Source organism: Stegostoma tigrinum, chromosome 26, assembly GCF_030684315.1.
Source record: "Stegostoma tigrinum isolate sSteTig4 chromosome 26, sSteTig4.hap1, whole genome shotgun sequence".
NCBI classification, from domain to species: Eukaryota; Metazoa; Chordata; class Chondrichthyes; order Orectolobiformes; family Stegostomatidae; genus Stegostoma; species Stegostoma tigrinum.
The window spans coordinates 10,116,940-10,405,297 of NC_081379.1; the positions used below are offsets into that span (position 1 = coordinate 10,116,940).

At 43.2% G+C, this 288,358-nt stretch overlaps 4 protein-coding genes across 11 annotated transcripts; 1 reads left to right on the plus strand and 3 right to left on the minus strand.

The window, feature by feature from the left end:
• Nucleotides 1–24,284: 24,284 nt before the first annotated feature.
• On the minus strand, nucleotides 24,285–80,314 carry slc7a4 (solute carrier family 7 member 4). Of its 3 annotated transcripts, none has more exons than XM_048556651.2 (5): nucleotides 80,219–80,314; nucleotides 57,304–58,420; nucleotides 52,966–53,633; nucleotides 48,093–48,201; nucleotides 24,285–31,095 (listed from the first exon to the last, which is right to left on the minus strand). In XM_048556651.2, the coding sequence occupies exons 2-5, from the start codon at nucleotides 58,283–58,285 to the stop codon at nucleotides 30,905–30,907; spliced, it is 1,950 nt and encodes a 649-aa protein (XP_048412608.1). In that variant the 5' UTR covers nucleotides 58,286–58,420; nucleotides 80,219–80,314; the 3' UTR covers nucleotides 24,285–30,904. The 3 variants fall into 3 exon arrangements, with proteins under 3 accessions (XP_048412608.1, XP_048412606.1, XP_048412607.1); XM_048556649.2 differs by lacking the exon at nucleotides 80,219–80,314 and adding an exon at nucleotides 67,898–68,211; XM_048556650.2 differs by lacking the exon at nucleotides 80,219–80,314 and adding an exon at nucleotides 67,781–68,211.
• A 704-nt stretch (nucleotides 80,315–81,018) lies between these two features.
• On the minus strand, nucleotides 81,019–91,470 carry dgcr6 (DiGeorge syndrome critical region gene 6). Of its 3 annotated transcripts, none has more exons than XM_048556695.2 (6): nucleotides 91,373–91,470; nucleotides 88,652–88,835; nucleotides 85,988–86,148; nucleotides 83,970–84,070; nucleotides 83,196–83,336; nucleotides 81,019–82,125 (listed from the first exon to the last, which is right to left on the minus strand). In XM_048556695.2, exons 2-6 carry the CDS (start codon nucleotides 88,759–88,761, stop codon nucleotides 82,048–82,050), a joined length of 591 nt encoding a protein of 196 aa, XP_048412652.1. In that variant the 5' UTR covers nucleotides 88,762–88,835; nucleotides 91,373–91,470; the 3' UTR covers nucleotides 81,019–82,047. The 3 variants fall into 3 exon arrangements, with proteins under 3 accessions (XP_048412652.1, XP_048412650.1, XP_048412651.1); XM_048556693.2 differs by having other exon boundaries at nucleotides 91,175–91,407; XM_048556694.2 differs by having other exon boundaries at nucleotides 91,122–91,407.
• Nucleotides 91,471–95,102: 3,632 nt separating this feature from the next.
• On the plus strand, nucleotides 95,103–150,650 carry hps4 (HPS4 biogenesis of lysosomal organelles complex 3 subunit 2). Of its 3 annotated transcripts, none has more exons than XR_007249978.1 (14): nucleotides 95,103–95,432; nucleotides 107,487–107,577; nucleotides 108,069–108,180; nucleotides 116,243–116,386; nucleotides 116,506–116,613; nucleotides 119,281–119,397; nucleotides 124,084–124,178; nucleotides 124,976–125,048; nucleotides 126,014–126,032; nucleotides 133,755–133,854; nucleotides 135,311–136,205; nucleotides 137,533–137,662; nucleotides 141,741–141,838; nucleotides 145,058–145,085. XR_007249978.1 is itself a non-coding variant. In XM_048556344.2 (14 exons), exons 2-14 carry the CDS (start codon nucleotides 107,507–107,509, stop codon nucleotides 145,224–145,226), a joined length of 2,136 nt encoding a protein of 711 aa, XP_048412301.1. In that variant the 5' UTR covers nucleotides 95,109–95,432; nucleotides 107,487–107,506; the 3' UTR covers nucleotides 145,227–150,650. The 3 variants fall into 3 exon arrangements, 2 of the variants coding, with proteins under 2 accessions (XP_048412301.1, XP_048412302.1); XM_048556344.2 differs by having other exon boundaries at nucleotides 95,109–95,432; nucleotides 141,736–141,838; nucleotides 145,058–150,650; XM_048556345.2 differs by lacking the exon at nucleotides 108,069–108,180 and having other exon boundaries at nucleotides 95,111–95,432; nucleotides 141,736–141,838; nucleotides 145,058–150,649.
• A 75,338-nt stretch (nucleotides 150,651–225,988) lies between these two features.
• Nucleotides 225,989–277,603, minus strand: asphd2 (aspartate beta-hydroxylase domain containing 2). Of its 2 annotated transcripts, XM_048556653.2 has the most exons (4): nucleotides 277,146–277,601; nucleotides 265,462–266,574; nucleotides 230,619–230,732; nucleotides 225,989–229,825 (listed from the first exon to the last, which is right to left on the minus strand). In XM_048556653.2, exons 2-4 carry the CDS (start codon nucleotides 266,345–266,347, stop codon nucleotides 229,716–229,718), a joined length of 1,110 nt encoding a protein of 369 aa, XP_048412610.1. In that variant the 5' UTR covers nucleotides 266,348–266,574; nucleotides 277,146–277,601; the 3' UTR covers nucleotides 225,989–229,715. The 2 variants fall into 2 exon arrangements, with proteins under 2 accessions (XP_048412610.1, XP_048412611.1); XM_048556654.1 differs by lacking the exons at nucleotides 225,989–229,825; nucleotides 230,619–230,732 and adding an exon at nucleotides 260,159–260,270 and having other exon boundaries at nucleotides 277,146–277,603.
• Between the last annotated feature and the right edge of the window lie 10,755 nt (nucleotides 277,604–288,358).

Sequence of the window (288,358 nt, forward strand, 5' to 3'; positions counted from 1 at the left end):
CCATAGTCAATGCCCTGACTGATGAAGACCAGTGCTCCAAATGCCTTCTTCACTGCCCTGTCTACCTGTGACTCCACTTTTAGAGAGCTGTGCGCCTGAAATCCAAGGTCCCACTGTTCCACTACACTCCTTAAGGCCCTACCACTCACCATGAAACTCCTACCTTGATTTGGCTTTCCAAGAAACAACATTTCACACTTATCTATGTTAAACTCCATTTGCCATTTCTCGGCCCACTTGCCCAGCTGTTCAAGATCTGCTGTAATTTCTGATAACCTTCCTCGCTGTCCATGATACTTCCTATTTTAGTGTCATCCACCAACTTACAAATCATGCCTTGTACGTTCTCACCAAAATCATTGATATAGGTAATAAAAAGCAATGGGCCCAGCTCTCCCTGGATTCCATGTGATCTAACCTTCCAGACCAGGCTATCACATGAAACCTTATCAAAGGCCTTACTGAAATCCATACAGACTACACCTACCACCCTGCCCTCATCAACCTTCATGGTCACTTCATTAAAGAACTTTAACAGATTTGTGAGGCATGATCTCTCACTCATGAACCCTTACCAACTACTTTTAATTAAAATCTATCTTTCCAAATGCATGTATGTCTTGTCCCTCAGAATCTTCTGAAGTAATTTACTTACCGCAGATGTTAACGTTACTCTGTACAGGTAATCTCTGGTCTACAGGTTTTCACAGGTTTTGTGAATAAGAGCACAACATTTGCTCCCCTCCAATCTTCCAGGACCTCACCCATGGCTAACGATGATGCAAATATATTAGCCAGGGCCCTGCAATTTCTTCTCTAGTCTTTTGCAGGGCTCTTGAATATATCTTGCCAGGACCAGAAGATTTATCCACCATCATATATTCTAATACTTCCACACTTCCTCTAATATGATATGGACTGTCCCCAAAATATTGTCACTAACACCCCTAAGTTCCCAAGTCCTCATGTCTTCCACCATGGTAAACACAGATAAGAAATATTCATTGAGGACATTGCCCATCTCCTGTGGTCCCACACATACATCCTGGCTGTAATTTTGAGCAATTAAATTTAATTTTTTTAACTATTATTTTGTTTTATGTAAGTGGAACTTGTATTTATTGGGACAGCATACCATTAGAATTTTGTTTTATTCAGGATTAGACAATAGTTAAGGGGGAATTGTTTGGTTTGTTTGTAGTTCTGTAAATTTGTTCACTGTTAGAGTTAGATAAATAGTTATTTGTTGATTTCAGAGTGAGTGAAGGGATTTTATTTTATTTAATCACTCCTTTATAACAAATATACCACTTCTCACATTTCCTTTCACAGATTACAAAGTTAGGCAAGGCCAGCTTCTCTGGGTATTTTGGGTTCAGCTATGGAGGTGGGGATGTGTCAATCTCTGCGTTATAACACCTGACAATTGAAATTAGATTTATGGTCACCATTTGACTCCTAATTACAGATATTTATTGAATTCAAATTCCACCATCTGCCATTGCATCTTTTCCCTAGTGTTGGGGATTTCAAGGCTGGGGTGGGGTGGGGGGGGCACATTTTTAAGGAGAGGGGAGGAAGATTTTAAAAAAGACATGAGAGGCAACTTATCTTTTACAGCAAGTGATTAGTATGTGGAATAAACTTCCAGAGGAAGTGGTAGGTGCAGGTACAGTTAGAACTTTTAAAAGTATTTTGGATAAGTACAGGAATAAGAAATGTATCGAGGGATATGGGCCAAGTCTAGTTTGGGATTATGGTCAGCATGGACTGGTCAGACCGAAGGGTCTGTTTCTGTGCTGTATGACTGTATATTGGCTGAGGGATTGTGAGAGATTAGAAATGTTGTTTCTGTAGATAAGGATGAATGGTGGGGTCTTGCAAAAGAAGAACATTATAGTCACAAGATTTTATAGCAGAAGTTTATCATTAATCAGAGGCTAGGTTCTGCAAAGATGGCAGTTAGCACGACCAGAAACATTCTTTCTGCAGACAAGGACATGATAGAGACAAGGGCGTTGTAGCAGAGGCTTATTTCTGCAAACCTGACGATTCGTACGTACAGCATGTCTAGCGCTCTTTAGGATAGCAAGTAAGGATTGCAGTAAAAAAAAGGGAATGGGCCCTTCGGCCGGCACAAAAGGGAACAATAAACAAGGGCTGTCCGACAGGACGGGGAATGATAGGATAAGAGAAGACCAATGGGAGCAGGGAGGCGTGATTCTGCAACTCGTAAATTGTATAAGAATGTTTAACATTCTTTGTGTGTGTGTGTGCCTGTCTAGCAGACACCCTTTCTTGCAAGGTCGTACAGAATAAAATTGTCTTATTTCCAAGGCTTTGTCTCAGGCTGAAGTTGTGAGCAGGGACTGTTTCTCACAGGATAAATATTGGCACCTTCACATATTTGAAACAGTCTTTTCCATCTGTCTACGAAAGCAGGCTGGGCTTTGCTTTCACCTTTCATCCAAAAACTTTGATTATGCCTCACTCTCTCAGGACTACATTGGAGTGTGAACATTCAGCTCAAGTCTCTGGACTGAGACTTGAATCCACAAGATTCAGACTCAGGGCCAACCCACTTGACCAGGCTGATGCTTAAAGGAATGGATGTGAGTTTGCTCGCTGAGCTGGGAGGGTTAGTTTTCAGATGTTTCGTCACCATTCTAGGTAACATCATCAGTGAGCCTCCGACGAACCTCTCAAAACTCGCTAGCTTAAAGGAATTAATAAGCAAAACATTAATTGCCAGGAAGGCAGATTAAGATCACACAGTGAAAGATGTCTAATTTAACAAGATGGGTTTCTTTGGCCTGCTATCAAAGAAACATACAAAATAGGACCTGAAATTGGCACTTGGCCTCTCAAGCCTGCACCACTATTCCATCAGATCATGGCTGATTTGTTTATGTTTTGAAACTGAAATTCCCACCTGTCTCCCTGTAACCCTTGATTCCCCTATCTAACAAGAACCTATCTACCCCAGTTTTAGAAATATCTAATAACCCCTGAGGCAGAGAGTAGCAAAGTTGCCCTCTGAGAACCAATATTTCTCATCATTCTCTGCAGTGAAACAAATGCCTGGCCTGCTGTTCACTCACACCCAGAGATGACTAGGTAGCAATCATAGTAAGAGTTTGGACAGGCTTTGGTTCATTTGGATCATCGAGGATTTCATGCTGTTAATTTGGAAGACAAACCAAGTGCACAGAGGCTGCGGTGTCAGCATATTCCTTTTCTGTCGGAAAACGGTGACATATCAACCAAGCTGCAGCAGGGAAGTTGTAATAAGTGTCAGGTTAAGAAGGTTCTTCTGCCTGCTGGGTTGATGGAGGAATGTACCAAAGATAAATAGGGCAAGGGAAGAGTTAAATATGCAATCTCCCAACATTGGCTGCCTCCCAACTCAATGTTTGAGAGCAGTATCATCTGTTCACTCCAACTGTCACATTTGCAAATCCTAGGTAGGATAGCTTAATTGTGAAACAAACCTACAGCAATTAACTCCTGCTGAAGTAATGCTTTCTTGTTTGGAATTACACCATTGCCCGCTCCCACAAAATTCAGGTGGTGTGAGAAGTGAAGGGGACATGTTTTATTCACTAAAATAAAGTGAAGAGCTGCAGATGCTAGATATCTGAATCAATAAACCAAACAGAGCTAATGTTTCAGTTCTGAAGAAGCATCACTGGCCTCAAAACAGTAACCCAGTTTCTCTCTCCACAGATGCTTCCAGGCCTGCTCAGTATCTCCAGCAATTTCTGTTTGTGTTTTATTCACCTCAGTTTGAGTTGTGGTCTCTTTGTCACATCTACACTACTCCCTTGTGATGCCCGGTGTGTGACATTTGGATGATGTTTTCCAGATGGGAATCCCTAATTGTTTATACGTCAAGAAAATTGAAATGTTTTTTGTTTTATTCATTCACAGGATGAGGGTGTTTCTGGCTAAGTCAGTGTTTATTGCTCATCTTGCCCAATTAACAGTCAACCACATTGCTGTCGGTCTGGAATCAACACGTAGGCCAGACCAGGTAAGGATGGCAGTTTCCATCCCGAAAGGACATTAGTTAACCTCATGGGTTTTTCCAATCAATTCATGGTCATCACTAGACTCTTAATTCCAGTTTTTTATTTAAATTTAATTCAAATTCCCCCATCGGCTGTGGCAGGATTCAAAGACAGATCCCCAGAACATCAGAGATAATGGGAACTGCAGATGCTGGAGAATCCAAGATAATAAAGTGTGAAGTTAGATGAATGCAGCAGGCCAAGCAGCATCTCAGGGGCACAAAAGCTGACGTTTCGGGCCTAGACCCTTCATCAAAGAGGGGGATGGGGAGAGGGTTCTGAAATAAATAGGGAGAGAGGGGGGAGGCGGACCAAAGATGGATAGAGGAGAAGATAGGTGGAGAGGAGAGTGTAGGTGGGGAGGTAGGGAGGGGATAGGTCAGTTCAGGGAGTACGGACAGGTCAAGGAAGCAGGATGAGGTTAGTAGGTGGGAAATGGAGGAGCGGCTTGAGGTGTGAGGAGGGGATAGGTGAGAGGAAGAACAGGTTAGGGAGGCCTAAGAGAGAACGAAATCGCATTTGAACTTGGGAGGTCAAACGGTAATCTTAAATCGCATATGCTTCGCTAGGTTTTTAATGTCAACAAAAGGCTTTCATTAAATTACAACCATTTTGCTCCATTTTTGACGATTTCCTAATCCTAAACGGGAAATGGATCAGGACATAGCAACAGCTCGCTTCATTTCAGTTTCAACCCAATGAAACTGCTTCCAAATCAATGACTGATCTGTCCAACTTATTCACTATAACAAATTGTGACAATTCCTACAGCATATGTTCCACAATTAATGAGCAGAGAGTGTCTCTGTGCCTGGTGTTACCATGAGCAACAGGCACTTTGCATCCAGCTTTTCCACTGCTAAATGCATATTAAATTAACCCTCTGGCCACAGAATCTGTTTACTTTTCTCCTGAATTTTGCTCTCTGTCTGCTGTCCCTTTCCCCACATCAGTGGGTGCTAGTGATGTCATGGGAATCCGAATCAAGAGGGTCCCCATCTGGGCTTAAATGCTCCCAAAATACCTGCTGGTATTCAAAAGTCCACTAATAAAATCAGAATTTGTAAAACTGACAGCTAGCCTTTGTAAAAAGCTGATGCAGCTGAGTAAAGGAAACCAAAGACCATGGATGATGTAAATCTTATGCAAAAATGGAAATTGCTGAAGAAACTCAGCAGCCTAGTGCTTCATAGAGAAGGAATGCTGTCCCTACATGGTCTGACCTAGATGTGTTTCCAATCTATGTTGAGATGCCTCTTTACAGCCCTAGCAAGCTACTCAGTTTGAGGACAATTAAGGATAGATAAAACATGCTTTCCTTGCCAAAAATGCTCACATCCCATAAAAAAACATTTTTTGTTGAATGGCCCCACCAAACTAACCCGTCCCTTTAAGTTTATATCTCCCGTTCTTGATGACTGTGGAATTCATTTCCATAACCATTAGCTGCCCTTTGACACCTCTTCTGATAGGGTTATTCTTTACGTCTGATACTCACAGTGATTGTTTGTAACTGCGGTGTAGTAGAATCCAGGGAGCACGGGCTTAAACTTACATAGCACCTTTGGATGTGAGTTTGCTCGCTGAGCTGGAAGGTTAGTTTTCAGACGTTTCGTCACCATTCTAGGTAACATCATCAGTGAGCCTCCGACGAAGCGCTGGTGTTATGTCCCGCTTTCTATTTATCTGGTTAGGTTTCCTTGGGTTGGTGATGTCATTTCCTGTTCTTTTTCTCAGGGGATGGTAGATTGGCTCCAAATCAATGTGTTTGTTGATGGAGTTCCGGTTGGAATGCCATGCTTCTAGGAATTCTCGTGCATGTCTCTGTTTGGCTGGTCCTAGGATGGATGTGTTGTCGCAATCAAAGTGATGTCCTTCCTTATCTGTATGTAAGGATACGAGTGATAGTGGGTCATGTCGTTTTGTGGCTAGTTGATGTTCATGTATCTTGGTAACTAGCTTTCTGCCTGTTTGTCCAATGTAGTGTTTGTCACAGTTCTTGTAAGGTATTTTGTAGATGACGTTCGTTTTGTTTGTTGTCTGTATAGGGTCTTTTAAGTTCATTAGTTGCTGTTTTAGTGTGTTGGTGGGTTTGTGGGCTACCCTGATGCCAAAGGGTCCGAGTAGTCTGGCAGTCATTTCGGAAATGTCTTTGATGTAGGGGAGCGTGGTTATGGTTTCTGAGCCTGTTTTGTCTGTTTGTTTGGGTTTGATTGGGACAACACATCCATCCTAGGACAAGCCAAACAGAGACATGCATGAGAATTCCTAGAAGCATGGCATTCCAACCGGAACTCCATCAACAAACACATTGATTTGGAGCCAATCTACCATCCCCTGAGAAAAAGAACAGGAAATGACATCACCAACCCAAAGAAATCTAACCAGATAAATAGAAAGCGGGACATAACACCAGCGCTTCGTCGGAGGCTCACTGATGATGTTACCTAGAATGGTGACGAAACGTCTGAAAACTAACCTTCCAGCTCAGCGAGCAAACTCACATCCAGAACCTCAACCTGAGCTACAAATCTTTTCAAAACTTGATAGCACCTTTCGCAACATCAGGATGTCCCAAACTGCTTTGCAGCCAAATATGTACATGATGAAATGTAGGGCTTTATCGTAATGGAGGAAGTATCAAAGCCAAAGGGTGCACAGGAAGATCCTACAAACTGCAAGGGTTTGGTCTATTTTTAGCGGTGTTAGATGAGGCACAATGATCTCACCTAGAGCATGCCCTGTGCAATGTAACCTGCTTGTCTCTGCCTAAGTCTTTTTGATCTGTACATTCTTGCTTACTATGATCTCCCTGTGCTGCTTGTAGCAAAGCTTTTCACTGTATTTCGGTGCACATGACAATCAGTCAATTAATCAATCAATTAATTAGAGGGGGCATGAAGGAGATCAAACCTCCCACCCCACCCAACCCTGCTATTTTTTTGCTGCTTTGTGTAATATAGGAAATGTTACTTATGAGTGAGAAGGCAAACGGGACCTCAGCTGTTCACTTCGTCCAAAAACCTCACCTTCAACGGTGCAGTATACTGAGAGTGGAGAGTCAGCCTAGGTTATACGTACCCCCCCCATCTCCACATTTCAGAGAGGGATTAGACTTATCTAATGTGCAAACCTACTCCTACAGCATGGTGCCCTGGCAGGTTTAAACATCTAAATGGCAACCACAGAGACTGGGAGGTTAATTTCACAGGAAATGTATCTGCAGTAAATTATGCATAAAACACAAATTAAAACAAGTGCTTTTGAATTCAACCCCTTTTTAAATATTTCAAAAGCACAGTGAAAGAGCTTTCTTTACAGCTGATCTGTAGCTCAAAATTCATGAGCAGTATTATTAACACTGATGTATAGATAGTGGAGGAACAGCTGGTGAGTGTGTCTTTAGTGCAAGACTGGGAGAGTTGTAGAGGAGGTGGAAGTAAACAGGGAAGTGGGAAAGGGAAGATTTGTAACATTATATTTCACCAAATTATTTCCCTCTTTACCCCATTCCTCCCCAAAGGGATTCAATTGTTCAGCTATGATACTCATGTTGGCTTCACCATGCATTATTGAGCTGTTTGTTGCTTTTCCTGATCTGTACATTGCCGTGTGAGTACTTTCCGGCAGGGATCATCTTTTGGCCATCAGATCTGGATCGCACGTCAATTTTCCTCTCTCCTTTTATGCAATTGCCTCTCTGTGAGACAGCAACTAGCTGGCGCAGTTTGGAGTAGTCTGATAACTTGGGACTTTCCTCATGGAGTATGAACATATGGACATACAAAACAAGAGCAGAAATAGGCCATTCAGTCCCTCAAAACTCCTCCTCCATTTCTGCTCCACTCTATCTTGAAAAGATGACTCATCATTTTAAGATTAATGTATTAAGTCTGGACTGACCCTCAAGTGGAAACATCCTTTCGGCCTTCATTGGGCAGGATCATTCAGGATGTTAGATAATAAAATGTGAGGCTGGATGAACACAGCAGGCCAAGCAGCATCCCAGGAGCACAAAAGCTGACGTTTCGGGCCTAGACCCTTCATCAGAGAGGGGGATGGGGAGAGGGAGCTGGAATAAATAGGGAGAGAGGGGGAGGCGGACCGAAGATGGAGAGAAAAGAAGATAGGTGGAGAGGAGAGTATAGGTGGGGAGGTAGGGAGGGGATAGGTCAGTCCAGGGAAGACAGACAGGTCAAGGAGGTGAGATGAGGTTAGTAGGTAGGAGATGGAGGTGCGGCTTGAGGTGGGAGGAAGGGATGGGTGAGAGGAAGAACAGGTTAGGGAGGCAGAGACAGGCTGGGCTGGTTTTGGGATGCAGTGGGTGGGGGGTAAGAGCTGGGCTGGTTGTGTGGTGCAGTGGGGGAGGGGTCGAACTGGGCTGGTTTTGGGATGCGGGGGGGGAAGGGGAGATTTTGAAGCTGGTGAAGTCCACATTGATACCCCGCCCCCGCCACAACCGCCTCTCAGTCTCCATCTCAGGCAACCAGCTTGTAACTGATGTCCATTTCAAGCCCACCGACTCCCACAGCTACCTAGAATACACCTCCTCCCACCCACCCTCCTGCAAAAATTCCATCCCCTATTCCCAATTCGTCCGCCTCCGCCGCATCTGCTCCCACGATAAGACATTCCACTCCCGCACATCCCAGATTTCCAAGTTCTTCAAGGACCGCAACTTTCCCCCCACAGTGGTCGAGAACGCCCTTGACCGCGTCTCCCGTATTTCTCGCAACACACCCGTCACACCCCGCCCCCACCACAACCGCCCCAAGAGGATCCCCCTCGTTCTCTCACACCACCCTACCAACCTCCGGATACAACGCATCATCCTCCGACACTTCCGCCATCTACAATCTGACCCCACCACCCAAGACATTTTTCCATCCCCACCCCTGTCTGCTTTCCGGAGAGACCACTCTCTCAGTGACTCCCTTGTACGCTCCACACTGCCCTCCAACCCCACCACACCCGGCACCTTCCCCTGCAACCGCAGGAAATGCTACATTTGCCCCCACACCTCCTCCCTCACCCCTATCACAGGCCCCAAGATGACATCCCACATTAAGCAGAGGTTCACCTGCACATCTGCCAATGTGGTATACTGCACTGTACCCGGTGCGGCTTCCTCTACATTGGGGAAACCAAGCAGAGGCTTGGAGACCGCTTTGCAGAACACCTCCGCTCAGTTCGCAACAAACAACTGCACCTCCCAATCGCAAACCATTTCCACTCCCCCTCCGATTCTCTAGATGACATGTCCATCATGGGCCTCCTGCACTGCCACAATGATGCCACCCGAAGGTTGCAGGAACAGCAACTCATATTCCGCCTGGGAACCCTGCAGCCTAATGGTATCAATGTGGACTTCACCAGTTTCAAAATCTCCCCTTCCCCTACTGCATTCCTAAACCAGCCCAGATCGTCCCCTCCCCCCGCTGCACCACACAACCAGCCCAGCTCTTCCCCCCCACCCACTGCATCCCAAAACCAGTCCAACCTGTCTCTGCCTCCCTAACCTGTTCTTCCTCTCACCCATCCCTTCCTCCCACCCCAAGCCACACCCCCATCTACCTACTAACCTCATCCCACCTCCTTGACCTGTCCGTCTTCCCTGGACTGACCTATCCCCTCCCTACCTCCCCACCTATACTCTCTCCACCTATCTTCTTTTCTCTCCATCTTCGGTCCGCCTCCCCCTCTCTCCCTATTTATTCCAGAACCCTCTCCCCATCCCCCTCTCTGATGAAGGGTCTAGGCCCGAAACGTCAGCTTTTGTGCTCCTGAGACGCTGCTTGGCCTGCTGTGTTCATCCAGCCCCACACTTTATTATCTTGGATTCTCCAGCATCTGCAGTTCCCATTATCACTCATTCAGGATGTTATTCATTTCAGACAAATCACCCCTTCTATACACAACTGAAACAAGACCAGCCCGTCCATTTATTCCTCATGTGACAAACTACTCATTCCTGGTGTCAATGAGTAAACCTTACCTGAACCGCCTCCACTATATTTATATTCTCCCTCAATTACGGAGATCAAAACTACACAAAGTATTCAAAATGTGGTCTCGCCAAGGCCCTATATATCTGAACCATAACTGCATTACTTTTGTGTTCAATTTCTTTCATAATAAATGATAGCAGCCTTTTTGATTACGTGCTGTAGTCGCAAATGAACTTTTTTTTGCCTCAAGCATTAGAATAGCTAAATTCTGCTGCAACTTGGATTTCCATAGCCATGTTTCATTTAAGCAGGGGTGGCACAGTGGTTCAGTGGGTACCCCTGTTGCCTCACAGTGCCAGGAAGCCAAGTTTGCTTCTAGCCTCAGGTGACTGCCTGTGTGGAGGTTATATGTTCTCCCTGTGTCTGTGTGGGTTTTCTCCGGGTGCTCTGGTTTCCTCCCATAGTCCAAAGGTATACAAGTTAGGAGGATTGGCCATGCTAAAGTGCCCCATGGTGTCCAGGAATATACAAGCTAGGTGGATTAGCCATGGGAAATGCAGGTTACAAGGGTATGGTAAAAGGGTGGGATGCTCTTTGGAGGGTCAGTTTGGACTTGATGGGCCAAAGGGCCTGTTTCCACACTGTTCGGATTCTATGATGATAAAGTAATATTTTGTTTTTGTCATTATTCCTGCCAATGTGAACTGCTTCACATTTTCTCACATTATATTCCATCTGCCAGATTTTTTCCCACTCACTCAACGGTGCAATATCCAACTGCAACTTCCTTATATATTCTTCACAATACACTTTCCTACCTATGTTAATATTATCTGCGAATTGTACTGTGTACAGTTTTGGTCTCTTTACTTGAGAAAGGGTGTACTGGCACTGAAGGGGCTGCAGGGGAGGTTCACTAGGTTGATTCCAGAGTTGAGGGAGTAGGCTAATGAGGAGGGATTTAGTAGATTGGAACCATACTCATTGAAATTTAGAGAAATGAGGGGGGATCTTTTAGAAACATATAAAATGATGAAGAGAATAGATAAGATAGAAGCAGGGAGGTTGTTTCCACTAGGCAGGTGAAACTAGGAATAGGGGACATAGCCTCTAAACAAAGGGGGAGCAGATTTAGGACTGAGCTGAGGAGGGACTTCTTCACCCAAAGGGTTATGAATCTGTGGAATAACCTGCCCGGTGAAGCAGTTGGGGATATTTTGTTGAATGTTTTTAAGGCTCAGGAATTAAGGTTATGGTGAGTAGACGTGCAAGTGGAAATGAGTCCATGAAAAGATCAGCCATGATCTTATTGAATAGCAGAGCAGAGTTGAGGGGCCAGATGGCCTACTCCTGCTCTTATTTCTCATATTCTTACAAATTTAGCTATCATGCCTTAGCTCCCCTGGCCTAAGTAATTGATATAGATTGTAAAATGTTCAAGCATCCAGCACAAACCTTACAGGACACTACTTGACACGTCCTACCAACAAGACAATGACCTATCTATGCATTCTCTCTGTTTTCTCCCAGCCAGCCAATCTTCTACCATGCTAGTACGTTACCCTGTACACCATGAGCTTTTATTTTTCACAGGAGCCTTTGATGTGGCACCCTATCTTTTGCCATTTCAAAAGCATAACTACAGGCTTCCTGTTAACCATAGCATGTATGACACCATCAAATAGCTCCCAGTAAATTGGTTAGGCATGATTTTTCTTTGATAAAACCATGCTGATTCTTTCTGATTACCTTGAGGTTTAGTTTTAAAAGAGGGCAGCTACATATCTATAATGATAGATTTTAACACCTCCACCATGACAGACATCAAACTAACTAGTTAATAATTTCCTGTTTCTAGCATCCCTCCTTTCCTGAATAGAGGAATTATCTTTGCCATTTTCCAGTCTGATGTAATCTTTCCAGAGTCGAGGGATCTCTGGAACATTAACACCAAAGCATCTACTACCTCATTTGCAACCTCCTTTACAACCTTAGATAAAGTCCATTTGGACTCAAGCTTGTCAGCCTGGACCTCAGTTGCTCAGCATCACTTCCCTTGTGATTGTAACTTTGCTAAATTCCTCTCTCCTTTAATGGGCAGGGCTTTTGCCCCATGCGGGGGTGACTATGAAGGCGGGTAGCCTGCAGAAAAATTCAAGTAAACAGACGCTGAGTTTCGCCAGCATTTTCCCACCCCTGAGCCATTTTCCTTATGGATACTTAATAAGCACGTAGATGGGTACATGAATAGGTGGTGGGGGGGGGGCGGGAATAGGGGGATAGAGATCAAGAAATGGCAGGTTTGCTTTTGGATTAATTAGGGCATGATGGTCAGCTAGGCTTGGAGGGCCAAAGGGCCTATTTCTGTGCTGCACTTATTCATTTGGTCATTTCATTTGTTCAAAAAGGCAGAGGTTTAAAACGACCTGCAAAAGAAGCATTGGGGAAAACTCCTTTTTGTTAGGTTTAGAGTCTGGAATGCACTGCCTGGGAATGTGTTGGAGGCAGGTTCATTTGGAGCATCTAAGAGGGCATTGGACAATTATTCAAACAGAAATTGTGTGTGAGGGTATGAGGAAAAAGCAGGAGACTGGCATTAGGTAATGACACCCATTTAACGGACTGGTGCAGAAAAGATGGGCCAACAGCCTCCTTCTACACCATCTTCTGTGACTGGTTGGATGTGCTGCAACTCAATCAAACTTTGCTGTCGCCTTCCTCAGAACTGATGGCTAGCTTACCAGTGGCACCATCTGACTACCTCACCACGTGCAAGAAACTGTTGTCAACCCCCTGTCATCACCCAGATGTTGATATCCTCCAGGCTCCCAATGCCAATGACAAGGGTTGTCTGTGGCTATGGGAGCTTGCTAGCACAGGTCTCGACTGAGTAGCTTTCCAATTCCCAAGCTGTGGGATGGTTCCTTTACATATACAAGTACGAGTACAGGGGGTGGGGTGGGGGGGGGGGGGGGGGGGATCTCAGGGGAACTGAAAACCGAGACATTCAAAGAATTTGAAAGAAACCCATCAAGGCCACTGGAATGATCAGTGAAAAACTGACCAGCCTGGCACAACAGGGCCAACAGCAACTCATATTCCGCTTGGGAACCCTGCAGCCCAATGGTATCAATGTGGACTTCACAAGCTTCAAAATCTCCCCTTCCCCCACCGCATCCCAAAACCAGCCCAGTTCGTCCCCTCCCCCCACTGCACCACACAACCAGCCCAGCTCGTCCCCTCCCCCCACTGCATCCCAAAACCAGCCCGGCCTGTCTCGGCCTCCCTAATCTGTTCTTCCTCTCACCCATCCCTTCCTCCCACCTCGAGCCGCACCTCCATTTCCTACCTACTAACATCATCCCGCCTCCTTGACCTGTCTGTCTTCCCTGGACTGACCTATCCCCTCCCTACCTCCCCACCTATACTCTTCTCTCCACCTATCTTCTTTTCTCTCCAGCTTCGGTCTGCCTCCCCCTCTCTCCCTATTTATTCCAGAACCCTCTCCCCATCCCCCTCTCTGATGAAGGGTCTAGGTCCAAAACGTCAGCTTTTGTGCTCCTGAGATGCTGCTTGGCCTGCTGTGTTCATCCAGCTCCACACTTTGTCATCTGTTATCCCCTTCATGGTTGAGGCAGCCTCCCGCTCTCTCTTTGCAGCTTTCAGCTCTTTCAATCCCAGGAGACCTATCAATGGTCATCCAGCTTTGAGAGTCCTTAGTTTGACCATGAGCCATTGTCCAGTCCACAAGCATCCACTCCTTCCTCACTGACATTCTGTAGCAGCAGTGTGCCCTGCAGGAATTTACCAAAGATCCTTTGACAGCACCTTCCAAACCCATGACCACTTCCATTTAGGAGGATAAAAGCAGCAGATACATGGGAATACTGCCCCCTGCAAGTTCTCCTCCAAGCCATTTATCATCCTGACCAGGAAATATTCACTGCTCCTTCACTGTCGCTGGGTCAAAATCCTGGAATTCCCTCCCTAATGGCATTTTGGCTCAACCCACAGCACATGGACTGCAGAGGTTCAAAATGGCAGCTCTCCACCACTTTCTCAAGGGCAACTAGAGACATGCCCCATGAGTGAAAAAAGTAAGAAGTTGTCAGATAGTTGACTGTGACACCCAACTGACCCCGACATCAAACGGCAAAATGCTGCTCAATCTTTCAGGCTCGGGTTGATCCAAGTCAAATGTTAATGTGCCCCATTACAGGCAGTGCACACATCAACTGAGACAGCGGAAGTGAGTTCCTCCCACACTGTGAGAATTGAAAGCATTGAGGTCCAACTGTTGAAGGGGTTAATTGGGTCCCCTCACATACTGGATGAAAGCTGCAAGCAAAGACTTCCCTGTAATTGGATAATCCCAGCCTTACTGCTGCTGATCAAGTCAAGGGCAAAGGTTAACAATGAAGATCAGCTCAATCAATCTGCTATGGTCATGTGCTATCTCAAAGATGCTTATAGCATCATGTGCTTTAAGATCGGAGAGTTAAACTGTGCATTATCTTTGGGCCTGCTAACTGCAATAATGGCTACAAATCCTTTCCCTACTCTTTCATCTTTACTTTATTATAAATGACCATTTAATCCGATAATCTTCAAATAACCTGCAGCCAAATGAGCAGAAAGGCATTTTTAACTCCTTCCATTCCAGGTTGCAAGCACAAAGAGTATATTAAAAGCAATCCTACACTGGTTACCTTTCCTTTAAAGTTCTAAAGAAGACACACTGGACCTGAAACATTAACTCTGCTTTCTTGCCACAGTGCCATGCTGAATCCTGGCAGCAACTTCTGTTTCTGTGTCTGATTTCCAGCATCCACTGTTCTTTGGTTTATTTTAAAGTGTACCACATTTAAGAGAAACTGTGATGTCTTCATGATTCAATCACATCCTTAGCACACACTGTCACATTGTGCACTGACACCAGAAAAAGCAAATCCTGCCAAAGCTGTAACTGTGAGTGAACTATATTTCCCGACAAGTAGCTGAATCGCAGAGAACCAAAGGATTCTAATATTGCTTGATTATCTTGCTACACAGATCTATTAAAGAATGTGGAGTCAAAGCAGACGAATAGAGTTTAGATGCAGATCAGTCATCATTCCCAGAATGTGGGGATAGCTTCAAAGGGCTGAATGGCATCCTCTTGATTCAGTGTCTGGTCCCCAGTCTTTGTGGAGTCATGTCCCTCAGCAAAGTTACTGATAACAGATTATTGTTTGGCTTCTGTATCTTATGTTTGAAGGAAAGCTAGATCGCTGCTCCTGATTGCTGCCCAATGTGGGGAGGTGAAGTCTGATGGTATTATCACTGGACTGTTAATCCAGAGACCCAGGAAACGGAGGTTTGAATCATGTCTTCGCTAATGGTGGAATTCAAATTTAATTTTAAAAATCTGGAATTAAAAGTTTAATGATGACCACGAATTCATTGTCGAACCCATCTGGTTCACTAGAGGTCTTTAGGGAAGGAAATCTGCCATCCTCACCTGGTCTGGCCTACATGTGACTCCAGAATCACAGCAGTGTGGTTGATTCTGGACAGTTAGGGGTCGGCATTAAGTTATGGTCTAGCCAGCGACACCCTCATCCCATGAATGAATTGAAAAAGAAAAGGCCTGCTAATGCTTGTGTATGGATGTTCGGGGGCACCACAGGACTGGACTCCAGGATGATGCAGCGTACAGTTGAATTGGTGTGATGCAGTTGGATAATTTGTCAGTGCTGGTGCTTATTCCTGGAGAAGTGTTAAATTGCTAAGGTACCAGAGAGGAGCCAGCCATCGAATCTCATTCTGGGAGAAAGAACATGGATGAATCCAGGCTGAATGAGATGAACTACAGTTGTGGAAGGAAGGAAAGATTTATTTATTTATTTATCAGATGAGAGTAGAATTCAGGAAGTGCTGCCCATGATTAAACAAATGTCTTCCTTTACCATTTTGGACAGCAACTAAGAATCAAATCCACTAAGTGTATAGCAGACCTCCTTTCCTAATGGTGTCTTTTTACAACATGCTGATAGCTTGCTGAGACAAGCTGTTTAATTCCAGATTTATTTGGTGTTATGAATTTAAATTCTCCCCCCTCCACCTCACCATCACCAGCTGTAAGGGTGGGATTTGAACTAAGGTCTTCAGAACCCCTCAACATTACTGAAGTGAAAATCACCAGAGTGCCAAAGAACCCTACGGCTGCTCTCTCATTACTGAGAGACAACTGGCTAATCCAATTTATCCTGAGGGTCACCAAACAGGCAGCAAGGATGAGTAGGCACAGCCTTCATAGTGACCTCATGAATTAAACCAGTGCTTTTAGACCCATTCTGCATTGCAAAACACCCACGATTCTACCGTAACACTGTGCTACAAGAACCTCACAGGCAAAGACTTGGATGTGGTAGTGGAAGGGTGGGTTAGTAAGTTTGCCGATGACACGAAGGTTGATGGAGTTGTAGTCAGCATAGAGGGCTGTTGTAGCTTGCAACGGGACATTGACAGGACAGAGATTGGCAAAGAAGTGGCAGATGGAATTCAACCTGGAAAAGTGTGAAGTGATTCATTTTGGAAGGTCCAATTTGAATGCAGAATACAGGGCTAATGCCAGGATTCTTGGCAGTGTGGAGAAACAGAAAGATCTTGGGGTGTGTGTCCATAAATCCCTTAAAGTTGCTACCCAAGTTGACAGGGTTGTAAAGAAGGCATATAGTGTGTTGGTGTTCATTGGCAGGGAAATTGATTTTAAGAGCTGAGAGGTTATGCCGCAGCTCTATAAAACTCTGTTTAGACCATACTTGGAATATTGTGTTCAATTCTGGTCACCTCATTATAGGAAAGATGTTGAAGATTTAGAGAGGGTGCAGAGGAGATTTACCAGGATACTGCCTGGACTGGAGGGTAGGTCTTTTGAAGAAAGCCAGGGCTTTTTTCATTGGAGTGAAGAAGGATGAGTGATGACTTGATAAAGGTGTACAAGATGATAAGAGGCACAGATAAAGTGGATAGTCAGAGACATTTTCCCAGGGCGGAAATGACTATTACAAGGAGGCATAATTTTAGGGTGATTGGAGGAAAGTATTGGGGAGATGTCAGAGGTTGGAGAGTGCTGGGCATGTGGAATGCACTGCTGACAGTGGTAGTGGAGTCAGATACTTTAGACACTTTTAAGTGACTCTTGGACAGGCACATGGAGGATAGTAAAAGGTAAGGTATGCAGAGTAGATTGATCTTAGCAGAATAATAGGCCGGCACAACATTGTGGGCCGAAGGGCCTGTACTGTGCTGTACTGTTCTATGTTCTGTACTGGGTTGAGGAAAATCTTTACTTTGAAACAGTTTCATTAATTGTAATGTTTATTCTACTTCATTTCTATTGTTGCTAAACTTTTGTTTTATTGTTAAAGCAAACCCTGCAGGATGGCGTGCTTATGTTTTCGTGAGACACCACTCTGGGCAGCTCAGTGGTTAGCACTGCTGCACTGCCTCACAGCATCAGGGACCTGGATTAGATTCCACGCTCAGCTGACTGTCTGTGTGGTGTTTACACCTTTATCCTGTGTCTGCATGGATTTCCTCCAGGTGCTCCGGTTTCCTCCTGTGGTCCGAAGATGTGCAGGTTAGGGGGATTGGCCATGCTAAATTGCTCCATAGTAACCAGGGATTTGCAGGTCAGGTGGATTACAGAGTCATAGAGTCATACAGCACTGAAACAAGCCCTTTGGTCCAATTTTCCCAAACTAAACTAGTCCCATTTGCCTCCGTTTGGCCCATATCCCTCTAAACCTTTCCTATTCACGGACCTGTCCAAATGGCTTTTAAATGTTGCAACTGTACCTATATCTACCACTTCCTCTGGCAGTTCATTTCATATACGATGAATGGTTTCTCACCAATGTGGATCCGCAGATGCTTTGGGAGATGTTAAGAGTTTTCACAAACAATGCACCTGAAAAATGTCCTCCCTGCATGAATTGTCTGATGGTTCAGGGTGTTACATTACTCATAGGCTCCCTGCAGTGTGGAAACAGGCCATTCAGTCTTCCAAGTCCATATCATCTCTCTGAAGAGCATCCCGCCCAGACCCATTGCATTTCCCCATTAATCTACACGTTCCCGAACGCCATGGGCAATTTAGCAGGGCCAATCCACCAAACCTAACCTACACGTCTTTGGTCTGTGGGGGGAATCTGGAGCGCCCGGGGGAAACCCACGCAGATATGGGTAAAACGTGCAAAGTCCACACAGACAGTCACCCGAGGGCAGAATCGAACACAGGTCCCTGGCACTGTGAGGCAGCAGTGCTAACCACTGAACCACCGTCCTGCCCTTTGAGGGAGTCACGAAAGCTTCACCATCGCTTCAAGCTTGAGCGTCTGATGGAGATGATATTTGATGGTCTCAATATTGATGAGAACAATACACTGGACATTAACAGATAGCCATGGTAAATGCATGATTAAGGAATCTGCATGAGTTGGTGCAGAATCAATGGGCTGAAAGGCCTCTTTCTGCACTGATGGGATTCTATGATAAAACCGAAACAAATCAAAACATGATCTATTGAGCCATGTTCCTGTCCAGGATGTGACTTGTCCTGTAGTGATATAACTGAGCTCATTATAATATCTTTTACATTCACCTGAAAGCTGGATTTGTTTTAAAATCTCAACGACAGAAAAAAATGCTCCCTCCAAACTGGACTAGGGCATCAACTGAGAATCTGTACTCAAGTTCCAGCTATGGGACTTAAGCTACAACCATCTAACTCAAAGTTAATAGTAACTGACCCACAGTGAGTACTGATGAGGCAGGATCTGCAGTAATGCTCAGTGGTGTTGTTCAATACTCACTGCCTCACATATGGACAAATGGGGCTGGAACAAAATGCCCATAAAACAGGGCGAATGGGTGGCTTTGAAAAATGTCGGGAAAGCAACTGGATTTTTAACAACAGCAAATAAATACCCAACACACAAATCTGCTGCTTCAGAACATTTATTCACCAAATTAGAAATGTGTCCCAAAGTAAATGCAACATTGACAAGAGTTATGACAGAAACAACGGGTACAATCCAAAGGGTAGCATCATTTTTACAAGACGGTGGGACAAATAATTTATTTTAGAAAAGTCCTATTCTACAAAAATATAAATACCAAGTTTGCCAGCACTTATCATTTCAGGAGGTACAGAAGCAAAGAGATAATTAGAAATGTTTCACCCATCTTGTGGAGAGTTAAGGTAGTGAGAAAAGGTGGGAGTTCAGAAAATTGCTGTTCTAAAATTCAATTGAAATGGAAGTAGGAATCAAAATTCTTTATGCTCAATCTTATGCAACTGATTTCGAAGTTGGATGGGCATACATCATACAGCACCTTCCTGGACTTCCTGTCTTTGTCACTCTGCACATCACAGGTCCTCAGTAGCTCTTCATCTCATGTCTGATTTTGCCTCAAATTTCTATTTGTCCATGAAACCTTTCATTCCCAGTTAGTTTATTTCTTTTTCAGAATGGCTGCCCCCTCCAAAGATCTGTTTGCCCGTTTTCTATACTATTCCACGGCCACCCCAACGAACACAACGACCTGACAACCTCCTCTAACTCCTTTTTTAAAATTTCCCTAGACTTCAGCAGCAGCCTGTTGAAAAATCGATGGTTCAGCACCTGTGCCTGGTGTTTGAAAAGACATACGGCGAGACACTCTCCTAAACGTGAAGCTTAGCTTCTCTCAGTGTACAGGAGAAATCTCTGCTCTGTGCTTGATTGAAGTCAACATCTTTTAGTCTAGGAACAAGCTGAAATTTACCATCTACGGGTGCAGTGTCAGGTTCTCAGAATGTGAGAAAGCATTCATCCATGCTCCTCCACCCCTTCATCCCAGACACTTTAGACACTCACAGTTAAAAGGAAATCACCTTCACAATTATAAACTGCTTATAGCTTTTAGAACAGAGGATAGTGACCCAGCTACAGCCATTGGGCATTTCGGGATGGGCATTGTGCCTGTCAACTAAGCACCTTTATCCACTCCTGCTGCAATTTTACCAGCACCAGGGGGGAGACAGCAGGCAGTTTACTTGCCTGGAGGTCATTTGATGCTCTTCAATAGCCAATTCACAGGGCATCCTCCCATTACCACTGGGATTTTACCAGTGGTTGGCGTTTGGGTGCCGATACTACGTGTCTAGTCCAGTAGAAAAATATCTAGTGGGTTGAGGGTCCAGTCAGTTTGGGGCAGGGGGTGGGAGAGTGTGGGGTTGCAGTGGGGTGGAATCCTGCTCTTTTGTCCCCTGTGCAGGACATGATGGATGATGGGCTGGCAATTTATGGAGATGGGATATCCTCTCTAATGAGATGGCAAATGGCTGTTGGGATGAAGCAGCCAAATGGAGGCAATTCTTTCGCCTCCACCCCCCTCCCAACCCCATATCAGGAGCTGGAACCCTGCCTGCAGTGTCAAAATCAGTCCAGGCAGTGGGCTGTCATCAGGTGACACAAAGGAAATCTTGATGCAAGCAATCACAAAAGAAATGTAATGAACAAGAATCCGGGTGTAGATATTCTGAATCAATCTGTTCAGACATGTTAGGTCATGCATCTGGGGTAGGTGAGATTTGAACACAGGCCTTCAGGTAGTGACAATATCACTGCACTATAATGGCCTCAGAATCCAGGTGTATATTGAGAAGAGTTAAAGGCCACCATCCTCATAAGCACAAGGTTCAAAAGAGTAACCAACCAAAGATAATTCAAAGACAGTAGGAACTGCTGCTGCTGGAGTCTGAGATAACAAGGTGTAGAGCTGGATGAATAGAGCAGGCCGAGCAGCATCAGAGGAGCAGGAAAGCTGATGTTTCAGTTCTGGACCCATCTTTAGAAAAATCATGTTTTCTAAATCACACCAAGCTACAACTTGTAGAGTGTATACAGAAGGGAACCACAGGAGATGATATGATCTGCCATTTTGAGGGCTGAATAAGAATGGGTATGTGTATTTAAGAGGAGAAATAGGCCATTCAGTCCAGTGAGTCTACTTCACCATTCACTAAGTTAGTGACTGATCTGATAATCCTCAACTCCACTTCCCTGCCTTAACAACTTGATTCCCTTAATAATTAGAAATCTGTCTTGTAAATTTGTAAGATGAGGCAATAAGATTGGCTTAAAGCGAGCAATGAAAAACATATTGGAGCAAACTGGGTTAGCCAATTGTTTTGAAGGCAAGGAATCTGAGTGTACAGAAGGAAGCAATTTGATGCACTGTGTCTAAGGCAACTCTGTAAAAGCTGCTCCCATTATATCAAGGAGCATGTGGTCACCCTTAGAACTAATTGAGGCAATAGAAAGTAACAGGGTATATGTGGTGTGCTCAATTCTTCTTAATCATTCTCAAGCATTAGACTAGTATTTACTGCCCATTTCTAATTGCCCTTGAGAAGCAGTCATGAATATAACTGAGTGACTTGCTTGGCTATTCTGAGTTAAGAGTCGAACGGATTGCTGTGCATCTGGTGTAATGTGTTGGCCATGCTAGGTCATATCAGCACAGTCTCTTCCCAAAAAGACACTGCCACAGAATTGTTAGGAGGCCATTCGGTCCATTAAATTCCCAAGTGGCTATGCTGAGATTTGAACTGGGATTGAGTCCACCCTTGAATGACTATCTGTGCGGAGTTTGCACATTCTCCCCGTGTCTGCGTGGGTTTGCTCCGGGTACTCCGGTTTCCTCCCACAGCCCAAAGATGTGCAGGCTAGGCACATTGTCCGTGCTAAGTTGCCCACAAGTTTCCAGAGTTGAGCAGGCTAGATGGGTTAGCCATGGAAAATGCAGAGTTACAGAGATGGAGTGGGTCTGGGCAAGATGCTGTCCAGAGTGTCAGTGTAGACTCCAGGGGCCAAATGACCTGGCTCCACACTGTAGCGATTCAATGATAAAACAGTAAGGTGGATTATTATCTGATTGGTGATAGATTGGGAAAACAGGAGGTGCAACAAGATCTGGGTGTCCTTGTACAGCAGTTACTGAAAGTAAGCATGCAGGGGCAGTGGGCGATGAAGAAAGGGAGAGGTTTTGAGTACAGGAGCAGGGAAGTCTTGCTGCAACTGTACAGAACCCTGATGAGACCACACCTGGAGTACTGGCTAGTCTTGGAAGGATGTTGTGATTGTGGTAGGAGTTCAAAAAGGATTTACCAGACTGATTCCTGATATGGCAGGACTGAAGTATGAAGAGAGATGTGGATTGTTTAGGACTATATTACTGCCAGAGAGAGTGGTGGATGCAGGTGCAGGTATGACGTTTTAAAGTCATTTCAACAAGTTCCTGAATAGGAAAGGTTTAGAGGGATATGAGCCAAGCGCAGGCCGATGGGATTACATTAGTTCAGGAACATGGTCAGCATGGACTAGTTGGACTGAAGGGTCTGCTTCCATGCTTCATGGCTCAATGACTCTATATTTATTGAGTTTAGAAGAAGACAAAGATCTCACAGAGACCTATAAAATTCTGTCAGGATTAGACAAGATAAATACAGGAAGGCTGCTGTCAATGACTAGGGAGTCCACAGCCAGGAATCACAGTCTAAGGGTAGGGGATAAGCCATTTTTGGAGTGAGATGAGGAGAAATTTCTTCATCCAGTCAGAAGTGAGCCCATAGAATTGTTTGCCACAGAAAGTGGTTGAAGCCAAGAACTGTTTTCAAGAATGAGTTAGATATAGTTCTCTTTAGCTAAAAGGATCAAAGGATATGGGGAGAAAGTGGGAACAGGAGACTGAGGTGGATGTCATATTGAATGGCAGGAGAGGCTTGAAGGATCAAATGGCCTTCTCATGGTCGTATCTTTCCAGGTTTCCTTCAGAACATATAAACCAGGAGCAGCAGAAGGCCATTTAGGCCCTCAAACCTGTTCCATCATTCAATGAGATCATAGCCACTCAGGTTGTGGCCTTAACTCTGCTTTCCTGCTTATCCCCATAACATTTGACTTTTGTCGTCAATCAATATATTCATTGTCCCAGCCTTTGCTGTTTGGTGGGAAGAGAATTCTAAACAGTAATGATCTTTTAAGAGAGGAAATTTATCCTCACCATATCATTAAACAGGAGACCTTTTAGTTTGAACTGTTTCCCCAGATGTAAATGTCCCATGTGGGGAAGCAAGTCCTGAAGTCTTCCCAGTTAAGGCTCCGCACAGCTTTATGTGTTGCAGTCCGATCATTTCTCATATTCTAAACTCCAATTAGAATATGCCCAACCTCCTCAATCTTACCTCATAAGACAACCCCTTCATCCCAGAAGTCAGCCCAGTGAACTCATGTGTAACCCTCCTTAATTAGGCTATCCAAAACTATAGTTAGCACTCGTGAAGCAGTCTGCATATCCCCTGGACTTTACTGGACAATTTATCTTGGCCAATCCAATTAACCTGCACATCATTGGAATGTCATCATCTCATCATCTGAATATAAAGAAGAGGAGGGGTGCATTGGGGAAGATGAAGAGGGAGTTTCCACAAGCTGTGAGATTGTAGCAGGACATGCCAGGGTTAACTAACCTCATCACATTTGTGCTCTAAAGGGAAAACCTTCCATTTATGCAATGCCTTGTTGCAGTGCTCCAAAAATGCCCACAACCAGCAAATTTCATTTGGTTCAGTCATTTTAAGCATGTCGCCAATCACCATAAAAGTGTAGCAGACAGCAGCGGTTATACATAAAGCCAACAAACAATGTTGGAAGAGGGAGAAACCTGAGATTTCTACAAGGGAACTTGGGAATTCCTGCCCTTACTCCAGGAGGAATCGAAGGAAACCCCATGGAAAAGCACAGATAATTGAGAAAAGGGGATTCACTTTCAGCTTGGCCGCTGCATGATAGGTGGACTGGCTGCCCACTTTCATGTGGAACCCTTCCAGATTTCTCTCATTGGAAGCAGTGTGTTGCACAATGTGTGCGTGATTCTCTCTACAACCAGGCAGCCAATGTGTGAGTGATTACTGCACCCTCCGTCTCATTATTTCATCCGAGGTATTTGGGCAGAGATTGTGGGAAGCTTGCAGAAACTCCCTCTCTATCTTCCCCCAATGCATCCCTTGTCTTCTTTATATTCAGATGATGAGATGATGACATTCCAATGATGTGCAAGTTAAGTGGATTGGCCATGCTAAGTTGTCCAGTAGAGTCCAGGGGATGCGCAAGCTGGGCGGATTATCCATGGGAAATGCAGGGATGAGGCAGTTTGGGGGGGGGTGGGGGGCGCTGTTCAGAAGGTTGGTGTAAACTCTTTCTTCACTGTCAGGATTCTACACAGACCACAAAAATACTGAGCGTCCCAGGTAGCAGCAATGAACTGACATGGCCACCTCAGGAGCATAGATAACATGACATCACCTGGCTATCTTTGAGGGTGAACTGTAAGCACATCTGGTTTACCTTTTAAAGCGCGGTGGTTTCATTGGCACGATTAATAAGTGGGAAAACAGCTTACTCAGGGTTTAGCTGTGGATGAGTGAGTGTTTGCAAAGCAACAAATGAAAACATTTGAGGGAAAATGCATTACTTCCAAGAAGTATTTGAAGGCTATGTGAAGGAAGCAATATTTTTGACAGAGATAGCAAGAACAGTGGATGCTGGACTCAGAGTCAATACAGTGGGGAGCTGGAGGAACGCAGCAGGTCAGGCAGCATCAGAGGAACAGGAAAGCTGACATTTCAGGTCAGGACCCTTCTTCAGAATATTTTTGACGTATTTTTATCCTGCTATCATCAGCACAATTTTGAGGAATACCAAAGCAAAGGGAAAGCAATCTTTATTCCCCTCTCATCCTCACATAGTATAAAAATTTGTTTCATTACATTCCCTTTACATTGGTCTTTCTTGCAAATTTTCCTATTAGAGTCATGGCTTAGTTGCAAGATCAAAAAAATAACTTCTGACTTTCCTTGGCAATAGTCAAGTTCTGCATCATTAAATGACAGATGTGCAAAGAACACAAGGATGATAAGGGGTTAATGTGAGGGGGCTCTGTGGAAAGCTCATCCCTTTCCTGGTTTGAACAGTGGTTTAGAGGGACACTGGGATCTGTCATGGGATGCAGCTAATACTTTGGGTATTGCTGCAATTTAATCTGCATGCGTTTAAGAGTTCATTCAGTTAAAAAGGAGATTTATTGCACCGAATTGCATGTCAGGCGGTATATCCATCTGTTACAGTACATAGTTTTGGTCACAGAAGGTTGCACAAGAACATAAAAAAAGGAGCAGGAGTCGGCCATCTGCCTGTTGAGCCTGCTGTGCCATTCAGTGAGATCATGGCTGAACTTTTGTGGACTCAGCTCCACTAACCCACCTTAATTCCTTTAATGCTCCAAAAACCTGTCTATATTTGTCTTAGAACCATTTATGAGATAGCCTCCACTGCTTCACTGGGCAGGGAATCCCACTGATTTGCAACCCTTTGGGTGAAGGAATTCAACCTCAACTCAGACCTAAATCTGCTTCCCCTTGTTTTGAGGCTATGCGTCCTAGTTCCAATTTCACCAGCCAGTAGAAACAACCTGCCTGCTTCTACATTATCTATTCCCTTCATAATTTTATGTGTTTCTGTAAGATCCCCCCTGCCCCTTTCTTCTAAATTCCAATGAGTACAGTGCCAGTCTACTCAATGTCTCCTCATAAGCCAATCCTTTCAACTCCAGAGTGCACCTCCTCTACACCCCATCCACTGCCAGTACATTCTTTCTCAAGTAAGGAGACCAAAGCTGTACACAGTACTCCAGGTGTGGCCTCACCAGCACCCAGTACAGCTGCGGCATAACCCTTCTGTTTTTAAACTCCATTCCTCCAATAATGAAGAAAAATATTCCATTTGGATTCTTATTTACCTGCTGCACACCTGCAAACTAACTTTTTGTGATTCATTGCATCCAGACTTTCCAACTCTACTGAGTACCTCCTGACTTTCCCAGCAGCAAGCCAGAAAAAGTGTGTGGCTAACAGGAGATGGTCACACAGGGAAGGTCAAGTGCTGTTAGCAATGGAAACTGATTCAGTTGCCTTTTATCAGCAATAAATGTGGAAGTTGTACGTGCAAGCCTTGATATTTTCACACAAGTGTTGAGGCCATAGGCCAGCTGAGGTTCATTGGTTCTAACATACTTACATGCAGGGCTGCGGCAACATTGAGAGATTTACTGTTTCTCGTGTGGCCAACATGGTTTCAGCTGGGTATGGGCAGTTGATTTGTTGCTTCCACTTAAAGGGGAGCCTGTCTTTTAAAGCTGCATCCTTTGGGAGTAACGATCATTTCAATGTCCAAGTTGTCCAACAGGACAGAATATGAGGGTTCTAATTAGATCAGACAAAGAGAGCTGATTTCCATTGGCTGGAGGCTCAGTAGCCAGGGGATAAAAGTGAAAACACAGAAAATAGGAGCAGAGTAGGCCATTCAGCCCTTCAAACCTGCTCCACCATTCAATACAAATACGGGTGATCATAGAGTCACAGAACTGTACAGCATGGAAATAGATCAATCGGGTCAACTTGTCCAAGTCGACCAGCATTTGGCCCATATCCCTCTAAACCCTACCTATTCAGATACCCATCTAGATGCCTTTTAAATGTTGTAACTGTACCAGCCTCCATCACTTCATCTGGCAGTTTGTTCCAGGCACACGCCGCCCTCTGTGTGAAAAAGTTACCCCCAGGTCCCTTTTACATCTTTCCTCTCTCACTTCAGACCTATGGTCTCGAGTTGTAGACTCCCGTACCGTGGGGAAAAGAACTTGGCTATTCATCCTATCCATGCCCCTCAAGATTTTACTAACCTCAATAAGATCACCTCTCAGCCTCAGATGGTCCACAGAAATTAGCCCCAGCCTATTCAGCCTCTCCCTGTAGCTCAAACCCTCCAACCCCAGCAACACCCTTGGATATCTTTTCTGCACCGTCTCAGGTTTCACCACATCCATACTATAGCAGGGAGACCAGAACTGAATGCAGTATTCCAGAAGTGGCCTAACCAATGTCCTGTACAGCTGCAACATGACCTCCCAACTGCTATACTCAATGCACTGACCAATAACAGCAAGGGTACCAAATGCTTTCTTCACATCCTTGTCTACCTGTGACTCTACCTTCATGTAACTGTGAACCTGTACTGCAAGGTCTCTTCATTTGACAACACTTGCCAGGACCTTACTATTATCACCCAATTCAATACACTGCTGCTACTTTCTCCCCATACCTTTTGATCCCTTTAGCCTTAAGAACTGTATCTAACTTCTTATTGACAATAAGGGACCTTTACTCTGTGTTTTTAAACTCTGACCCCTGGCTCCGGATTCCCTGATCAACCAGAATATTCTTCTTGCATTTATCCTGTCGAGTCCAGTCAGAATTGAATAGAGTTCTCTAAGATTCTACCCTCGCTTTTCCAAACTTTAGCTTCAAGGTAACTGTTTATTTAAAAAAAGATCAGGAAGGTGGAAAGAAGATGAGAACCTGTTTACTTACACAGTTAGTTCTTATGAGGTCAAACTCACCACATGATGCTCGAAACAGAATGGATTGTGACTTTTGAAGTAAAATTGATAAACAGTTGAAAAGGAACGAAAATTGAAAGGAAAGATCAGGGCAGTGAGGATGATTGTAAAGCTCTTTCCAGAAGATAGACCAAATACCCTCCTTCTGTGCTGTATCATTCTTTGTCAAAGGACTGCATGACATTGAAGATACACCTGTGTGCATAACTGGATCAGATGTGGCAAAGAAAGGAGTTCCTCTTTTGAGCCAGAAGGGTTTGGAATGTACAAGTCCAACTTCAGAAAATTTTAGCTGGAGAAATAAAATCACAAATGAACTTTTGCATCATATTATTTGGCTCCAGGTACTATTGGGATCATGCCCCTCTCAAAAAAGTGACCTATTTACACCTTGTCGCTTTCACCAACCTGATTACCTCATCCTAGAGATCAGAATGAACAACCCAATTGCCTAAAGGGAAGAGTTGTGCAGTGTAATGCCCATCCCCTGATTCCTCCATTTCTGGAAGTGAAATACTATTGAGCAGTGTTCGGATGCTGGGATGGGTCAATCAGTAAGCTGCGGCCGGAACTATGACTGAACTTTGTTAGATGGCAGGCTTAGAGACCACACTGTGAACTCACTAACCAGTTACAGATGATGTAAGCTTTCAAAATTAACAAAGAGACCACCGAGTCCAGGATACCAGTGGTATTTGTTTTTCTTTAATACTGGGCAATCAATCTATCGTCCCAGTTTTATGCCAAGGTCCAGGTGGATGCTCTCTCCCAAACCACCCCTGCCAGGTTCTTGATGAATGAGTTCAAAACATCCTTTGCTATCTGAAGCTGCCTTGAGATTTTTTTTATTGCCACTTTATAATTCATGTCATTGGCGCAATTTTCCAATTTTTAGGCAGAGTGTTAGGGGTGGGGTGTACGGACGGTATTACATGGTGGCTAACGCACCATCCCCTTCAGCCAACCACACCCCAATCAGTTCAGGAAGAGCTGATAGGATAGCATTGGCCTATCACAGGCCTCAACACTGACATCATAGGATTTCAGAAACTACCGGCCAACCAGGGGCCAATAGATTTGTGGTCCGAAAGGCTGCACATGGAAGCTTATCCCTCAGGGGCTCCAGTAGCTGAAAGGTAAGTGAATGTTTTTATTTTAACGTCTCCTCACAGGGCGGAGTGATGATCAGAGCAGTTTCAATGGGGTCACAGGATATTCGCTTGCAGCTCAGACATGCCTCTGACTGCCCCCAGATTGAGGCAAAGGGTGGCCATCCACCTACGATGTGCCAGGCAAGTTGGCCAGGTTTGCCGGTCACAGAAACTAACCCCCTCTCTGATGAAGGGTCAAGGCCCGAAACGTCAGCTTTTGTGCTCCTGAGATGCTGCTTGGCCTTCTGTGTTCATCCAGCTCCACACTTTGTTATCTTGGATTCTCCAGCATCTGCAGTTCCCATTATCTCTGATCACAATTTTAACCTCCTTTCTCATCTGCCAGGAAGGCTGGCAACCAGGTAGGTGGCAAACTGAAGCCATAAATTACCATTAATTAGTCGCTTAAAAGTGTTAATTGAAGGTTAATTGCTGAGGTGGCGAAAGTATCTCTTTGTGGTCAACTTGTCCAGTTTTTTCCCCTTTTTTACCATCTCTTTTGCCACCTCCAGAGAAGCAAATATGAATCTATTACTCGTGGAGAGCCCATGTTATTGCACATAATGTGGTTGTTAGGACGTGTGATAGAACCATCGAAGTAATTGGTTACTGGTGAAGCGTTGTTTCGGTTGGCTCCAAATTGACATCAGTATAAGAATTTCTTTCTCATTGCTACCTGAGAAACTGGAGCCAGTCACAAAAGCCGATGAGGATTTTCTTCTGAGTTACGGACACATTTAAAAATCCAACACACATTGCAAACAAGCTTTGGAAAGGCAAACAGATGTAGAACTCTACTCTTGGTAAGTCAGAGGACATGCTGCTTTATAAGGAGAGGAACACCACACAATGCAAAATATAATATAGCTGTACTGTTACTATGTAGTTTTGTGTTCCTTTAAAATTTCAAAGGCCAATACTGTTAAGTAAACATTGGGTGAACTCAAATAGAGAAGAATTAAGAGGCTATTGGTAATGTGTGGTTCGATCTATTTTTGAACTATTGCACATTATTAAATGTTAGAATACCATGGCTTAAGTGTGTTAGAGAGGAGTGAAATTGTGAAAGGTAGCTGACTGAATCCTGCGACAATGAATGGGAACTAATGTAAAGCAGGGGTAGATGTTCTGATGGCTGCAAGGACCTGAAAGGTGTGAAGGAAGAGGGGAGGGTGGGAGGGGGGAAAAAGAAGAGGGTCAATGAAGAGTCATAGAGAGGCAGTGGTGGCGGAGATTTGGGGAAGTGCAAAGGGAGAGAGGAATCACAAGAAGGCAAATGAAAGAGAGAGGACTGAGGAGTGGACAAGGAAGAGGAGGACCAGGAAGACCAGGAGTGCCAAAAAAAAGAGGAGAGGAGAAAGTGAAAAAGGTAGAGAAGGAGTGGGCATGGGGAGAGGTGAGGAAGCAGATCAGCCTAGAAGCGCAATGGCCAGTAAATTACCTCAACGTGGGATGAGCAGGGTGGAAAACTATAATGGGGAAACAGGGCAACAAATATAATTCTACATAATATCAACATTCTAACTGTGAATGGGGCATTAATGGAGTTGAGTTTGCCAACTGGACCATAGTGAAGATCAATCAAGACAGCAATGTTTCCTGGGCCACATCATTAGTAAAGGATTTGAAATCTCTGAACCTGCACAGGCTCATGTGACAGGTATTCGATATTTTTTGTACAATATACAATCCCCAGAACACGGAACCTTTTCTGAATATTTCTTACAGGGAGTATGTCACCCTTTAATATACAGCTATGGGGCCAGGGACATTGTTAGAAATTTTTAAAAATTTTTTTCACTCTTTCCCCTTCTCAACCAGATAACAAGATGCAGAAAAAAGAGTGATGTTTGCTCAATTGAATGAAATGAGGCAAAAAAAATCAGTGATTTATAGAGGATTTAGGCTCTACAATGACCCCCTTCTGTAGGCATGTCTAATGATATTCCTCACTCTGGTATGTAAATGGACATATTTTATCCCACCTACTTCAGAATGGGTAAAGAAAGCTCAGCTCAGTAGAGGTTGTGAAAGCTCATGGGTGAAACAAGAAAGGTGCCACACTTGATCTCCATCAACCTGGTGAAAATACTGTGGCGCAGCTCTGTCCAGCTTTGCCTGGAATAACATTGAAGCTTAGGAGAGTGGGAGAGGTCCTCCAGCAAAGCGCAATTGGCCAAGTCCGTGACTATCTACTTACTCCCGCTTCGGTCACGTCTGCCATGCCCATGTCCAGTGTGTCTGGCTGCACGGTTTGGACTGTTTCCACCAAGCTGCCACTAGGAAGGACAACATACCGAGCAACGACATTCCGAGGCTTCGGCTCCTTCAGATTCTCCTTGCTGTGCCAGATCCCATAACCAAAATAGATGAGAAAACCTTTCAAAAGATGAGAGCACGTTAGCAGCCTCCATATTTACCCTCACCAGTGGTACTCAATGACATTTTGCATTTACAGAACACTTTTAATTTAGTAAAATATCCACCACCCCACCCCATCCCTCCAGAGAGAGATCTTATGGCCATTATGGAGATGTGGTTACAAGTTGTAGGAGAAATCCTGATGTTGTTTGAACAAAATGTCTGCAGTTGAATGTATATTGTACAAGTTGCCCTGAGTGGAAAATAGTAAGGAGAAACTGTGGAGCTGCAGAAAGCACAGGCGGAATGTTCTAGAAAAAGGCGGGTCTGATTACCAAAATGGCTAGCACCCCGGTGCTTGAAGAAGACGATTGGAGGAAAGTAAAGAGGGTGGGAGCGGATATAAAAGTATGAGAATGTGAGACCTGGGGGTCAGGGGACAAGGAGGGACAGTAGGAATCAAAAGGAAAGGTGGAAGACATTGCCTGCTCATGTAACGTTTGAAGTTTGTCCAATAAAATTAATAACTAACCATCCCTCGTGGTCTTGTGTGTGCTTCGTAATGAAAATTTCGGACCCAACAATTCTGGCGCAACCTGCAGGATTGCAGTAGTACTGAAGAGGGAAAGTCCCGCCCGACCACTCATCCCTAAATTGGCACCCAGAGGTAAAGACTCCTCTCTTACAAAAGTCCTCGGGTGAAAGTGGCAGTCCAAAATCCCCTTGTCTGAACATAATCCTAATGCAAAAGTAATAATTAGAATTCTGACATCAGTGGCGATAGGTTTAAGCCCATCTACAGCTCTCTAGGAAAAGTCCATATCAGTTCAAACCATTCCCGAAGCGAACACCATGTCTGACCCTCAAAAACTTGTGACCATTAAGAAAGAATGGGCCCCACCCAGCATAAATGAAGATGAACTACTCCAAAGCCTAAAAGTGTATATTGAGCTGCAGTTCGATCGACTGACCACTTTTGTTAAGATTCAACAAAAGTATGGAATTTCCATGGGACAATGCTCCCTGGATGATAGAGAATGCAATTGGGGTAAAATTACGTGGGGCAGCACGGTGGCTCAGTGGTTAGCACTGCAGCCTCACAGTGCCAGGGACCCGGATTCGATTCCAGCCTCGGGCAACTGTCTGTGTGGAGTTTGCACATTCTCCCCGTGTCTGCGTGGGTTTCCTCCCACAGTTCAAAGATGTGCAGGCTAGGTGGATTGGCCGTGCTAAATTGTCCGTAGTGTTCAGGGGTGTGTGGGTTATAGGGGGATGGGTCTGGGTGGGATGCTTCAAGGTGCGGTGTGGATTTGTTGGGCCGAAGGGCCTGTTTCAACACTGTAGGGAATCTAATCTAATCTAATCTTAAAGATAAAGAATGTACTTGCTGGTCATGATGTGTCATGCAACAAATCTCACAGCAGCACAAAATTGTTAAAAGCCTAACCATGACTGCGAAATTAGTAATTTGAAAGACCAAGCGAAAGCTGCCTGCGCCGAAATTCCCATGCGAAGTCACCCTGTCCGTATCCAAGTGCCCCTCCTCCCACACAATCTTCAAATCAATCAGTCCCTAAGATTGCAGTTGAATAAAGGGAACTATGGAGCTATGAGGGAGGAGCTGGCCAAAGTTCAATGGTACAATACCCTATCAGGGATGGCAGTGGAACAACAATGGCAGGTATTTCTGGATATAATGCAGAAGGTGCAGGATCAGTTCATACCAAAGAGGAAGAAAGATCCTAAGGGGAGGCGGAGGCAGCCGTGGCTGACAAGGGAAGTTAAGGACTGTATAAAAATAAAAGAGAAGTATAACATAGCAAAGATGAGTGGGAAGCCGGAGGACTGGGGAGCTTTTTAAGAGCAACAGTGGATAACTAAAAAGGCAATACACAGAGAAAAAAATGAACTATGAAGGAAAACTGGCCAAAAATATAAAGGAGGATAGTAAAAGCTTTTTTAGGTATGTGAAAAGAAAAAAAATGGTTACAACTAAAACTGGGCCCTTGAAGCCAGAAACGGGTGAATTTATTATGGGGAACAAGGAAATGGCAGAAGAGTTGAATAGGTACTTTGGATCTGTCTTCACTAGGGAAGACACGAGCAATCTCCCAGATGCAATAGTGGCTGAAGGACCGAGGGTAATGGACGAACTGAAGGGTATTTATATTAGGCAGGAAATGGTGTTGGATAGACTGTTAGGTCTGAAGGCCGATAAGTCCCTGGGACCTGATGGTCTGCATCCCAGGGTACTTAAGGAGGTGGCTCTAGAAATTGTGGACACGTTGGTAATTATTTTCCAAGGTTCTATGGATTCAGGATCAGTTCCTGCGGATTAGAGGGTGGCAAATGTTGTCCCACTTTTCAAGAAAGGAGGGAGAGAGAAAACATGAAATTATAGACTGGTTAGCCTGACGTCAGTGGTGGGAAAGATGCTGGAGTCAATTATAAAAGATGAAATTAAGACTCATTTGGATAGCTGTAACAGAATAGGTCAGAGTCAGCATGGATTTATGAAGGGGAAATCATGCTTGACTAATCTTCTGGAATTTTTTGAGGATGTATCTATGAAGATGGATAAGGGAGAGCCAGTGGATGTAGTGTACCTGGGCTTTCAGAAAGCCTTTGATAAAGTCCCGCATAGAAGAATGTTGAACAAAATTAGGGCACATGGTATTGGGGGCAAAATACTGAGTTGGATTGAAAATTGGCTGGCTGACAGGAAGCAAAGAGTAGTGATAAACGGGTCCCTTTCAGAATGGCAGGCGGTGACCAGTGGGGTACCACAAGGTTCGGTGCTGGGACCGCAGCTGTCTACGATATATATTAATGATATCGCCGAAGGCATTAGAAGTAATATTAGCAAATTTGCTGATGACACATAGTTGGGTGGCAGTGTGAAATGTGAGGAGGATGTTATGAGAATACAGGGTGACTTGGACAGGCTAGGTGCGTGGACGGATGCACGGCAGATGCAGTTTAATGTGGATAAATGTGTGGTTATACACTTTGGTGGCAAGAACAGGAAGGCAGATTACTATCTCAATGGAGTCAAGTCAGGTAAAGGGGAAGCACAACAAGATCTAGGTGTTCTTGTACATCAGTCAATGAAAGCAAGCATGCAGGTACAGCAGGCAGTGAAGAAAGCTAATAGCATGCTGGCCTTCATCACAAGAGGAATTGAGTATAGGAGCAAAGAGGTCCTTCTGCAGCTGTACAGGGCCCTGGTGAGACCACACCTGGAGTACTGTGTGCAGTTTTGGTCTCCAAATTTGAGGAAGGACATTCTTGCTATTGAGGGAGTGCAGCGTAGGTTCACAAGGTCAATTCCCAGAACGGCGGGACTATCATACTTTGAAAGATTGGAGTGACTGGGCTTGTATACTCTTGAGTTTAGGAGGATGAGAGGGGATCTGATTGAGGCATATAAGATTATTAAGGGATTGGTCACTGTGGAGGCAGGAAGCATGTTTCCGCTGATGGGTGAGTCCAGGACCAGAGGACACAGTTTAAAAATAAGGGGTAGGCCATTTAGAACAGAGTTGAGGAAAAGCTTCTTCACCCAGAGAGTGGTGGATATATGGAATGCTCTGCCCCAGAAGGCAGTGGAGGCCAAGTCTCTGGATGCTTTTAAGAAAGAGATAGATAGAGCTCTTAAAGATAGAGGAATCAAGGGTTATGGGGATAAGGCAGGAACAGGATACTGATTGTGGATGATTAGTCATGATCATAATGAATGGTGGTGCTGGCTCGAAGGGCCGAATGGCCTACTCCAGCACCTATTGTCTATTCGGCCTTGATTTGAGACTGAAAGATATTGTTTCGATGATAGTGATTTGGATCACTAAGATAAACAACCACAAGCTTCTAGTCTAAGAACCATGCAAACTAGAAGTTAAAAGAAGGAAAAAACAGCTGATGAAGAGGGGAAAGTCACATACAAATGCGCCCAATAGGTAGAATACAAACCAGCCAATCCAACAGAGGTAGAAAGGTAGTCTAAGGAGCTCGCTCATCCCAAAAAGGAGGGTGTAAAGATGTGCAGCAAATTGGAAAAACGCAAAAATATATATAGTCTTCACCGCATGGATGGAGTACAAGTGTTGACCATTATGGCGGGAGGTAATACAGCTCGGAAATTATCTCGGAAGTTGACCAAAGAATTAGGAGATAATGGACGAGATCTGCACAGTGGATGGAAAGCGATCCAAAATTTTTTGAAAGACTACAGACCACTAAAACTGACTGGAGTAAAACAACATAATAAAATGTGAGGCTGGATGAACACAGCAGGCCAAGCAGCATCTCAGGAGCACAAAAGCTGACGTTTCGGGCCTAGACCCTTCATCAGAGAGGGGGATGGGGGGAGGGAACTGGAATAAATAGGGAGAGAGGGGGAGGCGGACCGAAGATGGAGAGCAAAGAAGATAGGTGGAGAGGGTGTAGGTGGGGAGGTAGGGAGGGGATAGGTCAGTCCAGGGAAGACGGACAGGTCAAGGAGGTGGGATGAGGTTAGTAGGTAGCTGGGGGTGCGGCTGGGGGTGGGAGGAAGGGATGGGTGAGAGGAAGAACCGGTTAGGGAGGCAGAGACAGGTTGGACTGGTTTTGGGATGCAGTGGGTGGGGGGGAGGAGCTGGGCTGGTTGTGTGGTGCAGTGGGGGGAGGGGATGAACTGGGCTGGTTTAGGGATGCAGTGGGGGAAGGGGAGATTTTGAAACTGGTGAAGTCCACATTGATACCATATGGCTGCAGGGTTCCCAGGCGGAATATGAGTTGCTGTTCCTGCAACCTTCGGGTGGCATCATTGTGGCAGTGCAGGAGGCCCATGATGGACATGTCATCAAGAGAATGGGAGGGGGAACCAGCCCAGCTCCTCCCCCCCACCCACTGCATCCCAAAACCAGTCCAACCTGTCTCTGCCTCCCTAACCGGTTCTTCCTCTCACCCATCCCTTCCTCCCACCCCCAGCCGCACCCCCAGCTACCTACTAACCTCATCCCACCTCCTTGACCTGTCCGTCTTCCCTGGACTGACCTATCCCCTCCCTACCTCCCCACCTACACCCTCTCCACCTATCTTCTTTGCTCTCCATCTTCGGTCCGCCTCCCCCTCTCTCCCTATTTATTCCAGTTCCCTCCCCCCATCCCCCTCTCTGATGAAGGGTCTAGGCCCGAAACGTCAGCTTTTGTGCTCCTGAGATGCTGCTTGGCCTGCTGTGTTCATCCAGCCTCACATTTTATTATCTTGGAATCTCCAGCATCTGCAGTTCCCATTATCTCTGGAGTAAAACAACAGCCTGTCAGCAGAGAGGCAATGAGGAATTGATTAACTACATGGAACGCTTTGTAGCAAGATGTATTGAACATTATAGACCGGCCGGTAACATTGGCAACACAGACCAATTCGACCAAGCTACTTTAGCAACCCTCAACTCCTCCTTTGTTGCAGGATTGAAACCTGAATTAGGCAAAATGCTCAAGATTATACATCCAGATTGGGAAATGAGTTGTGAATTGTTCAAAGAGATAGTACAGGACACTAATCAACTTGACTGTAATATGGAGTCTAAGAACTATGCAAACGATGGCAGCTGCATCGGGCAGTCTGCCCAGTACACAGCCCAGAAGATGTAAGGCTGAGAAGGGCACTGGGAAAAAATGTGTCACTTTAAGGAGAAGGCAACTTCCAGCAAATTGGCCCCCCAGGCAAAACTCAAACCCTTCAAACAGCCCACTGACAGAACCGATGTTACTGGTGTTTCCGAAACAACAGGAGGCTCTTCCAAATCTGGCAAAAAACTAGAACTGCCCACACCCCTCTTCTTAGCCCCTTCCTTAGCTGCCTTGGGAAAATGACTCATGTTTTAATGGGGGTGGGTGACAAGGAAATTGACTGTTTATTGGATACTGGAGCTGAGTTGATATGTTGACCTTTAACTGAGGGATGGGTCTACCAATGGATGAGGAACGTAGGACTGCAGTGGGAATAGGGGGAATAGGATGGTGTCTTAGGAAGACACAGCCATCAGCCTTATGTCTAGGGCCACACGAGATTCGAGCATCCTCATGGATGGGACCAGTACAACAGGCTCTATTGGGGATGGATGTTTTGACTCAAATAAGTTCATCTCTACACTTTGGGGATGGCCGCTTCACTTGGTCAATACTACACCTCAAGGAAGAGGAACAGCAAAGGATTGAAGCTATTGCGTTCTCTTAAAAATGGCTCTGGTCACCTTCACTGGAATCGCTCCACCATGTTCAAAATAATACCCCATTAGCCCTGCCTCCATTGCTGGTTTCCTACTAGATATATACCAATTGGAAGGACAGGGTGTACTGGTCGAGGTACATAGCATGCCCCTGTCTGGTTGGTTAGGAAACTAGATGGTGCCTGGTGTTGACCATCGACTATCAGAAAACCAACCAGTGCATTAAAAAACAGGTGCTTCTGGTAGCCAACCCATCCACTATTTTTAATTTCCTCTCCCCAGAATATAGATATTTTTTGCATCATAGATATGGCTAATGGATTCTGGTCTGTCCCTCTGGCCCCAGAAGTGCAACCTTGGCTTACCCTTGCAGTCCACCAACTGCGCTACACGAGGACACATTTGCCCCAGGGTTTTCACAGCAGCCCCACAATGTGCCATATAGCCCTCAGAATCATTTGTGGGAATTGCCTCCAATGGAATCCATGGTCATCTGACATGTGGACAATGTTTTGATAACATCGCGGACCGAGGAACAGCATTGGGAAGATTTGCGAGCCGTCCCCGATCATTTACACTGTTGTGGTCATAAAGCAATCTTATGGTGGCACAGACTGCCCAAGAGGAAGTGGTGGGACAGAAGGTCTTGGCAGGCAAACGAGAGTTGACACAAGACAGGACAGCAGCCGTTTGGACTGCTAAAGAACTCACTAGTGTCCGAGAACTAGGATCCTTTTTGGGGTTTTGCAATTTTAGCAGTAGCCGGATTGATAGTTGTACACAATTAGCCCAGCCATTGAATGATTGTCTTAAAGGAAAACATGAACCTAAAGACCCAATAGTGTTCTCTCCCAAACAATGATCTGCCTTTCAGAAATTAAAAACTGCCTTATGTTCTGCTCCAACTCAGGGAATCCCTGACAATGGAAAGCCATTTACTCTTTATGTACAGGAGAAAGTTGGTTACATGAAAGCCATCCTTACACAGGAGCATGTTGACAGACAGGAGACCCTTTGGTTATTATTCCACCCGGCTAGCTTCCGTGGAACTGGGGTAGGACAGTTGTCTGAGAGCAATGCAAGCCACATTTCGAGATGTTATAGCCACTGCCCCTATTGTGCTGGATTAAATTGTCAAGCGCCCCTCACAAGGTCCATGCTATGTGATCTATGAATCGCATTTCGCAGACAAATGCGGCCTGATGGACATGCTGGGCAGCCCTTTTTGCAACCCCTGGTCCATGCAAGCCCAGTTAATCACCTGCTGCGCGGGATCAAAAGGGGAGAGGTGCGGATGAGGCCAGCGAGAGTGACGAAGAACACAACCGCGTGGAAATTGATGAAGCAGTTCAGGCGGGCGAAGAGCCTCTACAAAATCCCAAGATAATAGGAACTGCAGATGCTGGAGAATCTGAGATAACAAAGTGTGGAGCTGGACGAACACAGCAGGCCAAGCAGCATCTTAAGGAAAATGTGCATTTCATAAGCTTCAAAATCTTCCCTCCCCCCGCCACTGCATCCCAAAACCAGCCCAGCTCGTCCCCACCTCCCTAACCAGTTCTTCCTGTCACCTATCCCCTCCTCCCACCTCAAGCCGCACCCTCATCTCCTACCTACTAACCTCATCCCCCCCCCTTCACCTGTCCGTCCTCCCTGAACTGACCGATCTCCTCCCTACCTCCCCACCTATACTCATCTTTACTGGCTCCATCGCTGCCTCTTTAACTTGCCTGTGCCCTCTCCACCTATCTTCTCCTCTATCCATCTTCGGTCCGCCTCCACCTCTCTCCCTATTTATTTCAGAACCCTCTCCCATCCCCCTTTTCTGATGAAGGGTCTAGGCCCGAAACATCAGTTTTTGTGCTCCTAAGATGTTGCTTGGCCTGCTGTGTTCATCCAGCTCCACACTTTGTTATCTACAAAATCCGGACCCTCTTCTCTATACTGGCGGGTGCTCTTTTGTGGAAGACAGAATTCGAAAAGCAGGATGGGCTGTCACCAGCTTGCATGAAGTAGTAGCTGGAGGAAACTTGCCAGCAGCTACTTCAGCCCAACAGACAGAACAAAGAGCACTCACGGAAGCATGTCAGATAGCCGGGGGGATATATACAGATACCAAAGTGTGGAGTTGGATGAACACAGCAGGCCAAGCAGCATCTTAGGAGCACAAAAGCTGACGTTTCAGGCCTAGACCCTTGTGCTCCTAAGATGCTGCTTGGCCTGTTGTTTTCATCCAGCTCCACACTTGGGTATCTTGGATTCTCCAGGATCTGCAGTTCACATTACCTCTGGGATATATACAGATCCTTGAATATACAGATTCTCAATATGCTTTCGGAGCGGTGCATAATTTTGGGCCCCTGTGGAAAAGAAGGGGACTGCTTACTGCGGAAGGCACACCCATTCGGAACGGGGATGAGGTCCCGGACCTCCTAGAAGCCTTCAATTGCCGCTAGAACTTGCAATCCTGAAATGCATGACGCATATGCAACAGAACACTGCTGAGGCACAAGGTAACGCTTTGGCTGATCAGATGGTGAAAAGAGCTGCCTCACTTAGAAATTGGCCAAGGAGGTCGGACTGGAATAAAAATGCACATGTTCACGAGCAAATCAGAACAATGCAAGACCAGTGTTCGCGGGAAGGAAAGTGGACATGAAGTGAGGCCGGAATAAAATTGTGTGAAGGTGGTGTTTGGAGACAATGGCACACACACACACAAGCCAGTCGCACCACGAGTGTTAATGCCCTTCCTGGCAGTGCAAATACACTGCTATGGGCACTTGGCCCCTCCACAGATGATGGCTAGATTCCAAAGGAGCTGGTGGGTGAAGAGGATTTAAGAGACACGCGGAACTCATAGAGGATCGCTGTGTCACGTGCCAGAGGAATAATCCTGGACCCGCTCCACGGTAATGCCACAACTGAGACCTCCTGCACCTGCCAGACCCTTCCAACACTTGTAGGTGGATTATATTTGTCTCTCCAAGTGCCAGGGACACTCAACTGTCCTAGTTACAGTGGATAAATTCTCACGATGGGTGGAAACATCACGTGCCAGAAGAGCTACAGCAAACCAGACCACTAAGATTCTCTGTAAGGAGTACATTCCCCAGTGTCGGGGAGGTGAGGGGTCCCATCTAGCATTGACTTGGATCAAGGGACCCATTTTATGGAGTGCATTGTCAAGACGTGTGTAGGCTTGCTGAACATTAAATGGGACTTGCGGTGTGCACATCACCCACAGTCATCAGGACAGAACATAGAAACATAGAACATAGAACATTACAGCACAGTACAGGCCCTTCGGCCCTCGATGTTGTGCCGACCTGTCATACCGATCTCAAGCCCACCTAACCTACACTATTCCATGTACGTCCATATGCTTATCCAATGACGATTTAAATGTACCTAAAGTTGGCGAATCTACTACCGTTGCAGGCAAAGCGTTCCATTCCCTTACTACTCTCTGAGTAAAGAAACTACCTCTGACATCTGTCCTATATCTTTCACCCCTCAATTTAAAGCTATGCCCCCTCGTGCTCGCCGTCACCATCCTAGGAAAAAGGCTCTCCCTATCCACCCTATCTAACCCTCTGATTATTTTATATGTTTCAATTACGTCACTTCTCAACCTTCTTCTCACTAATGTAAACAGCCTCAAGTCCCTCAGCCTTTCCTCGTAAGACCTTCCCTCCATACTAGGCAACATCCTAGTAAATCTCCTCTGCACCCTTTCCAAAGCTTCCACATCCTTCTTATAATGCGGTGACCAGAACTGTACACAATACTCCAAGTGCGGCCGCACCAGAGTTTTGTGCAGCTTCACCACAACCTCTTGGTTCCGGAACTCGATCCCTCTATTAATAAAAGCTAAAACACTGTATGCCTTCTTAACTGCCCTGTCAACCTGGATGGCAACTTTCAAGGATCTGTGTACATGGACACTGAGATCTCTCTGCTCATCTACACTACTAAGAATCTTACCACTAGCCCAGTACTTGGCCTTCCGGTTACTCCTACCAAAGTGCATCACCTCACACTTGTCTGCATTAAACTCCATTTGCCACCTCTCAGCCCAGCTCTGCAGCTTATCTATGTCTCTCTGCAACCTACAGCATCCTTCGTCACTATCCACAACTCCACCGACCTTAGCGTCGTCTGCAAATTTACTAACCCATCCTTCTACGCCCTCATCCAGATCATTTATAAAAATGACAAACAGCAGTGGAACCAACACCGACCCTTGCAGTACACCACTAGTAACTGGTCTCCAGGATGAACATTTCCCATCAACCACCACCCTCTGTCTTCTTTCAGCAAGCCAATTTCCGATCCAAACTGCTATATCTCCCACAATTCCATTCCTCCGCATTTTGTACAATAGCCTATTGTGGGGAACCTTATCGAATGCCTTGCTGAAATCCATATACACCACATCAACCGGTTTACTCTCATCTACCTGTTTGGTCACCTTCTCAAAGAACTCAATAAGGTTTGTGAGGCACGGCCTTCCCTTCACAAAACCGTGCTGACTATCCCTAATTAATTTATTCTTTTCTAGATGATTATAAATCCTATCCCTTATAACCTTTTCAAACACTTTACCAACAACTGATGTAAGGCTCACTGGTCTATAATTACCAGGGTTGTCTCTACTCCCCTTCTTGAACAGGGGAACCACATTTGCTATCCTCCAGTCATCTGGCACAATTCCTGTAGACAATGACGAGTTAAAGATCAATGCCAAAGTCTCTGCAATCTCCTCCCTGGCTTCCCAGAGGATCGAGGATAAATCCCATCCGGCCCAGGGGACTTATCTATCTTCACCCTCTGTAGGATTTCTAATACCTCTTCCTTGTGAACCTCAATCCCACCTAGTCTAGTAGCCTGTATCTCAGTATTCTCCTCGACAACAATGTCGTTTTCCAGAGTGAATACTGTTGAAAAATATTCATTTAGCACTTCCCCTATCTCATCTGACTCCACACACACCTTACCACTACTATCCTTGATTGGGCCTAATCTTACTTTTGTCATTCTTTTATTCCTTAAATACCTATAGAAAGCCTTAGGGTTTACCCTGATCCTATCCGCCAACAAATTCTCATGTCTCCTCCTGGTTCTTCTGAGCTCTCTCTTTAGGTCTTTCCTGGCTACCTCGTAGCCCTCAAGTGCCCTAACTGAGCCTTCCCATCACATCCTAACATAAGCCGCCTTCTTCCTCTTGACCAGAGATTCCACCTCCTTCGTAAACCACGGCTCCCGCACTCTACAGCTTCCTCCCTGCCTGACAGGTACATACTTATCTAGGGGACACAGGAGCTTTTCCTTGAATAAGCTCCACATTTCTAATGTGCCCATCCCCTGCAGTTTCCTTCCCCATCCTATGCTCCCTAAATCTTGCCTAATCTCATCGCAATTGCCTTTCCCCCAGCTATAACTCTTGCCCAGTGGTATAAACCTATCCCTTTCCATCACTAAAGTAAACATAACAGAATTGTGATCGTTATCACCAAAGTGCTCACCTACTTCCAAATCTAACACCTGGCCAGGCTCATTACCCAGTACCAAATCTAATGTGGCTTCGCCCCTTGTTGGCCTATCTACATACTGTGTCAGGAAGCCCTCCTGCACACACTGGACAAAAGCTGACCCATCTATAGTACTCGAACTATAGTGTTCCCAGTCAATATTTGGAAAGTTGAAGTCCCCCATGACAACTACCCTGTCTCTCTCACTCCTATCGAGAATCATCTTTGCTATCCTTTCCTCTACATCTCTGGAACTATTCAGAGGCCTCTAGAAAACTCCCAACAGGGTGACCTCTCCTTTCCTGTTTCTAACCTCAGCCCATACTACCTCAGTTGACGAGTCCCCAAACATCCTTTCTGCAACTGTAATACTGTCCTTGACCAACAATGCCACACCTCCACCCCTTTTACCATCTTCTCTGTTCTTACTGAAACATCTAAATCCCGGAACCTGCAACAACCATTCCTGTCCCTGCTCTATCCATGTCTCCGAAATGGCCACAACATCGAAGTCTCAGGTACTAACCCATGCTGCAAGTTCACCCACCTTATTCCGGATGCTTCTGGCATTGAAGTAGACACACTTCAAACCAACTTCTTGCTTGCCAGTGCCATCTTGCTTCCCTGAAACTTTATTTCGGACCACCCTACTCTCAACCTTTTCTATACTCGAACTACAATTTTGGTGCCCATCCCCCTGCTGAATTAGTCTAAACCCACCCGAATAGCCTTAGCAAACTTCCCCCCCAGGATATCGGTACCCCTCTGGTTCAGGTGAAGACCATCTTGCTTGTAGAGGTCCCACCTACCCCAGAAAGAGCCCCAATTATTCAAGAATCCAAAACCCTCCCTCCTGCACCATCCCTGTAGCCACGTATTCAACTTCTCTCTCTCCCTATTCCTCACCTCACTAGCACGTGGCACGGGCAACAAACCAGAGACAACAACTCTCTTCGTCCTAGCTCTCAGCTTCCATCCTAGCTCCCTGAATTTCTGCCTTAAATCCCCATCTCTCTTCCTACCTATGTCGTTGGTGCCAATGTGGGCCACGACTTGGGGCTGCTCCCCCTCCCCCTTAAGGATCCCAAAAACACAATCAGAAACATCACGCACCCTGGCACCTGGGAGGTAACACACCAACCGTGAGTCTCTCTCATCCCCACAGAACCTCCTATCTGTCCCCCTAACTATGGAGTCCCCAATGACTAATGCTCTGCTCCTCTTCCCCCTTCCCTTCTGAGCAGCAGGGACAGGCTCTGTGCCAGAGACCTGTGCCCCACTGCTTTCCCCTGGTAAGGCGTCCCGCCCAACAGTATCCAAAACGGTATACTTACTGTTGAGGGGAATTGCCACGGGGGATCCCTGCCCTGCCTGCCAGTTCCCTTTCCGTCCCCTGACTGTAACCCATCTGCCTTTTTCCTGTACTTGAGGAGTGACTACCTCCCTGTAACTCCTCTCAATAACGCCCTCTGCCTCCCGAATGATCCGAAGTTCATCCAGCTCCAGCTCCAGCTCCCTAACACGGTTTTCAAGGAGCTGGAGTTGGCTGCACTTCCTGCAGATGTAGTCAGCAGGGACACTAGGGGTGACCCTTACCTCCCACATTCTGCAGGAGGAACATTCAACTGCCCTGACCTCTGTTCCCATTATTCTAAATTCCCAAGACTTAAAAAATAAAGAATAAAAAATAAACTTGTTACCTTACCAATCAGGCACACAGAGCCTTTTTTTTGGTTAAAGGAGGAGGATGGGTGGGAGACCACACAAATATATTACCTCACTCACTCACCTGTCCTGTGTGGGCTCCTGCTCAGCGTACCTCTGTCTATTCACGAGGTAAGCTTTTTATAGATTCAAAAACAGTGACTCACCGGCTTCCCGACAGGCTCCTGCTCCAAGCTCCTGCTTGCGCTGCTGCTCAACCAGAAATGGCAAACAGGTTGAGGATATAAACCGAACGCTTGGCCAAATACCACCAGGAAGGAATGCCTTGACCCCAAGTTCTCCCTCTAGTCCTGGGTAGCATTTCAGTGACACCCAAATGAATCACAGGCATAAGCCCTTTTGAAGTCATACCTGGGCAACCTATGTCTCTGCCTGGTATGATAGATCTCCGTATAGCTGATGGCCATTTATTGAGTGACTCACTGTTGAAATATTGTCAGGATCTGACAAATGCTGACAGGTATGCCTCCCAACAGATTGTAGCAGGGTGGAGTGATCCCCCCAAAGGTGGAAACAATATTTTCCCCGAACGTGGGTATGCATCAAGAAAACCCACAAAGAATCTGTTGGTGCAAAGTGGGAAGGCTCATTCCAAATTCTGTTAACTACTCCATTAGCTGTAACAGTACAAGGGGAGAAGGCCTGGATCCACACTTCACATGTTAAGAGATCCACCAAACCACCACCAAATACAAAACTTATGTTTTTTGGACCTTTTGTTGACCTGTTAGACATCGGAACATATACCTCTGTTGTTAAATGAGAATTGAATCCAAATACATTTTTGTATATGTCATATGTGTATGCTAGTCATTCCAGTATCTCCAGTTGCTGGGTTTGCTCACATATTCCCAAACATTCCAACAGCAGTATCCCCCTCAGCTGTCCTTCTCCAATGTCTTAAATATGGTTTAGCCCATTTTCGTGTCCCAGCCCAACTTCAACACACGGAAATTTCTGAACAAACTCATACCATGTTAAGGTCATTGTATCTGTAGTGATGCTTATCAATGATTAAAAGAATCAAAAGGTGAGGAGTTGTAGGAGAAATCTTGATTATGTTTAAACAAAATGTCTACAGCTGAATGTATATTGTACAAGTTACTGGAGTGGAAAATAGTAAGGAGGAAGAGTATAGCTGCAGAAAGCACAGACGGAATGTTCTAGCAAAAGGCAGCGCTGACGACTAAAATGGCCACCACACGGTACTTCAAGAAGATGATTGGAGGAAAGTAAAGGGGGTGGGAGCGGATATAGAAGTATGAGAGTGTGAGGCCTGGGGGTGGGGGGGAGGAGGGACAGTAGGAATCAAAAGGAAAGGGGGAGACATTGACTGCCCACGTAACGTTTGAAGTTTGACCAATAAAATTAATAACTAACCATTCCTGGTGGTCTCGTGTATGCTTTGTTATGAAAATTTTGGACCCAACATAAGATCAAAGTTGGCATGTGAAAAAAGACAGAACACATGGGTGACTTTGATTTTCTCAATCTACATGAGCATTAAATTGTCACATGTAGTCATTATACAGAATTCATTGATAATAAAGTGTGAAGCTGGATGAACACAGCAGGCCAAGCAGCATCTCAGGAGCACAAAAGCTGACGTTTCGGGCCTAGACCCATCAGACCTCTCTGATGAAGGGTCTGGGCCTGAAACGTCAGCTTTTGTGCTCCTGAGATACTGCTTGGCCTGCTGTGTTCATCCAGCTTCACACTTTGTTATCTTGGATTCTCCAGCATCTGCAGTTCCCCTTATCACAAAGAATTCATTGAATGTCTCAGGACTATAAATGCGAGGTGATGCATTTTGGAAGGTCGAATTTGAAAGCTGAGTACAGGATTAAGGATAGGATTCTTGGCAGCGTGGAGGAACAGAGGGATCTTGGTGTGCAGATACATAGATCCCTTAAAATGGCCACCCAAGTGGACAGGGTTGTTAAGAAAGCATATGGTGTTTTGGCTTTCATTAACAGGGGGATTGAGTTTAAGAGTCGTGAGATCTTGTTGCAGCTCTATAAAACTTTGGTTAGACCGCACTTGGAATACTGCGTCCAGTTCTGGGCGCCCTATTATAGGAAAGATGTGGATGCTTTGGAGAGGGTTCAGAGGAGGTTTACCAGGATGCTGCCTGGACTGGAGGGCTTAGCTTATGAAGAGAGGTTGTCTGAGCTCGGTCTCTTTTCATTGGAGAAAAGGAGGAGGAGAGGGGACCTAATTGAGGTATACAAGATAATGAGAGGCATAGATAGAGTTGATAGCCAGAGACTATTTCCCAGGGCAGAAATGGCTAGCACGAGGGGTCATAGTTTTAAGCTGGTTGGTGGAAAGTATAGAGGGGATGTCAGAGGCAGGTTCTTTACGCAGAGAGTTGTGAGAGCATGGAATGCGTTGCCAGCAGCAGTTGTGGAAGCAAGGTCATTGGGGTCATTTAAGAGACTGCTGGACATGCATATGGTCACAGAAATTTGAGGGTGCATACATGAGGATCAATGGTCGGCACAACATTGTGGGCTGAAGGGCCTGTTCTGTGCTGTACTGTTCTATGTTCTATGTTCTATTTCCTGGATCCAACTAGGGATCATGCTATTTTGGATCAGGTGCTATGTAACATGATAGATTTAATAAATTATCTCAGTAAGAGATTTCCAAGGGAACAATGACCATGACATCGTAGAATTTAGCATTCAGTTTGACATTGAGAAAGTATCAGTGATAATGGGAACTGCAGATGCTGGAGAATACAAGATAACAAAGTGTGGAGCTGGATGAACACAGCAGGCCAAGCAGCATCTCAGGAGCACAAAAGCTGACGTTTCGGGCCTAGACCCATCAGACCTCCCTGATGAAGGGTCTGGGCCCGAAACGTCAGCTTTTGTGCTCCTGAGATGCTGCTTGGCCTGCTGTGTTCATCCAGCTCCACACTTTGTTATCTGACATTGAGAAACATGGGTTGGAAACAAAAGGGTGAAATTTGGTAATTAAACACGGATAAGGGCTGACTTGGCTAATTAGAATGGGGAAGGAGTTCTGCAGAAAAACAAACAGTTGCAGTTGAACAATGGCAGAAATTTAAAATAGCAAATGGAACGAGCTGCCAGAGGAATTGGTGGAGGCTGGTACAATTACAACATTTAAAAGGCATCTGGACGGGTACAGGAATAGGAAGGGTTCAGAGGGATATGGGCCAAATGCTGGCAAATGGGATTAGCTCAAATTGGGATGTCTGGTTAGCACAGACTAGTTGAACCAAAGGCTCTGTTCCCGTGTTGTATGGCTCTATAACTGGCAGAATCAAGAAATGTTAGGCAATTCTGCATGGCGAAGGGTGACAACTCATGTTTTGCCACTAATTGTTTCATCATTATTCCTGATGGATTATCAGCAACTTTACAGTTCATTACTGGCACAGACAGTTGACTTGGGGATTTAGGAACCACAGATCAGATTCCCCAATTCCCCAACTTGCCATACCACAACATCATGCCATCTTGCAAAGTAACTAAGTTTTAAATAAATTAATTTTTAAAATAAAATTGTCATACCTATAACTATCCAAATGGAGAATCTCACCCAGGTCAATAAACTGAGCTTTAACATCAGGTATACATTGAGTAAGATACTGAATCCGGGTATCAAGGGCACCAAAGGAACCTACAAAATGAAAAACATCATAAAAATCTTATCAGTGAGATAACTCATCTTAATTTTATTACAGCATGCAGGATTATCTCCTAGTGTAATGGGCTGCATGGCTGGCTTGTGATACAGAGTAACAGCAACATCATGAGTTCAATTCACGCTCTAGCTGAGGTTCCTTTGAAGGTCCCACTCTCTCAACCTCTCCCCTCAACTGAGGCATGGTGACCTCAGGTTAAACCACCACCACCAGTCATCGCTCTCTAATAAGCAAGCAGCCCTCTGGGAAGGTGGTGATAACGGGAGACGTCTGGAACCAAATGCTTGCTGCCCTCATTGCATGTTTGCTCTGGAATTGATCTCAATATTGGAGGTGGTAATGCAATAACAAGTGGCCTGAGGAGTCACTGCAGAGCGCTCTCAACTCAGAGTACAAAGCGCTGAAGTCAAGTCCCATGCTGATAACTGACGAGCAAAATCTACAATCAGCATTTCACCGTCGTGTGTGCCAATTCTCCATTGAGATTTTGATACTGTGGTTCGGTTTGGCCTTTTAGATGGACATTAAAGATTTCATGGCACCATCTCACCATGGGCCAGGGAGTTGTCCCTGGTGACCTAATTATCCATGAACCAACACGTTGTCGCATTGCTTTTTGAGGGAGCTGGCTGCATTTTCAAAAATCTTATCATGGGGATGTGGGTGTCACTAGCTCAGCAAGCATTGACTGTCCATCTCTATCTGAGAAGGTGGAGGTGAGTCACCCCCTTGAACCACTGCAGTCCTGGTGGTGCTAGTACACTCACATTAGAGAGAAAAGTTGCAGTTTATTGACTCTGAAAGATGATGATAGTGAGCAATTTGTCTGCTGCCTCTCATACATTGCATCTGTAACTACACCTCAGTGTAACGCATTGACAGGAAAAATCCTACAGGATATCTAGAGGCTGAGACAGGTCTGAAATAAAAGCAAATCTTTCTCAGTTGCGAAGAGTCCTAAGAGACAGTCCAGCTTGAAGCTGTTTGTGTGTGAACATCAGGCACGATTAGAATTGCTCTTAACTCAGCATTTAATTCTCCTACAGACAAGTAAGCCTGTCACACATGCAATTTCGCCAGCATTCAGAAAGGAGATAAGTGGGAATAGGGAAAGTAGGTTAACTTTAATCCCAAATAACTATTTGATTTTAACAAAATGTGTCACAACCCCCACCCACAGCCCCTGTTAAGGATGTAAATGGCTTTAACATGAGAGAAACAGCTGCATTCATGTGGGCGTAGCAGCTAAAGAGAATGCAGACTAGTGCAGGGTGCATGAAATCAAAGTGTGTGTGGCGTCACAGGGACTGTCTCACACTTTAGCAACTGCAATTTCTTTCAGGAAAAGCATATGATCATATCAAATTGAATCAGGAGAAAAAGGGGAGTATTCAACAACAAACTGCTAAGGTACTGATCTGAAAAACAGAATAAAAAGCATTATATATGTCACAATAGAAGTAAAGTTGCCATTGTCCCACCCTTTCATCAGACAGCGAGAGAGAACCAGTGGTGGTTTAACTTGAGGGTTATCATGCCTTAGAGAGGGTTGTGAAAGAGAGTCCTTTATGCTAACTTCAGCCTCAGGAGGAATCAAACCCACTCTGTTGGCATTACTTTACATTGTAAAAAGGTCTCCCAGCCAGCTGAGCTAACAATACCACAGGTAAACATTCCTTGTGTAAGACTCAATTATGTAAGCAATCGTGAACCATAGTTTAACATACTTCAGGATTGAGAAGGCATGGCATATTTGGAACATGATGTTTTCTGTTCAGAGATGCTATGATACACCTCAGGAGCAGTTGGCACCTCAACCTGGGCCTCCTGGTCCAAAGGTAGGGATATGCCCCCTCCAGCTCCTACTTTCTATGTTTCTAATTACAAAGGGCAAACTCACCAAATTATTTCTCTTTCTCGTCCCGTCTAGGAGAGGGAAAAATCATGCTCCTAGTTCCAGTAATGGTGACCATGAAACCATCATTGGTTCTCACTAAAGCCAGCCTGCTCTCTGAAATGGCCCAGCACAGAGTCACTGAGGTCTACAGCACGGAAATGGGCCCTTCGGCCCGACTTGCCTATGCTGCTCAGTTTTCACAATTAAACTAACTCCATCTGCCTGCATTTGGTCCATATTCCACCATTCTATCCTATCCATGTGCCTATCTAAGTGTTTCTTAAATGGTGAAATTGTATTCACTTCTGCCAGTACCTCTGGCAGCCTGTTCCTGACACACATCACCTTTGGTGTGAAAAAATTGCCCATCCCAACTCGATGTTTTTTTTGTATCTCTCACCTTAAATCTAAGCCCTCTAGTTTTAGACTCCCTCACCATGGGAAAAAGTTGTTGGATACCAAGGATAATTAGTGATGGGCAATAAATATTGGCCTTTCACAGTCAATGAAAGAATAAGTAAAAGAGAAAGGTTTCTCAACAAGATTTTTAGTGTAGCAGTATTATTGCGCATTGTTTCTGCTTATCTTTATAAATATTTTGCAGTCGTGTGCACATCAAAATGTTCACATTTTTGTTACACTTTTGTCAAGTTTCTGGTATAAATTCATCTCTCGACACATCTGCTGAAAATTGCGTGTGTAAGTTTATTTTCCTGTGGTTGTTTTTGTAACAATGGTAAGGTCAGCATTTGTTGTCTGTCCCCAGTTCTCCTTGAACTGAGGGGCTTGCTATGTCACTTCAAAGGCTAGTTAGGAGTCAAACCAATTACTGTGGGCCTGAAGTCACACCTAGGCCAGACCAAGTAAGAATGACAGATTTCCTTCCTTACAAGAAATTAGTGACCCAGATGAATTGTCACAATAATGATTACATGGCCACCATTAATCTCTCTTTTAAGTTTACGTTTTATTGAATTCAAGCTTCATCATCTGCTATGCTGGGATTTGAACCTGTGTCCCCAGGACATTAGCCTGGGGTTCTGGATTACTAGTGACATTAAGACTACATTACCGGCTTTTCTCTCCAAATCATAACTACTAACTGTGTTGAAGAAAATTGTCCTAATTTCATGACTGTTTATTTTGCTAATTATCTTCAATCTGTCTGGGCCCTCAGGTGAATGACCATCCAACTATTGGTGGCAGTGTCTCCCTATTTACTCTTTCAAAGCTGCTCAAATTGTTAATTCTCACCGAAACCTTCTGTACTACAGGCTGGGGGCAAAGTAGACTGACCATGTTATACAGTCATCGAGCCATGAAGCAGGGAAACAGACCCTGCAGTCCAACTAGTCCATACTGATCACATTCCTGAACTAATGTAATCCCATCGGCCTGCACTTGGCCCATATCCCTCTAAATCTTTCCTATTCAGGAACTTGTCTAAATGACTTTAAAACGTCATATCTGCACCTGCACCTGCATCCACCATTCTCTCTGGCAGTTCATTCCACATGCGAGCCACTCTCAGTTTAAAAAAATTGCCCCTTGTGTCCTTCTTAAATCTTTCTCCTCTCACTGTAATAATATGCCCCGTAGTGCATGGTGCCCTCTGACAATGATTGAACATAAGGTAGCCATTCACATAAACCACTTGCTTCCAAAATAATAGATCACCAAAGATAGTCCTACAGTGGAACAATCTGCAAAAGGAAATCAACACATTTCCATCACTTGGAAGCTTTGAGGCCCTTTATCACTCCTAAGATTGTTTCCAGTTAAACCTTTTCATTCTCAGGACAACCACCTCAGAAAACCCATGCCCAGTTTAGCCAGCACTACCCTTAGAAACTTGGCTTGAAGATGGAAGTCCAATGTAAACATAACTGAACATGAATATCCCCAATCATCTCATCGTCTTAGCCTGGCATCGAGCTTCCCAAATAACTTTGCACCTTGGTTTATTTCCTTGGTACAGTGATTGATATTATCTAAGTACACAGGAACAATTCTCAAGTAACTTTAGCAGCTGACATTCTTGATCATTTCCATTCAAATGATGTAGTGCTTTTATTTAGCATCTAATAGATTCATCAGTACATGCACAGCTATGAAAAATCATAACTCGGGTCTTTATGCTCGAGAGTGTTCAATGCTGACCCAAGGGGAGGTAGTGGCAGAGTGGTAATGTCATTGGGCTGGTAATCCAGAAACTCAGAGTTAATGTTCGGGGATATGCATTCAAATCCCATTGTAGTAGATGGTGAAATCTGAGTATAATAATTTTTTTTAAAAAAGGTAGCTGATAACATCTGGTTCATCAATGCACTTTAAAGTCATAGAGTTGTACAACATGGAAACAGGCTCTTTGGTCCAATTCATCTGTGCCTACCAGATATCCAAAATTAATCTACTCTCATTTGGCCCATATCCCTCGAAAACCTTCCTGTTCATATACCAATCCAGATGTCTCTTAAATGTTGTAACTGTACCCACCTCCATGACTTCCTCAGGCAGCTCATTCTATACAAGCACCACCCTCTGTGCGAAAATGTTGCCTTTTAGGTCCCTTTTAAATCTTTCCCCTCTCACCTTAAACCTACACCCTCTAGTTTTTGACTCCCCTATTCTGGGGAAAACAGCTTGGCTTTTCACATTATTCCTGCTTTAGGGAAGGAAATCTGCTGTCCTTACCAGTTCTGGCCTATATATGACTTCAGGCCCACAGCAATATGGTTGACCCCTCACTGCCCATTGCGCAACTAGGGATGCTAGAACTGCCTGCATCCCATGGATGAATTTAAAACAAAGCTGCCTGAGTGCTAAACATGCAAAGACCCACCTGAAAGGTATTCAGTTTTTGATGCTGTTCATGAATCCAGATGAGGAATAAGCTGAGGAGAAACCCAATTGCAAAGAACACGATGAATATAATGTAAGCCCATTGAGGAAGATGAAGATGACTGTTACCAAAAACCAATATGCAACACAGGCATATTGAACAGAGCACCAAGGAGACAACTGCAACAGTTACTACCTCCCCAGGAACAAAGTCACTAAGGAAATGTAAATAAGGCTCAAAGGCGGACTTCAATTGGCCAGGCTCCCTTCGTTCCTTGGCTGCTTTTTGCCTCTCCACCAACTGGAGCTTATCCGAAAATGACTCGTATTCCTTCAGCCCATCCCCATCCTGGATTTGCGGGCTTGGATTGGGTGGCATTGTCTCTGAGCGCTTTGTTTTGTCTGTCTGGTAGCGTAGCACAATGGTACTGGCAGCAACGAATGTATAGGCCAGGAGCGTTCCAATAGACAGGAACTGCACCAGGGATTCCAGATCAAATACCATGGCCAGGATGGCCATCAGGATTCCAAACAGGACAATGCCAATCACTGGGACCTTCGTGACTGGGTTCACTCGTGCAAATACCTTGAAAAGTAGACCATCTTCAGACATGGCATATGCAATCCGGGGGACAGAAAACAGGTTGCAGAGGAGAACAGTGTTCATTGCTTGAATATAGAGAGGAAAGAAATAATGGTCAAAAGACATTTCAAAGATAGATAACTTCTGATAACTTCCTTCCTCATCTTAACTCATCTTGTTCTTCTGTTGATTTGAAATTGGTGACTTAGGTTTTAACAGACGCGCCTCTGATATCTCATTCAGAATCTTGTAGAGATTAAATACTGTACAGGGCCTTAGAGCAAGCTGGTTTCACCTTAATCCCAATTAAAAGCAGGGACATGAACATTTACAAGGTTAGGCATTGGCCTAGTGGTGCTATTGCAAGACTATTAATCCAGAAACCAAGGTAATGTTCTAGGGACCTGGGTTCAAATTCTATCATGGTCGACCTTGAATTCAATAATAATCTGGAATTAAAAGTCTAGTGAAAGCTATGGATTGATTGTCATGAGGAAACCCATCCGATTCACTAATGCTCTTAAGGGAAGGAAACTACCATCCTTACTTGGTCTGGCCTACATGTGACTCCAAACACACAGCAATGTGGTTGACTCTTAACTGCGCTCTGGGCAATTAGGGATGGGCAATAAATGCTGGCCTATCCAGTAATGCCCTCATCCCATGCATGATAACTAAAGTGGAATTTGGACAGCCAATAGATGGTGATTTCCAGGTAGTAAGAATGGGCAGTGGAGTGAAACTATTTCTGCTGGTTCTAAGTCTTGGAGATATCATTTAAAAATTGGAGGTAGTTCTTTCAGGAGTGAAATTAGAAAACACATCAATATCCAGAGGGTGATATAGAAGTGTAGAATTCTCTTCTACAAAGAACCGTTGATATGAGATCAATTGCTAATTATGAAGTTGATATTGATAGATTTTATTTTGTTTATCAAAAGTATTAAGAGATGTGGGGCCAAATTACGTCTATGGGTTTAGGGTGTAAATCAGCTATAATATCTTGTCTGGTGGAAAGGGCTTGGCTGGGGAGCAACATCACTGGCTAAACCAGCTTTTATTGCCCTCCCCTAATTGCTCCAGAGAAGGCAGTAGTGAACCAATAACTTGAATCGCTATAGTTCTTGGGGTGGAAGTATACACATAATGCAGTCATGGCGAGAGCTGTGGGAATTTGACCCAATGGCTATGAAGGGTTATGGACAGTGAGTGTCTTTTTCTAAGGATGATGACTTCAGCTTGTACAAAGGGGCATAGCTACAAATTGAGGGGTGATATATTTAAGACAGATGTCAAAGGCAGGTTCTTTACTCAGAGAGTGGTAAGGGCGTGGAACGCCCTGTCTGCCAATGTAGTTAACTCAGCCACATTAGGGGCATTTAAACAGTCCTTGGATAAGCATATGGATAATGATGGGATAATGTAGGGGGAGGGGTTTAGATTAGTTCACAGGTCAGCGCAACATTGAGGGCCGAAGGGCCTATTCTGCGCTGTATTGTTCTATGTTCAATGTTACGAGCAAGTAAGTGAAACTAATTAGATAATTTTTTGAAAGAACCAAATGTTGGGCCAAATGGCCTTCATCTACTCTTGAATAAAAGTCCTGAATAAAGCTTTTGTCTCTTTAATAATGATTGTGAAACTACAAAATGTTGTAATAATCCATTTGGTTCACTGGTGTCCTACAATGGAAGAAATCTGCTGTCCTTACCTGGTCTGGTCTACATGAGGCTTTGAAACGGTTTCACAAATCATTGATGAAATGTCCCTAAATCACCCAGGCTGCAGCAGTTCAAGGAGGCAGTTCACCGCCACCTTCTCAGGGATATCAGGCGCGGCTAGAAAGGTTACATTTGTTACTTTCACATCTGATGAGACCTCTCCTGAATCCGGACAATTTTAGAACATTAACATCAATCCCCTATTACCCCTAAGATGAACACGTTAGGAGCTGGAGACCTGTCAACCTGCAACTCCATCAGTCTGCTCAGTACAACTTCCCTCACAAGTAAAATTCCTGATTTACAGCTATTACTAGAATTTTTTTTGCGTTCTTTATTGTGAAAACAGCAATGTCTGACTCCTACCTATAATGCACTAGGAGTGAGATGAAGTAGTTTCCATTTGCCTGGCTGAGTGCAGCGCCAACTATACTCAAGAAGACCAGCCAGGGAAAAACACAGTTAACTTGATTGGCATCACATCCATAAACATTCATTCCCTTCGCTGTCACACAGTGACAACAATCTCCAAGATGCACTGCAGCAACTTACCAAGGCTCCCTTGACAACACCTACCAAGCCTGCAACTCTTCCACCTGGAAAGAAGAGGACAACAAATGCTTGGGAACATTACTACCTGCCAAGCATCCCTCTGAGTCACTCACCATTCTTGCTCAGAACTATATCACCATTCCCTCACTCTCACTGTATAACTCCCCTCCTAACAGCACCGTGTGTATATCTACACCCAAGGGCTGATGTAGCCTAAGAAGGCAGTTCACAGCTACCTTCCAGGGCATTTACAGGTGGGCAAAAGTGCTGGTCTGCCTACATCCCATCAGTGATTTTTCATAAGTTGTATTTTTTCCAACTGATATCATAGCTACTTACATCTCTTGTTCAACTGATTTTTAATCTTGATGGCTTATAAACCATTAAAATGGTGGGGATGATGCGCCAATCCTTCTGTGCTGTATCTTTGCAATGTTAACTCTTGAGCTTCTATCATTGTTTCGTAACCACAAAGAAGCACAGATTTCTCACTTTCCTGAGGGTAATGCACATTAAAACATTCCTTCTCCAAGTCAAGGTCCAGGCCAGCAGAAGAATAAATGGAAAGGGACAACGTGAAGTATCGCGTTTAATGCTTGTACCTTGCGCAACAAACATAGAGTCGTGCAACACAGACATAGGCCCTTCAGTCCAACCAATCCACGCCTAACATAATCCCAAACTAAACAAGTCCAACCTGCCTGCTCTTGGCCCATATCTGTCCTTTGCTGTCCGTGTACTTATCCAAATGGTCTTTTAAACGCTGTAACTGTGCCCAGATCCACCATTTCCGCAGGATGTTAATTCCACACACAAACCACTCTGTGTAAAAAAATTGCTCCTCATGTCATTTTTAAACCTTGCCCCTCCCTTTAAAAATATGCCTCCTAGTCTTAAACAGAAAATAAACAAGAGGGGCAGGAGGTCATTAACTATACTTTGAGCATATGTTTTGACTCAAAAACCTGGACATTGCTCCTCTAAGCAAACAGCGTGGAAAAATAGCAAAAAAATTACTTCACTCAAACACACAATCAAGAAACACGCATGGGCCACTCAGCCCTTTGAGTCTGTACCACCATTCAATAAGATCATGGCCAATCTGATTTTGATCTCAACTCTACGTTACTGCATATCCCCAATAATCTTTCATAACATTGGTCAACGAGAATGTACCTACCTCTGCCTTAATAAGATTTGAAGATTCTGCATCCACAGCCTTTGGAGGAAGGGAGTTCCAAAATCTCACAATCCTCTGAGAGAAAAAATGTTTCATCATCTCCGCCTTAAATGGGTGACCCCTTATTTTTCTAGATTCTCCCTGAGGAAACATCCTTTTGTCATCCACCGGGTCAAGTCCCCTCAGGACCTTATAGAATTTCAGCAAACTCACCTCTGACACTTCTAAACTTCAGAGTATTCAGGCCTAGCCCTGTCTAGTCCTTCCTCATGAGGCAATCCACATAGATTTGCAAATGCTTACCACAAATAGACCCAATGGCCACGATGAATCCAGCCCAGGCGTAGCCTCTCCTGTAGAAGGCATCTGAGAGGGCTGAGTCCGGGTTCAAGCTGTGCCAGGGTACCATCAGAGTGAGGGCTGCGGAAACCAAAGTATACGCCAAGGTGGCCAGGCCCAAGGAAAGAGCCGTCGCGATAGGGACAGCCTTCTGAGGGTTCCGAGCTTCTTCGCTGGACGCAGCGATGACATCGAACCCAACGAATGCGAAGAAGCAAGTTGCTGAGCCAGCCATGATCCCTGAGAATCCAAAGGGGGAGAAGCCACCCTCCGTGGCACTGAAGTTCCTTGGATCAGCCAAGACGAACCCGAATATCAGAATAAAGAGGATCACTCCCATACTAACCACTGCAAACAGGTGGTTCATCCAGGAGGCCACTTTGGCCCCACAGGTGATGAATGCTGTGGCGACAAGTAATATGACAGCCGCTAGCATATCGGGGCTGGGGGCAAGGAGCGGCACATTCCACCTGCCAATGTACGTTTCGGTGAAATTCTGAATCTTGTGGTTGAAGATAGAGTCCAGGTAGCCACTCCAAGCTCTGGCCACAGCAGCCCCGCCGATCATGTACTCCAGGATGACGTTCCAGCCGATCAGGAAGGCCCAGATCTCGCCCACCGAGACATAGGTGAACATATAAGCGGAGCCTGTCTTTGGCACGCGGGAGCCAAACTCAGCGTAGCACAAAGCAGCCAGCAGAGATGCAAAGCCCGCAAAAATGTAGGAGAGGATGATGGCAGGGCCCGCCACATCTTTGGCAACGGTGCCCGTCAGGACATAAAGGCCGGAGCCAACCATACTGCCGAAGCCAAGCAATGTCAGGTCCAGTGTAGACAGGCACCTGTTCAGGGCGGTCTCCATCATATCTGCCTCCAGGGTCTTGACCCTGTTCAGTTTCTGGCAGAATCGAGCCAGTGAGCTACAGCCAGGTAACCTGCTCACCATTATTCCCCTTCCTGTGTCCGAGATATTCTGTCTTAAAAGTATGGGCTGGAGCTGTGGGCTTGGTTTATCTGTTTCTCATTCTACCCTCTGAAGCTGCAGAGACGTTCTCATTTCTGAAAGACGCAAATTGCAGATCTGTGCAGAACAAAATGAACAAAACAATGTCAATGTTTGAGAATGACTATCTCTAATACTAAATCTAACCTTAACCTTGACCCTAATCCTAACCCTAATCATAACCATAACCATAACCCTGACCCCGACCCTAACTTTGACCCTAATGCTAACCCTAACCTTAACCCTGATCCTGACCCTACCCTAACCCTGCCCTAACCCTAACTCTGACCCTAACACTGGCCCTAACCCTAACCCTGACCCTAATTGTAACCCTAATCCTAACCCTGACCCTAATTGTAACCTCACCCCTAACCTTGACCCTAATTGTAACCCTAACCCTAGTGTTAATTACCTTAGCAGCCCAGAAGAACCTCTGAAATAATTTTATTCACTGCATCTGTCTGATGGACAGCCTCTAGCTTAAGGGTCATGCTCAAGAGTGCTACAGCATCTTTTGGAGAGACCATGTGTCACTCTCAGTTGGCACAGTGGCCTGAAGCGTGCCATTCTCAAAGGCTGGCAAGAGAAGGAGGGGCCTCAGGCAGCAGACACCACTCGTTCACCTCAGCATCTTCCCTTTATAAACGAAGTTGAAAGCATGCAATTAATTATTGTATTGTTTCCATAAACCTTTGACAGTGTATGTACAAAAATAATTAAAGCAAAAATTAATTACTTTTAACACAAAATATTTGCTCAGTCTGTATAACACAGTTCACACTCTCCTCCTCCACAATTTTCAACCTACAGTTAAATAGTTATTGAGACCATCATCTTTGTCAGCACCACAAGCACAGTGTTCTTACTATTAATATTAATGCCCTTCCCCTTCCCTTCCCCCTACCCCTCTGTCTCCAGGCAATATCTCAAACTGCTCACAACTTCAATGTCCTGTTTATAGCATTTCTCAATGGTTTTAATACAGAAGGAGGCCATTTGGCCCATTGAGTCCATGCAGGTTTTCTTCAGAATAGGTCCACTCTCCGGTCCTCTTTTCCTAGCCTTACCTTTCTTTTCTCTTCAGGTGATATTCCTGTTTCCTTTTGAAAGCAGTGATTGACCCTTGCTTCCAGCATACTCTCAGACACTACATTACAAATTCTAACCACGGGCTGAATAAAAATGCTCTATCACATATCTTTTTTGGTTCTTCTGCCCAGCGGCTTAAATTTGTCTCCATTGGTCTTCACCCTTCAATCAATGGGAACAGTCTCTCTATTTACAAGATACACATAATCTGGAATGCCTCTCAACTGTCTGCTCTCTGTGTAGAACAACTTCAGCTCGTCTATTCTCTGTGAATGGAATTCCGTATTCCTGGAACCATTCACATAAACCATTTCCACACTTATTTCTAAACTCTCCACATCTTTCCTTATGGTATGCTGCCAGAATTGGATGTAATATTCCCTTTGAAGTCAAACCAGTGATTTATCAAAGTTCGTTCTTGTTGTCTCCTCTGTGTTTCACCCAAAGCTGAGCTTTCAGCTTCATATCAAGGCCAGCGCAAATAACATCTGCTTCCCCACTGCTAACTTCTCTCCAGCATCAGCCCATCAGTCACTGGAAGCCTCGACCAGACCCTTCACTCTTAGCATTTTGATAATGCGCAGGCCTGCTAGACCAATAGCCCTATAGTGCCCAGCAGACTCTTCTCAGTTGAATACTCTTCAACATGGAAGAGACAAAATTTCACATGAGCATGGAATGTTGAACAGCCTATATTGCACCTACTGCCCATAACGAACAGAAAAGTTGCCATAGTCTAATGTGCATTAAAAAGAGATGACAGATAGTGAATTTAACCTGACAGTCATACAATCACAGTGTCATACAGCATGGAAACAGAACCTTTGGTCCAACCAATCTGTGCTGAACATAATTCCAAACTAGACTAGTCCTGGAGACCTGCCTGCTTCTGGCCCATATCCTTCCAAACCTTTCCTATTCATGTACCCATCTAAATATCTTTTAAACATTGTAATTGTACCACGTCCACCACTTCCTTGAGCAGTTCATTCCACATGGGAACCACACTCTGTATAAACAATTTGTGTCTCATGTCTTTCTTAAATCTCTCTCCTCTCACTTTAAAAATGTGTGCCCTAGTCTTGAACTCTCCCATCCTGGGGAGAAGACAACTACCATTAACTACATCTATACCCCACAGTATTTTATAAACTTCTATCAGGTCGTTTCTCAACCTCCTACACTTCGGTGAAACATGACCCAGCCTATCCAACCTTTCTTTATAACTCAAACCTTCCATACCTGGCAACATCCCAGTTAATCTCTTCCAAACCCTCTCCAGCTTAATAATATCCTTCCTACAACTGGGTGACCAAAATTGGACACTATTCCAGAAAAGGCCTCACCAATGTTCTGCACAACCTCAACATGACTTCTCAACTCCTCTACTCAAAGGACTTAGCAATGTCCTTTTTAGCCTTTTTAGCCATCCTGTCTGTATGTGACGCAAACTGCAAAGAATTATGTGCCTGCAGCCCTTGGTCTCTCTGTTCTACAACACTGTCTAAGGCCCTACCAGTATGAAGCTGTGCTGATGACATTAATCTCTGTTGTCCATCCAACTAAGCTAACTGAACCCTCTGAAGATCCATCCTGACAACCAGCTCTTTAGGCTTTTGCATTGGAAATGAGGTGCGACTATATAAAAGTGTTCACGGCAAAAAAACAATTAAATGTATTTAATGGCATAAATGTACAAGCAAAGGTGAACACTTTCACAAAGACAATGCCCTTTAGAAGTCATATTTTGTGCATTAGCAGACCTTTTAGAATGTAAACTGCTAAAAACAATTAACTTCAAAGTGCTTTTCAGTACTTACTTTGTCCCGGTTTGCATGTTATCCATCAGATCAATCATAGGAATGATTTGGATAATGTTTAAAGTGATTTGCATTCATGAAGTCATCCTTCAGTTTCGGTCAAGATACCTCAATCCTTTCACCTCGTTGGGTAGCTAAATCTTTCCCACAATAAAATACAACATTGCATAGAAACTCAGAGATTTTCCTGAAGAAGGATCCCAACCTGAACTTTTCTGCTCCTCTGATGCTGCCTGGCCCACCATGTTCCTCCAGCTCCACACTGTGTTATTGCATGGAAACTGCTCACTTTTAGCTTCTGGCAAGCAATGTGAAAGGCAAATTGTAAATTGGCTCCACTTAGAGGAGGATTTCTGTAGAGTCAGAGAGATCTGCAGCTGAGCAAAAGACCCCGTTGGCCCACTGTGTCTGCACCAATCAAAAATGACTACCTAAATGTTCATATATCATTTGTCAACATTTAGCCCATTATCTTGAATGTCTTGGCATTGCAAGTAGATATCGACATGCTTCTTAAATATTTCAAGGATTTCTGTCACTCCAACCCTTACAGGGAGTGAATCCCAGACTCCCCCCACCCTCCAGGTATAAACTTTTCTCCGCGCATTTCTTTAATCGCCTGCCCCTTTACCTTAAATTGAGATAGTTCTGAAGACTATGGAGATCGAACGGAATGGGGAAAAAGTGGGAAGAGGGTACTGATTTGGACAATCAGCCATGATTATACTGAATGGCAATGGAGGCTTGATGGGCCAAATGGCCAACTCCTTCTCCCTGTTTCTGTGTTTCGACGTTGGCTAACCCTGGTTAAAATATTCACCCCACCTCTCCATTGACCTGCGTTGCAACAGCATAGAATGTTGCCTGCTATCAAGTTTGGGTTCGTCTTGGTCTGTGGAGAGCAGCTACTCCCTGAATACATCACTGATAAACTCACGACAATGGTCCTGATGCTGAGAAGCATTTAGATGTTGACGGGGCTGCTTCTCCCAGCCGGAGAATCCAGATCTTTCAGGATGAGAATTTGGCTCTTTAAGGCTGAGAAGAGGAGTAATATCTTCACGCAAAAACTCATGAATCTTCAGATTTCTCTGCCCTCATTGCCCTGCGAATGCTCAGTCTTTAAGCATATTCAAGACAGAGGTTATTACATTTTTGAGCAATAAAGGAATAAAGCTAAAGCACAGATCAAGCAGGAGGGTAGAATGACGTAGAATGTCAGTCATCAGATCTTACTAACACAGCAAGATCCAGGGAATTTTCTGCCCTGATCCTGTTCATATTTCTTATGCTCTTATGCTAACAATTGAGCAGTAGCTGGTGCACTTTCTGCTCACGTGATCCTCTGAGGATTTGTTATCCTCCATCTGTCAGCTAGCACATCTCCTTCTCCTCGAATGATATAGTCAGACATTAAGTGATTGCAGTAATGTATTGCAGTGCCGACTCCAACTTGATTTGCTGGCCATCAGTAAGCTGCATTCACAGCCCTGCACCCCCCTTTCCTGTATCCCACCCACCATCCTGATCCCTTGCATGCCCAAGCGCAGTGATGGTGGCTTAGCGGTTTGATCTGGCCTGGTGCAGAGACCATCTCCTTCAACACCCCCTACCCCATCCCACATCCCAGCCAACCCATAGAGCACCAGAGCAAAACAACAAGGTGCCGTATCAGACCATCCTCTGCAAAAACAGAACACAGTCAACATTACTGAGCTGGCTGCTGTTGGGTATATCAGATTTTATGCATGCTGTGGAGGTGCCAGTAGTGGACTGGCGTGGACAAAGTCTGAAATCACCTGACATCAGGTTATACCCTAGAAACAATAGGAACTGCAGATGCTGGAGAATCCGAGATAACAAGGTGTAGAGCTGGATGACCACAGCAGGCCAAGCAGCATCAGAGGAGCAGGAAGGCTGAAGTTTTGGGCACTTTTCTGAAGAAGGATCTAGATCCAAAACGTCAGCCTTCCTGCTCCTATGATGCGGCTTGGCCTGCTGAGGTCATCCAGCTCTTCACCTTGTTATCTCAGGTTATACTCTAACAGGTTTATTTGAAATCACAAGCTTTCGGAATGTAGCCCCTTCACCTATCTCTAACAAAATTGAAAAGCCAGATTAAGGAGACAAGAATATTCAAACTCATTTCAATGGTGAACAAGTGCAGCTACCCTGGTCTCCTCCGCAACTTTAACTGGGCAAGTGAACTGCTTTTGGAGTGAGTGAACATGGGGCCCAATTGTACCTGCTTGCTATCTGAAAGAAATGAGATGAGTGAGGGTCGAGGAAAACCCACCCCAGGCATACCTTCCAGTGCTGGGCAATCACAGCGTAGCTAACAAATGAAAGCAGACAAATGGGCAACATTAAGGTTCGTGAAGTCTTTCCTCAAGTCTCTCTCAGTCTCAAGATGTAAAGACTCATTGTAGAATCGGGACAAGAAGGACTCCTCAGTGTAGAATCTGGACAAGACATATGGGAACACCAACACCTGCAAGTTCCCCTCCAAGTCACTCACCATCCTGACTTGGAAATATATCGCCATTCCTTCATTGTCACCGGGTCAAAATCTTGCAATTCCCTCCCTGATGGCATTGTGGGTCAACCCACAGCAGGAGGAATGCAAGAAGGTAGCTCACCACCATCTTCTCAAGGGGCAACTAGGGATGAGCAAGAAATACTGGCCCAGACAGCGACACCAACATCCCACAAAATGAATAGAAAGGAAAAGAGGGGATTATACCCTTCGGAACCAAAGCAATCTACTGTCCCTTGTTTCAGACAGGATTAGAGGACAGGGAAAGCTCAGACAGTCCATCGCGTCCATCTTATATTACCCCATCATGAGCATATGCTACTGAAGACATATTCTTGCATGGCCACATACAATGTGCCGTAATAGGTGTCGTGCAATGTATGTGTCTGTTGGAGTGAATTGAGATAAGGGTTGTTCTCCTGGGAGACAGCTCCCAGGTTCACTCACAGCAACAAATGGCCTTTTTGGGGTGGGGGGAGGGGCATGAAAAAATGGCAAGAGGTATAAATTACATCAGCTGCATTATTGGCTTGGAGGAATTTCTCTGTTATGTATATAACAGTCACAGGCTGCAAATCAAGATGATTATCATGATAAACTTCCTGAGGCTGATGGTCCACTTGGCACTTTAAGAAGTGAATTGGCCCTTTAAGATATTTTTTCTGTTATTATCCCTCTACCCTATAGAGGCCCCAGGGGCAATATCAATGCACCTTGCTGAAGAGACATGTTACTAAAGCTTTGAGAAACAAGTTCACCTATGTCAACAAATTCAGGACCCTTTTCTCCTGGAGTCCATGTTGTTGCGGTTGTTTAAAATTTGGCCTTTGTGCATTTGTCCTGTCTCTCTGTTTGGCATATTTTAAGTTCAGTATTACCAATATCACTTTGGAACAGACCACTCCATCTCCTCTTCCATACCTGCATTTGTACAGAGAACAAAACCTTCCTACCTACCCAGGTAAGTGGTGAAGGGGATGAATGGCCCAGCCCTGAGGCAAACCACATCCTCTCCATTCAGCAATCAACCTTAGAATCCCTACTGTGTGAAGCAGGACAGTCAGCCCGCACTGATCCACTGGAGAGTTTCCTGACCAGATCCATCCCCGCATTTCCCATGCCTAACCTGCACATATTTGAAATGTGGGAGGACACCCACACAGACACAAGGAGAACATGCAAGCTCCACATAGTCAATCATCCAAGGGTGTAACTGAACCTGGATCCCTGGCGCTGAGAGACCGCAGTGCAACCATTGACTCTCTATTACTGTACCTATAACTATGTTCTAGAGTATTGCCACTGAAGTGCAAACTTTATCTCCGCTTTCTCTCTACACAGATGCTGCCAGACCTGTTGAATTTCACCAGCAATTTACGTTTTTGTTTGCTTCAGACCCCCAGCGCCCACAGTTCCTTGTTTTATCTCAACATGTAATCACAGCAAAGGGCTCTTGAAATGCAATGGCAATATCCCGAGCTCAAAACCAGGAAGTTCGCGTTTAACTCCCCACTGCTCCAGGGGTGTACAATAGCATCTCTGAAGAGGCTAATTAGAAAATACCTATAATCTAGCGAGTTTTGAGAAGATTTGTAGCTCAGGTTGGGGTTCTGGATGTGAGTTTGCTCGCTGAGCTGGAAGGTTCATTTTCAGATGTTTCGTCACCATTCTAGGTAACATCATCAGTGAGCATCCAACAAAGTGCTGGTGTTATGTCCCGTTTTCTATTTATCTGGTTAGGTCTCCTTGGGTTGGTGATGTCATTTCCTGTGTTGGTGAAGTCATTTCCTGTTCTTTTTCTCAGGGGATGGTAGATTGGCTCCAAATCAATGTGTTTGTTGATGGAGTTCCGGTTGGAATGCCATGCTTCTAGGAATTCTCATGCATGTTTCTGTTTGGCTTGTCCTAGGATGGGTGTGATGTCCCAATCAAAGTGGTGTCCTTCCTCATCTGTATGTAAGGATACGAGTGATAGTGGGTCATGTCGTTTTGTGGCTAGTTGATGTTCATGTATCCTGGTGGCTAGCTTTCTGCCTGTTTGTCCAATGTAGTGTTTGTCACAGTTCTTGCAAGGTATTTTGTAGATGACGTTTGTTTTGTTTGTTGTCTGTAGAGGGTCTTCTAAGTTCATTAGCTGCTGTTTTAGTGTGTTGGTGGGTTTGTGGGCTACCCTGATGCCAAGGGGTCCGAGTAGTCTGGCAGTCATTTTGGAAATGTCTTTGATGTAGGGGAGAGTGGTTATGGTTTCTGAGCCCGTTTTGTCTGTTTGTTTGGGTTTATTGCTGAGAAATCGGCGGACTGTGTTCATAGGGTACCCATTCTTTTTGAATACGCTGTATAGGTGATTTTCCTCTGCTCTGCGTAGTTCCTCTGTGCTGCAGTGTGTGGTGGCTCGTTGGAATAATGTTCAAATTCAGCTTCGTTTGTGGGTGTTGGGATGGTTGCTCCTGTAGTTCAGTATTTGGTCCGTATGTGTTGTTTTCCTGTAGACGCTGGTTTGAAGTTCCCCATTGGCTGTTCGCTCTACTGTGACATCTAGGAATGGCAGTGTGTTGAATACCTATAATCCTGGGATAGGATGGTATTCGCCCCGAAAAAATAAGTAAATACCATTTTTGTTTTAAAAACTTAAACTTTCCAAATATTTTGATAGATCTGGGCTGAGCTGAGAAATGGCAGATGGAGTTCAACCTGGATAAATGCGAAGTGATGCATTTTGGAAGGTCGAACTTAAATGCTGAATATAGGATTAAAGGTAGGATTCTCGGCCGTGTGGAGGAACAGCAGGATCTTTGTGTTCAAGTGCATAGCTCCCTCAAAGTTGCCACCCAGGTGGATAAGGTTGTTAAGAAAGCATATGGTGTTTTGGCTTTCATTAATAGGGGGATCGAATTTAAGAGCCGCGAGGTTATGCTGCAGCTCTACAAAACCCTGGCGAGACCACACTTGGAATATTGAGTCCAGTTCTGGTCGACCTATTATAGGAAAGATGTGGAGGCTTTGGAGAAGGTGCAAAGGAGGTTTACCAGGATGCTGCCTGGACTGGAGGGCTTGTCTTACGAGGAGAGGTTGACAGAGCTTGGACTTTTCTCTCTGGAGAGAAGGAGGAAGAGAGGCGACCTGATCGAGGTGTATAAGGTAATGAGAGGCATGGATAGAGTCGATAGCCAGAGACTTTTCCCAAGGGCAGGATTGACTGCCACGAGGGGTCATAGTTTTAAGGTGTCAGAGGGAGGTTCTTCACCCAGCGAGTTGTGAGCACATGGAATAGTTTACCAGTGGTAGTCGTGGAAGCAGTCATTAGTGACATTTAAGTGACTGCTGGACATGCACATGGACAGCAGTGAATTGAGGGGAATGTAGGTTAGGTTATTTTATTTTTGGATTAGGATTATTCCACGACACAACACCGTGGGCCGAAGGGCCTGTACTGTGCTGTACTTTTCTATGTTCTATCGCCAACCTCAACGGAGACAATTTTAAAAAAAATAAGTTATTAAACGCTTTCCAAGGCAAACTCTGGTATCCAGTTCACAGTTGGAGGACTCATAACAAACAGGCAATATTTGTGAGAATGAGGAACTAAGGTAACTGAAAGACTTCCCATAATGTACACGTAGCTTAACGCAAAGTGTCTGCCACACACGGAATATATCTGTGTATAATTGATACATTTGCGCACAACAGATACACTTGTAACAATCGGGCCGGATGATGAATGCCTGATGCATCGTATCGCCGGTGATAACGCACTGGTGTCAATTTCATGTCGTATCAACGAACCCATTTGCAATTTCATCTCCGGCTACTTTCTGGTTTAAAGAAACAAGGGTGTCTAAATAAATAACAAAAAAAACCTCGTACGACCTTAAAATTCCTATCTCGGCTCAATAAAATGCAGCAAAAGGGTGGGGAGTGGGGTTGGGGATAGAGGACAAAACTGAAGCCTCACAAACCAACCCCCTTCCCAACAAAAAAGATTTCAAATTGTACCTTCGCATCCAAAGCAGAGAGTCAAATCTGTCAACACGAAAGAAAATTCCGGCGGAACCCAGCTCCGCTTCGTCGAAAAGATGATGAAAGGCTCAAGGGAGGGGAAGGGATACTCACATAGATCATTCTGTACCAGGGAGACGGCAAGAGATGAGGTGGGGTCAGTGAAGGGTGATCTGAAACACAGCCAGGCAGGTGGGTGAAGGGTACTGCTGATGCTGCCGGGGATAACGCACGGGTTAGCACCTGCTGTCCTGGTTACTGTGATATTTCTCCGTTTCTCTGCTGACCTCTCTCTGTCTCTCTCTCTCTCTCTCTCTCTCCCCCTCCTTCTCTCTGATCACACTGACGTCAGGCAGCACCGAGCCGCAGGTCGAGAGAAGGAAACGCAGAGAAGGGGAGAGAGAAAATGGACAGATGGTGATAGTGGGAAGAAAGAGGCGAAGAGGTGTGAGGATATGGCATGTGGTAGGAGCCAAGGACAGAGCTTTTGGGAGGTCAACATGTACTCGGCAGCGTGGGGCGCCAGATCGGGAATTTAACAGACTTTGAGAATTCAGGGAAGCCGATTAAAAAGGCTCTCGGTTTGTTCTGGTTCTCTGTGCTGCAGTAAAACCACCGAACTAACTAAATCAAAAGTACTATATTGCCCAATGCACACAGTAAAGACAACATCCCATGAGAAAGAGTTAAAGACACGACAGAGCGGCTAAATGCAAAATGAATGCAAGCAAATTAATCAAACGTGAACTCCTATAGAGGTTATATTTCCAGGAGTAAGTAATTTTGGCTCCAGGAATTGTTCACGTTGACACTTGATGTTGCCCTCCCCCAGACTCCACCAACCACCGCTCCCCCAAACCCCGACACACACACACACGTGACATCCAGCCCTCTATTGTTAGCTTGTTGCAAATTTGACTTCTGGCTGTATTACTTTAGCCTTTAAGACAATATTTTTCAATTGATAGTTGCTGTAATAGAAAAAAAGCTTAACTGTTTATTTGCATCTTTACAACGTGTTATCTTAAAGCAGGATTGACACTGGGGATTGGACAGAAATTGCTGAAGCAATTAAAAATAAAACACTGTGGAAGATGAAGATCTGAAATAAGATCAGAAAGTGCTGAAGAAACTCAACAGGTCTAGCAACATCTGTGAAGAGAGAAACAAAGTTAACGTTTTGAGACCAGGAGATAATCTTTGGAACCAAGATAGAACTTTTTGGAAAAGCTCAGCAGGTCTGACAGCATCTGTGAAGAAAAAAATCAGATTTAACGTTTCAGGTCTAGAGACCCTTCCACAAAACAGGAGTAATTTTGAGATAACAAAGTGTAGAGCTGGATGGACACAGCAGGCCGAGCAGCATCTTAGGAGCACAAAAGGTGACGTTTCAGGCCTACACCCTTCATCAGACCGAAATGTCAGCTTTTGTGCTCCTAAGATGCTGCTTGGCCTGCTGTGTTCATCCAGCTCTACATTTTGTTATCTCAGAATCTCCAGCATCTGCAGTTCCCATTATCTCAGAGTAATTTTGATCTTCTTTGGAACTTGCTAAAGCAAGGTGAGAATCAATGGCATGAATTGGATCTTAACTCAACATTATAATTTGGAAAGCTGTGTTGCGGTATAAATTACCAGAAGGGTAAATCGATTACAATGTGGTGAGAGCAACAGGACATCTAGAAGGACCTTAACCTTTTTCCCACTGTGACCCCTTCTGAGGCTTGAAAGTTATCATGACCCCTCTGAGAACCACCAGAGGGCGTGGGTTAGAGTGGGGAGTACAATTGTTACAACTCTGTCAAAGTTCCATGAAGGTCATTACTGCTGCAGAGCTCATGACCCCAAAATGTAACTTAAGATATGGCAGGGGAACTCAGCGTGCAGTATATGAGAAGTGCTAGACATTCCTGGTAGTCTGGATGATCACGTGCAGGAAATGTTGCTGATTTGGTGCTTGAGGGCTGGGCTTTGGAGCTTGAGTGTCACCTGGACTCACAGCAGTTATGTGGACAGCATGCAGTCACTTTACAGCATAGGAAACCGCAGTCAGGGAAGGAATGTACTGCCATTCAGTACAGCAACAGAATGCATTTCACTCAAGAATATTTTATTTTCGGTGGATTCTCTGGGGAGTGCAGCCAGAGACCAGCTACCTGAGGTGGGGTGAGAAAGAGAGGACCAGGTTGAATGGTAGAAGACTCAATAATCAGGGGTACAGACAGGTGTTTCTGCAGACATGACTCCACAGCTGTGTGTTGTCTCCCCAGGCTCCAGGATTTCACTGAACAGCAACAGGGCCTTCTGAAGGCATCATCAGAAGAGTGATGGTTCACATTGGAACCTATGAGTGGGAAAAGGGATGAGGTCCTGCAGCAAGAAGTCAGGAAGCTAGGCAACTGATTAGTAAGGAGGACTTTGAAGGATTTATTCTCTAGATTGCTCCTGGTGCCATGTGCTGTATGAATAGCAGAACATAACAGATAAACGTGTGGCAGAAAGAGGGAGGAATATTGCTACTATGTAGGACCCTGAGAGTACCAAGGATCAGGGGACTTTGGTGAGCATGCCCACTGGTCCCTTAAAGTAGCAGGACAGGCAGCTAAAGTGATTATTAAGGCAGGTGGGATACTTATTTTTTATTAACCAAGGCACATAGTTAGGAGCATCGAGGTTATGCTGGAACTGTGTAATCATTGTTTTGGCCACAGCTAGAATATTATGGGCTGTCATAGTTTAGATGTGATAGCCCCCAAGAGGGTGCAGAGCTCAGGATGTTGCTTGAGCTAGAAAGCTTTAGTTATGAAGAGATTGGACAGTCTTAGGTTGCTTTCCTTCAAGCAGAGAGATCAAGAAGGACATGATTCAGATGTACAAAATTATGCAGGGCATAGACAGGAAGAAATGTTTCTCTTAGTGGAGGGATCAATGACCTGAGTCATAGATTTAAGGTAAGAGAAAGGAGGTTTAGAGGGGACGTGAGGAAAAATGTTTCCACACAGAGAATGTTCGGAATCTGGAGCCCAATCCCTGTAAGAGTGGTAGAAGCAGAAATGCAAATAACATTAAGAAGCATTTAGATGTGCCCTTATGGTGTTAAGTCATATAAGGCTCTGCACAAATACTGGAAAGCAGCATAAAAATAGTTAGGTTGTTGTTTTTGACTAGTGCAGCCTTTTTCTGTGATGTGGACCTCTATGACTGTTATGAATCTATGGATGTCTGGGTCAGCTCCTGAGGAAGGTAGAACCTATATAAGTCTGATAGATTGAACCTGAGCTGAAATGGCACCAACGTCCTTGTGGTGATGGGTTTGCTTGTGCTGTTGTTGAGGGTTTAAACTAATTTGACAGGGGAAAGGAGTAAGGTGTGATGATGCACAGATAAATGAAGAAAAGCAAGTCAGTCTGGATGGCAGAATATATAAGTTCAAGTTAAGGCAAGAAGGGAGCATGGTAAGGCTGGATGGCATTCATTTTAATGCAAGGAGACCCGTGAACAAGGTAGGGAAGTTGACAGTGCCAATTAAACTTGGAGCATGATATTGTTATCACAGAGACACAGTTGTGGGAGGAATGGTGCTGGCAGCTCAATATTCTGGAGTATAGAACTTCTGGCAAGGCAAGGAGGAGTGTAACAGAGGAGATGGTGTTGCAATATTGATTAAGGAGTCAATTGCTGTAACAAGGAGGACTGATGGCTTAGAAGGTTCCTCAGTTGATGTCACATGGCTGTAACTTAAAAACAAAAAGAGCCAATCAGATTGTTGGGAATATATTGTAGACCTCCAAACACCTGGGGAGAAACAGAAGGGCAGGTGCATGGGCAAATTCCAGAAAAGTATAAAAATATTTGGGCGTTTTAACTTCCTGAAACTTAACTGGGCTAGACAAAGTGTGAAAGGCATAAAAGATGTGAAATTCTTAAAAGATTTCTTTACCAGCATGTATAAAGTCCTACAAGATGCAGTTAGTGCTGAACCTAATTTTAAGGGACAAAACCTGGTGAGTGGCAGGTGTTTCAATGGAGATGTATTTCAGTGAGTGACCATAACTCAGTAAGATTTAAAGTAGTGATGGAAAATGACAAAGATGGATCAGAAATAAGGGTTCAGAACTGGAGGAAGGTTGATTTTTTTTAATGATAAACAGGATCTGGTCGGGGTGGACTGAAATTAACTCCTTATAGGGAAAATCTATATCAGAAATGGGGTTTTAATCAAAAAGAAAAATAATGAGGGTGGTAGGTCAACCTGTATGTGTAAAACTGAAGGGTGGGAACAACAAATCCAGAGAGCCATTGCTGCTCAAGGATGTGCAGGATTGAATATTGAATATAGGGAGGCTCATGGTAGCTACCAAAGGTTTGAAACACCTGGAATATAGAAAATGCAGAAGTTACTTAAACGTAAATTGGGAGAGTAAAGAGAATGCATGAGAAAACACTAGTGGATAAAACAAAGGTAAATTCAAATGAATTTTATAAATATTCTAGGGCAAGAGGATAACAAGGGAAACAGTAGGGTCCATTTAGGATCAAAATGGCAAACTGTGTGTGAAACCAAAAGGCATAGGTAAGGTTTTAAATGAGTGCTGTGCATCTGCATTGACTATAGAATGTAGGCATGGAAATCCAGAGAGGATATGCATAAACAAAATAGAATTGGGGAGGTGGTAAGTATTTGTGGTTTTAGAGGGTTAAAATTTGGAATAAATACTCTGACCTAGATAAAATGTACACCAGTTGGGATGTAGAAGAAAAGTGAGGAAATTACAGGGGCTCTGACATTAAATTTCAAATCTTGTTTGACTACAGGAGTGGTCCCAAAGACTGGAGGATAGTTAATGGGTTACCATGACTAATGAAAGGTAAAAAAAACTGAAAGAGCTGTAGATGCTGTCAGAAACAAAAACAAAAACAGAAATTGCTGGAAAAACTCAGCAGGTCTGGCAACATGAGAGAAAGCAGAGTTAATTTTTCAGGTTCAGTGACCCATCTTCAGAACTGATAGTAGCGTGGAAAATGTTGGTTTTTATGCAGAAGGTAGAGTCGGGCGGGGGGGGGGAGCGGGATAAGGAGGAAGTGATAGTTGGAGGTGAGGGTAAAGAGAGAGAAAAACAATTAGATAGACAAATGAGTGGATAATGGTAGGGCTAGAAGTATGAATAGATGCAAATAGTAACTATGGTGGCTACCAATGCATTGTGCATAATTGCAAACCATGTGATAGTAAGACCTGGTGTGGGGTGTAGGGATATTGTAGGGAAGGTGCTCAAGTCCTAAAATTGTTAGACTCAATATTCAGTTCAGAAGGCTGCAAAGTTGCCAAGCAGAAAATGAGGTGCTGTTCTTCCAGCTTGCGCTGAGCTTTGGTAGAGCACTGCAGCAAGCCTGAGACAGAGATATTGGCCATTGAACATGGTAGTGTGTTGAAATGACAGGCAACTGGAAGCTCAGCAGAAACCCAATTTTGCAGAACATTTACACTCTTGTCTGAAAAAAAATGACACTGAGCTTGCTCCTCAAAGGGTCAGTGCTGATTTGATGGGCTGAATGGTCTCCTTCCACAATGCTGGGATTCTATGAAAGTAAGAGCCCATGGGGACCAAGGCAACTTGACAAACTGGATCCAAAATTGACTTACTGATAATAGGCAGAAGGTGATGTTGAAGGTTGCAGTGACAAAGCTTGTGCCCAATTAAATACTGTGCAATTTGGTGCTGGGTCCCTTGTGGTTTGTAGTGTACATTAACGATCTAGATAAAAACGTAGGAGGTTTGACCAGTGAATTTGCACACGAAAATTGGCAGTATGGTAAATAGTGAGGAGAAAAGCCTTGGCCTCCAAGATATAATGGTCGGATGGGAAGAGCAGTGGTAAATGGAATTTGATCCAGAAAGTGTGAGATGATGTATTTTGAGAGGTCTAATATAGATGCCTGTGGGTGATAACATCAAGTTCTGCAAAGAACTGATTACCATCAGCATATATCTCAGCCCAACTTCTCTTGATCCCTCCACTGCAACACTCCCTGCCAACATTGTGCTAGATGAGCAAGATTCTCCAGCTAAATGTAAATATGTCTTAATTGAAACCATAGTCTTTTATTGCTTTAATTGAGGACCAAAAGAAAAAATACTTCACACAAAGCTATTCCAGCCTGCCTCAGAACATTTCCTCATCTATGTTTTGTTACTGTGACTCTTTTAAACAAAATTCCCTCTGCATCATCCCCATCAAACACTCCCAGGGCAGATACAGCCCAGGGTTAAATACTGTACAGAGTAAAGACCCCTCTACTCTTTTGAACAGGAAAACCACCTGCTGCAATCTTTCAAACTAAAACAGGAAAGTAAAGCTCCTTTTACTGTTTAAAAATGAAAGTAAAGTGGTCTCTACACTTCTAAGCAAAGAGTAGATTTCCCCTGGTATTGTCCCCATCAGAATTCCCAGGGCAGGAACACTTAGCTCTTGACTGGACGATCCAATGTACTCTAAGATGGTGTTTCATCTTCCAGTTTCCAAAGGCTTCTGCTGACCCAGTCTCTGCTGTCCATATCTTAACTTGCATCAACACTTATCACCAATTACTGAGGTAATGGGAACTGCTGATGCTGTAATAACAAGGTGTAGAGTTGGATGAATACAGCAGGCCCAGCAACATCAGAGGAGCAGCAAAACTGACATTTCAGGGTAGCTGAGCTGTGTTGGCTCAGTTCAACAATGCCTCAAATATAATATCCTCATACTTGTTTGGAACAACCTCCATAGCCTTACTCCTAAAACTGAACGGTCTGCATTCCTCCAATTCTGGCCTCCTCCACTTGGTTCATTTTGATCACTGCACTATTGGCAAATTGTGCTTTCATGTGCCTCAGTTGTAAGCTTACTGACATTTATGGCACAGAAGGAAGCCATTCAGCCCAACAGTGTCTTTATCTGTCAACAAAAATCTAATTAAACAACTACCATTTTCTATTTTTTGGCCCATGACCCTGAGGGCAACACAAGAGAATATTCAAACACTGCTTAAATGTTGAGAGTTTCTGACTCAACCACTCCTTCAGGCTGTGAACTCTGGACTATCACCATCCTCAGACAGGAAAAGATATTGTCTTAAGCTTCGAGATAATGGGAACTGCAGATGCTGGAGAATCCGAGACAACAAAGTGTGGAGCTGGATGAGCACAGCAGGCCAAGCAGCATCTTAGGAGCACAAAAGCTGATGTTTCGGGTCTAGACCCTTCATCAGAAAAAGGGGGATGGGGAGAGGATTCTGAAATAAATAGGGAGAGAGGGGGAGGTGGATCGAAGATGGATAAAGGAAAAGATAGGTAGAGAGGAGACGGACAAGTTAAAAGGCCGGGGATGGAACCTGTAGGGGTGAGGATAGGTGGGGAGGTAGGGAGGGGATTGGTCAGTCCGGGGAGGACGGACGGGTCAAGGGGGCGGGATGCGGTTAGTAGGTAGGAGATGGGGGTGTGGCTTAAGGTGGGACGAGGGGATAGGTGAGAGGAAGAACAGGTTCGGGAGGCGGGAACGAGTTAGGCTGGTTTTGGGATGCAGTGGGGGGAGGGGAGATTTTGAAGCTGGTGAAATCCACATTGATACCACTGGGCTGCAGGGTTCCCAAGCGCAATACGACTTGCTGTTCCTGCAACCTTCGGGTGGCATCGTTATGGCACTGCAGGAGGCCCAGGGTAGACATGTCGTCTAAGGAATGCGAGGGGGAGTTGAAACGGTTTGTGACTGAGAAGTGCGGTTGTTTATTGCGAACCAAGCGTAGGTGTTCTGCAAAGCGGTCCCCATGCATCCGCTTGGTTTCCCCAGTGTAGAGGTAGCCACAACAGGTACAGCAGATGTAGTACACCACATTGGCAGATGTGTGGGTGAACATCTGCTTGATGTGGAAAGCCAACCTGGGGCCTGGGATGTGGTTGAGGGAGGAGGTGCAGGGGCAGGTGTAGCACTTCCTGCAGTTACAGCGGAAAGTGCCGGGTGTGGTGGAGTTGGAGGGGAGTGTGGAGTGGACAAGGCACTCCTAGAGAGAGTGGTCTCTCCGGAAGGCAGACAAGGGTGGGGATGGAAAAATGTCTTTGGTGGTGGGGTCGGATTGTAGATGGCGGAAGTGTCGGAGGATGATGCGTTGTATCCGGAGGTTGGTAGGGTGGTATGTGAGGGCGAGAGGGATTCTCTTTTGGCGATTATTGCAGGGACAGGGTGTGAGCGATGAGTTGCAGGAAATGCGGGAGACACGGTCGAGGGCATTCTCGGTCCTTGAAGAACGAGGACATCTGGGATGTGCGGGAGTGGAATGCCTCATCCTGGGAGCAGATGTGACAGAGGCAAAGGGATTGGGAACAGGTTAGAATTTTTTCAGGAAAGTGGGTGGGAGGAGGTGTACTCTAGGTAGCTGTGGGAGTCGATGGGCTTGAAATGGACGTCGGTTTCTATTTGATTGCCTGAGATGGAGACAGAGAGGTCCAGGAAGATGAGCGATGTGTCGGAGATGGTCCAGGTGAACTTGAGGTTGGGATGGAAGGTGTTGGTGAAGTGGATGTACCGTTCGAGCTCCTCTCGGGAGCACGAGGCAGCGCCGATACAGTCATCAATGTAACGGAGGAAGAGGTGGGGTTTGGGGCCAGTGTAGGTGCGGAAGAGGGACTGTTCCACGTAACCTACAAAGAGGCAGGTATAGTTTGGGGTCGTGCGGGTACCCATGGCCACCCCCTTTGTCTGTAGAAAGTGGGAGGAATTGAAAGAGAAGTTGAGGGTGAGGATGAGTTAGGCTAGGGGGATGAGGGTGTCGGTGGAGGGGGCCTGGTCGGGCCTGTGGGACTGGAAGAAGTGCAGGTGTCTGGACTGGACATCCATGGTGAAAACCTGTCCTTCCTCTCACCTATCACCTCCTCCCACCTCAAGCCACACCTCCATTTCCTACCTACTAACCTTATCCCGCCACCTTGACCCGTCTGTCCTCCCCGGACTGACCTATCCCCTCCCTACCTCCCCACCTATCCTCACCTCTACAGGCTCCAACCCCGGCCCTTTAACTTGTCTGTCTCCTCTCCACCTATCTTCTCCTCTATCCATCTTCAATCTGCCTCCCCCTCTCATTTCAGAACCCTCTCCCCATCCCCCTTTCTGATGAAGGGTCTAGACCCGAAACGTCAGCTTTTGTGCTCCTAAGATGCTGTGTACATCCAGCTCCATACTTTGTTGTCTCGGATTCTCCTAAGCTTAGCTTTCCATCTCTTAACCCCCTGCAGTTATTGACCGCTCTACCAGCGGATAAAGCAACTTCCTATCCACTAACTTTGCAGCACAAATTGCTCATCCGAAACGGCTGTGACGAGGCTATCTGAAAGTTATCGCTCAAACTGACCAATTTCTTGACACTGGATAATTGCTGGTGAATCCCCATTTGTGAACAGTGGTGCAATTAAGAATGACTTGCAACTGTTTTCCTTGTTACAAATTGCCAGGCTTTCCACATGCTCTCAAAATAGTCAGTGTTGCGCTCTTGCTATTGTTTTTCTGGCAAATGTAAACTCTGAACAGGACAGCCATAGTAAAGGTATTTTAATAACCAATTTCTTGAAGAGTCAAATAAATAATTGTATACCATAAACACGTTCAGCAGAAAGAGCCAGTCAAACACCAAAACTGTCAGCCACCTTCAATAAGGAAGCAGATGGTGGATTCATGACTAGAGTCAGAGTGGATGGAAGCAGGGAACTCACTACAAATCGATAGCAAACTGTTTACAGCAAATTAACAACATACTGCGGGGGCTGAGGAAGAAATACTAAGAGAATTAATAGGGTCAGGTGAAGTACGATAGCAGAGGAAGTTTCTGGTTAGCAAAAACACCAACAGTGTTTCATTGGAATAAAATAACATACTTTATAATGTAAGTGCTATGCAAACTCACAGCATGCAACCACCCATTTAAATTAATAAGTAGAGGCAGGTCCATCCTGAAACCATAGTAAATTTTGATTCCTTGCTGTTGTTATGGGAACAGTTAATTAAGGATTGAAGTTTCCTGACAAATTCTGGGAATGTCTACTGACTGGTGCAGAGCAAAAATTTTACTGCGATGCTTTCTTTCTAACCTCAAGATTTCCAAGAAATTGACAGTTTCTTGTCGAAGAGAAAACAAGGTGTAGAGCTGGACGAACACAGCAGAGGAGCAGGAAGAGTGAAGGAGGGTCTAGGATTAAAATGTCAGCTTTCCTGCTCGGCCTGCTGTATTCATCCAGCTCTACACCTTGTTATCTCAGATTTTCCAGCATCTGCAGTTCCTACTATCTCTGACAGTTTCTTGTAATTGCAAGCATCACTTGGAAGGCAAAACAGATTGTTAAGGAATGGTGTCATTGGCCTGACCTCAATGACTTGTGGCAGCAGTTAAATATTCTCAAATTGTTTTTCTAAAACAATTTATTTTTGATTCTGAGATTTATATGGCTGTGAGAAGTGGAGGGGCTGGGACAATATGCAGTGGGCACTATTGAGGAGAGGCTGCTTTGAAGTTATTCAAGGGTTAAATGCTGCTTATTTGACTAGATGGTTCATACTTCTTGAAGATCAAAAATAGCTTTTCTTTTGGTTATGTGATAACGCAGAGTAAAATTGTAGGATACATCCCTTTCTATAATCTGAGCTTTGGCTCACTGGTCATAGTTACTTCAGTGACTCAAACACAACTTAGGTCAATACTTCAGCTGCAATATCAGAAGAGGTGCTTTTCAGATGACTTATTGAATAAAGACACCATGATGATCCTATAAATAATATCCCAAGAGTAAGGGATCTCTCAGCATTTAATTCTCAAACAACCTTTAACCCTCAAAATCAACATTACAGAATCAGCTAGTCATTTACCATATCCACATTTGAAGTCAGACTTGAAACATTTTGCTTCTCTATTATCTCAGTCCCAGGACATCACTACACGAGCTCCTCAGGCTAGTATCCTATTCCCAAACATCTTCAGCTGTGTCAATGAACTTTCCTCCATAAATGATGATGATTACACACAATGTTCAGCACCATTATTAACTTCAGATAGTGAAGTCGTCTGTACCTGCATACAGTAAGGCCTGGACAACAGAGGCTTCAGCTAAGCGGCAAGCAACATTCATGCCATGCAAACGACAGGCAGTGGCCATCTCCAACAACGGGACGAAACCATTATACCTCAACATTCACTGAATCCCTCCCCCCTCTACAACTCAACATCCTGTGAATTGACTATAAGCTGAACTGGGAGCCATAGTACTTATATGGCTGATCAAGAGCAGTTCAGCTATTAGGTATGCTACAGCAAGTAACTCACCTGACTTTATTTACCACAACCACTATCTACAAAAGCACAAGCCAGGGATGTAACAGAATACTTCCTGCTAAAAGAATTAAGCTCCAACAACATGCAAATTCAGCACCATCTAGAACAAAGTCACTTGACTGGCAACCATCTAACACTTTCAATATTTATACCCACCACAACCACCAGTGGCAGCAAGTATGTACCATCACATCATACACTGCAGTAGGTCAGCTTCTGTAAATCAAAGTTCCTTCGACAGCACTTCCCAAAACTTCCATCTGGACAGTAAAGATTGCAAAAGACAACAAATCTATGGGAGCACTTCAGCTTCAAGTTCCTCTCCAAGCCAGGCATACAATCCTGACTTGGAATTAGAATTGCCATTCCTTCACTGTTGTTCATCAAAATCCTGGAACATTGTTGACGTACCCACGTCATCACAGACCATAGCAATACAATGTGACTTCACCCTTGAGGTCAATCAAAATACTAGCCTAGCCAGCATTCCAGGTCTGTGAAATAGTAAAGAAAAAGACTGCCAACTCTATGTTTACAGTATTTTGTTTTAGCAAAAGTAACATTGGGTCTCATCATCCTGAGGTTGTGAAAAATACATGCATATAGAAAGAGATAGTAGGAACTGCTGACACTGGAGTCTGAGACAACACAGTGTGGAGCTGGAGGAACACAGCAGGCCAGGCAGCAGAGGAACAGGAAAGCTGACGTTTGAGGTTAGGACCCTCAAAAAAATCAGGGATGCGGAAGGAGATCCAAAATAAATAGAGGAGGAGCGTGGCTGGGTAAAGGAGTTGTGATAGTGGTAGGTGAGTGCAGGTAGGCAGTGGTGGGGATTGGTCAGTGAGGTGGGAGAGAAAATGGACAGGTCAAGAAGGTGGGGATGAGGGGGAGGGTTGGTCATGAGGTTGGGGGTGGGGAGATTTTGAAACTATATACATATAGTAAGTTCTAAGTCAGCGACTTGCTAGAAATGCAAACAAAAATGCTGAGCTTGTGTGATAGCCCTTTAGAGTAAATAGGTGCCTCAAAATATGTGAACTGCCGATGCAAAGTTCAATAAAGAAAAAAGTCATGGTACAAACCCCTCTCTCGTTTATTCACATCTCTCTCCATTTGGCTGGCTCAAGGTGGCATTGCAAAGACACGATATCCACTCTCATTGACTCAGCAAGTTATACCAATGGGAAAACAAACAAAAAACATACTTGATATTGAGACACCTAAATATGTGACCAAAGGACTAGCAGCATACTGAGGTAGCAATAGACTACAGACTACTAACTTTCACCAATACAAATCTCTGCCAAATCATCATTGCTTGAAACTCATACTTTGAATGATCAAGTTCAAATACAAAAAGTATCAATGGGAACTTTATTTATTGGAAGCTATGGCCTTTACCCCTGACATGTAGGCATAAGTTTTTTGGGGAACTAGCATGATAGGTTTGATGACACCTCAGTGATTAAATGATTCGGGTTTTCCAGAGATTGCACATGTTCAAAAGAAATCAGCAATTTATATGGTTCTTACAACATTGCCGAGATACCAATCTCTCACTACAGACGGGATTCAAAGAGGTGAATGGAGACATTATATTTCACATGTACAGGAAGAATACTGAATAATCCTGGGTCTCAAAAATAAGGCTGTGAATTATAATATTTAAAATGACTTGAGGCATCAAATTTTATCAAATATAACTGGCTAATTTTAGTCACAGCATTTCTGTAGACACCATCTAAAAATTAACAGATATCACAAATCGACATAACAATTCCAATCATTTCTATTCTAAAATGCTTTGTTGCACATACTAATTACACATTCATTTGTAGTCATGTGTATATTTACTGAACAAGTGATTAATGACAACAGAGTATAAATGATTTAAAAATAAAGTTTTATTCAGTGTGAAAAACTAATGTTCAAATTATTGAAAACTTTGAGAATCATACAGACCAAAAACAAGTAAAATAAAAATACATAACACTGATGAGCCAAGATGCTTTCCCAGTTTAAAAAAAAAGTGTGGTAGCTGAATGAACAACCTTGGTACAGTAGCCACAAGTCAGACTTGCCTGCTAGAAATTTTATGCAATCTCCTCACTATAATATAAGTCATTATCTACATTTACAAACAGATTATTTCACATAGCTTTGAGATACTTCCTCCATTTTAGTGATATCAAATTACTGCCAATGGAAAGCAAAAGATTTCCACCCACTAAACAGCGTAACATAGATTCAATATTTGAGCTTTTTAAACAAGATTACACAACTTCCCAGTGAACCCACTATATCACAACTAAGCTACTGGAAGTGGAAACTGCTACCTCTGTCAGCATTTCTGGCTCTTGCATTTGCTTTCCTTGACTTTGGCAAGGTTCCCTTCTTCTACCACGTACACAGTCCTGTCACACTAACTTACATGATTCCTTTAAGTGAACTTGCATAACACAAAAAAAAGTTGGACACGTTCTTTGATACCAGTGGTTTTACCAGTCAGGCACATTCAAGGAAAAGGTTGGTAATATTACAGCAAGTCCAATAAGTACTGTACCACTCAAACAACTCCCATTTCAAAAATCTGTGTGTCAAAACGTAAGTAAATGTAATTTGGAGCATTTGAACCAAACTACAAAACAAGTATAACTGCAATCTGTTTTATATTTCTCTTCTCATGCACATGTAACGTTCAATGAATGGGCAGGAGTACAAATGGAAATTTACCAAAATCTCATCATAGAAACCAGAGGTAGAGCCAGGACTTTCAATACAAATAGTACTTAGCAAACTTATGTATCTATAATTCTGGCTTGTCATTTCAAATCCAGGAGTTGCTGGACATTTCTTTGATGAACTTGAGCATTCTTCCAAATTTTCTTAGATTTAATCCAATGACAATACATCAGCAAATCCCTGATTCAGTTACCTTCTGCTGCATTTTTAAGATCAGTTCCAACAAATTCATCTGTAAGGTCAGTTCCTGTAAGGTAGAGAGAAACAAAACCATTTAGAACTTCGATCACTAAAAGCTTTGTGGCCTTACTGGATATTTGGCAATGTCCTGTCTATGATACTGTGCCACAACTGGCTAATTTGTTTTGGTCTCAGGGCGAGACATGTTTTTGGATGAGAACAGCCAACACAAAGCATTCAATAAAACTGAAGAAATGTCAATTTGCACTGGATTTTACTTGCACTTGAAATTCCTCAGGCTTGTGCTGGTCTGGCTAATTTCTGGTGAATTGTTCCAAAATTAATGATACATACTCTAGCGATTGTCTAATTTGGGCATTGAGGGGGAAAATGTTTGTGCTAGGAAGCAAAATTATCCAGACATTGGTAAGCTACATCAAATCCTACATACTCAAAGCATACAGGTTCCCTTGTATCTACGACACTTGTTCTATTCGGTCGTAAAGGTCGTGGGTTTGGAACTGACCAAAGGGAAGCAGCCCAGCTAAGCCCTTCGGAGTCGCCCTGTCCTTCCAAATGTTTTTCAACAGTAATAAAAAAGTGTAATCTACAGCATATTTTTCTCCCTTTCTAACAGAGGCAATGGGACCAACTGTAACATTAAAAATATCAGTCAGTTTAGCAGGGTGGTTATTAAACCTAGGACCTTTCAGCCTAACCATTTGCTGCATAGGATAAACTCACAGCCAATGGAAAAGAAGAGTTACAGTGATGGTGCTGCTTTAAACATTCACAAAGAACATGAGTTTATTAAATACGTACACTTGCACATTTTATTGTGCTATTGCTGATTGTCAGTCTATGGCTAAGCAGTTTTAGAACTTAGGTCCATTAAGCTCTGTAAACAAGCCTCTCAACAAGAATGCTCTTTGAGTTGTTTGAGAGATGATCTGTTACCCAAACACACAAGCAAACTATTTACAGCCGACAGACATTTGGACAGAACAAAATCAGGCTTGAAAATCTAATAGTGACTATGTACTGTTTTAAATCCATTAGCATAAAGTATAATTGGTAAACAAAGGAAAGTGACCCAAAAAAATAAAGATTATACCAGACATCTTTGAGGAGGGTCACCTGAGGGTTTGTAGTAATGTAGAATCCTGGAACACCAGCCTTCTCCAGGGTGTTCTGCTGGTCAATCACTTTTTGATCCAGTTCCAAGACTATCTTCTCATCCATCATCCTTTGCTCATCCTTGACTCTCTGCTCCAATGCCTGGGGGTGGAAAAAAAAAAGTGTGATGGCGCTCAAACGTGTTTAAGTTGAAGATAGGAGAAAAGAACAAAAATACCACTGGCCCTGTCCTAAATTGTACAGCAACAGCAAAGGAATGTAATTGTTTAAAAAAAATACAATTAAGTCTTGCAAACACAAGTTTCTGTTCATTTAAGCTTAGTAAGTTCTGAGAGGGGAAGTAAGAGTTATGTTTATCTATTTCCCTGACGACTTACAACAAATCAGACGACCCATCAGTACTGGTACAAGTGTGAAGTAATTTTCAGACTGAAGACAGCTCTGATCATGACAACTTGAAATCAATAAAAGTGACCAAATTGTAACAAGTGAAACATATCGAATATAGTCCAAGACTTAGGAATTAGCATTTAAATTGTATTGAAAAAAAATCAAAAAGAAAGAGAGAGAGTCATTATCAATGTCATGTTACATTTTGGGGAGCACCTTTGTTATGTCACATGTACACAAGTGAACAAAATGCACTAACCCTCAAATTAAATAAGAAAAATCTCTGGATATTAGCTCATCTTGTACAAAAAGTTTAGGCAAACTCAAAAAGCTTGGAGAAAGGATTAAAGCCATTGTGAAAGCAGGTTAACTCAAATCTTTTACCTCAAGTTCCCTTTGCTGTGCTGCACGGAGCACTGCCATGTTGTGGGTCTTGCAGCTCTGTAATGCCTCCTTGTGTTTTTTTAGCAACTCCTGTTTAAGGGCTTTAAGGAAAAAAACAAAGTAACTTTCTTGCAAGAAATACAATATTATACCAGAACCACAATTTTTCCTAAGGGAACTGTACTGGTTTCCAGGCCAACTTGCAAGCTGTGGACCTTTCCTTACAAAGGCAATGTACCAGCTGTTTTGATGTCAGGTTCTTTGCTAATGGTTCTGTGAAGCCTATTGCAATCAGAATATTTTATTATGTTAGATGCACTATAAAATTATAGCAATAAATAAGTTTGTAGCAATATATAAATTTGTGATAATATCAGAGATTTATCTGTTAGACATTGACATTATCTTCCTATTATAGGTTTTCTAAGTGAGTTGGCCTGATCTTTGCTGCTAATCTGTTCATGTTAGCCATCAATAAGGACTGATGTCCTCTTGCATGTGATGGCATGGTGCAATGTCACTGGATCGGTAACAAAGTGGTCCAGGCTAATGCTTTGTGAACATATATCCAAATCCCATCATTGAATTTAAATTCAGTTAAGGATCCTACAACAATTCTGGTAACGTCATTGAACTAGTAAGCCAAAATACCCAGCCAGTGCCCTGGGTTCAAATCCCACCAGGGCAGATGGAGAAATCTGAATCCAATAAAAGGATCTGGAATTAAAAGCTAGCTTCACGGTGACCGTGTAACGACCATCAATTGTTGTAAAAACACTAGTGTCTTTTAGGAAAGAAACCTGCCATCTACGTGAGGCGTGGCCTGCAGGTGATTCCAGGCCCACAGTAACGTGGTTAGCTCCTCACTACCACTTAGTTTAAGGGCAATTAGGGATGCTTAAATACTGGCCTAGTCAATGATGTTCATACCCAGAATGTGATTCAGACAAACCCTTGATAACTATGAATTATTTCATTTGAAAGTGTTAATACAAAACAAAGAACTGCAGATGCTTAAAATTAAGTTGTTCAAGAAACTCAGTAGATCGGGCAGCATATGTGGAGGGAGAAACAGCGTCAATCTTTTGAATGCAGGGACCCTTCTTCAGAACCAGGTCTGACAAACCTGCCGAGTTTCTCTAGCAATTTCAGGTTAATGAAATAAACAAAAATAATCATTCTCGGTCATAAAAATTTATCTGGTTCACTAACGTCCTCAAGGGAAAGGATTCTGTTTTTACATCATCTGGCCTACCAGTGAGATGGCCCAGCAAACTACTTATTTCAGGAGCAACAAAAAAAAACACAAAACATTTTTAGTCCCACTATAAAAAGTATTTAAAAACAGAAGTAGTAATGCTAACCATTCTATGGAGTTTGAGAGATGCAGTGAGTATTGTCTCCGCCTTTGAAAGGGAGCACTGGGGCTCAAATTTCTCTTCAGGATTTGATGGTAAGGGAAAGTAGATTATAATACTACCAAACAAGATAATATTACCATCACAGCCTGTGTCTCAAGGCTACAATAAGTGGTAAAATGCTTCATAGTAACTGAAGCACCTCAGGGAGCTGGTTGATCAAATTGGGTATACTGCCAGCACAGGTCAGGTCAGTACCAACTACATAGTGTGCAATTCTACTTCCAGCTGTGAAGTATTTGGACCTGCCTCTTTGCCCTACACATTGTCACAGTCCTATAGGTCAGGCCAACTTTCAGGCAGCTTAAAATAAATTTAGTTTCTGTACCACAGCCTAGAAAAGTTAAACAGTAAAATTTCCTCATCAAATGACATGTACCGGTGAACTCATTTTATATTCTTCAAAACGCAGGACCAGTATATTCAGTTCCAAGTACATTTTTTTGGAAAGCAGTTTTCTTTCCCTCTGGATAGTGATTTCTGCCGATAACATTTGCTATGTTTAAGGAGAACCACATTTTAGAACAAGTTTAAACCCCTCCTCCCCTTTTCATCGATTGAATTTCAATTTTCGATCTAGAACATCCCCAGGCTTGCTACCTCTGTGTTCACTGTGCAGTTTCAGACGCTGGTTGTAGAGATTTTTCTCAGTCAGATGCTGAATCTCAAGCAAACCCTGTACAATCTCAAAGACAGTGCCATCAATCAAAGCCAAGGCCAGGTTACTTAGTATATCGTAGGATAATCGCTGTTGGCATGAGCTAAAAACAGAAAAAGAAAATATCCTGCATTAAAAAAGGTAAACATTTAACCACAGTCAAGATGCATGGAAAAAACAATGATGCTTCAGATGAACCTTTCATCCTAGCTTTCAAAAAGTACAGATAAGAGACTTAAACACTTCAAAAGCATGAAACAAACAGGCAGTTAACAGAACGATCTTTAAAACGCTTCATGGAAACAGATTAAATGGACAAATTGGTAGTAACATGACATAGACAATGGATACATTTAAGAAAAATCAGTGTAAACTTTCTTCTCATTACCATTGTTCTATCCTTTTTAAGTACCACTCACTTGTAATTCTTATCTAGTACTCAGAATCATAGAATCCCTACAGTGTGGAAGCAGGCCATTTAGCCCATTGAGTCCAATCTGATCCTCCAAAAAGCATCTCACGTGTACCATTCCCCCTCTCCCCCCTTATTCCTGTAACCCTGCATCTCCCATGACTAACCACTAGTCTGCACATCCCTGGACACTATGGCTGCGCTAAATTGTCCAATCCATCTAACCTGTACATCTTTGGACTGCAGGAGAAAATCCATGCAGAAACACCAAGAATGTATGAAGCTTGCACAGTCAGTTGCCCAAGTGTCCCTCGCACTATGTGGCAGCAGCACTAACCACTAGCCTGTACTGACAGTAGTTGCTGCCCTGGATCATTAACTTTTCCTCCAATTAACTATAAAGGAGGAGATGCTAGCTGCCACTATCATCAAAATGGAAAGTCTAAAACAACAGCCATTTGTTTTTCATGGAGGGCCACAATGAAAATAAAAAATAACAAAATTCATATCGGTTTTCCCAAATAACATTTTTAGACTGTTGTGCCACTATTCAAGGAAGACCGCAAGCATGATAACTGCCAACATTTGTTCCGAAAGGATTATCTGGGCATAAACAATGCCATAGAATATGACAGGCAACCAGAGCAACTACAACAGGTTACACCAAAGCTATAGGCAGCCACTTTGGTCAGGCCCAGGTACAGATTCAACAGGAGTTTCTAGCCTTGCCTAAGATCCTATACTAAAAAGTATGAGGTTGGAGTGCAGCCATTTGAAACAGACATCCCTCATTGATGAAACATGATTGCAGATCTTCAAGTTCTATGTTGATATGGACCATGGACTGATGCAAACTACAGCAGTTATAGGCTGCCTGGAATCAGTGAAGTGAACCAAATTGCTCCATGGAATACCTTGACTAAACATGCAGTGGGCAACCCTAGCAATTGTTTATTAGCTGCACCCCATTACTGGAATCAACATCTGAGAGTGGCGAATACAATTTTATTCAAGGATACCAAATGAGGTATGATTGTTAGATATTTCCAACCAGGAAAGCTACTGATTCTCAAGTGAGGCTATGGAAGCAAAAATGTGAAGTAGAAATTTCCCTGTTGTAGAAATGTAGTAAAAAGCAGAAAGATTGGATTAGTGAACAGTTTATTTTTACAAATTGCAAAAGGGATTTTTTTGTTGCTAAATTGATTCAGGATTAAGTTTCGGTGGTTGAGACAGCATTTACTGCCTATTCCTGTTGATCAGATGTGCTTTCAAATTAATAACCAATTAAATGTTACCTTTAAACCAAACTGTATGATGGGACAATAGATTATATTTATCAACAACTGAGTGTATGAGACAAGATTTCAAAAATACACTGAGCTGGAGACTGTCAAATAGAAGTCTGGACTTTTGAAAATAAGAACCTTTAAGCTCTTTCACATCCACATGATATCTCAATGTTTTTTAAGAAAATACTAAATTCATGGGACATGGTCTTTGCTGGCTGGGCCAATATTTAATGCCCACCCATAGTTGCCCTCGAAGGCGATAGCAAGCTACATTCTTGAATCACTGCAGACTATTTAGTGCTGTGGGTATACCCACAATGCTTCACTGCCAATGAAGGACAATTGATATGGCAGCTAATTTGTGCAGATTAAAATCCCAGAAGCCACAATGTAATACCGGCCAGATATTGTGACTTGATGGAGGATAAAATATTGGCTTGCGCACCAGGGATAATTCACCTGTCGTTCTTCAAAAAGTGCCAAAGTGACATTTTGTGTCTACCTCCAGTGCAGATACGGCATTGAAGGGTCACAACCTGAAACATCAGCTTTCCTGCTCCTCTGATGCTGCCTGGCCTGCTGTGTTCCTCCAGCTCCACAGTGTTACCATCATTTCCTGGTTTGGTCTGGTGTACATGTGACTCCAGACCCACAGCAATGTGGGTGACTCTGAACTGCCCTCTGGGCAATTAGGGATGAGCAATAAATACTGCCCATTCAGCCTCATCCCATGAATGAATAAAAGAAAACAATGTTTATTAGTCAGATTTTCAGAATATTGGTAGAATAGCCGAAAAATAAGATTCAGCATTCAAGTCCCACCTGCTCCAGAGCAGGATCATACCATCTCTGAACAGGACGATCAAAAATATCTAGAATGTTCGAATTTACTGTTCTGCTACCTTGATAGATCTTTGACCAGACTCTGCAGCTGAGACAGAAGGTGATAATGCTGTTCCTGCTGCTTAGCGATATCTGCTGGTTCTTCATATACCTCTACGGTTTTATTCATCTTCAAAAAAGTTGTTTCGAGGAAATCATCCCAGTATCAAGGGACCAGCTTCTTTCAAAAAGGAATGCCCACTCCTAAAACAGATTTAGAAATGATTTCTAATGTTGCCAAGAGCATCAGGCCAAAGAACTTCATCTCTAATTTTCACAAAAATAGGTTCTTCTATTTTTTATTTAACATTTGACAATTACATCTTCACACTGTACAGTCACATGTGGAAGTGAATTTCTTTACTACTCCCTCTGTTGCCTAAGAACTGTAAACACAACAACCAAGCGATAAGATATTTTTAGTTCAAAACACCCGATTTTCCACCCACACCATCCCCTACCTTAACCAATTACTAATGCAACCAGCACATTACCATTTAAGATACATGCCACCCATACAACAGAAATATTTGTTGTTCCCCATGGTACCTACTTCTAAAAATGCAATTGATACTCAGGTTGAAAGAGAGGACAGCTGTGCTTAATATCTAGGCAGCATTCAATCAGAAACAATGCTAATAAGTTCCAGCAAAATTGAAGGAGACAGAGACCAAAGAGAGAAAAATCTACCCATGGCTGCAGTTACATCTGACACAAAGGCAAATAACTCGTCAAGAATAAGAGATAACGTGTGGAGCTGGATGAACACAGCAGGCCAAGCAGCATCTTAGGACCACAAAAGCTGACGTTTCGGGCCTAGAGCCTTCATCGGAAAAGCTTTTCTGATGAAGGCTCTAGGCCCGAAATGTCAGCTTTTGTGGTCCTAAGATGCTGCTTGGCCTGCTGTGTTCATCCAGCTCCACACTTTGTTATCTCGGATTCTCCAGCATCTGCAGTTCCCATTATCTCTAACTCATCAAGATGTCTGAGTACTAGTAGGGATTTACCATTAACTATTATTTCAGTGACTTCAGTACAGTTGGTTTGATTGCAGTGAGAGATTGCAAAGCATTTCAAAATTTGTCAGGTAAGACTTTAATTCCTATGGACCTGATGTAATTTTATGTAAAAACTGCATCCTGTGTGCACGCTGGCCATTAGATCAAAAACGGAAATAAGGTCCACAAACTGCAACTCTCCTACAATGTAATAAAATGTGAGGCTGGATGAACACAGCAGGCCAAGCAGCATCTCAGGAGCACAAAAGCTGACGTTTCGGGCCTAGACCCTTCATCAGAGAGGGGGATGGGGGAAGGGAACTGGAATAAATAGGGAGAGAGGGGGAGGCGGACCGAAGATGGAGAGTAAAGAAGATAGGTGGAGAGGGTGTAGGTGGGGAGGTAGGGAGGGGATAGGTCAGTCCAGGGAAGACGGACAGGTCAAGGAGGTGGGATGAGGTTAGTAGGTAGCTGGGGGTGCGGCTTGGGGTGGGAGGAAGGGATGGGTGAGAGGAAGAACCGGTTAGGGAGGCAGAGACAGGTTGGACTGGTTTTGGGATGCAGTGGGTGGAGGGGAAGAGCTGGGCTGGTTGTGTGGTGCAGTGGGGGGAGGGGATGAACTGGGCTGGTTTAGGGATGCAGTAGGGGAAGGGGAGATTTTGAAACTGGTGAAGTCCACATTGATACCATTGGGCTGCAGGGTTCCCAGGCGGAATATGAGTTGCTGTTCCTGCAACCTTCGGGTAGCATCATTGTGGCAGTGCAGGAGGCCCATGATGGACATGTCATCTAAAGAATGGGAGGGGGAGTGGAAATGGTTTGCGACTGGGAGGTGCAGTGTTTGTTGCGAACTGAGCGGAGGTGTTCTGCAAAGCGGTCCCCAAGCCTCCGCTTGGTTTCCCCAATGTAGAGGAAGCCGCACCGGGTACAGTGGATGCAGTATACCACATTGGCAGATGTGCAGGTGAACCTCTGCTTAATGTGGAATGTCATCTTGGGGCCTGGGATGGGGGTGAGGGAGGAGGTGTGGGGGCAAGTGTAGCATTTCCTGCGGTTGCAGGGGAAGGTATCCCCAACCTGTCTCTGCCTCCCTAACCGGTTCTTCCTCTCACCCATCCCTCCCTCCCACCCCAAGCCGCACCCCCATCTACCTACTAACCTCATCCCACCTCCTTGACCTGTCCGTCTTCCCTGGACTGACCTATCCCCTCCCTACCTCCCCACCTATACTCTCCTCTCCACCTATCTTCTTTACTCTCCATCTTCGGTCCGCCTCCCCCTCCCTCCCTATTTATTCCAGAACCCTCACCCCATCCCCCTCTCTGATGAAGGGTCTAGGCCCGAAACGTCAGCTTTTGTGCTCCTGGGATGCGGTGTTCATCCCGCCTCACATTTTATTATTCCAGGTGAAATCGGTGCGAATTAGTGACTACAATTTACACATGATGCAAACTCATTCAAAAGCGAAAACAGCTTCCAAAACATATCATACCGTACTCTGACTCAATCCTTAAATAATACAGCATAATGAAGACGAGGTTATACCGTAAAAAAAAATTCTTTCACACAGAGGGCAGCATCGCTCAATAAAAAGAAAACCGTTTCAAAGTCAGAATTTGTTCCTTTTTAGAAGAAAAAATCCCGCAGCTATTCGAAATATGCCAGGTCTATTTTGAAGAAAATCCTATACCAGGCCGCACTCCTAACAGATTTAACCGTCTGCCTCCCACCATCCCTTACTACCTCCGCCATCTTGAGTGTGGCACCACCGCCGACTCAAGCAACGTCACCCAGTCACCCAACATCCGCCATCTTGAGTGTGGCGCCTACGCCCGTCTTTCGCAATGCGCCTCCCAATTTCCGCCATCTTGAGTGTGGCGCGATCAGCGCTTTTGTTAGTTTGTGGGGCCCCCAGTGGTTCATGTGGACCTGGATTGAAGGAGAGGAGGAAGAGGAAATAACCTGGAGATGAAGATAGAGAATTATTATTAATCAATCTGCACAGATATGTTATTGCGCACTTTGGGAGCAGAATCAGGGCTAGGGACACTACCATTGCACCACAAGAACTCATTAATCTTCTTTTAAAGGGTATAATTGTAAAGGCAATGACTGGGGTTGTATAGAACATTGAACAGTTCAGCACAGTACAGGCCCTTTGGCCCATGATGCTGTCTGTGCCAACCTATTATTCCTACTCTAAGATCAAACTACTCTGCATACCCTACATTTTACTATCATCCACGTGCCTATCCAAGAGTCGCTTAAATGTTCTTAATGAACCTGACTCCACTGCCAGCAACACATTCCATGCACTCACCACTCTGAAAAGAACCTACCTCTAACATCTCCTCTATACCTTCTTTCAATCACCTTAAAAATATGCCCCCTCATAATAGTCATTTCCATCCTGGGAAAAAGTCTCTGGCTATCTCCACTTTATGCCTCTCAGAATTACAGGAGTAGGCCATTCAACCCATTGAACCTGACCTATATTCAATGTAACAAGAGCTGAACAAACACTTTAATTCTTTTTACCCACTCCATAAGTCTAAATGCCACTAGTAATCAGAAATCTATCACACCTTCTACCTTAAACATACTCAAAAGACTGGGCTTCCACAGCCTTCTGGGCTAACAAATTCCAAGGTTCACAGCCCTTCAAGTAAACTTATTTTGCCCCATCTGGGTCCTAATTGTCATCTCGCTTATTTTTAAATTATGCTCCCTGGTTCTAAGCTCCCTAACCACTGTATAACTCATGCAAGTGGCAGAAGAGGTTGAGAAGGTAATTTATATAGCATATGGTATAGCATATAGCATATGTGCCTTCTCAATAGTGGGATTGAAAAAAAGTTGCATTATATTAAAGTTAGAAAAAATACTGGTTCTGCCTCAAATGGAGTATTGTGTTCACATCTGGACACCACCTTAGGAAAGGTATGGAGACATTAGAAGTTCATTAATGGGATGAGGGCATTGCTGTCTAGGCAGCATTTATTGCCCATCCCTAATTGCCCAGAGGACATTATTAGAGGCAACCACATTGCTGTGGGTCTGGAGTTACATGTAGGCCAGACGAGGTAAGGATGGCAGTTTCCTTCACTAAAGGATGTCAGTAAACCAGATGGGTTTTTCCTGATAATCGATAATGGATTCATAGTCATTATTAGATTCTTAATTCCAGATATTTTATTGAATTCAAATTCTATCATCTCCTGAGGTGGGATTGGAACCTCGGGCCCCAGAACATTACCTGGGTCTCTGGATTAACAGTCCAGTGATAATACCACCAGGCCATCGCCTCCCCAGGAGTGCAGCAGAGATTCCACAAGTTCCAGGAGTAAAGAACTTCAGTCACATTGATTGGAAAAGCTGGGACTTTCCTTTAGAGAAAGCTCAAATGAGATTTAATAAAGGCACTCAAAGACTTGAGCCTTTGACAGGTTCGTTAGGCACAAATCCCACCAATGGTAGGATTGAGGACAGGAGAGCCCAGACATAAGGTCATTTTATTTTTCCCTCCCCACCCTTGTCTGCTTTCTGGAGAAACCACTCTCTCCGGGACTCCCTTGTCCACTCCACACTCCCCTCCAGCCCCACCACACCCGGCACTTACCCCTGCAACCGCAGGAGGTGCTACACCTGCCCCACACCTCCTCCCTCACCCCCATCCCAGGCACCAAGAAGACTTTTCACATCAAGCAGATGTTCACCTGCACTTCTGCTAATGTGGTACACTGCATATGCTGTACCCGTTGTGGCGTCCTCTACATCAGGGAAACCAAGCAGAGCTTAGGGACCGCTTTGCAGAACACCTACGCTTGGTTCGCAATAAACAACTGCACCTCCCAGTCGCGAACCATTTCAACTCCCCCTCCCATTCCTTAGACAAGATGTCCATCCTGGGCCTCCTGCAGTGCCATAATGATGCCACCCAAAGGTTGATTAGATTCCCTACAGTGTGGAAACAGGCCCTTCAGCCCAACAAGTCCACACTGCTCCTTGGAGCATCCCACCCAGACCCATCCCCCTATAACCCACACACCCCTGAACACTACGGGCAATTTGGCATGGCCGATCCACCTCCTGCATATCTTCGGACTGTGGGAGGAAACCGGAGGAAACCCACGCAGACACGGGGAGAATGTGCAAACTCTGTACAGACAGTTAACCGAGGCTGGAACCTGGGTCCCTGACGCTGTGAGGCTGCAGTGCTAACCACTGAGCCACCGTACCACCCAATGCAGGAACAGCAACTCATATTTCGCTTGGGAACCTTGCAGCCCAATGGTATCAATGTGGATTTCACCAGCTTCAAAATCTACACCCAACGCCCCCCCACCCCGCCGCATCCCAAAACTAGCCCAGCTCGTCCCCGCCTGCCTAACTTGTCCTTCCTCTCACCTATCCCCTCCTCCCACCTCAAGCCGCAACACCATTTCCTATCTACTAACCTTATCCCGCCCCCTTGACCTGTACATCCTCCCAGGACTCTAAATGTGGACTAACTAATTTCTTATACAGCTGCACCCTGGCATGCCAACATTTTAATGCAATGTGTAATCAAAAGGGAAGCATGCCATATTTGCCTTCTTTACCACCTTATCCACTTGTGTTGGCAGTCACAGGGCACTGCAGTATTGCACTCCAAGATTTGAATGTGCATCTCACACCTCAGGGTCCTGCCGTTTAGTGTGTACTTTCCTCTTGCATTCAACCTCCCAAAAATGTTTCTGAAGAAGGGTCTAGGCCCGAAACGTCAGCTTTCCTGCTCCTCTGATGCTGCTTGGCCCGCTGTGTTCATTCAGCTCTACACCTTGCTATCACCACACACTTTTCTGGATTAAACAAATTTTGCCAGTAAACTCACGGCTGATCAGTTTGTTTTCCAAATTCCACGTGTCTATCCTTGATAACGCCCAAGAATTTGACTGTAGCAAACGAAATTGTCACCTACACATTGAAATTCCCAGAAAACACTTACCCCAAGAGACAAAAGGAAAGATGTAATACGTTCGCCTTTAAGGGGAGAAGAGAAATCTTTGTTGCACCTTCAGATGAAAAATCCTTAGGTAGATTTTATTTCGTTTTTTCCCCGAGTTTCCAGAAAATGAGAAATCTATTTCATTTGAAAAGTTTAAAATGATTACACCCTGCACAGACGCTAACCGAAGTGGGAGAGCCTTTTATTTCAGAAATATACTGTATTTATAAATTTTTTTTAAATCCTGCAAAGGCACGTAAGCAATTCAGTTCTGTAAAGTGGGATACGAAGAAAACAAACAAACAAAACATTGCTGATTTACGGCATCCGCAGTTCTTTCGGTTTTTATTTAAACAAACATTGGAGTTTGACTGGTTAGCAGCGCTTTTTGGAAACATCCCGGTTCACTGGTTTGAAGATCCACCTCTCTCCTTCCTCTCGGCTGCGGGGAGGTTAGGTCAACCAAGTCGTGGGTGTCACCGAGCTGCCAACCAGCAAAGGAGCAGCCCTCTGGAAGGTGTGTCTGGGAGGGAGCAGACGACTGAATATATTAAATTAGCACTGCAACGCAAAACAGCAAGCGACGCGAGCAGGAAGAAGTCTCCACATAGCCGTGAGGAGGTCTTTCTCATTGCTCCTCTGGTCTCCATTCAGAGTTGTGACGCCTCCTGTAAGGAGATGAGTGCATGACCAGTCGTATGTAGCCTTGTTCTTTGTCCTGAAATTCCATGGAATCCCGGCGCCTTTAAAACTAGGAGGAAGCCCTGGGGAGTAAATGGCCACCGCCGCTGATACAGAACCGAAAGCCACAACATGGTAAGCTTTGCTTTAACCGAAGGTATTTGGATTCGCAACTATTAAGGTTATTCATTGTCCTGTTTGCTCAGGGATGGCAAGCATTCCATAGCTCTCTCTTACTTCTGCAGTCATCTGTTTGCTGCCAGTTTCAATCTGACTCCCAGTTATTGCTGTGTCTTTTAGATTCGCAAAATATTATAAAGGGTTCGAACTGGGTTAATTCTTTGAAATATCCACAACAACAAGTGTATTTATGTTGCACCTTTGACATGGCACACTGTTCCCGCCCGCCCCCCCCCCCGAAAAAATGCATGTTCAGAGTAATGCTCTTGACTTGTGCTATGTTGTGAACTTAGTCAAAGAGCATGTTTGTAAGGTCAGAAGTCAGACGATACTAAGTTATGGTCCAAGTAGTTTATTTGAAATCACAAGCTTTCAAAGTTGCCCCTTTTGTCACCTGATGAAGGGGCAATGCTGTGAAAGCTTGTGATTTCAACTAACCTGTTGGACTATAACCTGGTGTAATCTGGCTTCTGACCTTACCCACCCCAATCCTACACTGGGACCTCCACATCATATTTATGAGAGGCATCTTAAAAAAGGAAAGAGTGATGGTGAGGTTCAAGGAGGAAGTTTGGGAACTTAGGACCCAGATAGGAGAAAACAAATTCTTTGTACTCTAAAGGATAACCATTGTTGAGGAAGTGATATGCACTGGGAGAAGAGCCCTTCCCACTTTGTGGTCAATGTAGACACACTACATGTAAGATGATGTCATGACTTCTATTCCCATGAGGTGTTCTAATTGTATTTGCATCATGCTTGTAACTGATGTTCTTGGGGAGTCTTTTTCAGTAATGCACCACTGGGCTGTTTGGATTTGAAGTTCCTATGCATTGTAAGTTCTTCGAGGCTGTTTTTCTCTGCATTTCACTTCAAAAAAACAACTTCTTCACTGCTGTTATCAGACTTTTGAATAGACTTCACATATATTACAGTTGATCTTTCTCTGCATCTTCTCTGTAGCTGTAATACTATCTTCTGCATGCTTCTTCTTTTACCCTGATGTACATGTGTAAGGTATGATTTGCCTGGATAGCTCGCAAAGCAATACTTTTCACTGCATCTCAATATGTGACAATAATAATATTAAACAAGTAATAGCAGATGCCATTGATTCCCAGTAGCAGGTAATATTTTTTAAAATTCATTCACGGGATGAAGATGTTGCTGACTTAGTCAGCATTTATTTCTCATCCTAATTGTCCATAGGGCAGTTAAGAGTCAACCATATTGCAATGGGTCTAGAGTCACATGTAGGCCAGATGAGGTAAGGATGGTAGTTTCCTTCCCTAAAGGACATTTTTTTTCCCACAATTGATTTGTGGGATGTCATTAGACTTGTTAGTTCCAGATATTTATTGCATTCAAATTCCACCATTTGTCCTGGCAGGATTCAAACCCACATCCCCAGAAAGTGATCTGGATCTCTGGATTAATAATCCAGCGATAATACCGCTAGGCCATTACCTCTCTGGAATATCAACACAGGTAATGTCAACATAATTAGTTGATCATTCTACCTTTGCTTCACCATCCCAAGTTGCTCAGTCCTGCAGTTGGACAGTGAGTTATCACCCATTCTTTGTCAATTTCTTTGGTCCATGACGTATAAAAGCCAGTAATTGATGTTTTGACCATGTTGTGTATGCATGAATTGTATTAATGCAATAACATTGACACTGCCATGGGTAGGATATAAAAATGTTTGTAACTATCCTAAGTTTAAATTCATACCTGTAGTGTGCACATCTGCATAATACCATATGTTTTTTGATGTGCTATCACTGACACTGTGCTGGTTGCTTGCTGGGAGTTTATTTTGATCCTGGTGTTTTTAAAAGTTAGCTATCATAGCCGCCTTATGATTTTGAGTGGAACTGAAGTGTAATGGTCTTTATCATCAAGACTTCTTAAATAACAGGAAGTGTCATATTAAGGAAAAGCAGCGTACTATAGATGTTGAAAATGTGAAATGTAAATGAAATATTCAACAGGCCAGACAAGATTCGCCAGAGAGAGAAATAGAGTCATACAGTACGGAAACAGACTCTTTGGTCCAACTTGTCCATGCTGACCAAGTTTCCCAAACTAAACTAGTCCCATCTGCCTGCATTTGTCCTATATGCCTCTAAACCTTTCCTATTCATGTACTTGACCAAATGTCTTTCTAAATCTTGTAACTGTATCTGCATCTATCACTTCCTCTGGCAGTTCATTCCATACATGAACCACCCTCTGTGTGAAAAAGTTGGTCCTTTGGTCCCTTTTTAAACCTTTCTCCTCTCACCTTAATATTATGCCCTCTACTTTTGAACTCCCCTATCCTGGGAAAAGGCCTTTCCTATTCACATTAACAATGTCCCCATGATTTAATAAACCTCTGTAAGGTCACCCCTCAACCTCCTGTGCTCCAGGGAAAAAGCCCCAGACTATCCAGCCTGTTCTTCTAACTCAAACCCTCCGGTAACATCCTTGTAAATCTCTTCTGCACTATTTCAAAATTATAATATCCTTCTTATAGAAGGGTGACCAGAACTATACACAGTACTCCAAAAGTGTTCCTCACCAAAATTCTGTACAGTCACAACTTAATGTCCCAACTCCTCTAGTCAATGATCTGAGCAATAAAGGCAAGCATGCCAAATGCCTTCTTTTCCACTGTGTCTACCTGTAATGCAACTTTCAATGAACTATGTGCCTGAATCCCTAGATCTGTCTATTCTACAACACTCCCCAGGGCCCTACGATTAATCATGTAAGTCCTGCCCTTGTTCATCTTACCCAAATACAACACCTCACGTTTATCTAAATTAATTTCCATCTGCCACTCCTTGGCCCAATTGATCAAGATCCCTTTGTAATCTCGGATAACATTAGATAGATAACATTTCATATGAATTACACTCCTTCAATTAGTTCCACAGGTGCTGATTAATATTTTAGAAAGCAAAAAAGAAATGTGCATTTATATAGAGCCATTTGTTTGCATTAGTATATCTAAATTGATTTGCTGCCAATAATATACTTTAGAAGCATAGTCGCTGCTGTAATGTAAGAAAAGCAGAAGTCATTTTGCATTCAACATGCCAAAACAAAAGTCATGAGATAATGACTAGATAATCTGTTTTTTGCAATGTTATTCAAGGGGTAAATATTGGCCAGGAGAACTCCTTGGCTATTTTAAAATAGTGGGTAGGGATTTTATGTATCCATCTAGGAGAGCAGATGGAGGGGCCTCAGTTTAATGTCACATTAAAGAGATGGAATTTACCAACAATGTAGCACTCCCTCTGCACTGAACAAATGTCATTCTGGCTTAGAAAGTGCTGCAACATGATTGTCCAAATTGATTAGTTGATGAAGAAGTAACTGAATGCAAAATTGGAAACAAGTCAGCTGCTGACTTGCTTTATTTATAAAACAAAAGTCGTGGGATCTCGGCATTTATGCCTGCCAAGTATTTATTGTCCATCCCTGATTCTCCATGCAAAAGCAACAAGTGTTGAGTTGCTTTCTGGATTTGTTGTGGTCTATGTGGTGAAGATATTCTCACTTAGAAAAATAGTTCTGAGTTTTTGACCCAGTGAAGTCAAAAGATTGACAATCACTTCCATTTTCTTCTTCTATTCCTTTCAAAAAAAATCAAGTTGAAATCACACAGACCAGAATTTGTCACAGAATCACTACGGCACACGGAATGACATTTAAATCTACTCAGGGACTCTTGTAAATCTTCGTCACTATGCATTAAAATAATGGGCAGTGTTTTCATTACAAAACTCTTGACTGTTAAGGTTAACTGGTCAAATTTTATAGCAGCCCAATTGTGCTAGGACCACTAATAAGTGTTAGAATATTTGATTCAATGAGACTAAAAGAGAAAAAGCAAGTTAGTTTTCGTTTCTTTTACCTTCCTATGTTCTTGTTATTTGTATCTTAGATGTACATTGGTCTGTTTGGCTCCTGATGTTTCATGATCCATGCCATTCACATTGCAGTGTAGATGCCATATTTGGCAGCCTTTTGAGTGTCACCTGGGATGAATTAATCTGTGAACAAATAGGAGCTTGTACACACAAAATTGTATGAAAGCGGGGTGAGAATTTTCATTCTGTGCCCATTACAGATTTGGAGTCACAGGTCTGTCAGACAGACTCCGTGTTTTGTCTACTCATTGCCTGTAAGATAATGGATGCTTCCTGTTATACAATGGTACCCTGCCGACAACACCAATTCACATTTACATAATATCTTTAACTTTGTACAGCATCCCAAAACACTTCGCAGAGAATCATGAAACAAAATTCGACACTAAGATATCAAGGAGATATGAGTGATGGAGGCTGGTACAATTAAAAGGTGTCTTGTTGGGTATATGACTAGGTTGCGCCAAATGTTGGCAAAGGGGACTAAATTTCGAAAGGATATCTAGTCAGCATGAACAAGTTGGACCAAAGGGTTTGTTTCTGAGCTGTATGCCTCGACGACCTCACAAACAGGTGACTAAGGCTTATAAAGATCAAAATGTTAAGTTTAAATGACTGTGGCAAGGTTTAGTGAAGGAATTCCAGATTTAGGGCCTAGGCAGCTGAATGCATGGCTGCCAAATGTAGAGAGATGAAAATCGGAAATGTTTAAGAGATCAGAATTGGAGGAGCGACTTTATGGTTGTAAAGCTAGAGCATGTTCTGAAAATGGGGAGGGCAGTGGCCCCTGAAGGGATTTGAAAACAGATGAGGATTTTAAAACATAAGATGGCAAAGAAAAATATGGTATATTCTGCTTCTGTAGACATTTAGCACTGCCTTGTTTACAACAGTCAAAGTCAGGATCTCCACTGGAGGGAGCTCTATAATATCAATGTAACATGTTACACTCATCGCACTGTTTCTCACTCCGTGTCCTAGAAATTTACTTGTCACAATGCTTTGTATTGTTCCTGAACTCCCTTTTTTCTATTAAAACAGTATTAAAATTAAGGTTTCCAGTTGATCCTAGAGTCTTAAAGAAAGGTCTAAATCCATGACCTGTGGAATTTCTCTCCTCCTCCTCCTCCTCCCTTTCTCGGGGTAGCCTCACATGCGCTGTTGAAATTTGACAAATTTGTTGTTTTTGCATGGCTATTCTTACATGTTGTGTAGTTATGTCTTTCAACGTTACAGTGTGGAAAGCACTTTAAATGATTCTGCGAGAGAGTATTAAGTATTAATTTGCACAAGCTATGTTAGTGTACAATGATCTTACTATTATAGAGTTATACAGCTTGGAAACAGACCCTTCAGTCCAACTCGTCCATGCCGACCGGATGTTCTATATAAATCTAGCCCTGTTGGCCAACGTTTGGCCCATGTCCCTCTTAATCCCTTCCTATAAGAGGGATTACACAACTAGTCTGTATTGAGTCCAAACTGGAGGGCTCAAATCATCAACTGTAAGAAGAGGTGTTTTCCTGTAAATTCTAAGAGTTTCTTTTGCGTTTCGCAAGGTGATAAATCATGATTAGTAAGATAGTACCAAAAAGCAGCCATCTCCAAATCCCTGCTTTGTGAATGTAGACAGCAATTATTCGAAGTTTATGTGACTGGGGAGGCATGACAGATTAACCTGATCCTATCGTCTCAATCTTAGTAGGAGCACAGAGTTATGATCAAGAGAAGGGACTTTTAAACTAATTTTTGTTGGAACATTAGGTCAGCAATGTTCAGGCTAATTATTAGTGAACTTCCCACTACATTGCTGAGATGTGTACTTGGTGATGGTGCTAGGGTTGGTAGTTTTTAACGTCTAAAGTTTATAACATTTAGCAACAATTTCGGAGTGAACTTAGATTTAGATTTTAGATTTAATTGTTGCATGTACTTAAGATCAGGAGTACCAGAGAACAGCATAAAGTGTATAATGATTCCATACATGGTGCCATCTTAGATACCAAGGTACAGAAAATAAGCTTGGGTACAAAGTAGTAAGAGAAACAGAGTTAAGAAGTTAAGCATTACTTATAGAATAAGTAGAAAAATAAAGAAATAGGTAATAGTTTACATTAAAGTCTTTTGCAGTTTAAACTAGGAAAATATAGGAGTAAGTTAAAAGCCCAATGGTCTTTGAGCCCTCTGCTTATCTCACTCTGCTGCCTATTCTCACTACCATCGCAAATACTGTCACTGCTGCTGAAACTGCCGCGTCTCTGATCTCCCCCGGTGCCTCGAGAACATGCCTGGGCGGGATCCACTCGCACGCCGAGCCAAGGCACCGCCACGAACTGCCGAGAGCCACCAGGAGTCCAGGCCGAGACCCACCATGTGCTGCCGAGAGACCGGGCCAGGACCTGTCAGGAGTCGCAGAGAGACCAGGCTGAGGGCTGCGAAGGTGTTAAGAGGCAAACAAAACAAGGAATTGCACCAAATGTACAACTGCATTTGTGTGACTAACAGTGCTGCTAGATAGAGCGGCTTGCATGCGGGCACCAAACTAGAGTCAGAAATCGGTAGAGTTCACGTGCATATTAATCATTGACTATCATTCTGACAACTGCTGTTGCATTTTACTTAAAATCAGGTCTTATATGAATTAATGCTGTTGATAATTTCTCTTCTGGAATGCAATATGGAAGCTTATGAAATATATAAACAAATTGGCACATTTTAATAATGCATCTATTTCAATATTTAGTTGTTAAACATGCTGGCGTATTTAAGGAAATGTACAAGTTAAAATGAAACTCATTGCATCGTAGAGTCATACGGCATGGTCCAACCAGTCCATACCGAACATAATCCCAGACTAAACTAGTCCCACCTGCCTGCTCCTAGCTCATATCCCTCCAAACCTTTCCTATTCATGTACCCATCCAAATCATGTTTGCATTCATTTCAAAATGTTATTTCACTATTAATTATCATATGCTAATTTGTCCTCCCACTCAGGTTCATTCTTTTACTTATACATTTTATCAGCTTACAATAACTGTTTAATTGCTGCATTGTATCAATGTGTACCATGTGTGTTTTCAAGTCCACTTACAGAAAAACACTTACAGATGGTGACTTCAGAACTCTCTTCCTGTTGGTTATTGTTGCACTCGCCCACAAATGGATCATGATGGCCATTTTGTCTCCTGCATTGGCAATACGCATTCCAAAACTCAATATTCCAGAGACAGGCCAGTTACTGGTGTAAATGCACCACCTGAGCCATTTACCATCCCATTAACCAATCCTTTCAATCTCTTCTTTCTCTCTTGCCTCTTCTTCTATTCCAGGAAAACTAGATTGACTTTTACCAAGGACTGGCCTTGGTCAACAGGTTGCTGTTGGCTGCTTGAGGCTCCACCTTCGACAAAATCACGATAAATCAAATTGCAGGGATCCACCTACAAATTCCTATTAAGTGGAGCTTCAAAGCCCAATGCAAACTGATTTTTGAAAAAGAAAAATGTCCAAAGGATGTTAATATCATTGGCTAGGCTGGCAGTTATTGCCTCTCCCTAAATGCCCTGGAGAAGTGTGTGGTGAGCAGCCTTTTTGAACTGCTGTAGTCATTGTGGTGTGAGGATACTTACGGCACTGTGGGGAAGGGAATTCCCAGATTCTGAACCAGCCACGGTGAAGGAATAGTGATATAGTCAGAATGATGTACATTTTGGAGGGAGCTTGCAGAAAAGCATTTGACTACAAATGCACCCTTTGTGAAAATCCCAAATGAAAATGCAGTGAGTATGTGAAAAACTGTATTTAATTTAGTTTGTTAGTTTGCACCTTACAATGGTCTGACTTTGTGCACTAGAAGACGTTGACAAGTGTTAGAAGTTAGTATAGTATGCTGCCTGTGGATGAGCAGGCATAATCTACCATGTCATCAATGCAGCCAAACATGTTATCTTTTCCATCTTTTTGGGTCTGCAGTGTGAAATTCTGTAGCATTTCTGTAGACTTTGCACCTTTTAGCTGGGAGAATTGGCAGTCATTCTTCAGTTGGACAAACCTCCTTAGTACAAAAAGTGTTGAGGCTATGATCCTTCTGTCAGTTCTGTCCTGCAATGCCAATGGTGTCATCCATCTCAGCATAAGTTTTCCTAGCTGGCTGTACTAGAATTTCTGTGCCGTCCTACCACAAGTGAGAGAAGAGTCTCATCATTGCCATGGTTTTCCTCACCCCCTGCTTCTGCTTGTTCTCAGCATGGCCTGTTTGAACTAGCGTGGCAGCATTAGCAAGTGTGGGTTCCATCTCCATCTTGCCACGCAGACACTAGGAGAACGTGCAAACTCCACACAGACAGTTGCCTGCATACAGGATCGAGCATAGGTCCCCTTGCACTGTGAGTTAGCAGTGCTCACCACTGAGCCACTGTGCCACCCCAAATTTCCCAGGAAGATTTTGATTTCAAAGGATTGCTTTTCTTCATGCTGTAATATGGCCTAATTCCACCTAAATTAATTGGTATGACAAGCATGCTGCAGCTGAATGAATCTGAATTTTCTGAAGTTTTAGCTTATTACGGGCATCATTTTATTAGACTTCCTATTCTGCTAGTGAGAATAGCTATCAACTTTGAAACAGCCAGAATTTTGGCTCATCTGAAATTGACTGGTTGCAGTTTCAATGAATGAGTCAGTCATTCTAGCAAGCCCAGGGGTAATGTAAAAGCAACTTAGCTTGGAATAAACTAGAGAGTGAGCCTGGGGTACACTTAGCTGTGCAAGATACTCCACTTACCAACTGAATATTTTGAGTCTTGCGAAGAGGAGGCTTCCAGGAGCGCCATTTTCCAGCCTGCTTTAAATAGTTGTGGTGGACTCGGCCTTTATCCCTAAAACTGCATTTAACATTTCTGTGTGCTATGCGTTTGCTGCCCACCAGGGAGAGCGACCGCACATTTAAAAATGTACAATGACTTGTTTGTTATGGTAAGACGTTTCTATACAGAAGAGATATAAAATGCCCTTTACTTGTCTCCTTTATCATAAATAACCTAGCCATTCACTTCTTGGGCAGTATGTCACATATTTTGTGGTGCTTGGAAGACTGTGGAATATTCTCATACCATTCTGTTTTCCAACAAACATCTTGTTGTTTTCCTCAATCTTCTCCACATTGATTATGATCACAGGCTTCTGAAGGTCATTTGTCTGGTAACTGATCTTTCCAGCAGTACCTTTGCAGTCTTCCCATTGTGCTACCCAGTTAACTCTTAAGACAGTGCAATTGTTTATACATTCAATAACAACTTGCATTTATGTAGCGCCCTTAAAATCAGAAAAGTATTCCAAGGCATTTCATAGACTACTAGTCCACTGACTTCAACACTGCTCATTATTTTAACCTCTTTTTGTGTGAAAATGTCGGAGTTGTACCAAGGAATATTTTTTCATTGGTAGTTTCAATCACAGTTTCTTTGGCTTACATTTTTTTGATATATATAAATGTTTGCTAAAGGACAAAGTACCTATGTACAGTCATTGATGGTATTGTCAATCATTGAAAATTCCTTTTTGTCTTTTGAGCTGATCAGCACTTCTTACACAAGATGAAAGTGCAGATAGGAGACAGTTAAATATTCTGTCAACAGTGACAAATAAGATGACTTGTTATGGTAGGTTGTGGAATCATGAGCTTTATTACACGCTGAAAGACTATGACCAGTCATTAGCTTTAGGATGTTGTGATCTCATAATAGACGGTGTGCTTTTTAAAGTGGTTGTACTACTTTCTAAGATCCTAATTGAAGTATGGTGAGTTGAAGGTGCTTACTCCTCCCATGGTCATTAGGTCCACAGAAGTAAGCAACAGGACATCTTGTGGCTGAGGGGAAAGACCAGAGTTTAGTGCAGATTGTAGGCTGGATGTATGCAGTGGCAGATGTAGCTAGCTTCTCTGGGAATGCTGAGGGTTTTTGTTTTGCTGTAAAATATGCAGTCTCTAGTGTGACCCACTAGGATGGAAACTCTAGGAGTGGGAAACTTGCCTGATTTTTCTCTTAATCTGATTCTTTCCCTAGTGTCCCAGCCAACAGTTATTTCTCAATAAATGGAAACAAAAATAGAATGTCTGGTCATTATAAAATAGGTGTCTGTGGGAGCTTGCTGTGTACAACTTTGCTGGCACATTTCAAATATTACAACAATGGCTAATGCTTCAAAGTACTCAATTGCCTGTAAAGCACTTTGTAATCACTATAAGCAGCATGATATAAATATAAGTCTATCAGGATGCTAGCATTTAGTCTATTTGGTACATTTGATAAATGTGTGAGAAAACCATTTCCACTTTACGATATAAATATGTTCTTTGGAAAGGGCACAACTATTTATAGTGCTCAACATTTTATGTATAAAAGCAGAAAATGCTGGAAAAACTCTTTGTAGCGTCATATTGCACTTGGAATGTTAACTCTGTTGCTTTCTGTACAGATGCTGCCAGACTTGCTGAGCTTCTCCAGCATCCATAAATGCTTTTATTTTAGCTGTTTTCCTGCCCTACTTTGTTATTTTTTTTGTAGTTGTTAGTTGTGCTATACAAGTTATTTTCTCTCACACTGAGGCTTAAAAGACATTTTTTTGTTTTTGTTCAATGTCAGTGCACTTTATTCCAAGCAAGTTATTACTGATTGCCAGATTTAATAAAATCCCCAGTTAAAATTCTGTGCAATTACTGGAATATATAAGGAAAGAAGTCAAAAATGGAATTTTAATTTCATGGGCTGCTCTTGGAAATTATATCCAAATAACTGCTTTCAGAAGAAGAGGGTTAAGTTTCTCTTTCAAAAAAAATGGAGCTCTCATACAAAATAACCCTATCAATTCTGTAACCAATGATCGCATTTACTTTCAATGTTTGGAGAGCAAAATTGTTGTTTGCTCAATATGTGCCACTTTTCCTCCCCTACTAATACCCGAATTAAAATTCTACAGTTATGGTCTCCCTGCTATAGGAAGGATGTTGTGAAACTAGGAGGGGTTCGAAAAGATTCATGAGGATGTTGCCTGTGCTGGAGGGTTCAAGCTATAGGGAGAGGCTGAATAGACTGGGGCTATTTTCCCTGGAGTATCAGAAGCTGAGGGGTGACCTTTATAGAGGTCTATAAAATCATGAGGGGCATGGATAGGGTGAATAGCCAAGGTCTTTTCCCCACGGTGGGGGAGCCCAAAACTCTTGGGTATAGATTTAGGGTGAGAAGGGAAAGATATAAAAGGGAACTCAGAGTCAACTTCTTCATGCAGAGGGTGGTGCGTGTCTAGAATGAGCTGCCAGAGGAAGTGGTGGAGGTTGGTACAATTATGACATTTTTAAAAAAATTCATAATCTTGTGCAACCAACATCAAGGCTTAAATTAATTAATAAATCCACAATGGAGGAAGAAAGTTTCACCATAGCATCACATGTCCTGGCTTCAGATCCAGCCCAGCTGAAAATGTGCATCTCGCGTCTTTTTAAAATAACCTGCACGAAGATCATTGGTCAGTCTCAATCCAGTTCTTAACAGGCATAAATTACACTACTAGAACCAAAAGTAATAACAGTCTTACTCTAACAGTTTGAAAGATGGCTGAAGGATGTGTCCCTGTGCTGATTTCCAGAGCAAATACAGGCAGTTCTCTGTATCCAGCTGTGCTATGTTTCACCTGGGATTACTTGGTGTTGACACTGTGTGTTTGAAACTGGAAGTGTTTCTTTCACTAGCACAAACATTACTTCCCTCCAGTATTAAATTACCACAACATGTAAATTGAGGGAAGGAAGCTAAATCCCATGTGTGCTTTACAAACTTGTGGGAGGACCTTTCTGAATTGAATGCTGTTACAGTGTTTAACATTACTTTAAGGCCTTCCTGCGTCTAGTGATACACCACATAGACTAAGCACATACTTATGTCTGCTTCCATAACTAGTTATTTGTGAAACCAGTTTCAGGGTCATCTCTGACTTAATGTCACTAGGGAGATGCAAGTTAATTGGTATCAACAGGTGTGTTTTGTCCCTCTAATCTTTCTCATTTACTGTTCCTTTACAATAGGTGCAATTATTTCTTTCTTTATGATACGTCAAAAGTTAAAGAAGAGGAGGATCCAACAAGAGCTGGTATCTGTTATTTTTTCCCTTCACAGGTGAGACACAAAATTAAAGTGATAGTTTATTTCTTTTGGAAGGGAAAAGGGATAAGCCAGGATTCCTGTGTCAATATAATTACATTAACTTAATTTGTGGGCTAAGCAACAATACATTTCAGCATCTTCATGTTTTATTTGTTTTATGAAATGCCTTCTGAATTTATCCTGGATGACGAAGGTAACTCTGTGAATGTTGCACTTTCTAGAAAGGGTTACTGAGTTACAGTTCAGAGTGAGAACCTTGCTGTGTTAGATTATTTTTTATTTCTAAAGATCTTCCCAATTGCGCTGAAGATGTCAGATTATGCTGCATTACCGTTCCGTACACAAAGACACACTTAAGTTGACCTGTATTCCTCAACATTGGGCAGGGTAGCAACCAAAAGCGACGGCCATACCTTTTCAGCTGTAACCAGCATCATCCTCATACAATCTCCGTGTGGGCATACACCATGGGCAGTCACATGTGATGCTCAATTTATTTTCAGTGTCTGCAGTACTTTGTTAATGAACTGCCGTGCTGATGGAGATCAACTATCCCAACGTAAAGTGACAGAAAACAGACGGAAGTCATTGTCTACATTGGCACAAATGAGAAAGGTAGGAAGAAGGAAGAGGCCCTGAGAGAGCAATTCAGGGAATTAGGTAGGGAGCTAAGATTCAGGACTGCCAGAGTAGTAATGTCAGCTGGTGTAGGAGGGAGGGCTTTAGATATATGGATCATTGGGATGCCTTCTGGAGAAGATTGGCCCTGTATAAGAAGGACAGGTTGCACCTGAACTGGAGGCATATCAATATCCTGGGCAGGAGGTTTGCTAGAGCTCTTTAGGAGGGTTTAAACTATTGTGGCAGAGGGTGTGGGAACCGGAACAACAGGTCAGTAAGTGCAAGGACTGGGGACAAAAGAGAGACTGAGATATGCGGCAGAGGGATGTCACAGGGCTCAGAGGGCCTGGAATGTATTTACTTCAATGCAAGAGGTATAACAGGTGAGACAGATGAACTAAGAGCATGGATTACTGCATGGAATTAGGATGTTATTGCCATTACAGAGTCATGGCTAAAGGAGGGACAGGATTGGCAGCTTAACATTCCAGGATGCCACTGTCTTAGACAGGAGAGAAAAGGAACAAACGGAGAGGGGGGAGTTGCATTGCTGATTAGGGATCACATCACAGCTGCAGTGAGGGAGGACACCGAGAGAGCTTGCATTGAGACATTATGGGTAGAACTCAGGAATAGGAAGGGTGAAAGCACAATGCTGAGGGTTTTCTTGTTGCGAGTCCTTAGCAAGATGGTGGCAGAGTTGGATGCTCCTGTCAGAGATCCTGTGCTCCACCTGTTCTTTATCCTCCTTTTTCCTTTTCTCCTGCTTTCCTGTCCCCTCTTTCTCTCCCCTCGGCAGCGGGGCCGACAGCAAGTCCAGAGCAGCGAGCTCCCATGTGCCGGAACACAGCGAGCAGTGAGCCCCAGAGCAGCGTGGGGAAAAGCCCCGCAGCAGCAGGTGGGGGTGGGGTGGGGGGAATCACACAGGAAGCGAGCGTGAGCCGGCGTCACGAGTGAGAGCAGGCAGCCCGAAGATAGTGGGAGAAGGCAGGCGGCTGATGGTGTGTGAAGGGAGCGGGCAGCCCAAGGTGGTGATGGAGAGGCCGCATCCCTGGAGCGACGGAGAGGCCACGTCCCTGGAGTGACAGGGAGCCGAGTCTTGGAGGGATGAAGGGGCCGAGGTAGAAATCCCGGTACAACGCGACATTCCAGGTTGCTGCTGAGTGCCGGTGAGGAGTGAACTGGTGGCTGGAGAAACGTGAGACAGTTCCTGAATTTGGGCCTGGTACCACATGCTGAGCTGCTCTTATTGTTCTTAATTGTAAAAACTTTTGACTGTACTCCTATACAAGTACAAGTGACAATGAAGGATATTCCGTTCTATGCTATAGACCTCCCAACAGCCCACGGGAGACAGAGGAGCAGAGACAACGTCAGATACCAAAAGGGTAGTTGTGGTGGGTGACTTCAACTTTCCTCTTATTGACTGGGACTCCCTTAGAGCCAGGGGCTCAGAGAGAGAGCACTTTGCTAGTTGTGCCCAGGAGGATATTTTTGAGACAGTTCGTTGACAATCCAACTAGAGAGGAGGTCATACTAGACTTGGGTATTAGGGAATGAGCCAGGACAGGCCATTGCTGTTTCAATAGCAAAGCATCTTGGGCTTAGTGACCATTAACTCCATAAGATTTCGAGTAGTCACAAACCAGGACAAAAGTGGCCCTCGGGTGAGGGTGCTTAATTGGGCAAGGGCCAATTACGTCCAAATTAAGAGAGGAACTTGGAATGTGGATTGGAAGCAGCCATTTGAGGGCAAATCTCCACCTGGCATGTGGGAGACTTTTAAAGACCTATTGATTTAAAGTACAGGATGTGCATGACCCGCACAACTGAAGGATGGGAATTTCAGGTTTCAGGAACCACGGATGACAAGGGAAATTGTAAGCTTAGTCAGAGGAATAAAAGGAAGCAGACAATAGTTCTAGGCAGCTACAAACTGATAAAGCCCTTGAGGAGTATAGAGAAATTAGGAAGGAATAGGCTAAAAGGAGCCATGAACTCTTCGAAGCAAACAGGGTCAAGGAGAATCCCGAGGCTTTTAGTGCATATATTTGAAGAAGGAGGATAACAAGGTAAAGAGCAGGCCCTCTTGAGGACGAAGGAGGGAAGTTATGCGTGGAGCCCCAGGAAGTGGGAGAGACCCTTAATAAGTACTTTATATTGGTTTCCACCCAGGAGAAAGACCTGACTGATGTTGAGGTCAGGGATGACTGTCTGAATACTCTAGGGAAATGTCCATCGATTTGAAAGAGGAAGTTTTGGGTATCCTAAATTGCATTAAGGTAGACAAGCCCCCAGGACCAGATGAGATCTATCCCTGGTTGCTGCAAGATGCCAGCGAAGAAATAGCTGGGGCATTAGCAGATATCTTCACATCCTTGTTGACCATAGGTGAGGATCAAGAGGACCAGAGATTAGTCAGTGGTTTTCTCTTATTTAAGAAGGGAAACAAGAATAATCCAGAAAATTATAAGCCGGTGAGCATGACATCTCTTGTGGGGAAGCCCTTGGTGAAGATACTGAGGGACAAGATATATGCACGTTTGAAAGAAAATGGACTAGTTGGTGACAGGCAGCATGATTTTGCATGGGAAAGGTCATGTCTCCCCAACCTGATTGAATTTTTTGAAGAGGTGACAAAGATAGTTGATGAGGGAAGGGCTGTAGATGTAGTTTATATGGACTTTAGTAAGGCATTTGATAAAGTCCCACATGGCACATTGGTACAAAAACTAAAGTCACATGGGATGGGGGTGGGAGCTGGCTAGATGGATACAAAACTGGCTTAGTTATAGAAGGCAGAGGGTAGCAGTGGAAGGCATTTTTCAGAATGGGGCCTGGTAACTAGTAGTGTTCCATTTGGATCAGCCTGAGGTCCTCTGTTTTTAGTATTTAAATGTTCTAGAGGAAAATGTGGGTGGTCTGATTAGTAAGTTTACAGATGACATGAAGATCAGTAAAGTTGCTGATAGTGCCAAAGATAGTGAAAGGATACAACAGGATATAGATAGATTGGCAACTTGGCCACAGAAATGGCAGAAGGAGTTTAATCTAAATAAATGCGAGATGATGCATTTTGGAGGATCAAACTTAGGTATGAATTACACTGTAAATGGCAGAAGCCTTAGGAATATTAACATACAGATGAATCTGAGTGTGCAGATCCACAGTTCCTGAAAACTGAAAACACAGGTGACCAAAGTGATTAAGAAGCATATGGCATGCTTGCCTTCATCGGCCAGGGCATGGAGTACAAGAGTTGGCAAACCATGTTGTAGCTATATAAAACCCTTGTTAGGCTGCATTTCGAGTATTGTGTACAGTTTTGGTCGTGGAAGCTTTGGAGAGAGTACAGAGCAGGTTCACCAGGATATAGCCCGGCCTCGAGGGCATTGGCTATTAGGAAAGGTAAAAAAGCCTATGATTGTTTTCATTGGAAAGACAGCAGCTGAGGTGAGACTTGATAGAGGTCTACAAAATTATGAGAGGCATAGATGGGGTGGATAGTCAGAGGCTTTATCCCAGGGTTGAAGTTTCATTTGCAAGGGGGCATAGATTCAAGCTGAGAGGGGGAAAGTTTAAGGGAGATGTGTGAGGGAAGTTTTCTCACGCAGAGAGTGCTAGGAGCCCGGAACGCACTGCTGGAAGAAGTGGTGGAAGGAGGCACGTTCGCGATATTTAAGAGGCATCTAGATGATTACATGAATAGGGAGGGAACAGAGGGATATGGACTGAATGAAGGCAGGTTTCTTTTTTTCAGTTTAGTTAGGGCGTGATAGGCTTGTAGGCCTAAGGGCCTGTTCCTGTGCTGCACTTCTCTTTTGTTCATTTTGTTCTTCGGAGGTCCACAGCATCACGTGATATCAAAAAATAGCTAAATTTGCTTAATACTGCGCACACTATGTGCCCTGATAAGTTATAAAGTTACAGTCATACAGCACAGAGATAGACCCTTTGGTGCAACCAGTCCATACTGACCATGATCCCAATCTAAACCAGTCCCACCTGCCAGCGCTGGGCCCATATCCCTCCAAACCTTCCTTATTCATGTGCTTATCTGAATGTCCTTTAAATGTTGTAACTGTACCCGCATCCACCACATCTTTGTTTTGTGTTTCTGTTTTTCTGTCTGTTGTACTAAAAACTTGTGCTTCAGAACTTGCCGTGCCTTGACCAAGTCATTTCAGTATAGCTCCAACACTAGCTTCCAACTGGCAATGTGTAAAATTGCCCAGGTATGTTCTGCACAAAAAGCAAGACAAACCCAACCTCGCCAACTACCATCAGTACTGTACCTTCAGTCATTAGCAAAGGGGTGGAATAGATTGTTGACAATGCTATCAAGTGGCATTTTTTCAGCAATAACTGGCTGATTGACAGTTTGGGTTTGACAAGGGCTGCTGACCTCAACAGCTTTGGCCCAATCATAGTCAAAAGAGGTGAGTGCCAGAGGTGAGATGAGGTTGCTACAGTTGATATCAAGGCAATATTTGACCAACTCTGTCATTAAGAAACCTTGGCAAAACAGGAGTCAATAGGAATTGTGGGAAAACTCTGCCAGACGGTTCGGTTTGTTGGAGGTCAAGCACCCAGCCCAGGGCATCATTGAAGGAGTCCCTCAGGGTAGTATCCCAGGACCAATAAATGACCATGCCTCCATCATAAGACTATCATTCAGCAACATTCTCAACTTCAGGTACAGAAGCAGCCTACATACCTATGCAGCAAAATCTGGACAACATCCAGGTTTGGGCTGATAAATAGCAAGTAACATTCACACCACACAATTGTAGGCAATGACCATCTCAGCCAAGTGAAAATCTGATCTTCCCTTAATGCTCCTTGCCAATAGCATTTGCTGAATTTTCTGAACATGAGCATCCTGGGACTGAAACTGAACTGGAGCAGCCGCATAAATGCTGTGACCATATGAGTGGTGAACAACATGCTTCCCTACTCCTTATTCACAAGGCACAAGTCAGGGATGTGATGGAATATTCTCCACTTGCTTGAATGAGTGCAACTCCAACAACACTTCTGAAGTCTTTCAGAATGACGCAGTCCCTTGAAACCTTCACTACTCCTCCCTCCACCACCAATACACAGTAGCGGTGTTCTGTATCATTCACAAGATGCACTGCAGCAACTCATCAAGGTTTATTTAACAGCACCTTTCACACTTGAGACCTCTGTCACCTGGAGGAACCACAGCAGCAGATACTTAGGAACACCACCAAGTTCCCCTCCAAGCCACTCACCATCCTGACTTGGAATTCTGTCACCATTCATTTACAGTTGCTGCATCAAAATCCTAGACTTGCCCCTTAACAGGGCTTTGGATGTACCTCCATCCCAAAGGCCTGCAGAATGCAGTTTTCCACCATCTTCCCAAGGACAATTAGAGGTGTGCAATAGATGCTGGCCTAGCCAACAATGCTTGCATCCTGTGAACAAATGAATAAAAACTTTCACCTGATTACCAGCTAAATTTAGGAGGGTTGAAGGTCCTGTTTCAGTTTTTTTTTAAACCATCAGTTTTTTGTTTGCCTTTGATGCACTTCAGTTTGGTTTCACAAGTCGGCATAACATCGAGGGCCAAAGGGCCTGTACTGTGCTGTAATGTTCTGTGTTCTGTGTTCCATGTTCTATTAGTAGCTGACTTCTCCTCAAGGTGCTATTGCATACAGGGTAATGTTTGATCTGAGCGACTGTTTTAGATTAGATTAGATTAGATTCCCTACGGTGTGGAAACAGGCCTTTCGGCCCAACAAGTCCACACTGCCCCTTGAAGAATCCCACCCAGACCCATCCTCCTATAACTCACTCACCCCTGAGCACTACGGGCAATTTAGCATGGCCGACCCACCTAGCCTGCACATCTTTGGACTGTGGGAGGAAACCAGAGCACCTGGAGGAAACCCACGCAGACATGTGGAGAATGTGCTGGATGGTTCTCTTTTAGACGTTTTGTGTCCATACTAGGTAAAATTATCTGTCTAGCTGTGATTGAAGTGATGTTGTTCTACTCCGCTTAACCCAACTTAACAGCCCAGATCATACAAAGGTCATGTCATTTCCAGTTCTGTTCTGAGCATGGTTTTGTATATTGGGTCTAATTCCACACGTTTATTGATTACATTACAGGTTGAAAACAAGCCCTGTATAGGAATTCCTGTGTGTATCTTTGGTTGGCTTGAGCTACGATGATCACATTGCCTCAGTTAAATTGATGGTCCTTGTTGTCTGAGTGCACTGAGATGAGGGAAAGTTCTTCGTGTCGTTTTGCTGCTAGCTGGTGTTAGAGTATCTTGATGGCTAGTTTCCTTCTGCTCAGGCCGATTTTATAATGTTTGTTGCAGTCACTGCAATGTATTTTTTAAACTGTGTTGCTCCTGCATGTCGTTGGTATGGGGTCTTTGTTCCTTGTGAGTGTTTGTTGTAGAGTGGATGTTGGTTTGTGTGCTGCCATGATTTCTAGTGGTCGCAGGAGTCTCATTGTCAGTTCTGATATGTTCTTGATATAAGGTAGTGTGACCAGTGTATTGGGGCATACTGTGTCCTCTTGGCATTGTCTATCTAGTAGGCAACTGCGGACAAAGTTGTTGGATATCGGTTGTGAGCGAAGGCTTTGTTTAGGTGCTCTTCCTCCTTCCTGTGTAGTTCTGGCATGTTGCAGTGAGTTGTGGCCTGTTTGAATAGTGTCCCTACACCGCTTTGCTTGTAAACATTGGGGTGATTGCTGTGGAAATTGAGGATTTGGTCAGTGTAGGTTGCCTTCCTATAAGCTATGGTTTGGAACTCCCCATTGGTCATTCATTCTGTCCTGATGTCTAGAAACAGAAGTTGATTATTGTCTTCCTCTTCTCTCATTAAATTTGATCCTAGTGAAAATGTTGTTGATGAGATGATGTGTCTCTTCTAACATAGTACATTTAATGATGACAAACATGACGTTCACGTATCGAATCCACAATTTTGGCTGTATGCGGGGGAGGGCAGTGCATTCCAGTCTTTGCATGACTGCCCCTGCAATAAGCCCCAAGATGGGTGACCCCCATTGGCGTGCCATTGATTTATTTGTATATTTGGCCGTTAAGGGTGAAGTGTGTGGCGAGGCATAGGTCCAGTAGTCTGAGTATGTTGTCCTTGCTGAAGGAGCTGTTCGGAGACAGCGTTTCTGCTGCATCCAGTAATGTGGCAGTTGTTTCTTTGGCTAGGGGTATGTCAATGAGCAGGCATAGTGCTGTGACGACAAAAGATACTGTTGTCTCATTGTCGTTGATTGTGAGTTTTTCACGTTTATCAGCTGGAAAGAGACTAATGCTGTTGTGTCTGTCATCTGCATTTTAACATCTGACTTACTGGTGAGCAGGATTCAGAATGCAGTTGATTTTCAAATCCCAGAGGTCTGTTATTGGGGCCTATTGGGCTGTACGGTGACTCTGATTATTTCTGCTGCCACACAGTGCCAGGGACCTGGGTTCGATTCTAGGCTTGGGTGACTGTCTGTGTGGAGTTTACATGTTCTCCTCATATCTGCATGGGTCTCCTCTGTGTGCTCCAGTTTCATTAAACAGTCCAAAAATGTGCAGGCTGGGTGGATTGGCCATGCTGAAATTTCCCCAAAGTGTCCAGGGACATGCAGGTTAGGTAGATTAGAAATGGTAAATGCAGAGTTACGGGGTGGAGTACGGGGTGTTGGGTCTGGTTGAGTGCTGTTTGGTTGGTTGGTGCAGACTCAATGGGCTGAATGGCTTCTTTTCACACTGTAGGATTCTATTCTGTCCTGGCACTCCATTAGCTACCTAGCTGAAATCAACCAAAACCATACCAAGTGGAAGTTGGCCTCCCAAACTATGTGGCTTAGCTTTGACTGTGCCTTCGCAAATTTAGCAGCAGGAGTCCCTTGTTTAAATTTAAAAGTGCATTCAGGTAATATGCAACATTTCATTCACAAATAAAAGTCGACTGTAAAGTTTTCTTTCCAATTTAGCTCCATCTTTTTCCCTGTCTCTTTCGACTGGTTCTCTAAATCCTATCAACTTTTCTTTAACAGACTACTGTTGACCAACAGGAATTGTTGTGTGGGCAGATAGCTGGTGTAGTTTGCTGCATCAGTGAAATTTCTGGATCGCCGCCCAGTTTAATCCACCTGCGAAAGCTGAAGTTTGCTATCCGGTTGGATGGGGAGTATCTCTGGGTATGTATAAATGCTCTTAACATCAGAGGGATGAATATCTATTAATTAAGACAATGCAGCTTTTGAGCCCTTGCTGGCTGTAATTATTTTTGAAAGAGATTTACTCTGTTCTGTTATAGGCTCTTGGATGTGCTATAGAAGTCCCTGATGTGAGCTGTAAGCGATTTCTGGATCAACTTATAGGCATCTTTACATTTTACAATGGAGCCAGTAAGCATGTATACCAGGTAAATGCTTTTGTGCTCCTGAGATGCTGCTTGGCCTGCTGTGTTCATCCAGCTCCACACTTTGTTATCCTGGATTCTCCAGCATCTGCAGTTCCCATTATCTCTAATGCTTTGCAATTGCTTTGCAGAACTGAAGAGTGGTCACTAGACCCGAAACATTGACTTACTGTTTTGCTTTTTCTGCACAGGTGCTGAGTTTCTCCTGCAATGTCTTTTTTATTACAAGCTACTAATTTTTTTACTTAGCTCCCTGCGTTGACTATATCTTGAGCTGATCATTCAGTCATGTAATTCTTATATTCCTGGATGGCCATCTTATTAAATATCATCACCCTTTAGTTTGATTGGACCTTGTGTTTGTTTGTGCTATTCATGACCTTGTGCTTATTTGGTGACTGTAAAAACTTGACACCACCATTATTGATCTGATCAAAGTAGGTCCAAGCATTCATCAAGGTCATAGCCAGTGATGAATAAAATTGTGTTTGCAACTTGTTGTTAAGGAGTCATGGAGATATGCACCATGGAAACCGACCCTTAGACCCCACTTGTCCATGCTGACCAGATAGCCTAAATTAATCGAGTCGTATTTGCCAACATTTGGCCCATATCCCTCTGAACCCTTCCTATTCGTCTACCCATCCAGATGCCTTTCAAATGTTGTAATTGTACCAGCCTCCACCACCATCTCTGGCAGCTCATTCCATGCAAACACTATCCTCTGTATGGAAAAAGTTGCCCCTTTTTGGTCCCTTTTTAAATCTTTCCCCTCTCGCCTTCAATCTATACCCTCTAGATTTGGACTCTCCCACTCTGGGGAAAAGACCTTGGCTATTCACCCTTCCTGTGCCCCTCATGGTTTTATAAATCGCTATAAGATCATCGCTTGGGCTCTGACCCTCCAGGTCAAATAGCCTCAGCCTATTCAGCCTCCCTCTACAGCTCAAACCCTCCAACATCCTACAGCAGAGACACCAGTATTGAACATAATATTCCAAAGGTGACTTCACCAACAGTTGGAGATTCAAGAAGAATGGGAGTTATTCTCTGAGAGTTAGAGCCATACCTGTTCTGGACAAATGTTTGGGGCTCTCTTCTAGTGGATTGGAATTAGAATTAAAATTAGATTTTAATTGTCGCATGCACTCAATAAAGGAATACAGTGAAAAAGTGTAAAAAGTCACCATCTTGGTCACTGAGATAGATAAATTGTTGTTGAGCAACTGATATTAATGGATATGGGCTGAAGGTATAAAGGTGGAATGAGGCCACATATCAAGCATTGAATAGTGGGGCTGGGTTTGAGGGGCTGAATGGCCCACTCTTGCGTTGGATCCTCTAATACTATGATAACTTAACATTAAGGATGTACTGTTTGGCCAAAGCGGCTCGAGTCTCCAGTGCCTAGTGAGTCCATCACCAGGTAGGATTCGCACATGGTGGTGGTGGTGGTGGGCAGCTTGTAGACACCCTCTATGGTTGAGCTCAACTCGGACATCATCTTGTAGTTCTCTCTCTTGGGCTGGGCCAGATTAGGCCGCAGCCTGCTCCTTTGGAAACCAAAGCAAGCTACTTACCGGCCCACATCCACACAATTGTTAAATGTTGCAGTTTCACAATATACAGCAGAATCTGGAGTGAGATCCCGTTAAGACCAAGAGAATTGTGGTATTTCTTAGAACCCATTGGGATAGAGAGTAATTAGTTGTGAATGGAAATAAACTGAGAGTAGTAACTTACTTGTCTAAATTGTCTTATGAACTGGACTGATACGAGTTTTAACCGCAGGTAGCAAAATCCCTTGACAACACTGCTGCTTGTGCTTCTGACTTTAAGAAGAAAGTTTCTGCCAATCAAAAAGAGGGCTGTGCAACCATCAATTTGAGTATACAAAGTCAACAGTGAACATTTGCAAATTTAGCAGAGCAGTTCCAAGTGCAAAAGGAGTCTAATGGGGAGGTGATGGCCTTCTAGCTGCACTGTTAATCCAGAGACCCTGATAACATTCTGGGGACCCAGGCTCGGAGGTTGAATCCTGCCATCGCAGACGGTAGAACTTGAATTCAATAAAATACCTGGAATTAAGATTCTAATGATGACCATGAATCCATTGTTGATTGTCAGGAAAAAAATCCATCTGGTCCACCAGTGTCCTTTAGGGGAAGAAACTGCCATCCTGTCTTGGTCTGGTCTATATGTGACTCTAGACCCACAGCAATGTGGTTGACTCTCAACTGCCCCTCTGCAATTAGGGATGGGCAATAAATGCTGCCCAACCGGCGATGCCTTCATCACATTGATGAATAAAGGAAAAAAAAAAGTTAAAATCCTTTTGATAAGCTCAGAAATGTGTCATTTGCTGCATCAGCACAATACATGACTTTTCCATTTTCGAATTCAGACCAGCAAATGATTTTGCATGAAAATTGCCAAGTTGTACCAAATTTTAGGCTTTTTTTGTTTTGTTTTGTGTGTTTGCACTGCTCTGAATTGTGTTGAACTCTTGCAGCACGTTTTATGTTGAATTTTTAAATGAAACCTTTCATCCTTTTGATCTGGATTGGATTCTGTTGAAGCAACACTTGCCTTCCAGAGCCTGTTGGATTGCAGCTCGTGTTTTTTCTGAATAATTTCTTATAGTTTATATTTTTCAATATCCATCCCCAGGCACAGAACCCAGAGGAACTCGCCCGTCAGTGGGATTGGTACATGGAGCACATTCAACAAAACAGCTGTGACCTGCACCAGACTTTCAACTCCTTATGTAACCTCGACAAGTCTGAAGTACGTATAATTCAGGGAGACTGCCAGATCCTTTCGTTGCAGTACTATCTGAAAGGTTAAAACAAAAATAGCAAACCAATAACCAATTTATTCACTGGAATAAAAACCGAAGAAAAACAACTGCAGATGCTGTAAATCAGAAACAAAAACAGAAATTGTTGGAAAAACTCACCGGGTCTGGCAGCATCCGTGGAGAGAAATCAGAGTTAACGTTTCAGATCCGGTGACCCTTCCTCAGTGTTTGTTATCTGCTGGAATTGTTGGTCTTAGAATGGAAACTAATTTTACTGGACAAAACCATAAAATAATAAAACGCGGGAGGAGGTAATTCTGCCTATGATAGTACAATGAAACAAGCTTTCTAAATCATTCCATGCCCCTTAACTTTTTCTTTTATGAAACTTTGCAATTTTGTTTTCCTCTTAAATATTTAGCGGATTTCCTTTTGAACATTTCTATTAAATCTGCTTACTAACACAGTAGATAATGTCCTTTCAGGTGTGCATTTAAATCAAATTAATTTGGCTGAATTGAACCCGTTAGGTACTGTTAAGAAAATAGGACTTGCATTTATACAATGCTTTATTCAAGAATCGTAGGAACAGGAGTGGGTAATCTAGCCCCTTAAGCCTGTTATGACATACAGTGACATTATGACTAATTTGCAAATTAATTCTATAATTGTTTCTTTCCACTCCAGAAGTCTCACTTTTAAAATTAATGATTGAATTGCTGTTGTTAGAACAGAATTCCAAATTTCCAAACTGCCCTTTTCATATCAAAGTCTTTCCCAATTTCATTCTTGAAATGCCTGTGTGTAATTTTTACTGATGCTATGTTTCCTAGGTCTACATTTCATAGGAGCAGGAGTGGGCCGTTTGGTTCCCTCAAGCCTGCTCCATCATTCAATTAGATCATGGCTGATCTGTGGCCCAACTCCAAATACCTACCTCAGGCCCATATCCCTGACTTAATAAAAATTTGCCTGTTTCAGATTGAAATTTAACAATTACAGTAACATTGACTGTCATTTTGGGGAATAGAGTTCCAAACATCCACTACTCTTTGCCTGTAGAAGTGCTTTCTAATATCTCTTCTGAATGGCCAGGCCCTAATTCTCCTGTTTCTAGAATTTTTTAACCAGTGGAAATCAATTTATCTAGCCTGTCTTTCCCTGTACATATCCTGAAGACCTCAATTAGACCACATCTTAACCTTCTACGTTCTCCAGAATAAAGGCCTGATTTGTCTTATCTCTCCCTATAACTTAACCCCTGAACATAGAACATGAAACAACACAGCGCAGAACAGGCCCTTCGGCCCTTGATGTTGCACTGACCTGTGAACTAATCTAAGCCCATCCCCCTACACTATACCATCATCATCCATCTGCTTATCCAAGGACTGTTTAAATGCCCCTAATGTGGCTGAGTTCACTACATTGGCATTCCACACTCTTACCATTCTCTGAGTAAAGAACCTGACTCTGGCATCTGTCTTAAATCTATCACCCCTCAATTTGCAGCTATGCCCCCTCGTACAAGCTGACGTCATCATCCTAGGAAAAAGACTCTCACTGTCCACCCTATCTAATAAAGTCTAGGTATTGTCCTTGTAAACATGCATGAACTCTGTCCAAAGCCGAAACAGCCTTCCTAAGGTGTGGTGCCCAGATATGCTTCAGTACGCTAAATGGGTGTTTTTATAACTTCAGCGTAACATCTGCATCCCTATGCTCCAGGCCTTTTAAATATGAAGGCCAGCATTCCACTTGTCACCTTGATGATTTTCTGCAATTGTTTATGGCTTTGTAAAGAGCTACGCACCAAATATTGCTTGACATCCACTCTATTTAACTTAAATCTTCTCAAAAAAACCCTGATTTATCCTTTGTCAGTCTGTAATGGAAAATCTCATGGAAAATCCAAGTGCTACAGCTTTGTCCGTCCACCTAATCTATCAACATCCTGTTGTAATTTTACACAGTCATCAATATTGTTTACAATGCTGTCCAATTTTGTGTTGTTCAGCGTTTTTTTAATATTATCAAATTTTTATGCCATTATTGAATTTTTAATGAATATTTTGAATAATTGAGGCCCTAACACAGATCCCTGTAGGATACTATTAGTTACATCCTGCCATTTTGAGTATTTACCCATTATTCCAACTCTGTTTCTGCCACTCAACCAATTTCCTATCTATGCCAGTAATTGCCTCAATTCTGAAGGCTCCCAGCTTGGCTGACCGTCTCCTGTGGGACTTTATTAAAAACCTTCTGGAAGTCCACATAAACAACATCCATAGATTTACCTCTGTCTGCCGCCTTTGTCACTGAACTCTGAAGTTTGTTAGACATGACCTACCCTTCATGAATCCATGCTGACTCCCCCCGCCGATAAACTGAAGATTTTTGAGATGGGCAATTACCCTATCTTTGAGTATAGACTTCAATAATTTCCCCACCACAGTTGTTAGGGGACCTGATCTGTAATTGACTGGTTTCCCTCTGTCACCTTTCTTAAAAAGTGAGTGACATGAGTGAATTACCAATCCAGAAGCGCAACGCTTTAATTCAGGGAACTCTGAAAGATTGTGGTTGGGGCATCGGTGGTGCGCTATCCCACCTCCTTTAACACCCATGGATGGAAACCATCAGGCCCTGGGGATTTGTCATTCTTCAGTAACAAGGAAATTATAATTGATAAATTACTTAAGTCTTTGACATTGATCCAGCTCCCTCAGAGTCAGCTCTGAGTGAGCAGAACATCTGACTCTCCTGTCATATCTGTCGGCCAGTTAGAGGAGGGAAACTCATCAATAGATAGTGATTGACAGTCTACTGCAAAGCTTTCTTTACATTTTAAAACTTTTTGTGTGGGGTAGACTCTGACTTGTAAGGCATCACCCTGAGAAAATAACCAGAGAATAATTGTTACCTATTTTCTAGTGTAGAAAGGTGTACAGTGTGTGTACATATTCTTTCTGTCTGGACCCATTTGTATTAATGTGTGTAAACTCCAGATATGCAGGAGCCAGACTGTGAATCTTAAGTTGGTTATCAAAACAATTGTTTGCAAAATCTGTATTAATTAGCAAAAGTTGTCCAGTTATAGAATCGCAACCAACATTGTACACTGTTCTGAATTTTGCAAGCATGGCTGGTTTTGTTAGGTCAATATCTTGTTTATTGCATCAGCTAAAGGCGTATGCTGTTTTGATTCAATGTGCGAGACTTTGAGATGTGTGGGCTTCATGTGTAGCATCAGACCAACACTGAAATTCATCTACCACGTTGCAATTTGGAGTGATAGAGAGAACATTTTTACGGCCTGATGACAGCAAGCAGTTCGTGGTGAACGCTACTTGCATTGCTACAGCAAAGTGGAAGCTTGTAACAGCTAGCTTCACCTGCTGCTCATACAGGGGCAGGACAGTGGCTCAGTGGCTAGTACTGCTGCCTCACAGCACCAGGAACCTGAGTTCAGTTCCACCTTCAGGCGACTGTCTGTGTGGAGTTTGTAAATTTTCCCTGGGTCAGCGTGGGTTTCCTCCGGGTGCTCCGAGTTCCACCCACAGTCCAAAGGTGTGTGGTTTATGTGGATTGGCCATGCTAACTTGCCCAGAGTGTTTAGAGATGTGTAGATTAGGTGGGTTATAGGGGATGGGTCTGGATGGGATGCTCTGAGGGTTGGGGTGGACTTGTTGGGCCAAAGGGCCTATTTCCACACTGCAGGGATTTTATATTTAGATGATATAGTTGAGGGATCTTAGCCTTCCAGGGTAATCTGAGGTCTTTCAGGACCACTGGCTTGGGCCAGTCCTGGAGTTTGCGTTGTACTCAGTGGGAAATGATCTGATTGGGAAATCAATCATCCTGCAAAATGCTTTTGATGTATCCTACTTCAGCATCAAGCTTACACGATGAACAATTAAAGGGTTGCTAATCAGGCCAGTCTTTCAAATCCATTTGTGACAACTTTGCCAATTTCCTTAATCAATCAATATCTCTTTGTAATGATATACCTCCATCAACATTGCTTAGAATTTGAACAAATATTTACAAGTGCTTCAAATTATTTTGAAGAGCACCGATTGTTTAGATTAGGTTATTTGATTAGATTCCCTACAGTGTGGAAACAGGCACTTCGCCCAACAAGTCCACACCGCCCCTTGAAGCATCCCAATGTGGGGCAGTGCGGCAGCTGTTTTCTGTGTAAAAATCAGTAAAATGGGTAAGTCATGATTGAAGGCTAAGGGGCTCCTGCATGAGTTACACACACCTTAATTCTAAAGACTACGCCACATTATTCCATCAGTGTATCAGACGGCTCCTGCTGTGAGACACAGAATAACATCACTGGGGCAGATTTTCACCTATAATAATACATCTTATCACTTGTATGAAGCCTTGATGATTGTACTTGGTTGCGGGTTGGGGGGAGGTTTCAAGTACAATAAAAATATTAGTGCAGCAGAAATTTCATAGTGTAGCTTTGAGGTATTGCTGAAGTTTTAAAAGTGGCTCACCATGGCAAGCTATTGGCTTTCATAATTGTGCGCTGACTAAAATTTCACTTGGCTAAAGTCTTGGCTTGACCACGTGTTGATCTGAAGTTGGCTTGTGGCTTTCCAAAACTGGCTTTTCTGATCCAGCCCTCTGCTCTGTTTGTCTTCAAACAAAAGGTGGATCCCCTGCTGCTGCTTAAAGCTGCCCTCATCTTACAGACCTGTCAGCGCTGCCCAGAGACCCTGGCTGGTTGCATCCTTTATACAAACCTGTAAGTTTCCACTGTACACTACTTAGACATTATTTTCATTTTTGGAAGGCAACATCTATTACTTAATAGTCTTTGTCATGTGCTTATTTTTAGGTACATCTCTTTTTAATTGCAATATTTTTTACTTTGAATGTGTAAACCGGGTTCACCTCCCACTTCCCACCACAAAATGAATGAGAAATAACTCCAGCACCATCTGGTAGTCACAGAACTCCACATGCCAAGGTTTCTCTGATCTGTGCTTCAGGTTAACTGACTTGGATTAGGGAAGAGGTGGAGATATCACAATCAGCTTTAGATTCCTGGTCACGAGGCAGGGAAGAAACCAGCGTGCTCATTGCATTTGTACATGTCTTTGGACTGTTGAGAATGTGGTCATGCTTATCTGTGATGTCCTCACAGTCAAATTGCCAGTTGACAATCCTTGCCCAGACTTGTGCAAGTTTGACTATGACCAGAAGGCTGTTGGAGGCTCGTAAAACTCCAGTACTGGTCACATTTTCACATGGAATCTGGGAAATAATGGGACGTAGGAAATTGACACATTGAAATAATTTTTCATAGATGTGTAAATTAGATTCATATGGTCTCTGTCCTAATATTACATGCTGATGCACACAATAATATGTATTGATGCAAAAGAATACATTTTGTTGAAACGTTTTGTCTCCTTAACTTTTTGTGGCCAAACTTATCCAGATGAGTGAAGGATGAAAACTTGGCCAAAATGTGTCTTTGTTCAATAACACACAATTTCTGTACTATCAAACCAGTACTGTAAGTGTTCTGTTTTGCAGAATTGTCAGCACTCAGCTTCCACCTGCAATAACAGCGAAAATACTGGCATATCAACCCAGTGTTAACAGTCAGGTGAGTCACTGGATCACTCGTACACTGGAGTGTTCACAAACTGTACCTTCAATGTGTAAGCACTGAGTGTAATGCTACATTTTAATTGTTCAACATTTGCAGATCTGTGCAGCAGCTTCCTACTTTGAAAGGTACTGAGGATTCTTCAGTGTTGATAGTATTAATTCATGACACTGCACCACCACTTTCTAAGGGAAGGTTGACCTTTGACTGTTAAGGGGCACTTTTTCTGAGCATGTGCATGCACAATTTTCAGCCAGTCTATGGCAAACCAAATTTCGATAAAACAAGGGACTTAGGTTGCTGTATTTCCTCATCACGAGATGTTGTAGTTTATTTGTTACATTCTCTGTTTGACTAACATCTGAATGAAGTACATCCTTGACACTGGTGTGGTACTAGAATTTTCACCAAGCTGGCCTCAAATTGAGTTAAGGTGTTGAAATTATTGTCTTGTGTTAGCGTTCTAAGGGAACCTCTAAATAGTAATCTCCTGGGACTGTAGCTATTATTTCAGTGTGGAGCTGGTGGACACAGCAGGCCAGGCAGGATCAGAGCAGGAGGAAAGTTGACGTTTCGGGTCAGGACCCTTCTCCAGAAAAATCAGAAGTGATAGATGCAGCTACAGTTACAACACTTAATATCCATTTGGATGGATACGTGAATAGGAAAGGTTTTGATGAATGGATGGATGGATACATTTTTCTGAAGAAAGGCCCTGACCCAAAACGTCAACTTTCCTGCTCCTCTGATGCTATCTGTCCTGCTGCGTCCTCCAGCTACACACTGTGTTATCTTTTGACCTTGGAACATGGCCCTTCCTTGGGATTTCTGAATAAAGCAAATTTTCTCTTTTCTCTCAAAATACTCCATCCACTGACCCGACCAAGAACGACGTCTTATAGTTTGTAGAATGTTTGGACATTGACAACAAAATTTAACTGAGTCACTGCCTTTTCTTTCAGAATCTTCCTGAGAATACAGGTAAAATTCATTTTTATTTCCGGTCGGTTGCTATTCTAGTTTCCTTCTATCCTGAATATGTTATCTTGTCTGACCTCTTCACAATCTTCCAAATACCTTGTTCGTTATGATATGAGCTTTAAAAGTTATTGTCAGAAACCTAACTAACCAGCAATCAGACACTTATGAAGACTCTCTGATGAAGGGTCTAGGCCCGAAACGTCAGCTTTTGTGCTCCTGAGATGCTGCTTGGCCTGCTGTGTTCATCCAGCCTCACATTTTATAATCAGACACTTATACCTTGGTTTGTGTAAATTTACTACAATTTTTCTGTCAGTTTTGGAAGTAATTGCAGAAACAGCTAGCAGATAGACATTCACCATATTTTAAGCTTACTTGATTTTTCTTGTTGTTTTCACAAAAATATTGTATTTTGTGCCTCCTTATGCTTAACAAAGTTGCAGTTCTGTAACACTTCTTCAGTCTTCATTCAGGCCGGACCATAAATTCATTTGAAACTGTCTGGAGAAGAGGGGCTGGAATAACTCATAGCGGGCTTTGGCTGAACATAGAACAAAGAACAGTACAGGCCCTTCGGCCCACGATGTTGTGCCGACCTATTATCCCATTAAGATCAAACTACCCTGCATACCCTTCATTTTACTGTCCTTCATGTGCCTATCCAAGAGTCGCTTAAAAGTCTCTAAATGTATCTGACTCCATTACCACTGCCAGCAGTGCATTCCCCACACCCGCCACTCTCTGTGTAAAGAACTTAGGTCTGACATCTCCCCTATTCCTTCCACCAGTCACCTTAAAATTTCTCCCCCTCGTAATAGTCATTTCTGCTCTGGGAAAAAAATCTCTGACTATCCACTCCAGCTATGCCTCTCATCATCTTGTATACCTCTATCAAGTCACCTCTCATTCTTCTTTGCTCCAATGAAAAAAGTCCTCGCCCCCTCAACCCTTCCTCATAAGACCTGCCGTCCGTTCCATGCAGCATCCTGCTAAATCTCCTCTGCACCCTCTCTAAAACTTCCACATCCTCCCTGTAATGAAGCGACCAGAACTGAAGGCAATATTCCAAGCCCTGCTCCATCCCCATGAACGAATGCTCGATTCCAAATCCCTTTCCTCTTGATGCTTTAAATTCATTGCTGTCTTTCGTGTAATTTCATGCTTGAATTCACCGGATCAACTTGCCCCTGCATTTCTGAGACGCTCACGGCGACCGGCCCCCGCAGCCCTCTCCCGCTCACGGCGACCGGCCCCCGCAGCCCTCTCCCGCTCACGGCGACCGGCCCCCGCAGCCCCCTCGCGCTGGCGGCGACCGTCCCGCTGGCGGCGACCGGCCCCCGCAGCCCCATCCCGCTCACAACCCCCCCACCCTCCTCCTACTTCCACCCCCTACCCCCCTCCTCCTTCCCCCTCCTTTGTGATCACGGAGGAGGAGGAGGAGGAGTGGGCTGGGGGGCATTGGTGGAGTAGGAGGAGGAGGACGAGAGGCAAGGGGAACCGCAGACGCTGGAGAACCCACGCCAACGAAGTGTGGAGCTGGACGAACACAGCAGGCCAAGCAGCATCCCAGGAGCAAAAAGCTGACGCTTCGGGCCCGGACCCCTCACCAGAGACGGGGACGGGGAGAGGGAACCGGAACAAACAGGGAGAGAGGGAGAGCTTTAGCATCCATGCTGTTTTGGTGAAGTTTTTGAGAGTGAATGTGAGAGTAATCTCAGCTTTCTCCTTTTCTTATATCCAAAGACTGACAGTGTGGAAATTCTAATCACTTTCCAATGGCTGATTCTGATTCAATGCATGCTTATTTTCTCGTCCTTTGGATAGCGTTTGGGAAGGACAACCTCCACTGGTAATTCTTCTTGCTGACCAGGAAATCGACGTTTCTGTAATTAATTTTAGTGCCACACTCAAAGATCCAATGCAACAAGTGCCAAGAATTAAACCCAACATCTTCCTGTGGCTCAGTTTGTAAACTGAGCAATAAGAAGGAAGGACTCAACTATGGATGTACAAAGTAAGAGCAGAAATAAACTTAGCCCTTCAACCCACCTCTGCCATTCAATAACATTGTGGCCTGATCTATTCTGCTTCGAATTCCATGTTCCCAGTTTCCTCTGATTTAACTCTTGATTCCCCTGCCTAACAAGAATCTGTAAAATAATATTAAACATTCCCACTTCCACCAACTTCTGAGGCAGAGAGTTCCAAAGTCATACGACCCTTTGCGAGAATTAAAGGTTCCTTCTCAACTCTGTCCTGATTTGAAAACAGTGACATCTAATTTTAAATCAGTGCCAATTCTGCACTGACCCACAGGAGGAAACAACCGCTCCACTCCACCTTATCAAAACCATCTGTAAGTTCAATCAAGTCACCCTTCACTGTTCTAAACTCCAAGAGAAAGAAGCTTTTTTGCATAAGACATTCCATTCATTCCTCGTATTAAACTCACTTGTCTTCATTGCTCAGACCTCCTGAGTATAGGAGTTGGGATATCATGTTGAGATTGTACAGGATGTTGGCGAGGTCTCTTCTGGAGTATTGTGTCCAGTCTGGCCACCCTGTGATAGCAAGGATATTTTAAGCTAGAGAGAGTTCAGAAAAGATTTACCAGGATGTTGCTGGGAACGGAGGGTTTGAGTTACAATGAGAAGCTGGATAGAGGCTGGAACATTTTTCACTGGAGCGGAGGAGGTTGAGGGATGACCTTTGTAGAGGTTTATAAAATCATGAGGGGTATAGATAAGGTGAATGATGGATATCTTTCCCTTAGGGTGGGGGAATTTCAAGAATAGTGGCCATATTTTAAAGGTGAGAGGAGAAAGATTTTTAAAAATCTATGAGGCGCCTCTTTTTTTATACAGTCACTCATGTGGAATGAACATCCAGAGGAAATGGTGGATGTGAGTACAGTTACACCACTTAAAAGACATTTGGATAAGCGCATGAATAGGAAATGTTTAGAAGGGTATGGGCCAAACACAGGCAGGTGGGACTAGATTAGTTTGGGATTATGGTTGGCATGAACTGCTTGGATTGAAGGGCCTGTGTCTGTGCTGTTTTACACTCGGAAATTTCCTCTGAACTGCTTCCAAAGCATTTTCATCCTTCCTGAAACAAGTAGACCCAAACAGCACACAGAATTCAAGATTCGGCCTCACTAATATCCTATAAAACTGAAGCATAACATCCTTACGTTTATGTTGAATTGCTAAATGATAACAGAGAGCTTCTTTTTTGCCGCCTTGTCTATATACCGTACCTGCACACTTAATTTTTTTTTTGTCATGAGCCGGAACACCCAAATTCCTCCCCACAAGCTCAGCCATTCTGCTTAAGCAACACTCTGCCAAAATGAGCAACTTCATATTTTCCCACATTATTGTCCAACTGCCAGATATTTTGCCTGCTCACCCAACCTATCTGTATTCGTCCTTAACTTCCTTCTGTTGTCTTCACTGCAAACTTCCCTGCCTTTCCTGGTGTCACTGTCAAATCTCGCCACCAGGCCTTCACTATTCTTGTCAAAGTCATTGATGTACACAGTAAAAAGTTGAGGACTCTGTAAGACTCGCATCCTGCCATTTAGGCCAACTTAAGCACACTTGCTGTTTTTTGCCTATCGGCCAATCTCTATTCGTGCTAATATGATAACTGCCAACACGATAAACATTTATTTTCAAAATACCCTTTGATGTGGCCCCTTATCAAATGCCTTCTGAAAATCCAAGTTTGTAACAGAACACCATCTGTCCCTGATAATAAAATGTGAGGCTGGATGAACACAGCAGGCCCAGCAGCATCTCAGGAGCACAAAAGCTGACGTTTCGGGCCTAGACTCTTCATCAGCCCTCTGATGAAGGGTCTAGGCCCGAAACATCAGCTTTTGTGCTCCTGAGATGCTGCTGGGCCTGCGGTGTTCATCCAGCCTCACGTTTTATCATCATGGATTCTCCAGCATCTGCAGTTCCCATTATCACCATCTGTCCCTACCTTCTCTGCTATACATTTTAGTCCTTCAAGGAACTCCAATAAACTGATCAAAATTGATTTCCCTTTGACAATGACTCTGCCTGATTACTTTGAGTTTTTCAAAGTATGCAACTCTAATGTCTTTAATGATTGGTTCTAAATCTGTCAAATGCAGTATATTTGAAATTCAAGTACTTCCATTAGGTCTGTTTGCCTGGTAGCGATAATGGTGTTTGCAGATGGCAGTTAAGTTAATGATCAGTATCAACAAGTTTGGTGAATATGGATATTTGGCAGGAACATGGAGGCCAAATATTTTGCAAGGGTCAGCCCTGGCCTATGGTTAAACCTCTCACATGAACAGACGTCAAATAACATTGGCCTCCTCCCAAAATCTGTCATTGTCTTTTAATCCTGGCTGATGCCTGCAAGAACCCAGGGTGTAGCAATTGTTTGCAAAAACAATAGCCCATAAGTTGGAAATTATTAAATTATTCAGACTTTTCTGTTCACGAGTTGACTGTTATGATTGCTCCCATTATAATCATGGCTGTGTTTCCAATGGCAGTGAAGTACTTTGGAATGACATGAGAGTATGAGGATTACTACATGTAGGTTTGGCAAATTGCTTTCCTTTCCTGTTTCTCTTTCAGTTCAGTTTCAAGATTAATTATGAACGAGAGACTATGAATCACAAGCTATGTAAATAAGGCCATAAGATGTAGGAGCAGAATTGAGCCACTTGGCCCATCAAGTCTATTCTGCCAATCAATCATGGCTGATTTGTGTTTCTCAACTCTATTCTCCTGCCTTCTCCCATAACCCTTGATCCCCTTACTAATCAAGAACCTATCCATCTCAAGTCTTAAATATACTCAATGACCTGGCCTCCACAGCCCTCTGTGGCAATGAGTTTCACAGATTCATCATCCTCTGGCTGAAGAAATTTCTCCTCCTCTCCATTCTAAAGTGTGATCCCTTCATTCTGAGGCTGTGCCCTTGGGTCCTAGCCTCTCTAACTTGTGGAAACATCTTCACCAAGCCCACTCTATCCAGCCCGCTAAGTATTCTGCAAGCTTCAATGAGATCCCCCCTTTCAGCCTTCGAAACTCCAGCGAGTGCAGACACAGAATCTTCAACTACTGCTCACAAAACAAGCCCTCCTCACCAGGATCATTCTTGTAAACCACCTCTGGACCCCCTCCAATGCAAGCGTGTCCTTCCCTTAAGTACAGAGCAAAAAACTGCTCATAATATTGCAATGCAGCCTGACCCAGAGCCTTATACAACCTTAGTAGAACATGTCTGCTGTTATCTTCCAGCCTTCTTGAAATGAATGCTAACGTTGCATTTGCCTTCCTAACTGCCAACTGAAGATGTATGCTAACCTGAAGAGAATCCTGAACGAGGACTCCCAAGTCCCTTTGTGTTTCACATTTTCAAAGCCTTCCCCCATTTTTATTTTAAAACAGTCTACACTACTATTCTTACTGCCAAAGTGCATAATCTCACACTTTCCTAGATTGTATTCTATCGGCAACTGTCTTAGCCTGTCCAGGTCCTTCTGCAGCCTCCCTACTTCCTCAACACTACATGTCCCTCCACCTATTTTTATGTCATCTGCAAACTTAGCTGTAATGTCCTTACTTCCTTTGCCCAGGTTGTTAATGTGTAATGTGAATGGTTGTGGACCTAACACTGACCCCTGTGGAATTCCATTGGTAACTGGCTGCATTCCAGAAAAAGACCCCTTTATTCCCAGTCTTTGCCTTCTGCCAGTCTGCCAATCCTCCATCCATGTCAGCACCTTGCCCCTCACACCTTGTTCTCTTAATATTATTTCACAGCCTGCTGTGTGGCACGTTGTCAAGGCCGTTTGAAAATCCAAATCGATCATGGCCACTGGCTCTGCTTGCCTTGCTCGCTCTTCACCTCCTCCAAAAGTATTCTCTTCTGGTCTTCAAAAGACATCATTAAATGAAATGGGAGAAACAAATTTTATGAAGACTATAGAAAGGCAATTAAGAAAAAATCATGGAGAATAATTCAACAACTTCCAAAAGGAATGCTGAGGCAGTGAGAGGGAAACCAGAATTAAGCAGCGTCTTGGAAGCCAAATTCAACAATGTGAAAGTTTTCCAGCATTTTATAGTAGCAAGAAAATTTGTAATGAATGCAAATTTGGTTGAATCTGAAGATGTACTAAAAATACTTAATTTAACTGCAGCCACGTTTGCACATGTCAAGGTCCCATAAACAGTTGATGAATGAGTAGTTCATCTGGAACAATGAACCAGATGGCATCTCATCTGTATTCTGCAAGTTTGTCTTCAGCCTGTGCTCTTCACCTTATCCTTGTCTTTAAATTGGTCTGGCTTCAGTATTTCTTGCATTGCTTGTTCAGCCCATGATACAGGCTTGTTGCTTTTACGTCTTCATGCTCTTTCAGTGGAGAGCAAGTATCCTTAGGCTGATGCACAAATCTGTCAGACCACAATCATTAGACCAGTACAGTAGCTCATTGGATACAACAGAAAAATGTTATGTAACTGCCATAGCCCGCACAATTGGAGAGTGGAATCTCCCACGTCCATCTGCCATGAGTAGCCAATTGGATGCAAACCCAGAATTCAGAGTCAGAACTCTGCTATCCACCTACTGGGGTTATGTAGAGGTGGTTATGTGAGCCACACACCTTCAGAATCAGGCAGGATCGTCATCACTAAATTAAAGCTTTGCTTCCCGGTGAAGGGTAAAGCAAGACAGCTGTGAGATTTAGAGATTTAGCCCTGGAATTTAAACTAATGGTGTACTTTAATGTGAAGATACAAAAACATTTCTCAGCAGACTGGCACATTCACGCCCACGTGTCCAACTTTACCTTTTCAGACAGACCCTTCGTTGCTTGACTCACCTGAATGAACCATCTCTCTGCTGCTTAAAATGTCCTTTCTCAAATAGAGACCAATACTGTACACAGTGCTCCGGACCGATACTGTGCATAACTGATGCAAAATTTCCTTCCTTTTATCCTTTTTTCTCCTTTAAATTCTAACATTCCATTAACCTGCCTATTAATCTGTTGTACTTGCCTATTAACCTTCTGTGCTTTGTGTACAGGACACCTCACTACTGCAGAATTCTGCAATCACTCTCAATTTCAACAATGTGCTGCTTTTCTATACTTTCTGCCAAAGCGGGCAAGTTCAGATTTTTCCCACATTATGCTCCAGCTCTAGACAAATTTTTGTCCACTTGGATAACCCATCGAAATCCTGACAATACATCTAATTCAAAAATCCCTTCACGGACTCCTTTGCTTGCCTTACAAATTACTGTTCGATCGTTGTGTTAGCAGCAAATTTAGCACCCATACATTCAGTCCAAACTACTTTTTCTTTACCATTTTACACAGATCTCTCATTTCATTAGCATTGCAACCACCTCCTTCATAGATCCAATCACTTTTTAGAGGAATCTGGATCCAGATTTAAAATTTTATAAGGAAAGAGACAGCCAAGCACAAGTTCTGAATCTGGTAACTTTGACCCAAAATCCAATGATACCAACTTGCACCCTAAACTATCTCCTGTCTAATGAGTGTGCTCCAGTTGACACCAAACAACAGTATACTTCAATGTGACGGAACCTTTTATTATGGTACAGTTGTTTTCATGATAACGGTGTGAGGTTGGTAAATTATACCTAGTAATGTATATAATATGCTGCTGTCTCTATTTTTACTTGCAGAAGAAGCACCGTTACCCAAGGATGTAACAGTTTTAACTGTATTTGTTACTAAAGAGGAGTCTGCAGCTGTGCGGAAATTCCCAGTTGAATGGATGCACGGGTGAGATTAGCTTTTACAGGAGTTGAATGAAGTACTGACTTCTGCTGTAATACAGTTCTGAAGTCCTATCCTACCAAGGGAGGAGCATCCTTGATATGTAAGCCCAGATGAAGAGTGTCTCTTAGCTCTTGGGCCAGAGAGCAAGCTTTAGTGCTTTCCTCACTAAAAACCCAACAACCAATCACCTGGATTATAATATATGCCAGGCCTGACAAAAAAATGGCCAATCGTAGCATCCTGGTAGCTCCTAGTGTACCTGGCACAGACATTTAAAACATAGTACTGATGATCACAGAATCATAGAATCCCTATGGTGTGGAAGCAGACCATTTGACCCACTCAGTCCACACCACGCTGGCCCTCAAAAGAGCATCCCACCCACCCCCCTGCTCTCCTTAGACTTGGAGAAATGGCCATTCAGTATGTTTGCTGTGTGGGGTGCCCGTACAGGTTGTAGCTATGATATTGACGTAGCACAGTGCTGTAATATCACGTGTCCACCACTGATCACCACTGATAAACATGCCAAGCTGCCTGGCTTTGTATCCGCACTCAGTGGTAAGACAAGACAAAAATATTGTGAACCTTTTAAACTCTGAATGACACACAAGGCACAAAAAGGCAAGGCAAGCCAGAGGTACTGTGAACATCCATGTAGGCGCAAAGTTTGAGAGGCACTTGGAGATCAAACAAGGAGAGCTGGGGTGCAGCCTGGTTCAGTGGTGTTTGTCCTATCACAGTATTACAATAAAAGGTACCAGTGTGCTCCAAATTGAAATGGAAAACTGTATACTACGTGAGTCAGAGATGTTCCATGATGACGATGTGTGTCTTATGCCAATCTCCATGGATGGGGAGGTTACAGGCAGTTGCTGCTTATGGAACATGCCCTGCTATCCAAAGTGGTGACCAGAAAGAGCAAACAGTGAGCTGGCATTGTCAGGTATTGGCACAGTCTAGTTTTCCACTTGACTTGTGGGAGATTAGTAGCTACATTTCAATGAAGCGAGATTGGGTACTAAAGAGATGTAAATGCATGAAATAAGTCTCTTGCCATTCTCTTGTTGTTTGAAACTTGGTTGCACAATCTAATTTTTTTTTTCAATGTTGAGAGCCTCACTTTTCCAAACTCACCGTATTTTCCAAACTGACTCCTCATTGTCTGCTTTCCTCAGGGGCTGGGAAAGTTCAACCCTTGGTCTTATTATTACAATGTCTGTCAAATTGGTCAATAGATAATGGATATTGGTCACTATTGAAGGATAAAGAACACCCAAGGAACCGAGCTTCAATGAAGGGTTAAGAGGGGCGGGGAGAGAATACTCAAGCTGGAAAAATGTTGTTGAAAAGCAATTAACTCATTGTGCATTAATGTTGAGATTTTAAAAGTAAGATCAAATTTGGAACAAAGCTTGTTGTGCATCTTTTTTAAAAAAATCTATATGCATTCTTGTAGGTTAGCCGAGTCACCGAAGCCAGATTTGACTGACGAGGAGATTCAGAAACGGGCTCGCTCCAGAACGCTGTCAGCCAATTCAAATGCTGAGGAGATAAGTGGTGAGGTCAAGCACTCTGAGGTGAAGTGCGGAAACAGCACTGAGCTTGAGAACCCACATCCAAATTCCAAAGACAGTGATAGACCAGCAGATTCCGTGGATCTTGCCCAGAACTGCAAAGAAGAACATTCTGTACAGCTTCATTCAATGGAGGTTGGTGAGAAGTCTTCAATGAGTGCAAACTCTCATGCCGAGAACAAAATCCCATTTCCTACCACTCCTGAAGCCTGTTCCCCTCTTGGCAGCTCTTGCTTTTCACTACAATTGGATGAGGAACAGCCTGGCTCAGTTTCCAAGGATCTCTGTGTGGAATTGAAAGAAAATGGAAATAATGAGCACACTGAAAAAGAAACAACACCACCTGAAAGAATTAGTGGTTCGTCAGATAGTGAATCCACTGGAGGAATTTCTATCTCTGACTCTCCAAAAATGCAACTTGTTTCTGAATCTGAAGGTGATGAGATTCACAATCAGAAAGAGGCCCGTGTCATCTCTCCTGTCACTGCCCAAACTGTACCTTTACATCAACACAGGAATTTGCTGCATGGTGATGCTGTCTTGTCTCAAGGAACCTTGTTTAGAGACTCCTCTCACCTTTCACTTCATACAGAATATAGAGAAGAGGGTGCAGAAGTTAAGCAGACTGCAACAATTAAGAATGGAAGCCTGGGAGAACCCAACGACTGTGGAAAGCTGGTGAAACTGAATTTGTATGTTCATGTGGTGAAAGGATTGGTAATGTTTCTTCTGACTGAAGATGGATTTAGAGCCAATCGCAGTGCTATTGAAGATGTTGTGAGTATTTTTAACCCATGTGTGATCTTAAACAACAGGGCTAGTCTTTCAACTGACGTTGCTGCAAGAATCTTAGATATGGACAGGAGAAAAATTCGCACTTTCCTGTAAAATTCCTTAACTGGCTTGTTCAGCAAAATGCTCCTGGAAATGTTCCTCGTGTAAATACTTTCAAAAACATGATTTCGTGCTTGAGGATTTTTAACATTCCTGAATGAAGGCAAGACTGTCACCTCATTCTGGTTTTCACTTGAATTGACTTATTCCAGGAGTGTAATTCTAGCAGCCTCTGGTGCTGTGTCAACTCCTCATGAATGAGTCAAGGCTGTGATTTTCATACAGAACAAGTCAAGCCAAGAGTATCACATTAACATTTTTATTTGATACTCTGTAAATGTAGAGATGTGGAACTCTGCAGCAGAAATGGTTTGGTGTTGATGAGGTAACTCGACTGAACTCACTTTGAGGTGAAACATAATGGTAATACTCTCATCATAACTGAGATTAAAAACTGCCCAGATGAAGGTACCACATATGCAACTTTTGCATTTGTCCAACTTTGTTTCATAGAGCTATGCAGGAAAGAAACAGACCCTTCGGTCCAACTCATCCGTGCTGACCAGACATCCTAAATTAATCTAGTTCCATTTGCCAGCATTTTGCCCTTATCCCTCTAAACCCTTCCTATTTGTATACCCGCCCTTTAAATCTTGTAATTGTACCAGTTCCACCATTTCTTCTGGCAGCTCATTCCGTACACGCACCACCCTCTGTGTGAAAATGTTGCTCCTTTTAGACCTTTCCCCTCTCACCTTAAACCTACACGCTTTAGTTTTGAACTCTGCTACTGTGGGGAACAGACAGCTTTTCACACAAGTGCTTTAGGGTTTCCTTGCAGTTCCAACCAAGGAACCTGTTAATTATCGTATGTTATTGTAGCCACCAATATACTATTGTTAGAAAAGAAATAATTAGCTTTCTGCCTCTTGACTTGTAAAATTCTCCATTATATGTTGTGCCTCCCAACCAAGCCACTTCTATGATTAATGCTTTTTGGGATGTATTAATGTGATGAGTTGTTGTTAATGGGTGTGCACATGGTTAATTTCTAATTATTGTGCATATCTTTTGAATGTAGTTCTCAACCCATTTCATATGGAAATCTTAAACTGAGTGAAAAACAATGAGGGAATTAATGCCTTGAGATTTTGAACAAATTATTGTGTAAGTTTGGATGCCTGATGCATTGGACTGTGCTCACTGCAGTTAGACATCAATGGCAGGTGCTTGGTTCAGAGAATCCCAATTATTTCCATCTCCTCCACAGTATCACAGCACCCTGGCATCTTTAAATGGCCTAGAAGTTCACCTGAGTGAGACGTTACTCAGCAAGAGCTACTGTAACTTACTTGGCTACAACTTTGCACATTATGACTGCGTTCAGCATATACTCACAGGTCAGTGTGTGTGTGTGTGTGTGTGTCATTTCCCTATTTGGAAGGGCTGACCTATGCAATATTATCACATATTAACGATCCTCAAAGATCTCACCCAAGTGGACATTCCTGTTTCTGAGCCTCAATATTAAGCGTTGGCACGTAATTTTGATTATTTGGGGTGAGCTGAGAAGGTTATCACAGTTGAATCCACTTCTGTTCTTGCCTTGTATGCGTGCATTCAGTTTGCATTAGGGGTTCACTGGATGGTGTTCAGGAATGCAGAGAGAGCTTTTTTTTTTGTCCCTCCTTGGTCTAAGCAATTATAGTCTGTCCCGTTGCCTGATTAATTTGTTACTTTGCAACTGAGGTATTGAGTGAAATTTGGCATCAACATTTTCAGGTTTAATCCTGGAGCTGACTTCCATCATCCCCTGATTAGACTACCGGGCCTTCATAAACATTTGCAAAGTGGCTCGGTGACCCAGCGATGCCTCACAGCACCAGAGACCCAGGTCCGATTCCACCCTCGGGCAACTGTCTATGTGGAGTTTGCACATTCTCCCCGTGTCTGCGTGGGTTTCGTCTGGATATTCCAGTTTCCTCCCACAGTCCAAAGTGCTGGCTAAGTGGGCTGACCATGCTAAATTTCTCAGTGTCCAGTGATGTGCAGGCTAGGTGGATTAGCCATGGGAAATGCAGGGTTATGGGAACAGGATTGGTGGGGTTTGGTCTGGTTGGGATGCTCTTCAGAGGATCAGTATGGACTTGATGGGTTGAATAGCTTGCTTCCACACTATAGGGATTCTATGCTTTGTTCATGGTATTGTAGAATGGTTGTGTACTGATGGAAGCCATTAATTTCCTGCATAATAGTCACCTTTTTTTTGAAGAGCTAGCCAGTTAGATCCACTCTACCACTTTTCCCTGCTTCCCTGAAATCATAGAATCCCTACAGTGCAGGTAAGGTCCATTCCAGAAATTTCTGTTATTGATGCCTCTAACAGTACTTCATTTAGCCTGGCAGTAATGTGAAGAAAAATGAAAGCTTAAAGATTTGGATGTAGAATTAATTTATTCATGGAATTTGCTACTTTCATTTCAGATTTAAAGGGCCTGCCTTTTCTCTGTACTTCTAAAATCTCATCCACATTTTAGATTGACTAAACTGTGCTTTAACGTGGGGATTTACTTTATAGCCACACATTCTGAATACACTTCTGGTGATCTGAATTACTGAGGAAGCTGCACTGCCAGAGGTGCTGCTTTTTAATTGAGACATTAAACTTCTCAGCTGGATGTAAAGGATCTCAGGCATTATTTTGACTGGTCAAGGTGTCACATTTTGTGACCTGCCCAATATTTCAACCTTCAATCTATGTTCCTTTAAAAAAGACTCATCATTATCACACTGTTTGTGGGAGCTTGTGGGAGCTTCCTTGTATGCATTGGCTGCTGTATTTCCAATTCCAACAATGTCTATACCTCAAAAGAAATTCACAAGCTGCAATAATAAAATTGGAACTTCCTGTGAGCATGATAGGTGCATATAAATGCACATTTCAATTACTATGTTTTCGTTGTTCATTACCTCACTTTTCACAGAATCCCTACAGTGTGGAAGCAGGCCATTCAGCCCATTGAATCCACAACAGCCTTCAAAGAGCATCCCACCCAGACCCATCTCTTTACCCTATCTTGGTAACCCTGCGTTTCCCACGACTAACCCACCAAGTCTACACACCCCTGGATACTATGGGCAATTTACTATGGCCAGTCCACCGAACCTGCACATCTTTAGGCTGTGGGAGGAAACCCACATAAAACAGGGAGAATGCGCAAACCCCACACATTCGTTTTCGCAAGGCTAGAATTGAACCGAAGTTTGCTGGCATTGTGAAGTGGCTGTGTTAACCACTGTGCCACCCTTTTGAATCATAGAATACCTGCAGTTCAGAAAGAGGCCATTTGGCCCATTAAGTCTGTACTGACCCTCTGAAGAGCATCCCACCCACCACCCCCAACCCTATAATGCTTTTCTCTTTAACACATGGTAAGTTTTCAAAATCAATCTTGTTTGTATTCATCTAATCAGGCAATGCATTCCAAATCATACCCATAGATTTTTTTAACATTCTGTCCTTATGATAATCAAAGCAGACTAACGTACTGCAGTATGTTGGAGACACCACATCTTGTAAAGTCAGACTTGAACTGGTAGAAATCAAACATTCAGAGAAAAAGTTGCAGTGTACAAAGGGACCAGCAGATGTCCTCGGTGGTCTCCAATCCATATAATTTCTTGACATTAGTCTGAACCTCAGTTTGACATTATCCCAAGGTGCTTCATAATGAGATAGATTGGTCACTGAGGAGAATAAGGAGGTTCAGGAACTCACCCAAATGTTATCGGAGCTGCAAATATTTTAAGAACATTTTGAAGATGGGGGGAGATGTTGCAGAGTGCAGGTTTTTTGCCGAGAGGATTCAGGTGACAAGATTATTATACTGAGGTACAGCTTTCGTTGGTGGAATGCAAAGAAGGTGAGAGTGCACAGAGGTTCAGACTCCACATCAGAACATGTGAGATGGGAGAAATAGTGCTGGAGTGGTCTTCAGAGTCAGTGTGAGGCTCTGTAAGGGTCTACAAATCTCCCAAAGCCTGTCCACCATCTACAAGGCACACGTCAGGAGTGTGATGGAGTACTCCCCACTTGCCTGGATGAAGTTAGCTCCAACATCAATCGGGAAGCTTGGTACCATCCAGGACAAAACAGCCTGCATGCCTGGCACTGCGTCCACTCTCTCCACCATCAACGCTCAGTAGCAGCAGTGTGTACCATCTACAAGATGCACTGCAGAAATTCACCAAAGATCCTTAGACAGCACCTTCCAAATCCACGGCCACTTCCATCTAGAAGGACAAGGGCAGCAGATACATGGGAACACCACCCCCTGCAAGTTCCCCTCCGAGCCACTCACCATCTTGACTTGGAAATATATTGCCGTTCCTTCACTGTCTCTGGGTCGAAATCCTGGAATTTCCACCCTAAGGGTATTGTGTCTCAATGTAGACTGTAGCATTTCAAGAAGGCAGCTCACCACCATCTTCTAAAGGGAAACAAGAAACTAGCAATAAAATGTTAGCCCAGCCAGCAATGTTCACATTCCATGAGTGAATAAAACAAAACGAACAAAAACTATGGTGATGAAATCCAGGCTGTAGAAATGGGAAGCCAGACGAGGATGTGCATCTGAGTAGAATTTAAATGAGAGCGGGATGTGTGACTGAGAACTGAAAGAGTTAGGATTTAATTGGACTTCAGCCTTCAGTGTGATACGCGGGGATGTTGTACCTGAAGCAAGTTACTTCTGCATCTATTAAAACCTCAGCCGTAGAAGATGTCCCTAAGGTCTAGTCCTGCAAATGGCAACAGAATTAGTTCCAATCTCTAGAATCTTGGAAGTCCCAATTACATGGAAAAATTGAACATCAAGAGGGAAGGAAATAATCACCCCTTGTGAAATGTACAAACCAGTTAGAGTTGATTTTAAAATGAAACCAAAATCACATGGTAGGATGAAAAGTGCAAATAAATAGTGGTGTGTCTATAGGGCCCACCATCTTCAAGAGAGGAGGTAGATGGAAGGAGCTAACTGCTGCTTCAGTGAACACCAGTCACAATTGAAGGAGCAGGTTTAATCCCTTTATGTGAGTAGAGTTGGCTGATTTTAGGAGGTGGGACGGCTGTTCCAACTGCTGCCCCAGGAATAGATGATGGTAAATTAGCCAAGGCTACTGCTTCTCATTGCTATCCAGTAACAGTGTGAACAGTCTGGTGTTTGCTGTACCTGTTGACATTTGAATCATTGCTGATAGTTGATTGGCTGCAGGGTGATCTGTAGAACTGTGTTCAAAATATCATTGAAATGGGAGGGAGGAAGACTACGGGTGGTGGCTAAAATTACCAAATAGAACTGTAGTGTTGCATCTGATATGGCTCAGTGGACCAGGACAGAAAATGGTGAAATCTCGGATAGCATATTTCTTTGTGACTGAATTGGTACTAAACTATTCCTTTTCATTTTTAAAGCTCAGCTTTCCTCTGATGATCAGAAGGGTCACTTCATTAGAGCAACGGCATTGATGCACGCTGACTTGGACCACAGCAAGACCACTCATGAGATGATTGTCCGGTATGTTGTAGAATCATACGGTGTCACAGCTCAGAAAGTTGTATCATATTCATGCCAGCCAGGCACCTATCTACTCTAAATCACATTTTCCAGCACTTGGCTGCTGGCATTTTATGCCAGGTAATTACCTGCTAACTTTTTTTTCAGTAGAACAAACATCGCCATGTTTCTCTCGATGATACATCCATCTTCCAGCACTGGAAGAAAAAATGGCCTGTGAAATGGTAGATAGCTGTATTTCGAGCTTGCAGACTCCTGGTCTCTCTTGCAACACCAGAAGCACAAAGAGGCAAAGTATGGCTGATGAGTGAATGAAATAAATTAAACTACCCTTTCCTGGAATTGTCCTCAGTGCATCTGGCAAGTTTATCCTGGCTCTACACCTTGCTGTGCCTTGCCAGGGACGCCAGACATCAAAATAGCAGGGAGTTAGGTATACAACACTTGGAAAATGCACCTGCTGAGGGCTGTGTTTGAGGTTCTTCCTTTCCTGTTGACATTAATCCATTCACTGTTTGTGAGATCTTGCTATGCAGAAAATGGTTCATACGTTTGACTTAACAAGTGATTACACTTTAAAATGGGCTTAGTTGATTGTACAGAGGCATCCTGAAAATCTTGACATAAGTACAAGTGTAGGGGAACATATGACAAGCAGTTTGCAAGCATCAAGTTCCTAGAAGGAGAGCAGCAAGATTAATGACCACATAATGTGTATTAGACTTGCTACATGAGGAATAAATTTTGCATGACGTACTTGTTCTAACAGAGTTGGGAAGGTTAGAGAGAGTTCAGAGATAATGGGAACTGCAGATGCTGGAGAATTCCAAGATAATAAAATGTGAGGCTGGATGAACACACCAGGCCAAGCAGCATCTCAGGAGCACAAAAGCTGACGTTTCGATCTCTGATGAAGGGTCTAGGCCCGAAACGTCAGCTTTTGTGCTCCTGAGATGCTGCTTGGCCTGCTGTGTTCATCCAGCCTCACATTTTATTATCTTAGAGAGAGTTCACTTGTTTTTATCCAGCTTTATAAAGCCAGCCATTGTGCAGGCAAGAGTGATTGAGTAACTGCAATGAAATGCTGGGGATGGTTTAACGGCTTTGGTGAGGCTAACAGGGAGGCAGCACAAAGCCTCCTGCAATTTTCAGAGGGCTTGCATTCAAGCCATACCTCTCTTATACTAAAGCTTATGGTCTTTGTTGCAAATAGAAGTCAGGGTCTTGCATATTCAGTGATCCCAATGAATATTGATAAGATATTTGACTGCTGAGGAGGTTTCTTTTGGGAGATGGGGGCTTGCAGGCTGGGTGAGTCTAGGATGATCTCACCGTCAGCTGGCCCACTTTTACCTGTAGAGTTACCCTGACTGAGGATCACTAACTCAACAGTTTCTAACTGGAGCCATCGCTAGCTGGATAAGGAAGTGGGGCAGGGGAGCTTGTGATTTACATTTTGCTAGATTTGTGCGATGCATTCGATCAGAACTCCCAGCATTGAAAATTGGGCCATCGGAATCTGAGGAGGATTGGAAAATTATGGGTAGTGCTTCGCAAGATTCTACCCTTTGCTTCTCTCGCATGAAGCAGCTAATGGAATGAGATTTTATTCCCATTGCCTTCCGCAGCATTTCCTCATGGCAAGCGGAGATTAACAGTATTAAATAGACTACTAAAAGGTCTCGGTGAGACAACTGTTAAATATTCCAAAATCAAAAAAGAAAGGACTTACATTTATGTAGTATAGATAACAAAGTGTGGAGCTGGATGAACCCAGCAGGCCAAGCAGCATCTTAGGAGCACAAAAGCTGACGTTTCAGACCTAGACCCTCCATCAGAGAGGGGGATGGGGAGAGGGAACTGGAATAAATAGGGAGAGGGGGGGAGGCGGACCAAAGATGGACAGAAAAGAAGATAGGTGGAGAGGAAAGTATAGGTGGGGAGGTAGGGAGGGGATAGGTCAGTCCAGGGAAGACGGACAGGTCAAGGAGGTGGGATGAGGTTAGTAGCTAGGAAATGGAGGTGCGGCTTGGGGTGGGAGGAAGGGATGGGTGAGAGGAAGAACAGGTTAGGGAAGCAGAGATGTAGTACCTTTTTTATAGCCTGAGGACTGCTCTATAGCCAATTAGGTGATGTTGAAATCTATTGTAAGAAACATGGCTGTCATCTTGTACAACTGCACCTCCTAGTTGCGAACCATTTTAACCCCCCCCTCCCATTCCTCAGATGACATGTCCATCCTGGGCTTCCTGCAGTGCCACAATGATGCCACCTGAAGGTTGCAGGAACAGCAACTGATATTCCGCTTGGGAACCCTGCAGCCCAATGGTATCAATGTGGATTTCACAACCTTCAAAATCTCCCCTCCCCCTACTGCATCCCAAAACCAGCCCAGCTTGTCCCCGCCTTCTTAACTTGTTCTTTCTCCCACCTATTCCCTCCTCTCACCTCAAGTCGCACCCCCATTTCCTACCTACCAGCCTCATCCTGCCCCTTTGACCTGTCTGTCCTCCCTGGACTGATCTATCTCCTCCCTACCTCCCCACCTATACTCGCCTTTACTGGCTCCATCCCCGCCTCTTTAACTTGTCCGTCTCCTCTCCCCCTATCTTCTCCTCTATCCATCTTCGATCCACCTCCCCCTCTCTCCCTATTTATTTAAGAACCCTCTTCCCCTCCCCCATTTCTGATGAAGGGTCTAGGCCCGAAACGTCAGCTTTTATGCTCCTGAGATGCTGCTTGGCCTGCTGTGTTCACCTAGCTATACACCTTGTCATCTCCAACACTGCCAGTAATGTTCACTTGAGGAACAAAGACAAAGTTGCTGGACTGAGGAAGGGTCACTGGACCAGAAGCGTTAACTCTGTTTTCTCCTCCACAGATGCTGCCAGACCTGCTGAGCTTTTCCAGCAACTTTGTTTTTGTTCCTGATTTGCAGCATCCGCAGTTCTTTTAGATTTTATGTTCACTTGAAGCACTGATATTGACCAGGACACTGAACACAACTCTTCTGAGAAAGTATCCTTTGTAACTACTTAAATCTATTTATTTGAGAAGGCACATGGGGTCTCAATTTAATGCCTCATTTGGAACCTAGTGAAGCGCTCCCTTATTGACTCTGGGAGAGTCAGACGAGATCTTCAAAGTGCTAGAGAGATGTACGCAAAACATGAAGTAATTTCCCCTCCTTAATTAATCGCTACCATTCTCTCCCAACAGGAATGCCTCCACTGCTGTTTACAGCTGCCAGAACCCAGCCCAGGAAACTCACTTCCAGATCCTTGCAATGGCCCGCAACTCTGGCGTTCCGAACCCTCGTGACAGTGCCTTTGCTTTGCCAGGACGAGCCAGGCAGAAACTGTTAAAATATGGAGTAAACCTGCTGTGAGTCGCAGCAGTCTCACAGATTTTCCCAGCAGTGTTACACGTACAAATGCTTACACTTTTTTTAATTGAAAAGAACAACTGGTTCTTTAAGTCACATGCTCGCCCTACCTGATTGTAATGTCTAATGATTGTATCATAGGCTGTGTGTTCCTCCAGTATATTTGCTTAAGTGTACTAATGATTGGAGATTTGTAGGAATTTTCAGTGGGGATGAGTGTAGGAAGAAGTAAAGAAACACATCACACAGCAAGCCTTACTTGAAGCGAGGTTTTCTGACATTGTGCATGAAGAATCAATGGACCAGCCAAAACCATAAGTAAGACTATCTGTGTGTTGAAAAAAAGTACATGGCTTTTAAAATGTAGAAAACTCCTAAGCAGACTTGCAATTTATTTTACTGTCCCGTCCACACACCTCATCTTTTCAATGGTTTTGATTTAAATGTGATTAAAATTTGTCCTTCAGCCATAAGAAGAAAGTTCCTATTTATTCAAATTTGTGGAAGTGTTGATTCCCTACGTTTCTGATCAGCCTGATAACTTGGATTTATGTAGTGCCTTTAATGTAGTCAAATGTCCGAAATTTGATACTAAACTACATAAGGAAACGTTAAGATGTAAACAAAAGTTTTGTTATTTGAAGAGATGGGTTTTAAGGAAAATGTTTGGGGCATAGGTGGTTGGGCAGTGCAGTGCAGAATTTCAGAGCTTCAGGCTTGCTGAAATATCCCAATTTTTAACATTCCCATTCCTATGTAAATGTTAGGAACTCAAGGCCAGAGGATGTAAGTTTAGGGAGAGGAGTAAGTGGTTCAGAGGAGAGCTGAGAAAAGCTCCTTTCACCCAGAGGGTGGTTGAAATATGGAAAGTGCAGCCTGAGAAGGTCTTTGAGATAGACACTCTCACAACATTTTAAGAAGCTTCTGGATGAGCACTTAAAATGCCAGAATATAGTAGGGTAGGGACCAGGTGCAGGAAAATGGGATTAGGTGTTGTTTGTGTTTGGTCAGCATAGACATGGTGGGCTGAAGGGCCTGTTTCCATGCTGGATCACTGTATGACCTAGAAGTGGGAGTAGGCCATTTGTCCCCTTCAAGCCTCCACTGCCAAGATCATGGCTGATCTGATTGTAGTCTCAACTCCACTTCCTTCTCTGATTGTCAGATTCCTTGACTCACTCAAATCTATTGGAATCAGCCTTGAATAAATTCAATGGCAAAGCCTCCACTACTTTCTGGGGAAGAGAATTCTGCAGAACAATAATCCTCTAGATGAACAAAGTCCTCTCTTCTGTCTCTGATCCTCGAACAGTGTCCCCTGGTACCAATCTCTCCCAACACTATTACAATACTTGTAAAATATTGTTAATAGTTTTTTTAAAATCTTTTTTTCTGTGGGGAAGTTCTGTGGATGCTGACAATCTTCTGATGTATAGCCCATGTGTTCACGCGTCTTGTTGACTTCAATGTTTAAGGACATTACAATTAACTCTGATTCAACAATCAGTTATGTACTTCTTTCGGGGGTGAGAATTACTTGACTTCTGCTTGCCCCCAGCCAAAAGGCATTGAAGCTACTACCAGCACACTGCCTTTACTGAGATACAACGAAATTTTCCATTTCTGTTCAGTTTTGCACTTTACACATGCTGTAGCAGATACGAGAGATATTAGGAATATTGATAGCTAGTAATGGTAACTGCTTTTCTCAATGTTTATAAGTAACTTGAGATTTATTACAAATTGAAGAGTGGAATAAAGGAGAGCGAAACTACACACGCCATTTATAGTAAATTGAAAACAATAACGTATATAAATGAAATGTAAAATGTTTTAATTTTTGGGGTAGTGTTAGTGAGAATGGAGGTAAACAGTGGATGTGTATCTTACTGCTGAATGGTCCTAAAGAAATGCATTTCACTGTTAGACACTCAGCATCCTTTTTATGGCTTACCAGCAATTTGGTGTTTACATTTTTACTTCTCAGTTTGTTACTTGCATCTTGGAACTGCTGAAAGTTTGAGAGACCCAGAATCTAAGTTAAAGATTTGTCTTACTGACCTCTGCAAGGTCATAACCTACAGTTTGCCCATTATGATTGGGAGCTGTATTGAGATACTCTGCAGGTATTCGGTAATTTAATACTCAAATCCTGGATCTGGTTACTAATTGATGGTTGTGGTGAAAAGGTGTCTCCAGCAGGCAAACGATTCACTTATCCCGCGTTGAATTCATTAGAAAAGTAAAATGAATGAAGTATTGCACTTATGACAAACTAGAGGAAGGTCTCTTAGACTTAATTATACACTGATTACATTATTCTAGCATTATGCCGAAAATAATAGATTGATGGAACAATTCAGTGGGAGTTCATTGAACAAGACAATATAAATTATCTTATATATATCATAGATAATGGGAACTGCAGATGCTGGAGAATCCAAGATAACAAAGTGTGGAGCTGGATGAACACAGCAGGCCAAGCAGCATCTCAGGAGCACAAAAGCTGACGTTTCGGGCCTAGACCCTTCATCAGTATATATCAGTAGTTGGTGGACTTTGTCACCCAACAGGTAGCTGAAGTTGAAATATATTGTAAAAAACTGAATTTGATAGGGTTTTGTTTTTAAATCCTAAAAGCTTTTGAGCTAGGTTTTTTCCAACATTATAGCGTAATGGAAATTTAAGCTCAATATTCTCTCATTTTATCATATTAACTGATACTGTAAATTTGAGTGTACCACCTTACTGCTATTCCTGTGGTATGTATTCATGTGGTATGGTACATAATGCTAGAATAATGTAATCAGTGTATAATTAAGTCTAAGAGACCTAGTAAACAATGTGCCACAGCTAATTGCCACTCGACATTCTCCCCGTGTCTGTGTGGATTTCCTCTGGGTGTTCCGGTTTCCTCCCACAGTCCAAAGGTGTGCAGGCTAGGTGGATTGGCCATGCTAAATTGCCCGTAGTGTTCAGGGGTGTGTGGGTTATAGGGGGAATGGGTCTGGGTGGGATGCTCCAAGGAGTGATGTTGACTTGGGCCGAAGGGCCTGTTTCCACACTGTAGGGAATCTAATCTAATCTAATCTAGTCTAGTCTAATGCTGACCACAATACTGTGACAACCACATGGACATCTGTGTCCTCCTTTGTTATTTAAACTTGCTCTTCCTCATTTGTTCAATCTGCTGTCTACTATCATCTCCTCAGCCTCAGTAGCTGAGGGAAAAGGATTGTGTGGTCTATGTTTTAAAACCCCAACTCCACCTAATCCAACTATAGTGTCGGTGGCTCAGTGGTCTGCACTGCTGCCTCACAGCACGAGGGACCCGGGTTCAGTTCCACCCTTGGGCAGCCATCTGTGTGGAATTTGCACATTCTCCCTGTGTCAGTATGAGTTTCCTCCAGGTGCTCTGGTTTGCTCCCATAAAGACGTGCAGGTTGGGAGGATTGGTCGTGCTAAATTGCCCATAGTGTCCAGGGATGTGCAGGCTAGGTGGGTTAGCTGTGGGAGATGCAGGGTTACAAGGATAGGGTAGGGGGTCGAGTCTGGGTGGAATACCCTTTGAAGGGGCAATGTGGACTTGATGGGCAGAATGGACTGCCTCTACACTAGGGATTCTATGAGTCTGTAGTAGACATGCACTCCTGTTATACTTTTAAATTTTTACAACTTTAGTACAAGGTTGCACTATTGGAAAATACTGTATGCGCTACAATTTGGCTGATGAATTACTGTTATACAACTAAATATTAGTTATATTTCTTAACTGTCAAATTGTCTCAACAATGCAGGATGTTTGTTGAATTGTAGAATTTTATATGAAAAATCTGGTGTCTATAAACTTGTGTAAAATGCCTCCTGGGTTTCAGGTCAAAGTGCTGTGTTCTCACATCAGTGCAATAAATTGAATATACAGTGCTCACCAAGTGCATTTCTTCAAACAAAGTATTAAATTGAGGAGCAGGAGCAGGCCCTTCTGCAGAATAATTACCAAATGCTTTCTTTTACAGTACGTCCTGTAGTAATGTTTTATCAAACTGATGCTTCCACCAAATTCATGATTTAACTTGTCTTCTGTGGTCAGCAGCTTGGATTTATTTAGTGTTCATAGAGCCGTAAAACATCACGAGACAATTCACAAAAGCATTAGCAAATCATTGAGTCAAAGAGTTGTACAACATAGAAACAGACGCTTCAGTCCAACTCATCCATGGCAACCCAATATCCTAAATCAATCTAGTCCCATTTGCCAGCATTTGGCCCATATCCCTCTCAACTCTTCCTATTCATATACCCACCCTCCACTTTCTCTGGCAACTCATTCCATGCACACACCACCCTCCTGTGTGAAAAGTTGCCCTTTTAGGTCCCTTTTGAATCTTTCCCCACTCACCTTAAAAATGTGCCATCTAGTTTTGGACTTTCCTTTCCTGGGGAAAAAGACCTTGGATATTCAACCTACCTGTACCCCTCATGATTTTCTACACCTCTATAAGCTCACCCACAACCTCCAAATTTCCAAGGAAAATAGCCCTAACCCATTCAACACCTCACTTGAGCTCAAATGCTCCAACCCAAACAATGTACTTGTAAACCGTTCCTGCGTCCTTTCAAGTTTAACAACATCATCTTTCCTGTAGCTGGGAGACCAGAATTGATCAGTGTTCCAAAAGTGGCCAAACCAATGTCCTGTACAGCCGCAACATGACCTCCCAACTCCGGTACTCAATGCGCTGACCAGTAAAAGCAAGTGTACCGGATGCCACCTTCACTACCCTATCTACCTGTGAGTCCTTCTCAGGAGTCTACTATAAGTGTATAAGTCCTGCTCTGATATACGTTTACAAAATGTGACACCTCACATGATACTGATCTACATAAAGAACTATGAGGATAGCTGACTAAAAGCTTGGTCAAAGAGGTAAATTTTAAACAGCATCTTAAAAGACAAGAGGTCCCAGAAAGGAATTCCAGAATTTAGGTACATGGCAGCTCATGACACCCAGTAGCGGAGCAGTTTTTCCTCTGATATGCATTTCTTTAGTCATCCATTATTTTTGTCCAAATGAGAATGACTTACTCATAGACCATTTAGCTGGGGAAGCCTTGGCACTGGATTGATTTTTATTCATTATTCATGGAATAAAATAAAATAAAAACAAAATAGAGCTGATACTGCACATCTGAAGCAAAACAAAGCGCTAAGGCCATGCCAACAGCACCTGTGGAAATAAACAACTGCAGAAATAAAGGGACCCCAGTTCAATTCTAGTCTGTGTAGAGTTTGCACGTTCTCCCTGTGTCGGCGTGAGTTTCCTCTGGGTGCTCCAGTCTACAGTCCAAAGATGTGCAAGTTAGGTGGATTGGCCATGGGTAATATGGGGATAGGATAGTGGTCTAGATTAGATTAGATTCCCCACAGTGTGGAAACAGGCCCTTCAGCCCAACAAGTCCACACCGCCCCTTGAAGCATCCCACCCAGACCCATCCCCCTATAACCCACATACCCCTGAACACTATGGGCAATTTAGCACGGTCGATTCCACCTAATCTGCACATCTTTGGACTGTAGGAGGAAACCCACGCAGACACGGGGAGAATGTGCAAACTCCTCACAGACAGTCGCCCAAGGCAGGAATCGAACCTGGGCCCCTTGTGCTGTGAGGCTGCAGTGCTAACCACTGAGCCACCGTGCCACCCTAAGTCTAGGTCTGGGTGTTGTGTTCTTTGGAGGGTCAGTGCAGACTTGATGGGCTGAATAGCCCTTTTGCACTCTGTGGGGATTCTATGATCCAAAACAGAAATTGCTGGTGAAACTCAGTAGGTGTGACACCATCTAAGCAAAGAAAGCAGAGTTAATGTTTCGCATCCAGCGACTCTGTGTCAGGGCTGGTGACATTCCCACAGAGTTAATGCTTTTGGGTCCAATATGGCACTTCTTCAGAATTATGAAAACAAGTGAGCTTGGGCTTGAAATGTTTCTTCCTCCACAGGTGTTGCCAGAACTATTGTGTTTCTCCAGCACTTAGATCTTTCATTTTGTTCAATATCCAGTTGCTTCTGAATGCGAACACATTGGTGATTGGAAATGTCACATCATTGAGGACTTTAGAGAAGTCTATAAAATCATGAGAGGCATGGATAAGGTAGAAAACCAAGAGCTTTTTGCCATGGAAGGGGAATCTAAAATGAAAGGATGTAGGTTTAAGGTGAGAGGAGAGAGATATAAAATCTCCAGAGGGGCATTTTTTTCACACACACAATGTGGAGAGCATTTGGAACAGATTACCAGAGATAGTGAATCACAGAATCCTTAAAGTGTGAAAGCAGGCCATTCAGCCCATCAAGTCAACACTGACCCTCCAAAGAGCATCTCACCCCACTGCCCTATAACACTGCATTTCCATTGGCCAATTCATCTAGCCTGCACATCACCAGACAATTTAACATGGCCAATCCACCCCACCTGCACCTCTTTGAACTGTGGGAGGAATCTGGAGCACAGGCACAGGGAGAACATGCAAACTCCACACAGACTATCACCCAAGGCTGGATTAAAACCCAGGTCCCTAGCGCTATGAGGTAGCAGTGCTGACCACTGAACCACTGTGCCACCTCTCGTGGTGAGGGTGAGTACAATTTTGTCATTTAAGAAACATTTGGACAGGTACATGGATAGGATAGTCATGGAGGGATATGGACCAAACACAGGCAAGTGGGAGCATGGACAAATTGGGCCAAATTCCATGCTGCAAACCTTTACGACTCTGTAAAAGGGCTAGTTATCATCACCAGAGCTCTCTTGCGGTCTTCTCCCCTCCTCCGCTTAAGAACCTTATTGGCAATTCAGTTCATAGTTGGGATTCAGTTCAGGGCTCCTTGTTTTGTTTGAGCTATTTATTGAATAAACTGGCAAAATCATGTGGACCCTCATGCTTTGTCTTTATGCAAAACTTGAATCTCAAAAGACTCCATTTAAATAGTATATCAGATAGGCAATTAAACTGTGCGCAGCTATTACAGAAAGGTGGATTTCTACCCTTATGTGTGACTGTTTGTGTGTTACCATCCTAATGTTTTTACATTAAACACTAATCCAGTAATTTGCATTCAGTTAGATGTTCAATACAGTTTCTGCATGAAAATAAAGCTTTTGCTGACTTTAATTTAAAGAGCAGCAGGAGAGTCATTGCTGCTTATTCTTTAAACTGTTAGCACCTCATTTATACTGTGCACTGTGGCTGGGTTAAATTTCTGCCTGTAAATGGTGGATGGATCAATGCAGGCTGCAAATGTTAGACACTTCTTAAGAGCTGCTGCTTAAGAGACACTAATTATTTCAAAGAGCTACAGCTTAAAAATGACTGAAATTACTATTAGTGATATCTTTGTAGAGATGTTAGTCCAGTTAAAATGGTCTGCATTGCAGAGCCATGTTGACTAGTGTTAAAGTGTCACCCAGAGATTGCAAGAACTGCAGACGCTGGAATCGGAGTCAATATGATGTGGAGCTGAATGGTGTAAGCCCGAAACGCTGACTTAACTGCTCCTCTGATGCTTCCTGACTGCTGTGTTCCTCCAGCTCTACATTGTACTGATTAGAAGTATCAACCACTAAACTTGATGACAATAATTTATGGTCCATAATGCTATATAAAGAAAGAATATAATTAACAGATAACAAGCTGTTATCCAAGCTGGATGAACACAGCAGGCCAAGCAGCATCAGAGATGCAGGAAAGCTGACGTTTTGCACCTGGGCACTTCTTCAGAATATAAGTAACTAGTGTTTATGTAGTTGAGTTCTGAGGAAAGGACATTCAACCCAAGACATCAACTTGATTTCTCTCCACCAATGCTGTCAGACCTGCTAAGGTTTTCCAGCAATTTTTATTTTTGTTTCTGACTTGCAGTATCTGCTGTTCTTACAGTTTTTATTTAGCGTTCATGTCATGCTTTTCTGGATATCCCAAAGGACTTTAAACTGATAAATCGTTCTTTATGAAATGTGGAATATTAACCTGTAAAGATTCTGGTTGAGGGCTGTTTTAACTACAGCAGAAATTTGGATGAGCTGAAACTTAAAAGAGGATCAAAGTTTGTCCAACCCATCACAAGAATGATTAAAGATCAGTGATAATGGGAACTGAAGATGCTGGAGAATCCAAGATAACAAAGTGTGGAGCTGGATGAACACAGCAGGCCCAGCAGCATCTTAGGAGCACAAAAGCTGATGTTTCAGGCCTAGACCCTTCATCAGAAAAAGCCAAGATGCTCCTTGGCCTGTTGTGTTCATCCAGCCCCACACTTTGTTAACAAAAATGATTAAATATGGGGGAGCCTTAAATGAAAGCTTCAGCAGGTTTGGAGAGTGGGATACTGTAGTGACTTGGGAATGGGTAGATAGTTAAATGGAATGGATAATCTCACCTTATTGGAGAAGTCAGGGAGGGGTTTAAACGAGATCAGGGATAAAAGAAATGAGGGACATTTTTGCTTTCCAAGAAAATGCTGGAGCAATGAGTAGTTTTGGTAGAGGAGATCCATGCCTGAATGTGGTTTTGTGGCCAAGCTAGATGTTATGCTGGATGGTTAAACCCGTGATAGGTTACAATATGACACAAAGCTGGGTGGCAGTGTGAAATGTGAGGAGGATGTTATGAGAATACAGGGTGGCTTGGACAGGCTAGGTGAGTGGACGGATGCATGGCAGATGCAGTTTAATGTGGATAAATGTGCGGTTATACACTTTGGTGGCAAGAACAGGAAGGCAGATTACTATCTCAATGGAGTCAAGTTAGGTAAAGGGGAAGCACAATGAGATCTAGGTGTTCTTGTACATCAGTCAATGAAAGCAAGCATGCAGGTACAGCAGGCAGTGAAGAAAGCTAATGGCATGCTGGCCTTCATCACAAGAGGAATTGAGTATAGGAGCAAAGAGGTCCTTCTGCAGCTGTACAGGGCCCTGGTGAGACTACACCTGGAGTATTGTGTGCAGTTTTGGTCTCCCAATTTGAGGAAGGACATTCTTGCTATTGAGGGAGTGCAGCGTAGGTTCACGAGGTCAATTCCCGGAATGGCGGGACTATCATACGTTGAAAGATTGGAGCGACTGGGCTTGTATACTGAGAGAGATAATGGGAACTGCAGATGCTGGAGATTCCAAGATAATAAAATGTGAGGCTGGATGAACACAGCAGGCCAAGCAGCATCTCAGGAGCACAAAAGCTGACGTTTCGGGCCTAGACCCTTCTTCAGAGAGGGGGATGGGGGGAGGGAACTGGAATAAATAGGGAGAGAGGGGGAGGCGGACCGAAGATGGAGAGTAAAGAAGATAGGTGGAGAGAGTGTAGGTGGGGAGGTAGGGAGGGGATAGGTCAGTCCAGGGAAGACGGACAGGTCAAGGAGGTGGGATGAGGTTAGTAGGTAGCGGGGGGTGCGGCTTGGGGTGAGAGGAAGAACCGGTTAGGGAGGCAGAGACAGGTTGGACTGGTTTTGGGATGCAGTGGGTGGGGGGGAAGAGCTGGGCTGGTTGTGTGGTGCAGTGGGGGGAGGGGACGAACTGGGCTGGTTGAGGGATGCAGTAGGGGAAGGGGAGATTTTGAAACTATGCTCTTGAGTTTAGAAGGATGAGAGGGGATCTGATTGAGGCGTATAAGATTATTAAGGGATTGGAGGCAGGAAGCATGTTTCCGCTGATGGGTGAGTCCAGGACCAGAGGACACAGTTTAAAAATAAGGGGTAGGCCATTAGGAACAGAGTTGAGGGGAAACTTCTTCACCCAGAGAGTGGTGAATATATGGAATGCTCTGCCCCAGAAGGCAGTGGAGGCCAACTCTCTGGATGCTTTCAAGAAAGAGATAACAGAGCTCTTAAAGATAGAGGAATCAAGGGTTATGGGGATAAGGCAGGAACAGGATACTGATTGTGGATGATCAGCCATGATCATAATGAATGGTGGTGCTGCTGGTCCGAAGGGCCGAATGGCCAACTCCAGCACCTATTGTCTATTGTCTAATATATTTAAGCCTGCATTTCTTGGAGTTTAAGATGTGAAAATGCGAGTCATGACAAAGGGAATGATCAAGATGGCGAAGTGTTGCCCTGGGTATAAAGATGGAGATTCGAGCAGCTCAACCGCTGCAGAAATATTTTGACAAATGGAGGGCGAGAGCTAAGACAGTTTATAATTTCAAAATAAGACCATATGGCAAAAGAGCAGAAGTAGCACTGTAGGGGATCTAATCTCATCTAAATTCAACAGGTGATTGGGAAGGCAAATGGAAAGTTGAAAACTGAAAGAACCGCTGAAACAGGCCCTTCGGCCCAACAAGTCCACACTGTGCTAAGATGCTAAGCTTTCTATAATTCATGGACTCCTAAATCCCTCTGTCCTGTAGCTTTCTCATTTAAATAATATTCCACTTCTCTATCCTTCCTGCCAAAGTGCAGAGTCTCACACTTTCCCACATTATATTTCATCTACTAAGTTCTTGCCCACTCTCTTAAGTTCTATCCCCTGCAGATACTTTGCATCATTCTCACCACTTGTCTTCCCATCTACTTTTGCGTCAGCTGCAAATTTGCAAGTCATTAATATAAATTGTAAATAATTCTGACCCCAACACTGATACCTGAGAGACTCCACTAGTTACAGGCAGCCATCCTGAAAATGCCCTGCCTTATCCCATCTCTGTCTTCTTTGTGTTATCCAGTCCATTATCCATGCTAATATACTATTAGACCAACACCCTCCAACACCCTGGGTTCTTACCTCATGCTACCTTGTTGTTTTAATGTTGCTTTACATACAGACAATGATTGGAGTGGATCGTGGATGTAAGTGGTCGATAATACAAGGAGGTGCTCAGAGATGGTCTTATCTTTAAACAAGACCATCATAAAGATAAAAAAGTCAAGGTATCCAGGAATGTGGATCAGGTTTTAAATGGAACTAGAGAACGAGAGAAGAGACAAGAGCAGTGGAAGAAGGGGAGGAAAGGTTAATTCAACTAGGAATTGAAAAGAAGAGTATGCCAGATGAAAGGAAAAGCTGAGGGAGGAAAGGAAGAGTATTATGTAATCTCCAATTATAGTTGGTAGCAAATGCAGCATTTCTTTGGAAAAGGACAAAAAAACTGCAGATGCTAGAATCCAGGGTGGACAAACAGGAGGCTAGAAAAACACAGCAGGCCAGACAGCATCTTTTCTTTGGACAGCAGCATTTCTTTGGAAAGCTGTGTTTCACTATTTCTGCATTACAACAGTGTGCATTGGTTGTAATGATTTAGTATGTCTTGAGGTCATGAATGGCACAATATAAGTGAGTTCTCTCTCATAGAGACGTGGCACTCATAAACCATTATGTGCATTTAGCTTTACTGGAACAAGAGGCTTTGATCCAATAGCAGATGCGTTGGCCCATTTTTGTGCATTATTTTGTGATCCCTGTAGGTATGGGTCATGTAGACTCAGGAATACAGCCAACAGTGTGCAAACTGCAAGTCAGCATTTGCTTGCAATCAGTTAATGTAAAAGCACTTTAACTGAGGGGTCATTGAAAGCCTTCAGGTTTCTTTAGAGATTATAGGTTCAGCGCCATCATCACCTACTTAAGCAAAGATTTATCTCCTGATCTTCCCCCACCAGAGTCTCTGACAAAGAGCTGCATCACAATGAAGGGGAGAATTGTCCTGGCAGTTAACTCAATTAAAAGCATCAAGGGTCTTATGCCAAACCTAACAGCAAAAATAATCCTCCAGTGCAGATTTACCACAAAGCTTCAAGATAACAAAGCGTGAAGCTGGATGAACACAGTGGGCCAAGCAGCATCTCCGGAGCACAAAAGCTGACGTTTCGGGCTTAGACCCTTCATCAGAGAGAACGATGAAGGGCCTAGGCCCGAAACGTCAGCTTTTGTGCTCCTGAGATGCTGCTTGGCCTACTGTGTTCATCCAGCTCCACACTTTGTTATCTTGGATTCTCCAGCATCTGCAGTTCCCATTATCACTACCACAGAGCTTCAGTCTTGTTTAAAGTTCTTAAAAACAGTTGGTCTTATAGAATATTTAAATTGCAATTATAATGAATAAAAATGCATGTTGTTAATAAATAGTAACACGAGAGACAAATTCAGAAATTGCTGGAGAAACTCAGCAGGTCAGGCAGTTTGTGAAAAGAGAAACAGAGTTAACATTTCAAGTCCAGTGCCTCTTTAATAGCATGAAAATTTGGTATAAAGATCAGCAGGTATGCCAGGTTACTGTACATTTATAAACTGTTACAGTCCAAAGAATGCATTTCTAAAAATTTATACCATTTCTTTCCCTCTTCAAGATAATGGTTACATAAATTTGGGGCATAGGATGTAGTCTGGGGCTAATGCAGTTTGTCTGATGGTTATACCAGGCTAGAAGTGTTCTCTTTAACAGTTTTACTGCCACTAGGCTGAACTCATGCATGGGTCAAAACATGAATTTATCCCAGAGGAAATTTAAAAGAGGGTGTACAATTTAGACGTCTAATTCTAATTCAGTTAGGTTTTAAGGTTCCCCAAAAATGATCAGTAAATTTAAAAAGCTACTTTAAAATTCGCTGTCTGAGATTAAGTGGTTTGTAGGGAATGAGTCATGCTGTAATAGGCCATCAATGGCCAACAGTTTAGTCTGAAGCCTGAGTGTGAGCTGATCTCCTTTGATCAGTCTCGGTGAAAACACCAAAAAACTGCATTCTTCTGGATTTTTGCACTTTTACACATAGAAAGCCATGACCCGTCACTCAAAGCAATGAATAGCTTACAGCTTTCACAGGTGGTGTGTCATATCATTATTCATCCTTCCTATCGACCTACAATTACTGTGTCAGTCTCACAAGGGAAACAGGCTTTTCAATTGCTGGAGCCAGTTCACTGGAACTGTGCATTAATTTTATCTAAATGCTTCATTCCACAACCTCAGCTAACAAAGATCTTCGTTTTGAAATTTTGTGTTTACTACCAGAGTTTCAGATCTATGAAGAACTTCTTTTAATGCAGCAAGTTCTCAAGCTAGTAAATATTAGTGTAAGAAAAGCCTTTGAAATGTGAATAAGAGTTTTGTAAAAATCCCATGGACAAACATGTTAAACAGGTAAAGAGGTGTTTAAAATTGCAACAGCAAATGGTAGCATTACCTGGCAAAAGTGGCTACAGGCATTTGGAGGCTATCAGTATTATGCCACCTGAAAGAATGGCAGAAGCTAATTCAATAGTAACTTTCAAAAGATATTTTAATAAATACTTGAAATAATGGGGAAAAAGCGGAGAAATCATATTAGAGAATACAAAGTGTAGAGCTGGATGAACACAGCAGGCCAAGCGGCATGTTAGGAGCAGAGAAGCTGACATTTCGGGCATAGACCCTCTCTGATGAAGGGTCTAGGCCCGAAACGTCAGCTTTTCTGCTCCTAAGATCCTGCTTGGCCTGCTGTGTTCATCCAGCTCCACACTTTGTTATCTCGGATTCACCAGCATCTGCAGCTCCTAATATCGCTGGGGAAATCATATTAACTGGATAGCTCTATTTTAAGTGCCAGCACAAGAATGATGAGCCAGTGTCATTCTTTTTATGCTATACTATTCTGTCTTTACAATAGTTGCATGATCAGGTAATCAACAAATCAAAAGATTTTGTTTGCACATTAAATTAATAAATTCATTTTAGAAGCAAGGTTATTGTAAGCGAATGCAATGAGATGAACAAGCAATGTTGGTTAGACTGACTTCCTCAAGCTTTGAGACACTGCATCTTGTGTGACCACCCAGTGGATGGTAGAGAGACTGAAAAATGACTGATAGCATTCACTGTCTCAGGCAGACGACAAGCCAGATACCAGTCTAACACTCATGAATTGTACTCCAGGAAGGAGTGTGGAGAGGAGGGAAGGAAACTGAGGATAAGGGTGGTCTTATGAAGATACAGCAGTTTTTAATAGAAAGCTTTTCTGCACATGGATATCTTTTACAGCATGTCATAACACCACAGTAAAGGCACCCTAACTAGTTCATCTCTCAGATTTATTTAACAAAGAACAGGTTAAAATATACATAAATAGATTCAATCTGTATTTACACATTCTGTACGTCTACAAATTATGTACATATTTTTTAAAGTGCATGTAACTAGTGAGATAATGTGCATAACATTACCTTTAAACCCTAACCCAGATTGCAATATAAATGTCTAAAGTATTTTAGGAAATCATTGTAAATTGATAACAATTCCAGAAAAAAAAACTCCATATTAACATTTAGATATTTATACACTGATACCACAGTGTAATCTCTTGGCTGATATTCCTGTAAATAGATGGCATTGGTAATGACATGGTCTGAATAGTAATTTGTTCAAATTATTGTTCTTGGCTGTTGGTCTCCTGGCATCGTTGGGTCAAACTGTTTTGACTCCCGTGGTTTTGTGAAGTTTATTGGTCCTAAATGATTACTTACTGGCCCTTTGTCCAACTTCTCTAGTCTCAGTTTGGCACAGTAGGGCAGAAAGTTAGTCATCGACATACACGAAGCTGTCAGCTCACACACATCTTTGCATTGCCTCCGGTAGATTTATCCTATAAACTGGAAAAATCCCACTGTGATGGAGCAGACAATGTATTTGTACCTTTCACAACTGTTTCAATGGGGCCATTTGTCTTGTTAACACTGGTAGATTTGATGCAATGTCCTTGTGTGGTGTTATGGTCAGGGTTTTTGAACAGCATTCATTCTATCCATCTTATTCAGGGACCTGGGCTATTGACTGGCAATACTGATGAAATCAGTTTTTGTTTTTAAAGCATTTTATGAGTGAGTTGCATCTTCAAAGGCCTACTTCGCAGAACATGTCTTGCTCTCAGGACCACGGCTAATGGTGAGGGACACCATTCACATCCCTAACTAAAGAGCAAGTGCACAAGGAGCTTTAGCTGAGGAACCACAATTAAAGAAGGATGACCATCAGGAACCCCGTTAAAGAGTTGAGTTCCATTATTAAGGCTATAATGCTGCTGCAAACTGGTAAAACCTCCAAACGCAATACCAAGTGGTGTCCCATTACTCAAGCGTGCACTGGCTGTCTGTGCATTCATTTAGTTGAGTCAACTGAACAGAGCAAGTTATGGGGCATGCCCTCTTAAACGTAGTGTGTTAAATGTAACCAATGGCCATAAAAGGCGCCCGCAACACACTGACCCCATGTTCGCTGCATGACAGTGGTGTATTGCCCAGCGAGCACTTCAGTATTAGGGAAAACTCGATTGTCCCACCATCTTCCTTAAAATGTGCCTCCTTCATCATCTTGAACAGGAACAATGTGTCGAAGGCGAGCTCAGATTCATCGTGCTTGTGCCAGGTGATGTTGCTGCAACACACAAAATGAGATGAGACTGGGTGCAAGGAACAGCCGAATAAATCAGAGCACATTTCCTAGAATAAGCCTTCAGTTTTCTAAACGAACACAGTGGCACAACAGAAGCTGTGAATGAATAGTTGAGCACAAGGGACAAAAAAAATTGCAAATTCACTCCCCTGCATCCTCTCATCTATTCAAAACCATGCCCTTTTATGACTCTATTCAGTGAACAGTCATCAATTAGACTGTACATTTCTATAATCTTCACTTCTCTTAGAGTCCACGAAGACAGGCTGCCCAGTGACATTCATCAATGTATTTGATCATGTTTGACATTGATTTGTCATGATTTCTCAAATATTTATTCTATGTACAACAGACGACCAGCCTAAACATCATAAACGCACTGCCAGAGGACAGACAGCAGATCACTCCCTCATCTGCTTATATGGGTTGACCCATAAGAAACAGGAGTTGGCCGTTCAGCCCATCTAGGCTGCTCACCATTCAATAAAGTGATTTTGGCCTTGAGTCCACTCCCCTCTCCTCCCAATAGCTTTTCACACCCATGTTCATCAGGAATCTATCCACCTTGATTTAAAAAATATTCACCCACTTATTTTTCTGATCATTTTCCTGATGAAGGGTCTAGGCCCAAAACGTCAGCTTTTGTGCTCCTGAGATGCTGCTTGGCCTGCTGTGTTCATCCAGCTCTGCACCTAGTTATCTCAATGAACCTCTCTTTCTGAGGGAAAAGGTTCCAACACCCACAAATTCATCACATTTCAGTCTTAAATAGAAAAACTTGTAATTTTGAAATTGTAGGCCTTAATGCATCGCTCTCACAAGGGTGCGGTATCAAAGGGAAGCAAATTCCAACTAGTCAACGGCCAATTAATTCATCATTGTTTTATGCTAATTGGGTGTGTGCCCCATTGCACAAAGGGATTACCAGCTGAGGGAAGAGACAGTGAGTTTACTTTAGAGCTACAGCAAGAGCTGATCTTCTTCCCACTAAGCTTCACATAACCCAACCTCGATGGACACATGGAATGCCTGTATGTGTTAAGTACACCACATGGTACCTGCTACAGAGTGGTTTACGAAAGTGGCTCACCACACCACCTTCTCAAGGGCAATCTTTGCTGGCCCAGCCAACAATGCCCTTATGAATTGGACAGACAGCTTGGGTGTGGAGACTGTAAGACAGGATGATGGTAACCCGAGGTCCAGAACTTCACAATTGCAATGGGCTGCCAGACATAAAAATACACCGCAGCAACATGCTCCAATCAATTTTAAAATAATGTTTAGTTTGCTGCCAGCATTTCTGGTGTTCTCAGAATATTATCACCTCTCTCCTTGCTCTACATCTCCACAGGGACAGGTCTACCCCTTACACAATGTCCAAGGATCATGTAAACCTGTTGATGAGGAATGTTGTCATGAATACTTGAACAGGTAGGTCACCGCAGCCTCACTCACTCCTCACCTGACATTTCTGCACATTTCCACCAGTGGTTTCTGGAACACTGTCAGAAGTTTGCCTCAACTGATTTTCCCCAACCCAGGGACTTAAAGACAGATTTAAAAGTATCAACTAATAAAAAAGAAACTGGTTGTCGGAAATCAGAAACAAAACAGAAAACGTGTTGGAGAAACTCAGCATCTGCGGAGAGAAAAACAGCTAACATTTTGACTCTTCAGATTATTATGGCATCCACTATCACAAACTCTGCTGCATGTCTTTGTGGCATCAACCACAGGATCGTGCTCTTCTGTCTGACCCTGCAAACCGCTAGATCAGATTCCTGGTGACAACGGTGAGTTACTTACATTGCTGGGTAAAGATTAGTTTGGTTTTATGTTTCCTCACCGTGTGGTTTTGCTGGCAGTGATCCCTTGCGTTTTCACTCTGATCTCTGCCTCCAGCATCACTCGATCTGGGTTGGCGATGTGCAGGTTCAGTTGTGCTTGGAGTACATTCAGATTCAGATACTCCGGCCTTAGGAAGAATTCCATCTTCCTCTCGTCATCTGTGAAACAAGGAATATCTTTTGTCAGCTCTTCGACTTCACTTGAAACAGCCCTGCCTGGCTACGTTTGAAATTAAGCAAAACCCATTGCATCCAATTGACAGGCAGCTGACAAGAGTTCCAAAATTATTTGTGCATAAAGAAGTTGCACATAAACGTGAAACTGCTCCCTCATTCTTTCTCCAGATGAGGAATCATATGGTGTGTGGGGTGAAGAGTAAAATGAGGTGGTTATTTTTAATGTTTAATAATGAACAGGCAGGACTTCTGCCTCACCATGCTGTGGATCTGGGTTTGATTTCTACCTGCAGGTGACTGCCTGTGTGCAGCTTGCACATTCACAGAATCCCTACAGTGAGGAAATAGTGAGGCGATGGCCTACTGTTACTATCACTGGACTGTTAATCCAGAGACCCAGATAACATTCACCAGTGGCCCAGGTTCACATCCCACTATGGCAGATGGTGAAATTTGAATTCAATAAAATATCTGGAATTAAGGATCTAAAGATGACCACTGTCGATTGTCAGCAAAAACCCATCTGGTTCACTAATGTCCTTTACCGCCATCCTTACCTGGTCTGGCCTACATGTGACTCCAGACCCACAGCAGTTTGGTTGACTCTTAACTGCCCTCTGGGCAATTAGGGATGGGCAATAAATGCTGCCTAGTCAGTGGCACCCTCATCCCATGAATGAATAAAGAAAAAAAAATTGGCCCAACAAGTCCACACCAACTCTCCAAAGAGCATCCCACTCGGACTCTGTCCCCTACTGCACACCCATAACCCTGCATTTCCCATGGTTAATCCACTTAACCTGCACAGCTTTGGATTGTGGGAGGAAACCGGAGTACCTGGAGGGAACCCACGCAGACACAAGGAGAATGTGTAAACTCCACACTGACACAGACCGGTACCCGAGGCTGGAATTGAAGACGGGTCCTTGGCACTGTGACGCAGCAGTGCTAATCACTGAGCCACCATGCCATTCTCCCCCGTGTCTGCGTGGGTTTCCTCTGGGGGCTCCAGTTTCTTCCCACAGAGATGTGCACGTTAGGTGGATTGGCAATGGGAAATGTTGGGCTATCGGGTGGGGGGGAGGAAGGGTGGGATGTTCTTCAGAGGATTAAGGTGGACTCGAAGGGCTAAACTGTCTGATTCCATCCTGCAGGGGTCCTATGATTCTAAGAATATTTACTGACTGGAGCCAGAGTTCCTGAATTTCAGACTCTGTAGCAATTCTCAGCATACATGTGTTACAAGAATTAGTGCAGCACAGTACTGAATGTAATTACCCATTCCCAAATTCTAGCAAGGCCATTGTTGGGAGACTTCCGGTGTCAAAATATAATATCTAAACTCCTTTTTCCTCACTGGTTCTTACCATCCCATCTTCTTGCTGAATTGCACAGGCTATACTTTCAACTTTCCCTGAACTCTCAGCTCATGCTCCATGTGTGAATTCCCTCTCTCCCAGCCTCAGGGAGGTGCTCTTGGGTATTTTTTGTCTTACAAGCGTAAGGTCTTTAAAACAAAAATATCTAATTGCCTTTGCAGCACTGAATTCACCATCATCCATGGCAGACATAGTGAGAGAGAGGGGCACTTCATAAATCACTACTAAGTATTTCTCAGCGATTTTAACAGTTGAGATTTAAGAGAGGTTTTTAAAAAAAATCACAAGCTGGCTGGATTGGGTGGATAGGGAGAAACTTTTTCCTCTCATAACAGTAATAAAAAAGAAGCTATGGATTTAAAGTAATGTGCAACTGAAGTCAGAATGATATGAGGAAAAACAAAAAACTGCAGATGCTGTAAATCAAAAAACAGAAACAGAAGTTGCTGGAAACCCAGTTATGAGGGAAGGTCACCAGACCCAAAACACTAGCTGATTTCTCCTCACAGATGCTGCAAGGGCTGCCGAGTTTCTCCAGCAACTTCTGTTATTGATGTAAGAAAAAAAATCTTTTTTAAAATCACACAGCCAGTAATTCGGATCTGGAATACATTGCCTGGAAACGTGGGAGAGGCAAGTTCAATCAACACACTCAAGATGGACAACGGATTATTATTTGAATACAAATAATGTGCAGGGATAGGGGGAAAAGGCAGGAGATTGCCAGTAGGGAATGGAACTGTGATGGGCCGATTGGCCTTGTTCTGGGCCTTAGCCATTTTGTGAGGTGAGGTTTACTGTCCCTCTCTCCCTGGTTCACCTGCAGGTCCTTTTCAAATTTTCCTGCAAGACTACTGCTTTTCCCAAAATAAAGCACCCTACCCTTTTTTTCTAATTTCGCAACAAGTTGGAAGCAGCTGTGAGCTAACATTATGTTTTTTTTTACAAACAAGTGCATTAGCACACGCTGTATCAATTCACATGTTTAAAGCTTAATCATTCCCGATTCGATTGAAAACAAAATGCTGTGGATTCTGGAAAAATCTGAAACAAAAGAGCTGGAGAAACTCAAAAATTGCTTTTCCAGCAATTTCTGTTCTTGTTTCTGATTCACAGCATCTGGAGATCATTCAGTTTTTAGTTGGAGAAATTCTAGCAGCATCTATGGGGAGAAAAACAGAGTTATTGTGTCCCTTCTGAATGGATGCTGACAGACCTGCTGAATTTCTCTGCCAAATTCTGGTTCTTAGAATCAGAGACGTACAGTATAGAAACAGACTCTACAGTCCAACTGTTCCGTGCTGACCAGATATCCTAAATTAATCTAGTCCCCATTTGCCAGCATTTGGCCTATAGCATCCTGAACTCTTCATACACCCATCCAGGTGCCTTTTAAATGTTGTAATTGGACTAGCCCCCTGTCGCCTGGCAGCTCATTCCATACACACACCACCCTCTGTATGAAAAAGTTGCTCCTTAGGTCCCTTTTATATCTCTCCCCTCTCACCTTTAAGTATTGCCGTCTAATTTTGGAGCCCCTTAACCAGGGAAAAGACCCAATTCACCCTATCCATGGCCCTCATGAATTTATAAACCTCTATAAGGTCACCCCTCAGCAGGGAAATTAGCCCCAGCCTATTGACCATCATCTCCCTACAGCTCAAACCCTCCAACCCTGACAACAGCCTTGTGGCTCTGTTCTGGACCCTTTCAAGTTTCAGAACATCCTGCCTGTAGCAGGGAGACCGGGTTTCTCCAACATTCCCTGTTCCTTCTACATTTCACGGACTCCCAACAAAGACAACTTCTGCCTTGACCCAGTCTCTACTCCCAACCCCTTTGACCTGTCGGCAGAAAATCAACACCGTTACTTACGCCCAAGTAAACGCCCTTGATAGCCTTTTATTTTCTTACAGGGGTAGCCCAGTTTGCAACAGGTGTAGAAGCGCTTCATGAACATCAGGAGATGCCAAAGTGGGAAAACTTTCCAGGGGGGTTCGGTCGAGGCGGTGGTGATGGTCACTTGATATTTGACTGTATCGGCGCCTGGGGCCGAGCCGCTGGTGCTGGAGGACCAGCTCTCGCTGGACCTGGAACAGTGAGGGTGCCTGAGCCTCAGGAAGGTCTCTCTCCTGCCCATCCTCTTGTTACTGCCAGTCTCCGGGGTGTCATCCCTTAACTCCATCTCCAGGCCACCGCTGAGGAAATCGTAGAGGGGGCCAGGGTCCAGGGACGGGGTGGGGGAAGCAGCAGGGAAGGCGGATTGAGCCCAAGGGAGGCTCAGCAACAGGCAACAAGCGAATGCAGCGCCGAACATCATCCTTGGTCTCCCGTGGGCACTGGAAAGCAGTGCGCAGCTCCAGCAGCTCGTTGTCAACTCCCTGTGCATGAGGCAGGGCAACTCAGGATTGCAGGACAGAAGCAGTGAACCAACCCACATCTATATAATCCTCAAACAACTCATTAGTCCCGGTGACACTTTGTGTTTCAGCATCCCGAGGGTGTGTCTAGCCTTGTGGCGTCGGCCGATATTAGAGGAAATTTGCCTATGAATGGGATGATAATAGGGGTACAATACCTCTGTCCGTAATAGCGAGCATTGCTCCCACATCAGTGGGGAATCGGCAGCCACTCACCAATTCAGAGAAAGAGCCTGGAATTTAAAAGGATGCAACACAGAGCTGACATAGTTTGAGATTTGAATTGCTTAACATGTCACCTCGCAAAATTGTTTTACACAATTCCTAATTCAGGGCAACGCGTCTGACTTCATAAACTTTGTAATGTTTACTCTCGTTTCGAACTAAAATAGAACGAAATAATGCAGACGCTGGAGGTCTGAAGCAAAAACTCAGCACACGCGGCAGCATTGATAACAAAGTGTGGAGCTGGACGAACACAGCAGGCCAAGCAGCATCTCAGGAGCACAGAAGCTGACGTTTCGGGCCTAGACCCTTCATCAGAGGCATGTGTGGAGAGAGAAACAGTAGATTTCAGTTCTGAAGAACGGTCACTAGACTCGAGACCTCTCTCTCTCTCCACAGATGCTGCCAGACCTGCTGAGTTTCTTTAGCTGTGTCTGGTTTTGTCTCCTTTGTTTCTCACCCCGAATTTTTAGAAGTCACAAGACTGTTTTGCTTTGTTCATAACCTTACGCAAAGAAATGATAATGAAATTGGACGATGCCCACTGCTATTGAACTTTATGATCTGAAACCAGCTGCTTGGATAGATGGAGGAATCAATCAAAACTTTCAGAAGTGAGTTTGCTAAATGTTTCATTTAGAAGACTTCAGACCATAAAATGTAAGATCATAGATGTAGGAACAGAAATAGACCATGTGGCCCATTGACTCTGCTCCACCATTTGATCATGGCTGGTATGTTTCTTAAACCCCATTCTCCTGCCTTCTCCCAGTAACCCTTGGTTCCCTTGTCAGTCAATAATCATTCATCTCTGTCTTAAATGCTCTCAATGACTTGTCCTCCAGTGATCCACCAAACTCTGGCTGAAGAAATTCCTCCTCAGCTCAGTTCTAAAGGGTTGTCTCTCCCCTCTAAGGCTGTGCCCTCAGCTCTTGGTGTCTCTCCTACTAGTGGAAGCATTTTCTCCATGTCCACCTCACATCCAGATCTCTCAGTATTCTGTAAAATTCAGTCAGACTTCCCCACCATCCTTCTAAACTCCATCAAGTACAGACTCAGAGTCCCCAATGACTTTGTGAGAAAGGGCAGGCAAGTTAGAGGAAGACAAAAAGGCGAAATAATGTGGTGGCTGGAAATCTATATCACAGAGAATTGCAGGGGAAGCTCAGCCATTCTGTGGAAAAATAAACAGTTAACGGTTTGAAAACAAAAACAGAAGTTGCTGGAAAAGCTCAGCAGGTCTGGCAACATCTGTGAGGGAGAAAACAGTGTTAATGTTTTGGGTCCAGGGACCCTCCCTCTTTTTTGTTCCTGATTTACAGCAATTGCAGTTCTTTCTGTTTTTAGTTAATGGTTTGAATCTTGTATGACTTCTTCAGAACCAGGGAGAAATAGCAAGCTCCTTCAGAGGATCTGGAGAGGTACAAAGATCTCTTGATGTGTTGAATCATTTTAGGATCACTGAAGATTACATAAAAGAAGTTTATATTTGTGTTAAAGTTTACTGACCTTGCAATGGATCTTTCTTTTATTAATTTCGGGGATGTGGGCATCACTGGCTAGGCCAGCATTTATTGTCCACTCTTTATTGACTGCCCAGCCATTTCAGAGGGCAATTAAGAGTCAGCAACATTGCTGCGAGCCTGTAGTCACATGGAGGCTAGACCTCCTTCCTTGGAAGATATTTGTGAACCAGATGTGTTATTACAGCAGTAATCATCATGGTCACCATTCCTGATTAGATTTACACATCAGGTTTGAAGTGCTGTCTCAATTTTGGTGCTGGAGCAATCATCTAGAGGCCCAGCCTAATGTTCTGGGAAGATGAGTTCAGATCCACTGCAGCTTGTGTAATTTCAATTCAGAATAACTTTGGAATCAAATGTTAAACCCAGACCATGAAACTGTCATCAATTATCATAAATACTCAACTGGTTCACTAATGTCCTGTAGGAAAGGCAATCTACCCTGTTCAGGAGTAATTAGGGATGGGCAACAATTGCTGGTCGTCCTTCCAAGAAAGGGACAAATATCCATTTTCATTCACTGAATTTAAAGCTGCAGCCAATGTCCCCATGTCATTCCGTTGGACCTCTGGATCACCAGTCCAGTGATGTTATGAATGTACCAAATCACATGGGTGATCAGCCATGATTATTATGAATGGTGGAGCAGGCTCGAAGGGCTGAATGGCCTACTCCTGCTCCTATTTTCTATGTTTCTGTTGTATTTCACTTGTCCTTCGCATCACAATCCTATGGATTTTGTCAAAGGAAAAACATTTGTTGTCTCTCTCCTGCTTTGAATTGCCCCAGTCACTTGGGAACAAAGTGCATACCATCCATGATCTTATTGGGACTGATTGCAAAGTCATTGTAGCCTTCACAGAAATGTGGCTCAGAGGTGACAGCTTTTCTTTTACTGAAACCTCCACGTAGTGTGTCTGGGTCTGGCTTTACCTACTGACCCCTGTTTTTGAAAGTCTCATACCCTCTCTGTCCAAAGATGTGCAGGTTAGGTGGATTGGCCATGCTAAATTACCCAGAGCATTCGGGGATGTGCAGACTAGGTGGATTAACCAATGGAAAATGCAGGATTGCAGGAGTAAAGTAGGAGGGTAAGGCTGGGCAGAATGTTATTCGGAGGGTTGGTGTGAACGCAATGGGCCGAATAGCCTGCTCCTACACTGTAGACATCCTATGATTTTGCTTCTTCCTTAAAACCATGCCTCCCTGATACACTCTGGAAAAGGACAGACTGCTTATTCCCTGTTTTTTATTATTACAATCCTGGTTTTAGGAACTGCCTCCCTATCTATTTAACCTGTAATTGTTCCTTCACTAAAGCACATCTTGAAAGCATGCTCTCAATTTACGCCTGTCCTTAATTTTTCCCATCTCCTGATGACTTCCCGTTGCTTTTACAAATGCAATATTGGCATCCTTAGGAGTTCAAGGTTGGACAATCAGCTTCACAGGCTGACAGTGCAACATACTGCGGATCTGAAATAACATCAGAAAGTGCTGGAGAATCTCAGCAGGATTTGGCACCAGTGCCGAACACAAGTCATATTGGACTTGAGATGTGAACTCTGTTTCTCTCCCCACAGCACTTTCTGTTTTCATTGGCTTCATGGCCTGCTTCAGGACAAGGTTTCAGTGATAATGGGAACTGCAGATGCTGGAGAATTCCAAGATAATAAAATGTGAGGCTGGATGAACACAGCAGGCCAAGCAGCATCTCAGGAGCACAAAAGCTGACGTTTCGGGCCTAGACCCTTCATCAGAGATGAAACGTCAGCTTTTGTGCTCCTGAGATGCTGCTTGGCCTGCTGTGTTCATCCAGCCTCACATTTTATTATCAGGACAAGGTTTGCTCACTGGGTTGGGGTGTCGCTGCACTTAGTCGTGATGATACCACCAGATTTGCTAAGCTCTGCGCTGTCATTGCATTATAGCTGCTGAGTGGATGGTAAGGTTTATCCAATAGGAGATATCAGCATTTATTGTTCGATTCCACCAAAACCTGTCTGACAAAGTAATTAATTACAACAAGGTTCAGAATTCTTGGAGGTGGGATGTGTTGTCCTTTTGGGGGCTGAAAGGGTTTCATAAGACTCATTCTTGGATGGGAACAAAGGCGCATGAGTGTGAATAAAGTGGCGATTAGTGTAACAGTTTCAAATTCTGTGACATTAGGACCCACGGGCGTCATGCTGATGATTAAAAGTGACCTTTACTTCATTGTTATGTAAAATGATCTGAACGTACAAATGAACACAAATGGCTGGGTAACGGCTTAATGAAGAAACATTAGGATAATGTGATGTGTGTTGCATACTTACTCCCAATTGAATCACAAGGTTGTCTTTGACAGCAAGCAAATTATTGGAGACAAGTCTTCTATTTGCACCTGGAAACACAAAAATCCTTTTAGAGGCAGAGTCATCAAGTCATAGAGTTGTACAGCATGGAAAGAGACCCTTTGGACCAACTTGTCCATGCTGACCAGCTATCCTAAATTAATCTAGTCCCATTTGCCAGCATTTGGCCCAAATCCCTCTAAACAATTCCTATTCATATACCCATCCAGATGCCTTTTAAATGTTGTATTGTACCAGCCTCCATCACTTCCTCTGGCAGCTAATCCCATACACACACCACCCTCTGCGTGAAAAAGTTGCCCGTTAGGTCCTTTTTAAACCTTTCCCCTCTCACCTTAACTATATGCCCCCTAGTTTTAGACTCCCCTACCCTACCGGGATGGGTCTGGGTGGGATGCTCCAAGGGGTGGTGTGGACTTGTTGGGCCAAAGGGCCTGTTTCCACACTGTAGGGAATCTAATCTAATCTCAAAACAAACACATTGTCTACTTGCCCTATCCATGCTCCTTCTGTAAACTTCTATAAGGTCACCCTTCAGCCTTTGACACTACAGGGAAAATATACACAGACTATTCAGCCTCTCCCTATGGCTACTTGCCTGGAGTAAGGTTAGTATTTTCCACATTATATACATGGGTAATTCAGCACCAGTCATACAGGAACAGGAGAAGGTCATTCAGCACTTTCAGTATGTCCCACCGTTTACTGAGATCAAGACTGATGTGTATATTAGCTCCACCGACCCAACTTCATTCAGTATCCTTGTATAACAACATATCTCATCAATGTTAGTTTTAACAATTTCAGTTGATCCTGAGCCTCAACAGTTTAATAGGGCATGGGGGAGAGTGGGAGTGGAGAGATTGATGATGGTAAGACTTTCGGAGTTCATTACTTGTTGTGTGAATAAATTCATCCTGAGATTATCTGGGAACAGCCTCACATGCAGTTTGTTATCCCTATGTTTTGGAATTCCCCACTAAGTGTGAACAATATTCCATAATATCAAGATGACATTAGTTGAACTGTCTAATTGTGAACAGGGGGTCCCACTGCTCCTGGGCATAAGACAGGTCAGAGTTGACATTGATAATGACCCTAAACCAGCGAGTTCGATGTGAATGTGAAGTGAGAACGTGATCAGACCTGGCTGTGATAATGTCCTTGATTGATTGTCCACAGGTACTAATTACCCCAGGTTTACACTCACTGGCACTAATTGCCCCAGGTTCACACTCACTGGCACTAATTACTCCAGGTTTACACACACTAGTACTAATTACCCCAGGCTTATACTCACTGGTACTAATTACTGCAGGTTTACACTCAATGTCACTAATTACCCCAGGTTCACACTCACTGGTACTAATTACCTCAGGCTTATACTCACTGGTACTAATTACCCCAGCCTTATACTCACTGGCACTAATTACCCAGGTTCGCACACACTGGCACTAATTTCTCCAGGTTTACACTCACTGGCACTAATTACCCCACGTTCACACTCACTGGCACTAATTACCCCAGGTTCTCACTCGCTGGTACTAATTACCCCAGGTTCACACTCACTGGCACCAATTACCCCAGGTTCACACTCACTGGCACTAATTATCCCAGGTTCTCACTCACTGGTACTAATTCCCCCAGGTTTTCACACACTGGCACTAATTACCCCAGGTTCACACTCACTGGTACTAATTACCCCAGGCTTATACTCACTGGTACTAATTACCCCAGGCTTACACTCACTGGCACTAATTACCCAGGTTCGCACACACTGGCACTAATTACTCCAGGCTCACACTCACTGGCACTAATTACCCCACGTTTACACTCACTGGCACTAATTACCCCAGGTTCTCACTCGCTGGTACTAATTACCCCAGGTTCTCACTCACTGGCACCAATTACCCCAGGTTCACACTCACTGGCACTAATTATCCCAGGTTCTCACTCACTGGTACTAATTCCCCCAGGTTTTCACACGCTGGCACTAATTACCCCAGGTTTACACTCACTGGTACTAATTACCCCAGGTTTGCACTCACTGGCACTAATTACCCCAGGTTCACACTCACTGGCACTAATTACCCCAGGTTCTCACTCGCTGGTACCAATTACCCCAGCTTCTCACTCGCTGGTACTAATTACCACAGGTTCACACTCACTGGTGCTAATTACCCCAGGTTCTCACTCACTGGTACTAATTACCCCAGGTTCACACTCACTGGCACTAATTACCGCAGGTTTACACTCACTGGTACTAATGACCCCAGGTTCTCATTCACTAGTACTAATTACCCCAGGTTTACACACACTGGCAGTAATTACCCCAGGTTTACAATCACTGGTACTGATTACCCCAGGTTTACACACACTGGCAGTAATTACCCCAGGTTTACAATCACTGGTAATGATTAACCCAGGTTAAAATTCACTAGTATTAATTACCCCAGGCTTAGACTCACTGGCACTAATTACCCCAGGTCCTAACTCACCGGCACTAATTACCCCAGGTTTACACTCACTGGCACTAATTACCCCAGGTTCGCACTCACTGGCACTAATTACCCCAGGTTCACACTCACTGATACTAATTACCCCGGTTTACACTCACTGGCACTAATTGCCCCAGGTTTACACTCACTGGCACTAATTATCCCAGGTTCTCACTCACTCGTACTAATTACCACAGGTTTAAACTCACTGGCACTAATTACCCCAGGTTCTCACTCACTAGTACTAATTACATCAGGTTTACACTCACTGGTACTAATAACCCCTGGTTGACAATCACTGGTACTAATTACCCCAGGTTCACACACACTGGCACTAATTACCCCAGGTTTACACTCACTGGTACTAATTCCACCAGGTTCACACACACTGGCACTAATTACCCAGGTTCACACTGACGGGTACTAATTACAACAGGTTTCACAGTCACTGGCACTATTTACCCCAGGTTCTCACTCGGTGCTAATTACCCCAGGTTCACACTCACTGTCACCAATTACCCCAGGTTCACACTCACTGGCACTAATTACCCCTGGTTTACACTCACTAGTACTAATTACCCCAGGTTTTCACTCACGGGCACTAACTACCCCAGGTTCTCATTCGCTGGTACCAATTACCCCAGCTTCTTACTCACTGGTACTAATTACCCCAGGTTCACACTCACTGGCACTAATTACCCCAGGTTCACACTCACTGGCACTAATTACCCCAGGTTTACACTCACTGGTACTAATTACCCCAGGTTCTCACTCACTAGTACTAATTACCCCGGGTTTACACACACTGGCAGTAATTACCCCAGGTTTACAATCACTGGTACTGATTACCCCAGGTTAAAACTCACTAGTATTAATTACCCCAGGCTTACACTCACTGGCACTAATTACCCCAGGTTCTAACTCACTGGCACTAATTGCCCCAGGTTTACACTCACTGGCACTAATTACCCCAGGTTTAAACTCACTGGCACTAATTACCCCAGGTTCTGACTCAGTAGTACTTATTACAGCAGGTTTACACTCACCGGCACTAATTATCCCAAGTTCCCACTCACCCGTACTAATTACCCCAGGTTTAAACTTACTGGCAATAATTACCCCAGGTTCTCACTCACTTGTACTAATTACACCAGGTTTACACTCGCTGGTACTAATAATCCCTGGTTCACAATCACTGGTACTAATTACCCCAGGTTTACACTCACTGGTACTAATTCCACCAGGTTCACACACACTGGCACTAATTACCCAGGTTCACACTGACAGGAACTAATTACCCCAGGTTCACACTCACTGGCACTATTTACCCCAGGTTCTCACTCAGTGCTAATTACCCCAGGTTCACACTCACTGGCACCAATTACCCCAGGTTCACACTCACTGGCACTAATTACCCCAGGTTTTCACACACTGGCACTAATTCCCCCAGGTTCTCACTCACTGGTACTAATTCCCCCAGGTTTTCACACACTGGCACTAATTACCCCAGGTTTACACTCACTAGTACTAATTACCCCAGGTTTTCACTCACGGGTACTAACTACCCCAGGTTCTCATTCGCTGGTACCAATTACCCCAGCTTCTTACTCACTGGTACTAATTACCCCAGTTTCACACTCACTGGCACTAATTACCCCAGGTTTGCACTCACTGGTACTAATTACCCCAGGTTCTCACTCACTAGTACTAATTACCCTGGGTTTACACACACTGGCAGTAAATACCCCAGGTTTACAATCACTGGTACTGATTACCCCAGGTTAAAACTCACTAGTACTAATTACCCCAGGTTTACACTCACTGGCACTAATTATCCCAGGTTCTCACTCACTGGTACTAATTACCCCAGGTTTAAACTCACTGGCACTAATTACCCCAGGTTCTGACTCAGTAGTACTAATTACACCAGGTTTACACTCACCGGCACTAATTATCCCAGGTTCCCACTCACTCGTACTAATTACTCCAGGTTTACACTCGCTGGTACTGATAATCCCTGGTTCACAATCACTGGTACTAATTACCCCAGGCTCACACACACTGGCACTAATTACCCCAGGTTTACACTCACTGGTACTAATTCCGCCAGGTTCACACACACTGGCACTAATTACCCAGGTTCACACTCACTGGCACCAATTCCCCAGGTTCTCACTCACTGGTACTAATTCCCCCAGGTTTTCACACACTGGCACTAATTACCCGAAGTTTACACTCACTGGCACTAATTGCCCCAGGTTTACACTCACTGGTACTAATTACCCAGGTTCACACTGACGGGTACTAATTACCCCAGGTTCACACTTACTGGGACTAATTACTCCAGGTTCACACTCACTGGCACCAATTACCCCACGTTCACACTCACTGGCACTAATTACCCCAGGTTTACACTCACTGGTACTAATTACCTCAGGTTTACACTCACTGGTACTAATTACCCCAGGTTTACACTCACTGGCACTAATTGCCCCAGGTTTACACTCACTGGTACTAATTACCCAGGTTCACACTGACGGGTACTAATTACCCCAGGTTCACACTCACTGGCACTAATTACCCCAGGTTCTCACTTACTGGGACTAATTACTCCAGGTTCACACTCACTGGCACCAATTACCCCAGGTTCACACTCAGTGGCACTAATTACCCCAGGTTCTCACTCGCTTGTACTAATTACTCCACGTTCACACTCACTGGCACTACTTACCCCAGGTTCACACTCACTGGCACTAATTACTCCAGGTTTACACTCACCGGCACTAATTGCCCCAGGTTTACACTCACTGACACTAATTATCCCAGGTTCTCACTCACTAGTACTAATTACACCAGGTTTACACTCACTGGTACTAATAACCCCTGGTTGACAATCACTGGTACTAATTACCCCAGGATCACACACACTGGCACTAATTACCCCAGGTTTGCACTCACTGGTACTAATTACCCAGGTTCATACTGACGGGTACTAATTACCCCAGGTTCACACTCACTGGCACTAATTACCCCAGGTTTACGCTCACTGGCACTAATTACTCCAGGTTTACACTCATCGGCACTAAATTGTCCCAGGTTCACACTCACTGGTACTAATTACCCCAGGTTCTCACTCACTGTCACTAATTACTCCAGGTTTACACTCACTAGTACTAATTACCCCAGGTTCACATACACTGCAAAAAATTAACCAGGTTTACACTCACTGGTACTAATTACCCAGGTTCACACTGACTGGTAGCAATTACCCCAGGTTCACACTCACTGGCACTAATTACTCCAGGTTTACACTCACCGGCACTAATTGCCCCAGGTTTACTCTCACTGACACTAATTATCCCAGGTTCTCACTCACGAGTACAAATTACACAGGTTTACACTCACTGGTACTAATAATGCCTGGTTGACAATCACTGGTACTAATTACCCCAGGATCACACACACTGGCACTAATTTCTCAGGTTTACACTCACTGGTACTAATTACCCAGGTTCACACTGACGGGTACTAATTACCCCAGGTTCTCACTCACTGGTACTAATTCCCCCAGGTTTTCACACACTGGCACTAATTACCCCAGGTTTACACTCACTGGTACTAATTCCACCAGGTTCACACACACTGGCACTAATTACCCCAGGTTTACACTCACTGGTACTAATTACCGCAGGTTTGCACTCACTGGCACTAATTACCCCAGGTTCACACTCACGGGCACTAACTACCCCAGGTTCTCACTCGCTGGTACCAATTATCCCAGCTTCTCACTCACTGGTACTAATTACGCCAGGTTCACACTCACTGGTACTAATTACCTCAGGTTCTCACTCACTGGTACTAATTACCCCAGGTTCACACTCACTGGTACTAATTACCCCAGGTTCTCACTCACTAGTACTAATTACCCCAGTTTTACACACACTGGCAGTAATTACCCCAGGGTTACTATCACTGGTACTGATTACCCCAGGTTAAAACTCACTAGTATTAATTACCCCAGGCTTACACTCACTGGCAGTAATTACCCCAGGTTCTAATTCACCGGCACTAATTATCCCAGGTTCTCACACACTCGTACTAATTACCCCAGGTTTAAACTCACTGGCACTAATTACCCCAGGTTCTAACTCACCAGCACTAATTACCCCAGGTTTACACTCACTGGCACTAATTACCCCAGGTTCGCACTCATTGGCACTAATTACCCCAGGTTCACACTCATTGGTACTAATTACCCCTGGTTTACACACTGGCACTAATTGCCCCAGGTTTACACTCACTAGTACTGATTACCCCAGGTTAAAACTCACTAGTATTAATTACCCCAGGCTTACACTCACTGGCACTAATTATCCCAGGTTCTCATTCACTCGTACTAATTACCACAGGTTTAAACTCACTGGCACTAATTACCCCAGGTTCTCACTCACTAGTACTAATTACACCAGGTTTACACTCACTGGTACTAATAACCCCTGGTTCTAACTCACTGGCACTAATTACCCCAGGTTCTCACTCACTGGTACTAATTCCCCCAGGTTTTCACACATTGGAACGAATTACCCCAGGTTTACACTCACTAGTACTGATTACCCCAGGTTAAAACTCACTAGTATTAATTACCCCAGGCTTACACTCACTGGCACTAATTACCCCAGTTTCACACTCACTCGTACTAATTACCCCAGGTTTTCACTCACCGGAACTAATTACCCCAGGTTCACACTCACTGGCACTAATTACCCCAGGTTCACACTCATTGGTACTAATTACCCCTGGTTTACACTCACTGGCACTAATTGCCCCAGGCTTACACTCACCAGGACTAATTATCCCAGGTTCTCATTCACTCGTACTAATTACCACAGGTTTAATCTCACTGGCACTAATTACCCCAGGTTCTCACTCACTAGTACTAATTACACCAGGTTTACACTCACTGGTACTAATAGCCCCTGGTTGATAATCACTGGTACTAATTACCCCAGGTTCACACACACTGGCACTAATTACCCAGGTTCACACTGACGGGTACTAATTACCCCAGGTTCACACTCACTGGCACTAATTACCCCAGGTTTATGCTCACTGGCACTAATTACTCCAGGTTTACAATCACCGGCACAAAATTATCCCAGGTTCACACTCACTGGTACTAATTACCCCAGGTTCTCACTCACTAGTACTAATTACACCAGGTTTGCACTCACTGGTACTAAATACCCCAGGTTCTCACTAACTGGCACTAATTACCCCAGGTTTACACTCACTGGTACTAATTACCCAGGTTTACACTCACTGGTAGTAATTACCCCAGGTTCACACTCACTGGCACTAATTACTCCAGGTTTACACTCACCGGCACTAATTGCCCCAGGTTTACACTGACTGGTACTAATTACTCCAGTTTCACACACACTGGCACTAATTACCCCAGGGTTACACTCACTGGCACTAATTACCCCAGGTTTATGCTCACAGGCACTAATTCCTCCAGGTTTACACTCACCGGCACAAAATTATCCCAGGTTCACACTCACTGCTATTAATTACCCCAGGTTCTCACTCACTAGTAGTAATTACACCAGGTTTACACTCACTGGTACTATACACCCCATGTTCTCACTAACTGGCACCAATTACCCCAGGTTTACACTCACTGGTACTAATTACCCAGGTTCACTCTGACTGGTCGTAATTACCCCACGTTCACACTCACTGGCACTAATTACTCCAGGTTTACACTCACCGGCACTAATTGCCCCAGGTTTACACTCACTGACACTAATTATCCCAGGTTCTCACTCACTAGTACTAATTATACAGGTTTATTCTCTCCGGTACTAATAACCCGTGGTTGACAATCACTGGCACTAATTACCCCAGGTTTACACTCACTGACACTAATTATCCCAGGTTCTCACTCACTAGTACTAATTATACAGGCTTATTCTCTCTGGTACTAATAACCCGTGGTTGACAATCACTGGTACTAATTACCCCAGGTTCACACACACTGGCACTAATTACCCCAGGTTTACACTCACTGGTACTAATTCCACCAGGTTCACACACACTGGCACTAATTTCTCAGGTTTACACTCACTGGTACTAATTACCCAGGTTTACACTGACGGGTACTAATTACCCCAGGTTCACACTCACTGGCACTAATTACTCCAGGTTTACACTCACCGGCACTAATTATCCCAGCTTCTCACTCACTAGTACTAATTACCTCAGGTTAAAACTCACGTGCTAATTACCCCAGCCTTATACTCACTCGTACTAATTACCCCAGGCTAATACTCACTGGTACTAATGACCCCAGGTTTACACACACTGGCACTAATTACCCCAGGTTCACACTCACTAGTACTAATTACCCCTGGTTTACACTCACTGGCACTAATTGCCCCAGGTTTACACTCACCAGCACTAATTATCCCAGGTTCACACTCACTGGTACTAATTACCCCAGGTTTACACTCACTGGTACTAGATACCCCAGGTTCTCTTGAACTAGTACTAATTACTCCAGGATTACACTCACCTCCACTAATTACCCCAGGTTCACACTCCTGGTACTAATTACCCCGGGTTCGCACTCACTAGTACTAATTACCCCAGGTTTACACTCACTGGTACTAATTACCCCAGGTTCACACTCACTGGCACTAATTACCCCAGGTTTGCACTCACTGGCACTAATTACCCCAGGTTCACACTCACTGGCACTAATTATTCCAGGTTTACACTCACCGGAACTAATTATCCCAGGTTTACACTCACTGGAACTAATTACCCCAGGGTGACACTCACTAGTACTGATTACACCAGGTTTACACACATTGGCACTAATTATCCCAGCTTTACACTCACTGGTACTAATTACCCCAGGTTTGCACTCACTAGTACTAATTACCCCAGGTTTACTCTCACCGGCACTAATTACACCAGGCTTACACACACTGGTAGTGATTACCCCAGGTTAAAACTCACTAGTATTAATTACCCAGGCTTACACTCACTGGTACTGATTACCCCAGGTTAAAACTCACTAGTATTAATTACCCCAGGCTTACACTCACTGGCACTAAATACCCCAGGTTCGCACACACTGGCACTAATTACCCCAGGTTTTCACACACTGGCAGTAATTACCCAGGTTCACACTGACGGGTACTAATTACCCCAGGCTTACACTCACTGGTACTAATTACCCCAGGTTTGCCCTCACAGGCACTAATTACCCCAGGTTCACACTCACTGGCACTAACTATCCCAGTTCTCACTCACTGGTACTTATTACACCAGGTTCACACTCACTGGGACTAATTACCCCAGGTTCTCACTCACTATTACTAATTACACCAGGTTTTCACTCACTGGCACTAACTACCCCAGGTTCTCATTCACTGGTACTAATTACCCCAGGTTCACACTCACTGGTACTAATTACCCAGGTTCACACTGACTGGTAGTAATTACCCCAGGTTCATTCTCACTGGCACTAATTACTCCCGGTTTACACTCACTCGTACTAATTATCCAGGTTCACACACACTGGAACTAATTAACCAGGTTTACACTCACTGGCACTAATTACCCAGGTTCACACTGACTGGTAGTAATTACCCCAGGTTCACACTCACTGGCACTAATTACTCCAGGTTTACACTCACCGGCACTAATTGCCCCAGGTTTACACTCACTGACACTAATTATCCCAGGTTCTCACTCACTAGTACTAATTACACCAGGTTTACACTCACTGGTACTAATAACCCGTGGTTGACAATCACTGGTACTAATTACCCCAGGATCACACACACTGGTACTAATTACCCCAGGTTTACACTCACTGGTACTAATTCCACCAGGTTCACACACACTGGCACTAATTCCACCAGGTTTACACTCACTGGTACTAATTACCCAGGTTCACACTGACGGGTACTAATTACCCCAGGTTCACACTCACTGGCACCAATTACCCCAGGTTCACACTCACTGGCACTAATTACCCCAGGTTCTCACTCACTGGTACTAATTAAACCAGGTTTACACCCACTGGTTCTAATAACCCCTAGTTGACAGTCACTGGTACTAATTACCCCAGGCTCACACACACTGGCACTAATTACCCCAGGTTTACACTCACGGGTACTAATTCCGCCAGGTTCACACACACTGGCACTAATTACCCAGGTTCACACTGGCGGGTACTAATTACCGCAGGTTCACACTGACTGGCACTAATTACCCCAGGTTTATGCTCACTGGCACCAATTACTCCAGGTTTACACTCACCGGCACTAAATTATCCCAGGTTCACACTCACTGGCACTAATTACCCCAGGTTTACACTCACTGGTACTAATTACCCCAGGTTCTCACGCACTAGTACTAATTACCCCAGGTTTACACTCACTGGTACTAATTACCTCAGGTTCACACTCACTGGCACTAATTACCCCAGGTTTACACTCACTGGTACTAATTACCCCAGGTTCTCACTCACTCGTACTAATTACCCCAGGTTTACACACACTGGCAGTAATTACCCCAGGTTTACACTCACTGGCACTAATTACCCCAGGTTCTCACTCACTGGTACTAATTCCCCCAGGTTAAAACTCACTAGTATTAATTACCGAGGCTTACACTCACTGGCAGTAATTACCCCAGGTTCTAATTCACCGGCACTAATTATCCCAGGTTCTCACACACTCGTACTAATTACCCCAAGTTTAAACTCACTGGCACTAATTACCCCAGGTTCTAACTCACCGGCACTAATTACCCCAGGTTTACACTCACTGGCACTAATTACCCCAGGTTCGCACTCACTGGCGCTAATTACCCCAGGTTCACACTCATTGGTACTAATTACCCCTGGTTTACACTCACTGGCACTAATTGCCCCAGGCTTACACTCACCGGTACTAATTATCCCAGGTTCTCATTCACTCGTACTAATTACCACAGGTTTAAACTCACTGGCACTAATTACCCCAGGTTCCCACTCACTAGTACTAATTACACCAGGTTTACACTCACTGGTATTAATAGTCCCCGGTTGACAATCACTGGTACTAATTACCCCAGGTTCACACTCACTGGCACTAATTACCCCAGGTTTATGCTCACTGGCACTAATTACTCCAGGTTTACAATCACCGCCACTAAATTATCCCAGGTTCACACTCACTGGTACTAATTACCCCAGGTTCTCACTCACTAGTACTAATTACACCAGGTTTGCACTCACTGGTACTAAATACCCCAGGTTCTCACTAACTGGCACTAATTACCCCAGGTTTACACTCACTGGTACTAATTACCCAGGTTCACACTGACTGGTAGTAATTACCCCAGGTTCACACTCACTGGCACTAATTACTCCAGGTTTACACTCACCGGCACTAATTGCCCCAGGTTTACACTGACTGGTACTAATTACTCCAGTTTCACACACACTGGCACTAATTACCCCAGGTTTACACTCACTGGCACTAATTACCCCAGGTTCTCACTCACTAGTAGTAATTACACCAGGTTTACACTCACTGGTACTATATACCCCATGTTCTCACTAACTGGCACTAATTACACCAGGTTTACACTCACTGGTACTAATTACCCAGGTTCACACTGACTGGTAGTAATTACCCCAGGTTCACACTCACTGGCACTAATTCCTCCAGGTTTACACTCACCGGCACTAAATTATCCCAGGTTCACACTCACTGGTACTAATTACCCCAGGTTCTCACTCACTAGTAGTAATTACACCAGGTTTACACTCACTCGTACTATATACCCCATGTTCTCACTAACTGGCACTAATTACCCCAGGTTTACACTCACTGGTACTAATTACCCAGGTTCACACTGACTGGTAGTAATTACCCCAGGTTCACACTCACTGGCACTAATTCCTCCAGGTTTACACTCACCGGCACTAATTGCCCCAGGTTTACACTCACTGACACTAATTATCCCAGGTTCTCACTCACTAGTACTAATTATACAGGTTTACACTCACTGGTACTAATAACCCCTGATTGACAATCACTGGTACTAATTACCCCAGGTTCACACACACTGGCACTAATTACCCCAGGTTTACACTCACTGGTACTAATTCCACCAGGTTCACACACACTGGCACTAATTTCTCAGGTTTACACTCACTGGTACTAATGACCCAGGTTCACACTGACGGGTACTAATTACCCCAGGTTCACACTCACTGGCACTAATTACTCCAGGTTTACACTCACCGGCACTAATTATCCCAGCTTCTCACTCACTAGTACTAATTACCTCAGGTTAAAACTCACATGCTAATTACCCCAGCCTTATACTCACTCGTACTAATTACCCCAGGCTAATACTCACTGGTACTAATGACCCCAGGTTTACACACACTGGCACTAATTACCCCAGGTTCACACTCACTAGTACTAATTACCCCTGGTTTACACTCACTGGCACTAATTGCCCCAGGTTTACACTCACCAGCACTAATTATCCCAGGTTCACACTCACTGGTACTAATTACCCCAGGTTTACACTCACTGGTACTAGATACCCCAGGTTCTCATGAACTAGTACTAATTACTCCAGGATTACACTCACCTCCACTAATTACCCCAGGTTCACACTCCTGGTACTAATTACCCCGGGTTCGCACTCACTAGTACTAATTACCCCAGTTTTACACTCACTGGTACTAAGTACCCCAGGTTCACACTCACTGGCACTAATTGCCTTAGGTTTGCACTCACTGGCACTAATTACCCCAGGTTCACACTCACTGGCACTAATGATTCCAGGTTTACACTCACCGGAACTAATTATCCCAGGTTTACACTCACTGGAACTAATTACCCCAGGGTTACACTCACTAGTACTGATTACATCAGGTTTACACACATTGGCACTAATTATCCCAGCTTTACACTCACTGGTACTAATTACCCCAGGTTCGCACTCACTAGTACTAATTACCCCAGGTTTACTCTCACCGGCACTAATTACACCAGGCTTACACACACTGGTAGTGATTACCCCAGGTTAAAACTCACTAGTATTAATTACCCAGGCTTACACTCACTGGTACTGATTACCCCAGGTTAAAACTCACTAGTATTAATTACCCCAGGCTTACACTCACTGGCACTAAATACCCCAGGTTCGCACACACTGGCACTAATTACCCCAGGTTTTCACACACTGGCAGTAATTACCCAGGTTCACACTGACGGGTACTAATTACCCCAGGCTTACACTCACTGGTACTAATTACCCCAGGTTTGCCCTCACAGGCACTAATTACCCCAGGTTCACACTCACTGGCACTAACTATCCCAGTTCTCACTCACTGGTACTTATTACACCAGGTTCACACTCACTGGGACTAATTACCCCAGGTTCTCACTCACTATTACTAATTACACCAGGTTTTCACTCACTGGCACTAACTACCCCAGGTTCTCATTCACTGGTACTAATTACCCCAGGTTCACACTCACTGGTACTAATTACCCAGGTTCACACTGACTGGTAGTAATTACCCCAGGTTCATTCTCACTGGCACTAATTACTCCCGGTTTACACTCACTCGTACTAATTACCCCAGGTTCACACACACTGGAACTAATTAACCAGGTTTACACTCACTGGCACTAATTATCCAGGTTCACACTGACTGGTAGTAATTACCCCAGGTTCACACTCACAGGCACTAATTACTCCAGGTTTACACTCACCGGCACTAATTGCCCCAGGTTTACACTCACTGACACTAATTATCCCAGGTTCTCACTCACTAGTACTAATTACACCAGGTTTACACTCACTGGTACTAATAACCCGTGGTTGACAATCACTGGTACTAATTACCCCAGGATCACACACACTGGTACTAATTACCGCAGATTCACACTCACTGGTACTAATTCCACCAGGTTCACACACACTGGCACTAATTTCTCAGGTTTACACTCACTGGTACTAATTACCCAGGTTCACACTGACGGGTACTAATTACCCCAGGTTCACACTCACTGGCACCAATTACCCCAGGTTCACACTCACTGGCACTAATTACCCCAGGTTCTCACTCACTGGTACTAATTAACCCAGGTTTACACCCACTGGTTCTAATAACCTCTAGTTGACAGCCACTGGTACTAATTACCCCAGGCTCACACCCACTGGCACTAATTACCCCAGGTTTACACTCACTGGTACTAATTCCGCCAGGTTCACACACACTGGCACTAATTACCCAGGTTCACACTGGCGGGTACTAATTACCGCAGGTTCACACTGACTGGCACTAATTACCCCAGGTTTATGCTTACTGGCACCAATTACTCCAGGTTTACACTCACATGCACTAAATTATCCCAGGTTCACACTCACTGGCACTAATTACCCCAGGTTTACACTCACTGGTACTAATTACCCCAGGTTCTCACTCACTAGTACTAATTACCCCAGGTTTACACTCACTGGTACTAATTACCTCAGGTTCACACTCACTGGCACTAATTACCCCAGGTTTACACTCACTGGTACTAATTACCCCAGGTTCTCACTCACTCGTACTAATTACCCCAGGTTTACACACACTGGCAGTAATTACCCCAGGTTTACACTCACTGGTACTAATTCCCCCACGTTAAAACTCACTAGTATTAATTACCCAGGCTTACACTCACTGGCACTAATTACCCCAGGTTCGCACTCACTGGCGCTAATTACCCCAGGTTCACACTCATTGGTACTAATTACCCCTGGTTTACACTCACTGGCACTAATTGCCCCAGGCTTACACTCACCGGTACTAATTATCCCAGGTTCTCATTCACTCGTACTAATTACCACAGGTTTAAACTCACTGGCACTAATTACCCCAGGTTCCCACTCACTAGTACTAATTACACCAGGTTTACACTGACTGGTACTAATAGTCCCCGGTTGACAATCACTGGTACTAATTACCCCAGGTTCACACACACTGGCACTAATTACCCAGGTTCACACTGACGGGTACTAATTACCCCAGGTTCACACTCACTGGCACTAATTACCCCAGGTTTATGCTCACTGGCACTAATTACTCCAGGTTTACAATCACCGGCACTAAATTATCCCAGGTTCACACTCACTGGTACTAATTACCCCAGGTTCTCACTCACTAGTACTAATTACACCAGGTTTACACTCACTGGTACTAATAACCCGTGGTTGAAAATCACTGGTACTAATTACCCCAGGATCACACACACTGGTACTAATTACCGCAGATTCACACTCACTGGTACTAATTCCACCAGGTTCACACACACTGGCACTAATTTCTCAGGTTTACACTCACTGGTACTAATTACCCAGGTTCACACTGACGGGTACTAATTACCCCAGGTTCACACTCACTGGCACCAATTACCCCAGGTTCACACTCACTGGCACTAATTACCCCAGGTTCTCACTCACTGGTACTAATTAACCCAGGTTTACACCCACTGGTTCTAATAACCTCTAGTTGACAGCCACTGGTACTAATTACCCCAGGCTCACACCCACTGGCACTAATTACCCCAGGTTTACACTCACTGGTACTAATTCCGCCAGGTTCACACACACTGGCACTAATTACCCAGGTTCACACTGGCGGGTACTAATTACCGCAGGTTCACACTGACTGGCACTAATTACCCCAGGTTTATGCTTACTGGCACCAATTACTCCAGGTTTACACTCACATGCACTAAATTATCCCAGGTTCACACTCACAGGCACTAATTACCCCAGGTTTACACTCACTGGTACTAATTACCCCAGGTTCTCACTCACTAGTACTAATTACCCCAGGTTTACACTCACTGGTACTAATTACCTCAGGTTCACACTCACTGGCACTAATTACCCCAGGTTTACACTCACTGGTACTAATTACCCCAGGTTCTCACTCACTCGTACTAATTACCCCAGGTTTACACACACTGGCAGTAATTACCCCAGGTTTACACTCACTGGTACTAATTCCCCCACGTTAAAACTCACTAGTATTAATTACCCAGGCTTACACTCACTGGCACTAATTACCCCAGGTTCGCACTCACTGGCGCTAATTACCCCAGGTTCACACTCATTGGTACTAATTACCCCTGGTTTACACTCACTGGCACTAATTGCCCCAGGCTTACACTCACCGGTACTAATTATCCCAGGTTCTCATTCACTCGTACTAATTACCACAGGTTTAAACTCACTGGCACTAATTACCCCAGGTTCCCACTCACTAGTACTAATTACACCAGGTTTACACTGACTGGTACTAATAGTCCCCGGTTGACAATCACTGGTACTAATTACCCCAGGTTCACACACACTGGCACTAATTACCCAGGTTCACACTGACGGGTACTAATTACCCCAGGTTCACACTCACTGGCACTAATTACCCCAGGTTTATGCTCACTGGCACTAATTACTCCAGGTTTACAATCACCGGCACTAAATTATCCCAGGTTCACACTCACTGGTACTAATTACCCCAGGTTCTCACTCACTAGTACTAATTACACCAGGTTTGCACTCACTGGTACTAAATACCCCAGGTTCTCACTAACTGGCACTAATTACCCCAGGTTTACACTCACTGGTACTACTTACCCAGGTTCACACTGACTGGTAGTAATTACCCCAGGTTCACACTCACTGGCACTAATTACTCCAGGTTTACACTCACCGGCACTAATTGCCCCAGGTTTACACTGACTGGTACTAATTACTCCAGTTTCACACACACTGGCACTAATTACCCCAGGTTTACACTCACTGGCACTAATTACCCCAGGTTCTCACTCACTAGTAGTAATTACACCAGGTTTACACTCACTGGTACTATATACCCCATGTTCTCACTAACTGGCACTAATTACACCAGGTTTACACTCACTGGTACTAATTACCCAGGTTCACACTGACTGGTAGTAATTACCCCAGGTTCACACTCACTGGCACTAATTCCTCCAGGTTTACACTCACCGGCACTAAATTATCCCAGGTTCACACTCACTGGTACTAATTACCCCAGGTTCTCACTCACTAGTAGTAATTACACCAGGTTTACACTCACTCGTACTATATACCCCATGTTCTCACTAACTGGCACTAATTACCCCAGGTTTACACTCACTGGTACTAATTACCCAGGTTCACACTGACTGGTAGTAATTACCCCAGGTTCACACTCACTGGCACTAATTCCTCCAGGTTTACACTCACCGGCACTAAATTATCCCAGGTTCACACTCACTGGTACTAATTACCCCAGGTTCTCACTCACTAGTAGTAATTACGCCAGGTTTACACTCACTGGTACTATATACCCCATGTTCTCACTAACTGGCACTAATTACCCCAGGTTTACACTCACTGGTACTAATTACCCAGGTTCACACTGACTGGTAGTAATTACCCCACGTTCACACTCACTGGCACTAATTACTCCAGGTTTACACTCACCGGCACTAATTGCCCCAGGTTTACACTCACTGACACTAATTATCCCAGGTTCTCACTCACTAGTACTAATTATACAGGTTTACACTCACTGGTACTATAACCCCTGATTGACAATCACTGGTACTAATTACCCCAGGTTCACACACACTGGCACTAATTACCCAGGTTTACACTCACTGGTACTAATTCCACCAGGTTCACACACACTGGCACTAATTTCTCAGGTTTACACTCACTGGTACTAATGACCCAGGTTCACGCTGACGGGTACTAATTACCCCAGGTTCACACTCACTGGCACTAATTACTCCAGGTTTACACTCACCGCCACTAATTATCCCAGCTTCTCACTCACTAGTACTAATTACCTCAGGTTAAAACTCACGTGCTAATTACCCCAGCCTTATACTCACTCGTACTAATTACCCCAGGCTAATACTCACTGGTACTAATGACCCCAGGTTTACACACACTGGCACTAATTACCCCAGGTTCACACTCACTAGTACTAATTACCCCTGGTTTACACTCACTGGCACTAATTGCCCCAGGTTTACACTCAGCAGCACTAATTATCCCAGGTTCACACTCACTGGTACTAATTACCCCAGGTTTACACTCACTGGTACTAGATACCCCAGGTTCTCATGAACTAGTACTAATTACTCCAGGATTACACTCACCAGCACTAATTATCCCAGGTTCTCACTCACTGGTACTAGTCACCCCAGGTTCACACTAACTGGTACTAATTACCCAGGTTCACACTGACTGGTAGTAATTACCCCAGGTTCACACTCACTGGCACTAATTACTCCAGGTTTACACTCACCGGCACTAATTATCCCAGCTTCTCACTCACTGGTACTAATTACCCCAGGTTAAAACTCACTCGTACTAATTACCCCAGGCTTATACTCACTGGTACTAATTACCCCAGGCTTATACTCACTGGTACTAATGACCCCAGGATTACACACACTGGCACTAATTACTCCAGTTTCACACTCACTGGTACTAACTACCCCAGGCTTATACTCACTGGCACTAATTACCCCACGTTTACACTCACTGGCACTAATTACTCCAGGTTTTCACTCACCAGCACTAATTATCCCAGATTCACACTCACTGGTACTAATTACCCAAGGTTTACACTCACTGGTACTAAATACCCCAGGTTCTCACTAACTAGTACTAATTACTCCCAGTTTACACTCACCTGCACTAATTACCCCAGCTTTACACTCCTGGTACTAATTACCCTGGGTTCGCACTCACTAGTACTAATTACCCCAGGTTTACTCTCACTGGTACTAATTACCCCAGGTTCACACTCACTGTCACTAATTACCCCAGGTTTGCATTCACTGGCACTAATTACCCCAGGTTCACACTCACTGGCACTAATTATCCCAGGTTTGCACTCACTGGCACTAATTACCCCAGGTTTACACTCACTAGTACTGATTACCCCAGGTTTACACTCACCAGCACTAATTACTCCATTTTTACACTCACTGGTACTGATTATCCCAGGTTAAAACTCACTGGTATTAATTACCCCAGGCTTACACTCACTGGTACTGATTACCCCAGGTTAAAACTCACTAGTATTAATTACCACAGACTTACACTCACTGGCACTAATTACCCCAGGTTCGCACACACTGGCACTAATTACCCCAGGTTTACACTCACTGGTACTAATTACCTCAGGTTCACACTCACTGGCACTAATTACCCCAGGTTTACACTCACTGGTACTAATTACCCCAGGTTCTCACTCACTCGTACTAATTACCCCAGGTTTACACACACTGGCAGTAATTACCCCAGGTTTACACTCACTGGCACTAATTACCCCAGGTTCACACTCACTGGTACTAATTACCCCTGGTTTACACTCACTGGCACTAATTGCCCCAGGTTTACACTCACCGGCACTAATTATCCCAGGTTCGCACTCAGTCGTACTAATTACCCCAGGTTTAAACTCACTGGCACTAATTACCCCAGGTTCTCACTCACTAGTGCTAATTACACCAGGTTTACACTCACTGGTACTAATAAGCCCTGGTTGACAATCACTGGTACTAATTACCCCAGGTTCACACACACTGGCACTAATTACCCAGGTTCACACTGACGGGTACTAATTACCCCAGGTTCACACTCACTGGCACTAATTACCCCAGGTTCTAACTCACCGGCACTAATTACCCCAGGTTTACACACACTGGTACTAATTCCCCCAGGTTTTCACACACTGGCAGTAATTTCCCAGGTTCACACTGACGGGTACTAATTACCCCAGGTTTACACTCACTGGGATTAATTACCCCAGGTTTGCACTCACTGGCACTAATTACTCCAGGTTCACACTCACTGGCACTAACTACCCCAGGTTCTCACTCACTGGTACTAATTACCCCAGGTTCACACTCACTGGTACTAATTACCCCAGGTTCTCACTCACTGGTACTAATCACCCCAGGTTCACACTAACTGGTACTAATTACCTCAGGTTTACACTCACTGGTACTAATTACCCCAGGTTCTCACTCACTAGTACTAATTACCCCAGGTTTACACACACTGGCAGTAATTGCCCCCGGTTTACAATCACTGGTACTGATTACCCCAGGTTCTAACTCACTGGCACTAATTATCCCACGTTCTCACTCACTCATACTAATTACCCCAGGTTTACACTCACTGGCACTAATTACCCCAGGTTCTCACTCACTAGTAGTAATTACACCAGGTTTACACTCACTGGTACTATATACCCCATGTTCTCACTAACTGGCACTAATTACACCAGGTTTACACTCACTGGTACTAATTACCCAGGTTCACACTGACTGGTAGTAATTACCCCAGGTTCACACTCACTGGCACTAATTCCTCCAGGTTTACACTCACCGGCACTAAATTATCCCAGGTTCACACTCACTGGTACTAATTACCCCAGGTTCTCACTCACTAGTAGTAATTACACCAGGTTTACACTCACTCGTACTATATACCCCATGTTCTCACTAACTGGCACTAATTACCCCAGGTTTACACTCACTGGTACTAATTACCCAGGTTCACACTGACTGGTAGTAATTACCCCAGGTTCACACTCACTGGCACTAATTCCTCCAGGTTTACACTCACCGGCACTAAATTATCCCAGGTTCACACTCACTGGTACTAATTACCCCAGGTTCTCACTCACTAGTAGTAATTACGCCAGGTTTACACTCACTGGTACTATATACCCCATGTTCTCACTAACTGGCACTAATTACCCCAGGTTTACACTCACTGGTACTAATTACCCAGGTTCACACTGACTGGTAGTAATTACCCCACGTTCACAGTCACTGGCACTAATTACTCCAGGTTTACACTCACCGGCACTAATTGCCCCAGGTTTACACTCACTGACACTAATTATCCCAGGTTCTCACTCACTAGTACTAATTATACAGGTTTACACTCACTGGTACTATAACCCCTGATTGACAATCACTGGTACTAATTACCCCAGGTTCACACACACTGGCACTAATTACCCAGGTTTACACTCACTGGTACTAATTCCACCAGGTTCACACACACTGGCACTAATTTCTCAGGTTTACACTCACTGGTACTAATGACCCAGGTTCACGCTGACGGGTACTAATTACCCCAGGTTCACACTCACTGGCACTAATTACTCCAGGTTTACACTCACCGCCACTAATTATCCCAGCTTCTCACTCACTAGTACTAATTACCTCAGGTTAAAACTCACGTGCTAATTACCCCAGCCTTATACTCACTCGTACTAATTACCCCAGGCTAATACTCACTGGTACTAATGACCCCAGGTTTACACACACTGGCACTAATTACCCCAGGTTCACACTCACTAGTACTAATTACCCCTGGTTTACACTCACTGGCACTAATTGCCCCAGGTTTACACTCAGCAGCACTAATTATCCCAGGTTCACACTCACTGGTACTAATTACCCCAGGTTTACACTCACTGGTACTAGATACCCCAGGTTCTCATGAACTAGTACTAATTACTCCAGGATTACACTCACCAGCACTAATTATCCCAGGTTCTCACTCACTGGTACTAGTCACCCCAGGTTCACACTAACTGGTACTAATTACCCAGGTTCACACTGACTGGTAGTAATTACCCCAGGTTCACACTCACTGGCACTAATTACTCCAGGTTTACACTCACCGGCACTAATTATCCCAGCTTCTCACTCACTGGTACTAATTACCCCAGGTTAAAACTCACTCGTACTAATTACCCCAGGCTTATACTCACTGGTACTAATTACCCCAGGCTTATACTCACTGGTACTAATGACCCCAGGATTACACACACTGGCACTAATTACTCCAGTTTCACACTCACTGGTACTAACTACCCCAGGCTTATACTCACTGGCACTAATTACCCCACGTTTACACTCACTGGCACTAATTACTCCAGGTTTTCACTAACTAGTACTAATTACTCCCAGTTTACACTCACCTGCACTAATTACCCCAGCTTTACACTCCTGGTACTAATTACCCCGGGTTCGCACTCACTAGTACTAATTACCCCAGGTTTACTCTCACTGGTACTAATTACCCAAGGTTTACACTCACTGGTACTAAATACCCCAGGTTCTCACTAACTAGTACTAATTACTCCCAGTTTACACTCACCTGCACTAATTACCCCAGCTTTACACTCCTGGTACTAATTACCCCGGGTTCGCACTCACTAGTACTAATTACCCCAGGTTTACTCTCACTGGTACTAATTACCCCAGGTTCACACTCACTGTCACTAATTACCCCAGGTTTGCATTCACTGGCACTAATTACCCCAGGTTCACACTCACTGGCACTAATTATCCCAGGTTTGCACTCACTGGCACTAATTACCCCAGGTTTACACTCACTAGTACTGATTACCCCAGGTTTACACTCACCAGCACTAATTACTCCATTTTTACACTCACTGGTACTGATTATCCCAGGTTAAAACTCACTGGTATTAATTACCCCAGGCTTACACTCACTGGTACTGATTACCCCAGGTTAAAACTCACTAGTATTAATTACCACAGACTTACACTCACTGGCACTAATTACCCCAGGTTCGCACACACTGGCACTAATTACCCCAGGTTTACACTCACTGGTACTAATTACCTCAGGTTCACACTCACTGGCACTAATTACCCCAGGTTTACACTCACTGGTACTAATTACCCCAGGTTCTCACTCACTCGTACTAATTACCCCAGGTTTACACACACTGGCAGTAATTACCCCAGGTTTACACTCACTGGCACTAATTACCCCAGGTTCACACTCAATGGTACTAATTACCCCAGGTTCTCACTCACTGGTACTAATTACCCCAGGTTCACACTCACTGGTACTAATTACCCCAGGTTCTCACTCACTGGTACTAATCACCCCAGGTTCACACTAACTGGTACTAATTACCTCAGGTTTACACTCACTGGTACTAATTACCCCAGGTTCTCACTCACTAGTACTAATTACCCCAGGTTTACACACACTGGCAGTAATTGCCCCCGGTTTACAATCACTGGTACTGATTACCCCAGGTTCTAACTCACTGGCACTAATTATCCCACGTTCTCACTCACTCATACTAATTACCCCAGGTTTACACTCACTGGCACTAATTACCCCAGGTTCTCACTCACTAGTAGTAATTACACCAGGTTTACACTCACTGGTACTATATACCCCATGTTCTCACTAACTGGCACTAATTACACCAGGTTTACACTCACTGGTACTAATTACCCAGGTTCACACTGACTGGTAGTAATTACCCCAGGTTCACACTCACTGGCACTAATTCCTCCAGGTTTACACTCACCGGCACTAAATTATCCCAGGTTCACACTCACTGGTACTAATTACCCCAGGTTCTCACTCACTAGTAGTAATTACACCAGGTTTACACTCACTCGTACTATATACCCCATGTTCTCACTAACTGGCACTAATTACCCCAGGTTTACACTCACTGGTACTAATTACCCAGGTTCACACTGACTGGTAGTAATTACCCCAGGTTCACACTCACTGGCACTAATTCCTCCAGGTTTACACTCACCGGCACTAAATTATCCCAGGTTCACACTCACTGGTACTAATTACCCCAGGTTCTCACTCACTAGTAGTAATTACGCCAGGTTTACACTCACTGGTACTATATACCCCATGTTCTCACTAACTGGCACTAATTACCCCAGGTTTACACTCACTGGTACTAATTACCCAGGTTCACACTGACTGGTAGTAATTACCCCACGTTCACAGTCACTGGCACTAATTACTCCAGGTTTACACTCACCGGCACTAATTGCCCCAGGTTTACACTCACTGACACTAATTATCCCATGTTCTCACTCACTAGTACTAATTATACAGGTTTACACTCACTGGTACTATAACCCCTGATTGACAATCACTGGTACTAATTACCCCAGGTTCACACACACTGGCACTAATTACCCAGGTTTACACTCACTGGTACTAATTCCACCAGGTTCACACACACTGGCACTAATTTCTCAGGTTTACACTCACTGGTACTAATGACCCAGGTTCACGCTGACGGGTACTAATTACCCCAGGTTCACACTCACTGGCACTAATTACTCCAGGTTTACACTCACCGCCACTAATTATCCCAGCTTCTCACTCACTAGTACTAATTACCTCAGGTTAAAACTCACGTGCTAATTACCCCAGCCTTATACTCACTCGTACTAATTACCCCAGGCTAATACTCACTGGTACTAATGACCCCAGGTTTACACACACTGGCACTAATTACCCCAGGTTCACACACACTGGCACTAATTACCCCAGGTTCACACTCACTAGTACTAATTACCCCTGGTTTACACTCACTGGCACTAATTGCCCCAGGTTTACACTCAGCAGCACTAATTATCCCAGGTTCACACTCACTGGTACTAATTACCCCAGGTTTACACTCACTGGTACTAGATACCCCAGGTTCTCATGAACTAGTACTAATTACTCCAGGATTACACTCACCAGCACTAATTATCCCAGGTTCTCACTCACTGGTACTAGTCACCCCAGGTTCACACTAACTGGTACTAATTACCCAGGTTCACACTGACTGGTAGTAATTACCCCAGGTTCACACTCACTGGCACTAATTACTCCAGGTTTACACTCACCGGCACTAATTATCCCAGCTTCTCACTCACTGGTACTAATTACCCCAGGTTAAAACTCACTCGTACTAATTACCCCAGGCTTATACTCACTGGTACTAATTACCCCAGGCTTATACTCACTGGTACTAATGACCCCAGGATTACACACACTGGCACTAATTACTCCAGTTTCACACTCACTGGTACTAACTACCCCAGGCTTATACTCACTGGCACTAATTACCCCACGTTTACACTCACTGGCACTAATTACTCCAGGTTTTCACTCACCAGCACTAATTATCCCAGATTCACACTCACTGGTACTAATTACCCAAGGTTTACACTCACTGGTACTAAATACCCCAGGTTCTCACTAACTAGTACTAATTACTCCCAGTTTACACTCACCTGCACTAATTACCCCAGCTTTACACTCCTGGTACTAATTACCCCGGGTTCGCACTCACTAGTACTAATTACCCCAGGTTTACTCTCACTGGTACTAATTACCCCAGGTTCACACTCACTGTCACTAATTACCCCAGGTTTGCATTCACTGGCACTAATTACCCCAGGTTCACACTCACTGGCACTAATTATCCCAGGTTTGCACTCACTGGCACTAATTACCCCAGGTTTACACTCACTAGTACTGATTACCCCAGGTTTACACTCACCAGCACTAATTACTCCATTTTTACACTCACTGGTACTGATTATCCCAGGTTAAAACTCACTGGTATTAATTACCCCAGGCTTACACTCACTGGTACTGATTACCCCAGGTTAAAACTCACTAGTATTAATTACCACAGACTTACACTCACTGGCACTAATTACCCCAGGTTCGCACACACTGGCACTAATTACCCCAGGTTTACACTCACTGGTACTAATTACCTCAGGTTCACACTCACTGGCACTAATTACCCCAGGTTTACACTCACTGGTACTAATTACCCCAGGTTCTCACTCACTCGTACTAATTACCCCAGGTTTACACACACTGGCAGTAATTACCCCAGGTTTACACTCACTGGCACTAATTACCCCAGGTTCACACTCACTGGTACTAATTACCCCTGGTTTACACTCACTGGCACTAATTGCCCCAGGTTTACACTCACCGGCACTAATTATCCCAGGTTCGCACTCAGTCGTACTAATTACCCCAGGTTTAAACTCACTGGCACTAATTACCCCAGGTTCTCACTCACTAGTGCTAATTACACCAGGTTTACACTCACTGGTACTAATAACCCCTGGTTGACAATCACTGGTACTAATTACCCCAGGTTCACACACACTGGCACTAATTACCCAGGTTCACACTGACGGGTACTAATTACCCCAGGTTCACACTCACTGGCACTAATTACCCCAGGTTCTAACTCACCGGCACTAATTACCCCAGGTTTACACACACTGGTACTAATTCCCCCAGGTTTTCACACACTGGCAGTAATTTCCCAGGTTCACACTGACGGGTACTAATTACCCCAGGTTTACACTCACTGGGATTAATTACCCCAGGTTTGCACTCACTGGCACTAATTACTCCAGGTTCACACTCACTGGCACTAACTACCCCAGGTTCTCACTCACTGGTACTAATTACCCCAGGTTCACACTCACTAGTACTAATTACACCAGGTTCACACTCACTGGTACTAATTACCCCAGGTTCTCACTCACTAGTACTAATTACACCAGGTTTTCACTCACTGGTACTAATTACCCCAGGTTCTCACTCACTAGTACTAATTACCCCAGGTTTACACACACTGGCAGTAATTGCCCCCGGTTTACAATCACTGGTACTGATTACCCCAGGTTCTAACTCACTGGCACTAATTATCCCACGTTCTCACTCACTCATACTAATTACCCCAGGTTTAAACTCACTGGCACTAATTCCCCCAGGTTCTCACTCACTAGTACTAATTAAACCAAGTTTACACCCACTGGTACTAATAACCCCTGGTTGACAATCACTGGTACTAATTACCCCAGGCTCACACACACTGGCACTAATTACCCCAGGTTTACACTCACTGGTACTAATTCCACCAGGTTCACACACACTGGCACTAATTACCCAGGTTCACACTGACGGGTACTAATTACCCCAGGTTCACACTCACTGGCACTAATTACCCCAGGTTTATGCTCACTGGCACCAATTACTCCAGGTTTACAATCACCGGCACTAAATTATCCCAGGTTCACTCTCACTGGTACTAATTACCCCAGGTTCTCACTCACTAGTACTAATTACACCAGGTTCACACTCACTGGTACTAATTACCCCAGGTTCTCACTCACTAGTACTAATTACACCAGGTTTTCACTCACTGGTACTAAATACCCCAGGTTCTCACTAACTGGCACTAATTACACCAGGCTTACACTCACTGGTACTAATTACCCAGGTTAACACTCACTGGGACTAATTACTCCAGGTTTACACTCACTAGTACTAATTACCCCAGTTTCACACACACTGGAACTAATTAACCAGGTTTACACTCACTGGTCCCAGGTTCACACTGACGGATACTAATTACCCCAGGTTCACACTCACTGGCACTAATTACTCCGGGTTTACATTCACCGGCACTAATTACACCAGGTTTACACTCACTGGTACTAATAACCCCTGGTTGACAATCACTGGTACTAATTACCCCAGGATCACACATACTGGTACTAATTACCCCAGGTTTACACTCACTGGTACTAATTCCACCAGGTTCACACACACTGGCACTAATTTCTCAGGTTTACACTCACTGGTACTAATTACCCAGGTTCACACTGACGGGTACTAATTACACCAGGTACACACTCACTGGCACTAATTACTCCAGGTTTACACTCACCGGCACTAAATTATCCCAGGTTCACACTCACTGGTACTAATTACCCCAGGTTCCAACTCACTAGTACTAATTACATCAGGTTTACACTCACTGGTACTAAATACCCCAGGTTCTCACTAACTGGCACTAATTACCCCAGGTTTACACTCACTTGTACTAATTACCCAGGTTCACACTGACTGGTAGTAATTGCCCCAGGTTCACACTCACTGGCACTAATTACTCCAGGTTTACACCCACTAGTACTAATTACCCCAGGTTCACACACACTGGAACTAATTAACCAGGTTTACACTCACTGGTCCTAATTACCCCAGGTTCTCACTCATTAGTACTAATTACACCAGGTTTACACTCACTAGTACTAAATACCCCAGGTTCTCACTCACTAGTACTAATTACACCAGGTTTACAGTCACTAGCACTAATTACCTCTGGTTCACACTAACTGGCACTAATTACCCCAGGTTTACACTCACTGGTACTAATTACCCGATGTTCACAAACAATGGAACGAATTAACCAGGTTTACACTCACTGGTACTAATTACCCAGGTTCACACTGACTGGTAGTAATTACCCCAGGTTCACACTCACTGGCGCTAATTACTCCAGGTTTACACTCACCGGCACTAATTATCCCAGCTTCTCACTCACTGGTACTAATTACCCCAGGTTAAAACTCACTCGTACTAATTACCCCAGGCTTATACTCACTGGTACTAATGACCCCAGGATTACACTCACTGGTACTAATTACCCCAGGCTTATACTCACTGGCACTAATTACCCCACGTTTACACTCACTGGCACTAATTACTCCAGGTTTTCACTCACCAGCACTAATTATCCCAGATTCACACTCACTGGTACTAATTACCCCAGGTTTACACTCACTGGTACTAGATACCCCAGGTTCTCACTAACTAGCACTAATTACTCCCGGTTTACACTCACCTGCACTAATTACCCCAGCTTTACACTCCTGGTACTAATTACCCCGGGTTCGCACTCACTAGTACTAATTACCCCAGGTTTACTCTCACTGGCACTAATTACACCAGGTTCACACTCACTGGCACTAATTACCCCAGGTTTGCACTCACTGGCACTAATTACCCCAGGTTCACACTCACTGGCACTAATTATCCCAGGTTTACACTCACTGGCACTAATTACCCCAGTTTTACACTCACTGGTACTGACTACCCCAGGTTAAAACTCATTGGTATTAATTACCCCAGGCTTACACTCACTGGTACTGATTACCCCAGGTTTACACTCACTAGTATTAATTACCCCAGGCTTATACTCACTGGCACTAATTACCCCAGGTTCACACTCACTGGCACTAATTGTTCCGGGTTTACACTCACCGCAACTAATTATCCCGGGTTTACACTCACTGGCACTAATTACCCCAGGTTTACACTCACTAGTACTGATCACACCAGGTTTACACACATTGGCACTAATTACCCCAGCTTTACACTCACTGGTACTAATTACCCCAGGTTCACACTCACTAGTACTAATTATCCCAGGTTTACTCTCACCGGCACTAATTACCCCAGGTTTACACTCACTGGTACTGATTACCCCAGGTTAAAACTCACTAGTATTATTTACCCCAGGCTTACACTCACTGGTACTGATTACCCCAGGTTAAAACTCTCTGGTATTAATTTCCCCAGCCTTACACTCACTGGCACTAATTACCCCAGGTTCTAACTCACTGGCACTAATTATCCCACGTTCTCACTCACTCATACTAATTACCCCAGGTTTAAACTCACTGGCACTAATTCCCCCAGGTTCTCACTCACTAGTACTAATTGAACCAGGTTTACACCCACTGGTACTAATAACCCCTGGTTGACAATCACTGGTACTAATTACCCCAGGCTCACACACACTGGCACTAATTACCCCAGGTTTACACTCACTGGTACTAATTCCACCAGGTTCACACACACTGGCACTAATTACCCAGGTTCACACTCACTGGCACTAATTACCCCAGGTTTATGCTCACTGGCACCAATTACTCCAGGTTTACAATCACCGGCACTAAATTATCCCAGGTTCACTCTCACTGGTACTAATTACCCCAGGTTTTCACTCACTAGTACTAATTACACCAGGTTCACACTCACTGGTACTAATTACCCCAGGTTCTCACTCACTAGTACTAATTACACCAGGTTTTCACTCACTGGTACTAAATACCCCAGGTTCTCACTAACTGGCACTAATTACACCAGGTTTACACTCACTGGTACTAATTACCCAGGTTCACACTCACTGGCACTAATTACTCCAGGTTTACACTCACTAGTACTAATTACCCCAGTTTCACACACACTGGAACTAATTAACCAGGTTTACACTCACTGGTCCTAATTACCCAGGTTCACACTGACGGGTACTAATTACCCCAGGTTCACACTCACTGGCACTAATTACTCCGGGTTGACACTCACCGGCACGAGTTACACCAGGTTTACACTCACTGGTACTAATAACCCCTGGTTGACAATCACTGGTACTAATTACCCCAGGATCACACACACTGGTACTAATTTCCCCAGGTTTACACTCACTGGTACTAATTCCACCAGGTTCACACACACTGGCACTAATTTCTCAGGTTTACACTCACTGGTACTAATTACCCAGGTTCACACTGACGGGTACTAATTACACCAGGTTCACACTCACTGGCACTAATTACTCCAGGTTTACACTCACCGGCACTAAATTATCCCAGGTTCACACTCACTGGTACTAATTATCCCAGGTTCTCACTCACTAGTACTAATTACATCAGGTTTACACTCACTGGTACTAAATACCCCAGGTTCTCACTAACTGGCACTAAGTACCCCAGGTTTACACTCACCGGCACTAATTACCCCAGGTTTACACTCACTTGTACTAATTACCCAGGTTCACACTGACTGGTAGTAATTGCCCCAGGTTCACACTCACTGGCACTAATTACTCCAGGTTTACACTCACTAGTACTAATTACCCCAGGTTCACATACACTGGAACTAATTAACCAGGTTTACACTCACTGGTACTAATTACCCAGGTTCACACTGACTGGTAGTAATTACCGCAGGTTCACACTCACTGGTACTAATTCCACCAGGTTCACACACACTGGCACTAATTTCTCAGGTTTTCACTCACTGGTACTAATTACTCAGGTTCACACTGACGGGTACTAATTACACCAGGTACACACTCACTGGTAATAATTACCCCAGGTTTACGCTCACTGGCACTAATTACTCCAGGTTTACACTCACCGGCACTAAATTAACCCAGGTTCACACTCACTGGCACTAATTACCCCAGGTTTACACTCACTGGTACTAATTACCCCAGGTTCTCACTCACTAGTACTAATTACCCCAGGTTTTCACACACTGGCAGTAATTACCCCAGGTTTACATTCACTGGCACTAATTACCCCAGGTTCACACTCACTGGTACTAATTACCCCTGGTTTACACTCACTGGCACTAATTGCCCCAGGTTTACACTCACCAGCACTAATTATCCCAGATTCCCACTCACTCGTACTAATTACCCCAGGTTTAAACTCACTGGCACTAATTACCCCAGATTCTCACTCACTAGTACTAATTACACCAGGTTTACACTCACTGGTACTAATAACCCCTGGTTGACAATCACTGGTACTAATTACCCCAGGTTCACACACACTGGCACTAATTACCCCAGGTTTACACTCACTGGTACTAATTCCACCAGGTTCACACACACTGGCACTAATTACCCAGGTTCACACTGACGGGTACTAATTACCCCAGGTTCACACTCACTGGCACCAAGTACCCCAGGTTCACACTCACTGGCACTAATTACCCCAGGTTCTCACTCACTGGTACTAATTCCCCCAGGTTTTCACACACTGGCAGTAATTTCCCAGGTTCTCACTCACTGGTACTAATTCCCCCAGGTTTACACTCACTGGTATTAATTACCCCAGGTTTGCACTCACTGGCACTAATTACTCCAGGTTCACACTCACTGGCACTAACTACCCCAGGTTCTCACTCACTGGTACTAATTACCCCAGGTTCACACTCACTGGTACTAATTACCCCAGGTTCTCACTCACTGGTACTAATCACCCCAGGTTCACACTAACTGGTACTAATTACCTCAGGTTTACACTCACTGGTACTAATTACCCCAGGTTCTCACTCACTAGTACTAATTACCCCAGGTTTACACACACTGGCAGTAATTGCTCCCGGTTTACAATCACTGGTACTGATTACCCCAGGTTAAAACTCACTGGTATTAATTTCCCCAGCCTTACACTCACTGGCACTAATTACCCCAGGTTCTAACTCACTGGCACTAATTATCCCACGTTCTAACTCACTCATACTAATTACCCCAGGTTTAAACTCACTGGCACTAATTCCCCCAGGTTCTCACTCACTAGTACTAATTAAACCAGGTTTACACCCACTGGTACTAATAACCCCTGGTTGACAATCACTGGTACTAATTACCCCAGGCTCACACACACTGGCACTAATTACCCCAGGTTTACACTCACTGGTACTAATTCCACCAGGTTCACACACACTGGCACTAATTACCCCAGGTTCACACTGACGGGTACTAATTACCCCAGGTTCACACTCACTTGCACTAATTACCCCAGGTTTATGCTCACTGGCACCAATTACTCCAGGTTTACAATCACTGGCACTAAATTATCCCAAGTTCACTCTCACTGGTACTAATTACCCCAGGTTCTCACTCACTAGTACTAATTACACCAGGTTCACACTCACTGGTACTAATTACTCCAGGTTTATGCTCACTGGCACCAATTACTCCAGGTTTACAATCACTGGCACTAAATTATCCCAAGTTCACTCTCACTGGTACTAATTACCCAGGTTCTCACTCACTAGTACTAATTACACCAGGTTCACACTCACTGGTACTAATTACCCCAGGTTCTCACTCACTAGTACTAATTACACCAGGTTTTCACTCACTGGTACTAAATACCCCAGGTTCTCACTGACTGGCACTAATTATACCAGGCTTACACTCACTGGTACTAATTACCCAGGTTCACACTCACTGGCACTAATTACTCCAGGTTTACACTCACTAGTACTAATTACCCCAGTTTCACACACACTGGAACTAATTAACCAGGTTTACACTCACTGGTCCTAATTACCCAGGTTCACACTGACGGGTACTAATTACCCCAGGTTCACACTCACTGGCACTAATTACTCCGGGTTTACACTCACGGGCACTAATTACACCAGGTTTACACTCACTGGTACTAATAACCCCTGGTTTGACAATCACTGGTACTAATTACCCCAGGATCACACACACTGGTACTAATTACCCCAGGTTTACACTCACTGGTACTAATTCCACCAGGTTCACACACACTGGCACTAATTTCTCAGGTTTACACTCACTGGTACTAATTACCCAGGTTCACACTGACGGGTACTAATTACACCAGGTACACACTCACTGGCACGAATTACTCCAGGTTTACACTCACCGGCACTAAATTATCCCAGGTTCACACACACTGGCACTAATTACCCCAGGTTTAATCTCACTGGTACTAATTACCCCAGGTTCTCACTCACTAGTACTAATTACATCAGGTTTACACTCACTGGTACTAAATACCCCAGGTTCTCACTAACTGGCACTAATTACCCCAGGTTTACACTCACTTGTACTAATTACCCAGGTTCACACTGACTGGTAGTAATTGCCCCAGGTTCACACTCACTGGCACTAATTATCCCAGGTTTACACTCACTAGTACTAATTACCCCAGGTTCACATACACTGGAACTAATTAACCAGGTTTACACTCACTGGTACTAATTACCCAGGTTCACACTGACTGGTAGTAATTACCCCAGGTTCACACTCACTGGCACTAATTACTCCAGGGTTACACTCACCGGCACTAATTGCCCCAGGTTTACACTCACTGACACTAATTATCCCAGGTTCTCACTCACTAGTACTAATTACACCAGGTTTACACTCACTGGTACTAATAATCCCTGGTTCACAATCACTGGTACTAATTACCCCAGGTTCACACACACTGGCACTAATTACCCCAGGTTTACACTCACTGGTACTAATTCCACCAGGTTCACACACACTGGCACTAATTTCTCAGGTTTACACTCACTGGTACTAATTGCCCAGGTTCACACTGACAGGTACTAATTACCCCAGGTTCACACTCACTGGCACTAATTACTCCAGGTTTACACTCATCGGCACTAAATTATCCCAGGTTCTCACTCACTGGTACTAATTACCCCAGGTTCTCACTCATTAGTACTAATTACACCAGGTTTATACTCACTAGTACTAAATACCCCAGGTTCTCACTCACTAGTACTAATTACACCAGGTTTACAGTCACTAGCACTAATTACCTCTGGTTCACACTAACTGGCACTAATTACCCCAGGTTTACACTCACTGGTACTAATTACCCGATGTTCACATACAATGGAACTAATTAACCAGGTTTACACTCACTGGTACTAATTACCCAGGTTCACACTGACTGGTAGTAATTACCCCAGGTTCACACTCACTGGCGCTAATTACTCCAGGTTTACACTCACCGGCACTAATTATCCCAGCTTCTCACTCACTGGTACTAATTACCCCAGGTTAAAACTCACTCGTACTAATTACCCCAGGCTTATACTCACTGGTACTAATGACCCCAGGATTACACACACTGGCACTAATTACCCCAGGTTCACACTCACTGGTACTAATTACCCCAGGCTTATACTCACTGGCACTAATTACCCCACGTTTACACTCACTGGCACTAATTACTCCAGGTTTTCACTCACCAGCACTAATTATCCCAGATTCACACTCACTGGTACTAATTACCCCAGGTTTACACTCACTGGTACTAGATACCCCAGGTTCTCACTAACTAGTACTAATTACACCCGGTTTACACTCACCTGCACTAATTACCCCAGCTTTACACTCCTGGTATTAATTACCACGGGTTCGCACTCACTAGTACTAATTACCCCAGGTTTACTCTCACTGGCACTAATTACACCAGGTTCACACTCACTGGCACTAATTACCCCAGGTTTGCACTCACTGGCACTAATTACCCCAGGTTCACACTCACTGGCACTAAGTATCCCAGGTTTACACTCACTGGCACTAATTCCCCCAGTTTTACACTCACTGGTACTGACTACCCCAGGTTAAAACTTATTGGTATTAATTACCCCAGGCTTACACTCACTGGTACTGATTACCCCAGGTTTACACTCACTAGTATTAATTACCCCAGGCTTATACTCACTGGCACTAATTACCCCAGGTTCACACTCACTGGCACTAATTGTTCCGGGTTTACACTCACCGCAACTAATTATCCCAGGTTTACACTCACTGGCACTAATTACCCCAGGTTTACACTCACTGGTACTAATTACCCCAGGTTCACACTCACTAGTACTAATTACCCCAGGTTTACTCTCACCGGCACTAATTACCCCAGGTTTACACTCACTGGTACTGATTACCCCAGGTTAAAACTCACTAGTATTATTTACCCCAGGCTTACACTCACTGGTACTGATTACCCCAGGTTAAAATTCACTAGTATTAATTACCCCAGGCTTAGACTCACTGGCACTAATTACCCCAGGTTCGCACACACTGGCACTAATTACCCCAGGTTTACTCTCACTGGTACTAATTACCCCAGGTTCACACTCACTGGCACTAATTACCCCAGGTTTGCACTCACTGGCACTGATTACCCCAGGTTCACACTCACTGGCACTAATTATTCCAGGTTTACACTCACCGGAACTAATTATCCCAGGTTTACACTCACTGGCACTAATTACCCCAGGTTTACACTCACTAGTACTGATTACCCCAGGTTTACACTCACCGGCACTAATTACTCCAGGTTTACACTCACTGGTACTGATTACCCCAGGTTAAAACTCACTATTATTAATTACCCCAGGCTTACACTTACTGGTACTGATTACCCCAGGTTAAAACTCACTAGTATTAATTACCCCAGGCTTACACTCACTGGCACTAATTACCCCAGGTTCACACTCACTGGCACTAATTTTTCCAGGTTTACACTCACTGGCACTAATTTTTCCTGGTTTACACTCACCGGAACTAATTATCCCAGGTTTACATTCACTGGCACTAATTACCCCAGGTTTGCACTCACTAGTACTGATTACACCAGGTTTACACACATTGGCACTAATTACCCCAGCTTTACACTCACTGGTACTAATTACCCCAGGTTTGCACTCACTAGTACTAATTACCCCAGGTTTACACTCACTGGTACTGATTACCCCAGGTTAAAACTCACTAGTATTATTTCCCCCAGCCTTACCCTCACTGGTACTGATTACCCCAGGTTAAAACTCACTAGTATTAATTACCCCAGGCTTACACTCACTGGCACTAATTACCCCAGGTTCGCACACACTGGCACTAATTACCCCATGTTTACTCTCACTGGTACTAATTACCCCAGGTTCACACTCACTGGCACTAATTACCCCAGGTTTGCACTCACTGGCACTGATTACCCCAGGTTCACACTCACTGGCACTAATTATTCCAGGTTTACACTCACCGGAACTAATTATCCCAGGTTTACACTCACTGGCACTAATTACCCCAGGTTTACACTCACTAGTACTGATTACCCCAGGTTTACACTCACCGGCACTAATTACTCCAGGTTTACACTCACTGGTACTGATTACCCCAGGTTAAAACTCACTAGTATTAATTACCCCAGGCTTACACTCACTGGCACTAATTACCCCAGGTTCGCACACACTGGCACTAATTACCCCAGGTTTACACTCACTGGTACTAATTACCTCAGGTTCACACTCACTGGCACTAATTACTCCAGCTTTACACTCACTAGTACTAATTACCCCAGGTTTACATACACTGGCACTAATTACCCCAGGCTTACACTCACTGGTACTAATTACCCCAGGTTCACACTCACTGGCACTAATTACCCCAGGCTTACACTCACTGGCACTAATTACCCCAGGTTTACACTCACTGGTACTAATTACCCCAGGTTTACACTCCCAGGTACTCATTGTGTCATGTTCACGCAAGAAGAATGGCCAATTGGTTTTACTAAAGGGTAAAATCTCTATATCGCTGCTTTCCTCATGAGACAGAGGACGGTTGGTGGTTTAATCTGAGGGTGCCCACACCTCAGGTAGATTAGATTAGATTCCCTGCAGTGTGGAAACAGGCCCTTTGGCCCAATAAGTCCTCACTGCCCCTTGGACCATCCCACCCAGACCCATCCCCCTATAACCCACACACCCATGAACACTACGGGCAATTTAGCATGGCCAACCCACCTAACCTGCACATCTTTGGACTGTGGGAGGAAACTGGAGCACCCGGAGGAAATCCATGCAGACACGAGGAGATTGTGCAAACTCCACACAGACAGTTACCTGAGGCTGGAATTGAATCTGGGTCCCTGGGGCTGTGAGGCTGCAGTGCTAACCACTGAGCCATCATGCCACCCCATGTAATAGGGGAGATTGAGGATGGTCCTTCATTGTAGCCTCAGCCAGTGCAGTGATTGAACTGTTGGCATCATTCATCCTCATAAACCAGCTGTCCAGCCAACTGGGCTAACTAACTCCCTTGTACAGTCAGCGTATTGGATAAGGAATCTGTATCACTTCAAGCTTCATAGCTGATCTCCTCCTAAATGCCTGACAGCAATGTGAAGAAAAATGACAGTCTAATGCTTTCGATGCAGAATTAGTTTATTCACTGAGATCGCTAGTTTCATTTCAGATTTCTTTGTATTTCTAAAATCTTATTCACTTTTTAGTTTGACTAAACTGTGCTTCTATAAATGGATTTGCTGTATGGCCACCTACTGCAATCCCGCTCTGGAGATCTGAGCACTAAATCCACACTGACACTTGAGTGCTATCCCGAGGAAGCTCTGCTGTTTTTCAGATGAGATGTTAAACTTCTCAGCTGGATGTGAGAGTGCCAGGCATTGTTTTGACTGTTTAGGGTGTTATACCTGGTGACCTTCCTGATATTTAACCTTTCATTACTGAAAAAACCGTTGCTGATTGTCAGAGTTTGCCTTGTCTTGTGTACACCGTTGCCGTATTTCCAATTCCAACAATGTCCATACCTCAAAAGCAATTCACTAGCTGTGGAAAAAAAGAACTTCAGAGCTTCCTGTGAACATAATAGGTGCCAAATAAGTCCACATTTTCATACTATGTTTCCATATTTCTGTACCTCAATTTTCATAGAATCATAAGATCCCTACAGCATGGAAGCAGGCCATTTGGCCCATCAAGTCACACCAACCCTCTGAGCAGCTCCACCCTCCACTGAGAGGCATCATATCCTATCCCCAACTGGCTAACTCACCTAACCTGCACATTTTTAGACTGTGGGATGAAACTGGAGCACACAGAGGAGAACCACACAGGCACAGGGAGATGGTGCAAACTCCAAGGACTATGACGCAACTGTGCTGACCACTGAGCCACCGTGCTCCTTGACCTATTTCATTATGCGAGGCACTCTCAGCAACAACATCACTAACCTGATGATAACAACGACATAACAATAGCCAACAGCCTGATCGTGGCTTCATCCTTTTGATTAATTATGCAGGAGGTTTGTCTTACAGATATGAGGAGGAGAATGAGGTGTATAAAACCATCAGGGGCATAGATAGGATGAATGCATGTAGTCTTTCTCCCAGGGTTGGGGAATTAAAAACTAGAGGGCAAAGGTTTAAGGTGAGGAGTCGGGGGAAGATTTAAGCAGGATCTGAGGGGCAACTTCTTCTGGCAGAGAGTGGTGCATTTATGGAATGGGCTGCCAGAGAAAATGGTTGAGGCAGGTACAATTACAACATTAAAAAAACAATTGGATAGGTACATAGATGGGAAGGGTTTACCAGTATATGGGCCAAATGCAGGCAATTGTAAGTAGCTGAGTGGGCACTACGGTCAGCATGGATCAGTTTGGGCTGAAGGGCCTGCTGCACGCTGTATTACACAATGACTCAATATGGCCAGCATACCTTGCACATCCCTAGCTGCCCCAGAAGAAAACAGTGGTGAAAGGTTCTGTATAAGTTGTCATATTTTAAAGTTATGCATGAGTGCAGTGATGCATTAGAATGGAAGATTCCATGTAAACCATGAGGATACCATGCAAATTATACGTGTATGGCTGGACAAATAAATTTAGAGGGACTGCTCACAAAACAAAATTGACCATACGTGAAATGTTAACGGGAACATTGGTGTTGAGCAATCTTCTTGAATCCAGTTTAGTTGCTTTAAGGGCTGTTGTGACACAGTGTTAGTGTCCCTACCTCTGAGCCATGAGGGAGGCCTGGGTTTCAAGGTCCACCTATTCCTGAGATGTATCATAATGTTGTTAAACAGGTTGTTCAAATATACCTCTAAATGAGTGGTTCCCTCAGCCATTTCACTGGCTAGGTAAGACTCAACAATGTGGGTCTGGTGTCACATATAGAGGTCTACACCAGGTATGGGCAGGCATCATTCAATCAACAATGACATTATGACGGAGAAATTGTACGAGAAATTCAGTATAGAGTCCTTACAGTGGGGAAGGAGGCCATTCAGCCCATCATGTCTACACTGACCCTCCAAAGAGCATCTGACTCAGACCCACCACTCTACAGTATCCCTATGACCCTGCATTTCCCATTGCTAACCAACCTGGCCTACACATTCCTAGACACTATGGGGCAATGTAGCATGGGCCATCCGCCCGGCCTGCCCATCTTTGTACTGTGGGCAGAAACCAGAGCAAACCCATCCAGACGCGGGGACAACGTGCAAACTCCACACAGACAGTAGCCTTGAGTGAGGAATCAATCCCCGGTCCCCGGTGCTGTGAGGCAGCGATGCTAACTACAGAGCCAGCTTGCTGTAGGTCATCCGCAGAAATAGGAAACAGAACAAATGTTTTGACTCCAATAAACGCTTTGCAATTTTTTTGGGCTTTACAACAATCTGGTAGTTTCATGGTCATCATCATTGTATTAGTTCTTTTTATTCCAAATGAAGTTAATTTATCAACTTTAAATTTCACAGCTGCAAGTTGCTGTATCTTTAAATTTGCCAGTCCACATTAAAGATTGTCTGTTACCTTGGTCTCTTATTGTCTTACAGCAGATCAATAGGCAAACGTTTTGCTGAATTAATTCGATCTTTGGAGTTGGGCAGTGCTGGCGAGACCAGCATTCATTACCCATCCCTGCATACCAGAATATAAAAACACGGTACTGCCAGTACTGGAAAACTGGATTAGAGAATTCTGGAAACATTTGGCAGGTATGCAGCAATTGTGAAAAGTATTAGCCCGATGAAGAGCTATGATCTGGAACGCATGGCCCAAGAGTGCAGATTTAGTAATGGCTTTCAGAAGAGAATTGGTTCAAAATCAGGAAACATTAAAGTGTGTGAGAAGCAGTTCAGAAATGATGGGCTGGAAGGCCTGATTCGGTGTTGTCATCATTCTCGGATTCAATCACTTTAATGATTAATTCTGTTTCTGTTTCTCTTTCTCTGGAGATCTTCTGATCATTTCCTGCATTTTCACTATCTGTTTTAGTTTAAGGTGGAGGAGCTGAGACGGTGATGATCAGTTCCTCAGGCTCAAACTCAACCGGTCTGGCAGCATCTGTGGGCAGACAAACAAGAATTACTGTTTCAACTTAGTTTACTTCTGCTAAATGAACCATAGCAGGCCCAAAGTGTTAACTCTGTTTCTCTCTCCATTGTTGTTGCTAGACCTGTTGAGTTTCTCTATCAATTCTGTATGTTCACTCCAGATTTCCAGCATCTACAGTATTTTGTCTGAATTCCTTAGGTTCTTTGCAGATTTTCCAGAATCTTTTTGAGCTGCATTAAACGTGTTCATTTAGTAGCAAATTAAGTTGCAAGAAAAGAACACCTGCAAAGAATTGCATCCAAACAGATTAGCAAATTCCACGTGTACCCTATTAACACCTAATTTGTCATTTAAACAATCATTTGCAGATTGTTTTGAGATTTAGTGGCCTATTCAGACCTTTTGACTCAACCCATTTGATCAGCATAGTATTATGTTCAGTAATTCATCGATTATATTCAGTCAAAAAGGCTGCAGATGCTGGAATTCAGGGTAGACACACAGGAGGCTGGAAGAAACACAGCAAGCCAGGCAGCATCTGGAGGAAAGGAGCAGTCAACATTTTGGGTATTACCCTTCTTCAGGACATAGAGTCTTCACAGAGTCGTAGAGATATCCAACACGTCCATGCCTGCTGATATTATGCTGTTTGTTCATTACCAACCAGAGTGAAGATTATTGATCTTAATTAGAGAATGTCATCCTGCAAAAAAATCCTGTAATCCTATATAAAGAATATATGAGACATTGTAAACTAATGAATCTAATTATAAAAAGGACAGTGAGCGTTTCTGAGTACACCGTCTAATCAAAATAGAACTAGACTAGAATCATAGAGAGATACAGCGCAGAAACAGACCCTCTAGTCCTACTTGTCCATGCTGACCAGATATCCTAAATAAATCTAGTCCCATTTGCTGGTATTTGACCTATACTTCTCTAAACTCTTTCTATTCATATGTTCATCCTGATGCCTTTTAAATGTTGTAATTGTACCAGCCTCCTCTACCACTTCCTCTGGCAGCTCATTCCACATACACACCACCCTCTGTGTGAAAAAGTTGCCCCTTAGGTCCCTGTTAAATCTCTTCGCTGCCACTTTAATCCTATGCCCTCTAGTTTTGGACTCTCCCACCCTAGGGAAAATACTTTATCTGTTTACCCTAACCATGCCCCTCAAGATTTTATAAACATCTACAAGGTCACCCCTCAGCCTCTGATATTCCAGGGAAAATAGCCCCAGCCTATCCAGCCTCTCGCTATATCTCAAAACCTTCAACCCTGGCAGCATCCTTGTAAAACTTCTCTGAGCCCTTGCAAGTTTCACACCATCCTTCCTGTAACTGGGAGACCGCAACTGCACACAATGTTCCAAAGTGGCCTAACTAATGTCCTATACAGCCGCAAATGCAACATGATCTCCTAGACTCAATACACTGACCAATAAAGGCAAGTATACCAAATGCCTTCTTCACTATTCTATCTACCTGTGACTCCACTTTCAAGAAACTACGAATGTGCACTCCAAGGTCTCTTTGTTCAGCAACACTTAGCAGGACCTTACCATTCTGATCAAGATCCTATTGTGCTTCCACACTGTCCACTACACCTCCAATTTTGGTGTAGTCTGCAAACTTACTAACCATACCTCCCATGTTCACATCCAAATCATTTAGGTAAATGACAAAAAGCAGTGGACACAGCACCTATCCTTGTGCACACTGCTGGTCACAGGCCTCCAGCCTGAGAAGCAACCCCTCACCACCAATCTCTGTCTCCTACCTTTGTGTCAGTTCTCCCTCTATTCCATGTGATCTAATCTTGTTAACAGGTCTACCATGAGGAATCTCATCAAATGCCTTACTGAAGTCTACATGGATCACGTCCTCTGCTCTGCCCTCATTGATCCCCTTCTTCAAAAAACTCCATCAAGTTTGTGAGGCACAATTTCCCATACACAAAGCCATGATGACTATTCCTAATCAATCCTTGCCTTTCCAAATGCATGTAAATCTTATCCCTCAGGATTCCCTCCAACAGATTGCCCACCACTGATGTCAGGCTCGCCAGTTCATAGTTCTCTGGCATTTCTTTACCACCTTTCTTAAATAATAGCACAATGTTAGGCAGTCTTCAGTCTTCTGGCACCTCACCTGTGGCTATCGATGATACAAATATCTCAGCAGGGGGGCCCAGCAATCGCTTTCCACAGAGCTCCAGGGCACACCTGATCAGGTCTCAGGGAATTATCCACCTTTATGAGTTTTAAGATGTCCAGCACCTCCTCCTCTGTAATATGGACATTTTCCAAGATGTTATTGCTATTAATTTCCCCACGTTCACGATCTTCTATATCCTTGTCTACAGTAAACACTGATGCAAAATATTTGTTTTTTTAATTCCTCATCTCCTGCATTGCTACGTGTAGGTGGCCTTGCTGATCTTTAAGGGGGCCTCTCCCTAGTTGCCCTTTTGTCCTTAATGTATATGTAGAATCTGTTTGGATTCTCTATAACTCTATTTGCCAAAGCTACCTCATGTTCCCTTTGTGCCTTCATGATTTCCCTCTTAATTATACCCCTACTGCCTTTATACTCTTCTATGGAATCACTCGATTTCTGCTGTCTATACCTGACGTACACTTCCTTCTTATTCTCGACCAAAACCTCAATTTCTCTCATCGTACAGCACTCCTTCCACCTACCAACCTCACCCTTTTGCTTCAATAACTGCAAACTATTCGTATTACAGGGATGACAAGTATAGGTTTTAGCAAATAATTTTCTTCATTTGTTGCAGTGAAAGAACAAATTTCACAGCAATAGGAGGACAAATTCAAAGACTGAAGGAGGAAGCAAGCACTTGCTTATGGACATAAAAAATTAAGAGCAGTAGCATCATGGACCCTTGAACCGATCTAGCCATTCAACAAGATCGTGACTGATTGTGATCCCCAACTCCATGTTCCCACATCATTTTCCTACACTCCCAAAATACTTTTGACCCCTATCTTGAATATATTCAACAACTCATCATCCATTGATCATAGAATCCTTACAGGGTTGCACAGTGGCTCAGTGGTTAGCACTGCTGCCTCACAGTATCTGAAAACCTGGGTTTGATCCCAACATTGGTGACTGTGTGGAGTTTGCATGTTCTCCCTGCATCTGCAAGGATTTCCTCTGATTTGTTACCACAGTCTAAAAGGTGTATGTCAGGTGAATTGTCCATGCTAAAATGCTCATAGTGTCCAGGCTAGGTGGATTAGCCATGGGGAATGCAGGAGAGTGGTGTAGAGGTGGGATGTTCACTGAAGGGCTGGTGTGGGCTGGATGACTTGCTTCAATACTGTAGAAATTCTTGAAAGCTATTCTAATTGGTCCATGGGAGTTGAGAATTACAAAGATTCACAGCATGTGAATTTTCTCAGCATCTATGTAAAATTCCTCAAAAATATTACATTGTTAAATTTAATCACCTCTCTTTCTTTATAATTCTGGAGAGTACAGTCTGAACCCAGTTAAGTAAGAACCATAAGTGTTTAAGAAACTCAGCAGGTCTTGTTGCATCTGGGGAATAGATTTGCTATTAATGTTTGAGTCCAGTATGACTCTTCTCAGAATAAAATCTCCTGATTTTATGATCCCATTTTAATTACAATGCTGCATGAGTCAGTAAACCAGAGTGAAACCTGGCTTCCTAGAACACAGGGTTTAATTCTGCAGTTTGCTTATTGTCGCAATCAGTCACTGAAAGTATTCACAAGAGACTATCGTTGAACTTCTAACAAAAGAAATCGTCTTTTTTCACATAAACGACTAAAAAAATTCTATATAGCTAGGAAAATATGAAAGATTTCATAAATTGCAAAAAGAAACATTTAACCCTTCTCCCCCAGCAGAATCCTTTACAGACACTCAACCCCAATGAAATATTACTCCTACTTTGATGAGTTAACTCCTTGCGTAAGTGAAAAGGGGACACTCTTTTATAATTTGTGATTGCTCCTTTTGGGTCAAAAATGAGTTTTTGTTTCTGAGGGTTTTCCCAAATTTGGGGAATTCTCTGCCTCAGAAAGTGATGGGATCATTAAACATATTTAGGGCAAAAGATTATTTTAGGCTGAGAATTAAGGTTTAGAGGATAGGTGAGAATGTGGAGTTGAAAACACAGACAGATCAGCCATGTTAAACTTGAAAGGATTCGGAAAGAATTTACAAGGATGCTGTCAGGGTTTGAGCTATAATGAGAGGCTAAATAGGCTGCGGCTATTTTTCCTGGAGCATCAGAAGCTGAGGAGTGACCTTATAGAGGTTTACAGAATCATGAGGGACATGGATAAGGTGAATAGTCAAGGTCATTTCTCTAAGATAAGGGAGTCCAAAATTAGAGGGCTTAGGTTTAAAAATGAGAGGGGAAAGATTTAAAAAGGGCCTGTGACATTTTCCATACAGAGGGTGGTGCGTATATAAGACGAGGAAGTGGGGGGGGCAGGCTGGTACAATTACAACATTTAAAAAGGCATCTGAATGGCTACATGAATAAGATGGGTTAAGAGGGATATGAGCCAATTGCTGGCAAATGGGACTGGATTAATTTAGAATACCAGGTTGGCATGAATGTGCTGGGCTGAAGGGTCTGTTTCCATGCTGTACATCTCTTTGACCTTATGATCTTATTGAATTGCAGAGCAGGTTTGAGGGGTTGAATGGTTCACTTCTGCCCTTATTTTACATGTTCCTATGTAAACTCTTTCACAATGATTTCACCAGGAAGCTTGATGAGTCACTTAGCTTAAAGCACATGATTGGGTCAAAACAGCATTTCCAAGCAATGTTAAAAAAATGAATTTCTGATCCCAAAAGAAAAATCACCTTCACAGAATTGAAAACCAAAACCCATTTACCTTTATCTTTAACCCACGTTCCTAAACAAAAATAAATGATATATGTTCAACACAAAGACAAAGGCAAAATAAGATCAGGCAGAAACCACACACCATATTGCCACCAACACACATTTATTTAAGCACTGAGAATGTGACACTGGATAATATCGTGTTTTCTTAAAATTACAGCACATTGAACAAAACATCTTACATACAGCGGAAACAATGGCACACACCAGTGGTTCCACCTCACCAAACCACGAGGCTGCTGCGGGCAAGCTCATAGAATTGAATTCAAATAAATCAGTTCCCCTCTTCTTCAGACAAGCAACATTGATTCGAAAATAGTTTACATCCTGCAGAAGAGACACATTGGCCAAGTCAGGCGTACTGAAAATAGTGGCCAACTTCAGCCAGTCATCTACTGAAACCATAGAAAATGACGAATTAACTTTTGGTAAGACAACTTTTTAATAGCAAACCTTATGCAAAATTGGGACCGGGGATTCTATTTTCTCCAGGGAGGTGCAGAGAGTAATTTGTTTACATTAAAAAAAATGTACCTGCCACTAAAAACGAACAAGTTTTATAAAAATTGCTAGGACAATGTGGAGAGCCAAAATACATCATCTTAAAGATAACCTTTGGTTGTATTTCTTTCTCATCAGCAGGAATGCCTATTGAGGTCACGATGCATTCCTCTGTGCACTATTTTAGAAATAGCTTGGATTTATGTAGCATAACACAAAGACAGGATATCTGATTGTGTTTCACAGCTAATGACATACTTTTGCTGCATAGTCCTTGTTAAAACCTCAAAGACATGGTAGGCAACTTTGCACACAATGTCTTATAGACAGGAATACAACAATGACACTTGTTTCAATGATGTTGGTTGAGGAACAGATATTAGCCAGGACACTGCAGAGAACTCTCCAGCTCTTCATCAAACCGGAGCCATAAGATCTTTTACATTCATCTGAGGCCAGATGGGCTATTAGTTTTATGACTCACCTGGACAATGGGAGTTAACCTGAAAACAGTGCACAGAGAAATGCAAGAGGAGTGCATTCTGCATTTGTAGGAACATTGCTGAGATTGAAAAATATGTTGTGTTCATTTCTACAATGCTGTTTCTCCAACTCCACACACCAGTGAAGACAGCAAACTTGACCTGGTGCTTAAAATGAACAGTTTGGCTCACTGGCTTTTGATAATACAGTAGCTTCTTAATATCAAATCATTTCTCTTGGATTTTGAAATCTGCACTTGATCAGCAACACTAGTGATAACAATCTATTACCATTGTATTCCTAATATAAATGTTGAACATAATGTAAGCACATAACCAGACTCTGAAGCAACTTAAAAGGGACTAAAGCCACAGATGGAGAGTCACTAAACTGGTCAGAATAACATATTACATTCCACTGTCACAGTGATACAATTCTGGTAACACTGTTTGCCCCTTAGAAGAATTTCATAGAAATTCTCATTCCATATTGCCTTTTCAAAATAAATTTCAAGTGTATATGAATAAATTTCCTTTGGCGAACGTCTACACTTATCCATGCGAGGATGTGAAAATTGCTTCCAATAACAAAGTAACATCCCATATTGTTGCTTAAGGATAACAAGAGTTCAAATGCTTCCTTTACTCCACCTCGACAATGGATCTTGAACTAGGAATATAAGAATTCCTAGATAAAAGAAAATACATCAAATTTAACTTGTACCATGCTGGCACTTACTGAAGTTGATCAATCCTGCAACCGATGGGCCTACGACACGCCTCTGCCATGAAATAAAGAAAACTCCATTGGGTTTTGGGGAACATTAATCCAAAGTTAACTATTCCTAACAAGAATACGTCACCTGCCATGCATCACATTACTCATACATTGCATACTCAAATGTTGTTCTTTTAACTTATGTACCCGTATATTGCTTCAATTCCCCATGGCTGGCACACTGTTTCCTGTATGACAGGCATTCCAAACACACATCAATTAGGAACTGGGTTGAGACCAGCTAAAGTCTTTCATGGCAATGGGATCCTGGTAGCAAGGAAACAGTTTCAAAATATCAGCAGCTGTAAACATGAAATTTCAGTACAAAATGAAATCTGTGCTTAGCAGCAGCTTAAAGCTATTGCCCTAAATAAAGAAACCAATAATAAAAGTATCCTTGCATTTTCTGAGCGAGAAGGCGAGGTTCCACAAATTGCACCGAATCCAGTTACCTCAGGTCACTCAGACATTACTAAATTTTAAGTTACAAGTAATGAGTTGAACATTTTAACAAAATAATTGCTTATAATGTTGACACATTTCCAATAAGTTAAAGCAGTACAGAAGGCTGAAATTACTTGGTGATGTCATCACTGGTTCTGACATCTCACCCTTTTTGTGCAGGCATACACATACACACACACAATCATGGAGGCTGCATTGCTTCGGTAATAATTAGAAATGCCCTCTTTTAATGGCCTCATCAATGTTTACTCCTGTTCCCTGAGGAAGTTTCCACCCCCCCCAATTAAAATGTAATTCCACAAGTGCTGGTCGCTCTCTGATCGCTGACACTTAACGGTCATTTTTGCAGTCATATAGTGTCCATCTATTTGCAGAGGGTGTAAAATCCTATTCTGTGCCTACTCAATGCTTTGTAGTGGGAATAACTAGATGTGGGGAAACCTGGCTGATCTTTCCCGCCCTAAACCAGGAGTAATTAAATCAAAGATAATGGGAACTGCAGATGCTGGAGATTCCAAGATAATAAAATGTGAGGCTGCATGAACACAGCAGGCCAAGCAGCATCTCAGGAGCACAAAAGCTGACGTTTCGGGCCTAGACCCTTCATCAGAGAGGGGGATGGGGGGAGGGAACTGGAATAAATAGGGAGAGAGGGGGAGGCGGACCGAAGATGGAGAGTAAAGAAGATAGGTGGAGAGGGTGTAGGTGGGGAGGTAGGGAGGGGATAGGTCAGTCCAGGGAAGACGGACAGGTCAAGGAGGTGGGATGAGGTTAGTAGGTAGCTGGGGGTGCGGCTTGGGGTGGGAGGAAGGGATGGGTGAGAGGAAGAACCGGTTAGGGAGGCAGAGACAGGTTGGACTGGTTTTGGGCAATGTTAGTCCCCCAGTTGCGATCAGTTGTTTCAATATAGACAAGGGATCAAACCAGAAGCATTCTTTTTTGTGAGTGATAATGGGAGCTGCAGATGCTGGAGAATCCAAGATAACAAAGTTATTAGTTATTAGTTATTAGTTTTGTGCTCTCAGGAGCACAAAAGCTGAGTTTCGGGCCAGGCCTGAGATCCTGCTTGGCCTGCTGTGTTCATCCAGCTCCACACTTTGTTATCTTGGATTCTTTTTTGCAATGTTTTAGTAAACAAATCTCTTTCTTTCTATCAGTCTGGAATGGATTCAAATAAGAACTAATAATTCTTTAATTTAACAATGGACCTGTGCCATGTACAAATTGGCTGCTAGATTTCCTATGGTTTTAAAACATTTACGGTGTGAGCATTGTTAGCTAGGTTAACATCGGTAAGGTGCCTTCTTAAACTGCATGCAGAGCCTATGAAATTCACTAATGGGCAGATGATCTTCCAAAGGTCTCTACAATTAATGAAGGAGTACAGCAACTTCTGTAATGTGGTGACGTGGCAATCAATTTTCACACAAGTTTCCCACAAACAGCAATGTGATATCTTTATGATAGTCACTGTGGGGTAAATATTGGAAAGGATCATCAGCTTTGGTGTTATGCTTTAGGAACGGAAGCCTGCCATCTTTATTCGTTCTGGTCTACATGTGACTTCAGAGCCATAGCAATGTGGTCGACTCTTAAATGTTCTCTGAAATGATTTAGTAAGCACTTGATTCCAGGGCAATTAGAGATGTGTAACAAATGCAGGCCTTGCCGGTGAAGACCATATCTTTTGAGAAAAAAATACAACAGGTACAGCCATCTTATTCTCCAAAACAGAAACTCTGGACATGCTATAAATCCACCTTGAAGAACAGATCATTTAACAGTCTCAATCAAAAGACTCAACTTTGCTCAGCACTGCACTGGAGCTCCAGCATCAATTTTTGCAATGGCACTCAAACGCACAAATCTTCTGATTTAAATATCAAATAGAAGAAGGGCATTTGGCCCCTCAAGCCTGCTCTGCCAGTCAATAAGATTATGGCTGATTTGATTGAGACAAGAATGCTCCTGGCTGCTACCAATTTAGCCTGTTAGCTCAGTTGGCTGGATAGCTGAGGTTACCATGAAGGTCCTGACATCTCAACCTTGCCCCTCACCTGAGACACGGTGACTCTTGGGTGAGCTCAAGCCAATGAGACTAATGAGAACAGCCCTGTGGTGGTCTGACAATACCTTCCCAGCTGACAGTTGTATTACCTGTTCACTGAGGCTGGTTTGCAAAAAGTATTAGCATATGGAATGTCCATTTTTTGATTTAAAATATTTATTGCATAAATTTAGGCATTTTATAATTCAGTGCAGTCCAAATATGATAGATTACCTAGCAGTACCATTCAGAAGTCTGTAGAACACCTTAAACTTGAAACTGGAAAGATGACAAAAAAAAATACTTGAAGAATATTCAGTGCAGCAGCAATGTTCACACACACACACACTGAGCTTGTTGTTAATAACTGCTTCAGCATGCCAAAAATAAATGACTATTTCTTTAAAAATAGTAAATGCCTTTATTGGGAAGTGTTTTGAATTACTAGTAAGGCATTTTATTTCACATTAGGTTTTCTTTCCAGAAATAAAAATAAGTGCTGCCAAAACTCAGATTTCTGACTGAGTATTTAGAACATCAACTCCTTTATTTAACACTTTCCTAACTTTGAAAAGGTATGAATTTCTTGAATGGTCTTGTGATGATTAGACTTTTACCATTAAAACCTAATTAATTCAGGTCTTCTTTAAACTATCCCCAGAGGCTCAGCACTCAATTACAACCCTACATGCTGCAACAAACCAACTCCCAGTCCAATTTCTTTCCCCTAAAGGCATTAACCTACTGTTGGTGATGGATCAGTTTCAGTCCCATAGACAATTAGTCATTCCACAAATGTGAACCCATCAGCAAAGTTCTGCTAGGCCACTAACACATGGGAGTCAGACTGAAAATAACCCTGTCTTTAGCACACTGATATTTTCCAGTCATGGTTATCTTGTGAGGTTGTATCCTCCTTGGCCATAACTAGGGAGTGCTCAGCAAAGGCTGACCAGATGTTTGCAAGTCAAAACTGGGATAAACTGAAAAGCCCTGAGAGGTGGGGGAAATCAGTGACTGAAGAAGGGTCACTGAACCTGGATTGTTAGCTCTTTCTCTTCACAGATGCTGCCAGACCTGCTGAGTTTCTCCAGCTGTTTCTGTTTAGGAAAGATGACCAAGTTAACTGTTGGGTCAACCCCATAGCAGGACCTGAGGGAAGGGGCAGTTGAAGGTGGTAGTCATATCCTGATAGTTCCTGAATCTGTCCAGCCTGAGTTAGAAACCCCATTCCACAGATCACTTCAAAGCTTGTTTCAGCAATGGAATAGTCAACACAATAAAATGAACAACCCCCGTTGTCAAGGGGTTGCGTAGGGAGAAGCATAGCTCTGTTGCATGTAGTGTGATGCAATGCTTGTATATGAAAGGATCTTTCACAGAGACTTTCTTCTCCTGAGTGCTAATTTATATTTGATAAAATAGAAAAGGTTAAATCTGGGACTTTATTTACTGTTGGGAAATTCCCAGAATATCCAATGAATAGATTCTATTAGCAAAACTGGGATATCTAGGCAACTCAGCTCAGGTGAATTCACCACAGACCTACAGATATAATCTAACACCTTGATATTTTAACAGTTATGCCATTCTTACCTTGTCCAATTACTTTTTTGCACTCATTTCAGTAGGGTGACTGGTTGAGAAGATACAAGAGTAAAGACATTTGTTGAAAACAGGCAAGTGAACCTGGGAATTTTGAAAGTAGCTTGTCATCCAATTTGATCAGAGATAATGGGAACTGCAGATGCTGGAGAATCCAAGATAACAAAGTTTGAAGCTGAATGAACACAGCAGGCCAAGCAGCATCTCAGGAGCACAAAAGCTGACGTTTCGGGCCTAGACCCTTCCTGAAACTTCAGCTTTTGTGCTCCTAAGGTGCTGCTTGGCCTGCTGTGTTCATCCAGCTTCACACTTTGTTATCCTATCATCCAATTTGAGGCTGGTTCTCTGTTCTTTTTATTTTTCATGGGATACAGGCATCACTGGCTCGACCAACATTTATTATCCGCCCCTAATTGCTCAGAGGATCATTAAGAGTCAATCACATTGCTGTCAACTGTAGGCCAGATTGTGTTCCTTAAAGGACATTCAAGAATGACATGGGTTTTTAATGGCTATTGATCAGGGTTATACAGTCATCATTAGACCCACTGCTTGTTTATCCCAGTGTTTTTTAAATTAGATTCAAGTCTCACCATGTGTCACAAATACATATTTGATAAACATTAGCCACGGGCCCCCACTACCACATTCCCTCAGCTATCCTACTAACAGCAAGTACCAGGGAGAAATAGCAGCTTTTTGCTGCTGAGCAGAATCTGCAGGACAGTGACTGCAAGGACTAGAGACAAAGAGAATGACAGTCAGGCCACAGTGCGAGGGGTCCAAGTGTTGGGTGAATCGCTAGTGTGGAGTAAACATCAGGCTGGTGCATTCCTGGTGGGGGATTAGGTACCTTAATAAGTGACAAAAGGAACTCAGTGAGTAAGTGAGTGTGAGAGAAAAAGTCAGATGCAAATTGGAAGGCACCAAACTTCTGAACCACAATTTTCATGCAAATTCCAACAAAGCCAAACATGCAAGCTCATCATTAATTTAACCCAACTCCTTAGCTCTGTCCCAGTGCCCACACCCTTCCCTGATGACCAACACTTGGGAGACTTGTGAGTGTCTCTACAGCTTTTGTTTTTAACTGAAAAGGCGATAAAAGTTTGAGATAGTAGGAACTGCAGCTGCTGGAGAATCTGAGATAACAAGGTGTGGAGCTGGATGAACACAGCAGGCCAAGCAGCATCAGAGGAGCAGGAAGGCTGTTTCCGGCCTAGACCCTTCTTCAGAAATGGGGGAGGGGAAGGTGGTTCTGAAATAAACAGGGAGAGAGGGGGAGACGGATAGAAGATGGATAGAGGAGAAGATAGGTGGAGAGGAGGTAGACAGGTCAAAGAGGCGGGGATGGAGCCAGTAAAGGTGAGTGTAGGTGGGGAGTTGGCGAGGATAGGTCAGTCCAGGGAGGACGGACAGGTCAAGGGGGCGGGATGAAGTTAGTAGGCAGGAAATAGGGGTGGGGTTTAAGGTTGGAGGAGGGGATAGATGGGTGGAAGGACACATTAGGAAGGCAGGGATGAGTTGGGCTGGTTTTGGGATGCGGTGAGGGAGGGGGAGATTTTGAAGCTGGTGAAGTCCACATTGATACCATTGGGCTGCAGGGTTCCCAAGCGGAATATGAGTTGCTGTTCCTGCAACCTTCGGGTGGCATCATTGTGGCACCGCAGGAGGCCCATGATGGACATGTCGTGTGAGGAATGGGAGGAGTTGAAATGGTTTGTGACTGGGAAGTGCAGTTGTTTAGTGCGAACCGAGCGGAGGTGTTCTGCAAAGCGGTCCCCAAGCCTCCGCTTGGTTTCCCCAATGTAGAGGAGGCTACAATGGGAATAACTGATAAAAGTTTTTGTTAGCTTCGCTGCTTAACACTTTTTAAAATAGTTATTCTTTTTAATTAATTACTCAATAAAATGATCAACTTACTGTTCTGGAATTTCTTGTCTCTGAAATTTATGTACACTGCTGCAGCATTCTTGCCTTTAGGAAACTTACTCACTGGCTCCCCCAAGTGACAAAAATTATCATGTGGCATCCCACTCCAATCACCATAGGAAGAGATTGGATAATCTTTACCTAGTACCAGTGTATATTATTATGTAGGACCGGGGTACACAATAAGTTATTGTTAAGTACTAGCCTTGGGGCTCAGTGGTACCACTCTCACCTCTGCATTAGAAGGTTGTGGGTTCAAGTCATGCTCTAGAACACACAATCTTGAGGAACTGTTGCATCATGCCCTTTGGCCAAAGTGTTAACGCTGAATAACATCATAACTGACCAGGAAAGACTACAAAATGTCTAAAAAACTAAGCAGCAATTATGCCTCAACTACCTTAAAAATGATCTGGTTGTTGACCAATTGTGGGATTTTGCTGTGAGCAAACTGACTGGAGTGTTGGCCTATATTAGTATACTGACCACACTTCAACTTAGTGAAAGATTCTCTCGGATCTGCCCGAAACCCGTTCGTTCCCACAAGCGCTGTTCAGAACCAAGCCTGAGACATAGGTGTTGAGGCACATACTAAAGCCTGGGGAGCAGCTAAAAAGACTTAGACCATGGCCCAATACCCTTCTTCCATTTTTCATTGGGAAGATATACATAAAATCCCTTGGGCTATATGGAACAGACAATGTCTGATATTAACTGCATACTACAAATATAACCTGCAAGTTCTGATAAACATCAAATATTAACGGTCTCTCAACATGCTTTTACATCTGTAACTGTACTGAGGTACCTTCAAGGACCACAATTCCGTGAAAGCAATTGAACTGTACAGTGATTTCATGTAATGTCAATTAATGTATTTATATACTTTATTCATAGGATCTGTACATTTCTAAACAAATGTGACTAAACTCCAAAAACTATTTCACTGGCTGTAAATGCTTTGTGATATATTGAAGTCATGAAAAGTTCTATTTAAATGCAAAATGTTTGTTTTGCTAGTTGAGATTCTAATTTCAGTCACATCATTTGGGGGTCAGTAGTAGGTGAGGCTGCTTGGGCACACAATATGCCAGAGCCCAGCCCACAAGGATGTAGAGTTAATTAGAGATAGCACAAACTGCAGCTGCTGGAGTAAGAGATAACAGTGTGGAGCTGGAGGCTCACTGCAGGCCAAGCAGCATCAGAGAAGCAGGAAAGTTGACGTTTTGGGTTGGGATCCTCCTCCTCCTTCATTTCTGAAGAAGGGTCCTGACTCAAAACATCAAATTTTGTGCTGCTCTGATGCTGCCTGGCTTGCTGTGTTCCTGGTGCACTACACTGTGTTGCCTGTAGAGTTAAGTTTCCTCTTTGAAGTGACTGGGCTCCTTAGTAGTCCAGAGGAGCACCTTCTATGAGATCAGTTAGCTTCTTGGGAACCTGCTGAAGAGACCCCAAAAAGGACATCAAAACAGAAAAAAGAAGAAAATTAAAAGAAACCTAAAACTGTTTTTGGACAATTCGTTATTTCAGCATTTCACTGGAATATTTCAATCAATGAAAATTTACTTTTGACCTAACATATTTAGGAAACAGCATATATTCAAATTCTGCATTAACAAAAATGATGACAGTAAGATACAAGACCCTGTGTTTGTCATATCTTTAAAACAAATCAAAAATACAATTAAAACTTGCTGCATCTTCCTCACCCCAAAATGCCATTTGTCTTAACCAAGTGTACTTCAATTTGCAATTCATAAATTCACGGGCCTCAATCCGTGTGTACAACAGAAAAATAGACTATATTTATTATGTTCTTTATCTTTCCTAAGGCATGAGACAATCATTTATTAACACATCTTGGGAGGTGGGGAAAAAGCAATTAAAAAAACCTGATAACACCAGGCACACTGCATTCTGTGGCAACTATATGACTGCTCAAGTACAGTATATCATTAACTACAAGAGTCTTTCCATATTTTGTACATTTATTTTATTTATGATTGCAGCAAATATTCAGGCACCTGATATACCATACTGAAATATTCTGGTGGTGTCTCATTTAATGCAGCAAACCCTACAACTGCAATATAGAATTATTAAGTTTCTAATTTCGGAACAGGCTAAAGGTGAAATTTTCACAAAGCTGGGGTTTAAAGATATTCACTGATCTTAATGACCTGCCCCTCAATCCCCTTTCTCAAAATCTAGGGGGCGAACTGCACATAATTTCAGCATGAATAGTAATGGGATTATCATCAAGCCATGTGTTTTAGTCATATTTTCTTTTGACTACTGGTTGGCTTTGAAGTATCCCAAATCATTAAAATATTTTAAAATTATCCCTTCCCTTTCCCAAAATGTGATGAGCGTTATACAAACATTTCACAAGGACCACTGTTTTAACTCTGAGCAGAGAAGTTTAATTCTTCAGATATAAAAATGCAGCCACAAATTCAGAAGCTTCAAGTGGAGACAAAAATGATGGAAAAGCACTGCAGATTCCTTAGTGCTTGAAAAGTGAACAAAAGATTAATGTTTCAGATAAAAACCTTAAATACAACAGACAACTCTGAAACAACTGAATTGTTCATTCTATTTCAAATCCTGAGGAATGGGCTGCTTTTCCAACATTGTCTGTGTTTCACAGCTTCATTATCCAATTTCAAGTGGCAATCTGCCTCCTTGGAATGGCTTGGTGATCTACACATCTATTTGCTGCATTTAAAGCCAGAGTTAGAGTGGTTTTAAGTCAGGACTTTGCCAACTGTCCTAAAAGTCAATCTCCAGAACTGATCCAAAACTGTCTGTTCTTTTGGGTTTAAAAATTCCCTACAGGAATGGTTGGCAAACTTAGAAGTGAACCAGGGAGTTTCAGCTATAAAGCTTACTAATGAAATTCTGGAGGATGAGAATAATTGGTGAGATCTAGAGAACTTCTCTTGAAGCTTTAAATAACCCTACTGTGCAACGAATCAATGGGTAGTGTGACTGGAAACAAGCAGCAGGAAATACACTTGTAAAGGATAGCTGGGAGGATTTCACCAACTAAATCCAACATAGGTTTAGCTGCAGACAGCTGAACTTAGGTTATTTGGCTTTAGGCAGATGGGCATGCTCATAATCAAACAAACAGGGCACTTATCCGGCAAACTGAAACTAATAATTTTTGTGTTGCTTAAGTGTTTGGATCAGAGATTCGTAAGCGAGCGTGTGGATACTCTGCCAACCTCCACAAAACTAAACAGGTGTAAATTTCTACCCTGAGTAAATGGGAGACAGAGGCATATTCATTTTGGGATAAATAAGGTAGGCATAATTTACAGAAAAGAAACTCAGCAAGAGTAGAACATGTGGTTTATTTCTCCAAATCTTGCACCAGCACAACTCCACATGTACACATGCAACACGTTAGCTATATATAGTAAAGTGCATCGATAGAAGTAGTTCACCTCAAGATTCGAGGGAAACTAGTGGCCAGGTTGTGCAACCAAAATTACCTGGCTAACAGAGGTAAACGTGCCTATGAAAATATCGTCCATCTAATGGAGACTCACAGTAGTAGGCAAGCATAACACTGCATCACGAAGAGCGTGGATGTTCGACTGAATCCTGTGGGACTGTGTTATCATTAAATTCACATAACACTAATCCACAGGTGGCACAAACATAAATGACACTATACCACATTTACAATCTTAGTAGACACAAATCAAGTACACAATGACACAACGAACCTAGGCTTGAACGCAGCTTATGCAGGTTGGTAGCCTCTCTCTCTCTGTTGGACACTTAGGTCCTAAATGATCAGTTCAGACTGTCTCAGTCAACACAAACTCTCAGTACTGAACTGTGAAAATTTCAGAACAGTTGTTGACTCCTTAGCATTTGGTGGGACAACCTTATTTGGAGTTAATTGGGAGAGACCATACCACAACTATTTACGCAAGGCATGAAGGATGGCTGGGGGAAAGAAATGAAAGGAAGCAACTGGTAGCTTCGTTCTTTGCTTTTTGGGTGGGGCTCAGGTGCATTATTCTAGCATTGTGAAGCTTATAGTTAATCCTGTGCTGCACAATGCTGCACCTGAGTCCAAAAGTGCTTTCGACACTGTGCATAAAAAGGAGACAAAATCTTCACGTTTTGTTCATCAACCTACTTTGATAAACACAAGAATAATGAAATATAGTTCCACAGATTTAGTCTCAAAGTACATTGATAAAAGAATTAAAAATAATGACCCGAAGTTAAATACCTTTAGATTCAAGTAAGAGTTTTTTTTATTGTATTGATCCATGAGATTAAAAATAAATGTAAACCTGTTAGTGAAATCCAGCGAAGATAACTTCTCATTCACTCCCATTATATGGATATCCAATGGATCAAATAATTTCTTATTCATTCCCATTATATGGGTCTGTGAGATACATCTTATTTATTATGTAGTTTTTGCATTCCAAAAATAATAATAATCACAGCATAACTTTCCAATGTCAGTCTATCTCTAATATGCTCTGTATGGTAAAGCCATTGTCTCATTTTCCCTGATGACAACACAGCAGATTGTGTTTGTAACTTTTCTTTTACCCTATCCATTTCCTTTTTTTCTGAAAAACAATTCCTTTTAAATGAATATATCTTAAGTGAAACTTGACTTTGATTCCACTGCAAAGTACATTAAAACCGCTGAAATACACAAGCGAGTCAATAAGCAATCTGTGAAAAATCACAAACTGATCCTGAAACATTTCCCAGGTGGAACATATTTTTATAAAAATATGCTCAATGGAGATACAGCTTAAGTCACCTGTACATGGAAACCTGTTCTCAGGTGTTCCTTTGGAAAATTCTAGGAACGCTACCAATATCCCCCTACCCACGCTCACCTGCCCCCTGAAAATATGAACTTTGATTGCCAGATGAAGTGGTCTAGAAAACGTTCACAGTGTCTCAACTGGACTAGCTCTCGCAGAAGAGATGGCTTCAAATGGAAAATTTTACAGCCCAAGGCAATTGACAGAAAAATCATCTCACTGACTGCAGCATAGCTAAAGAAAAATCAGGTTACCAGCAATGGTCATCCCACTACCCGGTGAGGTGGATAGGAAGTTGAGACTGACCTATTCTATCAAAAAAAAAATCAGAAGCAACAGATAAATAAATAAATCTTGGACTCTTTTCTCCACTCAACTATTAACACGGCATTGCGTGCATGTTCAGCAAATAAAGCTTATATTTTCCTTAGTGTGTCCACTTATTCCTTTTTGATGAATGAAAGTTGGACAGCACATCTGATGATCCAAGAGGTCTTGTTCCAATATTCCACTCCTTCTGAGTTTGGCCACTCCAGAAATAAAATAAAAGAGGATCAAGAGGAGTCAGCGGCCTGGAGAAAAGATGAAATCTAGAGCCTGCCGCTCAGTAGCAGCAACGTTAGGGTGCCACAAATCAATCATGAATACAACCCGTGGACCTTCTTCACTTGGACCTGCAATCACAAAACAAAAATGAGTAATTGCTGGTCGGAGGAAAATACTCTGTGCTTTGTACAACATTCTTCCTAATTACACTATCAAAAATACTGCTTAAATGAGATAGCGAGTAAAGGTCAAACGGCACTCAAGTATGCAACAAGGGAAGGTTAGGCTCAACTGTGATGCACTGCAGTGTCAAACAGCCAAGACACATTCACTATCTGGGTATGCTAGGATCAGATCAAAACTATAAAACTGAAGTATGCTAATCAGCACAGTAAAATGTACTACAGCACTTCACCACAGTTTTATCACAGAAAATCTGACAATAAACCATAGATGTAAATACTACAACAAATGAACAAAAGCTTGACGAAAGAAGTTGTTCTTAAAGGTGGGAAGGCAGAGAGAGGCAAAGGTTTATGGGCAGGAATTTGAGAACTTAGGGCCTACTGAAGTGAACCCATGACCTTCACAATGGAGCAAGAAATTATGACTCAGAATTGTACGGACAAAGAATTCTTAGGTAGGTTGGAGAAAACAAAAAACCATGAGTAGCAGTGGGCCATTCAGCCCCTCAAGCCTGCTCTGCTGTTCAATGTGATAACAGCTGATCCTCTATCTCAATGCTATAATTCCGCTTTCTCTCCTTTACCCCTTGATGTCTTTAAAAGGAAGAAATCTAGAACTGGAGGGGATTTCAGTGATAGGGAGCAGAAAGGCAAGACAAGCATTTGAACACTACAATGAAAATTTAAGGAAGTGAATTTTAAAAAAGACACCCTGGCAGTTAACAGTTATACTTGCCTCCATGGAATGCTGTGTGTAAGAAGGAATCATCAAACAGCAAACAGCGCCCTTCTGCCCAGCATTGTGGCTCTCCCCCTACAACCAGTTCACAACTGCTGGGAACTTTCAAACCTGCAACAGCAGAAGGCCACAGTGACAATAAACACTGGTCGTATAGACTGCACAAAGCAAAATAGGATCAAACATGAAAAGGCATCATTCTGACCGGTTCATGATCAATAACTGGACTCCAATACGGAAAAGGCTTCTTGGATTCAGTCTAGCAAAATAAGCTTCTTGTGAAATGCAGAATAACATCATTAAAATATAATTTGCTAATCAAACAGCTTAACAGATGGAATATTGTAAAAATGCCATGTTATCCTTATCCAATAAGGATATTACTAAAACAAAAACAGAGAAATGGTGGGCAAACTCAAAAGGTCTAGCAGTTGTGTGAAGAGAGAAACAGTTAATGTTTCAAGTATTGTATAGCTTCTTTTGAGGAGTCAGATTATTCTGATATTACTATTCGGTGGGGTCAATGCTATTCACCGAAGTTCAGCATTACAGTTCATTCCTTCTAGTGGACCACATAATGGTGTTTTGCCACCCAGTTCATTGAATATTGTCGTTTTGCACTTGAACCTTCAACATCCCACATATACATTTTTTGATGCAGGTTACACTACATTTCAGCCTTTGGGTTGCAAATGTGTTTCCTGAACAAAGTACCATCGTTATTATAAAATAGGTTCATAAAATAGAATGTGTGTACAGGCTCTTGTAATCTCATAAGTGCTATCATGTGGATTCTCCTGTTTTTAATTCTGTTTGATCGTAAGCTGGCTATTTTACAGAAAGTACACACACTGACATATTTCACACATCTTACAAAATGTGTGGATTGCACCCACTCCTCATTCCAAGAAATCAACAGGAACAAGCTTGGAGGGGCTAAATGACCTATCTGTACTTTAAAACAGAAGCATTACTACATTCTGAGACAGAAACGGACCGTTCAGACAGATCCAAACTAAATGGCGATTCCTTCTGCTGAGAAGCAATGATTGTTCAAACAAGCTTTGGACAACTGCACGTCTAAAGTTTGTAATGGGAAGACTGCAGCATAATATTCTAGAAGACTGGCTTCAAACTAATCCAGGTTTTTCTGATAGCTGTTGCTGATGGAAGATATGCAGTGACATGTGCATCTCATTTTAAATGGTAAAATGTGAAGTACAGAAGAAATTACCACAAATAACATGCGAGTTTTTATTTTTTTTTAATCATCCAAACGATTTAAACATTCTCTTATTCTGGACAGTAACGACATAAAGCACTTAACTGCATAGAGGAGATTTACCAAATGGCACTAGAAATAAGGGGTATTCAGTTATGTAGAGTGATCAAAGAAGCTGGGATTATTTTCCTTAGAAGTGACAAGGAGGGGAGATTTAATGGGAAGCTGTCAAAATCACCAAGTTCTAATAGATAGACAGAAATTGTTTCCATGGCGCTGGCAATGCAGCTGTCACTTTACCGGCCTCTCAAACAGCCTAGCAAGCTAGTGAGCTGCATCAAATCACCACAGAATAGTTGAAGAATAAAACTAGCCAGACCTCCCAGCATGGAGTTCAGAGCTGGAAATGAAAAAGATGCATTCTGTTCAATTGACCCCGCGAAGTTCGCCTGAATAAAATTTAGGGACTTGTGCCAGAATTGGGTCCGCTGCTCTACAGGTAAACTAAGAAACAGCTTGACATTATTAATAAAGGTAAAAATTGGTGAGTATGACTATGTCCCAGGCTCCTCCATTACCCTTGCTGGATATATCCTGTTGCATAAAGGTCTTCTAAGATTACGAAGGGATATTGATCAAATGGGTCAATGGGCTGGAGTTCAGTTTGGATAAATTGAGGCATTGCATTTTGGTACAACAGACAGGGACAGAACTTATACAATTAATGGTAGGGCCTTGGGTAGTGTCACAGAACAGAGGGACCTAGGGGTTCAGGTACATAAATCTTTGAAGCTTACATCACACATACACAGGGTGGTTAGAAAGGTGTTTAGCACACTTGCTTTCATTGTTATGTCCTTTGAGTGTAGTCATGTGTCTTCTGGAGTGCTGCTTCCAGTTCTAGTTGGCCAGTTATAGGAAAGCATTATCAAGCTAGAGAGGGTTACCAGGATGTTGCCAGGTATGGAAGATTGAGTTATAAAGAAAGGCTAGATAGGCTGGGACTTATTTCACTGGAGCTCAGGAGGCTGAGAGGTGACCATATAGAGACTTGTAACATCATGAGGGGTATAGATAGCGTTAATGGTAGGTGTCTTTTCTCTAGGTTGGGAATTTCAACACGAGGGGGCATATTTTTTTAAGGTGAGAAGAGATAGGGTTAAAAAAGACTTGGGGAATTTTGTTTTAAAAAAGATGGTGGTTCACGTGTGGAATTAACCTTGTGAGGAAGTGGTGTATGTGGGCACAGTTACAATGTTTAAAGGACACTTAGACAAGCACATGAATAAGAAAGGTTTGGAGGATCTCAGCCAGGAGCAGGAAGGTGGCACTAGTTTAGTGTGGGATTATGTTTAACACGGACTGGTTAGATTGAAGGGTTTGATTCCATGCTGTATGACTCTATAACAGCTAGATGAAAGACAGATTAGTCGGGTTGGGGAGTGTCTGTGGGGTTCAACACATTGAGGGCAGCAAAGCATTGATGTGTGCGATCACCACCATGTGCAAGCTCCTCTCCGAATCACACGATTTGGAATGACGGTGGCATATGTTTGCTGTTGCTTGAACACTTCCAAACAGCACTGGGGATATACTTGCATTATACAGATGAAAGGAGTTCAAGAAACTCGCTCACCATCATCCACTGAAGCACAATTAAAGATCTCAAGAATAAATCTTAAAAGAGGAGGATCAATGACCAGAGGGCTCAGTTTTAAAATATTTGGAAAAAGTTCCAATGGGGATCCAAGGAGTTGTTACGATCTCAAACACACTGCGTGAAAAGATAGTGAAAGCAGATTAGGTTGCATCTTTTAAAATTAATTGAATATGTACTTAAAAAGAGAATTTTGCAGAGTTATTGGGAAATATCAAGGGAGTAGATCTAACTGCACAGATCCTTCGGAGAGTCAATACTGACACAATAGGCAAAAGCACATCCTGTTGTACTCTGTGAAATTAACATTCAAATTATTTTGCAGTAGCACTGGGGTGAAGACTGGTGTTAAACTGTTGGCTCCCAGGGTATTTATTTACAGAACATTATGATTTTCGGCACTTCTATTATAAACATCACACAAATCAAGAATGTTAACTGTGATACTTAGCACCTACATCTAAAACAAACAGCAGAGCCAAGTAAAATGCACCAGGCAGATTTAGACCCATTTTGTTGTATTAGCTTCTGAAAACCATTTAATTAAACATATAGTTAAATGTATGCATATCATAGACCTTGCTTTTTTTTGGTGGGGTGGAAGGGAGTGGAAGTTCCACTGGGTACTCTAATTCTCCTTCTGTAACTTTGCAGTAACTTGAACCGTGGAAAGTGGCATTTTGCCATTTACATAATTTCTTCAACCATCCTATCAAGTTCCAGATGGAGAACGTCCGCAGAGAGTCCAGGCAAGCACCATTCCTACAGCATCGTGATTTGACATTGTCCAATATGATGCTGGAGCAGACAGTGAGACTATGCTGAAAGCATTTTATTCAGTGGATGTAAGCTATTTTAGTTTGCATTTAAACTCATGTTATAATTGGCCTGCAATGCTTGGTATGAAAAATGTACACAAAGGAAGATGCGTATTGTATCCCTCAGCACTGATATGTTTTACTTTAAATATCACAATTTATACAATTAGCTAAACGTTATTCAATGTTAAGGGAAATTAAGTTCTTTTGCAGCTGGTTTAACCTGTTTTTCAGAAACTTGAGCCATTAATTTTCAGAACACACAGAGGTCACCATCTGCCACCCTCTTGGTGCTGCCTTATCTGCCCACTGTAATGTGGTAGTTTGGAGAGTTACAGGGAAGTTGGATGAGGGAGAGGAGGTGCGCCATTCTTCTTCCACCTATTTCCGTCTCCTGGGGTTGATTCTTTCTTTGTTGCAGGGAAATATGTTAATCAGTGAGTACTGGTAAATTATTCTAACAATAATAAATAACTTTCAAAAAGTTAAGGAATGGCATCTTGATCTAGAGAAAGTACAGAGGAGATTTATTAGAATGTTGACAGGGCTTTAAAATTGCAGGTTATCAGGAAAGACTGGTGACGCTAGGGCTGTACTTTTTACCACACAGGAGGCTACTGATATTTTAATTGAGGTTTTAAAAATAAATAAGGGGCTCGGATAGAATGGATGGGGAAGACTCATTCCCTTAGCAAAGAAGTCAGTTATGAGAGGGCACAGATTTAAGGTGATTCATAGAAGATTTAGAGGAGAAAAGAAGGAAAACTTTGTTCACCCAGTGAGTGGTTGGCACATGGAATTCCCTGTCCAGTTTCATGATTGAAGTAGAAATGTTCAACTCCATTGAAGAGAACCTCAAAATACACTTGAAGCGCTATAAACTGCAGGTTATTGACCAGATGTCAGAATGTGCAATTAAAATGGGTAGGTAGGCTATTTAGCCAGCACAGACATGATGGGTTGAATGGCCAGTCCCTATGCTATAACATTTCTATGGTTCTACGTAAGGAGAGCGGGGCTGTAAGGAGGATGGGAAGAGGGGCCAAAAGTGGTGGAGCTTCTAGTGAAAAGGAAGAAGGTAGCTTACATAAGGTGGAGGAAGCTAGGGTCAAGTTCAGCTAGAGACGATTACATGCAGGCAAGGAAGGAGCTCAAAAATGGTCTGAGGAGAGCCAGGAGGGGGCACGAGAAAGGCTTGGCAGAAGGAATCCGGGAAAACGCAAAGGCATTTTACACTTACGTGAGGAATAAGAGAATGGTCAAAGAAAGAGTAGGGCCGATCAGGGATAGCATAGGGAACTTGTGTGTGGAGCCTGAGGAGGTAGGGGAAGTCCTAAATGAGTTTTTTGCTTCTATCTTTAGGAAAGAAACGAACTTTGTAGTGAATGAAACCTTTGAAGAGCAGGTGTGCATGCTGGAATGGATAGAGACAGACGAAGCTGATGTGCTGAAAATTTTGTCAAACATTAAGATTGAAAAGTCGCCAGGCCCAGATCAGATTTGTCCTCGGCTGCTTTGGGAAGCGAGAAATGCAATTGCTTCGCCACTTGCGAAGATCTTTGCATCCTCGCTCTCCACTGGAGTCGTACCTGAGGACTGGAGAGAGGCAAATGTAATTCCTCTCTTCAAGAAAGGAAATAGGGAAATCCCCGGCAATTATAGACCGGTAAGTCTCACGTCTGTCGTCTGCAAGGTGTTAGAAAGGATTCTGAGGGATAAGATTTATGACCATCTGGAAGAGCATGGCTTGATCAAATACAGTCAACACGGCTTTGTGAGGGGTAGGTCATGCCTTACAAACCTTATCGAGTTTTTTGAGGATGTGACTAGAAAAGTTGATGAGGGTCGAGCTGTGGATGTGGTGTATATGGACTTCAGTAAGGCATTTGATAAGGTTCCCCATGGTAGGCTCATTCAGAAGGTCAGGAGGAATGGGATACAGGGGAACTTAGCTGCTTGGATACAGAATTGGCTGGCCAACAGAAGACAGCGAGTGGTAGTAGAAGGAAAATATTCTGCCTGGAAGTCAGTGGTGAGTGGAGTTCCACAGGGGTCTGTCCTTGGGCCTCTACTGTTTGTAATTTTTATTAATGACTTGGATGAGGGGATTGAAGGATGGGTCAGCAAGTTTGCAGACGACACAAAGGTCGGAGGTGTCGTTGACAGTGTAGAGGGCTGTTGTAGGCTGCAGCGGGACATTGACAGGATGCAGAGATGGGCTGAGAGGTGGCAGATGGAGTTCAACCTGGATAAATGCGAGGTGATGCATTTTGGAAGGTCGAATTTGAAAGTTGAGTACAGGATTAAGGATAGGATTCTTGGCAGCGTGGAGGAACAGCGGGATCTTGGTGTGCAGATACATAGATCCCTTAAAATGGCCACCCAAGTGGACAGGGTTGTTAAGAAAGCATATGGTGTTTTGGCTTTCATTAACAGGGGGATTGAGTTTAAGAGTAGTGAGATCTTGTTGCAGCTCTATAAAACTTTGGTTAGACCGCACTTGGAATACTGCGTCCAGTTCTGGGCGCCCTATTATAGGAAAGATGTGGATGCTTTGGAGAGGGTTCAGAGGAGGTTTACCAGGATGCTGCCTGGACTGGAGGGCTTATCTTATGAAGAGAGGTTGACTGAGCTCGGTCTCTTTTCATTGGAGAAAAGGAGGAGGAGAGGGGACCTAATTGAGGTGTACAAGATAATGAGAGGCATAGATAGAGTTGATAGCCAGGGACTATTTCCCAGGGCAGAAATGGCTAGCACGAGGGGTCATAGTTTTAAGCTGGTTGGTGGAAAGTATAGAGGGGATGTCAGAGGCAGGTTCTTTACGCAGAGAGTTGTGAGAGCATGGAATGCGTTGCCAGCAGCAGTTGTGGAAGCAAGGTCATTGGGGTCATTTAAGAGACTGCTGGACATGCATATGGTCACAGAAATTTGAGGGTGCATACATGAGGATCAATGGTCGGCACAACATTGTGGGCTGAAGGGCCTGTTCTGTGCTGTACTGTTCTATGTTCTATGTTCTAGGAGTGGACCCAACACCGACCCTTGCGGTTCACCACTCGTAACTGGTCTCCAGGATGAACACTTCCCATCAACTTAACGAACCTTATCGAACGCCTTGCTGAAATCCATATACACCACATCAACCGGTTTACTCTCATCTACCTGTTTGGTCACGATCTCAAAGAACTCAATAAGGTTTGTGAGGCATGACCTTCCCTTCACAAAACCGTGCTGACTATCCCTAATCAATTTATTCTTTTCTAGATGATTATAAATCCTATCCCTTATAACCTTTTCAAACACTTTACCAACAACTGAGGTAAGGCTCACTGGTCTACAATTACCAGGGTTGTCTGTACTCCCCTTCTTGAACAGGGGAACCACATTTGCTATCCTCCAGTCATCTGGCACTATTCCTGTAGACAATGACGAGTTAAAGATCGATGCCAAAGGCTCGGCAATCTCCTCCCTGGCTTCCCAGAGGATCCGAGGATAAATCCCATCCGTCCAGGGGACTTATCTATCTTCACCCTCTGTAGGATTTCTAATACCTCTTCCTTGTGAACCTCAATCCCACCTAGTCTAGTAGCCTGTATCTCAGTATTCTCCTCAACAACATTGTCGTTTTCTAGAGTGAATACTGTTGAAAAATATTCATTTAGCGCTTCCCCTATCTCATCTGACTCCACACATAACTTACCTTGATTGGGCCTAATCTTACTTTCGTCATTCTTTTATTGCTTAAATACCTATAGAAAGCCTTAGGGTTTACCCTGATCCTATCCACCAACAAATTCTCATGTCTCCTCCTGGCTCTTCTGAGCTCTTTCTTTAGGTCTTTCCTGGCTACCTCGTAGCCCTCAAGCGCCCTAACTGAGATTTCACATCTCATCCTAACATAAGCCTTCTTCTTCCTCTTGACCAGAGATTCCACCTCCTTCGTAAACCACGGCTCCCGCACTCTACAGCTTCCTCCCTGCCTAACAGGTACATACTTATCTAGGACACACAGGAGCTTTTCCTTGAATAAGCTCCACATTTCTAATGTGCCCATCCCCTGCAGTTTCCTTCCCCATCCGATGCTCCCTAAATCTTGCCTAATCTCATCGTAATTGCCTTTCCCCCAGCTATATCTCGTGCCCAGTGGTATAAACCTATTCCTTTCCATCACTAAAGTAAACATAACAGAATTGTGATCGCTATCACCAAAGTGCTCACCTACGTCCAAATCTAACACCTGGCCAGGCTCATTACCCAGTACCAAATCTAATGTGGCTTCGCCCCTTGTTGGCCTATCTACATACTGTGTCAGGAAGCCCTCCTGCACACATTGGACAAAAACTGACCCATCTATAGTACTCGAACTAGTGTTCCCAGTCAATATTTGGAAAGTTGAAGTCCCCCATGACAACTACCCTGTCTCTCTCACTCCTATCGAGAATCATCTTTGCTATCTTTTCCTCTACATCTCTGGAACTATTCGGAGGCCTATAGAAAACACCCGACAGGGTGACCTCTCCTTTCCTGTTTCTAACTTCAGCCCATACTACCTCAGTTGACGAGTCCCCAAACATCCTTTCTGCAACTGTAATACTGTCCTTGACCAACAATGCCACACCTCCACCCCTTTTACCATCTTCTCTGTTCTTACTGAAACATCTAATTCCCGGAACCTGCAACAACCATTCCTGTCCCTGCTCCATCCATGTCTCCGAAATGGCCACAACATCGAAGTCCCAGGTACTAACCCATGCTGCAAGTTCACCCATCTTATTCCGGACGCTCCTGGCATTGAAGTAGACACACTTCAAACCAACTTCTTGCTTGCCGGTGCCATCTTGCTTCCCTGAAACTTTATTTCGGACCACCCTACTCTCAACCTTTTCTATAGTCGAACTACAATTTTGGTGCCCATCCCCCTGCTGAATTAGTCTAAACCCACCCGAATAGCCTTAGCAAATTCCACCCCCCCCAGGATATCGGTACCCCTCTGGTTCAGGTGAAGACCATCTTGCTTGTATAGGTGCCACCTACCCCAGAAAGAGCCCTAATTATCCAAGAATCCAAAACCCTTCCTCCTGCACCATCCCTGTAGCCACGTGTTCAACTTCTCTCTCTCCCTATTCCTCGCCTCACTAGCACGTGGCACGGGCAACAAACCAGAGACAACAACTCTCTTCGTCCTAGCTCTCAGCTTCCATCCTAGCTCCCTGAAATTCTGCCTTAAATCCCGATCTCTCTTCCTACCTATGTTATTGGTGCCAATGTGGGCCACGACTTGGTGCTGCCCCCCCTCCCCCTTAAGGATCCCAAAAACACGATCAGAGACATCACGCACCCTGGCACCTGGGAGGCAACACACCAACCGTGAGTCTCTCTCATCCCCACAGAACCTCCTATCTGTCCCCCTAACTATGGAGTCCCCAATGACTAATGCTCTGCTCCTCTTCCCCCTTCCCTTCTGAGCAGCAGGGACAGGCTCTGTGCCAGAGACCTGTGCCCCACTGCTTTCCCCTGGTAAGTCGTCCCGCCCAACAGTATCCAAAACGGTATACTTATTGTTGAGGGGAATGGCCACAGGGGATCCCTGTACTGCCTGCCGGTACCCTTTCTGTCCCCTGACCGTAACCCTTTTTCCTGTACCTGAGGAGTGACTACCTCCCTGTAACTCCTCTCAATAACGCCCTCTGCCTCCCGAATGATCCGAAGTTCATCCAGCTCCAGCTCCCTAACCCGGTTTTCAAGGAGCTGGAGTTGGGTTCACTTCCCGCAGATGTAGTCAGCAGGGACACTAGGGGTGACCCTTACCTCCCACATTCTGCAGGAGGAACATTCAACTGCCCTGACCTCCGTTCCCATTATTCTAAATTCCCAAGATTTAAAAAATAAAGAATAAAAAATAAACTTGTTACCTTACCAATCAGGCACACAGAACCTTCTTTTTTTGGTTAAAGGAGGAGGATGGATGGGAGACAATACCCGGGTAGTGTTTTGGGTAACGCAACCACACAAATATATTGCTTAACTCACTCACCAGTCCCGTATCTGCTCCTGCTCAGCGTATTTCCGCCTATTCACGAGGTAAGCTTTTTAAAGATTCAAAGACAGTGACTCACCGGCTTCCCGACAGGCTCCTGCTCCAAGCTCCCGCTCGTGCTGCTGCTCAACCAGAAATTTTGGTCACAAAACATTCATACGCAAATACAGTAAGGCAGCTAATGGCACGCTTTCCATAGAAATTAGGAGGAGTAGGTCATTCAGCCCTTTGAGCTTGCTTCATTAGCCTGTCTCCAGTTTTCTCCTATATCTTTTGATCTCTTTAGCCTGAAGTGCTAGATTGAGTCCTTCTGGAAATTGTGCAATGTTTTGGCGCGACTGTTTTCAGTGGTAGATATTTCCAGAGGCTCACTACTCGCTGAGTGATGAAATTTCTCCTGACCTCAGTCCTAATGGTTCACCCCATATCCCTACACCATAACCCCTGCTTCTGGACTTCCTGTCATCACAAACATCCTTCCTGCATCTACCTTGTCAAATTTTATAAGAATTTTGTAGGTTTTGAGATCTTCCCTCATTATTCTGAACTCCAGTGAATATAATCCTGATCGATTCAACCTCTTTTCATACACCAGTCCTGCCACCCCAGAAATCAGGCTGAAAAACTTTGCTGTATTCCCTTTATAGCAAGAACATCCTTCCTCAAATAAGGAAGCTAAATCTGCACACGATATTCCAGGTGTGTACTCACAAAGGCTCTGTATAATTCCAAACACAAACTGAAATTGCTGGAAAAGCTCGACAGGTCTGGCAACATCTTTGGAGAGAAATTAAGAGTTAATGTTTTCGGTTGAGTGACCTTTCCTCAGAACTCTGAGTGCATCATACTATACAGATGCAACAAGACATCCATGCTCCTGAACTTGAATCCTCTCGCTATACCATTTGCCTTTTTAACTGTTTGCTACACCTGCATGCTTACCTTCAGTGGCTGGTGTACAAGGACACTTAGGTCTCGTTGTACAATTCCCTCTCTCAATTCATAGTGGGGAAGGGGGAGGGGGGAGGGGGAGGGGAATCTGCTTTCCTGTTCTAGCTCCCAAAGTGAATAACTTTCCACTTGTCCACATTATACTGCATCTGCCATGCAAACGCCCACTCACTCAGCTTGTTGAAATCACACTGAAGCATGTCTGCACCTTCCTCACAGCTCACTGTCCAACACAGCTTTGTGTCATCTTCAAAATTTGGAGGTATTGTATTTCATTCCCTCATCTAAATCACTAACATATACGATGAAAAGCTGGAGTCCTAGCACTGACCCACTAGTCTCCACCTATCATTCAGAAAACAACCTGTTTATTTCTACTTTGTTTTCAGTTGGTCAGCCAACTTTCTATCCATCTCAACTGACTACCCCAATCCCACATACTTCAATTTTACTTGCTAAACTCTTAAGAAAGTCTTTTGAAAGTCCAAAGAAACCACATCCACTGGCTCTGCCAGATCAATTCTATGAGTTACTTCCTTGAGGAATTCCAGTGGATTTGTCGATCATAATTTTCCTTTTGTAAATCCATGCTGACTCTGTTCAATCTTGCCACTGTTTTCCAATAGCTTGGTTGTTACATTTATTTTATAACAGACTCTCGCATTTTGCCCACGACTGATATCAGGCTGACAGGTCTATAATTCCCAGTATTCTCTCTGCCTCCCATTCAAATAAAAGGGTTAGACGAGCTATTTTCAAATCTGTAGGAACTGTTCTAGAGTCTATAAAATCTTGAAAGATGACCATCAATGCATCCACTATTTATGGGCCACTTCCTTACGTAGCAGGATGTAGGAGATTTTTAGGATCTGGGGATTACTGGACTTTGATCCCATCAATGCATTTCCCTATCAATACTGAATTTGTTCAGTTCCTCACCTGCACTAAATCTGGTGATTTCCAACATTTCTGGTATGTTATTTGTGTCGTCTTTTGTAATTGATTCCCTAACAAGAATCTATGATGGGAATGTGGAATTTGAAACAATCTTCTGGAATGGCAGAGCAGGCTTGAGGAGCTGCAAGGGCTAGATATGCTCCTCTTTATATGTTTGTGTGCATGTGTTGTGGCTTTAAGTTTAATAGACCTGTGATAATTGTGGATACCGAGATCTAATTCCATTCTGTGTGGATCCAAATGCACCGTACATCAGTACAAATTTGGAAGACAATGTTACTGCACAGGTGTATCAACAAAGAAACAGAAAAGTTGAAGATAACACTCAGCAACAAATAGAAAAATGAACTCTGCCTTAGCTCCATGCTCTTTAAGATCCAGTTCTGCTTTGGGCAGCACCATAAACCGTTAATCGATGAAAGGAACCCTATAAACCACTATTTAGAAGTTTAGCACACCAGAAGTGTATTAAAGTAGTAAATTATGCTTGAGAAAAATGTTTCAATCAGAATTACAATTACAGAAGTCACATTACTATCATCACATCAATCCCTGTCAGAACTAGACATTTACTGGAAAAACTGCGGCCTGCAATTTACCCGAGTATGTACAACATTAGACAAGTCCTTCCCCTTTTGAATTGTAAATGTATTCAAAGTCAAGCATAACCACATTTGACATTTGTCTGAAAGAGCATTTACTCAGTCCCACTGAAATCCTCCTGTTCCAGGCGTATATGCATTTGTTTCCAGGTAAGTGTTTAATAATCCCAAACAAAATGATTTTTCCTTCCTTTCTCTCATCTCCTTCTCCCACAGGTGAATACTCTACTGGGCATCCTGTTGATTTAGGAATTCACGATGAACAAAGCAGACTCTCATAATCGGAGTACTCTTAAGGTGCACATGACAAGACACTAATTTGCCAGGATCACCTTTGTTTATAAAATGTAGGTGGCTTCACCATCTCAGATTGCGAACATCCTGCTAAGGAGGTAAAAATATTTTGATGTTGATGGCTTTAAATGTTTGCAGCAGCTTAAGTAGCCAGCTTTTGGTGATGCACTCAGGTTTTTAAAATAGTAAAATGATAGCAGAGGTCAAAACTCCAAATTTTCACAGGCTTTAGTCAAGCATGGAGGGCAAAAAAAATTCACAGCACTACCTGGAAAACAAAGGGGAATGAGACTGGCTGAGTTGATCTTGCATAGACACAATGGATGAATCCCCTCCTACATTATTTTAATCAACCTACGAGGTGGATTTCAGAGAAGCCCAGATGCACAAACTTGAAGATATCAGCCCCTCTTCCCACCAATACAAAAACAACAAAAAGAAACTGGCGACCACTTCCAACCATATTGTGGCATGGGCAGTGTATCATCAGATCAAATGAACTTCAAACAATCTCAGTTGGATGCTTAATTATTTTACATAAGGTGGGTGAGAATAGGAGCTTTCAGAAAGATAATGGGTTGGGCATCTGCTCTATTTTACACGCATGCACCCCTTCCCTTCAACGATATGAAAAATTCACCTAGCTGGGGCATATAAAATCCGGCATTATGATTCTATGATAAGTCAATTGATAAATGGAGTGTTGCTGAACCTTCTGACCTGCATGGTATATATGTTTTTTTGTTTTATATTCTGGATGGTATTGTCTGGGCAACTTGTAAGGGCCAAATCTTTTTTATTTTTGTGTCTTTAAAAACTGTCAATTGCAATGAAAAAGAAGTTTTAAAAAACAAAGATGTTTGCATAGTTTCATAGCAAGGAATTTTCTACCTGTCATGAATGCTATCTTTGTGGTTGGGCGTTCCTATAAAGGCATAAGAGAGGAGCTGGCCAGAGTTGATTAGGAAGGGATCCTAGCAGTGAAGACAGTGGAGCAACAATGGCAGGAGCTTCTGGGCGTAATTTAGGAGGTGCAGCAGCAACTAAGGGGAGAATGCGACAACCATGGCTGACGAGCGAAGTCAAGGACAGCATAAGAGCAGGTTGGTACTGATGGCCTTTTGCATAGAAAGGAAGAGACTAGATGATATCAAGCATTAGTAATCTGTGTTAATATACCAAATAAGATCCAATAGAGACTAGGTGAGCATTTCGCTAAAGTCTTCGCCTGGCCCATAATGGCCAACCCAACGCCCTGGTCACTGCCCATTTCAACCCCACTCTCCCACCCACTCCCCCTCTGACATGTCCATCCTTGGCATTCTCCAGTGTCCGAGTGACTTGATACACAAGTATGAAGAAAAACACCTTACCTTCTGCCTGGGCACTCTAGAGCGCGAAGGACACAACATTGAGTTCTCCAATTACAAATAACCTTTCCACCCATCCCCTTGCTCCCTTCCCAGCTCCACCTCCTCCCTTCCATTGCACCTTCTGAGCCTCCCTTCCAGCCACCACCTGGATTCATCCCTCCCATCGACCAACAAAGTCATACCTACTAACAGTGTCTACTTATCACCACTATTCTGTTACCCCCCCCCACCCCCATATCTGCAGTTCCCCCACCCCCAAATCCAGTCCTGAAGAAGGGTAATACCCGAAACATTAACTGTTCCTTTTCTCCAGATACTGCCTGGCCTGTTGTATTTTTCCAGCCTCCCGTTTGTCGGCCTAAGATCAGGAATTTAAATGGTGTTGAATTGGGATGGAGGCGGTTTCTGTTTCTGGGGTTTGTCTAAACTGGAGATTGCTTTCTCCTTGCAAGAAAGAAACTCAAACACCTGACTTTCCCGTGTGTCCCTGTTTATGGTCACAAATAAGAAATTTTGAAATAAATTTTTTACTCTGTGGTTTGTATGTGAAATGAACTTCCAGATGAAGTGATGGATGCAGGTACAGTTACAACATTTAAAAGGTATTTGGATTAGTACATGAATAGGAAAGGTTTGGAGGGATATTGGGCCAGGAGCAGACAGGTGGGACTAGTTTAGTTTGGGATTATGTTCGGCACGGACTGGTTGGACCGAAGGGTCTGTTTCTGTGCTGTATGACTCTGTGACTTTGTTTTAATTCTGGGCAGGTATTACGGGAGGAAAAGGCAGTGGTATTCATACTGGTAATTATCAGGCCAATAATCTGAAATTTTGGATGAATGATTCAAAGGCATAATCTCAAATGCCAGCACAGCAGTTGCATTCAGAGAGTTAAAATAAAGTTGAGAATTTTTTGAAAAAAATCTAAAAGCAGTTATAAGGACCGTGAAACTATTCACAACAGTTCATCATGTATTCCCTTGCCTTGTTTGTCCTGCTTCACCTCACCTTAAACAGTAGGATGGCACAGTGGTTTTAGCACTGCTACCTCACAGCATCAGGGACCCAGGTTTGATTCAACTACCCAGGTTAGGGTGGATTCGCTGTGCTAAATTGTCCCGTAGTGTTCAGGATGTGTAGATTAGGTGGGTTATAGGGTTACGGGTCCGGGTGGGATGCTGAGAGAATCCGTGTGGACTTCTTGGGCCGAAGGGCCTGCTTGCACACTGTAGGGATTGAGTGAAAAAGTATACAATGTCGTGAAGACTAGCAGGAAGTCAAAAGATTAGGTAACCTTCAAAAAACAGCAATAAGATGGGTGAAGATGAAATGAGGGTAAGCTAGCTGGTAATATTGAAGAAGATTGCAAGATTTTTTTGGATTATTAAAAAGATAAGAGAAAGGCATGAATGGACGTTAGACTGCTGGAAAATGAGGCTGGAGTAATAGTAAAGGGGAACAAAGAAATGGCAAAGGCACTTTGCATCAGCCTTCATAGTGGATGACACCAACAGCATACCAGAACTTCAAGAGAGTCAGAAGCATAGGTGACTGTAGTGGCCATCACTAAGGAGAAAGTACTGGGAAAGCTGAAAAGGGCTGAAGGTGGAAAATCACTGAATGGATGGACTATACCCCGGCGTTCTGAAGGAGATAGCTGAGGAGATTGTGGAGGCATAAGTGGCAGTCTTTCAGGAATCACTGGACTCAGGGGGAGTCTGAGGGGACTGGAAAATGGGTGTTGCAACATCCCTGCTTAAGAAAGGAGGTAGATGTGGAATTCTGGCTGGTTAGCCTAACTTCGGTGGTTGGTAAGATTTTGAGTCAGTTATTCAGGATGAGATTGTGGAGTCTTTGGAAGCTTGGTAAAATGGGGCTCGATCAGCTCAGCTTATTCAAGGGGAGGTCATGATGATAAATCTGGTAGAATTCTCTGAGGATGTAACAAGCATGTTGGATAGCCAGTGAATGTGATTGATTTCCAGAAGACCTTTAACAAGGAGTCACACAGTAGACTGCTTAATAAGATAAGAGCCCATGGTGTTAGGGCTAAGGTACTGGCATGGGTACAGGATTGGCTGACTGGCAAAAGGTAGAGTTGGGATCAGGATGCTGCTGGTGACTAGTGGAGTTCCACAGGGGTCAGTGTTGGGTCCACAACTACTCATATTATACATTAATGATCTGGATGAAGGGACTGAGGACATTGCTGCTATGCTTGAGGATGACACAGGGATAGGAGGAGGGACAGGTAGTGGTTAGGAAGTAGGGAGGATATAGAAGGACTTGGAAAGGCTAGGAGAGTAGGCAAAGAAGTAGCAGATGGACTGCAATGTGGGAAATTGTGAGGTCATGCACTTTGGTAGGAAGAATAGAGGTGAGGACTATTTTCAAAACAGGGAATGGCTTTGGAAATTTGAAGCACAAAGGGACTTGGGAGTCCTAATTCAGGATTCTCTTTGGGTTAACATGCAGGTTCAGTTGACAGTTAGGGAGACAAATCACGCCAGTATTCATTTCGAGAGGGCTAGAATACTAGAACAGGGATGCAATTATTAGGCTGTGTAAGGCAATGATCAGATCGCATTTGGAATATTGTGATGAGTTTTGGGCTTCGTCTCTAAAGAAAGATGTACTAGCCCTGGAGGTGATCCGAGGAGGTTTACAAAAACAATCCCAGGAATACAGGGTTTGTCACATGAGGAGCTCTGGGTCTATACTTAATGGAGTTTAGAAGGATAAAGACAGGTCTGAGTGAAATGTCCAGAATACTGAGAGGTCCAGATAGTTTGGACATGGAAAAGATGCATCCGCTACTGAGAAAGATCAGGATCCAAGACCACAGCCTAAGAGTGAAGGGACGATGCTTTAGAGTGGAGGACAAACTGTTTTAGCCAGAAGACAGTGACTCTGTAGAATTCATTGCTCCAGAAGGCTGTGGAGGCCAATTCATTGAGTGTGTTTAGGACCCCTTGATTAGTAAGGGGTTGAGGACTGTGGGCAGAAGGCAGGAGAATGGGGTTAAGAATTTCCTAGCAGGGTGACGAAACGTTTGCGATCTAACCCACCAGCTTGGTGAGCAAGTCTACAACCTTATCAGAGGAAGTGGTAGAGGCAAGTACAATAATAACATTTAAAAGGCATTTACCCAGGTACATGGATAGGAAAGGTTTAGAGCTATATGAGCCAAACACAGGAACTAGTTCAGTTTAGGAAATCTGGTCGGCGTGGATGAATTGGGCCAGAGGGTCTGTTTCCATGTTGTTTGAGTTTATGCCCCAATGACGGTGTAATCTAGGGAATTTCAAACGTTTACAAAAATACATCCATAGTGTCTGCAGCCACTTCTTTTAAGACCTTATGACTAACAGCTCAAGAGCTCAAGGGGCCTTTAGTTCCACTAGTTTTCTCAGTATATTTTCTTGAATTATTGTGATTATTAAAACCATAATATCATAAAATGTGGGAGCAGAAATAGGCCATTGAGACTGCTCTGTGGATGAGATCATGGCTGATCTGGTTATATTTAACTCCACTTTTCTATCTTTCCCCAACATCTCTGTAACCTTTGATTCTCTTCCTGAATAAATATTCTCAGCTTTGAATATACTAAAGTTCCTTCTTCTATTTTGTCTCTTGATTTCAAATTATTCCTTTTATACACTTTCTGTCTTCTACTGTGAAGACAGTTTCAAAATACTTGCTCAAAATCTGCCATTTCCTTGCTCCCCATGATCATTTCCACAATTTCAATTTCGAAGGGATCATTATTTATTTGAGTGGCGTACTTTTTCATGTAATTGTGGAAGTTGTTACTGTTTTCAAATTTTTTGCTAGGGCCATCCTTTGCTGGTTTCTGAAATGTTCCTAATCTTCTAACCTACAATGAAATTTCAAAGCACTTTATGACTTACTTTTCAATCTGACACGATTCCCAACATCTTTGATTAGCCATGGGTGGCGCTTCCATCACATAGAGGCTTTTTTCTATCACTGGAATCAATTTTTGTAGAGAGTGATGAAATGGCTCCTTAAATGTCTGTTGTTTCTTCTCCACTATCTCATTTTTAACAGGTTTTCCTGTTCACTTTGGCCAACTCCATCTTCATACCTCTCTGATGAAGGGTCTAGGCCCGAAACGTCAGCTTTTGTGCTCCTGAGATGCTGCTTGGCCTGCTGTGTTCATCCAGCCTCACATTTTATTATCTTGGAATCTCCAGCATCTGCAGTTCCCATTATCTCTCTCCATCTTCATACCCTTGTCATTGCCTTTACTTAAGTTTAAGACTTTCATTTCAAATCACCATTTCCCTGCCTCGAACTCTTACCAAGAGGACCATGAGGTCATTAATTAATTGTCTTATTCCACATTATCAGGATTAAGAATAGCCTGTTTCTTATTTGTTGCCAAATATATCATTCTATGAAACACCAGAATGCACCCTACGTATTCATCTTCTAGGCAACCTTTAGCAATTTGGTTTGTCCAAGAAGGGTATTGCAGTACCCTTCTTGGAAATCACCATCATTTTTAAAATTTATATTCTGTCCTACAGTGTAACTACTGTTAATGGGCCTGTAAACTACTCTCCCAATCTCTTATTTCACTTCTTCAAGTTAATTGTACATCTTGATCTTCCAAACCAAAATCATTTCTCACTACTGGTTTCAACCTGTATTAACAGAGTTACCACATTGCCATAACAAAGTGTGGAGCTGGATGAACACAGCAGGCCAAGCAGCATCTTAGGAGCACAAAAGCTGACATTTCAGGCCTTGACCCTTCATCAGAAAAAAGCCAGTTTTCTTTCTTTCTGTCCTTTCAAAATGTCAGCTATTCTTAAATATTCATATTCAGCCTTGGTTTTCTTGTAACCATATCTCTCAAATGGCTACCATCTCTCACTGATGTTTTCTATTTATACTGATAATTCATCTATCTTGTTATGAATACTCTGTACATTCAGTTCAGGAGGTTTTAATTCTTTTCACCATTTTTCTCTGCTCTGATATCATCTACTGGTGCACTTTAATGCTTATACAATCTACTGCTTCTGGTAATCATTAACCATTCCACTGGCATGCACTATTACCCTCCCTTATAATTTTCCAACTCTCCCCAGCATGTGAACTCTTCCACGCCAATCCTCACCTCATTATTTAGTTTACAGTCCTCCCTACAACTCTAATCATACAATTGACCAAGACGTGGGTCCCAACAGAGTTCAGTTGAAGACCATCGCTCCCAGTTCACTTGATATAGCAATATCAAAGGAGGAAAGGTACAAATGAATCAACTTACCGGTCATGAAACCTTTATTTTTCAAATAAGAATAAGCTATTATCTTTTTTTAGAAGCTATTGAAAAAGGTAATTAACCTATTTTGAACTCTGCTAATTATATTAGATACTAGTAAACCACCTGTAGTTTTACAAATAGAGAATCAAAGAATCCAGATGAAACAAGGTCTAAGTCCAGGTAATCAAAGGATCAGTTGACATGCAGACACAATTTGAGACGCATGTAATCAGTCCTTAATTTTACATTTCTGATTCACATTCAATTGTCTATACATGTCACAGAAACTACCTGACTGAACTTGTTACACACTTATTAAAACCTTGCTCACTGTCCAGTTTACTCTTCTGTTTCAAAGATGTTCATTCTGGAGTTGTGAGAAAAGAAATACATAGCAGTACATAGCTACAGACAGTCATGGCATCCTGGATAAAAAGGTGTAGAGCTGGATGAACACAGCAGGCCAAACAGCATCTTAGGAGCAGGAAAGCTGCCGTTTTGGGTCCAGACCCTTCCTAGTGGGTTTCTGACCAATGGTTAGATTCAGCATGCTGAGATGTTACTTAAAAACTTAACGTTACAATGTGAAGGCATTGTTTTGTAATTTATTGTGCTATATTGTTTGACTTGCAGATTGAGAAGTAAAACAGTTTTTGGCAATTCAGACAGCTTTGAAACCTGCATCACAGTCAGTGAGTTGAAGAGGAAATGTTTGTATAAACCATGTAGCAATAACATGATGACAGGAAATAAATGCTGCAGACGGGAAATACATGTTTGATAAGATTTAGAAATATAGATTTATTTTACTACCTTGCTTCATATTTTCATTTGAATAAAACTAAATCTCACTATGCTCAGAAACTGTGGGCCATTTATAACATTCAACTAATTGAAGAGAATGTATTGCTTAGGCTAATTTCAATTGAGATTGTTATCCTAAGTTATACAACTCTGCAAAAGACAGATCGTTGTTGATAATATAGCCTGCAAATTGCCAGAGAAGGTTATTCACAGAAGCTACAATAAAACCGTTGAGCGAGAAAACTGTAAAACACCTCTCCTCTGTTTGCTCGGTTACGACACTGATTGAATAAAAAGTGTTTGACCTTTTTATTAAAAATATTGAAAATAGTTCATTTGTCGAAAGCAAATGTTTGTGCCTGAAATTTGGCACAGGCTGCAGAAGGCAAATAGCAATAATATTATTAAATCACAACAGAAGAATCTCTGAATAGACGAGCACTGAATTGTTTGTTGCACTGTATGCGCAAGAAGTATTTTAGTCCTTACTGCTGTGACCTTACAGTCTCCAGCTTGATCACTCTGCTTTGCATTCCGTTAAGCTCGAGGCCCATTTTCTTTCTTGGTATGAATCTCTAAGCCTACCACTTAATCAGCTTTCTAAAAGAAAGCATGTCATGTTGAGAACACGGTGTGGAGCTGGAGGGACAGAGCGGGTCGGACAGCGTCGGAGGAGTGGGAAAGTTGAGGTTTTGGGTTGGGAACCTTCTTCAGAAATCTGGGGAGGGGTCCCGACCTGAAGCATCGGCTTTCCTGCTCCTCTGATGCTGCCTGGCCTGCTCTGCTCCTCCACCTGCACACTGTGTTATCTCTGATTCCAGCATCAGCTGTTCTTACTATCTCCTCATGTTGACACCTCGATGTCTATGAGGTGTTGTCCTTGCCTTTGAGCTGTGTTAACCAGGAGGGCCCCACATTTGATCCTTGATTCATTGTGCTTTAGTTAGAGCAATTGTGGAAAAACCACTGTTGAATGCAGAGCTGAGTGAATTGTGGAAAGGAGCCTTACCCATATTGTACCCACTGTGTGAGGATGCGGATGAACACATGGTTCGCCTTGACTCAAACACTTTGAAAATTGAAATCGTTTTCCAGTGCCCAATGTTCAACTCAACTAGGGTGAGTTCAACTGAAATACTACTTCAGAAATAAGGCTATTGTACAAAATGCGGAGGAATGGGATTGTGGGAGATATAGCAGTTTGGATCAGAAATTGGCTTGCTGAAAGAAGACAGAGGGTGATATTGATGGGAAATGTTCACCCGGGAGACCAGTTACTAGTGGTATACCGCAAGGGTCGGTGTTGGGTCCGCTGCAGTTTGTCATTTTTATAAATAATCTGGATGAGGGCGTAGAAGGATGGGTTAGTAAATTTGCAGACGACACTATGGTCGGTGGAGTTGTGGATAGTGACGAAGGATGCTGTAGGTTGCAGAGAGACATAGATAAGCTGCAGAGCTGGACTGAGAGGTGGCAAATGGAGTTTAATGCAGACAAGTGTGAGGCGATGCACTTTGGTAGGAGTAACTGGAAGGCAAAGTACTGGGCTAATGGTAAGATTCTTAGTAGTGTAGATGAGCAGAGAGATCTCGGTGTCCACATACACAGATCCTTGAAAGTTGCCACCCAGGTTGACAGGGCAGTTAAGAAGGCATACAGTGTTTTAGCTTTTATTAATAGAGGGATCGAGCTCCGGAACCAAGAGGTTATGGTGAAGCTGTACAAAACTCTGGTGCGGCCGCACTTGGAGTATTGTGTACAGTTCTGGTAACCGCATTATAAGAAGGATGTGGAAGCTTTGGAAAGGGTGCAGAGGAGATTTACTAGGATGTTGCCTGGTATGGAGGGAAGGTCTTACGAGGAAAGGCTGAGGGGTTTGAGGCTGTTTTCATTAGAGAGAAGAAGGTTGAGAGGTGACTTAATTGAAACATATAAAATAATCAGAGGGTTAGATAGGGTGGATAGGGAGAGCCTTTTTCATAGGATGGTGCCGGCGAGCACGAGGGGGCATAGCTTTAAATTGAGGGGTGAAAGATATAGGACCGATGTTAGAGGTAGTTTCTTTACTCAGAGTGTAGTAAGGATATGGAACGCTTTGCCTGCAACGGTAGTAGATTTGCCAACTTTAGGTACATTTAAGTCGTCATTGGATAAGCATATGGACGTACATGGAATAGTGTAGGTTAGATGGGCTTGAGATCGGTATGACAGGTCGGCACAACATCGAGGGCCGAAGGGCCTGTACTGTGCTGTAATGTTCTATGTTCTATGTTCTATGATCACTTGGCAGAGCAGACTCAGTGGGTCGAATGGCATATTTCTGCTCCTATATCTTATAGTCTCACGGTCTTCCTGCAAATTGCAGATGATAAGAAGTCAAGGAGATGTTTACAAGTGAAGCTGATTGATTCTCAGCTAGCAGAACTGGTTGGAACTGCGAATAAATTAGAGACACAGACAATGAGAGACAAAGATATCCAAGTATGCGTAGTTGGTCTCCACAGCAGAAGCCTGTTCTCTGCAGTAAACAAAAACCTCAGGTTTAAACTTGGGGCAAAAAAAAGCAGTGATAATGGGAACTGCAGATGCCGGAGAATGCAAGATAACAAAGTGAGTAGGTGGATGAACACAGCAGGCCCAGCAGCATCTCAGGAGCACAAAAGCTGACGTTTCAGGCCTAGACCCTTAATCAGAGAGGGGGATGGGGAGGGGGTTCTGGAATAAATAGGGAGGGAGGGGGAGGCGGACCAAAGACGGGGAAGAAAAGAAGATAGGTGGAGAGGAGAATATTACCAAGAGAGTTGCAGTGGGAGAGAGATTCCCTGAGGTTGGTCCTGAGGGAGGAGGGTAACTTCTTCAGGTTAGAGATCCCTGGAAGAGGCTTCGCAGTGAGGTCTTTTCTCTCCATCTTCGGTCCGCCTCCCCCTCTCTCCCTATTTATTCCAGAACCCACTCCCCATCCCCCTCTCTGATGAAGGGTCTAGGCCCGAAACGTCAGCTTTTGTGCTCCTGAGATGCTGTGTTCATCCAGCTCCACACTTTGTTATACAAAAGAAAAGCAGTCAGCTTACAGCTAACTTGAATTGATTAATCAGAAACAATTTCCAAATGAATCAATCACTTTTTGCTTCTTACAAATCAAGGAAATTTTCCAGAGAAAGACAACTGAACATCAAGTGCTTGTCTAGCCAAAGAAGGATATCTCAATGTCAGAACTGGGAAGTAAAGGCCACTGAACTGACTTTTCAGTTTTTCCTACTTCTGCCAATAATCTACAATTCCTTTTTGGTTTTCTGCATTTGTGTGTACACAAAGGGGATGAGTGTTTTACTCAGTAGTGTAATGTGCCAATGTTTTATACCTGTTTACCTGTGGCTAGAGTCTAATTCCTTCCAGTAAATAAGTAATGCTTTAGTCAACCTGAGTGTGAAAATCAGCAAACTGGGGTCTTGCACATTATTTAAAAAGAACTTTAACACTTGGTACAACACTGGGAATATCAGGGCATGATTTACAGTGCTCTATCTATAACACACTTAGTTGGGAGGCGGTGGGGTAGTGGTAATCCAGAATGCAAGGTTTTTGTGCTGGGAGCCTGGGTTCAAATCTCAACATGGCAGATGGTGAAATTTTAATTTCAACCAAAACTAGCCCAAATAGTGACTGCATAACCTTTCCAGGCATTTACATCTGGTTCACTAATATCCTTCAAGAAAGGAAAATCTGCCACCTGTAGACCTGTCTATATGCAAATAAATCTACAGACAAAGGGGGAAAAGAAAAAAAAACCTACTGACACATCATCTAGGTTCGCATTAAGAATGCATTCTTGCGAGATTTAAGAACATAGAACAGTACAGCGCAGTACAAGCCCTTCGGCCCACAATGTTGTATCGACCTATTATCCTACAAAGATCAATCCACCCTGCATCTTACTATCTTCCATGTGCCTATCCAAGAGTCGCTTAAAAGTCTCTAAGGTATCTCACTCCACTACCATTGCCGGCAGCGCATTCCACACACCCACCACTCTGTGTGTAAAGCACACCCACCTCTGACACCTCCCCTATACTTTCCTCCAATCACCTTAAAATTATGCCCCCTCATAGTAGTCATTTCTGCCCTGGGCAAAAGTCTTTGACTATTCACTCTATCTATGCCTCTCATCATCTTGTAAACCTCTATCGAGTCACCTCTCAACCTTCTTTGCTCAAATGAAAAATGCCCTAGCTCCCTCAGCAGACCTGCCCTCCAGTCCAGGCAGCATCCTGGTAAATCTCCTCTGCATCCTCTCTAAAGCTAACACATCTTTCCTGTCATGAGGTGGCCAGAACTGAAAACAATATTCCAAGTGTGGTCTAAACAGAGTTTTATAGAACTGCAGCATAACCTCACAGCTCTTATACTCAATTTCCCTGCCAATGAACGCTAACACACCATATGCCTTCTTTACAACCCTGTCAACTTTGGGTAGCAACTTTGAGGGATTTATGGACGTGGACCCCAAGATCCCTCTGTTCCTCCACACTGCCGAGAATCCTGCCATTAACCCTGTATTGTGTGTTCAAATTCGACCTTCCAAAATGAATCACTTCAAACTTTTCTGAGTTGAATCCCGTCTGCCTCTTCTTTGCCCAGATCTGCATTCTGTCAATGTCCCGGTGTAACCTTCAACAGCCCTCAATGCTGTCCACAACTCCACCAATCTTCATGTCATCGGCAAACATACTAACCCACCCTTCCACTTCCTCATCCGAATCATTTATAAAGATCACAAAGAGCAGAGGTCCCAGAACAGATCCCTGCAGAACACCATTAGTCACCGAATTCCAGGCTGAATACTTTCCATCTACTACCACCCTCTGTCTTCTATTGAACAGCCAGTTTTGTATCCAGACAGCCAAAAATCTCCCTGAATCACATGCCTCCTTACTTGCTGAATGAGTCTGCTATGTGAAATCTTATCGAATGCCTTGCTAAAATCCATATACACCACATCCACTGCACTACATTCATCATGTGTCTTGTCATGTCCTCAAAGAATTCAATAAAGCTTGTGAGGAATGTCCTGCCCCTCACAAAGTCATGCTGACTACTTCTAATCAAACTGTGCTTTTCCAAATAATCATAAATACTACCTCTCAGAATCCTCTCCAATGATTTGCCCACAGAAGTAAGACTGACGGGTCTGTAATTTCCAGGATTATCCTTATTTCCTTTCTTGAACAAGGGAATGACATTTTCCACTCCCCAATCTTCTGGTACTACTCCAGTGGACAGTGAGGATATAAAGATCATTGCCAAAGGTGCAGCATTCTCTTCCCTTGCTTCCCGTAGTAACCTTGTGTATATCCTGTCTGATCCAGTGGACTTACCTATCCTCATGTTTTTCAAAATTTCTAACATATCCTCCTTCATAACATTAACCTGTTCGAGCATACCTGCCTGTTTCATGCTGTCCTCACAAACATCAAGGTCCCTCTCACTGGTGAACACTGAAGCAATGTATTCATTAAGGACCTCCCCTACCTCCTCTGACTCAGCGCACAAGTTCCCTCCCCTATCCCTGACTGGCCCTACCATCACTCTGGCCGACCTCTTGTTCCTTACATAAGTATAGAAAGCCTTGGGGTTGTCCTTGATCCTACCTGCCAAGGTTTTCTCATACCCACTTCGAGCTCCATCCTTCAGTTCCTTCCTGGCTAACTTGTAGACCTCTAAAGCCCTGTCCGATCCTTGCTTCCTCAACCTTATGTAAGCTTCCTTCTTTCTCCTGACTAGGTGTTCCACATGCCTTGTCATCCAAGGTTCCTTCACCTTACCATCCTTTCCTTGCCTCAGTGGGACAAACCTATCCAGTACCTATAGCAACTGCTCCCGAAACAAACTCCATGTTTCTGTCGTGCATTTCCCAGAGAACATCTGATCCTAATTGGTGCTCTGTGGTTCTCGCCTAATAGCACTATAATTCCGCCTCCCCCCAATTAAATGCGTTCCCATACTGTCTGTTCCTATCTCTCTTCCATGACCATAGTAAAGGTCAGGGAGTTGTGATCAGTATCACCAAAATGCTCTCCCATCTCTCTGACACCTGACCTGGTTTGTTTCTAAGCACCAAATCCAATATGGCCTCCCTCTAGTCAGCCTATCTACATACTGAGTCAGAAATCCTTCCTGGACACACCTGACAAATCTACTCCATCCAAACTATTTGCACTTAGGAAGTTCCAGTCTATATTAGGGAAGTTGTAAGTTGCCCATGACAACAACCCTATCACTTCTGTACCTTTCCAATATCTGTCTCCCAATCTGTTCCTCAGTGTCTCTATTGCTATTGGGGGTTCTACAGAAAACTCCAAATAAAGTGACTGCACCTGTCAATCACAAATTACCGTAAATAGTAAGCAATATTATGAAACATGTAAAGAAAATTGGCAAAAAAATGCCAGCTTAAAAGAAAGGGACAGTGTCGTGATTTGCAGATCTTCTGCTGAAACAATAGAACTGAAACTCAATCTGCAAATCTGATTGCACGTGGGATGGGAACAATTCACTGTCTTGGAAGTATAGCTGATTGGGAGATGGACAAAGATCCTGGATAATATGCATGCACTCTCGTTAATAAGGTGTGGCCAGTGGTATGTCCAGAGAAGCTGAGTTGGGACTAGAGCTTTTCACTATATCACTTTGGGTGCAGGGACAGAGCCATCTATGCTTGCTGTGGGCACTAAGCCAATACTAAGTCAAGGATGAGAGCAGAACGCTGCAAAGAGACTTTGATGAACTTAAGCAAAACAGTAGCAGATGGAGCTCAATGTTTCAAGGATGGAGCTCATCCATTTTGAACACAATAAAGATAGATTAAAGTATTTTCTAAGTTCTGGATGTGAGTTTGCTCGCTGAGCTGGAAGGTTAGTTTTCAGACGTTTCATCACCATTCTAGGTAACATCATCAGTGAGCCTCTGACGAAGCACTGGTATTATGTCCCGCTTTCTATTTATCCGGTTAGGTTTCCTTGGGTTGGTGATGTCATTTCCTGTTCTTTTTCTCAGGGGATGGTAGATTGGCTCCAAGTCAATGTGTTTGTTGATGGAGTTCTGGTTGGAATGCCATGCTTCTAGGAATTCTCGTGCATGTCTCTGTTTGGCTTGTCCTAGGATGGATGTGTTGTCCCAATCAAAGTGGTGTCCTTCCTCGTATCCTTACATACAGATAAGGAAGGACACCACTTTGATTGGGACAACACATCCATCCTAGGACAAGCCAAACAGAGATATGCACGAGAATTCCTAGAAGCATGGCATTCCAACCAGAACTCCATCAACAAACACATTGGCTCCAAATCAATCTACCATCCCCTGAGAAAAAGAACAGGAAATGACATCACCAACCCAAGGAAACCTAACCAGATAAATAGAAAGCGGGACATAACACCAGCGCTTCGTCGGAGGCTCGCTGATGATGTTACCTAGAATGGTGACGAAACGTCGGAAAACTAACCTTCCAGCTCAGCAAGCAAACTCACATCCAGAACCTCAACCTGAGCTACAAATCTTCTCAAAACTCGCTATTTTCTAAGTTGCAAAAACCTAGGTTTTATGTATAAGCTGAAAAATTTAGTGATCCAGGTATCAAAACTAGTAAATTAGATTCCCTACAGTGTGGAAACAGGCCCTTCGGCCCAACAAGTCCACACCACCCCTTGCAGCATCCCACCGAGACCCACCCACCTATAACCCACAATACGGGCAATTTAGCATGGCCAATCCATCTAGCCTGCACGTCTTTGGACTGTGGGAGGAAACCGGAGCACCCGGAAGAAATCCACGCAGACACGGGGAGAACATGCAAACTCTACACAGACAGTTACTCGAGGCTGGAATCGAACCTGCATCCCTGGTGCTGAGGCGTTGCGGTGCTAACCACGGAGCCACCGTGCTGCCCCAAAAATGCTAGTGAACTGGTATGAAGCACTTAAAAAAAATACCAAACAATTGAAAATTATCACAACAAGGCTGGAATAGAAAGGGTACGAATTATATTACTGCTCTTTAAAAGCTCTGGTTAGACCCCAACTGTGGCACAGCATTCAGTTCTGTGCATACACCTCAAGACAGATGGATATCTTGAATTTGAGGGAGATGCACTCTGGATCCAGCAAAACTATATGAGGTCAAAAAGAATTAAACTATGATAAGAAGCTGAATACAAACAGGCTTGTATTCCATGGAGTACAGAAGATTAAAAGGTGATCTAACTTGGGTGGTTAACATAATTACAGAATTTGATGAGGTCAACATTTCTTCGGATGGGACATACCGTATGAAGTGCTAAAATTAGAGCTGCACCATTCAGGATGTCAGAAAGCACTTCTCTACAAAATATAGAGAAACTCCAATCCCCAAAGCAATGAGAATTTCAAAACTATTTTGGAGGACAAGAATATTCAAGGGTCTGAAGTTAAGGGGAATAGGCAAAGATACAGATCAGCTATGGAGCTAATAATTGAATTGTTCATATGTAAAACACAAACACTGCGCTGTTGGATTATAAAACACAAAAGGTTCAAGCACACACATAATTGTGGGTGGTCTGAAGTATGTACTGGAAAGTGAAACTGTCTCGTAGATAATTCAATACTGCACTCACTGAGCTTGTGAAATATGCAAATTAAATCGTACATATTCCAATGCTGGAAAGTATTCTGCAAATTACAACTGAACAGCTATTCACCAGCATGTGAAATATGTCACGCATTGGGCAAACTCAACTGATCAGCAAGCCCATTTATCATTTCCGTGGGAACCAATATTGTGAATTTATCCTTATGACCTATTAGATTGCCAAGATGTTGAACTTGAGCCAATAAATGAAGGCCAAGGCATTCTTACTGCAGAATGAGTACTGGAAATCATAAGACGACAGTAGCAAGAATTGAAGTTCAAGAGACTCAGGGTGGGGGTCAAAGACAAACAAAAAGGAAGAAAGAAAGAAAGACGGGGAGGGAAGATGAATGAAAACCAAAGCAAAGCCAAGGAAACAAACAAAGCAAGGATAGGATAGATAGAGAGAAACTATATCCACTGTTTACAATAACTACAACCAAGGGACTTGGTACAACAATTTCAGGAATAAAATTAGGAAATGGGAGAGATAACGTAAGTAAAGGTGGAAGCAAGAGAGCAAAAGTAAGCCAAAGATGGTTTTGGAAAAGGAGACAGAGATGAGGGTAGCAGAGAAAGAGCTGAGAGGTCAATAGCTGTACAAAATAGGATGAGTAGAGAGAAAAACACATATCAGTTATGGTATGTAGGATGAATGGGGTGTTGGAGGCAGAGGGTGACACACACACAGGGGCTGACTTTGTTCAATTAGACAGCCAGTCAGGGGAGGGAAGGTTAAGTGCACTAGTCTTCCAGAGTCTCCTGACAGGAGAGAAGTCCCAGCGTTTCAGTCCCCTTATGTACAGAGAACATGAGCGGCTAACCCTGAAAAATACCTTCTCTCCAAAGGCCGGCAGTTGTCCATGTAGGAAGTAGGAAACGAGACCTTGCTGCAGAATCATCATGCGAGCAGAATTTTCACCAGGACCAATGCAGTGAGCCTCTCATGCCTCATAGATATGTTGGGACCCCTAACATTGAAAAGAAAGTAACTTTTTTTTTAAAAAAAGAAAATATATTTCCCCCTCCATGACAAGTGCTTACTCGTGTGACAGGAGCTGCCTTTTAGTGCTTCACCTAGGTGACCATTTTTCATGCAAGAGGCTTGACCGTGCGTGCCAGCAGAAAATTCAATTGAATCATGACCAAAGTCAATTCTATCCACATTGGACATTTAAATATGACCTTTCCTGTGCGAATCTTGGCCAACATTTTTTTTATTAGTTCATGGATGTAGGTGTTGCTGGCTGTACCAGAATTTATTATCCCTCCCGAATTGCCCTTGAGAAGGTGGAGATAAATTGCAGTAGGTAGTCTTCAGTCCATTTGTTGCTAAGGAGGGAGTTCGAGGATTTTGACCCAGCAACATTAAAGGAATCATGATATATTTCCAAGTCAGGATGTTAACTGGCTCGGAGGGGAACTTGCAATCAATGGTGTTCCCATGTATCTGCTGCGTCTTCCCTTGTAGATGGAATTGGTTGTCAGTTTAGAAGGTTCAGTGTAAGATGACTTCTTGGTGAATTTCTGAAGTACTTCTTATAGATGGTACATATTGCCGAGTATCTGTGATGGAAGGAGTGAATGATTGTGGATATGGTGCCAATCAAGTGGACTGCTTTGTCCTGGATGGTGTCAAGCTTCTTGAATGTTATTGGATAAGTGCAGCTCCAGTTAAAAGTAGAGTATTCCATGACATTCCTGATTTATGATTTGTAAATAGTTGACAGGCTTTGGGAATCAGAAGGCAAGTTACTTACTGCAAATTTCCCAGCCTCTGACCTGCCTTTGTCAACACAGTGCCTATTGGCTAGTCCAGCTCAGTTTCTGGCCAATGGTGACCCCTAAGATGTTGATAGCAGGGGATTCAATGTTAGTAACGTCACTGAATGCTACAGGGTGATGGTTAGATTGTCTCTTGCTGAAGTCAGATATTACCTGACATTATCCAGGTTTGGGCTAACAAGCAGCAAAAAACATAGGTATCACATTGTTCAGGTTTTGCTGCATTTGGACGTGAACTATTTTAGTATCTGAAGACTTGAGAATGGCATTGAATAATGAGCAGTCTTCAGCAAACATCCTCATTTCTGACCTTATGACAAAGATATAATTCCATGAGCATGAATACACCAAGTTATTGCTTGACTAGTCTCTGCAGCAACTCTTCCAATTGTGGCACTAGCCCACACTAGCCCTGTTAGCAGAGACTTGAGTAGTCAACAAAGCTGTGTTTACAGTTGTCACATCTAGTGCCTTAGTCGATACCATATGGTTTCATTCTAGCAGCTGATACAACTGTGTGGCTTACTGGGCCATTTCAGAGGGAAGTTAAAAGTCAGTCACATTGCTGTGGGTCTGGAGTCACATACAAGCCAGACCTAGTACAGACAGTACTTTGCTTCCCTAAAAGGACATCTGTGAACTAGATGGGTTTTTAAGACACTTTAAAATAGTTTAATGTCATCCTTAGACTTTTAATTCCAGACTTATTGAAGGTCATGACGTGTGCCATGGTGAGATTTGAATCTGGGTGCCCAGAACATTACACTGGTCTCTGTATTATTAACCCAGTATTAATACTACTAGGCTATCATCTACCATCTTCCAATCAAACACAAACACTTCCCTGGTCTGTTTGCTAATAACAGTATACTATAAAATGCATTTATTGTGGAAGTGATTAAATAGTGATCAAAACACCCACAGGATATATTCTAAAATGTCATAACATTAACTTGGACCTAAAGTTGCTATGGTAGATCTGTTCCCATGGTTTCATGGGGACATTACACTCACTGACATACTCAATCAATCTCAGATATGATTTCCTGTTGAATACGTCCACTGACAATCACTGGTCATGACTTCTAGAGTATCACTCAATGTAACGATTCTAACATCATATTCATTTACTCAAATATGGTGTCAGATGGATAATCCTGACTGACATCTAAAGGAAGAACTAAAGAAAGAACATAGATTCACAAGCAAGCATTTCTGTAAACACCCACAATATGGACAGAATGCTTCACAAAGTTATATTTCAGTGCTCCACCTTTTCTTAACCCCTCAAAGAAAGACAGACTTGAAACAAGACAACTTTCCCCAACCACAGGATGTTCCCATAACACTTCCATTTAGAAGCGTAGTCATTATTGAAATGTGACGGCCAACGTCTGCACAGTAAGCTCCCATTATCAAAGATGTGAAGATGATCAGAAAATTGTTTCAATATGTTGTTGATTTCATGTGATGTAGGCAAGGGCAGCATTTGTTGACCATTGCTGACTTCCCTCAAATTGAGTGATGTTAAAAATCAAGCACATTATTATGGATCTGGGACCAAATAGAGGCCAGGCAAAGACATGATTTCACCAGATACGTTTTTACAATAATTAATAATATTTATTGTGGTCACCATTATCCAGACTAGCTTTATATTCCAGATGTTGTTAAATGATTCTTATTATTAAAGAATCATTAAATGAATTTTAACGCCCACCAGCTGTCTTTGAGGGATTAGAACTCATAACCCCATTGCATTAAGTTGGGCTTTTGGATGACTAGTACAGTGACATTACTACACTGTTGATTGAGGGATAAATATTGTCCAGGAAGCCGGGGAAAACACAAAGAACAAAACAAAGAACAAAGAAAATTACAGCTCGGGAACAAGCCCTTCGGCCCTCCAAGCCTGCGCCGATTGAGATCCTCTGACAAACCCGTCATCTATTTACTAAGGGTCTGTGTCCATTTGCTCCCCGCCCATCCACGTACCTGTCCAGATATGTCTTAAAAGACGCTAACGTGTATGCATCTACCACCTCCACTCGCAATGCGTTCCAGGCACCCACCACCCTCTGCGTAAAGAACTTCCCACATATATCTCCCCTAAACTTTCCTCCTCTCACTTTGACATCAATTCTTCTTTGAAACAGTGCCATGGGATCAATTAGCTAAGTGTGAGAAGGCTGGTAAGTTTAAATAACATCTCCGATAGTGCCACAGTATCTCCGAACTATTGGAGCTGACAGCCTAGATTTGGGAATTGTCTTGGGCCCATAAAATTTTGATGCAGAAGAGCGTGGGGTACCAAATAAGTCATGGCCAAAACAAGAGAGTAAAAAGGAGTATTGTTAGCCAACAATCCCACTCAACTAATGCCAAACTAAAAAGTAACTAATTATCTGTGTCACTGTAAAAGCTTTCACGCAAAATTATCACAGTCTTTTCAATCAAGAACAGTTATTTTTATGTAGCGCGTTTCACAATAAAATGTCAGTGGAGTGCCATAAAATAAAGTACGACACTGACACATAGGAGTCCACAAAAATACAGGGAGTTTGTCAAGGCACTACAAAATTTGTGAATTTTCATTGTAACCTTGATTTCATTTAAATTTGTTCCAAATTTTTGACAAGTTTTTTGTTCTGTTTTTTGCTTATTCATTCATGGGATGTGGCATGCTAGGCCAGCATTTATTACTCATCTGAGAGGGCAGTTAAGAGTTAACCGCATAGCTGTGGATCTGGAGTCACATGTAAGCCAGACCAGATGGCGGTTTCCTTCCCTAAAGAACATTAGTGAACCAGAAGGTTTTTCCAACAATCAACAATGGAACCATGGTCATCATTGGACTCTTAATTCCAGATTTTTATTGAATTCAAATTTCATTATCTGCCATGGTAGGATTCGAACCTGGGTCCCTAGATTAAAATTCTACTGATAATACCGCTAGACTATTGCCTCCCCCAAGGTAGTCATGAAGTGAGAAACACCATTATGTGGTTCTAGCAGAAAAATCAGCTAAAATATTAGTAGAAGTTTGGTAAACGATGGACACTTACTGATAATAGTGTGTGGAGCTGGATGAACACAGCAGGCCAAGCAGCATCTTAGGAGCACAAGAGCTGAGTTTCAGGCCTAGACACTTCAGAAGGTGGTTTAGGCCCGAAATGTCAGCTTTTGTGGTCTTAAGACGCTGCTTCGCCTGCTGTGTTCATCCAGCTCCACACTTTGTTATCTCGGATTCTCCAGCATCTGCAGTTCCCATTATCCTCGACACGTACTAATAATGTTGCTTTGGCAGACAGCGTAATTTATAAAATAGAAAACAGCATGCTGAAGCAAAAGGGAGTGCTCTTCCTGCAGGTATTTACACAGAAAGACATCGACAATACAACACAGAAACCGGTCATTGTATCCCATCAAAGATAAAGGGAACTGCAGATGCTGGAGAAACGGAGATAACAAAGTGTGGAGCTGGATGAACACAGCAGCCCATGCAGCATCTAAGGAGCACAAAAGCTTCTGTGCTCCTAAGATGCTGCTAGGCCTGTGTTCATCCAGGTCCACACCTTGTTAATGTATCCCATCAAGTCTGTTTTGGTTTCAGCCTGCCATGTGAGCAAATAATCAAAATCAAATCTGCTCGTTTCTGACTGCCTTTGCCCCCTCTCCCTCATTCTGGCACACAGCAGGTTGGATCAGACTATCAGTTCTTGACTAGCACAAATATAACATTAAGTGTAAAAATTCTAGGAGATAACATTAATAAAATGCCTGTGTTAAAAAAAACGCAGGTTTATAAAGCTGTAGAATATATTACTAGGCAGCAATATATAAGAATAGACAGGGATTTTGAAGAAAAATAGATTAAAAAGAGAAATGGTTACTAGGCAAATACAAAAGATTAGAACCTAGCACTCAGGATAAAAGATAAACACCTTCAAAATAGGTGGTTAGGCAAAACTGCCAATTCCCATGTGGTAACTTGGATGTGCATTTGATATTAGGCTTGGGAGAACTAGACGTTTTGAGGTGACTTCATTCCTGAGGTGGCCAAAACACATTTTCTCATCCAAGTGGGTACAAACAATTGTTTTGATAAAAATTAGGGCTAACAGTCCGGCAGTCACAGCGCAATTTAATATTAAAGTACAGGACCTTGCAATGAATTGCTCAAAGACCGGACTGTGCAACGTTTTATCCAAGTCTAAGGCTGGAATCATCGTTAAGTCTCATACAAAATCCTTGAGTGCCTGCCTAACTGCGAAAATGTAACATTTAATGACACTATAAGAAACACCAAGCAGTACCTTCACACCACAAACTTAACACAGATTATGATATTCAGCAAAAAGTTAAATACTCACGAACCTAAATGGCAGCGGATCCGAACATTTGTGGGACCATAGTGTTCAGTAATGAGTGTTTCTGGGCTCATTACGGAGAAGCAGGCATTCCCAAAGACATTGTTACTGATGAAAGTGCGAAGACTGCCGAGCAACCGGTAAGTCCGAGGGCACCTTCTGCAATTATTGGAAATGCAGATGCCCTGGTTAACCAGATAGAAGGTGAACCATTCGCCTCTGGGGGTGCTGTTAACCTTCCAACCCTGTGGAAGGCTGCAGTTTGAGAATGCCTTGAAGATCAGCTCAAACTCAGCCAGGATAGCTTGGTAGTTCCGTTCCAGCAGCTCTACATCGTGCTTCTGGGCGTCACGTGAAAAGTAAGGGGTTGTCGGCAAGTCAGGTAGGAAGAACACTTCCGGTTTTTGGATGGATGGCCTGTTGTTCAAATACCGGCTCTGTTCCCGGATTCCTTTATGGATCCGTCCCATTCCTGACCACGAGTAGTGCTTCGCATATTCCTGAAGGTTGTGATAAAGCTTCTGACTGCGTCCCTCATTATGAGTGCACCTTACGCAATCGACAGACTGACAGTACATGTAACCATTTTGCAAACCATTTACATCGGTGTTCTGCATCATGGCATTCACTGGTGCATAGCTGCGAGGCTGCTCACTGCCTACATGGTAACAGTACCACACAAAAAGTGCCAGGATGCAGGCAAAGGTGGTCACTGCAGTCACATCGCAGTCTCTCAGTGCCTGCATGCTCGCTAGAACTAAGCTTTTCATTTGCTCCAGTGTCAGGTCCCAGTCGGTGAACCACTCTATGAACATGTTCCCAAGGTTCTGGTTAGTTTGTTGTAACAAGGCAATGCTGTCAGTTCTCGACTTTTGCAAAGGCACCCACACCATACAGGGCTAGTAATTTTTTTAATCGAAAAAAGCAGTCGTGGTCTAATCGACAGGCAAGGATAGCATCTTGGCTCCAAAGCACTGTGTCAGCAGCCAGGAAACATTTAGTCTGTCTGCACATCACCACGATCTTCCTGCTGCATAGAAGAGAAACAGCAAGCCTCGATTTAGATTGCTGCTTTATACAGCATCTGGTTATAATTCAGCATCGCTAAGACCCCAGGTTCCTGAAAATAAAGAGCATAGAAACAAACATATACACAAGGACGATTAGTTCCATATCAGATAGAGAATATTATGTACATATTATTGACATTTAAACATTGTTTTAAGTCAACTTTATAATCGTGCACTTTTGATAAAAGGCAAGAATGTTTATTTTAAAATGGAGTGCTGTGCAATTGAAAATAAATTATACAAAATTCCAGGAATATCAACTTGTAAAAAATCATTTTATAATAATTTAACACTGTAAAATCTTGAAGATACAGTACTGGGCAAGGATGCAGGGTTGGTGAAACTAGTAGGCAAGTCAACAATTATCAGATACATTTGGCGATTTTAGAATCCAGCTAAAATTTCTCAACATAAATTTTCCCCATTATACACAAGAGGACAATCTGAAAGACTATTAGTAAAGGGATGAGTTCAGTGAATCATTAGCAACAAATGCTAGACTCAATTTTAAATGAAGTTTCTTTTCAGAAATAAGTCCGTATTTCTGTATTTTGACACCCACCCACCCACCCACAGTGACACAGACAAAATAACACCAGTGGGGTAACTATCAGGAAAGATCTAAAAGAGAGAAAAGAAGACAGATAGCAGCTTTTATACTTAAGGTTTTTGTTTGGTTGGTTCAAAGAAACTGGTTCTAAATGTGGGTGAGCAAGGACTAGAGGGAACAAATACATGTAGGCTATTAACAGATCAAATAACTTTAGGAGGATTTTTTTTATATAGAGAATGTTGACAATACAGAACAAGCCACCATATGGAGTAAATGAAGCAGACAACATTCAATCATGGGGAGGCATGATGAATATTTGAGAGTGTAGAGAGAGGAGAGGGCAATGGCCTTGATGGCAAGTGATAAATGACCAGGCTGGTGGCATTTCTGGAGTGTAAACACTGACCTGACAAAGCTCTGTGCTACAGACTTTATGTAATAAGTAAGCATGACCCAAAGGGAACTGAAGAAATTGGGAGAAGATGCCCTTGCACATCCCACATTGTCTTGTTTAAATTAGGAAAACGTACATAACATTGCACCATGTAAGTTAGAATTTGTGGAAACCTACTGGTTTACTGCACTATGGGTGCAATTTTACAAATATTTTAATTAAAAAAAGTCACTGCATCGACACAATGATACAGAAAAGCACCAACATAATGGTGTGCTTTTAATGTTCTGTGCCTGCCAATTCCTATCACACAGGCACATGGCTCTCCAAATCTTCTACACCAATCCTGTGCCAAACTCACCAAACAAGCACTGCCCATAGTGTCAGTTTCCTACCTTCTCCCCAAAAATCTGCATGTTGGTCCTTTTCAAGTAATCTAGTTCCCTTTTTGAATACTCAGGCATAACATTCCAGATCTTAACCACTCACATGAAAACGTTTCTCCTCATATTACTTTGCTTTTATTATTCAATTTGTGCCTTCTTGTTCTTGATCCTTTCGAGAGTGGGAACATTTTCTCCCTACTTGCATAGTCAGATTTTCCCTCAGCCATCATTTCAAGAACAGCCCCAGTTTCTCAATCTTCATAAATGAATTTCCTCATTCCTAGAGCCATTCTCATAAACCTCTTTTGCACTCTGTCCAATGACTTTAAATCTTTCTGAAAGTGTGGTGCCTGGAACAGGATGCAATACGTTACTTGAGGCTGAACTAATGTTTTATATAAATTCAACAAAGTCCTTGCTCGTGCTGTCTTTGCCTCTAATATTAAAGGCTAGAATGCTGAAAACTTTGACTGCTGTCACAATTACCCAGTGACCTTCAAAGATTAATGCATTTATGTCCCCCACTCTCCCTGCTCCTGCACTCCCTTTAGAACTGTGCCCTTTGTTTTGCCTATGGTCGTTCAACCAAAGAAAATAACACAACTTCTCTGCATTGAAATTCATCTGTCATCTATCTGCCCACTCCACCAACTTGTATATGCTCTTACAAAGTTTTACACTATCATCCTCAGTTTACAACGCATCCAAGTTATGCTTCATTCACAAATTTTGAAATTGTGCCGTGTTCACCAAGGTCTACATCATTAATATACATCAAGAAAAGTAAGGATCCTAACACTGACCCCCGGAGAACTCCACTGCAAACCTCCCTAGATTGGAAAACATTAATTAACCATTACCCTCTGTTTCCTGTCATACAGCCAATTATTCATCCATGTTGCTACTGACTCCTTTAAGCTATAAAACTTTGCTCACACGTCTTGTTGTTCACAACAGATGCACTGTCTACTCAGTTAAGCTGCCCAAATTATCATGGCTAGCATAAACATGTATATTCCCTCTTCTGTAGTGAGCCGGATTTGAAAAAGGAAACTAATTCCAAAAACATACTTATCCTAAGACATGATCTATGTTATACTCGGTCGTATTTGGATAAATACTTCCACGTACTTCAATGGTTTTCCCAAATCAAAAAAAGCCAACAGTTTGTCCATAGTTAATTTGCCGGCAGTTTTGTCCTTTCTGATCATAAATATATTAACTATTAGGGGCATTAATTCAAAAACAGAAAATGACGTATCATTCAGCAGGTCAACAGCCAAGGCATTGACTAATAATACGTAAGAACATAAGAATTTTGGAGGAGATTTGCAGCTCGGGTCGTGGATGTTGAGGTTGCTTGGTTCGCCAAGCTGGTTTGTTGTTCCACAGACGTTTCATTACCCTGCTGTGTAATATCATCAGTGCAAGCCAGGTGGGAAAACACACCGACGCTTCATTTAAGGCTGCACTGATGTTACCCAGCAGAGTAATGAAACATCTGCGGAACAACAAAGCAGCTCTGCGAGCCAACCAACCTCAAGAACATAAGAAATAGGAGCAGGAGGTGGCCATTTGGCCCATCGAACCTGGTCTACCATTCATGGCTGATTTTATCGTGGATTCAGCTCCACTTACCTGCCTGCTCGTCATAACCCTTAATTCCGTTACCATTCAAAAAAAATCTGTTTTTCTCTTAAAAACATTCAATAAGGTAGCCTCAACTGCTTCACTGGGCAGGGAATTCCAGATTCACTACCCTTTGGGTGAAGAAGTTCTTCCTCAATTAAGTCCTAAAGCTGCTCCCCCTTATTTTGAGGCTATGTCCCCTAGTTCTAGTTTCACCTGCCAGTGGAAACATCCTCCCTGCTTCTATCTTATCTATTCCTTTGTAATTTTATATGTTTCTAGAAGATTCCCCCCTCATTCTTCTAAATTTCAATGAGTATAGTCCAGTCTTCTTAATCTCTCCTCATAAGCCAACCCTGTCAATTCCAGAAACAACCTCTTCTGCACCCCCTCCAGTGCCAGTATATCCTTTCTCAAGTAAAGAGGCCAAAACTGTGGCCTCCAGCACCTTACACAGCTGCAGCATAACCTCTCTATTTTTAAACTCCCCCCCCCTCGCAATGAAGGACAATATTCCATTTGCCTTCTTAATTACCTAACATTTTGTAATTCATACATAAAGGTAACCCAGATCCCTCTGCACAGACATAATCAATAACCATTACTGATCAGGTTACCTGTGCAAAATGGGTTTCTCCCAAACATCATGTGCAATTTTGGTGAAAAGTTTAAAAAAACTACAGCGAAGTGACCATTTAACTCGTGGTATGCTAGTCTAAAGTGAAAACTGGAATAGAATGACTGTTTATTTTTGGCAGCTGTTCCTTGAATTGCAAAGGTCTCAGGCTCGGGAATTCCATCCCCAAAACTCCCTCTTGAAGACGCTCCTTCAAAATGACCTTGCTGTTCAAGTGTCCACCAGTCTAAATATCTCTTATCTGCCTCAATGTTTCTTTTAAACTCTTGTGAAGTTGCTTGGACATTGAATCACTCATATATTGTTTCTATTATCTGCGACTGCAAGTGTACTGGTGCTTGACTCTAACAAAAATATTTGCATTCACTTTTATTATAGCACCTTCACTACGAGGGCTAATTTGCGTACTCCAGAAATACTGAGGGAAACTTCTGACTAATATCATCCCGTGCACTTCTCTTCCCAGCTGAAACAAGCGAACTCAGCAAAGGCTGCAGATCAAACCAAAGGCCTTTGTGAAAAACAAATCCAGTTATCCAGCTAATCCAGTTTTGAACCAATCCAAGCGCTACAGCTCAACAATGAAATGTGATTTAATGAGCAAGTGCTGTATAGTTTTGTAGATCATCATCTAATTTAGAAGAAATTAAGAGAGACAGGGAAGGTACTAGTGAGTTTAGCAGCTTTAAAAGTGGTTATTTTTGCAGGTCCAGATCTGATGTATCCCAGGCCACTGAGGGAGGTCAGCAAGGAGATGTAAAAGGCCTTGGCAGTATTGTTCAAAGCCTTTCTGGCCACAGGTGGTGGGTAAGTTATTGAAGGGGATTCTGAGGGACAGAGCCTACATTACTTGGAAAGACAAGACTGAATATTGATCATCAATATGGCTTTGAGCATGGGAAATCACGTTTCACTAACTTCATTCGAGTTTTTTTTTGAAAAAGTGACAAAGAACATTGATGAAGGCAGAACAGTAGATGGCAACTCCATAGACTTCAGCAAACCATTCAACTAGGTTCTGCATTGTAGAATGGTTAGCAAAATTAGATCACATGGAGCCCAGGGAGAGCTAGCCATTTGGATACAGAATTGGCTGCAAGGTAGGAGACGGAGTGTTGGTGGAGGGTTATTTTTCAGACTGGAGGCCTGTGACCAGCTGTGTGCCGCAAGAATTGGTGCTGGGTCCACGGTTTTTTGTAATTTACAATAAGGATTTGGATGTGAATATTGGAGAAATGGTTAGTAAGTTTGCAGATGACACCAAAATTGGTGGTTAGCCTTTTTCACAGGCCGCTATCTCAAAGTACAATGGAAACTTGATCAGATGGACCGATGAGCCGAGGAGTGGCAAATGGAGTTTAAGTTAGATAAATGAGGTGTTGCAATTTAGTAAGACAAATCAGGGCAGTACTTATACTGTTAATGACAGGGTTCTGGAACATATTACTGAACAAAGAGACCTTAGAGTGCAGGTTCATTGTTCCTTGAAGGCAGAGTCACAGGTAGATAGGGTAGTGAAGGCAGTGTTTGGTATGCTTGCATTTATTAGTCACTGCATTGAGTATAGGAGTTGGGATATCATGATGTGGCTGTACAAGACATTGGTTAGGCTACTTTTGGAATACTACATTCAATTCTGGTCTCCCTGTTATAGGAAAGATGGTGTTAAACTTGAAAGGGTACAGAAAAGATTAACAAGGACTTTGCCAGGATTAGAGGTTTTGAGTTAGAGGGAGAGGCTGAATAGTTTGAGGCTATTTTCCCTAAAGTGAAGGTTGAGGGGGGAACCTTATAGAAGTTTATAAAAATCATGAGCAGCATGAATAGGGTGAATAGCCAAGGCTCTTTTCCCAAGGTAGGGGAGTCCAAAACTGGAGGGCATAGGTTTAAGGTGAGAGGGGAAGATTAAAAAAAAAATGGACCTAAGGGACAACTTTTTCACAGGGTGGTACATGTATAGAATGAACTGCCAGTGACTGTTCTGAAGAAGGGTTACCGGACCCAAAAAGTTAACTCTGTTTTTGCCTTCACAGATGATGCCAGTCCTGCCAAACTTTTCCAGCAACTTCTGTTTTTGTTCCTGATTTACAGCATCCGCAGTTCTTTCAGTTTTTATTTAGTGCTAATGAGGGTAGTACGTTTGATATGGTCTATACTGTCTTCTGAGGAAGTCCCTTGTGGCATTCTGATCAAATAAGAAACAGCTCACAGGACCCAAGACAAAGTGGCACACTGGACCCAAATTTGGTTGAAAGGCAAGAAACAGAGGATGATGGCAAAAGGATGTTTCGGTATCTGGATATTTATTTCCAATGGGGCTCCACAGGGCTCGTACTGGGGCTTTTGCTATTGTGAAGTTCAATAATGGTCAAGACACATACAGAGAGAGACAACTCTAGCACAAGCGGTGTCCAAAATTGCACATGCTTCAAAGTCTCTCTTTCTCAAAACACTCTGTCTGCAAGTTTCTGCTGAAATCAATATGCATATCACTAAATGGAAATAACAAAGAACTGTGGATGCTGGAGATGTGAAACTGAAATTGTTGGTGAAACTCAGGTCTGTTAATAACTGTGGGAGAAAATAGTTAATGGTTTGATTCAGATGACTCGTCAGAAGATGACGGAAACACCAAATGGAAAAACCTGCTACAAACCAGGACAATCAGGCAGTGTTTGGAAATGTAATTTAAGCAAAAAGATTGAACCAAATTCTTAAGGTATATTTAAGAAGGATAATTCGATAAAGTTTGTTTAACACAACTGAACCACAATAACAATTTACCACCTTTTGAGAAATCCAATTTCAAATTACAAGAATTACTTTTAAAGATTATATAAAACTGTTGTGTATTTTGGTGTCTAGGTTGTATACATGACATTCCCTCCCCTTTGTTTAGTTTTTTTTAAAAAACACTCTGAAATTCACCTGCTTCTGTCACCTGATATTAATTCATCTTTTATTTCCAGACACCGACTGCCCAACCAAAAGTTGGAGCTTTGACAGTTTTTGATAAAGTACAAGCACACAGATTGGTAGGGTAGCTGACCTGATGGGAGGCTATTAACTGAAGGATACCAGAACAGGCTAATTTGGAAACTTGATGCCAGAGACTGAATTCACACAGGGCTTCCTAACAAAATTAGTGAAGCACAAATCTCTTTTACATCCTCAAAAGATGATGTTCCAACAATTGTTAATAAATCTCAAGTACACGGAAAGCTTTTGCAACACTATTTAACAATTGCACGACATTTAGAAGGCCATGACACTGTCTGCTGGTGTGAAAAAAACATAAATTAAGTTGTCACACACTGACTGGATGTGGAGGTTGTGTTGTTTGGATTTGTCATGCAGCACCCCGTAGCTATGTCAGCAGTGCACATTCTGTGAAGGTCAAAAAAACAAGAGAGTCCTCAGCTTTAAAACCTACAAGATACAGAATGCTGACTGGTCAATAACTGCTCATATGAGAACTAGAAAGGGTAAAGTGAAGGCCATTGAGCTTCAGGGGTTCAAGGGAAGGATGCTGAGAAGGGTTCAAGGATGCTGAGAATACAACTATATTGTGATAACACCTCCGAATTATAAGCAACCTTGCTGATGTTCAAATATTTATACATTGGTAGTATTTGCAGAAGTGTTCCATTTTTGTATTGGAGATTTTCAAATTAGATTTTAAGCAGAGTGAGCTTTAACTTCAGACTCACAAAACAAGATTACATAATCCACTACAGATGTGCTGTTTACTGTAGCCTCAAATTCATTATTCTGCGTCAGGATTGCTGCTTTAAAATCAGGGGATTCACAGAAAGTGTGTGTTTTAAGAAACAATCACTAACACAGCAATGTTTTGAAAGCTTGCACACAATGCTCTGCATGGGAAGATTTCAATTGTGAAATAGAGAGGCTAGCATTTATACTGTGCCTCTCAGGACCATTGATCACCCCCAAATCTCTTTCCAACTTGTTCTGATGCCTGACAGGTCAGCCAGTTTGAACAGTGCATAAAAAAAACAGCAATGGATGAGGACAGAATATTGACCAGAACAGAAACTGCCTGCTGTCCTTCAAATCAGCATCATGGGATCTTTGACACTAATCCACAAGGATAAGCTGTGCCTTGGTTTACAGTGTCACCCAAAAGGCAACACCTATAACAATGCAGCAATCCCTAAGCAATGGACTGAAGTATTTAAAAGAACAATTTAGGATTTGATCCCACGCGCATCTGATTGAGATGCTACCGAGCCAAAAATTACACTCTGGTTAATTAAAGGGAGGCAAAGCATTGTCTCCAAAACATACACAGAAAAGGAGAAAAATAAAGGAAAGAGCAAAGTTCAGACTGACAGTTCTGAAGGGTGACTTGAAACATCACCTCTGCTTTGAGTTTCTCCATAAATTTGTTTTTGTTTAAAAAACCCCACGCAATAATATTCTGATAAGTGCTGAAGGTGAACTTGTCTCAAACTATGAAATCAACTTCACCCTGATGAAATAAAAGCTGTGCCCTTAGTGCATCCTTCTACAATGTATAGTTTCTCAAATCTCAAACGTAGTAGTGACTATTCCTTTTGAGCTTAAACAAATGCTTATATTGGAATTGCTTATAGCTCATCCTTTCTTTGCATCTCTTTTAGCTTTGATGATCACACATGGACCATACATACCAGGAATGTCCAAGGTTCAGTTCTCAGTGCATGTATTGTTAGCTGATCTCTATTGGGATAAGGTTAAGCTACGAGCAGAGCAGTCTTAGATTTGAAGGGGGCGGGTCCAGCAATTCCAATTAAAAATACATTTGTGTGTGGGGCAAGGAAAGGCAAGATTGGTCAAAGCTATGATAATGAAATAAAACTTGGTGATATTCTCAAATGAAACCTTGCATGTAAACATTGATGACATTTCAAAGAGCGATTGGCAACCAAGGCAATGACTTCAGAGGAGACAGAAAATAAAGACTGGTAACTACATAGTATCCTTCATGACTCTAGGCCATCCAAAAGCACTTTTCAACCAGTCAATGAAGTGCTGTTGAAGTGGGCTCACTGCTGTAATGTGGGAAATACAGCGGCTAATTTGCACACAGCAAGCTCCTGCAAACAGCCAAGTGATGTTGACCAGATAATCTGTTTTTGTGCGAGATAGTAGAAACTGCAGATGCTGGAGAATCTGAGATAACGAGGTGTAGAGCTGGATGAACACAGCAGGCCAAGCAGCATCATAGGAGCAGGAAAGCTGACTGAAGGGTCTAGGCCCAAAACGCCAGCTTTCCTGCTCCTATAATGCTGCTTGGCCTGCTGTGCTCATCCAGCTCTACACCTTGTTGTCTGTTTTTGTGAAGTTGATTGAGGGATAAACATTGACCAAGATATCCCTGGGTAGGGCCACCAGATCTCCAGTTTAACATCTCATCCGAAAGACAGCTTTCAGAAATGTAGTCCTTTGTAGCAAGCTGGAGCGTCAGCCTAGATTTTGTGCTCAAGACTTGGAATTTAATTCAAACCCACAATCTTCAATTAAAGTAGCAGAAAAAGAACCACTTTTCCATTGTGGTGCACAAGGTTAAACACAGTACTGTTTAGATCCTCAAATCAGCAGTTATTTTAATTCACCTGCTTGGACATATGGCAATCTCCAAGGCAGGTGGACTTGAATCACACTTCTTGGTCCTAAACAACTATTGTGTACTGCACCAGTGTAATTTTTTTCATTATTCATACCAGCAAATCTCACCTCTCCAATGAAGGCTAGAAATTTGGTATTGAAATGCTCTCTGAAACCAAACATTTTTCCATTAAAAATTCTTACATGCATTGTGAAAAGACAGTCAGCTCTTTCAAACTGCTTACAGTCTAAATTCTAGTAAAATAGCAATTTTATAGTCTTAGCCAATTTTAAAAAAAGGACTATACGACACTAATAGTTCTAATTTTCTTCTATAACTTCTTCCCATATCCCTTCTCCATTTTCTCCCCCACATCTCAAAACACATTTATTTGTATTATGTATGGTTTCAGAGACATCAATAGCCCTCTGGGATTTTGCTCTAGAGGCCATTCACCATTTAGCAGCCAACACAACATTTTTATTGGAACATGTGGCAGGGGATGGGGGAGGCATTTAGATTACAACCAAAGTTCGTCATGGATCATTATAATAAAAATCAGGAGCAAAAACCTACCAAAGATGAGTCCGATTTTCAAGAATCATTTCGAAAGCCGGACGATGAGGCTTTTGTAAATACATGACCTGGTGCAAATGGATTTGTAATGCACTAATATCAGATCAACAATCACCCTAGTATCTACTATTAACCTCTGTGGTGATACAACAAAACGTGTATTGTCACTACAGTGAGCAAAACCATTATCAATTTAAAATAATCAACCAGTCACCATCTAAGATTTCTGCTCTTCAGCTATGAGCTGACTATTTATTGAAACACACGCTTGCAAGTCGGCACCACAGATCGTGAGGCAGACAGCTCGCCTCTGCTTTCAACATTTCATGTGCATTGCACCTGCACCAGTGTCGAGTACCATTTGCAGCCTAACCTGATGTAAACTCAGCACTGACAGAAAGAAAACAAAACCACCTGTGACACACAAAGTTTAAAGTATAAAACCACATCTCCCGCTCATTCACCTCCGAACCGTCCGGCAGAGGGGTTTGAGGTGAGCTATGCAGTGACAGGCCTGAGATTGCAGTCTCTGCTTGACCCCTGCAAGAACTTGACACAAACCCAGCAGCAGTGGTGACCGGGGATTGGGGGGGGGGACGATGGGTGGGAAGGACCGGGGTGGGGGGGTTCGCTGGGAAGTTGGGGGGGGGGAGACACAGAGAGAGAGAGAGAAAACATACAAGCGGACATATGGTATAGTACACACATATACATACACACACATGCAGCCTGGCTACAAGTGCAATTGTAGCAATGCCTCGGCATTACGCCAAACGAGGATGTTTGCACCGTGCATGTCCACCTCCCCTCACTATTGCAAAGAATCAGTGCCCACCTGAATAATGCTGCCAGCGAGCAGCTTCATTAATCTGCAGCTTCCTCCAGCCAGCCAGACTGTGCGTATTACGTCAGCGCGCCGCTACTCCATCCCCTTGCCTCATACCAACGGCCGCGCGCCATCCCCTACCCCAATCTCCGCCCCCGCCTCGAGTTCTCCACAGGCTTCCCCCAACACGATATTCCCGTCACGTCTTTCACCACCGGTTAAGATCTTGTTTCCTCGCCGGGGCCGCGATGTCAGAAACAAAACAAACCCGCCGTGGGGATACGGCAGCGGCGGCGCGATATTGACAAAACTACAACTCCCGGTGGCGCCTCCGGTAGCATGCATGCGCAAACAACGAGCCCGCGGTGGTATCGAAGATTGGGGGAGGGGGCGGTTTGAAAGGTAACGTCCCGATCGCCACTGAAACACAGGCTGGACCTCCTCCAACACCGCCACCTGAAGGAATGCGCTCACCTACAATACCGTTCCGCAGAACGCAGGACAGTCCAAAGCCACTGGGAATCGCCGGCCGTAATGACTCGAATAGACGCGCCTTTGAAACTGGTCAAAAAAGAGCAATTATATGCATCTGAGGAGCCGCAATCTGACATTCGGATGTCAAAAATTGTGCCAAGAATTAGACGTTTTGATGAAAGTTTTTTTTTCTATTTCAAGCGAAGTTGTCACTGATGTGCACTTTTGAGATGAATATCAAACTGTGATGTGGAGGTGCTGGTGTTGGACTGGTGTGGATGAAGTCAGAAATCACACCACATTAGGTTATAGTCCAACAGGTTTATTTGAAATCATAAGCTTTCTAAGTGCTGCCCCTTCGTCAAGTGAATATAAAACAAGCCAAGCCAATGAGAATAGGTTTTGATGATCAGATTTTGGAGGCCTACAAATTCTTAATGGGCCAAATACAACTCTGGAGTCACAGTTTGCAAACCCCAGTCCCGCAGCATTTCACAATTCAATGTATGTTCTGCCATTTCATGACTTATCCTAGCTCCTGTCTTACCTGCCTTTCATGATGGAAATTGCAGACGCTTTGTCTTTTTAACTGTTCTTTATTGCATATGTGTGTTCCAATACGAATGCAAGTGCTGGAGAAACTCGGCCGGCCTGGCAGCATTTGAGGACAGGTAAACAGAGTTAATGAGCTGAATCCAATCCAAATCTTCCAGTGTGATGCTTGTTAACGTGGTACTGTTAGCTAATACAGAAAGCTAGGAAAGTTCTACGTAACTTTAGGAGTCATAAAGTTAATAAATTATTGAAAAAAATAATTAGGTTCAGTATCAATGTGGTATAGACTGGATGGGCCAAATGGCCTTACTTCCACTCCTATGTCTTATGGTCTTATGTCTTAAATCATATGCTAGAATGGCACAGATTAATCAAGATCAGTCAGAAATGTCAGATCTTGTTGGATTTAGTTCAATGATGTTTTTTCTAAGGAGGGCCAATAAGTGTTTGTGGTGGTCTGTGTGGATTTTAGCAAGGTTTTGTGACTGGAACACTAACAGATTTTCACAGGGCTCAACACTACGGTCCTTTTTTTCCATTGCATGTGACAATCATTTAGACTTGCACATAAAGACCATGTTTAAGAAATTTGTGGAGAGTACAAAAAGTTGCGCCTGACAAAAATGCCATAGTTCTACTCTCTCATGAGAGAAAGACGACTGGTGGTGGTTTAAGAGATAACAAGGTGTGGAGCTGGATGAACACAGCAGGCCAAGCAGCATCAGAGGAGCAGGAAGGCTGACGTTTCAGGCCTAGACCCTTCCTTGAGAGTTACCATGCCTCAGGTGAAGGGAGAGAGCTTGGAAAGGAAAGACCTTCATGGTAACTTTAGCTGATGCAGGAATTAAGCCTATGCTGTTGGCTTCAGTCAGCATTGCAAACCAGCCATCCAAACTAACCAACTAAAAATCAATAGAACTGCGGATGCTGTAAATCAGAAACAAAAACAGAAATTGCTGGAGAAGCTCTGTTCTTCTGTCCACGGATGCTGCCAGACCTACTGAGCTTTACCAGCAATTTCTGTTTTTGGTCCAAGCTAACCAATCAGGCAGTTGTTTAATTTGCAGCCCATCCACCATGTTAAAGCTCACTGTTTCCACCACCAATACAAAGTGGAAACAGTATGTATCATCAACACCGCAGGAATTGGCCAAGCTTTTATCAATAGTGCCTCTTAAACTTGCAACTTCTATCTCACAGAACTATCGTGGTAGCAAGACCACTAGAACACCACCACCTGAAAGTTTCCCTCCAAATCACACACCATACTGACTTAGAAATATAACACCGCCCCTTCTTCATCTTTTGGTCAAAGTCATTGAACATTTTCTGTAACTGCACTGTAGGTGTACCGACCTCACTTGGTCAGCCGTGATTCAAGAATGATGCTCACCACCAGCTCTCCAGGACAATTTGGGATGGATAATAAATGCTAACCTTGCCAGTCGTGTGCATTGCACCAAGGTGACTAGAATTATTTTTGGTAAGGTATCAAGTTCAAAAACAGTGAGGAGTCAAGTTGGAGTCATTAGATAATAATTGTAATGCCATTGGACTAGTAATCGAGTAACCCAACCTAATGCACTGGGAACATGGCTTCAAATCCCACCATGGCAGATAGTGGAATTTTGAATTCAGTATTAATTCAGGAACATAAGTTATCATCAGTGAAGGTGGTCATGACAGCTGTCATCAATAGTTTTAAAATCTCATCAGATTTGCTGATGCCCTTTACTGGAAGGAATTCTGTCATCCGTACCTGCCTTGGCCGACATATAACTCCAGAACTTTAAATCCTAATGTGTCTCTGAAATAACCTAGTCAGTCACTCAGTTCAAGAACAATTACACTTGGGCAACAGATGCTGGCCTTGCTAATGGCATCCGCATCAATTAAATAATTAAAAAAGAGTTAGTCTGATCAATTGAATGGACAGGTCAAAGGACTAAAAACAGGGAATCTCACTTTAAAATGAGCTCTGAATTGTGTACAGCCTGTTTCATACATTGCCCAACATCCGTCTTTATCCAAACATTAAACTTGATGCTAATCTACTGTGTGCTGGACATGCACATGGACAGCAGTGAATTGAGGGGAATGTAGGTTAGGTTATTTTCTTTTTGGATTAGGATTATTCCACGGCACAACATCGTGGGCCGAAGGGCCTGTACTGTGCTGTACTTTTCTATGTTCTATGTTCTATATCACAGTTAATTGACTTTTATCAAAATAAGAACTTGTGTATGATCCAAGAGTGTTTAGCCCCTTCTCTGGAACTTTGTTTATTCCTTCATAGGGTGTGAGTTTGACCAGTATTTATTGCCCATTCCTAATTGCTTTAGGAAGGTGGTGGTAAGCTGCCATCTTGAACTGCTGCAGTTCTTGGACTGAAAGGACACCCACTGTGCTATTACGAAGGGAGATCCAGGATTTTGACCCAGTGTCAGTGAAGGAACAAGGATAAGTTAGGATGATATGTAGCTTGAAGGGGTACATACAGTTTGTGGTGCTCCCATGCATCTGCTTCTAGGTGGTAGAGATGGTGAGTTTGGAAGGTATTGTTGAACGAGTCTTGTTGAATTTCTACAGTGCATCTTGTAATCTTGTACGTGGTACAGGCTGTGCTACTGTGCATCAGTATTGAAATGAATGAATGTTGAAAAGGTGTCAATCCAGTCAGGCTGCTTTGTCCTGGATGGTATCAAGCTTCTTGAGTATTGTTGGTGCTGCAGTCACCCAGGCAGATGGGGAAAATTCCAACACACTCTTGACTTGTCCCTTGTAGATAGTGGACAGGCCTCGGGCAGGCAGGAGACGAGTTAATTACTGTAGGATCCCAAACCGGTGATCTGCTTTTGTAGCCACAGTATTTATCTGGCTCGGTCAGTTCAGTTTCCTGACTTCTACAAGGGGAAGCAACCTTTCTACATCCACCATGTCAAGACCCCTAAAAACCGTATCAGAGATAATGGGAACTGCAGATGCTGGAGAATTCCAAGATAATAAAGTGTGAGGCTGGATGAACACAGCAGGCCAAGCAGCATCTCAGGAGCACAAAAGCTGACGTTTCGGGCCCTTCATCAGAGATGAAGGGTCTAGGCCCGAAACGTCAGCTTTTGTGCTCCTGAGATGCTGCTTGGCCTGCTGTGTTCATCCAACCTCACATTTTATTACCCCTAAAAACCTTGTATGTTTAAGTAAGACATTCTCTCATTCTTGTAAACTGCACTGAATACAGGCTCAATCTACTTAGCCTCTCCTTATAAGACAATCCCTCCATATGCAGGATCAATCTAGCGAACCTTCTTCAGACTGCCTCCATTACCAGTATATCTTTCCTTGGATAAGGAGACCAAAACTGTTTATAGTATTCCAACTATAGTTTGACTAGAGTCTTGTATAATTTTACAAAGACCTCCCAATTTTTAAACTCCATTTCCTTTGACATAAGGGCTGACTTTCTGTTTGCCTCCTGTATTACCTACTATTGCAAGCTAGTTTTTTTTGAGTTATGCACAAAGACTCTCAAGTCCGTCTGTGCTGAAGCTTCCTGCAGCCTTTCTTCATTTAATAATATTCAACTCCTCTATTCTGCCTGCCAAAACTATCTTAGTGTTGGATGTAAATTTTATGCTTCCTGTGCAAACTGTCTTTAAGTAGAAACGGGGAAAGTCGCTGGATTTGAATGATTCCATTCGTGTCTTTTGTGAATTTGCCAACACAAGCTAAAATGCAGTTTCCCTAGCACTGGCCATACTCAGTTGGCCATTCATGTTTGCATTGTTGTCACGACAAAATCTTCAACTGTGGGATACATCGCAGGCCTAACAGAGCGCTGTTTGGATGCGTCCAAACCTGCACTTTTCCCCAGTCATCCCAGTAGAGATATGATTGTGAAGCTAAGATCATGATTCAATCTGTCCAGACCAGTCCCCACTACAGAATATGTCAAATCAAATTGGCTTGATTCTACCAGTTGCTGAAGTTTGTGAAAGCACACAGAAAATCTGTTTATTTCTTTGAGTGCTTCAGTTTCCTCAATGATTCTTGTTTTTAGACTCAGTCACCGGTAGGCACATTTTAAGGAAGTTTTTCATTTTGAAGCCCAGCAAATTAGCTGGGAAACTGACTAGTGTACACCCATGAAATTATTAAATGGTCCAGAAAAACATCTTTGAAACTCTTAAAAATATCAGAGAAAACTAAGGAATGGAAATAAATAAGATATAATTCTTCTGTTACACTGTCTGATTTTGATGTTTTGTGGCAGATCGTAAGCCTGTCTTTGTACAATTAAGTTTTAACAGAAAATTCAACTATAATCAGACCAGTGAAATTTCAAGCATATTTTGTTTGTACTTTTCCAATTTTGTCTAAAGCGGAAATGCTACTTCAAAATTCTATGGAATCCATTAGTGTGTGAAAAATTTCTTCTTCTTTTGAGTTGACACAGTGTTGCCCCAGGATTTGTATTCTGGACATTTCTAAACTTAATAACACAATAAGGCTGTCATTTTAACTCTTAGGTTATTTCATTGTCAATAACCTGTGACAAGGTGGACTCACTGCACTGGGGGTCACTAAAGATTAGTGCAGTTTTGCTAGGAATGTCAGATGAAGGAAGTGCTCCATAACATTTAAATTAAAAGATGGTTAAACTGGAGCCCAGGTTTATGGTCAATCAATGAGCATTTAATTATTGTCCTTTAGGATGGTTGTAGTAAGAACTGTTTAATTTTTAACTGTGGATAAAGGTTAATTTTTAAAAAACGGCTTCAGAATTCTTGGAAGGGACTATATTGTAACCTTCCAGCAATTGTGGATAACATGAACTCTTAAATTTGCCTAGCTGGTTCTAATTCACATATACTTAAGATACATTGTTTAAAATGGCACCAGCTTGGAAGTCATTTAAGTCATGTCAGTTAGTACTTTTTTCTGATGACACAGCACTAGAATTAGTGACTGAACCAGCGATGATATTGACATTCATGATTGGGCTATTTGGGTGGGCAAAGCTATAGAGTTAGAGGCATATGGGAACAGACCTAGGATTCCAACAGCTGCGTGTGTAAGGATAAACACCAACAGGAGCTGAGTGAGCCTGCAACATGTTTCCTTGACGTCATTTCTATACCAATGAGAAACCTTTAAAACTTTTTAAAAGATCTTCCATTTTCTCTTATCCCTCAATTAATTCCATTAACAAGTTATTAACTTATTACTGTTGATGGGATGTAGCTATGTGCACATTGGTAGTTGTTTGTGTTTATGAATGCTCTGAAACTAATTCGATATTTAGGCTCTGGAGAAAGCACAGATATAAATTATACAACATCTGAAAAGTTGTAACTAGAAGTAAAACGACTGAAACAAGCTGAGGCAAATCTTCTCTCTAAAAAGAATGGGACAGACTTTTTTTTAGGAGCATGTGAAATAATTGCACAGAAACCAGTGTCCCGTCACCAAGTTACCCTTTACGTACACGTGGAGTGAGCCTAACACTGACCCAGCTTCCTCAGAGCCAGCTTTCTCAGAGTGAACAGAACCTCTGACACTCCTGGTCTTATCTGACAGCTAGGGTTTCCTGATTGGACGGGATTAACAGCCCCAATCAGGGAACTCCAATTTATAAACTCCCTGCAGTTGGAAGCAGGCCATTCATCCCATCAAGTCTACACCAACCCTCTGAAGAGCATCCCACCCAAACCCACCCTCTTACCCTATCCCTGTAACCCTACATTTCCCATGACTAATCCATCTAGCTTTCACATCCCTGGACACTCTGAGCAATTTAGTATGGCTAATCCACCTAACCTGCACATCTTTGGACTGTGGGAGGAAAGTGGAGCACCCGGAGGAAACCCACACAGACACGAGTAGAATGTGCAAACTCCCCACAGACAGTCACCTGAAGCTGGGATTGAAGCTGGGTCCCTGGATCTGTGAGTCAGCAGTGCTAAACACTGAGCTGCCCCTATACATTTGATGAGGTCCACCTGGATGACCTCTTTACAGTCACTACAAATGTATGGCTTTTATAAAGTCAGTATAAAAAAGATGGTTTTCACTTATCATTGAGTCTGAAACTGGGAACAACTTCAATATAAGACAATAGCTCATTAATTCAGCAATTAATTTAGGAGAAATGTCTTTACTCAGAAAGTAGAAAGTTTAGAAAGAGAAATTTGCTATAACAATAAGTAGTTGAGATACATAAGGGTAGGTGACGGCCTAGCGGTATTATCATAGGATTATTAATCCAGACACCCATGTAATGTTCTGAGGACCTGGGTTTAATTCCTGCCATGGCAGATGATAGAATTTGCATTAAGTAAAATCTGGAGTTATGAATCTAGCGATGATCTTCAAAGCATTGTCAGTTGTTGAGGACAGAAACCCGTCAGCTTCACCTAGCTGATCTGGCCTGCATGTGATTCCTGACCCACAACAATATGCTTGACTGTAAACTGACCCTTCAGTAATTAGGAATGGGCGATAAATACTGGCCAAACCAGTGACAAGCCATCCCATGAATGAATAAATTTTAGATGTACGGATACATCTAAGGAGAAGCTGGAGTAGGATGTGTTGATAATTTGGATGAAGTGGATGAAGAAGGATGTTTATGTGGCATAACCACTAGCACAGACGTGTTGTGCTGGGTGACCTGTACCTGTGCAATGAACACTATGTAATTTATTTAGTGTTGATTTAATTAAAAGCAAAAATGCATCCTCCTCCAGCTGTTCATGTTAAGAGTATGAATATCTCCAGTCACATCTGGAGTAATGCTGTATAATATAATTTAATCAGCTATCAACTGATTAACTGTCCAGGGAATTTGTAACTGTTCCATTGCGGACAAAACCATCACAGGCTTCTTTATGATGTAGCTACTGAAAACAATCTGATTGATTTCTTTGTTCCCTTTGTGAGGTGGAATGGAGGCTAGGTGGAGTAGTGATGTGAAATGCAGGGATGGGAGTGGGAACTGCGGGGTCGGGGGGGGGCGCGGTTCTTCAGAGAGGAGGTGTGGACTTGATGGGCTGAATGACCTGCCTCCGCACTGCAGGGATTCTGTGATTCTTTGTTGCTCAGTGCATGGATTGTGCTGGTTCAAAAAGACATTGGCAATTGATGACAAATGCATCTTTGTTAGCATTACCAACACACTTGGCAAGAAGTGTGAAGAAAGTGAAGGGTTAATTAAAATTTGAAGAAGTTTCAAAAACATAAATTCCAAGAAGAAACCCAACAGCCACAATTGAAAGGTCTAAATCCTTGTCATCTTTATTAATGAGGAAAAATTTCTTTTCATTTTAGCAACTAACAGTTATTAAAAACATATACATTAGTTGATACAGAGTGAACATCACAGTATATTTATTCTATGGTGATTCATTCATTTATTTGAGATAAATCATACATCATTGTTTGGCAAATGGGTTTTTATTATTCACATCAAAGAAACAACAGTGAACAAAACTGCCAGAAAAAATCCTTTATGGCAGCTCAGAATTAAAAATGAATTGTGCAGCAAGACAAGATTTTCCTGATGGAACCACAGTAACAGAATAGGGCTGACGTACATAGCACCTACACCAGCAAACCCTTTAACCCACTTGACTGCATTCTCTCTCCATGTCAGTGAAGGTATTAGCCTCCACAGTGTTATTGAATGCTAAATAGTCTCAAGTTATAATCAGGATTTTGTTCTGCAGGTTAGTTTAGTAAGAAGTTATTTTGATAAGTATCGCTAGATCCTACTGATAATCTAATAAAATATTTTTTGACTTACGTTCACATATACCTTTGGGAAAAGAAAGGTCCTAAATCAAATTACACTGTACAGACTCAAAATCCAATTTACATATAGAGTCTCTTGATGCCGAGTCATTTAATTAGCGGATTTTAAGAGGTCATGTTATTTCATTGGTCGATCAGTCCTTTGTGTGCTTCTCCTGTTAAATTGGTTTCAAACATCTACATTGAAGTATAAACATCTGTTTGATTCATTAGCTGTCACACAACATTTAAATGTCATTTTCTTCCCTTGCCTCTCATTTTCCTCTCTCCTATCTTCAGTTTCTGACTCAGTGCTGAGGATTATAATTCACAGGCTTCAGTGGTGTCCCAGTTCCATGTTTAAATTCATGAGCCCCAACTTGAGCCATCAATAGGAGACATTCATCAGATTCCTGCCTATTATCTACACTACGAAATTTTACACGAGCAGTCACAGACCAACAATCATAAGTCATTTAAAAGCAATGATGAAATAAAATCAGTAAGTGCCAGAGAAATTCAGCAGCTTTTGCGGCATCTGTGGAGAAAGAAAGAGTTAACATTTCAAGAACAGCATGACTCAGAGTTTGAGAATCATCTTTTCTTTCTCCCTCATTTTTTTTTGCACCTTTTCTAACACAGATGCACTCAAGAGTATCATAACATCTGAACTGCTGCTCCAGCGAGAGTAAATTAACTGAGTACAGGCAGGTAATCAGATCAGTGATTTAGTATCAAAGGTGACTTTTTTTATTCACTCCTGAGATATGAATGTCGTTGACTGGGTAGTATTTAATGCTTATCCCCTTGAGATGGTGGTGGTGAGCTTCCTCCATGAACTGCTGCAGTCAGTTTGCTGTGGGGGGACACATGGTACTGCTTAGGGGGGGAGTTCCAGGAGTTTGACCCAATGACACTGAAAGAATAACGATATATTTCCAAGTCAGGATGATGAGTGGCTTGGAGAGAACTTGCAGGTGGTGCTCCCATGCATCTCCTGCCCCTGTCCTTCTGATGGAAGTGATAATAGATTGGAAAATGCTATCTAAAGAGGCTTGGGAATTTAGTGAGGGGACCAAATGGACCCATAACTTACCCCATTAGGATACTGAGGAGCTATTGGGTAATGTATTTGAAAGGACAAAAGCCTTTAGTGTCTTTTGGCTATGCAATTGACCTCATACACTTCCTAATGGCTCCATGTTTAGAGCCTCAAAACCACACAGGGCTCAGGTTTGATGTCAGCTACATGTTGTGTCAGTTGATTCCAGTAATGGGATTCAGTGATACGGAGTTATGTGGTTAAACAAAAATCATGCTGGGAATACTGTTTCTTATCGGAGGTGCTGGGACTAAAGGAGGACAGGACTGGATGAGCTGTGAAGTGTTCCACAGTGGAATAGCCAGGTGCCATTGACTGAAGATCACACAAGAATATTGATGCTGGAGCATGACTGGCATCCAGAGAATAAAGTTAATAGCTTCAGGAGAGGATCCATGTACATGTTAATGCAAGAGAAAAAAAAGAAGAAAATTTGATTGATGAATCTTCACACTGTGTTAATTTCAGGAATTCAGTCACAGTGGAATTGATTAAATCCTTTGAGATTGCTAATTAAAGATAATCTTCTTTGATAACAACCAGTTTTACTGATGTTTAGACACAGGATACTCATTATTGCAAAATACTACACAGTCTTCAATGTCACTTGATGACTTCTTGAATCAAGTTATCAAAATGGTTAAACTTGACTTTAATGTTCTTTAAGATCAAACATATGGAGAAGTCATACATTGCTCTAAACGGTCTGTACAATAATAGGCCAATCAAAACGTGTTACAGAAAAAAATAGTCTCAGTTGCGCTAGCTAGTAGGGTATTCAGCCAACTGTCTATCACTCTTACCACATAACTCCTTCACTATATTGCTATCTGATGTAACAGATATTGCTGCAACTGGTTATGAAGTAATATGAGTTTGCTTCTTAGCCATTGCATAGTCCTTAAGGCCCCTCTTCATAAGGGGTATGTTTGCAGCTGAGTCAAAGAGAACTAAAGGAGAACCTCTGGCTGATCATTCCATCACAATGAAAGTCTGAGAGATGGAGGCAGACGGGGATGTCTAATCATTCTCCGAGGAATAGGTAAAGTTGTGATGGAAGACATTTTTTCTCAGTTCTATTGGCATCCCATCGGTTGATCGGTTTTCACATTAGATGTGAGATAACAAAACTCATGTACTCAATTACTCATTACACCACAACAATGGATCACGTGTAACATTTCCACAGATTGACATTTTTATTTCAGAACTACACAATAATTTGATGAGAAAACATTGTTTTGCGATTCAGAGATGGGTAGTGAACAGAATGGGAAATACCATAAAGGTGTCTATCTCTGAC

Excerpts from the sequence above, each read along its gene's own strand:
- slc7a4 (XM_048556651.2), bottom strand. The coding sequence starts at position 58,285 with ATGGTGAGCAGGTTACCTGGCTGTAGCTCACTGGCTCGATTCTGCCAG. Across the intron at positions 48,202-52,965 it reads AAAAACTGAATACCTTTCAG|GTTCCTTTGGTGCCCTTGAT; the intron begins GTGGGTCTTTGC and ends TTCATTTTGTAG. Across the intron at positions 31,096-48,092 it reads CTCCATTTGGATAGTTATAG|GTTTTCTCATCTATTTTGGT; the intron begins GTATGACAATTT and ends ATCTTTTGAAAG.
- dgcr6 (XM_048556695.2), bottom strand. The coding sequence starts at position 88,761 with ATGAATAAAACCGTAGAGGTATATGAAGAACCAGCAGATATCGCTAAG. Across the intron at positions 84,071-85,987 it reads ACTGCACAGTGAACACAGAG|CCCTTAAACAGGAGTTGCTA; the intron begins GTAGCAAGCCTG and ends TTTTCCTTAAAG. Across the intron at positions 83,337-83,969 it reads CACAGCAAAGGGAACTTGAG|GCATTGGAGCAGAGAGTCAA; the intron begins GTAAAAGATTTG and ends TTCCACCCCCAG.
- hps4 (XM_048556344.2), top strand. The coding sequence starts at position 107,507 with ATGATACGTCAAAAGTTAAAGAAGAGGAGGATCCAACAAGAGCTGGTA. Across the intron at positions 124,179-124,975 it reads TGCATCCTTTATACAAACCT|AATTGTCAGCACTCAGCTTC; the intron begins GTAAGTTTCCAC and ends TCTGTTTTGCAG. Across the intron at positions 137,663-141,735 it reads CGTTCAGCATATACTCACAG|CTCAGCTTTCCTCTGATGAT; the intron begins GTCAGTGTGTGT and ends TCATTTTTAAAG.
- asphd2 (XM_048556653.2), bottom strand. The coding sequence starts at position 266,347 with ATGGTGTGGGTGCCTTTGCAAAAGTCGAGAACTGACAGCATTGCCTTG. Across the intron at positions 230,733-265,461 it reads TCGGATCCGCTGCCATTTAG|GTTTGAAAGTTCCCAGCAGT; the intron begins GTTCGTGAGTAT and ends CTGCTGTTGCAG. Across the intron at positions 229,826-230,618 it reads ACACACAGCATTCCATGGAG|GTCCAAGTGAAGAAGGTCCA; the intron begins GCAAGTATAACT and ends TTGTGATTGCAG.